We start from the raw sequence: 288,358 nt of genomic DNA, 5'->3' as shown, positions 1-288,358 counted from the left end.
CCCCACTTCATAAATTGTTAAGTGCTTGGGGAGATGTGATGTGGGTAGTACAATGTAGGGAGTTAGTTTAGTATTGTTTAAAAGTTCGTATTTTTTTTTTTAAAGTTAAGTTAGTATAAATTATTAAATAGTATTAGTGTTGTTTAAGTATGTTTAGTTAGTTTAGTTTTTTAAGTATTACTTTAGGTGTAGTTAGTTAAGTTTTATGTTTAATGTATATATTTTATTTAATGTTAGTTAATTAGTATTTTTTTTTAATTTTACCAATTAAAAATATTTTGTTTTTTTTTAAATTGTAGTTAGTATAATTTTATTAATAAAATTTAAAAGCTAGAAATCGTTAGTTGTAGTGAATGATTAGATTAGTTGATCATGTTATTATGTTTTATTTATTTTATTATTTAGTTGTACTTAATTTTAGTTATAATGCTATTATTAGGAATGTTTTTTTTAAAGAATAAGATTATAGTTTTAAACAAAAAATGTTTTTAGAATAACGTTTATTTAATTGTATGTTAGACATTATTTTAGTTAGTGAGTTCTCTATATTTAAAATCTCGAATAATTTGATTTATATTGTTTAATTGGACATTCGAATCAATTAGTTATGTTGCTAATTGATATTTGTTGCCTGATAGATTTATTATTGATTAAAGTTAATAGGATGGAAATTTATTGTAATTATGTTTTACTATTGTTCTAAGGATGTAAGATTTTAAGAGTAATTAAAAATAATAAAGTGTTAGGTCTTTTAATTAATTGAAATTAGTTTGTTTAATTTAATTAATTGATTTAACAATGAACATTTAAGTTTAACAATATATTCCTTTAAGATGTTTTTAAACTATGTTGTAGTCTTAAAGTTTTGATAGTTAATCTTGTATCCACCTTATAGTGTACCCATACTTTAACTTGTGAAAACAAACTTATTAAATTTAGTGAAATTACTTCTTTTTAAAATTTGTACGTGTTTTTTTGCCCCATATTTCTGGCATGATAGGTAATGATGCACCATGTCTTGTGAAAGGTATAGGATCAATACAATTGATTGATAAGATCAAGTGTGACAATGCCTATTGGGTTTAATGACTTAACTATAAATTGTTGAGTGTTTCACAGTTGAACAAATCAGGATACAAAGATGAATTTCATCACAAGAAAGCCAAGATATTTGATGTTTTTGGTGAATTAAATCCAAGTGGTGATCAAACAAGAGGTAACTTGTTCTATCTGAATTTATCTAACAAGGCATATTTGTTTGCACAATATGAAGATATATGGTTATGGCATAAGAGGTTATGTCATGTGAACTTTGATAACTTGGTCAGTATTAGTAAGATGAAAAAAGTAAAAGGTTTTCCAAAACTTAAGAAAGTTGTTAATGTTATGTGTAAACAATATCAATTGGGAAAAATGAAAATTCTAGTTTCAAGAGAAAGGCATACACATCAAATAATATTTTGGAATTGGTTCATACAAACCTTTTTGGACATATGGGTGCTCAAAGCTATTGTGGTGACAAATATTTATTTCTATTTATTGATGATTGCTCTAGAATGATGACTGTGATATTTCTTAAAGAAAAATGTGGTGATTTTCAATTATATAAGTGGTATTTGGCCAAACTTGAAAAGGAAATAGGTAAGATAGTGAAGTATTTGAGATTTGATAGAGATGGAGAATTCATCTCAAATGAATTCAATACATTTTGCAAAGATAAAGGAATCAAAAGGCAGATGTCAGCACCTAGGACCCCTCACCAAAAAGGAATAGTTGAAAGGAGAAATAGATCAATCATTGATTGTGCTAGAAATTTTATGATGGAGAATAATGTATCACAAAAATACTAGAGAGAAGCTATAAATATAGTAATTTATACTTGGAACAGAGTGCAAGTAAAGAAAGGTAGAAATGTTACACCCTTTGAATTGTGGTATGGGTATGCACCTAATGTGAACTATTTGCAAATTTTTTGGTAGTAAGCATTATACACTTATAGATAATATAAATAGAAAACTTGATGCTAAGAGTGATGAAGGCATATTCCTAGGATATTCCTCTAAGAGAAAAGTGTATAAGTGTTTGAACTCTAACACTAACAAAGTTGTGGAAAGTGTAAATGTGAAAGTTGATGAATATGTAGGAAAGAATGAAGTTGAATTCAAGAAATAACTTGAAGACTTACATCACATTCATTTATGTGGATGAAGATGTTCCTTTCACCTTACCTAAGCAAGAGAATAAAGTTGTCAAGTAGTAGAGAATAGTGAATTTCAAGTTGCAATAGCCAGTTGTTGAGCAACAGATGACAAGTTTCGAGCAAACAGCAAAATGAAGCTGAGAGACATGCAAAAGATGTTGAACATCAGGAAGACAATGTCAAGTAATCCAAACCTAAACCTGAGAGACAAAAGGACCTTAAAATAATTTTTCAAAATGAATCTATGCAAGAAGAAAGAAGAAAAGAGCATGTACTAGATAAATATGTAAGGATATATCATGCACTTAAGAAAATCATTAGAGACAAAGAATCTGGAGTTATGAGAAGTCAAAGACACATAAGTGATACATGTTTACTCAATGAATTTGAGCGTAAATCAGTAGAATATTCTTTGGAGAATAGGGTTTGGATTCATGCAATGAATGAAGAATTGAGAAGACAGAGAAGAAGAAAATATGAACTATGGTACCTAGACCAAAGGACAAGAATGTTATTGGAATAAAGTGGGTATTTAGAAACAAGTTGAATGAAAAGGATAAGTCATAATGATCAAGGCTAGACTGGTATGCAAAGGATATATACAAGAATGAATTGATTATGGAAAAAAATTTACCCCAGTTGCAAGATTGGAAGGAGCTAGAACACTACTTTCATATTCTCCTTATAAAGGATTTAAAGTATACCAAATGGATGTCAAATCTACATTTTTGAATGGAATACTTGAAGAAGAGGTTTACATTAAAAAAACCTAAAGAATGTGTAGATCCCAGCAAGAAGAAAATGGTATGTAAGTGTATCATCTTAAATTGGAAGCACTTTCATGTTAAGAGTGTTTAGTCCTCCGAGTAAGTGGTTTGGGGTCATGCCAAGTGCCTTGGGAAGGTTTTTGCATGGATCTAGCTATGTCCCCTATTTTTCTTCTCTCTCTTTATTTCTAGCCTATTTCTATCAACTTTCTCTATCAATCTGAAGACTTTGACTTTCTAGGTCAAGGAAAACCTCGATCCTAACCTAGGTCAAGGATGATGTCAACCCTAAACAAGGTCAAGGTCAACCTCATCCTTGACCCTAGGTCCAATTTTCAATTTTTGGGAGTTCTGGGGTATCAAGTTTTAAAAAGTTTCTTTTTTCCTCTTTCAAGTCGGATATTTTGGGTTTCAGAATGGTAGACTCTTAAATTACATTTAATGTAGGTCCATTTCTAGGGGTTAAGGCTAATTTGGATTTAATTCTCTCGTGTTAAACTTCTCTAGGAGTTTTTACCCTAGATCTCTATATAAGAAACCCTTCTTCCCTCATTTTGACATCCAAGATCTATCGCACATGAATGACTATCTACTTACCATGAGAGATTACCTACTTTTGATAAGGAGATATTATCAAGCATTTTATCATTCAAGAATTCAAGTTTTCCATTGAAGATCAAGGATTGAAGCATTCAAGCCTTTGAAGGGATTTGGTTCAAGCATTCAAGATTCATCATTCAAAACCCTAGATCTAGCTATCATGGTGGTGTGATCTTCCTTCAATATCCTTTGTTTACCTTCAAGATCTATTCATTCTTATATCAAGCTGGATTTCAAGAATACAATCATGGAGATTTTGATTTACATTTTCTAATGTTATGTTCAAGATTTTATATCAATATACTTGTTTACATTTCAAATACAATTGCATATCTATTGAATATCACAGCTTCTTTATTAGATTTATGTATACTACTTGCTATCATTCCTTATTTCAATTCCATTATTAAGGTCAATTCCAAACCAAGGTTTGACCAAGGTAAACCCCTTATCTAAATAACAAAACCATTTTTCTCTAAGATATAGGTGTGGAACAACAAATAAAAGTGTAGTTTTGGAAACCCTTTTCGTCAAACTTGTAGGTGTATGCCTAAAATATGAGCACAAGTTTCTATGAGTCATTATATTCAAGATTTCTCAAAAGTGAGGTCTCAAATAGCGACTCATAGCTCCCTATTCATGGAGTGTAGGGATTTATAATGGAGGCCCTCAGTCTGACCTAGTTTGTGCCCATACAAGTACACCACAAAACAAGAGATTCAATGATCTAATATGCATGCAAATGGAAATTTTAAAAAAACTAATCTAAATGATAACAATGCAAAACAATGCAAGAAATGAAATCTAATCTATGAAAAGAAATAACAATGTAGATCTAATCTATGAAAGCAAGATCTAATCTATCAATGCAAGATCTAAGCTAACATGAAAACCAAAGTATGGATCATGATGATGGAAGCCATGCATGCAAGAGAGAATGAGATAAGAAGATAGAAGTTCTCCACAAAAACTTTAATATTCAAAACTCCTCCTTCAAAAATCACTCTCCAAACCTGCAACATAACAATAGCATAATAATGGGTGTCTCCAAAATGAGGAGAGGACTCTCCCTTATAAAGAAGATTGGACAATCTACATTGAGAGGAAAAAGATTTAATCAAGGGTGCAAAAATAATGATCCATGTGAACTAAAGATCCACCAATGAGAAAAGTGGAGTGGTTGAGAAGAAAGTGGAGAAAGGATGAAGATAAGTCCCATATTAAGTGTAGATAAAAGATTTATTTAATTTTTAATTTGTTTTAACTCCTTTTTCATCAAAAAGAGATTTAAGTGGGATATTTTATTTAATTAAAAGGGAGCAAGTTCTTTTAATTAAATAGAAAATATTTAATCAAATTAAAAGAGGGGTTTTTCTCTTAATTAATTGCATGTAGATGAATTATTTAATTAAAATAGAGGTTTTCTTTTAATTAAATGGAGACTTATTTTATTTAATTAAAAGAGAGCAAGTTCTTTTAATTAAATGGGAATTATTTAATTAAATTAAAAGAGAGGTTTTTCTCTTAATTAATTAAATGTGGATGAACTATTTAATTAAAAGAGAGATTTTTTTTAACTAAACGGGGACTTACTTTATTTAATTAAAATAGAGCAAGTTCTTTTAATTAAATGAGAAATATTTAATTAAATTAAAAGAGAGGTTTTTCTCTTAATTAATTAAATGTGGATGAACTATTTAATTAAAAGAGAGGTTTTATTTTAATTAAACTTGGACTTATTTTATTTAATTAAAAGAGAGCAACTTCTTTTAATTAAATAAGACTTAGGATAAAATGATCAACCTTAGAAATAAAATAAATTGAATTTGATCAAGGAAATTGATTTGAATTGATTTAATAAAATATTACACACCATTGATTTAGGAAATTTGATAAATTGATAAATTGAATAATGGGGGCCCATAGTCTAGGTGACCATTTTAGGGTGCATACATTTGCCTCTCTTTGACTAATGTGTGATCGATTTGGGAACACATGTAGTCAAAGAAAGAAATTGAAGTGTGAGGTCGATTTGGGATCACAAAAAAACCCAGATGTGTGGTCGAATTGAGAACACAACAGGACAAAGAATACAAATAAATTTTGACTTGAAAAAGTCAAGGATAAAATTGATAAAACTGAATCAAAGATTGAATTTGATAATTACTACCCCCTCGTGATCAAAATTGAAATGAGATAGAGGAGAAACAACTAATTGCTAAATTTGATCAAATCAAACAAAAGATAAGGTTCTTGATGTAAGATGAAAGATATAAGAATCATAGAACCAAGGTAGATCATCAAGCATGAAATATTATACCCCAAAGGTGATTTAGAAGAAAAGAAGTGGGGAAAAATAAAATTGAAGATAGAAGTTTGGAAGATATGGAAAGAAATAGAAAGAAGAAAAGAAAATGCCCCAAAATCAATCAACTATTTAAGATAGAAATTTTTATTGAGATCATGAAAGAAGATAAGGAAATGAAGATCAAAACGTGACCATAGTTGATTAAAAGTCCACAATAAAGATGAAGGGAGAACCCTCTCAAACTCATAGTGCAGCCTAAAAATGCAAACTAACATGAAGTCTAATAATGCAAGCTACATGAAAATGCAAAGGTGTACTTGCAAAAGAGCAACTGTAACATAGGATTTTTGTGTTCATCATTCATTAAAGAATGTAAAAGAACTTATTTTCATCATTGGGCCATTATCAACGGACATCAAAAATCACACAATCATCACTAATCACAAGTGCAACTATGAAGATATGAATGTAATTTATATTGGATTGGAATGTGGAAAGATTCTAACATAAGCATCAAAGACATAAAGGTCAAGATGACTTCGATGTTAGCTTACCCAATTTAATGTAGCAAAACCATGCTCATATCAAGGCATAGATGCCAAGATGACCATAAGAATGATTGTGCAAAAACAATCAAGGATGATGTCTCAAATATCCTAAGTGTTTCAAGGGGACAACAAGAGACACTCTAGAGTTTCAAGACCACACCCACAAGCAAAAAACAAATAAAAACATGTCTTATGCCCCAAGTCCTCTAGTGATGCATCATGGAAAGACTTATCAGACAAGGACACTCAACAAAAATCAATAATAGTCAGCACACAAAGAAAAAAAATCATGACATAAGTCAAGCATTAAGTGTTGCGTTAAAAATTTAAGTGTGTTAACTGATACTGAGTTTGGAGGATAAGGATCAAATGCTTGCAGGAAGGGAAGATCACATGATGATACTGGGTAAGACCAAACCAATAAGTGTTGAAAAACACTCGATGTCAAAAGGTTGTATTGAAAAATACAATTGGGGTGGTGTTGAAAAACACCATTTGTGAGGTGTCCTAAAGACTAACACATCCAAGAGACCAAAGCTAACATAGTTATGCCCCCTAGACAAAGACCAAGTCCAAACCAAGGAAACAAGGACAAGTCATGATGGAGAAAGGCTAAGTGTCGAGGACATGTGCTAAGAAATAGGGGTGCAAAGGCCTCAAGTAGTGCCCGTTTCCAGGTTTTCACCACTTGGGTTCTTCTTCTTCTTCTTCTTCTTCTTTTTTTAGGACTTTATATTTTTTTTTTTTGTATTTTTTCTACCAAGGTGCCTGTTTCCAGGTTTTCACCAAGGCACTTTTTCTATTTTAGTTTATTTTTGAATTTTTTATTTTTTTTTTTAATTTTTTTTTTTTTAATTTTTGGAATATATAATTTTTTTGGAGATACATCAAAGTTCCTATTGCTAGGTTGTCACTAAGAAGATCATTTTTTTCAAGACATTTTTCAATTTTTAGACTTTTTTACAATATATCATTTTTTTGGATTTTTGAAATATATCAATTTTTATTTTTATTTTTTCAAGATCAATAAATATATACAAAGATGCCCCTAGATAGAATGGGCATTATGGATAGAACTTCTTCAAGTGCAAGACATTTATAGGATCAGGGAGCTGCTCTCCCTTTATTGTAGATAGTAAATAAGCACCAAAACCAAAAGTTGTTGTGATAATGTAAGGTCCAAGCCAATTAGGTTCAAACTTACCCTTTTGATCTCTATTCTGTTGATTCTTATGATTCACACATAGGACAAGATCTCCCACTTGGAACTCTCTAGGGTGAACCTTTTTGTTAAATGCTTTTGATAGACCCTCATATGGTTAAATGATGCTTGTTGTTTATCATCTAGAAGTGCTAAATCTTGAAGTCTAATGGCACGGTAGTCTTCATCTAAAACTAGACCTTTGAGAGAAACTCTAAATGAAGGTATCTCAACCTCTAAAGGTAACGCTGCTTCAGCACCATATGTAAGGGAAAAAGGAGTAGCCCCAGTAGGAGTGCGAATACTCATTCTATAGGCCCTCAAAGCTGGATTTATTTGTAAATGTCAATCTCTACCATTCTTATGAACTGTTCTATGCAAGATTTTAAGAATGGTTTTGTTTGATGCTTTTGCTTGACCATTTCCTTACGGGAAATAAATAAAGGACCAATGTTGTTTTATCTTGAACTTCTTACAGAGTTTCTTAAGGTCCTTATTTTTAAACTGACCTCCATTATCAGTGATAATCTCATAAGGCACTCCATATCTACAGATAATATGATTCAAAATAAATAGAGAAACTACCTTACTCAAGGCAACAGAAAGTGGGACAACTTCTACCCATTTAGTGAAATAATCAGTGGCAGTGATAATAAACTTATGTCTAGATGATGAGTTGGGATGAATTTTCCCAAAAAGATCAAAGGCCCAACACTGAAATGGCTAATGAGAAATAGAAGGAATGAGCTCCCTACTTGTAGTATGTATCAGGTTACCATGTTTTTGACATTTTTCACATGAATTTGCAAAAGCTACTGCATCAATCTGCATTATGGGCCAATAGTATCCTGCCCTAAGCAATCTTCGAGCCATGGAAAGACCATTAGAATGTCCCCCATAGATACCCTAATGGATGTCAACTAACGCTTGATTAGATTCATCCTTTTCTAAGCATCTAAGAAGTGTTCCATCTAGAGCCTTCCTATACAAATCACCAGATATAAGGGAATGATGAGAGGCATTTCGAATAAGTTTTCTAAGTTCAGATCAATTAAAGGTTTCAGGTATAATTCCATCATGAATGTATGAGTAAATGGCACCATAACGAGATGATTTATGACCAGCAAGGGTACAAATAACATGACTTTCTTGGGAATCATAGATAGGGAGATGTAGCTCTTCCACCAGGAATTCAAATCTTGATTCATGTTGCTCTAATTGAAGAAGTGTAGCCATAGCATCAACTGCCTTATTTTTGGTTTGAGGTATTTGTTGAAATGAGATGAATGTGAAGTAGAGTCTCAAGGAATCAACCATTTTCTTGTAAGGTACCAATTTATCATTTTTTGTTAGACAATCGTCATTGACTTGGTTGATTATCAGCTGTGAATCTCCATAGATGTGTAACTCTGTAATTCTCCATTTTGTGGCCATTTTAAGTCCATTTGTTAAAGCTTCATATTCGGCAATATTGTTTGTACATGGAAATTATAGCTTGTAAGATTTAGGAATTGTGTACCCATGAGGAGAAACAAACAACACACTAGCTCTTGAACCACTTTGCATAAAGGACCCATCAAAGAACATCTTCCATGTTCTTTCAGTCATATACATGAGGTGCTCATCTAGGAAATCAACTTGAATAGGTGCATCATCTTGTAGTGGGAAATCAGCCAATTGATCTGCTATGGCTTGTCCTTTGATTACTTTACGCTCAATGTACTCTATGTCAAACTCTGAAAGGATCATCATCCATTTAGCAAGTCTACCTATGAGGGCAGCCTTACATAGTAAGTACTTGAGTGGATCTATTTTTTCTATGAGGTGTATAGTGTGTGCAAGCATATAATGTTGCAACTTTTGGGAAGCAAACACAACTGCAAGGCAAGCTTTCTCAATACTGGTGTAATTAACCTCATATGAAACAAGAGTACAACTAATGTAATATATTGCTCTTTCTTTCCAATGTTCATCAAGTTGAGCTAATAATGCCCCCAAGGCAGATTCTATTGCTGAAATGTATAGGATAAGTGGTTTCCCTAGGATAGGAGGCATTAAAATAGGAGGATTTGCCAAGTATTTCTTGATCTGGTCCATGCTCTATTGACATTCATCATTCCATATGCATTTGACTTCTTTATGTAAGTTTTTGTTGAAAGGTTGAGCTCTATCTACCAACTATGAAATAAACCTCCTTATAGATTGAAGACATCCTTGAAGACTCTTCATTTGACTAATGTTTTTAGGAGGTGGCATATCCACAATTGCTTGAACCTTTTCAGGATCCACCTCTATCCCTTTTTCTAAAATAATGAATCCTAGTAATTTGCCAGAGGTGACTCCAAATGCACACTTTTTAGGATTTAACCTTAGTTGAAATTGTTCCATACGATCTAGAATGACTTCTAAATCATCTAAATGTGTATCTCTTTTCTTAGACTTGGCCAAGGTGTCATCCACATAATCTTCCATGTTTTTATGCATCATATCATGAAAAATAGTTGTCATAGCTTGTTGATAGGTAGCTCCTACATTTTTTAATCCAAAAGGCATAACATTCCAACAATAGGTACCCCATGCACAAGTAAATGTAGTCTTTTCTTGGTCTTCAAGAGCTATCTTAATTTGATTATATCCAAAAAAACCATCCATTAAGGAATAAATATCATAACCCGTAGTCATATCCACTATCATTTCTATATTAGGAAGTGGAAAATCATCCTTTAGGCATGCTTTATTAACATCTCTAAAATTTGTGCAAACTCAAATGGTTTTGTCATGTTTTGAAACTGGTACAATGTTTGATATCCATTTGGCATAGGCAATAGCTCTTATGAATTTTTCACCAAGAAGTTTCTCTAATTCTTCCTTGACTAAGAGAGCTATGTGAGGATGCATTTTTCTCAATTTTTGCTTAACTGGCTTAACACTTGGAGCTATGGATAAGTGATGCATAATAAGATTAGTGTCCAACCTTGGAATATCTGAATAAGTCCATGCAAAATTAATCTTCTTTTCTTGTAAGAATTTAGTATAGGCTTCCTTTTCTTGTGATGACAAAGACTGAGCCAAATGTACCATTTGCAAAGCTTCATCCATACCCAAATTGACTGCTTGTGTTAGTTCAATAAGTATTGAAGATATATCTTGAAAATAACTAGGAAGAGAATCAAGTACCTCATCCTTAGGTGCCTTAAAGAGGTTTTCACCCTTGGATACATCCTTTCTTTTTACTTTTTTTGGTTCTGACACTGCCACATAGTGGTTTTCGCCATCAGAACTCCTTTTCTTTTTCTTTTCTTTTCTCTTTATTTTGTGACTAAGGTACTTGATATCTGGCTCTGTCATACTAGCAACTGGTTCACTGGTGGAAGAGACTACAGGTTTAATGGTATTCAAATAATAGGCTATTTCATAGTCATTTTGAAATGTTAAGATTCTAGGTTCTTGGTTGCATTGGGACCAATCAATTAGGTCAGGATGAACAAGGGATAAATCAATGACAGGTTCAAGATTGTGAATATGGATGATATCTCTAGTGATTGAAGATTCAAGGTCTGTCAAGTAACTTCCTAAACTACCCAAATCAAGATTCATCCTCAAAAGTGAAGAATCGTCCACTAAGGCAACATGTGAGTTCAAATCCTCTAGTCCTACACGTGACTCATTAAATAACTCAAGTTGAGAACTATATGTATGAACAACATCAACATCCATATCAACTATGGAAGATTTTGTGAAAGAATCCCATTCATACTCATTGGAATCTGTTTCAAAATCTTGATTGGGATGCTTACACCATGAATGCTTGGGATGTCTGGATGTGGTAGCTTCAATACTATCAAGAGTCACACTTTCCTATTCTAAATTGGCAACTATCTCATGAGATACTAGATTATCTAAATCTCCCCAAAGGAGATTAGTAGAAGGGACCCAATCTTCACACATATCTTGTTGGTTTTCTGAATTAGGTATGTATTCTTGTTCTTCTTCACTATCTGACTTATCAAGGATAGAAGGAACATTCTTATTGTGATCCACATACCCTAGGCCGACTAACTTCTTAGACTTGCATCCAAAAAGTTGATGATCAAGGGGTTCAGCTCTAGCATCCAATCTATTACTAAGAGGACCATGTCCAGGATAACCCATTTTCTTAACAAAAGAATACCCTCTTCCATAAGCATTAGGTGAAGGAGTGAAATCTTCATTGTGCATATACTTCTATTCTCTATAAATCCAATCTTTAACAACCACATCTTCTTTCTCATCTTGAATAGGCACTAATGACTGTACAAATGTGTCAAATAATGTCATAGCTGAAGAGGAAGGTTTCATCTCTTGTGAAGGTTTACCATAAGACCTAGGTGAAATTGGTAATGCAGTGAGGGAGTTAAGTTGATATCCCCCCATGCCAAGGTCTATGGACTTAAGGGGAACAAGAGCACTTGCTAAAATTGAGTTGATAGACAAAGTTTTATCCCCAAGAATACATATCTATGTTCCATTCTAAGGAAACTTAACACACTGATGATAAGTAGATGGTATTGCTTGCATATCATGAATCCATGGTCTACCAAGCAAAATGTTGTATGCAAGGGGTCTAGTATCAACTATCTGGAATAAAACATCTTTTTCCACAGGGCCAATCCTAACAGGAAGGACAGCCAACCCCTTTGAACTTCTCTCTACCTCATCATAAGCTTTGATAGTAATCTTTCTTTTGATATCAATAACATGTTCAGAATAACCTAGTGTCTTTAAAAGACTCAAAAAACAAATATTAACAGCACCCCCATCTATCAACACACACCTAACACGGGTCCTATGTATCATAACCTCAATATGAAGGGCAAGATTGTGTGGATGGTTTTATTAGCTTCCTGTGAAAAGGAAAGATAATGAGGGCTTGCAATATGATTAACCATGTTTTGGAATTGATCAATGTCCAAATTATTGGGGATGTTCGCCATGTGCAAAGCATCCTCAAGGACCTACTTGTGTCTCAGAGACAACTCTAAAAGCTCAAAGATTCAAATCTGAGCAGGAGTTCTTTGCAATTGATCAACAAGATTATAATTTGACTTGGGATTAACCACTAGTTTCGAAGGAACACTTGCACTTGTTTTGGCTTACTTGGTTGGTTTGAACTAGATCCTTTGATAACAAGGGGACCTTGACTTTGTGTAACAACATTGAATTGGGTCCTCTAATGACAAGGGGGACTTGGGATGACTCTCTAGAGTGAGAACCCCTTAGTACCAAAATAGGTTTTTTGCCAAAGGTAGGAGAGTTTAAATTTAAATTATAACCATTGGGATCTTTATCTTCCATCATGTTGACACTTTCTTCTACAACCTCAAGCATATTGACAACATTTTCTACATTTGTATAAGTATAATTGATTGTAGCCCTACCATTCTTAGGTTGGGAAGCTTCCCCTTTCTCATGCTTGGGCAAAGGCTCTTTGAATGTTGTGTGATCAGCATTGGTATTTAGTCCATCTATTTTAAGCTTTCCATTCTCAATAACATCTTGAACAATATGCTTGAATCTCCCAAATTTTTCAATATTGTGTCCAATGCCATTATGAAGCTTGCAATAAGCCTTCTCATCCCACCACCATGGCTTAACTTCAGGTATGTAGAACTTTGCAGCATCATAAGGGTGCACAAGATCACGTGTAAGGAGCTTTGTGAATATCTCTTCATATGTCTCACCTAATTGTGTAAAGTTATGTTTCTCTCCTTTAGACCTTTCTTGATATCTTGGTTTGTTACTCTGTTGATTAGCACTAGCCAAATGGAGAATAGCTTGGTCTTTAAGGTTTGAGGAATCCAAAACTCCATCATTGACCACTTGTTTGTTCTTATTCCAATTTATGTTCTTTCCTTTATCCTTGTTGTTGTTGTTATTATGACCATTATTGTTGTTGTTTCTATTTTTTGTCAAAATACCTTCCTCTCTCAAAACATCCTCAATTCTGAATGCAGCTTCAATCATGGTATCAAAGGGTTCAAAAACCATCTTCTTAACTTCATACTTCATCTCAAGAACCATATTACTAATGAGGATTTCAATCTTTTCTTTCTCGGGAATAGTCCTAGAATAATGAGAGCATTGTCATCTCCATCTTTGCAAGAAAGTAACAAAGGGTTCTCCTTGATTTTTCTTTGTGTGACATAAGTCCAATAGTGAGACAGATCATGAAAGATTGTATGAAAAGTGTTGAACAAATCTTTGAGTTAACTCAGGGAATGTCTTAACAGGAGGAGTTATATTGGTAAACCATTCCATGGCTTGAGCCTTAAGACTCCTTGGAAATAATCTCATAAGATATGAGTCCTCATGATGAAACTCAAAACTCATAGTATAGAATTGATGCACATGATCATTTGGATCCCCATTTCCATCATATTTATCATATTGGGGGATCTCAACTTTTCTAGGAAAATCTTTCATGTCAACACTCTTATCAAAAGGATTTGGACAAATTGAATCAAATGAAAAAGAACTCTTGGGTGTCAATATTTGCTTCATTTGTTTCTTCAATTCATAAATTTCTTCTTTCATGGAAGGATCATGCTTTTGAATATTTTTATCCACATCAAAGTTGTAAGGGACCTTAGCACCCTTGTTGATTAAACATTGAAATCATGCATCTCTATTTTGGTCCATATATGCTTCCATACATTGTTGAAAATGTGGATCTTATGGTATAACCATGAAATCATCAGAATTATATTCAAATTTGGAGCTACCACCTCCATATTGTGAACCATGATGAGCTTGTTATGAAGGTTTTCTTGAAACTCTAGGAGATGTTGGTCTCCTATAATAATCATGTCTTCAAGTTTGCCTTCCTCTAGGAGCAGGAGATTGTGAAGATGTTCTTGAATATCTCCCACTTTGTGGAGTCTTGGGAGGGGTAGATGGGGGAGAGTTGTTTCCACCACCAATTTGCACATTGTTGAATTGATTGTCAAGTTGTGAAGTCTTGAAAAAGTCTTATTCTTCTTGACGAGATTTTCTTTCCATCTCAATAATAACTTGCCTTTCTTCCTTCTTAGCTTGTTCTTCTAGAAGGGCTTTTCTTTCACGATCAATTGCTTTGAGTCTTCCACTTGCATAACCTAAAGGTGTCATGAGTGGTGTACATGGTTTTGATTGTCTAAACCGGTTACCAATAAACGTTGCATTCACGCGAGCACTAGAAGGCTCACCAATTTGATCATCATGTTGGGCTTCCTCTTCTTGATATGCATAATGTTTACTTTTCTCTTCCCTTTGATGTGCGTCCAAATACCTATCCTCAATAAGGAGTGAAGTTGGTCTACTTCCATGAGTGGGATCACCACTCAAAAGGTCAACATTATACTCACTACTTTGATTCTTCTTGTATGGAGCTCTTGTAAAACTCATATCCATGGCTGAATGAGGTGATGTTAAGGTTGTACTCAACTCAATAAGATCACCACTAGGGTCACACAAAACTTTTGGAATACTCTCAGGTGACTGAATAGACACAGGTTCCTTTCCCTTATGTCTTCTATGAGTTTGAACTAAAGGTAATTGTTTAAAGACAACTTGAAGTTTCTTTCCTTGATGTACTTGATATCTTGTTGTAACCGGCATGAAAGAAAAGGTACTAATTGATAGGATAACCCTAAGAAATGTTGGTACCAAACTAGGATAGTAAAAGCAATAACTTGTCCAAAAGAGATGTGATAAGATAGAATTTTGCAATAAGCATAAACCAACACTACCATAGAGGTGCTCACAAATTTGGGTGAATACCCTAGCACATATGTACTAGGATAATGATTTACCCAAATTATAAATAATTAAAATTGATTTTTTTTATGAAAGTGAATGGACAAGAGATTACTAAAACTCTCCAAGTGTAATATCAAAGGATCCAAGTGTATATCTTTCTCAACAAGGACGGTTTCTAACTCACCAACTCCAAATAAGATCTCTTGTGAAATCAATGACTACTAATTCAAGAGGTCAAAGCATAATAACCTAAGGTGTAAAAAGGCTTCTAACAATGGGGTAAGTAGCCTAATCCAAATAGGACCAACCTAGGGAGACTATAAATAATGGGATAACAAAGTTATTTGATCGTAAAGTCTCAATTCAAGAACTCAGATTTTGTTCATTTTAAATATCCAACTAGATATGTCAATAGATTCTTTATCATGAACCAAGCACACAAGATAGAAAACAGAGATTTCAAGCAAACAGTCTTCAAACAATGAGCAAGGGGCAAAACAACCTTGCGCATGAACAAGTATAGTGACTTAGTATTTCTACTCCTTAAAGGTTCTACTTGTGTATGTTCTTGACAATGTTTTAGCAGGCACTTAGAACACCACAACACCTTATCAAGTTGTCTACAAGGATATACGTGGTTTTCTAAAAGGAGTCCTTGATAAACGCAAGGTATGTGAGGCCCAAATTTGTAGATGAGAAGAATCCAAAATCACACAGCCGGGGGGAGACAGTAACCCAAATCTCCTCCTTCAATTCTCAAAGGTATCAAGTTCTTTGAGGCTTAGCCAAGAGCGATATCAAACTCAATTCCCAAGAGAGGTGTCTTTGGATTCACCTCTCGATATTTATACTCCACCAAAACACAGGAGTTAAGGTCATCCTAAGGGTGATGAAATCCCCAAGCAGGCCTCCTAGAAATAAAAACTAAGTGATTCACTATCAAAAGTATTTAGAGCACTAAAGGTGGAACATTTAACTCTTCAAGTAAATGCGAAGTGAGTCCAAAAGTGGAACATTTAACCCTTTAAGATAATGTGAAGCGAGTCCAAAAGTGGAACATTTAACCCTTCAAGAGAATGTGAAGCGAGTCCAAAAGTGGAACATTTAACCCTTCACACAAACTCAAAGTGAGTCCAAAAGTGGAACATTTGACTCTTCACACCAACTCAAAGTGAGTCCAAAAGTGGAACATTTAACTCTTCACACCAACTCAAAGTGAGTCCAGACCTTAGAAAATGAGTTCCAAAAGCACAAAAGGGTTGCCTAGTGGAGCAATTAATGCTTATTTCCTATAGACCCCTCCCCCTTAATGTGGCGTTGATCTTGCAACCACAGGACAGAAAAGAAGGGTTGGCGGATTAGTGAGTCCAATAACCCAAGATAGTAATCTAGATCAATCACAAGTAATCTAAGACTGCTAATCAATACTACTCACAAATGAAAAAGGGTTGAACAATGGAATATTTAACTTTCCAAGCAAACATAGAGTGAGTCCACAAAGTGGTGCATTCAACTCCCTATGTAAACAAGGAATGAATACATGCCCTCAATCACTTAATGAGATATTTGATATTGGAACCAAGAATTACTTAAGGTTTAAACACAAGCATTCACTTACACAAAATTGTATGAAAGCAAATCTATGTTCATTCATTTTCCATTAAGAGCATCAATTGCAATGTGTTTTATGAAAGCATGTAAAACACTCAAGCCAAACACATGAGAGGTTTAATTTTAATCCCAAATCTAAATACTTTAGAGCTCAATCAAAATACTTGGTAATCCTTGCAATGTGTCTTTTCTTTGTTGTACCTTTTGTTTACGCTTAAACGCTCGCTCGCAACGAACAAAGCAACAAACAAAACAAGCAAACACAAGATATGCAATATATGTCAACTCATGCAAAACTAGAGTTAGGTCTAAAAATCTAATTTTTAAGAGTGATAATAATCAGCAAGTAACCCAAATGAAAGCTCACATCATGCATTGATTCATTGTAAAAATTAAATGCAAGCTATTCATTAAATGCCATTTTATCAATTAATTTTTGACTTAGTCATAAAGATCGGATCTATATGATATGAACTTGGATCCAAAACTCAAAATACAAAAAAGTGACCCCTATCAAAAATCAGAGAGCTTTCCAAAAATGTTAGAATTTTGAAAAGATCTTTTAATTTGTGCCATAGGGAGTCATTTTGTTAAAATAGACCAGTTTTTGCAAATTGAATTATTGACCCCTAATATGACCTCTAAAATCAAAAACACAAAGAACCAACTTTGTTTAAAATTCTGATAATTTTTTTTGAAAAATATGTTAATTTACTCCCAAAAATAATTTTTCATGAAAAATCAATGAAAAATCATAAAATATTAATAATATTTTAGAAAAATCAAAAAATTAGACCGAAGCTTCTCTGATGCATCAAAACCTTACAAAAAAAATTTTAGATCAAAACACCTAGCTGGTTGAAAGATATGATCAAATCTTTCAAATCTAGGGTTTCTTTGAGTCTCAAATTATTGACCCCTGATATGACCTCTAAATTGAAACACAAAGAACCAACTTTGTTTAAAATTTAGAGAGCTTTCTAAAACTATAAATTGTTTCAAAAAAAATGCTAATTTAATCCCAAAAATGATTTTTTATGAAAAATCAAGGAAAAATCATAAAAAATCAAAAATATTTTAGAAAAATCTAAAAATTGGACCGAATCTTCCTTAATATATTGGAACCCTGCAAAAAAAAAATTAGATTAAAATACTAAGCCATTTGAAAGAGATGATCAAATCTTTCAAATCTAAAGTTTTTTTTTTTTCTTGAGTCTGCATAAAATCCAACAAGCAAAGGTGGGTTGCCCCACGGTGGGCGCCAAAAATGTATGCCTAAAATGTGAGCACACTTCTATGAGTCATTATATTCAAGATTTCTCAAAAATGAGGTCTCGAATAGTGACTCATAGCTTCCTATTCATGGAGTGTAGGGGTTTGTAATGGAGGCCCTCAGTCTGACCTAGTTTGTGCCCATACCAGTACACCACGAAACAAGAGATTCAATGATCTAATATGCATGCAAATGAAATTTTTTTAAAAACTAATCTAAATGATAACAATGCAAAACAATGCAAGAAATGAAATCTAAACTATGAAAAGAAATAACAATGTAGATCTAATCTATGAAAGCAAGATCTAATCTATCAATACAAGATCTAAGCTAACATGAAAATCAAAGTATGGATCATGATGATGGAAGCCATGCATGCAAGAGAGAATGAGACAAGAAGATAGAAGTTCTCCACAAAAACTTTAATATTCAAAACTCCTCCTTCAAAAATCACTCTCCAAACCTGCAACATAACAATAGCATAATAATGGGTGTCTCTAAAATGAAGAGAGGACTCTCCCTTATAAAGAAGATTGGACGATCTAGATTGAGAGGAAAAATATTTAATCAAAGGTGGAGAAATAATGATCCATGTGAACTAAAGATCCACCAATGAAAAAAGTGGAGTGGTTGAGAAGAAAGTAGAGAAAGGATGAAGATAAGTCCCATATTAAGTGTAGATAAAAGATTTATTTAATTTTTAATTTGTTTTAACTCCTTTTTCATCAAAAAGAGATTTAAGTGAGATATTTTATTTAATTAAAAGGGAGCAAGTTCTTTTAATTAAATAGGAAATATTTAATCAAATTAAAAGAGGGGTTTTTCTCTTAATTAATTGCATGTAGATGAATTATTTAATTAAAAGAGAGGTTTTCTTTTAATTAGATGGAGACTTATTTTATTTAATTAAAAGAGAGCAAGTTCTTTTAATTAAATAAGAATTATTTAATTAAATTAAAAGAGAAGTTTTTCTCTTAATTAATTAAATGTGGATGAACTATTTAATTAAAAGAGAAGTTTTCTTTTAATTAAACGGGGACTTATTTTATTTAATTAAAAGAGAGCAAGTTCTTTTAATTAAATAGAAAATATTTAATTAAATTAAAAGAGAGGTTTTTCTCTTAATTAATTAAATGTGGATGAACTATTTAATTGAAAGAGAGGTTTTCTTTTAATTAAATGGGGACTTATTTTATTTAATTAAAAGAAAGAAAGTTCTTTTAATTAAATAAGACTTAGGATAAAATGATCAACCTTAGAAATAAAACAAATTGAATTTGATCAAGGAAATTGATTTGAATTGATTTAATAAAATATTACACACCATTGATTTAGGAAATTTGATAAATTGATAAATTGAATAATGGGGGCCCATAGTCTAGGCGACCATTTTAGGGTCGATACAACAGGATCCACAAACATAATTTTTGTCAAAGTTGTATAGGTCAAGGTCAAATTTTTGGGGCACAATTATGCCCCAAGGTAAGATTGTGACCCTCAATCTAGGTCAAGGTCAACCTCCCTTCAAAAGGATAAACTTTTTTGAGTTTTCTTCATCTCGACATTTTTAGTTTGAAATAGGTTACAGAATTCCCCGAAACTATATGTAGACATCAAAAATTAGTATTTTCCATATTTATCTTACTTCAAGGTTAGTATTTGTCTTTTTATCTATTTCAATATTTAAGCACATACTTCTCAAATAGAAAGACCATAGGTTCTCCTTTCTCCCTATTCTCCATTGATTGATCCATTTGTGCATTGATCACTTCATTGTGGTTAATCAATTTGGATCATTCCTTTTGGGAATTTGGGTTGAGAATAGGTCTTAATTTCTTCCTATTTAGTAAGTTTCACAAGGCTCTATATGGTTTGAAATAATCCCCTAGAGAATGGTATGAAATACTACATAATTATTTAGTGAAGATTGATTCAAAAGAACCAATGGCAGTAGCAATCTATACTTGAAGACTGGTAATAACAAATAGATGTTGCTATCTAAAATATTTGTTGATGATATCATATTTGGAGGAAAAGATGCATTATGAAATTATTTGTAGATGAAATGAAGAAAAAATTTGAAACATCTATGCTTGGTGAGATCAAATTTTTTGTTGGTTTACAAGTGTTAGAGTAAATAATTAATTAATTGTTAATTATTTATTCTATTTACTTAAGCTTACTTAGGTAAATGCATTTACTTAATAGTTGTAGAGGTTAGTTGTTGACAATATGGGAGTTTGTTCCCTTTAGCATACTTATCTTTCCAACCTTTTGTGAATGTGTGCTTAGTTGTCAACCTTATCTTCTACCACCTTCCAAGCTTGTTCTACAAGCTTTCTTGAGGCCTTTATAAGTAGTCTCTCTCTCATTGTAAATTCATAACATTCACATAGCAATTCTAATTTTCTATTGTGAAATATTTTCTTATGCGATTTTTGCTTCAAGCTCTTGCTCCTTGGGTTTCTCTTCGGCTATTTTCATTGCAGGCAATCTTGGCACATTTTTAGAGTTGGATTCTCAACTCCAACATGCTATCAGAGCCTCCCTGCTACTTCTTCTTCGAAAAATTTTTGAAGTCATAATTTGGAGTCACAAACCCTAGTTTGTTTGTGCATTTTTTTTAAATCAGGAGTAGAGCAATTTTTTGGAGCACTTTGGGCCCAAACAAACATTGCCATTGGATCTAGAAGGTCGTTTGCAGTTAGGATTCATATAAAACTTGTCAATTTTGGAGACAGAGCTCCAAGAGGCAAAAAAAATTTAGTTGCAAGCCCTCTGTACAGACTGTATAGATACAGAGTGAAAAAAAATTTCAAAATATATTCATGCAGAGCACGCCACCGCAGCTCCGCCCAGTGGCCACTGCAAGGCTACTTGCACTCTGCCTACACCCCGCTGTGACAAACTGGGCCACCCGAGCTCCTCTCGGCCCCCACCTCCACCTATGCCTTCCCTCTCACCAGAGGCGCCACCTTCTCTCACCGCATTTGTAGGATCTCTGCCACTCCAAAATTTGATCTCCACCCCAGAACCACTCACTTCATCAACAAAAAACTTAGTGATGTGTGGTAGTACACTCCAGCACATCTGCTAACATCATCCCTACAATAACTGCTTACATCACCTTCCCAATTGCTGACATCATCAAATTGGCAGTTGACATCATTTTACCAATCACCAATTTTTTTTTTATGACAACCTGGTGACAGCCGTACGGGCATCAAATTTAACATAGTGACTGTAATTTTCCAACAAGGTGCATTTTTTGAGCAACAGTCAATTTTTTGGCTATAACTTGAGCATACGGAGGTCTTTTTTCGATCCGAAAGAAGCACCAGAAATCTTACTCAAACAAAAAGACATTAGTGTTGATTTCATTAGATTCTAAGTTTGTTTGAGCTCACATTTTTTTTGTCAAATTAGAGGCTTGTGTTTCCTCCTTCTCTACATCAACAAATCCAGGTTCTTTTCTAGTTTTTTTGCTTTCCATAATTTTTTTTAATGTATTTGAGGGATATATTTGCATGTTTGTGAGGGGGGCTTTCTTTTCTATAATTTGTTTCAATTAAGACCCTTCTACTTCCATCTTTTTCTTTCTCTCAATGGCAGATCCATCTGTGACCCATCTCACACCACACAACTACCACACTTGAAAGGCACAAATGACTAGACTTCTCATATCAAGAGGTCTATGGTCTTGTCTAGATGAGAATCATCCTATTCTTATGTGACCTTTTGAGGTTCTCTGGCATAAGAACAAAATGGATAAAGCCATGGGATTGATTGCACTCAACATTTTAGACAGTCTACTATTTCATTTGGATAGTTTGACTACTCCACGAGCTTATTGGAAAAAAATATAGACTTTTTTTGGTCAAGTGAATGAGTTTTGGGCACTTCGGTTGGATGCAGAGTTGACTTCTTTGTCACCAAGAAACTTTTCCAACATTGAGGACTTTCTGATGAAGTTCAAATCCCTAAGTGTAGTTTTATAGGGATGTGGGAAGAACAAAACTGATGATGAGTGCATATTCTTGATACTCTCAAAGCTGAAGGGGTAGTATTAGATTTTTTCTTCTACTTTCTACTCTACCATGGATGCCCTTGGAGACAGACATAGGATGCCTACATTCGAGACATTTTGTGACAGGTCAACTAGGGAATAGGCAAAGATCCAATAGGTGGATGCCTCTGGCTCTTCCAGCCAAGCATTGGTTGCTCAAAATTATAAAGGGAAATCAAAGAAGAAAGGAAAATTGAAGAAATAAACATCAAAATATGATCCTAAGCCTCCAGCTAATCCTCTAGCAAACCCTCCCAAGAGTAAAGATTCTTCAAAATTTGGGTGAGTCTACCTCCAAGACCAAGAAGAAATCTAGTGAGAACTATAGTTTTTGTGGGAAAGATGGACATTCAATTTCTAGCTGTTGGAAAGGATTAGAGGATTTAGAGGAAGCCATGAAGGAACATCAAATTTTAGCTCCTCAATCTTCATCTCCACCTACAGGGAAAGGTCATGCTCTTTCTGCACGAGCTACAACTTTAGCGCCTTCATGGTTTCTTGATTCTAGGGCTTCTCGCCACATCACAAACACTCCTAAGTTGTTTGCCTCACTTGCTCCTTTTGTCACCACATAGATTGCAGTTGGGAACTCTTTACAACTTTCAATTTTGGGTTCTAGCACTATTGCTTTGGTTGGGGGCTCTCTACAAGATGTACTTTGTGTTCCTAATATTTCAATGAACCTTTTGTCTATCTATCAGATTTGCCACTCTAGCTCTGGGAAGATAGTTGAGTTCTCACCACATGATGTGGTTATTTGGGACTTCCATGATCCAAAGATGATTTTGGCCACTAAGAGTGTTGACTCTACATCTAGCCTTTATAGATTTGATGGATTTGAGTCTTCTAATGACATAGGTTCATGCTTAATTGCACATGTAGATTCAGTAAGCAGACTTTGGCATGAACATTTTGGGCATGTCATTTATAGGTATCTTTAGCAGATGAGCACATAGGCACTAGTTCTTAGGCTTCCCCAAATTTCCTGTCCAGATGGTGTTTGTCAAGGATGTGCACTTAGCAAGCAACATAGGGATTCTTTACCACATGGATGTGTCACTTGTGCTTTAGCACCTTTGGAGTTTATTCATAGTGACCTCATGTCATTTCCTAATCCTTCTTTTTTGGGTGCCAGATATGTGCTTACATTTATTGATGACTTCTCTAGATGCACATGGGTGTACTTTCTTAAGTACAAGTTTGATGCCTTTCACTCATTTTGAGTTTTTAAGGCATTTGTAGAGAAGCAATTTGGGCTTTCTATTCAACAGATACGCATGAACAATGGAGGGGAGTATGTGAACTAGGCTTTCAAAGATTTCTATTATGAGCATGGTCTTCAGCATCAGCTTCTAGTGCCCTACACTCCTCAGAAGAATGGTGTGGCCAAGACAAAGAATAGAACCCTTCAAGAGATGGAAAATTGCATGATTTAGTCTAGGTCCATGGATTCATGTTTTTGGGCAGAGGCAATCAATTGTGTTAACTACATTTAGAATCAGATGCCCCACAAGGCACTTCGACATATGACTCCTAAAGAGGCTTGGTCCCATGTCAATCTTGATGTATTGTCATTCAAATTTTTTGGGAGTAAAGCATACACATTTGTACCTAATGCTTAGAGGAAAGCAATGAAATGGAAGATTCAACCACTAATTTTTGTTGGATATTGAGAGGATGTAAAGTCTTACAAGTTAGTTGATCCTAATTCCAGAGAGGTCTTGTTTCGACAGGATGTCCAATTTGATGAGAGCCCTTCTACAGTTCATTCCTCTCCTACAACACCTCCTACAGCTCCCACTCCTCCCTCTTCATTTCTAGATGGTTTCATGGATGATGAGGATGATGATCATGGTGATCCTGATATACCTCCACCATAGAATCCTCCCCAGATTCCTAAATGGGCTCGAGCTAAAGTTGAGGCTATAGGATCTCTAGCTGGTGACCCATCCACTTCTCATCGCACCCATTCTCACACTATAGGTTCCAGTCTTCTCAGTCATGCTATTAGTGTTGATCCTTAGACATTTTCCAAAGTGACAAGACATTCCAAATGGGATAGTGAAATGGAGGAGGGATATTCTTCTTTGATGAAGAATCACACATGGGATCTTTGTCCTCTTCCCAAGGGGAGAAAGCTAGTGCGATGTAAGTGGATTTATCATACTAAGTATGCTACTAATGGTTCTATTGATAAGCATAAGGCTCATCTTGTTGTGAAGAGTTTTTCATAGGTTGAGGGTGTTGATTATTCCAAAACTTTTTCCCTTATCACCAAGATGAATTCTATCCACCTTGTCTTATTTCTCGTAGCTTCACAGGGATGGCCAGTTTATCAGATGGATGTGAAGAATACCTTTCTACATGGTGATATCACTGAGGAGATTTATATGGAGCAACCTCTAGGTTTTGTGTAGGATCCCACCTTGGTTTTCAGGCCTCAACATTCATTGTATGGTCTCAAGCAAGCCCCTAGGGCTTGGTATGAGAAGATGGACTTATTTATACTGTCTACAAGCTTCACTCACTGCCATTCCAATCCCATAGTGTATATTCAGCATCTTGGTGATGAGATTTTGATTCTTATTTTGTATATTGATGATCTTATCCTTACAGGTAGTTCATCATCCATGCTCCAGGATGTTAAGCATGCACTGATGGACCAATTTGAGATGACTGATCTTGGTTCGCTGCACTACTTTCTTGGTCTTTAGATTGATCAGTCTCCTACTGGAATTTTTGTGTATCAGCAGAAGTATGCTCTTGACCTACTTCATCACTTTCACATGCTTGATTTTAAGGCCTCTCCTACACCATTTTAGTTGGGTTTTACTTTGTCTACCTCCTGCTCCTCACCTTTAGTTTATACCACTTTGTATCGGCAATTGGTTGGCAGCTTGTTGTACCTGACACACACTCACCCTGATCTTTCCTTTGTAGTTGGCGTTGTCTCTTAGTTTTCTCAGGACCCTCATGAGAGTCATTAGCAAGCTACCAAGCATATTCTACATTATATTTAGTGCACACTCATGTATGGCATTCACTATACTACAGGGATTCCACACATTGTTGGCTACACAGACTCAGATTGAGCTAGTGATGTCAATGGTCGAAAGTCTACTTCTGCCTTTGTGTTCTATCTTGGTTTCGGACCTATCACATGGTCATGCAAGAAGTATCATTCTCAAGAACTTCAATCTATAGAGGCTAATTATAGGGCCATAGTTCTTGCTATTCAGGATGCTTTATGGCTTTGTCAATTGATGACTAAGTTTGGCTTTCCTCCCAATAGTCCCACTATTTTTTGCTGTGATAATCAGAGTGCCATCCACATTTCTTGCAACCTGGTGGAACATTAGCATACCAAGCACATTGAGTTGCATATGTGTTTCATCCATCAGTTGATCCAAGATGGTGTTATTTCATTGGAATACATTCCTACCACCGGTTAGGTTGTAGACATCTTCACTAAATCTTTTGCATTGCCAAACTATCTTCATCTGTGGTCTATGCTTGGGGTTATAGAAGTTGTCCTTGGGGGTGAAATTTCCCTTTTCTGATTTTACATGATATTTCAACCCTCAAATCAGATCTTTAAAATCAAACAACTAATATCCCAAAGATCCACCAAATTTTTCAAGAAACCCCAAATCGAGTATGCTGAAAATAGTGCCAAAAGCTTCACAACTTCACAAATTATTAATAAATCTAAAAATGTAAATTTTTACAGAAATTTCAGCAGCATAACAGCCTACAAATTGAAATTTCTAGATCAGTATAGCCTTTACACAACAGCTCAAAAATGTAGGACCAAAACTATGCTCATCGGGCTCCTGAAATAGCACAAAATATGCCTGAAAACACCACAAAAACACTAATAATCTATCTCATAAGTTTAATCATGTCCCAATACATATATTCAGCTCTATTTTAACATTTAAAAGTCTAATATACAGCAGCAACCCAAACTGATATGAAATACTCAACTGAAAACACCAAACTCATACAAAAAAACACACCCAAAAAAACCCACAAATCTGCACTGTTCAGCACAAGGAAAACTCTGTATGAGCATGCACATGGAATGGCTTCAAAATCTCATTCTTAGCCTTCTTGGAAACCTACAAACTCCCGTTCTTGGGTCTCCTTCTACACAGGTTTGGCAGCCTCTGAAGAACAACAAAGAAATGAGCAAAATCAAGTTCTGGAATGAGCCCAAAATGCCTCCAAACCCCTTAAAAGAGGGCATAACCCTAAGTCACATCCAAGAGGGGTTAATAAAATATAATTTAATAATAATTTTTATTTATTATTCCATTGGTTTCCAAAGATTAGCCCCTTTTTCCGAAACTTCACCTTTTTGGAGCCTGCCTGCCTTAGCAAAGTTTATTATTTTTTTAATTATTTGAAAAGGGGACATGACAAGTCCTCCCCTCCCAAATATTGCTTGTCCTCAAGAAATGAAGTTTTGAATTCTCAAGAATATGTGCTCCTTCCCAAGTTGCATCCTCTAGTGGTAATCCTTTCCATTTGACCAAATGCTCTATGACGCTCCTGTTTCTCAATATTTTCTCTCTTGTATCCAAAATCTCTTCTGGTATCAAAACTAATTTTCCTTCATCATCAAGAGGTGGTAATTCTATAGATACTATGGTTTGCTGGCCTAGAACCTTCTTTAGTCAAGATACATGGAAAATATTATGTATTTTGCTGTTTGGTGGGAGCTCTAGTTCATAAGCTACCTCTCCTACCTTCTTGATGATTTTATAAGGCCCATAGAACCTTGGCTTGAGTTTCTCTGCCCCACTCCTCTTCAAGGTGCTTTGCTTATATGGCTGCAACCTAAAAAATACTAAATCTCCCACCTCAAAAGATCTTTCAATCCTTTTCCTGTCAGCATATATCTTTTGTTGGTTTTGTGCATGTTGTAGGTTATCCTTGAGGGACCTTATTATGTCTTGGCTTTGCTTGACGAAATCACTTGCTGCGGGTACTCTGCTGTCGAAAAGTATTAGATCAACAAAGGAAAGGGCATCATAATCATAAAGAGCATGAAAAGGAGGCATACCAATAGACATGTGATGAGATGTATTGTAACAATACTCCCCTAGGTGTAACCATTTCACCCAAGCATGTTGTTGATTTGAAACATAGTTCCTCAAATATCCCTCTATCCATTTATTAACTATCTCTGTTTGTCCATCTATTTGAGGGTGGTAGCTAGTACTGGGAGTGAGTTCAGTTCCTGCCAAATGAAAGAGCTCCTTCCAAAAGGAGCTAAGGAATCTACTGTCCCGGTCACTAACAATGTTTCTAGGCAACCATGTAATCTAAAAATTTCCTTGAAGAACAATTCGGCCACTTGTGATGCCTTGAAATCAGATGTGATAGGAAAGAAATGTGCATACTTAGTTAGTCTATCTACCACCACATATATGCAATCCTTACCTTGAACCTTGGGCAACCCAGTGATGAAGTCCATGGAAATACTTTCCCATTTTTGTTCGAGAATAGGAAGTGGCTGCAACAACCCTGCAGGAAAATTTTGCTCACTCTTGCTTTGTTGGCATACCATACATTCCTTAATGTGTTTAAGGACATCCTCCTTCATACCCTTCCATGAAAACCACTCTCGAATTTTCCTATATGTCTTGAAGTATCCCTGATGACCAGCCAAAGGTGTGTCATGAAAGGCCCTCAATATCCTCTCCTTAGTTTTTGACCCTGGCACTAGGAAGATCCTATTCTTGTAATAAATCAATTCATCAACAACCTTGTACCTGTTATCATCCACTAAATTATCCAAAATCTTTGTGGCAAAGGAATCTTTAGCATACTCTAAAATTATGGAGACTTTCCAATCAGCAGAGATAGATGATAAGGAACACAAAGTGGGCTTTCTTGAGAGAGCATCAGCAACCACATTATTCTTTCCTTTCATATATTCAATATCAAAATCATAAGCTTGCAATTTGCTTACCCATTTTTGTTGATGATCATTCAAATCCCTTTGGTTCAAGAAGAACCTAAGGCTATTATGGTCTGTCTTTACAATGAATCTCCCACATACCAAATATTGTCTAAACTTATGAAGTGCATGCATGATTGCCAACATTTCCTTATCATAGATGGAGTAACTTTTCTCTGATTGATTTAATTTTCTACTCTCAAAATCTATTGGATGTCCCCTTTGAGTTAGGACAGCCCCTATACCTTCTCCAGAAGCATCACATTCAACAACAAAAGGTAAAGAGAAATCTGAATTGCAAGCACAGGGCATGAACTCATTACCTCCTTAAGCTTATCAAATGTTTTTTGTGTCTCTTCTATCCAAACAAAAGCTCCTTTCTTTGTCAAATCAGTCAAGGGGGCAGAAAGCTGAGAAAATCCCTTCCCAAATCTTCTATAGTAGCTACACAACCCGAAGAAACCTCTCAACTATGTAAGATTAGTGGGTGGAGACCAATCCAAAATTGCTTGGATTTTTTGTTAATCAACCTGTACTCCTTTAGAACTTATAATATGTCCCAAATATAGGATCTGTATCAAACCAAACTCACATTTAGATAGCTTAGCATAGAATTATTGCTGCTCCAAGATTCCCAAAAAAGTGTCTATGTGCATTAGATGCTCTTCCCATGTTTTACTGTATATCAATATATCATCAAAAAATGCCAAAACAAATTTTCGAAGATGCTAGCTGAATACCTTATTCATACAAGATTGGAATTTTGCAAGTGCATTAGTGAGTCCAAATGGCATAACAAGAAATTCAAAGTGCCCATAGTGACATCTAAAAGCAGTCTTTTCCACATTTTCACTCCTCATTCGGATTTGATGGTACCCTAATCTTAAGTCAATTTTTGAGAAGTATACAGCACCATGTAACTCATCAATGAGTTCATCTATGGTCTTCTTGTTTAGAGCCCTGCAATCTATACACATTCTCATTGTACCATCCTTTTTCTTGACAAGTACCACAGATGATGCAAATGGACTAGAGCTAGGCCTTATGAATCCCATGTCTAGGAGTTTTTTAATAGTTTTTTTCAATTTCTTCCTTATAACCTCTTGGATGGCGGTATGGGGTTGTTATAACTGGTTTGGCACCCTGTTCTAACTCTATAACATGCTCAAAACCTCTATCTAGTCGTAATCCTGGAGGCAAATCATTGAAAACTATACTATGCTTATCAAGAATATTTTGAATTTCAAAATGGAAATTACCTTGATTCTTTGGAGAGCTTGTTGGTTGGATTATGACTCCTGCTGCCCATGTTACTTGTCCTCTTTGAAAAGTCCTCTCCATCCTCTTTGCAGAAATTGCCTTAGGTGCTCCATTTGATAAACCTCTCAATATGACTTCTTTCCCATTGGAATGAAATTTAAACTCCATAGTTTGATGGTTCATGTAATAGCCTCCGATAGAGTGCAACCATTGAACAATCAATACAAGATCTGTCTCCCCAATACCAACCACATAGAAGTCATCACATAACTCATAATCTCCTAAGGTCATCTTGAGTTGTTTCACCACCCGTGTGCAAGGCATAGTGAATCCATCAGCTACTGTAACATTGAATCCCTCAAAATCTTCTGCTTTAAGCCCTCTTTTCATGACAAATCCCTCATCAATAAAATTGTGAGTTGCCCCACTATCAAGAAGAACTGTCAACCTTTGCCCTGCTAGTACCCCTCGAATTTGAAAGGGATGGTATCTTGGGACTCCCGATAATGCTGCTAAAGTGCCATCCTTGCTGATTTCTTTTTCTTTCTCTTCTTCTACCTCCTCCTTAGTATCATGAAATTCCTCATGCTCATTTGAATATAGTGCACTTGACCTTTCCCCAAACATCTGTGTCCTGGAGCCCATGGTTCTTTACAAGTAAAACAAAGCTTTTTCCTTCATAATTCACTCCTAGTCTCTTCATCTACCTTCTTTTTTGCCACATTTATCACATCTTTTGGTGGTAGTGTTGGGAAGGTCTTTTTCTAAAAATTTCTCTTATGTTGCCAAAGATTTGGGGGTTTTCAATTAGTGATTGATTTCATAGGCATGCAAGTTTCAAGTTGCAAGCTTCTTTGATAGCTTCCTGTAAGGTTGAGGGTGAGAAAGCCTTAACCAAACCCTTAACAAAATCTTCTAAACCATCAAGAAAAAGATAAACAATCCTCTTTTCACTCATATCAAGTACCATAACAGCCACTTTTTGAAACTCTTCTATATACTCATTAACTAATTTGGTTTTCTTCAACTTTGACAATTCTTTAAAGTACTCTTCATCATCCTTGATGTCAAATCTGTCTATCACTCTTTGACTAAAATCATCAAATGTAGTTACCTGATCATGACCTTGAGTAGTCATTCCATGATAGCACCAATCATAGGCTACATCTTCCAAGTGTAGACTTGCAAATTGAACAGCATCACTCTCCTTCATGGGGTTAAGTGTGAAAAAAGTCTATAATTTTTGTAGCCATGCTCTAGCGAAAATTTTGTTTGTTCCATCAAAAGTAGGTGCTATAAACTTGCTTATTTTATTTTTGAGCTCTCTTCCACTTATTTCATGCTCCCTCTTATTCTCTTTCTTGGGCATCAAAGTGTTCATCATATCCACATATTCTCTAAAAGCAACCGAACTACGAAAGTCATCATCTAAGCCATTATAAGTAGCTCTTAATGCAATCAAGTTACCTGTAACCTCTTCCATAGGATTAACGGCTGGATTCGGTACTGGTGGCTCATCTATAGGCAAGAAAATAGTTTTAGTTGATTTAGATGGTGTGGATTTCAGATTTCTTGGCTCCTCTGAAGTGCTCCCTTTCTCATTAATAGATGCAACTCCTTGTAGTTTTTCTGTCAATATTCGCAAAGCCTCTCTAGTTTCTGCCAAACTATCCGCTATTTGTTTCTAAGTATTTTTTATCTCTTGGAAAAATTTCTTTGCCATCTCATCTAGATCAGCCATACTTTTCCCTTCCTTGGATTTTGTACTTTTACTTTCAACTGGAGGTTTGATCAAAATTTCTTTATTCTTTTCTCGTTGCAAATATCTTTTTACTCTTTCACTTAGTTACATGCAACCATAAATTTTGACATGCAACTAATTAGAAGCAACATGCAACCATAGAAAATGACATGCAAGATCTAGGTAGTTGTCAAAACTAACATGCAAGATCTGGGTAGTTGTCAAAACTGACATGCAAGATCTGGGTAGTTGTTAAAACTAACATGCAAACTTCTACAAACCCTCAGGCTGGCAAGATCATGGCTCTGATACGACTGAAATGTCCCTTTTCTAATTTTACATGATATTTCAAGCCTCAAATCAGATCTTTAAAATCAAACAACTAATATCCCAAAGATCCACCAAATTTCTCAAGAAACCCCAAATCGGGTATGCTGAAAATAGTGCCAAAAGCTTCACAACTTCACAAATTATTAATAAATCTGAAAATGGAATTTTTTATAGAAATTTTAGCAGCATAATAGCCTACAAATTGACATTTCTAGATCCGTATAGCATTTACACAACAGCTCAAAAATGTAGGACCAAAACTATGCTCATCGGGCTCCTGAAATAGGACAAAATATGCCCGAAAACACCACAAAAACACTAATAATCTATCTCAAAAGTTTAATCATGTCCCAATATATATATTCAGCTCTATTTTAATATTTAAAAGTCTTATATACAGCAGCAACCCAAACTGATATGAAATACTCAACTGAAAACACCAAACTCATACAAAAAAACACACCCAAAAAAACCCACAAATCTGCACTGTTCAGCATAAGGAAAACTTTATATGAGCATGCACATGGAATGGCTTCAAACTCCCATTCTTAGCCTTCCTGGAAACCTACAAACTCCCATTCTTGGGTCTCCTTCTCCACAGGTTTGGCAGCCTCTGAAGAACAACAAAGAAATGAGCAAAATCAAGTTCTGGAATGAGCCCAAAATGCCTCCAAACCCCTTAAAAGAGGGCATAACCCTAAGTCACGTCCAAAAGGGGTTAATAAAATATAATTTAATAATAATTTATTATTTATTAGTCCATTGGTTTCCAAAGATTAGCCCCTTTTGCCGAAACTTCACCTTTTTGGAGCCTGCCTGCCTTAGCAAAGTTTATTATTTTTTTAATTATTTGAAAAGGGGACATGACAGGGGGGACTAGTTGAGGCCTTCCTTCCTTCACTTCATTTTTTTTTCAGCAATTTTTTTTTTACCTCTTTTTGGAAGAGGGTTTTTCCCATGAGGTTTTCCCTCTTTCTCCATTTTTAGAGGTTGATTTTTCTTGCATTGTACATGGGTACCTAACATGGCCTTGTTGCTAGGACCCATCCTGCATTTTCTCTTTGTTTTGTGAGCTTAAGGAATTCCCCTAAGTTTCACTTAAGGGGGGGTGTTAGAGTAAATAACTAATTAATTTTTAATTATTTATTCTATTTACTTAAGCTTACTTAGAAAAATACATTTAGTTAATAGTTGTAGAGGTTAGTTGTTGACAACACGGGAGTTTTTTCCCTTTAGCATACTTATCTTTCACACTTTTTGTGAATGTGTGCTTAGTTGTCAACCTTATCTTTTACCACCATCCAAGCTTGTTCTACAAGCTTCCTTGAGGTCATTATAAGTGGTCTCTCTCTCATTGTAAATTCATACCATTCACATAGCAATTCTAATTTCCTATTGTGAAATATTTTCTTTGGTGGTTTTTGCTTCAAGCTCTTTATCCTTGGGTTTCTCTTCAGCAAGCTATTTGCATTGCAGGTGATCTTGGCACATTTCTGGAGTTGGATTCTCAACTCCAACAACAAGTATATCAGATGAAGCTTGTTATCTATATTACTTAATCAAAATACATCAAGAAGATACTAAAAAATTTTGGAATGGAAGATTTTAGAACTGTGAGCACACCTATGGCTATAGGACATAAGCTATCTAAGAATTATGATTCAGCTAATGTGAATCAAACATTATATAGATCAATTATTGGGAAACTACAATATATCATTCATAGTAGACCTGATATAACATTAGCAATTGGGATAGTTGCAAGATTTTTGCACGTCCTAAGGAGAATCACATGATGGAAGTGAAAAGGATACTAAGATGTCTAAAAGGTACATAATAATTTGGCTTATATAACAAGAAGAATGAAAAATTTAAACTAAAAGTGTTTACTGATTCTGACTAGGCAGGCAATTTTGATGATAGAAAAAGTATAGGTGGTGGAGTTTTCTTTCTAGGAAAGAGACTAATCTCATGGACAAGAAAACAATAGAATTGTATTTTACAATCAACTATTGAAGCAAAATATGTGGCAATAGTAGTAAATTCTTCAAATATTATATGGATCAAGCAATTATTGAAAGGGATGAAGGAAGAAATCATTGATCCACTAGTCATATATTGTGACAACACAAGTGTTATAAGAATTATTAACATTTTAGTCAAGTTTTTTTATTAGTGACACACACACACTTGTTTAGATAGTAAGTATCTACCAAGGGTATTGTACAGTTAATAGTGTTAACAAGGAAATTCAGACTCTACTAAGTTCTACAGTTGCTACCAAGTATCAAGAATAGTATATAGTTTGTGTCAAGCAGTTTCTACTAGGTTGGTGATTATTAGTGTAAACCAAGCTTCTTAGTGTTTACTAAGTTTCTTAGTGCAAACCAAGTTCTATAGTGGTTACCAAGTTCATAGTATCAGTTATGTGAATTCAGTGTTGACTGAGCCACTCAGGGTTAACCAAGTGATTTAGTTTATACAGAGATCATAGTAATAGCATTGACCGAGTTATGCAGTGTGAATCAATTGATTTAGTTTATATGTCAAGTTTCATAGTATTCACTGAGTCACTAGTGTAGACTAACTTTACACTACTTGGAAGTGATTGGTATGGACTGAGTTTCTATATCTACTGAGTGCATGATGGTTCCAAGCATTGATAGTGGATGTTGAGTATCAAAACCTAAGTTTCTATAGTTGGGCTAACTTTGTGTATTTTGTGTAAACTTGTATTGTAGCCAACTTTGATGAATTGTAAATTAGATTTGTACATATGTAATGTATTGTATCACATCCAAATATGTATGAAAGTATGTAACAAGTAGTAAAAATTTGACTTTCAAAGCAAAGGGCTACAACAATATAAGGAATAGCAAATATTTATTTATCATAGCAAGGTGATCATTACACTCAAAGGAATCTCATTCAGCAAATCAAGCTACAGATTAGAGATCAACCATAATTTCATCTTAACAAGTGGATCAGTTAAATCCTTTCACAAGGTAGACTTAACAATCTTTTGTAAATCTCTTTACCAAGTGCATACTTCATTGTATGTTTGTATATCATTTTGCAAGGTGGACCTAGTAGTCCTTATTGCTCCTAATAGGGTAGATCATTAGAAGTGATCATTGTAAGCCTTCACAAGGCAATTTTTTATTGCAAAACTAAAGCTTGTGGGTATCATCCCCCCCCAAAGTTTTACTTTCTATTGGGAAGGTTTCTAGGTCACCATATTGTGTGTCAAAGTGTTATGAATGTTTTAATGCTTTCAATTTTTCATGCATGCATTTAGATCAAAATACACATGAAGGATTAATTGGTAAATCAAGATAAAGATTTGATGGTTACTGATTCACCCCTCCCCTCTTAGTAACTTAGCCTATCATATATTTTCAACAATTGGTATCAGAGCTTTTTAGTTCTTAGGAAAGAAGTTTAACAACTTGAGAAAAGATCAAAGGAAATGGAGGTATTCAGACTTGATAAGGCTATTAATAATGAAAAGCTAGATTTGGAATTGGCTATTGGGAAACTCAACAAAGCAAAGGAGCAACTCTCTCAATCTTTGAAAAGAAGAAAAGATTTTGCAATAAAAATGAATGATAAACTCTACATTGAAGAAAGAATTGAAGATATCCATTCAGAAAGTAATTCAAATGAAGCCAATGAAGCAATTAGAGAACTATTAGAAAAGAATGGTACACTTCAAGAAGAAATTAGAAAACTAAAAAGAGATCAAGAAATTTAGTCAGTAAGATTGTGTGAAGTCATGGAAGAGAAAAATAAGATTAAATAAGAGATAGAAGGAAAGAACAATAAAATTCATCATCTATCCCTTCAATAGACAGACTTCATTGATCATCTCAACAATGCAAATGAAAAAATCATGAATCTAAAATTAGAGAATGAAGATTACAGAATGATCTAAACACTGAAAAGTAAATCAATGAAAGGATGATGAAATCTCAACCAAACATGAATCAATTGAATGAGAAAAGTCAATACAAACAAAAAGGCAAAGCATGAATTGGATATATAGAAGAAGGTAAATCAACCAATCAAGGAGCTCAAAAGAATCAAAGACCTACTTGCAATCACTATGGTAAGATAGGTCATACATCAAACAAATGTTAGAGCAACAGTAAAGCTAAATTCAATGAAAAATGCTACAATTTTAATCAGCATGGTCACAGAGGTAATGAATGCAAAGAGAAACCTAAATTTTAAGGAAAATGTCAAAAATGTAAGAAGTATGAGCACAAATATTTTGAATGCAGAACTAAGATATTGAATCTAGCAAAATAGATTATAAATGCTATATTTGGTTGGGACTACAACACTTGGTGCAGATGTCACTACTGTGGAGAATTTGGACACATTGGAATGAATTGTGTAAATCATCACATGAGGACAAAAGACATGAATAGAAGATGTTTTATTTGTAGAGAACTTCATCATCTTACCAAGAACTATATGAATACTAGAAGAATTGAAGATGAAAAGAAAGCCAAGGTTGCCAAAATCAGAAAGTAAATGAGATAGCAATGGATTCTAAAATCTTCTGAGAATGCAAGTCCAAGAAATGAAGCACATGTCACTCAAGAATTGGGTGACTCAAGCATTTCTACTTGATCTCCCACAAGGAGAAATGGAACTAGGATTCTAAAGAAAACATCTTACATCAGTTCCATTTAGCTAGAATGAAAGATCCATATTAGCATTCAAGATGCAAAAGGATCACCAAGTATCCGAGAAAATCCTAGTAATTATCAAGCTAGGTCAAGTTACAAGACCTTTCCATGAAAGGTCAAAAGTTACTAAAATTGTTGTGTCGACACTGAGTCATGGATGACTCTACCAAGCAATCAATGCAAGTCGAGTGGACAATAGTTTCTCATTGAGAAAGAAATCATACAAGGCATTTATGGTGATTAAAAGGTGAAATTTTTTAAAAGGGCAAAATTGAATTCATTCGTCACCATGAATTTTCAAGAGCTATTTGCGTAGAGTGATTTTAGTACATCTTAGAAATCAATGCAAATTATTGTTGAAGTTTTCATATTTTTAGAAACCCTACCAAGTGATGGCATCCTCCAATAGCAAGACAAAGAAAGGGTCAAAAATGTTGGTTCAAGGCATTGAATGGAAGGCACCTAATTTCAATCTTAGTCCAGCTATTGCAAAAACACTTGATCCCACTGGAGCACAATCTTAGCTTCCACCAAAGTTACTTCTGATAAATGATATTTGTCCACATTTTTGGTGTTTTATCTAAGACATAGGTAACCTAGAAATGGATGAGTCGTTGGAGAAGTTGTGTGTGAATGGCATATTGAAATCGAAGCATCAAAACCTAAAAGTAAAGGGTTTGACTCACATGCCACAATATTTTTAGATTAAATGGATACGGTTTATCCTTAGCCATGTGCATAACAAGAAATTATGTTTTGAGCAACCTATTGTGATAACAAAGAAAATGATCCATTGAATCATAGGACTTCCAATGCTAACCAAGGCAAAAATGACTAAAACCCTAAGTCAGATAGAGTTGGAGAAGAAAACCCTTGCCAAATGGGATGGAAGGGGTATGAAGATTAGTTGTGTTACTGATATGGAGCTAAAAATTTTAATACATGTAATTGAACATAAGATATACAACTCTAGCTATCTCAATAGTATATCCTTTGAAGCAGTGGATCTCGCTTTCAAAGTGGTCAAGAACAACATGTCATTTGACCTTGCCAAGTTGATGTTGAATCAGTTCAATAAAAATATGGAAAGCATCAAAACTTCAAAGAATAACTCTTGTAAGTTTGGTTCACTTATAACCTATTTATTTTTCTTTGTGCAAAAGTTCTTCCCATCAAAAGGTATAGTTGTATGGAGAAAAGATGTATCTATTCTTTACCAATCAATGAGTATATAGCAGAAATACGAGAAAACTATGTTAGTATAATGGATAACTATTTTGATTCATTTAAGGATAAGATGAACAATAGATACAGGACACCTAAGAAACTTGTAGAACACTACAAGGATGATAATTTTTTTATGGTTGATTATGATAAAGTGCATATACAAGCAGTTAGACCAAGAATTGTATGGGTCAAACCTCCAGGTTATGAGGTTAATATTGAAGAAACCAAGGATATTATTGAAGCTTTTTTAAATGAACCTATTGATCCAAAGGCTACATATTTTGGGACATATGAAGAAGTTAAGGCTAGAATTGAATTAGAAATAAAACTCCCTCAAGAGGTCAACAAAGTGAAGAAGAGAATAGCAAAATTTAAACAAACTAGCTCTACTCTCCTATTAACTGAAATTAAAGGAGATGACATAGAGGAAGATGATGCAGAAAATGAAGAGAAATCAAAATAAGAAGAGCTAGTAAAGAAGAAAGTTAAGGTTATTATAACCAAACCTACAAAAAATATACTACAGTGTTTACAAGAAGGACATCCAGAAAGAAACTAAAGTTGGGTGAAGAAGTAGAGGATATTATTTTCAAAAAGCCTCCACCCACCTTTCAAGAAATATTGAAAGAAATTAATTCTGGAGCCAGCATATAAAACTTTAGATCATTGAAATATGAAACTAGAAATGCAGAAGAGAAGCAAAAAGTTGAAGACATGGTCGTGTCAAAGCTAGGAAAATGGAAATACTCTCCAAACCAACCTGCACAAAAAATTTCCAATGAAGTAATGGAGAAAATTAAGCTAAGATGGGAGCATGCAAAGAAAACTACTAAGGACATATATGAGTAGACCCTGAGGCAATTCATGCCAAGCTTAAATGATAAAGAAGTAAAAAAATCTACCAAGAAGAATGAAGAGAAACTCACTTTGAAGTTTAACACTTGTCTAATATTGATCAACGACATTGAACATGTGGTAAAGAATGCAACCAATGCATGGAAGAACATCTACAATCTTCATAAGAAAACTAATTTTTTTGTCAATGTCAGTGATAAGGAAGATGATGGAGAAAATGACAAGGAAGAGGAAATTAATGATGAATAAGTAACAAAATATGGAAATATAGATGATGAGGAACAAGAATAGGAAGCTACTAAGGAGAATCTCCCAGAGATTTAGAGCATTGAAGAGACTGGCCCTAAAAATATTGCAGCAGTGATGATAGCCTCACTTCCTCATTCTTTGAGTGAAACATTGAAGACATCAAGCTCAGAGAAAGCTACTACTGAGTTGGTTATGTCAAACATTGCAAGTCCAAACATTCAACCAATCTCTGTACCTATTCAGCTCAGTACTTCATTGATAGAAGTGACAAGCACTTCATCTACCAAGCAATCAACACTTCCTCCTCCATCAATTTTGGTTACTCAACATCAAGGTATTTCCTCAATAAGTGCTATATCTACATTTACTACCAGTCCTATTTCTACCATTGTTTCTATTCTGAGCATGAAAATAATAAGTCCTAAGACAATTGAGATGAAACCTCAACTAAGTACAATTTTTTTAAGCAAAGGAAAGGAAAAGGAAGAAGATATTGATCTTGATGAGGATGTAGTTATCCCAAATTGGGATATTTCTAATCTAAATCCTTATCAGATGCATATAGTAGGATAGCTACTATAGAATAAAGGTAAGAAATAGAGGCTTAGAGAGGAAAGGAATAGAGAATTTCAAGTGCTTGAAGATGCAAAAAACATTCTTGCAAAGGCACCCAACATAGAAGTTGACACTTCTCAACCAATTTTGGCTTAGTTAGCAGAAGTGGTCCAAAAATTCAATGAAGATTTGAATGGATAAGTGAAATTTTTGTAGAGAGCAAAAAAGAAATTTGAAAAATAAATTGTTGGAGCGAGTAGCACAAAAGATTGCAATACATCAAGTAGACTTGTCTACTATTCTAGGCTTATTGGAAACCTCTTACAAAAATGTAACTTCACTATTTGGTAAACTTTTTGATACATCCATTTTCACCAAGAAAATCAAAGATAAACTTTCTAATATTGATGAAGATCTAAAGGCAAGTGCACAACAGTTGTCACTTGACTCGAGCTACAGTTTTGCTCACTATACAAAGATTGGATTTCTAACTAAAATGCAAGTAGAATTGCTAAGAGAAGAAGCCAAGATAAGGGCTACACTTGTAGATATAAAAGGCATGATTCTCCCTAACATGGGTGCATTGTAGAAACATATTGCACATGCTAAAACTCTCATCCATGATAACAACTTCTCTATTGCTGATCACATGATAGAATTATCAGTAGAAGTTTAGATTGCATTGCACACAAGCAAGGTGTTGCAAGAAAATTGGGACAAGACAATGGCACTAATTTTAAAGGTATATTCTAATTTCTTGTCACATTTTCGTATTACCATGTAAATTACACATTTGGCATTTATGTCAAAAAAGGGGAGAAGATATATCTAACATGTTGTAAAGGGAGAGAAGATATAATATAAGATATGATATAAAAGATGAGAAGTTGTGATATAAAGGGGAAGAAGATAAAAGATGAGAAGATGTATATATATGTATGGGGGAGCATCATAATATCATATTATATACATGTACAGATATTTAGAGGAACATCTCTTACAAAAGTAATTTTGAAAAATCTCAAAAATAGAGTACTTTAGTGAGTTGAAGATATAGAATGGAGAATAAAGATTATTTTGAACTTTATGAGAATTCAGTTTTGATTGATAAGTGTTTTTGTCACTAATGCCAAAAGGGGAGATTATTGACATTTTAATCAAGTTTTTTTATTAGTGACACACACACTTATTTAGATAGTAAGTATCCACCAAGTGTATTGTATAGTTAACAATGTTAACCAAGTAATTAATACTCTACAAAGTTCTATAGTTGCTATTGAGTACCAAGAACAATATACAATTTGCACTGAGTAGTTTCTACCAGGTTGGTTATTATCAGTGTAAACCAAGCTTCTTAGTCTTTACTGAGTTTCTCAATAGAAACCAAGTTCTATATTGGTTACCAAGTTCACAGTTTCAATGATGTGAATCCAGTGTTGATCGAGCCACTCAGTATCAACCAAGTGATTTAGTTTATACCAAGCTTGTAGTAATAGCATTGCCTGAGTTATATAGTGTGAATCAAGTGATTCAATTTATATGATGAGTTTCATAGCATTCACCAAGTTCAGACTACTTGGAAGTGATCAATATGGACTAATATTCTATGTCTACCGAGTGCATGATGATGCCAAGCATTGATAGTGGATGTCGAGTATCAGAACCTCATCAAGTTTGTCTTTGAAACTTGAGTTCCTATAGTTGGGCCAATATTATGTATTTTATGTAAATTTGTATTGTAGAGAACTTTGATGAATTGTAAATTGGATTGGTATATATGTAATGTATTGTATCACATCCAAATATGTATGAAAATATGCAACAAGTAGTAAAAAGAAAAAGTGTGAAGCAAAAGGCTATAGTAGTATAAGGAGCAGAAAAGATCTTTCTATCATAGCAAGGTGATCATTACACTCAAAGAAATCTCACTCAGCAATTCTAGTTGCAGATCAGAGATCAACCATTGTTTCATCTTAATAGGTGGATTAGTTAAATCCTTTCACAAGGTAGACTTAACAATCTTTTGTAAATTTCTTTATCTAGTGCATACTTCATTGTATGTTTGTAAATCATTTTGCAAGGTGAACCTAGTAGTCCTTATTGCTCCTAATAAGGTAGATCATCAAAAGTGATCATTATAAGCCTTAACAAGCCAATTTTATACTACAATACTAAATCTTGTGGGTATCATCACCACCCTAGTTTTACTTTCTATTTGGAAGGTTTCTAGGTCACCATATTGTGTGTCAAAGTGTTATGAATGTTTTAATGCTTTTATTTTTTCATGCATGCAATTAGATTAGAATACACATGAAGGATTAACTGGTAAATAAAGATTAAAATTTATTGGTTACTGATTCACCCCTTCCCTCTCAGTAACTTGGCCTATAATATATTTTTAAGAAATCATGTGATGCTCACAAAGACATAGCATATTTCTATCAAGTATCATTAATTGAGAGAGCTTGTTCAAGACAAAGAAGTGATATTGGAGTATATGATTAGTAAGGAGAAAATAGCTGAAATTTCACTAAGATGTTATGTAAGGATGCTCATGAATATCGAAGAGGATAGTGATTCCACTAGACAAGGATACTTAAGCTCAGATGGAGCCCTACATGAAATTTGTTGATTGGAATAATTTAAAAATTTATGTAGACATACATATTTTAGGAGTTGTCTAAAGTAGTGAAGGAAGAAGAGAAGAATGTTTTATCAATCATAGACCAAAAGACAAAGGTGAACTTTGTACTAGCATAGATATATCTACATAATCATGATGGAAGAGACAAATGAAATGTCTGTCATTATTCTCAAAGAGTGAGAGAATAACTTACCATAAAATAATAAGAAAGAGGGAGAGATTGTTTCAAAAGAGACAATGAGTTGCCATATAATGGGAGAGAACATCAAGAGAAGTAATACATGAAAGAGAGAGAATATATCACTTACCATATAGAGATGGAGTAATACTATTTGGTAAGAAGATATTGCAAAGAGGAAGAATCTATGCAAGGTATTTTCATCCATACAGAAGAATCTGATTGATTTCATGCTCTAAGGAGCTTATGTGAGTTGCAAAGAGGTGAGAATTAGAATTAAATTGAAAGAAAGATATTTTTGGACATAGAGATGAGAATTAGAATGAAACTAAGGATATTAATGAAGATTTAGTACTAAACATAGAGCGATATTTCTCAAAGTAGTACATATTTTGGATTCTATGGTAACTAGAGGTGTTTCTATCAATGTCAAAGAAAGAGATTGTCAGAAACTATAATTGAGATAATTATTATGTTATGATTGATGTTAGACCTAATTGGTAACATAGTTTTCTATCTAATTTGAATGTCATATCTAGATGATTGATAAAGAGGAATTTAGAAGATGGAAATAACAAAAGAACCTAGAGGAAAGGTTGAGTTATGAAGGAAACTACAATGGGAACTTGATTAGTTAGATTTTGACAAGATAAAGTGATTTTTTAATCATACAAGTGAAGAAAATAGTTTTACTAAACCCTTGAAGAAGTGATCAAATATTGACCAAATGCATAGGCTTGACTAAGTAAAAGAGTAGAAGACCAAGAAATTTGTAGAGTATGTTGAGTGATATTATCGACTGAGTGTCACTATGTGTCAAGCATCAATATTGACTGAGTGTTAGTATATGTACCAAACAAGAATGGTAGTAGTGACTAAGTAATCCAGTGATGACTAAGTGTCAGAACACAGTGTTGGCTAATGGACAACATTTGATAAATTGTGAGGAAATTGTGAGCTCCAGTTAACATAGTTGATTTCTTGGAATATGTAAAATGTATGGAAGATAAGGAATGATGATTTGGAAAATTTAATTTGAGAGAAATCATGTTTTTGTGTTTCTAAGAAAGGATTCAAGAAGTTTTGAGAAGTTTCTAGAAGAGGAAAGAGGAGATGAAACTATGGAAGGATTTGATGAATCTAACCTAAACCTAAGAACTGGGATGGTGTTTAAGTAGAAAAAGATTAGATTAACAGAGTTGGTGAAGACCTAATCTAGGTTAGAGCAGTATTGATGCTATTGATTGGCACACTTGAGAAGGAGGTTGAGAAGATATGTGAAGTAGTTTCTTGAAGGAATACCAAGTAGATCAGAGACAAAGATGACAATGAAGGTGAGTCAGTAGATCAGCATGTGAACTGAATTGAGATCTATATTCACAAAATGAGTTGTATTAGTTAGATAAAAACCTAGTGTTACTTTCTAACTATTGCATCAGTATTAAAATTCTTTAATCAAGGTTGACCTAATAGTCATATATAAATCATTTAATCAAGGTAGTGTTCTAATGGAATGTTCTAAAGTCATCTAACAAGGCCACTCTTAGCATGGTGATTAAATCCTTTAACAAGGTCATATTTAATATTGTATTTTGTAATCTTTAACAAGGTTGGCTCCTAACAAAGCTCACTTTCAAAGAGTGAAAATTTGGTGATATATTATTGGTGGTTTTTCCCAAATTGGGTTTTCATGTTAAATTCTACTATCAACTTGTGTGGGTGTCATTTGTGATGTCTTGTGTGGGTGTCATTTGTGATGTTTTACTATTAATGTTTTACATTCTACAAGTTTGATAAGTATTATGATAGTGGACTACAAGTTTATGTTACTGATTGTCTACTATAGAGGTTGAGCTAATGGATGCTTAGGTATGAAGTAATTTATGTGTTTAATTTTTCAATTGGTACATCTGGACCTTGGATAACTGGTTCACCCCCCCTCTTAGTTGTTCTAAATATTCAAATAGTACTTTGTCATAATTTTTTCAAGTACCTCCTCCTTATGACCCATGAGACATTAATACATGTAGAACATGTTAGAAGATGGAATGACATCACATATAATCAAGGCATCTAGATCAATGATATCTATTTGATCCCAAACACCCAAAATTTCTTTTAAAGTATTGGTTTCTTGATTTAAAGAGCTAATCATGTGTTTTAGTATCCCCTCAACACCTCTTATGCATTCAAGAACTTTGACCACATCCTTGATGGATTGATCTCCTTCATAGATCAATTCTTTAAACTAATTATTTGTTGTTTTGGCTCTCTATTTCTCCAGATTTGTCTGATATGTGATGATTTTAGGTTGTAAAGACTATTGGTGGATGACCTCATTAAGATGAGAAACCTCCTACTTCAATTCATTCTTCTTCTCCCAAAGATCATGATTTCTCTTTGACAAATTGGAAAGTGCATCTTGGGCATCTTACAAACACCCCAACCATGATTTTTTACTAAAATCAATTTTGGTAAACTTGTAATATAAATGGTTAAGCTCCTTATTTGTGTCTCTACCAAAGGCTCTCCAATCTCAGAATACTTGGTCTTTTTAGAATCAACAACAATTCTTGAAATGACCTTGGCTTTTAAAGCTTACCGCTTAGTCTTTTTGATGGGGAAATTTTCTATAGGTACTATAACCTTCCTTCTCTTCATAGTGATTTTTCCCAACCATTCATGTGGACTAAAACCTTCATATGTTAAAAAAAGGACAACGGCTACAACAAATATTGGTCCTAATTGTATTTATGGTGTGTTCATACATGCTTTACTTTGCATGGTCAAAACCATGGGAATCCTTTGTGGTAACTCTAACATAAACATCTCAAACTCTCCAACCAAGGTATCAAGTTAAGAAACTTGACCTTCTATGACAGTTGGAAAATCCTCAAACATATTTTCCAAATCCTCACACTACTTCATTGTGAGGATAGGTGTTACTGAAGAGATAGTGAGTGTCAACATGTTCACTTCTAAGATGGATATAATAGGCATGAAAATAGTGGAGAATGAATCCATGTCTTTTGTCTATGGAATCCAACTAAAAGAAAAATAAAGTACAAAAATCCTTCCAAATGCTAAATCTAACATGAGAGATGATGCTGAAAAAAATTACAAAATCTTAAGCTATTGCAAACTAGATAAACACATGCGCAAATAGATTTAAACAAATAAACTCACAATACAAGATATATGTGGGAAAGCCCTTGTGAGAAAAAAAACCCACCCTCCAAAATCCAGACTCAATTGTATTATTGTTAGGATCAACCATGGACAAGAATAACAATTACATGCAAATATAACCAATATCAGAAAATAATAAATTGCCCACAAGAGACCACAAGACACAAAGATTTAACATGGTTCACCCAATCCATAAGCTATGTCCACCAACAACAAGTCCAATATTATTATTATCCAGTTATTACAATCTACAACCCCTTATAGCTCAATATCTCCACAAGAAGCTACATTCTCATCATACATTATAAAATCCCTAACCCTAAGCCATTTTATACAAGCTTTTTCTGCTTACAAAATTAGGGTTATAATAAGTTGTTTGATAGAAAAATAGCACTTGATGTCTTTTAAAATACTATTCATTTTTGTCTTTCAGGTCCTACCCCTGAAAACCCCCATGGGGGCATTGCCCCTCAACCCCACCTTGTACTACAATAGGGAGCATACCTAAGGCACTACCCCCAAATCCCCATAGAAATGATTTGGGGGAAAATTGTGTCAAATAAACCTCCAAGTCTAGTTAGGCACCACATTACAATAATCTCCCACTTGGAGATTGATTAGACTCTACAACAATAACCTCCCACTTAAAGATTGATCATAGCACCACTAAATCTATAGCTCCAACTGAAATATCAAACCACCTTGGACTTTTTTTTTCTTTTATTATGTTTAGTGTAGAAGACCAACTGAAGCTAAAGAGAATTTCATCTTCTCCCTTGTGACTACCTTGGTAGAAATATCTATTGGATTATCATTTATATGTATCTTCTTTGGCTTTAACTATCCATCATGCAAAACTAACTGAATGAAATGGTATCGTAATTGTATGTGTTTTGTCTTTGAATATAGAGAGAATTTTTGACAACATGAATGGTATTATGGCTATTTGTAAAAAAATAATTATCTCCATGTGGTTCTCCAAATTCCTCCATCAAGAACTGAAGCCATATTATCTCCTTGGTTACCTCTAAAGAAGCAACGTACTCTACCTATGTATTAGATAAAGAATTAACATTCTCCAACAGAGAAATCCAACTCGTTGTTGTCCCACAAATGACAAATACATAACCTATAGTACTCTACCTAGTATCAATATCTTTTGTCAAATTTGAGTCAACATAGCCCTATAAATTGGTACTAGAGCCACCAAAATGAAAACACTTACTTGATGTTCCTCTCAAATATATGAGAATCCATTTAACTGCATTCTAATGCTCAATTCCTAGATGACTCATATACCTACTAACAACTCTCATTACATGTGCAATATCTAGCCAAGTACATACCATGGTATACATTAAGCTCCCTGTAGCTGAAGCATAAGGTACCTTAGACATTTTAATCTCCTCTTTTGGTGTTTTTAGACACATCTCCTTAGTCAATTTCAAATGACTAGGGAAAGGTGTGCTAACAATTTTAGCATTCTCCATAGAAAAATATTGCAACACCTTCACAATATAATCAACCAGAGATAATGCCAATTTTATGTTCTTTCTATGTCTACAAATATTTATACTAAGGAATCATTTTTATACCCCCAAATCCTTCATATAAAATGAATGTGTTAACTGCTCTTTTAACCACTTAATGTGATCCATATTAGACCCAGCTAGCTACAAGAATATCATCAACATATAAATATAAAATAATTCATTTTTTATCATATAACCTTTTAAAATAAACACAATGGTCAGAATGACAGACTATAACCATGCTCATTCATAAAATTGTCAAATTTAAGATACCATTGCCAAGGTGCTTGCTTCAAGCTGTATAAAATTTTATCCAATTTGCACACTAAGTTCTCCTTACCTTTGACCTCAAATCCCTATAAATGTGTCATATATATTTCTTCATCCAAATCACCATGAATAAAGGTTGTTTTAACATCAAGTTGCTCCAAATGCAAATCTTCAGTACCCACAATACTTAAAACAATATAAATAGAAATTATTTTAACAATAGGAGAAAATATCTCATCAAAATCAATTCTCTTTTTCTATACAAATCCTTTTACCACTAACTTGGATTTAAATATTTTCTTACCTCCATCCTCTTATTTTGACCTATAAACTCATTTATTATGTAAAGCCTTTTTATCTATAGGCAACTTGCATAAGTCCCAATTCTAGTTTTTTAGCAAGGAGTCAATTTTTCTAGTTATCTCACACCCACTAAATCTTAATATCCACCTCCACAGCTTCATCATAATATTCAAGTTCACTAGCATCAATTAGTAAAATATAGTACAAAGAGGGAGAAAATCTTTTTTGAGGTCTACTTAGCCTTGTTGACCATCTAACATTCACTGGGATGTGTGGTATTTGTCTTTGAAATTGTTGTAGACCATGAGGGACTACTAGAACATCTTCCTTTTGAGTACCATCTAGCACTATATAAACATTTTCTTTCTTCTCATGTTGTTGCAACATATCTTTGTACAAAACTCTCTAATTGAATATGACATCCCTACTTCTTACAATTTTATGATTTTGAAAATCTCAAAGCCTATAACCAAATTCAACAATGTCATGATATCCACCAAATATACATTTCTTTGACTTACCTTCTAGCTTAGTTCTATTTTCAGAATCTATATGTGCAAATGCTTCACAACTAAAATTTTTGAGAAAAGATTAATTCACCTTCTTACCAATCCATGCTTCCTCTAGAATACCACAACCCAAAGGAGTAGAGACACCTCTATTGATCAAATATATAGTGATGTCGATAGCCTTAACTGACATGTTTAAGGGTAACCTAGCATGCAACCTCATGTTCCTTGCACACTCCATTATTGTCATTTTCATGTGTTCAGCACTCCATTTTCCTATGGAGTCTTTGAAACACTTTTTTGTCTATGAATACCATTAGAGGAACAATAATCTTCAAATTCATTGCTTCAATACTCACCACCATTATTATATATGGGATATTTTAATCTTTTACTAGTCTCATTTTCAACCAAGAATTTTCATTTCTTAAAAGTTTGAAATACATCAAATTTGTGTCTAAAGAAATAAACTCATACTTTTTTAGTTGCATCATAAATAAATGTAACATAATAATGAGAGCCACCAAGGTAAGATACCTAAGATGGTGCCCATACATCTGTATGCACAAGCTATAATTTCTCATTTTACTTTTATTTCTCACTCTTCACAAAACTCACCCTCTTTTGTTTTACATACACATAACTTTCACAGAAGTCCATATTGACACATTTCAAACCTGGTAAAAATTTCTTTGAATGAAGTAATTTTATACCTTTCTCACTCATGTTCCCAAGTATGTTGTGCCCTAGAACTATATCAAAATCTTTAGCAATTGTTTGTTCTCCCTATTCAACTGTAGCAACTATTCCTAAACATTCATTTCTCTAAAATAATTAAACTAGAAGGAATAGTATGACCTATACAAAGATATAAGGTGCCTACTTTCACACCTTTTTCTACCACAAGGGGACCTTTTGAAACCTTCCAATTTTTATCATTAAATGTAACTATGTAATCCTCATTACCTAGTTTCCATGTTGAAATTAAATTCCTACTCAACCTTGGAACATGTCTTACCTCTTGCAGTAGCCAATGATTCTCATTCTGCAACTTAATCTTAACTTTTTTCTTTTCAACAATCTAACAGGGTTCATTATCTCCCAAATAAACAAGCTCAAAATCCCCTTGGACATAATCAAGAAAATAACCTCTATGGGGAGTAGCATGAAATGAAGCCCCAGAATCTAAAACCCATTAATCATCAACACTTTCTAAGGAAAGAAGCAAAGCACCCTCTTCAAATTTATTACTTACCATATTTGCCTCCTTGTTTCCAACCTTTTTGTCTCCTTCATTGTTCTTTTGAGTCTATCAATATTTCTTCTTATGGCCTAGTTTCCCACAATACCAATAATCTCTTGGTCCTCTAGATTGAGACCTCTTCCCCTTTGATTTTCTTCTTGATTTCCCATGATTTCCAGAATTGTTTCCTCTCTTAGTAATTCTATCTCTACTTTGTGTGTTTAGAGTACTTCTTGATGTAGATCCACCTAAGCTTTTCCCATGAGTTTCCTCACTTAGAATAACACCAATCACATCATCAAATTTTAAGGTGTTAGATCCAGAAACATAATTACTCACAGTCATTGCCAATTCATTCCAACTTTTAGGAAAAGAACACAAAATCAAGAGAGCCCTAATTTCTTCATCAAATTTGACATTCATATAAGATAACTAACTAGTAACTATATTAAACTCATTTAAATTATCTACAATAGATCCACCTTCTATCGTCTTCATATTAAATAAACACTTCCTGAACTATACCTTATTCGATGCAAAGGGCTTTACATACAACCTTGTTAGGGTTTGTATCAACTCTTCAATTGTCTTTGGTTTTGTAATATTAAATGTTACTGATTGTGCTAAGCATAATTGAATACTTCCAAGTGTCTTTCTATCCATAATTTCCCACTCCTCATCTGTCAAAGTTTCCTGTTTCTTGGCTTTCCTTCCAATGCATACCATAAATCCTTGTGATAAAGATAGTCCTCCATTTGGATTTTCCATAACTAAAAGTTATTTCCATTAAACTTCTCAACCTTTAGCCTACCCTCATCTTCCATCGCTCCCACTCAATCATAAGACTCCCACTCAATTGCAAGACCTTCTTGCCCAGGATAGCTAAAAAAAATGACAACAACCTGGGCTAAAAAATGATGATGGTCTATCTTTGATACCACTTGTTAGGATCAACCACAATCAAAAATTTAAAAAATTATATACAAATATAACCAATATCATAAAATAATAAATCACAAGAGAACACAAGACATAATGATTTAACATGGTTCATCCAATCCCTTGGCAACGTCTACCAATAGCAAGTCCAATATTATTATTATCTAGTGATTACAATCTCTAATCCCTTATCACTCAATAATGCCACAAGAAGCTAAAATCACATCATACATTATGAAATCCCTAACCCTAAGTCATTCTATACAAGATTTTATTTCTTACAAAATTAGGGTTAGAATAATTTGTCCAATAGAAAAATAGCATCCAATGCCTTTTACAATAGTAGAGTCATTTTTGGCTTTGTTTTTCCCTCAAAAATCTCCGTGGGAGCATTTCCCCTCAACCCCACCCTATACAATGATAGGGAGCACACCTAGGGAACTATCCGCAAGCCCCCCATAGAAATAATCTAGGCAGAAATTGAGTTGAATAAACCTCTAAGTCTGATTAGGCTCCACATCACAACAATTATCAACAACAAAATAGTTACTATACAATCCTTGAGCTAATGTTCATCAAGAGAAATTACAATAGCAGAGAATCCTAGAGAATATCTAGAACACAAACACTCCTTAGAAGATATCCAAACAACCATACAAAATGCACTAAGGGGCTACATATTTATAGACCTCAACACAAGTGGATATAGCCCATCTTTTCCAAAACCATCTCTAATATCAAAGAGGTATGTGGTGTCAATTTGCTAAATTGATGATATGTTGCACATAGAAGCTTCTAGAATATCTCAACCATAATGATCACCATTTCATATGCAACACCTACCTCATGCCACTTCTCAATAGTTAACTCTCCATGACTCCTCCACCAAACTAGTAATTGTAAGTGTAAATAATTATTATTTACACTTTACTTAAGTTTACTTAGGATAAATATATTATTTTATTATTTATTAGGTTAGACACCTAAGAGTTTGTGTACTCATATGAGTTGTCATGTTGACAACACAAGAGTTAGCAACTCTATTTTAGCACATGTGTCTACAACACTAGAGTTACCATAATCAACTGAGTTGTCATGTTGACAACACAGTTATTTGTACTCTTAATTAAGCACATGGTGTCTACAACATAATTTTACATAACACACATTTGTAGGCTTATCCTCTCATCATTACACTAACTCCTATGCTTAATGGAGGATAATCCACTCTTAGTGGACATGTTCTTAGTTGTGAAGCTTATCATATTGCTAACTCCTAGACATTTTAGAAGCATTCCAGAGGCCTTTATATTCAAGCACTCCTCGTGCACTATTACATCAAATTGAATTTCATATTGTTATTCTAATCATACTCTATTGGTCTATTTTATGCTAGTTGTTAAGCTTTTTGGTCTTGGGTGATTTTTCTCTAAGAAAAATTCTTACATGGTATCAAAGCCTTAGAAGCATCATTTCATAGCCATTGGAGACCATTCTTACTTCACCTCTCAGAGGACACCTCGATTTAGATCCAGAGTATCCATAGTTATCAAGGGTGTCTAGAGCTAAAGCAAACCTCACCATTGCATCTAAAGCATCGATTTGGTGAAAATTAACTATAAATTTTTCTATGTTGGGTTATAGTCAAATTTGAGGCAAAAAAATTTTGCAAACTGGCACCAGAAGGCCCAATTTTCAATATTCGATATGGTCATTTTTTAGATCTGCAAATTTATTTTAGATCTGTATTCTCTGCAATTTTTGAATTTTTCAAATTTTTATTTTCGAAAAAAAATTAGCCTATCAAGCCTACAGAGAAATTTTTTTTGTAGGAACCGGGTGGTGAAATCTTGGCCCCCACAAAATATTAGGTGGAATATTCTTTGTTATACCGATCACACACATAGCGACGAACACATACAATTCAACGGCTTTCATTTATTTCAATCATTGTGGCTTATTTCTTTTATTTACCTTTATGTTAATTGCACAACACATGTGGGATTATAACATCCCCATCCACTGGTAGTATTAACCTCTGACAGACCCTCTTCACGCCAATGATAAAACTCCCATTGGCAATTATAAAACTACAGTGACCATCCTATTTTTCGATGCATGGCTCTAGTCATCAGCACCCATATTTTGGCTCATGAATAGTCACCTACAAGTAGTGTAGTCTTCGTCACGTAGTGTCACCAGACACTCTGATACATGTCATGTTGCAAACCACCACATTGATTCAAGTCAATGCCAAAGTAGCACTACCAACTTAGCTCTCACTCTCCTGACCAGTCAGTGTCACTGCTTCATCCAATCTCTACCCATGTGGATCACTATGGGCCCACCATGTCTAAAACATAGAATCCATGTTAGCACTAGCAAGACAATGATGTCATCCCACATAAGCTCTAGTCGTACCTTGCCACATCAATTGACATCATCCTTTGTACTGACATGTCACCCAAGGGCTATTTATTATTGATGTCATCCTACCACATCATTAAAATTGATGGCTATTTGACCATCATTCGTAGGCCAAATTGCACTACCACAATAGCCATTTGGACGTCAAATTTAACACATTATTTTACTACTCAAACCCCTCTCTAGAATCAATTTTGATTTGATAGTCCAACTTTGTGAGGCCATATCTCAATCATCCAGGCTCCAAATCAAGTGAAATATTTTTCTTTTTTGGCTAGAATTTCCTAAAAAAATTAGTGGTGCTATTATTCTCTGGTTTTCATGCATGGATTTGTCAAAAATTATAGTTTTTGGTGACTATATCTATCTAATCCTACATTTTGCAACTTCAATTGCTCCGTACGAGCTCATCTGGACTCCAAATCAAGTTCCTTTTTTTTGAAAGTGAATAATTCTCTATCTACTTTCTAGACTTTTAATCAAATTATAGGCTTGTGTGGACAAAAATACCACTTTTAGAATTAGTTCCTTTTTACATTGTAATACTTTGATAAAACTTTAGAATTTTTGTGTATCTGAGATACATTGTGAAGTTCTAGATCTAAACTCCAAAAGGAGGTTGTAAATAGAAAATCAAAAGACCACTAAGGCCAACATTGGCAAGTGGCTATTGTAATCACAAGTATAAAGTACCAAAAAAATTCATTTTCAGGGGGGGGGGGGGGGGTTTCTTGATTGAGTGAATAGGGGGGTGCCTCTTGGTGTTGTACTCTTCTTTTCCTATTGCTATCTTTCATTTCTTGCATCATGGGAAATCTTAAGATTCTAAAATTAACACCATATAACTATGTCACATGGTCTATTAATATATGGTGTCAATTGATGCATGATGAAGTTTCTCAATATGTAGATGGTTCCCTTCCTAAACCAATAGGTGATAAAGTGTCTCAAAGTGATATCAAAGATTGGGTAAAGGTAGTTAGGAAAGCCATAAGTGATATTAGGTTTGGGGTTGAAGACAAGATCCTCTATCAGATCATGAAGTATCATACAACCAAAAAAGCTTGGGATGCCCTCAAAAACCTATATGGTAAAATGACTAAGGAGGATGTTTACAAAATTGATGATGAGCTTGTCTCCCTAGATCCTAAGACCTTTGATTCAATATAGGATTTTATCATTAAGGTGAATGAATTAAGAAAAAAGCTTGATGATTGTGATAGTCCTATTAAAGATGACAGGTTGATCTATCTCATTCATAATAAGTTGTCATCTGAGTACTCCACATTTGTCCCTTCTTTCAACACCACAAAGACTGCCTTAGGATCTTCCTATAAGAAAATCACTTTTGATGATTACACTCAACTATTAGAGGATGAACAAACTAAGTTGCAAATAATGGGGATTCTCAAGTCTTTAAAGTCTAAGGTATTGGTGGCTAATAATGAGGGTTCTCAGAATTCAGCGGGTCAAATTTCAATCAAAGGAAAGGGAAAAAAGAAGAAGTGGAAGAATAACAAACAAGAGGATATAGAAAATTCAACACTAACATCAAATCAACAAAAAGGTCAGTCTTCTCCTAATACAAACAAAAAGGGGGACACTAATCAGGAGAAGAAAAAGTGTGCCTATTGTAAGAAGATGGGTCATGATGAACATTAGTGTTATCATAAGTAAATTTATGAGTTGAGGAACATCATGAAGAAACACAATGTTCCACTACCTAATGCTTATAAAGGGAAAGGATCTTCATCTTTAGATTCTAAGGGCAAAGGGCATGCTTTACTCACAAACATTGTTAGTCAAGGAGAATGGATCATTGAATTTAGGTGCCACACATCATAAGGGTGCATCAAAGCTAGATTTTTGTTCCATGACACATTTAGAGATACCACACATCTTTGTAGGTGATGATACTAAGGTGGAAGTTGAAGGTAAAGGTGAGGTTGAGATGAACAATGGAGCATTCAAGGATATTATATATGTTCCTAACCTTACCTCAAACCTTCTTTTAGTCTACCAAATGACTCATTATGGAGATGGAAATAAAGTTGAATTTCTTCTAGATTCAATGGTAATGAAAAGCATCAAGGATGACTCTATGATTGCAATAGGTGAAGCCAATCATGATTCAAGGCTCTACACTTTCTCCTCCTTTGTGCCAAAATCAAATGCATAAGCCTTGTTATTACATTCAAATGTAAAAAGAAAACTATGGCATGAGAGATTTGGACATCTCAACTATAGATATCTTTAGCAGCTTAGTAGTAATAAAATGGTTAATGGTCTACCTCAAGTCCAGTTTTCAGAAGGTCTTTGTTCAAGTTGCGCACTTTGAAAACATCCAAAAAAATTGTATGAAAAGGGGAAGTCTTGGAGAGCACAATGTGTTCTTGAATTAGTTCATAGTGATGTGGCAGGACCATTTCCAGTGCCATCATTTGGCAAGTCTCACTATGCACTCACCTTCATAGATGACTACTCTTGCTTTACTTGGTTTTTCTTCATGGCTCATAAGAGTGAAGTGTTTGAAAAATTTCTCAGCTTCAAGGCTCAAGTTGAAAAGTAGTCAAGAAAAGCAATCAAAGTTTTTTGAAAAAATAATGGGGGAGAGTATGTGAACTCAAGGCTAATAGACTTTGGCACTCGAGAGGGCATTGACCTTCAGCATTCATTACCATATATGCCACAGAAAAAAGGTGTTTCTAAAAGGAAAAATAGAACTCTCAAGGAGATGACCACTTGCATGCTACTAAAAAAGTCTCTTGATCAAATCTTTTGGGCTCAAGTAATGAATTGTGCTAACTATATACAAAATAGGAGTCCTCACAAAGCTTTGGATGGTGTAACTCATTTTCAAGCATGGACTAGCAAGAAACCTATGGTTAAGCACTTCAGAGTCTTTGGTTGTCCAGCATGGGCCAAAATACCTCCATAGAAATGCAAGGCATTGGAAGCTCAAAGCAAACCTTGCATATTTGTTGGATATGCAGACTCACATAAAGCCTACAAGTTAATGGATCCAGAGACACATGATATATTCTATGAGAGGAGTGTACATTTTAATGAAAGTTTCCCAAGCTTTACTTCTTCAACTCCTCCTTCTTCCTCCTTCATTGAAGAGAGTGATAGTGATAGCAGTGACTTGGAAGATGTTCATCCCTGACCCACATAGAGGCATTAGCTAGAAGATATTGAGGATACTACTACTACATCTTCTTCCAATATACCTAGATGAGATAAGAAAATATTGGATGTGATAGGACCATTGGCAAGGAATCCTTCCAATACTAGGAGGACAAGATCACAACCCGACTCACTCCCACATGCTTATATTTTTGTTTCTTCAGATCTACAATAATTTAAAGAAGCATCAGGTATTCTAGAATGGGATAGAGCAATGGAGGAAGATTATAACTCTCTTATGAGAAATGATACATGGGATTTAATCTCTCTTCCTAAGGGAAGAAAATTGGTTCAATGTAAGTGTATCTATCAGACCAAATTTGCAGTGGATGGAAGTGTTAATAAACATAAGGCTCGACTTGTTGCAAAAGGTTTTTCTCAAGTACCTAGCATTGATTACACTGAGACCTTTGCACCAATTGCAAAGATGAATTCCATTTGTTTGACACTAGCTATAGCAGTAGCTCAAAGATGGGTTGTGCATTAGATGGATATGAAAAGTGCATTTTTGAATGGGGATCTTCATGAAGAGATATATATGGAGCAACCACAAGGGTTCATAGAGGATGCTACCTTGGTTTGAAAATTGAAGAAATCTATCTATGGACTTAAACAAGCTCCAAGAGCTTGGTGTGCCAAGATGGATTCTTTTCTTCTCTCAGTAGGGTTCACTAGATGTCATTTCAATCCAAATGTCTACATTCTTCAAAGGGATTATTCACATTTTATTCTTGTGCTTTATGTTGACAACTTGATCATTACATGGAGCACAACATCCATTATTAAAAATGTCAAGGCTACTTTGCAGGATAAGTTTTCAATGATAGACTTAGGTCTACTACACTATTTCCTTGGTACAAAGACACATCAATCTTCATCAGGGATGACATTATCACAACCCAAGCATTCTCTTGATCTACTTGCTTGATTTCACATGAGTGACTACAAGGCTACAGCTACTCCCTTTCTTTTTGGTGTTAAGTTAGAAATAAATTGTTCCACTCCACTTGTTGAGACTTTGTATAGACAGTTGGTTGGAAGCCTCATCTACTTGACACATACATGCCCTGACATCTCATATGTAGTTAGCATGGTTTATCAATTTATGCAAGAGCCACATGAACTTCATTGGAAGACAACCAAATGAATCTTGTACTATATTTAGGGTACACATACACATGGGATACACTATGTAGCTGGTACAAGACTTTAGTTAGTGGGATATACAGACTCAGACTATGTAGGGGACCTTGATTCTTGCAAGTCTACTTCAGGATATATGTTTCATCTTGGTTCTGGCCCCATTTATTGGTAGAGTAAAAAGAAAAACACCATCTCTCTTTCATCAACTGAGGTTAAGTATCAAGGAGCTATGAATGTGGCAATAGAGGCTATTTGGCTATAGCAAATTCTGAAGGAGTTTGATTTTGATCTACCTAGACCCACAGTCATCCATTGTGATAACAAAAGTTCTATTGAGATCTCAAAACATCCAGTGCAAAATCAATGCACCAAACATATTGAGGTTCATATGCACTACATTCGAGAGTTGATTCATGAGTAGGTCATCGTATTGCAGTATTGTCATACTGAGCAATAGGTAGTTGACATCTTCACCAAGCCCTTCATGGAGTTTAAATACATTCAATTGTGACATCTCTTGAGGGCGAGGAATTTTTCACCAGAGGGATCACATGATCCTTCTCTTCTCTATTGTACATATCTCTCTTTTGGGGGGAGGGTTTTTCCTATGAGGTTTTCCCTCTTTCTCCATTTGCAAAGAGATTTCATTTCATTTCATTATATTTGTACTTGGGTACCTAACAGGACCTAGTAGTCAGGACCCACCATGCATTTCATCATAGTTTTTGTGAGCTTTAGTGCATTCCCCTAAGTTGCACCTAAGGAGGGGTGTTAGAAATAATTTTTATTTATGCTTTACTTAAGTTTACTTAATTTTTAATTTACACTTTACTTAAGTAAACTTAAGTTTACTTAGGATAAATGTATTATTTTATTATTTATTAGGTTAGACACCTAAGAGTCTACATTAGCAACTCTATTTTAGCACATGGTGTCTATAGCGCTAGAGTTTGCATAATCAACTAAGTTATCATGTTGACAACACAATTATTCACACTTTTAACTAAGCACATGGTGTCTACAACATAATTTTATGTGACATGCCTTTGTAGGCTTATCCTCTCATCATCACACTAACTCTTGTGCTTAATGGAGTATAATCCACTCTTGGTGGACATGTGCTTAGTTTTGAGGATTATCATATTGCTAACTCCTAGACATTATAGAGGCCTTTATATTCAGGCACTACTTGTGTACCATTATATCAAATTGAATTTCATATTGCTATTCTGATCATACTCTATTGGTCTATTTTTTGTTAGTTCTTGAGCTTCTTGGTCTTGGGTGATTTTTTCCTAAAGCAAATTCTTACAGTAACTATCATAATCATTACTATAGGTGCACTAAAAGTGTCCCAATTTTTAAAACTTTTAAGTCACCACCCATGATAAATTTCCACTATTGCATTCCTTGATTCTAAGAAAGTCTCTATGAAGGACTGAATTGTTACTAAGTCCAGACATGCAAATATGAAAGTAAATGGCAGTCAAAGTTCATTTTTTTTCTTTCCATGGAGAAGAACTTCTTGAATTTTTTGCAATGGAGTAGTCAACTTGGGATTTTCCACCAAAGGGAAAAGCATAGTGGAAAACTCATTTTCCGCTGCACCTTTCAAAGTCATTTTTAGATTTTCCATTAGAGAAGCAAATGTTTTAGTTTCCACCAAAGGGAAAAGTATAGTGGAAAAATTATTTTCCGCTATGCTTTTTGCAGTCATTTTCAAATTTTCCATTGGAGAAGCAAATGTTTCATTTTCCACCAAAGGGAAAAGCATAATGGAAAACTCATTTTCTGCTACGCCTTTCGCAGTCAAAGTTCAGTTTTCCACATGAGGAGAGAAAAGGCAAATCTCAATCCAAAATGAATATATATAGGGTCCAGTATCAAGATAACTTCAAAAAAGAAATTTATGAATCAATCTTCATCAAAATTGTGCCCACTACATGGAGGTGGAAAATTGAAGATTTGGTGCGCTTTTCAAACTCAAAAATGGAACTTCCACCAAGCATCAAATCCACATTAGAGAGATGGAAAAGAGCTCTTAATTGATTAAACAAAGAATGGTAATCTCATAATGATTTATTGCTTGAAGATTTCGACATCAACATGATATTAAATATGAAGTGGAAAATTCATTTTTTGGTATGCCTTTCACAGTCAGTTTGGAATTTTCCACAAAGGGAGAAGACAAAAGCCAAATTTCCATAAAGGATGAATAAGAGTGTTCCATAACTAGTGACCTAATAGCAAAGAAGAAGTATTGCTTGTTAATTATTTTCAAAGTGTAGCTGTTACAAGAATCTGTGAATTTCACCTACAATAGAGAAGTGGAAAATTGAGAACTTGGTACACTTTTCAACCTCCATTCAAGATTTTTTGCCACAGGAATTTCAGAGAATTCCTTCCAAAATTCAATAGAGAATCAACATGGTAAGCTTGGAAGAACATACTGGAAAATTGAATACATCTAGGTTACATAGCATGTGAAAGAAGAATGGTTGGAGACTTTATTTTGTCAATTCTGATTTTGTAATAGTCATATAGATTAGAATTCAATAGCTCATATCTTTTGACTCAGTGATTTTTTTTTTTATTGCTCCAGTCAGAATCAAGATAATTAGGTTTGAAAAAATATATCCAAAGATGATCTCAATCTAATAGTGGAATCAAAAGATATGCCCCTTGAAACATGACCCATTTTTACCTGGTAGCAATATTTATTTTGTTGTCCGCTCAACAAAGGAATGATTTTGATATTGATTTAACATATTTAAATGTCAATTGTTAAAATATAATTTAAATATGTTAGTATATATAATTATTAACATCAAAAGTTAACAAGCATATCAGTTTTCAAAAGGAAAAATATGAGAAGTCAAAGAGACAAGATTGGTTACAGAACTGAAAAGTCACTAGAAGAAACCAAAAGGTTACTGGAGAATGTATTTGTTGTAAAACCTCTTCATTTGCAAGGGTTCTTCTTTTCTACAAGAGTAGGTATTTCTGGAGTAGAGGGGAGACAATAGTTTATTTTATGCATTTCATTTCATGCATTGATTTCTGTAATAGATTTGGCCAGAGTTGCAAGCAAATAAAAATCAGAGCATTGTATTTGTTGTGTTCAAAACAAAGAAGAGTTTTTCTTCAAATCAAAGGATTTGGGTTTTATTTCTGAATATATTCAATCAGAGCATTTTTGTATTCAGTTTTGGGCATTATCTTGCATCTTATGTCAAATAATGAATGTGTTGTAGATCAGAGTATTTGCATATATTCCTATTGCAAAAATCTAAATATTAAATCTTCATTTCTTCATTGCATTCACATAATTTGCATCCATATTGCATTACCGATATCAAAAAGTCATAGAAATTATGGGTTCTTGGCATTGGATAGGTTTAGGAACTAAAATCTTCCTGAGTTAGTTCTGTCTAGGGCTGGCTTTGTTTTCCTCTTCCATTCTCAGGTCAAGAACGTACCCAATTAGTTTAGGAACAAACAAATTCATTGAATATCATTGATAAGGGATTTGTACCTTTCAATTCAGAGGAAATCTATCAACCTCATGATAAATTATCCAATTGTTGGTATCAAATTGTTTCTCACAGGTTCGAGCATTTAAGAGTTACATTAGAAATAACAATTTGTTTACCAACAATTACATAGATTCAACATACCAACTTGTGACACTAACTCCTTAACTTAGGACTTCTATAATGGGCTATAGGAAATAAATAACATGTCCAAATTCAAAGTTTGAGATGCCTTTTTCCTTATATTCTCTCACTTATTGAAGACCTTACAAGAGTCAAAAACTTTGTCACGTTCTCAAGGCCCCAAGGCCCATAGCACCAATACACCATCTAAACTTCTGGCTTCATTAATGCATCTGTAACATTCTCCAAAGTACCATTTTTTTTTAACTTCACCTTTCCATCTTCCATCAAATCATGAACAAAATGATAGTGTCCATCAATTTTCTTTGTTTTGGCATGGAAAGTGCCATTATTTGCAAAACATATAGCACTTTGGCTATCACAACATATAATAATCTCTCCTACATCAAACGAATATCAGAACACAATCTCTTAAAGAAAAAGGCCTCTTTAGAAGCATGTGTAGCTAACATATACTTTGCTTCTATAGTGAAAAAGTAGCTACAACCTGTCACTTATCCAACTAATTGGACCACCAAATATTGTGAAAATATATCCACTGGTGGATCTTTTAATGTCAATGTTGCTTGCCTAATCTAAATCCACATATCCATGAATGAAAGAAAAATGTTGACATATAGTAGGAATACCATGAAAACATAAGCAATACTTAGACATGCCCCTCAGATACTTGAGTACTCTCTTAATTGCATTCCACTGCACCCTTCCAGGACTAGCCATATATCACCTATGGACTCCCACTACTTGGGAAATGTATGGCCTTGAACAGACCATATAATACATCAACCTGCCAATAGCACTCACATAAGGTACTCTAAACATGTCCTCCATCTTAGTAAGATATTTTAGACATCCTCCATAGAAAGTTGTGTTTCTTGTAACATTGGAATAACTAATTGTCTACAAACTATCATGCTGAATTTCTCCAACATAGAGTTAACATACTTCCTCTGGCTCATCCAAATCTTTCTGGTATCTCTATCTCTGATAATCTCAATCCCAAGAATATATCTAGCTACACCTAGATCTTTCATTTCAAACTGTGTTGCTAAGTCTTCAAATCTGAAATCATCATTTTACCACTCCCAATAAGCAACATATCACCCACATACAGGACTGTGATAAGAATGTGACCATTTTAATATTTATAGTAAACACAATGGTGATATTTAGATCTCATAAATCCCAAGGAAAACACATAGGTGTCAAAATTTTGATACCACATTCTAGGTAACTGCTTCAAACCATACAAAGACTTCTTCAACTTGAAAACAAGATTTTCTTTACCTTTTTCAATGAAATACAAGATTATTTTACCTTTTTCAATCAAATTCTTTGGCTACAGCATGTAAATTTCCTCCTCCAAATCACCATGAAGGAACGTTGTCTTCACATTCATTTTCTCAACTACATAATCATAAGTTGCTACAAATGATAACAACAATCGAATGGATGTCATCTTCTCTACAAGAGAGAATATTTCACCATAATCAATTCCCTCCACCTATGAATACCCCTTCATGACCAATTGTGCCTTATACTTCTCAATACTTCCATCTGGATCCAATTTCTTCTTGAAAACACATTTACATAAAAAAAGTTTGTGTCCTTCAGGAAAAGGTACTAGGTCCCATATAGAATTCTTCTTCAATGTCACCATATCTTCATTCATGGCATTCATCCAAGAATCTACATCATCCATACCTATAGCCTCTCTAACATTCCTTGGCCCATTAGTGTTAGAAATCAAAGAAAAAATACAACTGGAATCCAACAAAGAATATACCAACCTTTCAGGTGAATACCCATATCAAGTCACTTCCTATCACGAATAGAGCTCCTCATAGTTTAAGGTTGAGGTTATTGCTCTTCTTCACAACTTTCAGAGTTACTTAAGATCTCCTCATTATCAGGTCCATTAGGAGCTTGTAGCTCTTCCTCCTTTGGGGAAGAAGGAATATGAACCACTTCCATTTTATGCTTCTCTTCCTTCTCTGGTTACAAATCAACTATGGAAGGTATCATCTCACGATAGATCATGTTTCTACTGTAGAGCACCTTCTCTTTAACTAGATCCCAAATCTTGTAACCTTTCACACCAACACCATAGCCAATGAAGATAGACTTGACTGCCTTATTTTCCAATTTGACCTTTTCTCACTTGGTACATGAACATATGTCTCACAACCAAAGACTATGAAATGTCTCTATGAGGGCTTCTTTCCAAACCATGCCTCCATGGGTGTCTTCTCCACAAGTGTTGAAGTAGGAGATTTGTTAATTAAATAGTGTGTAGTGGCTAAAGCTTCAGCCTAGAAATTTTGTTCAATCCTAGCACCAGTCAACATATTCCTAGCTCTCTTCATCAAAGTTCTATTCATTCTCTCTAAAACCCCATTTTTTTGTGGAGCATATATAGATTTGTCTTATGTCTCTCAATTCCATGATCCTAATAAGATCTGGTGACTTTTGCTAAACAAAACTCACCGCCATTTTCAATCCTCAAACTCTTAATTTTTCTACCAGACTAATTTTCAACCAAGGACTTCAATTCCTTAAACTGACTAAAAACTTCAGATTTACTTTCGAGAAAATACACAATGTCCTCCTATGATAATCATCTATGAATGAGATAAAGTACACAAATCTAGATATCAACTAGACCAAACACATTTGAATGAATATAATCCAAAGCTCCATAAGTCTTTGGAGAACTAGAATAAAAAGAAACATGGTCTTGTTTACCATAAACACATTGTTCACAAAAAAAGAACTCCATATTACAATCATCAAGGCCTTCAACAAGGCTCTTATTTTTTAGGTCTCTAAGATCCTTATTGCCAATGTAACCAAACTTTTGGTTCCATAACATTTTCTTCTCATCTGGAACCTTCATCTCCAAATAATTTGCACCCTTAGGTACCCAAAAAGAATTACCATCAGATGTAGAAATAATATTCTTCTCCTTTTCTTGATCTAATGGTGAGGATGAAGAATCCAAAGCCCTTTTCGTGGACTTCACAGAAGCACTAAATTGTACATGCATCTAGCCTATACAAGGTGTCAATCCTAACAACCTTAGCAAACACCATAGAGCCTCTTGTCATGTTGCATCCACCACTTAAGAAAACAACTTGCCCACCTACATCACCAAGCTTGCTGACTAAAAGTAGCTTTTTTTCCAAACCAAGGATATATAGTACACCGTAAATCCCCTTCACTCTACCATTAGGGAATGTAATCTTGACTCTAGTATGACCCACAATAGTTAGATGAGAATTATCATGCAAGTACACATTTCCACCATCTCTTCATACTTTGAAAACCAATATATGTGAGATGTCATGTGGAAAGAAGCACCTGAATGTATCAACCACACATCTTTTGATGCATGTGTTGCCAAGGCTATGACAAAAGAATCTACATCATCATGAGAGGATTTTTCAGAGTCGAAATTAGATAACTCCTCTTTACCTTTCCTTTTCTTCTCCTCCTTGCACTCTTTTTGGAGATGACCAAATTTGTTGCAATTCCAACATTTCACCTTGGACTTTTTACTAGGAGACTTGGATTTTCCCTTCTTGTCCTTCTTCTTGTTTTTATCCATTATTCTACCAAGAGAAACTAGGGCCTCCTTAGCCATCTCATAAGATTTTCTTCATGTCTCTTTGGATAATAGTGAATGAACCACATCCTCCAATTTGAAAGTGGTTTTTGTGCTTCCAATACCCATAACTAGGTGATCTCATGAGTCCAGCAAACAATATAATGAAAGCATTCACTTAGCTTGTTCATCAATCTTATCACCAATAGAATTCATCTAGCCAACTGTAATAATTTTAGTGATCCGCAATTAAGCCTCCTTCCTCCATCCTCAAAGAATACAAATTATTTCTCAAGAACAACTTATTTACGAAGGATTTACCCCAATAAATATCACCAAGATTCTTCCAAAGATCAGTTGTAGTATTCTCTTCATGGACATTTAAGAGTATTGAATCATCCAAAAAAAGTCTTATCAGGCCCTTGTCTTTTCAATCCATCTTATCCCAATCATTTTGCGATGTAGTTTGAGGTTTCATTAAAGAAACCACATCCCATAGATATCTATCTACGTGCATGTCCTCCATTTTTAGTTTCCACAACTCAAAATTATTTCCATTAAATTTATCCATCTCTACACTATGGGATGTGTTTTCCATGTCTAACTTGCAATAAGATGATGAAAAAATTCCTCTGCAAAACTCCCACTGAAGTTGGATCAACACAAAAAACTCATCTACCCAAAACCAATAACAAAGTTGGCTAGGATTTGATACCAATTGAAAGGAAGCTAAAGTGCAGAAACTCTTCCAAATGATAAATCTAACAAGATATATGACACTGAAAAATTATTACAAACCCTTACGCTATTGCAAACTAGATAAACACATGTGAAAATAGATTTCATCAAATAAACCCACAACACAAGATATACATGGGAAAACCCTTGCAGGAAAAACCAACCCTCCAAAAGTCAGACTCAATTTTATTATCAACAACAACAATAGTTACAATACAATCCTTGAGCCAATTCTCATCAAGATAAATTACAACAGTAGAGAATTCTAGAGAATATCTAGCACATAAATGCTCATTAGAAGATATCCAGATAAACATACAAATTGCACTAAGAGGCTACATATTTATAGAGCTCAACATAATTGGATACAACCCATGGTTTCCAAAACCATCTTCAAAACTAAAGAGGTATGTAGTGTCAACTTGTTATACCAATGACACATTGCAAAATATCTCAACCATAATGATCACCATTCCATATGCAACACCTACCTCATACCACCTATTAATAGTTAACTCTTCATGACTCTTCCACCAAACTAGTAACTCTCATAATCATTACATAGATTCAACATAGCAACTTATGACACTAGCTCTGTAACTTTAGGACTTCTAAACTGGGTCATAGGAAATAAATGTAATGAGTAAAATGTTTGGACTGAATACCAAGAAGGGTCTTTCCTAAATGGATGGATCCTAATTTTTTATTGGTCATATGAGATATGATCATTATCTCTCCTTCTTCCCCTTTATCTCCTTCTTCAAATGCTTCCTCTAATTCTTGAGCCTATGTGGGTGCTTAAGAAGATTTTAAAGGTGATTTTGATCATTTCCCACCTTTGAGCTTGAACTTGAGAGTTTTAGTTTGCCCTGAAGAAGATGAACCATCTTTGATCATAATCTCCACCTGAGATGTCTTTCCAATAGGTCCAAAATTATTGCAATCTACCCCAAGCTTAGGATGTACTCTCTCAAGGCTTTGAATTTTCAACCACTTGTTATAAATTACTAAGATAGATTAGAATATATCAAATATGGACATGCCTTATTTATTTTTCTACTGAATAAGAAATGGACAACGCTTATCAAAAGTAGCCTTGTGATATTCTACATCTAGGATGATGCCATCATCTTCAACTTGAAAACTTCGTGGAATTTCAACCATGCTAAGTTCAATGATTTGTTACAACATGAGTCTACAATTGTCCATCTTTGTGATATGAATCTTTGTGTGTAATCACTCCATACATCCTCCATGAAATGAATATTAGTGAATTCTCTTTTGATTCTTCAATGCATCTCTCAGTAATTGAAGACTAATATAGCTTTGAATCTCTTCAAGATGATAATTTGAATTTATCACTAAAACATTTGGGGTCAAATTGTGATGGAAATTTGCAATAGTAGTGTAATTTTTGGTGATTTTCATTTTTTTCTACAATTATCCCTGACATCATCACAATATTGATGTTGATGTCGTAATTGCAACACCCACATGAGTATAATCAAAAAATAGAAAACACAACATAAATCATTCCCCATTTGTTTTAATTGTGGAGAGTTGTGCACAAGAGAGGTGGAGAGCTCCGAACAAGGGTGGAGAGCTTTGAACGTTGTTGTGTCATTGTGATTGGTGCATTTCATTGATGTGACCTTGTGATCTCTATATTTTGTTGATGTGCCCTTTCTCTACTATTTCATTGTTGTGTCATGCTCTTGTGATCTTTGTGCCCTTTCTCTGTGATTTTCTTCAAGGGAAGAAGACATACGTATGTAAATGTTTTTTTCTTTTCCTTCTAAATATGTATTGTTAGAAAGGATAGGGTTGTCATTGTACCAAAAGATTGATCTTTTAATGCCCGATACAACCAATGGTCTTATAGAACCATAGGAGGCAGTTAAGACATGTCATAAATCCTACAAGGAACATTATCCCACTACCAACAATCCTCCTCCCAGTGTTACTTGTCATGGCCTGCAAGATTTGAAACTATGACCAAGCTTTGATACCAATTGTTAGAAAGGATAGGATTGTTGTTGCACCAAAAGATCAACCTTTCAATGCCTGATACAACCAAAAATCTTATAGAACCATAGGAGGCAGTTAAGCCATGTCATGGATCCTGAGAGGGACACTAGCCCACTACCAACATGTATCTCATTATATATACAAATAGATATTTTTTAAGGTTCTTATTACATATTAGTTCACAATAAAAAAATTGATCTTGCTACATACATATTCTAGAATCTAAATAATAAAACAATAAAACTTACTCAACCCATGTTAAGTGACTTACCTTAAGATCCTACACAAAAATAATGCAGAATGGGAAAAATGGGCAGAGTTTCCAAGAAATTTTACAAAAGCATATCATATCAGATATTCTTAGAAAGAAATAAGCCATAACCCAATTGTTGATTGGTTAGGTTGTTTAAAAATTCCTTTAGAACTATCATTAGATTAGGTACAATAAAATGAACAATCAGTTGTTCCCAGCTAGTAGAGTCAAATACAATTTTTCAAGGTGATAAAATTGCATATGCAGATGCATAACTTGCATGGAAGGCATGAAGTGCATTCCCAAACTTATAAAGAATGGTAGGATATAAAGGTTCCATAAGTTGGCCCAACAATGGAAGCCAAGGATGTAACCATGCATGTATTGGCACAGTCTCCCTATGAGGGTCCTAAGTATTTATTGTTGTTGTTAATTCGAGCATCGTTATATGATCTAGAATGTTATGAAGTACTAAAACCTATAGTAATTTCTCCAATGTCTCTAGAAAATGTAGCATAGGTTTAGGGTCCCTTGGCTTCCAAGAATTTTTAGTAGCTATTCTCACTACTAGAAGAATAACTTATGTGAGAGTTGAGTGTAAGGAATTGAAGAAGAAAGTTTTGCTTCTGTGTAAATTCCATAATCATGAGGTTCATTCCCTTGTAGAAGCCTCTTCCACAATGACATTACCTCTAAACCATGCAAAGGATGTTGAAGTGGTTCCCAACCTTGAAACACTCTTATAAACAATGGAAAAGCATTTATGTAGATGCAATACATGACAGATTGCACAACTAGTAGTCTTTACGTATAGAGAGAGAGATCTTTTTTAAGGTGCTAATTACATATTAGCACAACAACAAAATTGATCCAGCTGCATACATATTCTAGAATCCAAATAGTTAAACAATAAAAATCACTCAACCCATGTTAAGTGACTTACCTCAAAATCCTACACAAAAATAATGCAAACCAGGAGAAATGGGTAGAGTCCATAAGAAATTTTACAAAAAAATATTATTGTCACAAAAGTCTACACCCTAGCCTGAATTTTTTATCTAAAGGAAACCTTGTGAAACATGGAAACAACCTCCAAGTTGTGGAACTTGAACAATAACATTGAATCTCCAAAGAAGGTCGGCTTCCTTTGCTATGAGGGTGCACCTAACTACTCTTGGATGGAAAAAGGGGAGAAAGCATGCACAAAACATCTACTTAATCTATCTTAAGGAGGTGATGCACCAAAATAGAGTGTTCAACCCAATCTCTTCCTATAAATTTATAGTTAAAGTATTATGACATCAAAATATACAGATTCAGACATTTTTAATCTAGCAATCACATGCAAATCAGATAACCAAATGAGTGATGCAAGGAAGAAGGGTTTCACTATATATCATTCTAAGGAAAAAAGAGATACAGTCATGCAAATTATAGACAACCACAATACATTAGTGAAGGGAAAATCAATCTTACACAGTACATAAATGGTTGAAAGAGATAAGGCAGAAAGTCATGAAGTTCAAAGGTAAAGGGAATTTACAATAAGCATGCTAGAGCAATGCCAAAGAAACAGAGAACAATCGATTGTTACAAGGGTTTTTAAATGTTTCTTTATAGCTTTTAGCATGACTCTTGGGTTGCTTCATAACCTCATCAATTCCTTTAAGATTGTTAGAGGGCGATAGGATACAATCTAGACAATAGATTTGATATGGTACACCTTCAAAGCCATGAAAATCATCAGAGCCCTTACTAAAGGAAACCTTGAAGTGATAGAAATGGCACCATTAATGCTTCGACTAGGTAGATGGATAACCAGGTGGTGGAGGGAATTTCCTTGCATTGTTTCTAGCCCTACATTCATTTGGGAGTGGTTGAGATCAATCATAGAGATCGAATTGTGCAGAGACAACAAACTTCCTTCATTCCTAACTCGACAAATCATCAAAATCAGCAATCAAAATAGGTCATGCAACCAGAATGAGCCACGTGGAACAAAACCTTGTTCCTTTCTGCCATCTTGCAAAGGTCTTCATAAGTTTATTGCCTTATTACCTTAACCACGCCACCTTTTAACTTTTAATCGCAATTGCTCTATGAAACTACAGGCTTAACCATGATCTGACTATGATTGGTCACTTTCTAACTAGGCCCATTGGGACACGTGTTCATCCATCATTATGTCACACCATCATTATGTCACATGAAATAAAGTCTAAGAAACTCTGCATAGTGACATAACGACAACCATAAATCTTGTTTCATCTAATGGTCCCAGAAATATGTTGAACCATGTTAGTGCTTCATCCAATAGAAACCTTGCCATAAGCCATCTCATCTGACACCATTTCCACCTCGCCTATGGCCCACAAATAAGACAAGACACACGTGCCACATGTCACATAATCACTTTGTTGCATGAAGTAAAGTCTGCACATTTTTGCAAAGTGACAAAGAGATAGGAGTCGATCTTGGAAGATCAGATGATGGACAAACAAGACCCACTTTGTCACTATGATAAAAGGTTCCTCAATTTTTGACAACGACAATGCAACATTCATCAATTCTCTTTGATCTGACAATGAACATGATATGAGCTAGCAGAAATATTAAACATGCATTACTTAGGAAATAAGGTATAACCTAAGGTATTAAAATAGTTATTTTGGCATGCCCTAATATTTGAATATTTCAAATATATGAATGTTAAGTGTGTTTAAATTTAAATCTTTCAATTTGACAGGAAGGCAAAAATAGCTAACACATATCACGGTAGATATTTTTAGAAAGAAACTAACCATAACCTAGTAAAATGGTTCTAGTTGTTGATTAGCTAGGTTGATTACAAATTCCTATAGAACTATCATTAGATTAGGTGCTATAAAATGAACAATCAGTTGTTTCTAGCTACCAAAATCAAATACAGTTCTTCAAGGTGATAAAATTGCATATGTAGATGCATCACTTGCATGTTAGGAATGAAGCACATTCCCCAACTTATAATGAATGGTTAAATATAAATGCTTCATATGTTGGCCCAAAAATGGAAGCCAAGGATGTAACCATGCGTGTACTACCACAGTCTTCCTATGAGGATCCCAAGTATCTATTGTTGTTGTTAATTTGGGCATCACTATATGATCCAGAATGTTATGAAGTATTGAATCTAGTAGTAACTTCTCCCACATCTCTAGAAAATGTAGCATAGGTTCAAGCTCCCCTGGCTCCCAAGAATTTGTAGTAGCTATTCTCACTTCTAAAAGAATAACTTTAGTGGAGAGTTGAGTGTAAGGAGTTGAAGAAGCAAGTTCTACTTCTGTGTAAATGCCATAATCATGAGGCTCATTCCCTTGCAGAAGCCTTTGCCACAATGACATTACTTGTAAACCATGAAAAGGATGTTGAATTGGTTCCCAACCTTGAAACACTCTAAAAAGAAATGGTAAAGCAAATGTAGATGTAATACATGAAAAATTGCACAACTTGATAGGCTAGTTATAATGGAAGTAGCAAGACAATAACTAGCATATGAAAAGATCCAATAAAGAACAAGCACACATTTGGGACGTCTTTCCCTTCTCATATTAAAAATTCAAGTGATATTTACCCATTAGTCCTCGCATAGGGGCAGTTGAGAAATAATTTTACACTAGGCCTATACAAAACTCACCCCAACTTCAATCCATGTCATCAAATTTAGAGGGCATATAAAGTCAAGTATAAACATATATAGCTCACATTGAAGATCATTGGATCAACACATTTTTTTACTATAAGGTAAAGACCTATAAAGATTAGTGGATTTGATAGTAAATAGGTTATAAATTATTTCAGAGTTATTTGAGGAGGATGGAAGTTATTTCCAAGGTGATCATGACACAACAAGAAAGAATTCAATTCCTATTATAGATTGGTTGAACAAAGATGAAGTTTTGACACAATAATGATTCATGTTTAACACCATTCACTTGCACATGGATAAACCAATAGATGGCTAAGTTGAAGGAAAAAATAATTCCATTGAAATATGAACTAATGAAAGATGTAGAATAACCAAATGAGGAATTATGTGAATAACTCGCTGAATGTTCAAGAAAAAAGAAGAATGGAGGGAGTGACAAGGAGTTACAAACAAGAGGAATGAAGAGAAAGGGGATAGAGCACAAGGGGACACCTCAAAAGAAGAAAATATCAAAAGGCAAGATGGCTTCACAAGTTGTGACTAAATTAGAGAAAACAAGAAGTTCAAGTTCAGTGTAATCACCCTTATCCCCAATCCATTTCATCCCTAATCATAAAATTATCACATTTAGCATTTGAGTTTAACTTGAGCCTTATGAGGCATCTTTATTTTGATCGTAGAAAGGGGGTGGAAACATCTCTTTCATACCAAATAGAAATCCCCACCTATCTTTCTTTAATGTATATTTGCAATCTCACTAAAATTATTTGAACATTTGCATTCTCACTACAAGAATAAATTCTGTGAAGAGTTGAGTGTAAGGAGTTGAAGAAACAAGTTCTTCTTCTATGTAAATGCCTAATCATGAGGCTCATTCCCTTCTAGAAGTCTCTTCCATAGTGACATTACCTCTAAACCATGCAAAAGCTATTGAAGTGGCTCCCAACCTTGAAACACTCTTATAAGAAATGGCAAAGCAAATGTAGATGCAATGCATGACAAGTTACACAACTTGTAGTCCTCTCGATATTTGGACTTTAAATTTTCAAAGACACTTGTGAGTGATTCCAATGTCATAGTACCTTTCGCAACACTTTCTTGGATTCAATTCAATGTTTCCATAATATCCTTTGTTTTGTATAACTATTGTTTCTATCATGCAGTTACTTTCTGAAGTTGGTCCTTCTCCATCTAGTATATTGCCACAAACTCTCTCTCATGCCTTAAATTTTGATCAAACTTCTAACTATCTACCTCTACTATATCTAAAATCAACTTTACATTGTGTTCTAACTTTGGCATAGGTGTTTGATCATTGATAGCTTTCATTTTAGCATTCAAGTTTTCAACATTGGTAAATACCCTCACTTGCAGACCTCTCATGTCAAGCACTTTATGTACTATTTCAACACCATGTTCATGCTTCTAAGCTAACAGTTCTTCAGGTGCATTTTCTTGTAAAACATTAATTTTTTTGAACAATTGTAAACTCTTAGAAAATTCATTCTTGTTTTATATTACCATTAACAGGCTTCCCTTAAACAAAATCAAAATGAATAGGCATAAATACACCAAATTTTTCTTTTAAAACCATATGTGTAGATATAAACATTAAGTACGACCAACTCAATAAGGGTACAAGAATAAGTTATTCCCATGAAGAAGGATTATGTCAGATAATACAAGGGAATTTTATCAAAATAGGGAGACAATCGCTAGATTGTTGTCTAACTATCAAAGAGAAGGTGATGACAAATGTTATTGTCCTCGCAAGAGTTGTAACAACTTAAAGACAACAAGAATCAAAATCAAAACAGCCAAGAGACATTATAGGAAGAATGTCACATGGAAGGGGGGTTTGATTATCATCCATTAGTAAGTTGTTTTTTATATTATTTTCGAAATTAATATACATATGAACCATGGAATGAGGGTTTGATTATCATCATTTTTATATAGGTCAATCTCCTCAGGGTAGTACATGATATGGACCACCACATATCGGAGGAACACAGAGGTGTGAATATGGAGGAACATGGAGGTATGATTATTGAAGGAGAAGATCATGATCCCATGGAAGATGATGATCATGCACTAGAAAACACATTTGAAGATGATGGTACAATGCATTGATCCATGACACATTTGGTATTGTTGTTGTTGTTGCTACTAATGATGATGATGATTATGATGAGGATGACATTGAGGTCTTCCATGATATACCTCTAGTTGAGAAGGCAAAAATGACCCTTTATGAAGGATCCCAATAAACTCTTCTCTCTGTTGCATTGTTGTTCGTGAATTTGAAGGTTATGAACGGTTTATCCAACATAACAATGTCACATATGTTAAAAGTTTTTGATATATGTCATTATAGTCTATAAAAGGTGAAATATGTATCATTAAGATTGTTTATACTAATAACCTTTTTTTTTTTATAGATTGATAGGTGACTAATTGTTACCACCATCAAATTTTCTCCCTCGCTTGTACCAAGAATTATGTGCCGCTATGAAACATATTGGAATGAAGTATCAAGAAATAGATGTTTGTCTTGGAGATCATGTAATTTATCATAAAAAACATGAAAATACAATAGATTACATGCCATACGAGCAGATATCGAGATGATGAAGTGAGAAAAAAGGTGTCTTGCAAGGTTTTTCATTACATTCCCATTATTCTATGTCTTAAACAATTATTCAGGTGTACTAGCTTGGCACAATTTATGGATTAACATGCATGAAATAGAAGTCAAGATTACATTATTTGAATGTTTGTGGATGGTTCAACATTTATGGACATAGAGAAAAATGGCCACACTTTAAAGAATAACCTCAAAATCTTAGGCTTTTTCTAGTAACTGACAGTGTCAATCCATTTAGAGAGATGAGATCTATTTTCCTAGTGTAGCCTATTTTTGCTATCAACAATAACCTTCCTCCATGGACGTCAATAAAGAGGGAGCACATTATGTTGAAAATTATTGTTCCAACTATTTTATTATTTTATTGTTACCTACATGTAATTATAAGTCTTGGAGTGAAATGACCACAATATGGTGTTCATTCAACTAGGTAAGTAACAAGTGAAAGATATCAATGTATATATTGCACCTCTTATCGATGAGTTTCTAGTGTTATGGAATGGTTTCACTATGTATCATATCTCTAGACCAATTGCACAAAAAAATTCAATTTCATGCAACGTTTGTGTGGAAAATTCATGATGTCCTAGAGTTGACACATTTCTATGGTATGTTATGATGAAATCTAGTTGTACACAATGATACTAATTCCAAAAATGAACATATTTAATCCAATTGTATCGTTATCTTGTAGGTCTTCAAACAAAGGGAAAATTAGCATGTCCAATGTGTGGTCCAAATATTAAATCTAGTCATTCCAAAATTTTAAGAAAGAAAGTGTTTGATGAGAATAGACACTTCCTACACAGAAATCATAAGTACCAAAGTGTCGAAAAATATTTTTTCAATAGGAAAGAAGAGACAACATCAAAGCCATGAAGAATGACACCTCACCTATGGAAGTTAGAATATAATAGATTTTGAGGTAGTATTGCTCCACCTAATGGTTTATGTTTGGAAGGTATATATTTTGATTGTGTTTTGTTGGCTGATTATGTAATTTGATGATTGTGAAAGTCGTCAAGGCATCACTGACCACCTTCCAAAGGGACTAAAATGTTATCCCAGAGAATTTAGGAGGATGCCCTACTACAAGTAGCTACAAATTATGCATTTTTTTGATACTATGCATATTGGAAAGAATGTAACGAAGACACTATGGAAAATATTGGATGGGCATGACAAAGAAAAACTTGCTAAAATTTGTAGTGACATTCATGATTCCAATCGCGCAATAAAAAAATCATTGAATCAAATAACAATGGAGACCAAGTGTCCTTCCTTGGTTATTAACAGAGTAGCAAATTAATGCCATAAAAGAAGTCATACAAAAAAATTGATTTCCTACAAGATTTGTTGCAAATATAAGAAATCTCATATCAAAGAAAAAGTGAATTTGGACCAAGGATAACAACACATGATTGGCATACCTTCATCAAGGTAAGATGTAGTCTTTTGTATTTATAATATATTTGTGAAACTACATCCAATTTTCATTGTATTATGCTAGAAAATAATGAAATGATCAGTTGACAATTCTTGTAGTATGTGCTACCCTTATCTCTCCCAAACAACTTCGACAATAATATCAAACAAGCGATATATGATTTTGAAAAATACATGAAGTGAGCAGTGATATTTGCTCAATATATCAGACAAGTACTATATTGTAAAGTTTCGTATTTATATGTTTTTGTGTCTTGAATCCCTTATAGGTGGTTGTCATCTAAAGAAATCCATAAAGAATATATAAAATATTGGAAGAAAAGAATCCATCTACTAATGTGTGAAATGCAGAAGTGTTTACCTTCAACTTTTTTCAATTCATAAGAACATTACCTCATACACCAAGTTAAGGAGATTGAATTGTGTGAACCTGTACAACCAAGGTCAATGTGGATGGTTGAGAGACACTTGAAATTTTTGAAGGGTTTGGTTTGACAACCCAAGGGTTCTATGATTGAGGGATATATGGTATACCATATGATGTTGTACGTTACTCAATAACTTCCTAATCTTGTAGCAAAGACCCATATAGATTACATTTGGGATCTTGACTCCATTAAAAAAATTTAAGGGGAGTACTTGGTGGGGAATGGTAGATTTAGGAGTGAAAGGTAATTATCAGATGGTATTGTAGTTAATTAATTATTAATCTTGAAAATAAATTTGGTGTAATTCATCTATTTACTTTTGTATAGTTGCTAAAGAGTAGGATGCAATACATTTGTTTATTGAAAATGATCAAGATTGGATGAGTATATGGATTGAACGATGTCAACATTCTGGTCACAGATTGAAATGGGAATCTGTGTCTTCCTTGGTTAAACAAGCTCATTGTAATGGAGATCTCAATGTTACACAAAAGGAAATACATTTAGCATATGGTTTAAGAGATCTCGAGGTACTTATAAGTTTGTTAGTCAACCGTATGTTTTTAAACACATGATGCAATATTTTATACATGTTTGACATTATTGTGGGTGTACCACAAGGTTGTTTTATGCAATGGTTATAAATTTTGCATCAAATATTTTGATGAAATGAAGAGAACTTGTGATTTTGGGATAAGTGCAGTCTTCCAGGTGACCAATATTTCATCTAGAAGTGACTTGAATCCTCGAGAATCTCAAAATTGATACTATGGCATTTTGGTTAATATACTGGACTGTGACTTTAATTCCTTCAAATTGGTTCTCTTCATTGTCAAATGGTACAAACTACGACCTAATCAAAATGATCTTGATAGAACTGTTATTGAGCATGAGAATGGATCTTTGATGATTAATACAAGATTGTTTTAGCTAGTTGGGGAGGAGCCCTATGTTCTTCCAAGCCAATGTGAGCAAGTATTTCCATTATAGCTTCCACATAAATCAAGTTTGTCATTTATTGTTAGACTTGATCCAAGAGGAAGTCCAATAAAGTATAATGCGATACAAGAATAAGATATTGAGGAAGAGGAAGAAGTGGATCATGTTCGAGAGTTAGTCGATGATGCTCCTGATGTAAACAATGCTTCTACGGATCACAATGATGATGCTTCTATTGATCATGATGATTATGATGATGAGGAGGAGGAGGAGGAGGAGGGTGGTGATGGTTATGATGATGATGACGACGATGATGACCACAATAGTGGTGGTGACATTGTCGACGACAATGATGAGAGGATGAAGAATAATATTAATGGCAGGGGTTTTGATTAGCTAACATTTGAGGTGGGTTTGATTATCAATGAGAAGAATAAAATTTACAGTTATGTGATGAATGCCTATGCTACTAAATATTCAGTTATTGATAGATCAATGATTAATTTAATTAACTTCTCATGTACCTTTTACTGTTTATAATTCATATGTGATGCTAATATTCAATGTAATTTTGAGTATATGTATCATGAATTTTTTAGCTAACATAAGACAATTGATTTACTATTGTTGAAACTCAAAGCCCTTTCACGATCATCCCACACAGTCACATGGATCATTAGGTATAAATCAGTACACCCCATAGAGATTAATTTATTTTACCATTTATAAAATATCTCTCTCATTCCCACCTATCTTTCTTATTTCATGGAGTGCAGGTACCAGTGAATAGGTATTTGTTAGATTTGTCTTCCTCAAGCGAGGAAAATGTAGAAAAAGAAGAAAAAAAGTGAGACATTTAGTATGTCTAAACCAAGGAGATCGACTCGAGGTCAAAATATCAGAAAGAAATTCAATAAGCATATGAAATTTTTTCTTGCTCAAGGGAGGTCATGTTCTTATGATGTTGAGAGCAAAGGTGACTCTGATGTGCCCTTTAGGTACAAACATCTACAAAAACAATTGGTCCCCGATGAACTTCCTCCAATAAACACTTATTTTTGTGTTGGAGACAGGATATATCGCATAGCACCATCCTCATTACATGGTTTGGGCCTATTTTCCATGGATGGCATAAAGGTCTCTTACAACAAGGTTGTTGAATTGATAGAGTATGTCAGACCTTGCTATGATTATAATAGTTGGATGCAGATTATTAGATATTTAAAAAGTATATGTAGGTATGCACTCGCAGAAAATTATATACAGCAAAAATTTAATGAACAAAGTAAAACAGTAGCTATATACATTGACGAAAGGCCAAAGCATTAGGGAAAATTGTAGGTTTTATAAATAGTACATGACCTGTGTCAACTAAGAAGCGACCCAATTGTATATTTGAGGCATATGAGGGAAATCGTGTATTTGTATGTGTGATAAAATAGATATGCAAAGGTGAAGAGCTCATTATTCATTACAAATTGAATCACATAGACACAAACAAAGCCATTATCATGGGCGAGTTGGCATGTACTATGCACATTTAAAATCAACTCCAATCAATGAATCCAACACACCATTAAATTTTTATTTTTATTTTTCTAACTTAGAAAAATAACATGTGTTTTAACATGTCTCAATGATTTTTTTCTAATACAAGGCTACAGTATGGATCAACAGCCACAAGACACACATGGTGGTGATGGTTCTCACAAAACTTCTTCTTCCCAACATGTAAAACTCATTGTTGTTGTACAAATTAGATACAAGAAATATGTTAATACATATTTTTTATTATGTTTTATTCTTCACTACTATTTTGGATTGATTTTAAATATAGTGCTAATAATATTGCTCTCGCAAACAAGTGATGATCAGGAAAAGGGAAAGGAAAAAGTAGTCCACGAGGAGCTGCACGATGAGCATGATGAATTCATTATTGATTTCATGTCAGTTGTTGATCCTGTGGCTATAGTGCAAAAGGTGCTTTGTGTTTTAACAATAACGTTAAAGCATTTGACATCAACTCAACCTCAGACTCTTGAAATACAACAGATAGAGGATGAGTTGATGCACCTAGTTTGTACATATACAGTAAGTATTAATGTAGGTTTTAATTATAACAAAAGTTCAATAACATTTTTTCATAGTATACTCTTTTAATTATGTCATTAGATAAAATGCATGTGTTATTATTATAGAGGATGTTGAGGATGTACAAGGGCGATGCCCGAGAGGATGATACTTCAGGTGGTTCAAGTACATCAAATGTTTTATCCTACACTTGTGTTTTGCTCGAACAATCTCATTTTCCAGATCTGACCATTGATCCTATGTTCACTACGTCACCAAGGAACAGAACCGAAGAGGCAATGTTGATTGTGAATTCGAAAACATGTAGCACAACGACAGATGTGGTGGCATCGCCTATTGGTAAGTAGATTCCTCTTTTTCTCTCTCATTTTTCATGTGTTTATTTCACTTGAACTATTATTTCTTAGGGGCAATTTTGTAATATTGGATTCATTTTATGCAAGAGGCGATGAGGACATTCCTACATGTACCCATGTTAGATGTACAAGAACAATAAAAAAATTGTGATCAATTGCTCATTAGCAATGAAGATGGTCTTCGCCTAAGAGTAGTCCAACTTCCAGGTCCTTTAAAGATTTATCATTTCTTTTACTATATAATCTTATACTCATAATCAAATGCACTAACCTCTCATGCAGTCCCTTGCAATAACTACTAATCCCATTATTATTTTGTAGGGAATAATCTATTTTATGAAAAACTTAATGATGAATGTTTGTGTATATTTGGGCCAACCATATGCACCACGTATCATATTTTAATTTCATTTCTTGATCATGTTTCCTTTGATCAATTTCTTCAAGTAAATTAAAAGTTAGCTTCATTTCATTTATGAATAGCAATTTTTTCTTTTCTTAAAAGGTGGAATTTGCAAATGAAAGAGTTAAAAGGATAAAATGATTGATGCCATGACAACACTTTTTGGACCCAACGTCTTTCAAAGACTTAGACTCCTTGAGAAAATGGACCAAGATTTGAAGTATATTAGGTACAGCTATAGGACCCAAATGAAAAATAACCGTTGTTATGAGCGGCCCCCCTATATTACTATTATTGAGTGAGAGAATCTTAAAAAGGATGTCACTGAAAAATAAACAATAGATGATGGAGAAATGGTACCACCCAGGGAAAGAAGATATGTCATAATATTACGAATGATATTATGTAATAATTACTCTTAATACTTATGTGATCTAACATATTTCAAACTTCACATAGGTTGTCTAACACATCAAACACAACCGAAGCAAGAAAAGAGAAGCATGAGTAGCAGAAGCTCAACTTGGGTGGATATTCAAAACTTGTTGCACGAATTGTAAGTATAAGTGAAAAATTATATGCAAATATTTATAAATTGTAAACAATTTGGTCTTGATGAAATTGATTACAACAAAAAATCCATGATACCAAGAACCAATGTAGGTTATGGAGTTTTAAAAAACAATTTCTGAAGAGGATAAGAAATTAGCCTCTGGACAAGGCTATACAGCCATGGCTGAATGACTCTGAGCAATGAGTGTGCAAGGTTCTTCTACTAGATCTATCGATGTGGTAAATAAGTCCATTGATTTTTATTTGAAATTGAATACTTTAGCAATTATTGCATTTGATATTAAGTTCCAAAAATATAAGTCGTTACATTTTTTTTAAGTAAGGAAACAATGATTATATATTTGTTTAAAACTTTAAAGTGAATATATTTATATGTATTAAAATAAATTACTAACATTTATCAGCATTTCTCTTGTATTTATATGTATATATTGTTGATAAATGCACTAATTATTTACATTGGATTATAGCCTGCCAATCTTGATACATTAGCCAAGTACTGTGGAGGCGTCAAATCGAATGTGGATCGTAGTACTCAAGGTATACATTTTCTATTCGATTTTTTATTCTTGAATTATTAATACAAGTAAACATTTTAAATTGAACTTGGTGTAGAAATACAAATCTAACTAGAATGTGTTAGGATTAAGAAAATATCTTGTAATGTAGTTGCAAGGGATGCAGAGGTTGTTCCTTATGAGTGTGTTGAGGTCCAAGCCGATGGGCAAGATGATGTGGTTGGACAAGGTAAAGAGTGCTACAATGTTCTATAAAATCTTTAAGTCTCAATTTTTTTAAATTTAACCCTTTTATTTGTTATTGCAAAGGACCCACCTTTGCAAAGGACACTAAGTGCACATCCACGGGTGAGAAGAAATATCGATGACGACGTGGATATGCCTCTGCAACAATATAGGGAAGGACAAAAAAAAACAAAATATGATTCATGTGAACTTATATAACTTATTTGATAATGGCTGATGTTTATGTCTAGATGTTTTATTTATGTTCTATTGAATGTGAATGTGAATGTTCTAATGAATCTTATGTTTTAATGTTAATGTGAATGTTCTAATGAAACTTATGTGTTAATGAATGTTATCTTGTGATAATTCATAGATGTTACATTTTATTAATTGAATGAATGAATTTTAGATGTTAATAGGGAGTTTACATGTTGCGGGGTAGGGGGCAGGGGGGGGGGGGGGGGGGGGGGGGAGCAAAATAGGCTTCCACATTCACATGGTTGGCCCTGATTAGTAGAAAATATAAAACTATACTTGAAACCAAGTGAAGCTTAACATTAACCTGTAATTGCATGACAACTAACTATGTGAATCTCTTGGTTTCAAGCAATGCAGAAGGACACCATAGTTCAATATCCAATCTCAATTCATATGCATACAACATCAAGTGGAGCAGAAAAAACCCCAATAGGTTTATATTTTTTTAGAGGTCTTTGATTAAAGCATTTTAAGTTATAGACCATCACGAACATTGTAACTTTGACACTCTTATAGGAAAGGGTAATATCCTTAGCATGCAAGCAAATCAAGTCTTTCTATATGTTGGTTTGTTGAGGACATTCTCTACTCCATAGCAATTGCATGTGCATTCTCGATTCAGAGTGGCATTCACAAGTTTATCAAATCAATGGTATGATGTCATTCACATCTACAATTTTGCATTAGCAAGTTTAGTTAATTTTAAGGTGTTTTGTAGAGTTTAAATTGATAGATTCATGATAAGTTGGTAGTATTCTTTGAATTGTGTCAAATTATGATATTACCATTAGAATTCATGTGTACTTGTTTAAGTCAAACTCATTGATTTATGGAAAAAAAAATTGCAGTGTATGAAGTTTTTGAAAGAATGGATTTCTATGGGATAGCCTCAATTTTAGTGATCTATTTGACTAGGAAATTGCATGAGGGTAGAGTTGAATCTGCTAAGGCAGCTCATGAATGTTACATTTTCTTAATAGAACGAGTGAATTTTAGATGCTAAGGGGGAATTTAGATGTTTCATTTCTGAGTTTATGTTGTATACAGGATAGATGAGATGATGTGTGGAGAAAGAGGGTGGAGAGAGTTAGCCATATCAGGAAACAAGCAAGATAAAATTAGTGGCTTGCTGAATGGAATCATATGGTCCCCAAGAAATGCAACAAATAGATCTGATCTAAATGAAGATGATTGAGCATCTGAGCAAGTACTTCTCTCCTCTTCAAAATCTTGTAGCATTATTCTTTCATATATTATGGCCTATATGGTCAAATTGCATCCAAAAATGTTTTGTACCATGCATTTCAAATATTTTGGGTTCAATGGAATCAGTTGTTTGTTATGCATGAGGTAGTCTTTAAATGCATATCATGGTTACTTGAGGAAAATCAGTGTGCATGGTGCATATGCATCATTACCTTTATCAAAAATGATTTTGACTATTTGAAGAATAAAAACGTGTGGCATATCTTGAATTTAAGGTAAAGTGTCAAGCTTTATGAAATATTTACAATCTAATAAGTTAATAAATATAAATTATATTTAGGGTTTAGACATCTTTTGGGCACTTTTGAAGTGCCTAAACTTGCTTTGATAAATAAGAATTAGAAATAGATGTATAAATACTGAGGGTATCCAAATGCATACATAACACCTTGATATATGTACATCTGTTTGGGTTCTCTCTTTGTTGCATCATGATCCCTACACAACAACAAAATACAAAGACTTGAAATTGGTTGGTAAATTGTGAATAAATAAACAAAAAATACACCCAAAGGCTTTTTTTGTCTTTCTTTACTTCAGAGCTTTTAATTACTTGGAAAAATTGCCATGTATGGTTGAATGGCTCAAGGTCTATGGCTCAGAGGCAAAAATGATCTTAAACCATAATTATTAATAAATAATAGTAAAAATTTAATAATACATAATAGTAAGGTTTCAAAATCTATACTTGAACTTGGCACAACGGCCTCGGTGTGCAAATAGTTCATTCACCTTACAGTGATGGCTTACCCAACAATATGTACGTGTTTGGGAACTCTTTAGGCGATGTTGGCACCAACAACTTCATTCCTAACAGTAATATGACTGTAAAATTTCAACCATATAGTTTCTCTCTTTTTTTCACTATCCAACTAGTCGCTTCACCAATGGCCAGACATCTTTTGATTTCTTAGGTATCTGTTTATCTTCAACATTTCTAATTGAATTTAATGATAAATTGTTTTTGTTATGCCAGAATATGATTCATTCAAGGAAGTAGAATATTAGAGTGTATTTATGTCTTTGACTAACCTCATAATGCTATACCAAATAAGGTTCAAATTTACAAGGTCTTTCTATTTTCATTTTGGGTATATATAATTGTAAAACATAGTAATGAGATTAGGTTATTATACCCTAAATTTATATATATTTTAATTAGAAGATGTTTTGATTAAACAGCTTTGAATAGAAAATTCCATTTATGTCACAGTGAGTATATCATAAAATAAATAAGAACAGATGATAAATTTTGTTAAGAAGAGTTTTTTTTTAAATGTCATCATGAATTCTTTAGTTAATATTGACAAAGACATTAATTTTCATGAAATTCTAGATTTTATAATGGTGTCAAGATTTCTCTCTAAATTTGGTTAGTTAAGTCTTGTTATCAATATTTTGAATTGAACATTTTCTCTTCTCTAAGTATCGGTCAAATACTTCGATGGAAATATTGACAAAAAAATTATCAATGTTTTTCTTTGTATTGATGGTGTACAATTCTAAACAATGTTGTCAGTACTCTCCGTATTTCATGTTGTTTGGTGTTTTTTCGTTTCTTTGTTCTTTTGTAACTTGTCAATACTCCTCCTTCACGTTGATTTTTGTAACGTTTGATTGTAGCGAAATCTTTCTTGGGGCTCCCTCGCTTCCCTCGTCCCTTTCTAAAGCCAAACATAAACTTTTCAACTGGTATAAACTTCACATCAGCAAGTAGTGGACTACTAGATTCAATAGGAGTTGGACAGGTAGTTCTACTCTATATTTCCATTCCAAATTTGGATTTTCATTATACCTCTATTAAATAAAGTGAAATCACATAAACAAATTAAGTTTAGATTATGGTGTTCAATTCAAAGTATAAAAAACCACGTATATATTCATTTCTCCATATCATTTATAGAATATTCAAAAAGAAATATCTAATTAGACTGCTTTGTTCTTGCAGAAGGTCATCGGCATCAGTACCAAGTTCAGTTATTTAAGTATTTTATGGGGACAAGAAAAAACCATGAACATATTGGATCAAAAGAGCTCAAATCCTTCCTTGCCAGCTCCTTATATTGTATATCAGTTGGAGGAAATGATGTCTCCAACTACCTCTCTAATGCTACATTTCATAACACAAAATGTGAAAAAGCCATGAACATATTGGATCAAAAGAGCTCAAATCCTTCATTGCCAACTCCTTATATTGTATATCAACTGGAGGAAATGACATCTCAATTGTGATAAAATCTATGTTTTCCACTGTAATTTGCAAGACCTTTACCATGTTGGGGCAAGAAAGTTCCTTCTATACAATATTTCAGCTATGTGGGATGTACAAGCAATAAATTTTTTTTATTAATTCAGCTATGCCATCACAATTGTGACAACGTGTTCCGATGGATAGCCATCGCTCCCACAGCACAATTGTCGCAACACTGTCAGAACTACGGTGGATAGTTCTAACATTTAGACATCACTTCCACAGCACAATTGTCACACGAATGTCACAATTGCGATATAGGAATGGAAGATTAAGACATCATAATTGCGACACTCTAGTGTCGCAATTGCGTTAATGTCAACTTGACCTCTTGCCCCTTCCTCCAAGTTATGACAATTTTATCTGTCGCAATTGCAATGACGCCCCTTGTCATCGCAATTTGTGACAACTAAACTCCGACGAGAGCCAATTTGTGGTTTTGTCGCTTGGGCGATGGGTGGGCATTGTAATTGCGACAGCCTGTTGTCACAATTTGGGCCCAAATGTAGCAGTGTATGCTTCCATTTCCTTTTCTTTGTATACTGGAATGAGCATATACTAATCAATTACAAGGGGTTTAGCAGTGGTAATATTGAATCCTAGCTTGTGTTGACTATGTTGGTAAGGGATAGAGTTCCCCTTGAAAATAATCTTATTAGTAGGATATCTTGGTAAGGTATACAGTTCCCCTTGAAAATAACCAACTTTCAAATAGGTGAAAGTTGGAAATTGCAAGAAGATGCATCTAAACTAACTTACCCTCTCCTAGGCTTCATCTAATACTCTTATGATTACCATCTCTTTGTCAAATTGACACCTGAAATGTACACAAAATGTAATTGATCCCCCTTGGTGTAAATTCCTAAAAATGTTCCCATGATCGCAACAATGTAGACCAAGCATGAATTCATGTAGAAAGGTGATGATGTTCCCACATTAAGCAATTGTTCACATAATGTTGTGCTTATAAACTCTCCCCAGTAGATGGGTTCCTTGTTATCAAAGATCTAATGTATAAACTTATACATCCATTGTTCAAAATTCCAAGATTCCTTGAGGCCACAAACTCTCTCGAGGAGAGTTACCAAATCCTTAACTTCTAGTTCGAAGTCAATTCTATGTATTGTTTCGGTTCACTCAAAAAAAATAGTTCTCTTATTGTCCAACAAATATGTATCTGTGTGCCTTTGATCATCCAATTTGATTTGATTCCATAGTTTTAACATCTCTTTAGTCATATCTACACATTTTGAATTATGAGGAACTTTTTAAAAAATAGTAATGACATTTAGATCTAGGCTAATGATGACCTTGCCATCTGCATTGTTGATTGTTTTTCTCTTGGGGTTGAAACATCGAATACATCCTAAGACAAACTCGAGTTCTAGGGAAACCATGGGAAAAGCAAACACTAGATGAATATTGCTTCTTTTGACGCATTTCATCTCTCTATTAGCAGGAGCTTTGATTCTTTGTAAGAAATCAACCATGTTTAAATGTCCAATCTTTGTATATGATACTTGATCCAGAGGAGATGAGACAAGAAATGCAGTCATGTGAACCAACTCCTCATAATGGTATTTTATCTTTCCTTTGGATTTTGTTTCCATGTACATGTCATGTGCAACAACACGAAAATTCCAAAGAGTAAATACACCATCTGAAGGGAATGGCTCCATTAAGACATTACTCTTTGATTAGCAAAAGTATATCTATGGGGAACAAGGTGCTCGAAGTATTGATTAGATACTCGTGGAACACATTTAATGGTTTGAAATGATCTGAAAAACATATGTATTTAGACAAATTAGGACTTGGATGAATTACATGTGGGTAAGGATGTGCTTTCATTTGTATGGCCAAGAATGCAAGCTAGGTGCATAGGAATCTATGCAAATGATGACTTTGGTATTTAAAAGAGTGAACTTTTACCAAAATAGATTCTCTAGAGGTGATAACATGTAGTTATTACTTGAGGTAAACATGTAATTGGGTTCAAGGGATGTAATTGCATGTGTGGGAAAACGGATGAAAGATGTATTGGCATGAAAAGATGAAAAGATGAAAGGATGTAGATGCACCAGCATTCTTAGATAGGATTCTTCAACTTTCTCCAACCAAAACAAGCAATCAAACAAACAAGAAAAACAAAGTACAAACTAAAACATACCTCTCACTATTGACTTGAACATGACAAACTTAGCGACGTTCTTCAACATGCAATTTTATTTTTGGAATTTGGAGGATTTTCAAGCATTGGAAATGACAAGATTTCATCTTAATTAAAGACAATGCAAAAGATATGGCATGCCTTTGAACAAATGCACGAAGATGAGCCAAGTAGTGCAACATAATAGCAAAGCAAGCAAGAAATACAAGCAAAGTTGAAATCTTCTACTTACTTGGAGCTCAAAGAGCGAAAAATGAAGGAAAGAAAAGTTGAAATGAACAAATCTTCTCCAAAATTGGGTTCTCCAAGTGCAAATACATGCAACAACTCAATAGCTTTTGACTAATTCAATGTTGCAAATGTAAATCTCCATGCTCAAATACTTCGGCATTTTCACATGTAGAAGGCAAAACGCAAATTACACAACCATGTAATGCAAAATGTTTGTATATAAAATTTGTTGTTGGGACATTTTTGGAAAAAGAAGTGCCCTTCAAATGCTAAATCTGGGTTGTTTTTTATGGCCTTAGCAAAAACGTGAATCTTGAATGCCAAAATATGCATCAAAATACAAAAACGCCTTCTCCATTTACAAACGTATCGGCTGGAAGTGTAGATTTCTGGGCATTTTTGAAAAAAATGTGCTCTTTTAGTGCCAATACATGAGGCATTTTTGCCTTAGGAATGCAAAAACATATTTCACAAGACCATTTGCATGTGTTGGAATGCAAAATTGGAAGTAGAGTGAAGTTTTCATGTAAATGGACTCTTAGAAGTCCATTACATATTTAAAACATGCATTTTCAAGCCAAATTGAACTTTACATATGCATTTGCATGTAAAAATGTAAAAGGACATAGCATTGAGTTTACATATCATTGAGCTTGCACAAGTTAAGTAACTAATTAAGCACATGTATATAAATTTTCTTTGTTAGCCTTTACAGCCTTGCTCTTTTTTCAATTGCCATTAAATCTAAAATGACTTGCTCTTAGATGCTTCCAATCTCCACATGGGCAAAGTACAATTGTTTTAGCGGTTGCTTTTTAAAGATTTAACAAGCAGCCGTAATTAAGTTGCATACATACCTTTAAAAAATATAAAGACTTCTCAAGAATATTATCCATTGTCATTCATTGACCATTGTATAAAGACTTAATTTCAAGAAGATGACCAATTAACAAAATCTTCAAGTATGCATTATAAAGACTTCTCTTAAATGCATCCAATCTCCAACTGGTCAAAGAACACTTGTTTCAGTGGCTTCTTTCTAAGGATTTAACAAGCAGCAATGATTAAGTTGCATGCATACCTTCAAAGAATAATGCTCAAATATGATTGATACCTTGTTTTCTCATTTTACTTCTTAGGGATATATTTTTTAACAGATTGTTCCCCAGAATCCAATGTTACATAATTGACATATTGATATCTTGCAAGTGCTAGAATATTAAGACTCGAGTTCAAGAATATTATCCTTTGTCTTTCATTGGCCACTGTATAAAGGCTTGATTTCAAGAAGATGACCCATTCACATTCTCTTGAAGTATGCATTGATCTACTCTAACGATTGCCATGATTTTTGAATTTTGGAGGAGAATAACTTTTGGTTCAAATCTCGCAGTGCATCAGATCCATTGTTGTGCATCATCTCATCTGAAACAACAAAGGCCGAAAGGTCAATCCTCTCATGCATAGTAATACTATATTTGAACAAATTAAAAAACTGCAGACGAAGTCAAAAAAATTATTTATTTATGACCTTGAATGTATCTACAAAATCAAAATCCAAGAGCAATAAATTAGAGAGGAAGAGACCTAAAAACAATATAAATGGAAAGACAACCAAAAAGTAAATTTGGAGAATGCCAAGAAGGTGCTAATAGATTTTAAGTGTTAACTTTAATGCCAAAATACATGTTGCCAATTTTCTGCATCCATAGATCTAATGGCTTATAAATATTAAAAGACTAAGCAACTAAAGAAGATTTAATGTAGCTACAGGACATAACAAGAAGAAGAGACATAAAGTGGAACAAGGAAAGTCTTGTCAAAAAATTGACTTTGATCTGTACCCAACCAATGTTGATCAAATGAATATACAAAGCAATGAAGATTCTAACCATCCAGCACTAGAAAACGTTCTCTACTTTGCACAATCAGTATAAAGTGATTAAAGTAGACAACATCGTTTTACATTGGTAAGCGAATATTTTTAAAGAAACTTATAATGGTAACTCAATAGAAATTGCAACAGCAACAAAGCACACAAAAATTGGTTTGAAGTGCAACATTCAATCAAAAGAGTTTGTTAAGAAACATTGAGCCAACTAAAATATAAAATTGTCAAATAGGATAACAATACAAGAATTCACAAAATTCAAGAAACCCACATCCCTGATTTGCTAATTAAAAGATTAAATAAATTCAGAATTATAGACTTGGTTACTGTAAAGAATACATCTTAAACTACATCATCTCTGAAAGGATGTAAACCTAAAGCATACCATCTAACTTAAGTAGTGTTGTTGACAACTCTAATGTCGAAATTTATAACTCAAGGCATCATTTGCTAAATTATTATCATTTAATATTTGTTTCTATATGAAGCTCTTTATGTTACCACCATCAATTTGGAAATCTGTAAGGTTGATGATACTGAAGAAGCGAACACGTGTCTTCTATAACATTGCAACTCACTTAAACCCTATAGAGAACCTCGTAAAGTTATAGTATTTGTCCAAGTACTCACAGAACTTGTATAAGTTCACAAATGCAAGAATGTGTAGTAATTGGTAACATGTCATTCATGGAATTATGAATAAAACAAATAAATAACAAAAAACATGGAAACCATAAATTACAAGTCACGGATAACATGCATACACAACATTTTTTCAAACATCACATTGGCCAACGCATAAAGAAACAAGGCTTTAGGCTGGAAACAAAGGCAATTTCTTATTTGTTAAAGAAAAATACAAAAAAGAAACGAGTAATATTGTTTATGCTTTCCAACAACAATCATAGGGATGTGTATAATTCATATTTATAAGTAATATCATCATTATATTGAATTATTGCATTTGATGCCTACAATAGCTATGACAACTTGTATAGCATTGACCCTCTAAATTATCATGGAGAAACAAGGGTAAACATTTCTTTTGTGAAAGATAATGACCCTTTCAACCAATAATATAGCTTCCAATGCTCCAAAAATATTGCTTCCTAGCTCTCAACTACTATTGCGTGAAAAAAAAAATTGCTCGAGAAACTAAGGTCCAAACTTGAGTTTGAACAACGAATTAGAAAACCCGCCAAGGTTGGAGCTAAGCAAAACCCATATGACAAGCGCAAATTGGTAATCTTGTTTGGTGTTTTCAATGAGGTTCATCAAAATAACCACAATTGTCAAGAATGCTTGTAATTGCTTCAAGATAGTACATAAATCCAAGAATCATAATCAAATTCCTAATTTGCAACACTACATTGTTTACAAATGCAAAATGATGGAAGTTGAAATAAAGTTCTCAAAAGAGTTACAAATGCTAGGACACGACTACAAGTGTAAGGAGAATACGTGTCAAATTACTCGAGTATCCCTTGTATTGAGAGCATGGCACACTAACTTTTTCGTGTTTATCACATATCTCAATGTGGTTAGTAGAAAACCAGATTTTAAGGAGTTGTTAAAATTACTTAACAAGAATAGACACTTCATGATGAAAGCTCAAACTCCTCGAGTAATGAAGCCCTCAAATCTTAGTGTGAGGGAGAGCAATTTAACATCAAACATGAGAATTCCTTTCTATAGAGCCAAAGGTGTCTCAATTCTGGGAAAATGGTTTAAGTATACAAAAATGTTTGTAGGATTCCTTTACTGTGAGTCAACCACCAACAAAGGCCATTAAAGAACTCCTAGGGAGACAAAACAAATCCTCATTGCTAGAAACATGGGAAAGCAGCTTCCTAGATGACTATAATGATGAAGATTATCTCTATGTTAGAAATATCCAAGCTTCCACTTCTCACATCTATGCCTTGTATGTTGATCATCATGTATCAAGGCACAACCTCATCTCATCATCTTCACATCGACAAGTTTCAATCCGTAATGGAACATAATATAAGTGCAAGGTGTTGGGGATATTTCAACATTAAAGGCTCTATGTGTTTATAAGCTAAGGAAGAACATCTCATTAGTAAGTTAGTTGCTTAAGCATAACAAGAAGATTGAAATTCATCAACATATTGGTGAGATATTGTCTAATTTGAGACGAGCCCCAATGGTGAAGTTGATGATTGGGAGTCCAAAAAATGTTTCAGTTAATTGATGCCACTCATGAAGGTAAGACCTTGCTATTCTTTGTGTTGATGATGTAGCTTAAGTTGGATTGATTTGAACATGAGGTACATTAGTATGACTGATTATTATAATTGATAATCATTAGACAATTTTTGTGTGTGTGTATATATATATATATAACTATTGTCTAATTATTAATCTTGAATATTAAATTAATGAATAGACATGTCCCTTAGGGCATATCTCTTCTTGTCTTATACGTTGTATAAATGCAAGAGGTCGCTGCACTTGAAAAACACAAACCTTAACAAACAGTGCTATTACACTTGCAGCAATCCTCTGAAAACCAACATGGTGTCAGAGCTATTGACATCTTGGGGATCTTGCAGCAATCCTCTGAAAGCCAACATGGTATCTTAGGGATCTTTTCGACATCTGTATGGTAAGTAGCAGAATACTGCAATTGTTATTTTATGCTGAATGCGGTCTCACACTGTACTTCGAAGATAGTAAACATGTTAAACACTAACATGTGATTGAGTCACACTGAGAATGGAGAAAATGATCTTCAGCATGTTGGGAGGTCGCAGGAGGAAGACATTTCTCCAACAGTGACAGGGAACAATCAGACAAGTCGGCGAAAGCCTTCATTCTGATCTATGGGCATAGTGCAAATACAGGAAGAAGCCTACGAAGGATTCTTTGTACCCCAGGGAATACTACAGGTGCAACACCAATGAGGTGGAATCAATGCAAGTCCTTCAAATAGAACACCAATGCTTTTTGCAACAAGATTATTGTGCACACCAACCAAGCAGAAAGCCAAGACTAAGAGTAGTGTTCGACATGGATGGCACCCTGATCATTCTGGTTATCAGCTTTGCTGCCATGAAAAACAAAGTTCTTGGCGATGATCACCGCTACTTCAAATCTGAAAGCACCTTGCATACTTGTTGAAAGTATTGTCATTGATGTCAAAAGGTTTCATGAGAATGAGATAAGCTACGAGTGAGAACATTATCAATGTGACAGATAAAAATATTATTAAAGAAGAACAACCAAATGATAATAAGATGAGAATACGAAATGGCAATAGTGATGGTGCATGGGAAGCTTTATTTTTTGTTTAATAAGAGCATATGTGAGAGGTGTTTGAGCTAAAGCCAGAAGACAGTATCATTGACAGGAGCAATAGATGTTTATTTAAAACAATAATAGATCGAAAAAAGTGTGTCTATTGTCAAAGAATGATGGTGTACTACACATGTCTGCGGTACATAAAACTGTGATTAGTTTAAGAACAGCAAGGACAGTATACTACATGTATAAAAGACAGAAGAGGACAATACCTACCTTCGACAGAAAGGAGAAGAATAGCATACAAATACATATCAGTTTATATATACAACCAAGTACAGTCCAGCAATAGGCATATGAAGAATAATACACAGGTTCATAAAATAATAAAGCTAAATCGAATATTGTTTCTGCTAATACATATGCAGCCAAAACAATGATAAGAAGCAAAAAATGCATCATAATAAAATATCAAGAACGCATCTACAACCTTTACTATTCAGAATGGAGATAGCAAGCATCAAAAGCAGTCACCGACAATGATGTGGCAATAACAGATAAAGGCAGTGACATAGTTGCAAATTATTAGTTGTGAAGGCAGTAACTATTACATAAACGCACATACACAGGAGTCCATAGAAGAGGAACATTGAATTGGCAATATTAAAATCAGGAGCAGCTTGAAAGGAAATACACCCAGTCAGTATTCTATTTCCCAACCACGTGAATAACATCCCTGGGCTCGGAGTTCCCCTTAGCCGTTGCAGGTCTCGCTCAGCTGTCTTCTACTTTGTCCGAACATTGTGCAATACCCGTAATGCATCCATCTTTTTTGCTTCTGCGGTGGCGACCTTGCTTTCCAATTCAGCCTTTTCTTTGTTCTAGGCTTCCTAGATAGCAACTTTCTCCGCTGCCCACTGTTGTTGAAGACTCTTTCGTTCTAGCCCCCAAGCTTTAGCTAGGTTTTTTTCCTTTTGAAGTTTCAAAAAGATTCCCCGCAAGGCAACCTCCATTGTTGTCAACACCTCTATGAGAGGCGATTGTTCCTGTCCCATGGAGATGATAGAGCTGCCCCTCCATTTTGTAGCCATGTCCTCCTCTAAATAGCCACCCTATTCTAGTAGTCCTCAATCTGTTTAGCAATCAGTTTGCATAAAGGCAGCCAAGGCCTCTACTGTTGTGATGATAGTTTCTGAGCCCTGACTTGCTGCACAATCTTCTGAGTAGACTGCTTCATGGCATGAAGCTCCGTGATGAACAGTTTGGCCTTGAGTGCAAAAGAGGTTGTGTCTGGTGGTTCCCCGTGCTCACTCTGTATCTCTACCTGCTCCTCAACAGCTATCTCTATGGGTGAAGACACCCTGCCTTCTTCCTTGAGTAACCTGTCTGCTTCCTCTAGGACGATATCTGTCTTGGCCACATCCGTACCAGCTACTGTCGTCATGCTACCCTGGGTGTGAATTTTCCCGGTTTTCCCTTCTCCCCCTACTAGCTGTACCACAAGCACAACTGGATGGACTATTTCAAGGCCAAAAGGTGTTTGTAACCTCACTTTATGGGTACACTTTGTTTGGCACCTCAGATCTATGACTTTAGTATGGGAGGTTTGTTCCAGAAGTATAAGTGGCACTATCTTCGGAACTAATATTCTGGAAGCCCCCCATGTCGGAATTTGTTGCCTATCACCTGTTCCTTCCTTGACTCCTGCTTAATTTGGATTGAAATTATCTACTACCTTAATTCTATCGGGATCACTAGGCAATTTCTGGTAGAGTTCAAGAGGTTCTGCTACCCCTACTAGAAGTGGCCCCTCTGTAGGTGGTAAAAATGTCACCGCCTGTGGAGTCCCTTGCAGATGACTCAGGCAAATCTCCGTCTCCTCTGAGTTGGAGGATGAATCCATATCACTGCCTTCTTTTGAACTTCCATCATCCTCTTCCTCTTCTCCTTCTTCGATCACTACTGTTTGTTTCAGTTTCTTTTTATTGGGTTCACCTCCATTGTGAGATCCTACATCCATGGTATCCAGATGGAGCCAGTAGGTCACAACTGGTTTGTAGGGTTCTACTCTGCTAGCCGGTACTAGTGGCCCCCGATGTTCGCTACTCATCTAAGTGCGCACTGCCTCTAAAAACAAAGCCACTGTATGATGAGGCATATAAAAAGCTTTATGTTTCAAATCCATGAATTCTCGAAGTCTATGAGAAAGAAATTTAGCCTAGTTATATGTCTGCCCTTCGTACAATCCATCCACTACAGGTAACATCCACAATGCAATTTTGGAAGTGCGGCTGCCCATAGTGAGCTTGCTCTTGACCAAATCTGCCACATAATGCCATTCATCATTTGCTATGAAAATTTTCTTCAGACCCCTACTGTTCTTCAAGATTCCTTCCCATTCCAAACTTGTAAGATCTTTCTAGCACATTAATTTCAACCATTTCTTCTTTTCTTCTACTGTCATAGAAATTTTTTCAAATTATTGCCCTCTGTTAAAAATTTTGAAAACCCTACTTATTTCTTCTACTGCATAAGAAACTGTCACCTGTTACTGAAAATGTTGTACTATAGATTTATGACATGATTTCTCATACGCTGTGATTAAATTCCATAGTATAGGCTCAAACTATTTTAATCCAAAAATTGGCATAAAAATGATTTTATCTACCTCTGTTGTACATAATTCTTTCTTCATAGGATGGTTTGCCTCTACTTTTTCCCACCAAGTCCTGCACTCGCTTCCCATCACACTTTCAAATGTAATATTCTCAGCAGTGATGGTGATTTTCTGTGCCACTTCCCCATTAATTTTTGTCATCTTCTTTACCTCCTTTGCTTCCAATGCGAAAAATTTCTTCTTTTTGGAGTCAATAATGTTTCCCTTGCTCGGATTTCTAATGCTTAGTTTCACCATTGTGTGTTGTTGTGTTAGTTCCTAGATCTTTTTAACTGGTTGTATATGCCACCTGTACCAACTGTACCAACCGTTCTTACAATGTGACTATTTGCAACAAAGCCCTTCTTCGTTCTCAGAATTGATAGGTACCGTTGCTTGCACTATCTTCTATCATACGACCTGTTGCTGCAATACAGAATTCTTTAGTACAGAAGTTTGTAGTACAAGAGTCTGTCATATGGTCTCTTGCCTAGAATGATGTCACAGTACGGAAGTCTATCGTACGGTCTCTCGTCTAGAATGATGCCGCAATATGGAAGTTTGTCGTACGGTCTCTTGTCTGGAATGATGTCATACATAAGGATGCTGCTGGAAGTGATGTTGTACGGAGTGTTGTCATACAAGCTATCATATGGGAGTTTGCCTTACAAGATGTTGCCATATAGGATGATGGTGTTGTACGGAGTGTTTTCGTACGGGCTATAGTACGAGATTTTGCCTTACATGATGTTACCCTACAGAATGTTTCTGTACGGAAGTCTGTCGTACGAGGGGTTGCCCTTCATTTCTTCATATGGCTAACATTGTATGCCCTCTACTGCTTCTCTCCTGTGGTACAAACATTTGTACAGGTGTTCCTTTCTCTACTCATGCAGCTGGTGCTTTCTCCACTGTTATGTTAAGTATGTTCTGTAATTCTTCTTTATATAGACCTAATTTATAATCCATTTTCTTCAAATGGTTGTCATGCCAAAATTTTCGCCTTTGCTGGGCCACCTCAGTACTCCATTTAGCAAATGTCCTTCTTTCATCCAGTTTGAGTAAAGTACATAGTCTTTCCTTGAGGCTCTCCTCTTCCCCCAATCTGTTTTTGAATGCCACCGGTAAGTTGGGGACCACATGTTCCATTGGTACCACGGCCTCCTGTTCGTATATAACAGAAAATGGAGTATGTCTAGTAATGGCCTTATATGTAGTCCTGTATGCCCAGACCACTGCCTTCCCAATCCTAGCCTTCTACTCCACAAGTTTTATATAGGATTGCCACTATTACTTTGTTCATGGCCTCTGCTTGGCCATTTGCTCTTGGATAATAAGGACTAGAGAAGGAATGAAAAATTTTATACTCACTTGTCATCCTCTTGATGGTATGATTGACAAAATGTACTCCTTGGTCACTTGTTAGTTGGAGTGGAATCTCGAATCTCGTGACTATTTGTTCATACAAAAATTTGGTCGTGCTAAGAGTTGTGTTGTCTGGAAGAGCCCATACTTCAACCCATTTCATTAAGTATCTGTTGCCACCACTATGTATTTACACCAATGACTTCTTCTTACTGGTAAGGGTCCTACAAAATCTAGTCCCCACTGCTCAAATAATTCTTGTGGTTTGGACGAAAATAATGGCATGAAGTCTCTTTTGAGTGGTCTTACTGCTCTTTGACAAGTGTCACAACTCAATACCCATTCCATCGCATCTACGAACAATATCGGCCACCATAGTCCTCCCAAGAGTACCTTCCTTGCCATAGTATCTGGTCCCATGTGACCTTCAGCCAGTCCTTCATGGGCTTCGTTTAGAACCCCTAGAATTTCTTCCTCCACTACACATCTCCTTAGTATTCTAGTTGGTCCCATTTTTTACAATAACCCTTCAATTAGCTAGAATGTGCTACTTTTTAAGGCATTTTTTCTCCTTTGCATTGTAGGCATTTCCTTAGGAAAGGTTGTTGATAAGTAGTGTCCAATTTTTTCGTACCATTGAGGTAACACTGCAATCTGGAATAAGTGTGCATATGGAAAATTCTCACACACCCCATTACCTAAAGCTTCCCCTGACTTGATCCTTGACAGCTGATCAACAATCACATGAGATTTTCCCACCCTCACTATAATTTTAAATATAAATTCTTGTAATAGAATTAGCCATCTACTTACTCTCCCTTGAATCACCAGTTTGTTTACCAAGTACATAAGTGCTTGGTGGTCAACAAAAAATGTAAAGGGTGTAGCTAGTAAGTAATGTCTAAACTTCTACACTACATACACCATACCTAATGCTTCTCACTCTGTGGTACTGTAGTTATGCTCCGCTTTAGATAGAGTCTGCTTGCAAAATATACAGGATGATCCAGCCCTTCTCAATTTGTGCCAAAGTGGCACCTATTGCATAATTGGAGGCGTCCACATGGACACGGAATTCTTTTCCCCAATCGGGATATATGAGGATAGGGGCAAAAACTAGTCTTTTCTTCAGTTCTTGGAAGGCATCTTCTTGTTCTTCCTTCCACCTAAACCACTCACCTTTCCTGGTTAATCTTTCTAGTGACATTGATACTTCGGCAAATCTTTTTATAAATCTTCTATAGTATCCTACATGACCCAGAAATGACTTGATACCTGTTACATTGGACGGTGCTTCCATTTCCAAAATCACCTTGATCTTATTAGGATATGTCTTCAATTCTTCTTTGCACACAATATGCCCAAGTAATCTCCCGTGTGGAACCATGAACCTACATTTTTTTGGATTGAGAGCTAATCTTGCTCTTTAACATTTCTCCATGTATTCTCCAAGAAATTTGAGGGTGTTGATCCTGCACACTATAGACCGACCAGTCACCTAAGAATGCTTTGAAATTCCCCACAGACATTCCATCGAAGATATGTAGGATGATCCTCTGGAACGTGGTTGGTGCATTGCATTGTCTGAAGGTCATCCTATTATATGCATATGCCCCGTCTTAAACCACAAATGTAGTTTTTAGCTTATCTTCTTCCGCAATGCTACTCTGATTGTATCCTAAAAATTCGTCCATGAAGGAATACATCTCATGATCGGCTACCTCCTCTATAATGCTATCAGTAAACGAAATGGGAAATGAGTCTTTTATTGTTACTGTGTTCAAACATCTGAAATCTACACATCCTAATTTGAGCGCCATCTTTCTTGAGTGATATGACTATAGGAGATTCCCATTCACTCTTTCGTACTTTGAATATTATCCCTACTTTTAACATCTTTGTGATTTCTTCCCCGACCCTTTCTACATAGTTTTTATTCTTGCTATAAGGTCTTTTACGTACTGGTCTTGCTTCGAGTACCAATGGAATCTGATGGACAAATAGTTTCGAAGGTACTATCTTGAAGTCTTTGTACGTCCAAGCAAAAATGTCCTTATACTCGAGGAGGATTCTAAGGGCTGCTACTTCCAAAACTGGGTCCCAATCATCTCCTATCCATATTTCCTTGGGTTGATCTCCTTCTCCGAGGTTCAATGCCTGGAGCTTGGCCTCTTCATATTCCACCTTTTGTTCAAAAATGTGTGCAGGTGTCTTGTTGAGGGTTGTCATCCCTTCCTTATACTCTGTGTACTCTTTCGGGTATTGTTCCTCTGACTCAGATTCTTGTACTTCCAGCATATTACATTCTGCATGGAAAACTTCATAGTCTCCCATCTACCAGTGAAATAATCCATTAAGGGAACTTGTGTCGTCCTATGAGCATTCCCCTAATCTAAGTACTCCTTCCTCATCTAGTTTCATCCCTCCATAGTCTTCTCCTTCCGAGTCTGATGCCAAGTCCTGACTTACTGACTGGTTCTTGAGGTCTATGATGTACTTTCTTCCTTCCAACTCAATAGATAGAGTGTTTTGTTTCCAATTATGGGTGGCTTTTGTTGCAACCAGCCATCCCCTTCCTAATAGAGCATCGTATCCTTTCTTCTCTAGAGTGATAACCACAAAATCAATAAAAAATTGTTGGGTACCAACTATGACTTTTTGTCCCATCAACGTTCCTATACTCTTGATTCCATGTTGGTACGCTCCCACTAGTTGAAATGTTGGGGGCCAGAGTGTAGGTTTCCCTATTTCCTTCCATGTTTCCTCTGATAAGACATTTACACTGGAACCTCCATCCACAATAATATTTGAGAGTTTGCACCCTAGTATCTCCATCTCTACTACTATTGGTGTTCTCCACATCCCTATGGTGAACAATGCATTGTCTTCTGTGTGTGTTTCATCCTTTTCTTTCTTTGGGGCTATCCCTTTCGGATTTGCCCCCTGTGTTAGTGCTACGTGCAATTGGGGTAGTGTTTCTAATAAATCACCTATTTTCACTGGGATAGCAATTCCCAGTACTTGCTGCACAATATTCATTACACCCCTATTTGAAGTAGGCTTCTCTGACTTTATCTTTCCTTCCTCTCTCATGCTATCTTGAATGTGTTTCTTTGTTTCCTGAAATCTTTCGGCCTCTGTAGTAGCATCCGAATAGGTTGATTTTCTAGCTTGCATCCTGGTGACTGCAAGAATCTCACCTTCTGGATCATCAATGTCTATCATCTTTACTCCCTTTTGTCTTGCGCAATTTGCATCCTCATGGTTGCCTGGTCAACGCCATTTGCAGAGCATCCCTCCACTTTGACAATCTTGTGCAAAGTGTCCCCATTCATTACATCTCCTACATTGAATCATCGGCCTCCCCTTGGCATCATACTGGAGTGGCCACCGCAGTGTGTTGTTATTGCTATTATTGTTACTTCCTCTTTTGTTATTTCTGTATCCTCCTAGTGAAGCTTTTGTATTTGTGTTCTTCAGTGGAGTGGAGGGAGGTGTAGATTGCCCCCCTTGAGTCAGGAATACTTGGGCGCTCCTTGTTTCCAAATTATAGGGGCAATCTTTAATTGTGTGCCCTAGTACCTGACAAATCTCACAAAATTCTTTCTTCCAGCATGCTCCTTTAGTATGCCCTTCTTTTTCACACTCAGTACAGCAAAGTTCTCTCCCTTCTTTCTTTTCTTCCTTACTCCCCACCATTTCATCAAACGCCTCAGGTCTTTTCTCAAGGCTTGAATGGTTTTGGATTCTTCTTCGCTCTCCTTCGAGCTTTCACTTGAGCTTCCATGCCCTACTGCCTTGGAAGTTTTACTCTCACTTTCTATGTCCATGGCACAGGGACATGCATCTGCAAAGGTTGATGATGGGACTATCTTCATCTTTCTGTTGAGAGACAGTGTTAATCCTTCGATGAACCATCATTTCTTTAGGCCATTTGTCGGCTTGTTATCTAGTTTCCCTATCAGCTCTTTCATTCTTTTGCTATAGGCTTTGACAAATTCACTCTTCCCTTGTCTTGTGTTATAAATCTTCGTTACTATTTCATCATCATCTCTCAGTAGTCTGAATTCTTTCTCCAAGGCTATGTGGATGTTTTCCCATGTGTTTTTCTTTGCTGCCTCCAAATCCATATACCAATCAATGGCAATACCCCTTAATGTGGCCGGAAAGGCTTTCAACCATTCTGCCGCATCATTTTGTCCATTCGCTTGCCATATTGTTATACACATTTTACAGTGGCGAGTGGGGTCCTCCGAGCCATCCCCTGTGAACCTTGGTAATTTTTGTTTGTCTATTGCCATTATGTAAACACCTCGTGATGGAACACTCCCTCCCAACTGGAAGTTTGTTCTCGAGGAGGAACTACTAAAAGTATCCCCTTCTTCTTGACTTTGCTCCTGTTTGAAGTCTCTCCCTGCCGGTGTCTCTGGATTTTTGTATCCCAACTTTCTTATTGGTGTCTCTGAGGTGACCAAATTTGCTATACCTTCAATTGTATGCTCGATTAACGCTTCTTGGATTCTTGTCGAATCCCCTTGTCCTCCCTTCCAGTTACGACATCTCTCCTCTTGCTGCTAGAGACGTAGTATCCTCAAGGCAACTTCTTCCTCAATTTCTTCTCCCTGTGCCCAGCTGGGATATATATTTGGAATAAGAGGCATGAATCATTTTAATGTTTGTTTCCCTTTTTGGAATCTTCACATTCTTTGCGCTCCCTCGTCCTTCTCTCCATAAATTGTTGTAGTTCTTGTTATCTCCTCCTTTCCCTTTGTGTCTCAACTCTTTCCTCTTCCACTCATAACAAATTTCGTGCTAGCAGGCGAGGAATCTCTCCCAAGAGATTGTACACTGCTAGCAACACCGAAAGTTCATGTACTGTACCTTCAAGGACCATTCTCTCACAGGCTTCCCTTTGTATGTACTGATCGACAACAACTTCCCAAGCCGTTACTAGATCACGTGTCAACTGATCTTCCTTGGTTATTTCTTCCTCTTCCCCATCACTATTTGTTACTTGGATGAGTGGTACAAAGGGCCTTCCCATTACTCCATCTTGCTAACCTCCAAGTTCGAACTTAGGCAATGGCGCCAAAAATGTAGACTGGAATATCACACAATTTCACAGATACACAAAATAATCCAATTGATACATATGAAGTAAAACCTAGAACATAACATTCATACCACAATACCAATAGGCAAGGAAATGATTTCTTTATTAATACCCAAAACCAACATGAGTACAATACCAATGTTCCAAACATTTATAGAAGGGTCGGTTAGTTGGAAACCAACTGACGCATTTCCTCACCACCTAACTAACCAGCCTGACTAGCTTTAAGTATTAAACATAATAGTTACTTTATTTCGACTACAATCCTCACTAGCTAAGAGGGAGTGTTAATGTTGTAGCTTCAGTAAGGTTGATTTAACCATGAGGTACACTGGCATCACTGATTATTATGATTAATAATCATTAGACAATTAATATGTGCGTGTATATAATCTCATAATAACTATTGTCTAATTATTAATCTTAAATATTAAATTAATGAATAGACATGTCCCTTAAAGGCGCATGTCGCTTCTTGTCTTAAACCATGTAAGAATGCAAGAAGTTGGTGCACTTGAAAAACACATACCTTAACAAGCATTGCTATTACACTCACAGTGATCCTTAGAAAACCAAGACTTCAGCATAAAAAAATCTCATTTCAAATTGAACTATTTTCTTGTATTGTGCAAAACTAAATTGGTCCAAAGACTTCCACACATAAAAAAATAAAATTCTTTACTCCACTTGTCTTGCCAAGAAGCAACATGGGGCTCCTTTTCCTAATGTAGTAACACAGGCCTTTGGTCCCTTAGGTTTGATACAAATCAATATTTGCAAATTTGTAATGCTTGATTATGATCGTACCCAATATTTTGTTTATTTATGGATGATTGCTCCAAAATTTTGTTGGTTTACTACTTGAGTTGAAAAGATCATGCCTTCAAACTATTCAAACCATTTGAGCCCTTACATAATGATCCTTTGTCACTCTCTCAAGGCCATTTCACTCAAATAGAGGAGAAAAACACACATATTCCCTAGCAAATGATGGAGTAAGACATAAACTATAGCCATTGAAGAACATAGAAGAAAAGGTATGTAATAATGCCAGAATATGTTTAGTTAATGGAAGAATGTTCTTAGAAGCTATGAGGCATGAGTATATGTGCTTTGCTTTAATTCCAAAAGTTGGTAAAGAAGAAGTGGAAGATGTAACTACAATAGTTGCAGATTTATTGAGTGAGTTTCATGATATTGTATCCAATAATGTGCCTAATGGATTCCACCCATGAGACAGATCAGTCATTAGATGGACTTGATTCCAGGAGTGAGTTTGCCAAATAAGGCAGCACACAGAACGACACCAGCAGAAAGTGAATAGTTGAACACACAAGAATAGGAGTAGTTGCATAAAGGATTAATTCGAAAAATCAAAGTCCATGTTTTGTACCTAGCACCAAAGAAGAAGGGAGAATGGAGGATGTCAAGCCATCGACAAAATCACAATCAAGTACGAATTCCCCTCGCCAGGGATGCATGGTATTATGGAATGTTTTAGTGGATCTGTGTATTTCACAATGATAGATCTGAAGAGTAGATACCACTAGATTTGGATCAAAGGAGATGAATGGAATACTGCCTTGAAGAAAAAGTGATACAATACAAGGCAAGTGTACCTCCAAAGGAGATGGCCAAACCCCCTACAAATAGCAACACAATGGAATATAACAAGATACAAATGCAAATAGCACAATTATTAACAAGAGATGTTCATACACAGCACTAAATACTAATTGATAAGATAGCTCGCATAGAAAGTGTTAAGCAACATGTCGATCTGTAAGGCCTTCTCAGTCAGGGCCAAGTACATTCCATAAGATAGACCAAAGCTCACTATTCTCAAGCTTATTTCAAGTATCTCCTTTCTCACTACTACGTACTACCTACTAAGACTCCGAGACACTACATATATAGCCATCAGGAACACAAGTCAGCTTTGAGTACGCAATCTCCAATAATAGGAAACGTGCATTACAATATAGGACTAACCATCAAATAATTAATGACTAAATACGTACATGAGATAACATTATCTAGCCTCAAGTGTAGGTCCACATGTCAACCAATTGCCTAGATCCAAGAGTGCATAAGCTAACTTTTAAAGGAGATAAGGGTGTGAAAAAGGCAATCATGAGCTAAGTAGATGTATGTCGGTGAGGAAGTAGTGACTGTAAAGTACTATCATGGAGTAGGGTGGCCTCCTAAAAATAGGGTGCAAGACACCGCTAGTCATAGTAACTGAAGAAATCTGAAAGAGAAAAACAATCCCAGAACATATAGAAGAATCTCCCTCTTATCTCATAATAGATAAGGCAACGAAAAATAAAGTGAGTCTCTGTCTCTACCTCAGTTAAAGTACATAACTTACAAATCCGCCCTCCACTATCAATATGATGGTCAATCTGAGTCCGAAGAAGGTGAGAACAAGCTCTGAAGGACCCCAGGGAGATACGTAGGGCATGAGACCACCGCTGAGATAGGTAACTACGATGAACAATAATCCCATCACAGATCTCCAAAAAGTTCTTCGCATAGGTCATCCTCGAACATAAGCCACCAAGCGGGGTAGTCCAAGTAGTGATAATGTATTGTCTGTAAATATCTAGTCTAACATGCTCATTCAACTCTTGCCATGACGAGAGGAGATGAGCACGAGCATTCAACGAGTAAGGAGGGAGACGGTCAATATCAATCTCAGCAAAGAAGAAGCCTATGTATACCAGCACAAGCTCAAGAACAAGTATCAAAACTTGTAGTAGCAACAGTAGAGCAATACACCAAGTACAAGTATCTACCTCGTTTAGTAGCCAAATCTGCAAAACAAAATAGGCGATGAAGGAGGCAAACCAGATCAAATATGGCCACAACATTGAAGGGATGAGCACCAAACTCAACGAGAATGATACTGTGAGGAGTCAATCTGTGACATCTAATGATGCGCTGTAAGAGCAAAGTTTGATTTTTATTTGGGGATTACATTACATGTTGGTGCATGATTTGATGAATAAAAATCAAATCAATTTGTTCATGCATCTTAGTGAAAAACGTTTTTCACCAAAAATGTCCCAAACACATGCATCCTAAAAATGTTGGATTGTGGAGCATTCTTAGGGCATGTTTTGGCATCTAGCATACAAAACGCCTTGTTTGTTGCCCTTTCCCATTCGAATTTGCAAAGTTGGAAAAAATCTTAGCATTTTTGCAAAATTTTTCAACATTGGAGCAACTTTCTCTTTCATTTTTGGCACTTAGTCTTCATGTAAGTGGACTTCTTCTTTTTTGCTATTTAATTTGTGCTTATCTTGTTGATTTTATGCACATAATTGCTTGATGATTGCCACTTGTTGAAATCTATGCCATGAAAAGAACATTTTTCCTTTAAAAATGAAGATTTTGTTTACTTTCATGTTTTTAGTTTTTTCCCAAGTTCCAATTTCGAATTTGAGTGTTGAAATGTTTTGCATCTTGGCATGTTTGAGTCACTTTCCAAAGGTATGTTTTTCATTGTGTTTTTGTGTTTTGTGTTTGCTTGCCGGTTTTGTCCACTTTGGAGAAGTCATAAGTTCTTTCCCAAGAACTTCTTGTTGCTTCACTTCATGCAAAAGAATCATCACGTTCCACATTCTGTTTCCGTGTCACAACACCTCACCTCTCATTCGACGAATGTGATTACATGTTTTCTATCTCATTCACCGTCCGCACATGCATGTAATCTCATTTTTCTGTTTCCATTTTCATTCATCTCACTTTTCCCATCCATTTGCACAACACGATTACATGAAATACCTTACGTGTAATAGCATCCAAAAGGACCAATTTTGATTAAAAGTCAAATTTTGAAAAGTCAAAAAAATGTCATTCTCATCTTCCTTGTACTTGAACTTCACCTTTCCACAAAGTGACCATAAAGCTCATTATCCCTCTTCCATTTTCCATTTCCATCCCTCCATATGCATTTGCGCCTTCGTGAGCAAATACATGTTTCCGCATCTTTCCATGCTTTCCATCTCATCCTCCATTTGTACTTACATGTAAAGTGCATCCTCCATCCGCATTCACATCTCATCTCACCTCTCACCTCCCATTACATGTTGCACTTACATGTACTCATGTTTCATGCAATAATATCTTGAAAACCCTACATCACGTTTGAAAATCAGCAATCTTCATTTGCACGCATTCCCATGCATTCCACCTTCACACATTCTTATTGATTTCGTATCATTCCATCTTCCATTTTTCATCTTCATAACACTTCATTCCGCTTTTCGTTCATTTCATTTTCATCCATTGCATATGCATATGATTTCTTTGAGATCATTTCGTTAGATCTACCAAGTCTCCAATTTGTTTCCAAATCTTTGTTGATCACAAATCAACTTGTATGGTGATTCCATCTGATGATGTATTTATGTTTTGGGATTTTTGTGTTGCAGTGCAAGCACAAGAAATGTCCTCACAATCAAAATCCAAAGGCAAAATGAAATATCAATATGATAAAGAGTTGGCTCATGCAACTCCCTCATCAGTCATATCTATCTTAGATAATGTGATGGACACAAAGATTGGTCATGTGGATGTGGCTAATTTTTTGCAAAGAGTTGAAACTCTAACTGGCCATGAAATGAAGCCTAGCAAGATAAGTAACATTAACCTAGCGTCTACATATCCTATGGCAGCCATAGAACCTAATTTCGTTCTTAGATGTGCACGGTGGTTTACTCCAAAGACAAAGACTATCAAAGACACTGACAGCAAGGCTATCATTAGCCTTGATCCTAAGGTCATTGAACAAATCTTCAAGGTTCCACACAATGCAGAATGTGCAGATTTAACCAAGGAATCATCTTCGGCATGTCGGAATGGGCAAAAGGGTGATTATTAGAATTTTGTCAACCTTTACTGGTTAGACGATAAAAGGAACAACTTCTCCAGATGGCCAAAGACCGTTCATCAGTGTAACTTCAAACAAGAATATAAAGATCTAATCATCCTTCTCAACAGAATTTGTGGTCTCAAAGATTTTACGAATTTTGATCCATGGATGTATAAGTTCATCTTTCAAATAATGGAAAATAAAGAACACATCTTTTGGGGAGAGCTCATCAGAACTGCACTTTGTCAGCAAATAAGTAACGTGGGAACTTCAACGCCCTTCTACATGAATTCTTACCTTGTTTACATTGTTTCTACCATGGGATCTTTCTCTGGTCTCTCAACCAAGGGAGATCCTCTTCAAGTTCCTATTTGGGATTACTATAACCAAATCACTTTGAAAAATAGTAAATTTCGTTATAGAACAGTCCAAGATGCCCTCTTTGGGCATTTTCGATACTTGTTCAATAAACAATTATCTGTCAAAAGAGTATCTAATGCAGCATGGGAAAAGGTGAACCAATACGGTTGTATTTTCATTTAGTTTCCAACTTTCACATACTTGAGAGTTCAGTATTTCAAAGGTGAGTCGTATACCTTACCTAGGTATGCTACAGATCGAATTATTCTGATGGAGTTCGCTAGACAGGTCATAGATGTGCAAAGTGATCAGCACGCTATGCATAGGCTTGGTTTCGGCATTACCTCAGCCAAACCTTTGGCTATTGGCAACTATTCGATCATTTCTATACCTAAAGCAAAGAACATGGAAGCAGAATTGTAGTTGATCACCTTAAAAAAGTTCAAAGCCAGATTTGACTTTGATTACCAAGAGATGAATTCTTAAATGAAAAGAGCTTACACTCATGTTCATCGCATCTAAGATATCTAGATTGATATGAGGACAGAGCTTGATATCATGAAGATGGACTACTAAAGTTTAACCTTGCAACAGATAATCGATCTTAACATGTTGGAGATCCCTTCAGATTTCCAAGTTGAAGATGATGGCAACATCCTTGATCTAGAATTTCATCAAGCCGGCTTTGATAAGAAGTGTCATTTTCCTATAAAGTGGCAACAAAAGGAAGGTACATCTATCATGGATAGATTTCAATCCATTTTGGTGAACACTAATGAATTGTTGAAAAATAAACATCTTAAAAGAGTAAATCCTAAGATGGGCTTGGATAGTGGAAGTTTTGGTCCTCCTGGCAGGAAGTCACAACTAGAAATCTCAAAGAAAGATGGTGTCTCATCCTCTGATGCTAAGGGTTCCCTCAAATTCAAATTGAAGGGTGGAAAAGGAGCAAAATCATATAAAATCTCTAAACCAATTCAAGAATCAAAGGAGGAATCAGAAGAAGAACTGGAGACAGAATCAAATAAAGAAATTTCAGGCGACGGAAGGGAAGTCATGATCATATCTCCCCCAAAGCCTCCACAAGCTTGTGCACCTTCTATACATGAAGAGTCTTTCCTGTATGAAGTAGATGACAATGTGGATTCATTCTCCACGGTTCTCACTCCTTCTATTCCAGTCTTAGAAGTCAATACAATGGCTCTTCCTATTTCTTCTGCTACTCCTCGCATTCCTATAAATGATTAATATGAACATTTAGCAAATGTTTTTAAGGATTTTCTGACTCTTACCAATGGTCAAGTTTCCCAACTTGATACGTCTTTGACAAGTTTTGAGCTTTTCATGACGGAGTCTTCTCAACATGCTCCTATACCTTCAGTTGTACAAACAAAATCTTGTTCTGTTACAACGGAAATACAATCAAGATCAATGCCAATGGTCTCCACTGTATCTACTTCTACGAATGAAGGTTTCAACCTACCTATATGGTTGAGCAAAATAATAACGAAGAGGAGAAAAGTGGTTGTTCCTCCAAACAATCTCCCTGTTAAGAAGACCAAATCCAAATCTTTGAAAGATAAGATTCTTTCAAAGATTTTGGTTGATTCGAATAAAACCAAATTTCTTAAGTTGTTGAGCCTTTGGTGGACAAACCTGTTGAGGAACTTACTCATTCCGATTACAAGTTTACTAAGGTTGAAATCGGAAAGCAATCACGTTTGAGTTGTTTGCAAAATGCATTGGCTAACGTATCAAAGAGCAATCATGAGCTATGGGAAAAGAAAAATCAACTGAAACATGAGGTCTCTCGTCTGAATGAGGTCATTCAGCAACAATCTTCTCAGAGTGTTGTTATGTCTCAAACATCCAAGGAGAGAAAGTTGATTGAAGCCACCAACTCTTGGATACTAGAAATCATTTTTGAAAGAGTTTGAACCATCACGGAGGCATTTGCAGTTCTTAGGCGTGTCAAAAAGATGAATGAAATGGAGCAAAACTTAATTTCTTCTTTGACTCGAGAAGCGGATAACTTGAAGGAAATCCTCAATGATTGGGATGAAATGGTAAGATTTGATCTAGTTGGCTTGCTCTCATGTGAAGTTCTTTCGTAATGTGAAATGTTCTTCAGAAATCAAGGGCTCACTGGTTACAAAGAGGAAACATTGAGGAAGCTGATCACAAAGTTGCAAGCGGCCTTTGGAGATTGTCAAGCAGTTGAAGCAAGTGTTACTTGTGATTTGGAACAACTGGGATGCCATACTATTGATGAAATGGTAACAATTAGGATCAATGCTGATGTAGATTCCAAAGACTTTGGTTCACACACAGTGAACAAGTTTGTCTTGTATAAATCCTCAACGAAACACTTGTTAGATACTATGACAGCGAATTCCAAAAGTTGTACAATCAATGTATACAAATGCAGTGAGAGTAAAAGCCGTATTGAAGACCATGGAAATTGTTGATCTTCCCACAGTGCATGATATCATCGTCAAATTCAAGGCACTGAGAAACAATCTTTAAAATTGTTGTTTTTGTTTATATTTCATCTTAGCAGTTGAAAAAGGATGCATTACATGAAAAAGTGTAATTACATGTAATGCGAGTTACATGTATGTAAAAGAATGTAATGCGAGTTACATGTGCAATTGCATGTAACCCTATATTTTCTCCTATAGTTAGAATAGGTCAAAGTTGGTTGAGTTGCTCCCACTTTTTCCTCCACCTTTTTCTCAACTCCTGTGCCTATATAAAGGAGTGCCCCCTCATTGTAAATCATCATTATCTTTATGCAAGAGAGCTCTGGAGAAATTGTCCCAGGAGAACTTTGTTTGTGTAAGCACTATTTTGAGAGAAAGTGAACATAAAGGAGCATTTGAGACTTAACTTTGATTAAGTGAGATTGTCACTTACATGAGTTATAAGCTTTGTCTATAATTGATCAAGCTATCTTTGATTCATGTTATCTCGTATTCTTTGTAATTGTATCTTGTGAATTGAATAAAAAAGAGTTAAGAAACAATTGGAGCCAAAGCTTTGACCAAGAGCAATTGTGGAAGTGTATAACTAGAAGCTTTGTCTATAGCTTGTACTTTTTTCTTAATTCGCAAAATAGTTAAGTTATTTTTACTTTTAGGAGTCTTTGTGCCCTAATTGTAAAACTTTTCCATATAGAAGTATGACCGGACTTAAAGCCAAACCAGTATATTTTCAGTTGGTCTTTGAGTTAGTGAAAATTTATCAGTATCATTGTTTTCAGCTTTTGATAGAACTGTAGTTAGAGATTCACCCTGCCCATTACTCACTTCATGAGTAAGTGGATTCTTTTTTGAAAGGTAAGAGGAAAGAATATTAGTAATACCCATTTTATAAAATCTCTTGACTTCTTGCTTACCTTGAGTTGATCCAAGGAACGGTGAGATGGGGGAGCCTTCCCTTTAAGGTAGGAGAGACTCTATCTCACACACTATGGCTGGTCATCCTATTTTGTGATTGGATTTTTACCCAAAACTGTCAGTTGCAAAATATCCACCCAACAGGGTCCTAGCTAATCTAATTTGGATTAGAAGTGGAATCAAATTTGGAAATTCCCCTCTTTCCCTTTCATAAATATTTGAATCGCTTAGTGGCCCTAAAAATAGGGAGATCTATAGTCCTATTAAAGTGTCTCCCTTTTCCCCCTAAATACAAACAATACTCCAGTGAGTTGTAGATAGATTGCAAACTTCAAATTTAATGTGCAAGATCCAACCCCTTTTACTGGATGTGCAAAATCATCCCTAATAGTTACTTATTCGTCAGTTTCTTATACCATAGTATCGAAGTGTTATCTAAATCATGTGATGCATCTTGATGAACCATTATCAATCACCCCAGTGTTGATTTTGTTTGATACTTGGCTTGATAGTGCTAAGTAGATCACAAATTTCTCATAGTCATGTCCTATATTTGTCTTTCCAACTTTAGCAAAGGATGCTTGTTGTTTTGTTCTATCAAGGCACTTGATTGCATAGTGTCCATACTGATCACATCTTTCCTCTTCTTAGATGATCCCTTTCCATAAGAATTGCTTTCTTCTGAAGTTCTTCTTCTTACCTCTCGTATGATATTTGTGTTTAATACTTAAATATCCTCATCTCTAGGTCCCTGCTTGTTTCCTCTTTTCATCAGACTAGCTTCTTCTTCTAAGTAATCAGTTCTTAGCCTATCAAATTTAGGAAGTGTTGATCTAGCACTTATTCCTTGAACAAATGATTCCCATAAGTTTGGTAGCCCACCTAGAGCTATTAGAGTTAACTCCTCGCTACCTATTTGATATCCAATTGTTGACAGTTAATCTCTTAGTTCAGAGATTCTCATGAAATATGCATTAATGGATACTCCTTTGTTCATTTGTACATGATTAAGCAGCCTCTTTAGAGCAACAGTTCTACTCGTGTTATTTATTTCAAAAGTGCTTTCAAGGGGTTTTAACATAAGATATGCGGTCTCATACTTTGCCAATATGGGTACTGTATGGTCCCTAACTACATCTACTGCAAGTTTCATGGCTTTCTCATTGTTCTCAATCCGTTGAGTTTTCTCTAGATCATTTTTTGGTTCTATCTTTTTTTTTTCATAAATGAGTCTAATTTATTTTCTTTCACTATCAACATGATTCTGAATTTCCATGATGTAAAATTGTTTGCACCTTCAACACAATCCTCAAATATGATTACAGTTGATGTTATGAGGAATTTTTTTTTTTTTTAAATTCAAGAAAGAATTTGAGTAATCTGATATCTCAAATCTAATCAGATCTTGCTTAGTGAGGCTCTGATACCATGTAAATGTAGATTAAAATTATCTGAGAGTAGGATGTCATTTCAATTTTCAGAATATGATTTGCTAATCTCTAAATTCTATTTTGCAGGATGTAATCAGAATTTGGTCTTTGTGAAATATGTATGCAAGTAACAATTCAATATTGATAAATACTAAATATTAATTTGAATCCGACATATGCAGTCACCAAATTCCAAAGCGTAGAGCATTCATTGATTTCGATGCACTTCTTGGCTGATTGGGCATAGTATTCAGATGCAGTGAAAACTCATGTCCATGAGTGCACGTATGTCCACAAAGTGGAGGCATGTCCACTCATGGCATGACCTTTCATTTGCACCAATTTGTTATCCATAATGAAACCCAATTACTAATCTAGATTAGTATTAGTTTGTACTTAAACAAACCTCCACATTACTTTGTCAATCTGAAAGGCAAAATAATCAGACTTTAATCTGAAAATCGATCATTTGATCATTGCTCGATCAAGATTAGAGGAACAAGAAATGTCAATAATCAAAGGTAGAATCTGCAAGTGCAGATTGATAATATACTTGGATTCATTAGGTCTTACAATCTGATATAAATGATCATCAGCTTGAATAAGATCAACATTATTTGAAGATATATCAGTATACTGATATAGATCTATGCATGCGTAGATATATAGATCATGCTATTGCTTATCATGAATCTGACCAAAGCTATTATCTTCAATAGGAGGATACCACCTCCAATTATGTTAAAACATTTAAAACGGCAAACCAACACTATAGGGAATCACAAGCACAACAACATGCAAATGTCAAAGCCAATGTCTAGGAAGAGAGGCCAACATCAAAGATAGATCTTTGTTGTGAAATGTTGCACACAAAATATCCACAAACTCCCATTGACAAAACACAAGAAAAACTTCATACAACCCACATCAAGATTGAGTTGAATGTACAACCACAACTCAAGTACGAGTTTGGGAAGAGGAAAAAGGAAGACCTATCCTTTGTTTACTATAATCTTGACTTCAGTAATATTATCGTTCAACAACCCAAAACAAGGAAAAGCAAGAGGGGAAACCTACACATCAAATAAAAATCATAGAGAAACTAGAAGTTATAACTAGAAAACTAGTGGCCAGAATAAAAGTTGTAAAAAAAAGAACTTGTGGCTACACTAGAGAATGGAAGGACACTTACAACAAACACATTAATGACAAAAAACATAGAAGGTACAAGGGAAGAGCAACAACGAGAAGGTTCTAAAGGCAATGCCACCTACATATGACGGGAAGGAGGTTCTCCAATAGAGATCGAGGGCACATGAGTCAAAATGGAGGTAAGAGATGCATCATCATCCTTGGAGTAGTCACTCACTGGATTAGAAGCATTAATTGTTAAATGGTCATCAATAACATCCTTCTTCCACGTGGTAGAGTCATTGCGACGAGAGAAGACAATCCACGACCACGTGAACTACGAAGAAGCATCGACAACAATGTAAGGAGAGATTTATCATTAACTATCGAAACCACATCTCCATGAAGGGGCGTGGAAATGTTGACTTTCACTAAGATGCATGCAAGTGTGGAGTGTCCTATGAAGGAAGTAGATCATCAACCTTTAAAAAGCAACAAACAGAGTTACTAATGACCTTGTAATAAGAAGGCTTGTAAAATTAAGAGGGAGGTTTGTAAGTTTATGCCATAGTGGGTGCACATTTAGTGGCTCAATAAGAGATTTAAAGGAGGTTTACTAAAGGTTAACAAAGAGAAACTAATAGCTGCAAGCCTAGAACTTGTCCAATGTGGAGATTGATCTTGTTCATCACAAGAGACCTCCATCAATCCAACATCCATTTCTATAGATCAAGAAGAGAGAGCTAAAAATCAATAAACTAAACATTAATCACCTACACTATTAGAGGTACTCATTTTCCACCACATCTTGGCTACCAAATATAATTTGGCACATAGAAGAGGGTAAGCAACACTAGAACAAGCGACCTAAGAAAAGTTGGATCCACCAACAACAAATGTTGGACTAAGTGTAGCAACAACAATAAAATCAGAAGAAACAATGTATGCATCTAGGAAAGGAGAGATTTGAGTCCAATAACATAATAATAGATGCAATAATAGATAGCACACCCACAACAAACAAAACTAGTAACAATGGAGGCAACAAACTGACACAAACCAACATTATACATGAAAATAAAGTAACTCTAAAACAACAACAAAAGAACACATCAATGCACCAAAGACAAGGAGTAAACTCTTATGCAAAGATATTGTCTATCTTCCTAGTACAAAAAAATGCCTAATCGATATTATAGCACAATAAAGGATGCAAGGAGAAATGCAATTGTAAGCGATTGCCTTCCTACATGCGAAAGACTTCAACAAGTCTTGTAAGAAATAAATTTGGCTCCTATGTGCATAGTTACTCAAAATTTTAAACTAAAAAGAATTAAGAAACACTAATGAAGGGTACTCCCCTTACTGACTCAAACACACAAATTACAATACAAAGACAAAAAAATGCAATAACAAAAACAATTGTTTTTTATCATCTTCAATAAAATAACATAAGAATATTTGGAAAATAACATTCTACAACTACATGGGAATTTTCATTGCAAAAATCTACAGGCTACCATATGCACCATCAGAACTGTCATTGATAACCCTTATTTGTATGTTTTATACTGGGAAGCTTAACCACCTTAGAAGGTTTTGAAAATTGCAATCCCCTATTTTTTAGGTCGACCATCTTTATATTATTATTCTTCAGTATTTGAAGGGATTTTTTTTTTCTCCTAAAGGTAGGTAATTTGTATTACCCCGCCAAAACTAGAAAACTCAATATCTTAAAAAATAGACTTGATCTTGCCTTGAAACTTACCGACATATACTACTCTTCTCTTCTCTTCTTTATCAACTTTGGCCAACTTACATAATATCAAGTATACTTCTACAAATGCCCCACACAAACTACACATAATATCATCCATTCTTGGCGAAGGAAATCTATACTTGATAGTGATCTTAGTGATAGTCTGAGTATCTGTACACATCCTTTATTCTTTATGTTGGGAAGAGTAAATGGCATGCATAGCATATTGACATTGATGGCAACTAATCATACTTACTTTTGATAATGTGTGAAAGACAAATATTCTATCAGACAATTTTGATAATTATGTGTGTACCAAAAACAATTTACTAGAATGCTAGTGTGTTAAGGATCATTCAGTCAATTTTTGGTATGGTTAACGGATGTGGTTGCGAATGAGCTTATAGATATAGGATCGTGTCTAATCCGATGATCACAGGCTATGTATGAGATATTCATCATTGAATATCCGATTGGCAGTTTATCAGTATACCTCTTGTGTTTGTTAAAGTACCAAAGATCGCTTCTGCAAATGTATAATCATTGTCATTGTAATTGATGATTTCCAAATGCAAATTTGGATCTCATATAAATATGAGAGGAGGAGACATGTCTCTTCAAGGCACATGAAGAGACATGTCTCTGTAGTTAATCACCATTTAGTTTATAAAAAACTATATGTATAACTCATCTTTAACATATATATAATATTAATATATTAACCATATATGTAATATAATATTATATTATTATATATAATGCATAATATATATAATACATATTATATTACATATATCATATATATTATATATAAGATATATAATGCATAATATATATTATATATATTATATATATAAGATACTTATTTTAAGAACAATTTATCATCAATGAGGTAGCTTTAATAAAATCAATCCAACAGAGGCTACAATAAAGTCATGTCCCGTAGCTTATGTAAGTCATAGACATACATATACATATACATATATATTCTTATCAGTAATATGAAACATAAAACAATGTTCATATAAATCATGAATATAAATACTGAATGTAATGAGTACATCACTTCCATTGATGCTATACTTCAACACTCCCTTTTAGCAAGGGAGAAGTAACAAAAACATTTTATGAGACATCAGAATCAAAGATATCTATAAACAACATATTATTCGACTTTAACACTGAAATAGTGACTTGTCAAATAACTACAATCACAATGTTATGAACACTATCATAACATATATTATGATCTCTAATTGTCCGAAACAATATCTAGAGTAATCATAATGGATATGTTATCTATGATCTCTAATTGTCCAAAACAATATCTAGAGATGTTCATGATAACATGATAGATTTGTTACCTATGATCTCTAATTGTCTGAAACAATATCTAGAGATGTCCATGGTGACATAATGGATTCGTTATCTATGATCTCTAATTGTCCGAAACAATATCTAGAGATGTCCATGATAACAGGCCTATTATTTGCAAGATCGTCACCTTATAAACAATTACCTTTTGTTTGTTCGTTATCATGGTGTCGGGCGAAATCCGGCCCAAAGAACCATGATAACAAGTCTACCATTTACAAGATCATCATCTTATAATGATTACCTTCTGTTTATATATGTCAATGAAAGATCATTACATATCATATGTGAAATAGTAACTACCATGACCCCAATCATAGGGTGGTAAAAAGGGTTTTCACCTTATATTTCTCTCTCATAGAGTAGAGCAAATTATAAAGAATTTCTCTTAGAACTTCTCCTCATAGAGAAGATATAATCCACAAAGGATTGCATCTCAAAATTTTCCCCCTCTGAACATCAATCCTAGGAAGTCAGGTCCTCTTGTTACTTCCTCAAAAACTCTCTTTACCCAAGGATGCCTGTCAAACTCATCACTCCCTCATGATATACATAGAAGTAGGCCCATCAACATCATGCAGTTACCGACATGTATTTTTAGACTCCCTCTGAGTATCAATCTTCTAAGCTCCAGCATTGCCTTCGAAAAAGTGTCATACTGCCTCTTAATGTAGAAGAATCTTGTTAGAAGTTGTAATCTTTCCTTGGTGTGTTTATAAACCAAGGTTAGACCTCCTTTGTTTATTGTTATAATATATTAGGATATAAGCCAAGGTATCCTAATATATTTCTTTTTTGTCCTTTATCCACTACATCTTATTTTGTCATCTAGTGGAATATGTGAGGACAAATATTTATTGTAATTTGTAATTTAGATTATTCCTCCTTAAGAGGAATCTCACACTTGGCCTCACACACTTATGAATGGTGGCATTCATAGACATGGGAGTTACATTCTAACTCCTCTCTATCATCTCTATTTAAGAGATGACCCTCTTCTCTCATTTCTCAATGAGGTTTCTTCCTCTTCTCAATTATTGTATGAGCAATTGCTCTCTTGCTCTCTCTCTCTTTCTTCTTAGGCTTTTCATGCCTCATTCATAATGTCACAAGGGGTTTTCTTTGCTTTCCCCTTTCCAAATATCTTGTCTCATGGTGTTGGATCTTGAAGCGTTCTCTCTCCTATCTTAAGGTAATATCTTTTCATGCATTAACTCGCTTAGATTCTTTCTTGGTATTGCTTATTTTCATATTTCTTTTTCCATTTCTAACAAATCTCATAGTCTTAATCATCAAAGATGTTTTCTTCAAAAGCCTCACTTTATCCATCTTAATCATTAGGGTCTTTGGAACTACTATCATTAGATTTAGTATGTACAATATGAAGTACCAACCTTCTTTTCTTGTAAGAATATCCTCAAACATAAAGGAAAAGATTAAAGCAAATAACCCTTATAGTAAGTATAGAACTACAAATAAATGAAATAGATAAATGTAAAAGATAGAAGTTCTTATCTGCCCATGAGGGTCATGGAATATCTCCTTTTCTAAAGATGGTTCAAGTGGGAATGAAACATTGCCTATTATTCCCCCCACAATGTAAAATTCTCAATCTTATATCATTGAACACTTTTACATCACATCGAATTTGACGACTTCTTTCTAAGTTCCAACTTGTTCTTTTCATCCATTGAAGCTCCAAACATTCATTAAGCTTAATAGTAGAAGCTAACACAAGCTCGTCCACAATACGCCAATATCTTGATTGAGTATGATTGTGCCACTTAAATGACTCTACAACTCATACGTCAAGTTTCATTTATCAAAGAGAGACTCTAGATAGTTCAATTTAAAGTCACAACTTTCTTATGATGTACACAAGGGGTAGGCTCATTCACATAGTTGCATGAATTTCAATCCTCTTAACTGTTACAATTTATCGATCACTAAAGATTCCATCACAACATTTGTTTACTCCCTCTGAATCAATATGATCGATATCACTGACAGTTGATGAAACCATATCCTCTATCTGCTCCCTCTGACAAATGTGTCAGAATCCTTCTGAACATAAACCTTCTAAGCTTCTAAAATAAACTTCCCTTTAACAAAATGTTAGACTTTCTCTGAATCTGATATTAATCCTCCTTTTCCTACAAGAACATTCTCGGAGGAAAAGATCAAGGCACATAGTTCTTATAATGTATATAGAAAGTGAACATAGTTATATTTCTCATTAATAGTATCACAATTAACATTTTAATCCATATACTGATATAGATTTATATTCAATAATCTGCAATTGTGAGAAAATGATTTCACATGCTCTAATTATATATAAAACGTATTAATCTGTATATCATTTAAAATTAATATAAATCAAATGGATATCTAATTTAAATGAATGTTAAATGTATACATATATATTCAATATGTATATTTTAATCTTATACTTTCAAAATATCCAATTCACTTAAATCCATATTCACAATGAATTAAGTAAATACTTACCTTAATGCAGTCGTATCCCAAATCCTTCGTAACTTCCAATGTTATGTCCTTTCCACTAAATTTGTTATATTTATTATTTGTTTGGACCTCTTATGGGTGGTGGCATCGGTTTTGTGGTCTTTCCATGTAATATGTCTGGTCAAATTTCTATGCTGCAACCTTTCTCAGATCTTTTGTTTATCTTCATCTGCATAACTTGTCCTCAATCCTTGTCACGAGTCATACCTTAAGAAGTCTTGTCATCATTTGGCATCTATTGGCTATTAGATTATTATGTAAACCACAATCATTGAATCACTGAGGCTGTGACTATAGAAACAATATCATGTCATCGTGTAAAATAGATTGTTTAATATGATTGAGCAGATTGGACTTTGGCATTGGTAGTGCCACGTAAGAGTTACTGTATCAAACAATTACAGAGAATCTACACAATATGTTATTACATTATTATATCTTCTACTTCAAAATCACATTGGGTTCCTTTTCATGGTAGACATCCACTGCTATGAGATTCCTAAAGATGATCTCTGTTGTATCAAAAATCCACATCATAGGCAAAACAGAGTCTTCTTCTTCTTGTTAGAATGGAGGGAATTCACAGACATAACTCCCTTGTATGATCTGATCTTCATTCCGCTACTGTATAACTCATTTTATTTCTGTATTCCGTATAAATATTGGCTCGCTCAACATAAGTTCTAGACATAGTTGTATATCTCTCTTAATATCAATTTAATTCAACCAAGCGTCTCAGTTTAAAAATTGTCTTTATTTATCACAGTCAACAAGTATATGTTGTTGATTGGTTTTCTCTGCTGGTCTGCGAGAAAGAAGAGAACTCCACCATAATCTTATGTACAGTTGGAAAGGGTTGAAAACACCATGTATACAAACACAGTCATCTCTTATCTATCTTCACAGTGAAGATATCTTCATGAGCTTGTAGAAGGTTTGCATAGGATTGAAGAAGTGATGTACACAAACAGGCTCATCTCTTGTACACCGTATCAGGCCAGCATCATTGGAATTTTCTAATGGGAACACACCCTTTTTATTTTTATTTTTAAATCATTGATCTTATATGTTGCGCACAGATATGTTACCTCCATCATTTGAGAGTTTGATTTTCATTTCTGGTACATTTGCAGTTTGGCTATGATACCATGTTAAAGTAACTAAGATCGTTTCTACAAATGTATAATCATTGCCATTGTAATTGATGATTTCCAAATGTAGATTTGGATCTCATATAAATATGAGAGGAGACATGTCTCTTCAAGAGACATGAAGAGACATGTCTCTATAGTTAATCACCATTTAGTTTATAAATAACTATATGTATAACTCATCTTCAAAAATAATATAATATTAATATATTAACCATATATGTAATATAATACAATATTATTATATTATTATATAATAATATATAATACATAATATATAATACATATATTGCATATATATAATGCATAATATATAATATATACTATATTACATATATTATATATAAGATACTTATCTTAAGGACAATTTATCATCAATGAGGTAGCTTTAATAAAATCAATCCAATAGAGGCTGCAACAAAGTCATGTCCCATAGCTTATGTAAGTCATATATATATATATATATATATATTCTTATCAATAATATGAGACATAAAACAATGTTCATATAAATCATGAATACAAATACTCAATGTAATGAATATATCACTTTGATTAGTGCTATACGTCAACAATGTTAATGTTACATTTTGATGAAGCCAACATAAGAAAATATTCATTTTGGAATGCATGCTTTATTTTGGTGATATGGCTATGGGAGAGTTATGATTTGTACATGTTCCATTATGATATCCAAAAGAGTTATATTTTGTTCTATGACTTGATATTTAGGATCAACATTTTGGTATCGAAGAATATAGAGTGACATGATATGATGTGATGATTGGCAAACATTATGTGCCAAGTCAAATTCAATGTTTAGGCAAAATTTTGGGTACCGAAGCTTCATTTAAACTATTCAAGTATCTGTGATGCTACTAGTCAGTTCAGCATAGGACTGTAAGTCCAGTTTTTAATTATATAATTGGCTTTATGCCTTGATGTATTGATTTGTGCAATTGAGCAATGAGCTCTAGGTTGTAGGTCTAAATCCAAGTGCATTCCCTCTTGTGTACTTAATCCTTTAAACTAGGCAAACTTTAATACAACTTATTACTTAAGTATTGAAATATTTGTGCGTATCATCTCCACCAAGGTTTTTCTCTAAACTGGGTTTTCCTCGATAACGAATCAAGGTGTTATCATGTTCTTATGTTGGATCTCGCTTTGTTTAAATTGCTTTCATATTTTGTTATAAATTGTGGTTCAGTTTGAAAAGGAAAGTTCTAAAATATTATTGCACTAATTTACCCCACCCCCCCACCCCGGTGCTCCCCCATCCTAACAGTTGGTATTAGAGTGGGGTTCCTTGGAAAAAGCCTAACAACTTGATAAGAATCCTAATGAAAGCACCTAGCAAAATTTAGATTCAACTTTTGAAAATTGTTGATGATCTTGACAAATGAAAAGCTTGTTTGTGTTACTGAATTGAAGGACAAGTTGAAGGAGTTTGAGAAATCCATTGACAATCTAAAAGATCAGCTAAAGAAAAATCCAAAGACAAGAGGAAAGAACTTGTTGATCAGTTATCATACAAAGAAAATACTTCTAATGATGGCAAATCTAAGGCCGATAAGGAAGTTGTGTTGGAGAGAGATAACCTAAAGAATGAAATGCAAGCTATGGCAATCACAATGACTGAAGAAATTGAAATTAAGAAATCATTTAAGCAATCCCTAAAAGATAAAATCGAAGAATGTAAAAAGATAAACCAAAGAATCCAAGAATAATGAACAAGAACTACAAAGAGTAAATGAGATACTGATCTCACCAAAGCAAGAGAAATTCAAGAAAAGTTCAAATCTAGCACTACAAAGCTTAATGAACAAATTGCTAATCAAAAACCACATGATGAAAAGCATGGTTTGGGAAATTGTCATGTCCCCTTCGCCACGCTAGTTCTATGGCATCGAGTTAATCTATCTCCACATCCGGATAGATTAACGGCATCACCAGTCAAGATGCTTGCTAGTCACAAGGGAGATTTATCTTATGTGGTCACTTAATGTGTTGAAGGTGCTTTAATAAAGTCACTTTATGTTTTAAAAGTCATTTACTTTATTAAGTGACTTAAGTGACTAGAGGATGAATTTGGAGTTTTATCCCACATCTCTTATTCCAACACTTTTCCCTCACTTCGAGGTTATAAATAAGAGACTGTCTCAAGATTTACACACAAGAATTTATGAACTCAACGTATTGAAATTTCTAGTTGCTTTGATGTGACTGGCAAACTTTGAGAACGAAATCCCTAGAGTTGTTTGAGGAAGTTGGACATCACCCCAATTTTTCCTCTTTGGAGTTAATACACAGCCTAGGCAGAAATTGGCAAGAGAAAATGTGATTCCTGTTCCAACAGTTGAAGTAAGTAAAGTCAGATTATGCAGTAGAATGTGGATCAAATGCATTAATGGTATTCCATGTGTCTGAACAGAAACTTTGTCACCTAAATAGGTTAGTGTTTGGATTGAGAAGTTGCCAGTAAGAACAGTACATGTGAATCATCCCAATCGTTTGGCAGGCACTCTACAGTCAAGTAAGTCATCAACGTTTTGGGTCCCAGACTGAGAAGTTATTCATCTTCTCCACCCTCACTCGATGGCATTCTCTTTTCATTATCAACAGACGCCTCAACTCACACGTCAAGGAAAGTAATCACGGGTTGCTGACGCCATAGTATATTGGAGTTGCGGGTTGCAATAGAAGTCACGGGCCCAGGACTTCATTAGTGCAAGACATTTCAACTATCACATCCCGCAAGGAAATCACGGGTTGATGGAGTTGGTGGTGTCAATACAATCTATGCCACATTGCCCACACCAGTTCATGGGTCGGCTCACACAAGGCGGCTAATTCCAGTGGACACAGCATTATCCACACCGCAGTAGGAGTCGGATTCCCCCCCCCCCCCCCCAACGTTTGGGTTTCAGCAGCAGTGGGCAGTCCAGTGGCGTAACTGCTATCTTTGGCAGAATTATTGGTTGCTGCAAGTTCCAAGACATCTAGCGACATTCATCAAAATCGGGTCTGTCCATTTTACTCCCACTCTGTAATGTCATTATTCTGATGATAGTATATGATTGAAACCCAGTCTCCAACTGTAGCTTAAGTCCATCGATTTTACTGGTATGTATAAAATGTTTTGATGAGCTTCTGTTCAGCTTCGAAGTCCAATTAGATTGAATACAGTGGCATCTTGTTTGATATGTTCTTGGCATTAAACTTCATGAATAGTAAAGAGCTGGACAGTAATACGTAATTTTCAAGAACTGGTTATATTCCAACTGTTTGACAAAATTCTTGTCAGTTTTTAGTTCAATATTTTAACTCAAATCCAGCAGGGGTTAGTACAGATATGAACCTGATAAATGTTCTAAATCAGCAGAAGAAAGGGCAGATCAGACTAAGAAATCTGAAGAAACACCCTTTAAGCAAGCAAATGGTCAGAAATTTAATGGGAGAAAATATGCAATAAACTTGGGCATAGGGCTAGGGAATCTCAAAGCAATTCAAACTCTACACATATTTTTGGATATTGTTACACATGTTGGCTGTATGGACATAAATCTAAGGAAAGTGAATTCAAATCTAGATCTAAAATGAGACTCAATGCAAATACAAGAAACCCTATATGCTTCAAATGTAACAAGTTTGTGCATATTGAAAGGAATTGCAGATTGAAGCCAAATCTGAATAATCAAAGGTACATTAATCAGAATATTGTGTGTTACAATTGCAAAAATTATGTACACATTGCTAGAAATTGCAAAAATAGTGGTAATGGAATAAAACGAAATAGTTCAGTAAAGAACAATGGCAATACAGTAGTGTCAATGATAAAATGAGCAAAGCTTGTAAGAAAGGAAAATATTGATGCTTCTAGACAGATCACACCCCTTTCTAGTTCGGATCACTCTTTGTCAGACAATTAGGTTATTAAACCCAATGGGGAACTTTCATCAAAAAATTCCATTGGCACCCCAAATTGAGATTGTATGGATTGCAAAGGAAATAACAGCATTGAAAAAATACTTTAAAAAGCTATATGCAAAGTTTCCAATACTTTCATGAACATATCAATGATCGCAAGCAAATTTACATTTAATGGTTATATATCAGCTTTATTTCGCAAGACAAAGCATGACAACATTAAATGAACATACCTAATATATATTGGAGTTAAAAAGGGATCTTTTCACTTCCTCTAATCGATTAAGTGCAGATAGTTGTACTTGCTTAGACTAAAGTACATGAAAAGGCATTAAGCAAGAAGGAGGAGATCAAATTGATCGGTAGAGGAGTTGATATTATTGTGAAGATCTTACCAAGTGCTCAAATTAGTTCTATCAATGCTCCACCGGAGGTTCACAATTTTTAGAACTAATTTTCAACTAAAAGGACATTGTCGTACATGGTGCACATGCATTATTACCTTTATCAAAGTACTTACATAATTACCTTGATCTTTTTCAAAATAGTTCTATCAACTTCGTTTTAATTAGTTGATAAGAAGGAGATCAAATTCATTTTTAGTGGAGCTTTTCACTGCAAAAAATTGAGGGTTTGCAGCACAGAATTTCCCTAATTTGTGTGTTCATATTAATTGGCAATAAGGCGGCACTGGAGTTGTGATTTGGGCATCTGAAATACTGATGTTCTAAACGACATTTTACATTTCCACTGGCCTGCTGTTGTAGCCTTCCTACCACTGCTGACGGCACCCTTATTTCCATCCTGGGACGTGCAGATAGGCTCGTTAAGACACAAACGCAGGGCCTGCTTTTGGGACTGCATATTGGTTGCTGGTGTAGGGTGTTTTGTGGCAGACTTAAGCTGCATTCTTGCTCTCTTCTGTGGCTGCTGTACATTAAATCTGGGCAGTATGGGATGTAAATGGTGGTCTGCAATTTAATGGACAGACCTATGTTTGCTTATTGAAGGGCTGAGAATTCAGGGATAGCTGCAAAAGCCAAAGCTAATCTTGCCAATTGTAAAAAAAGATTCCAAAAACATTAATTGTAAAGTTTCTATTTCCTACACAATCAAATAATGAGTTCAACTTCTCATTAGATACCAGTTGTGTGATACAATACTTAACTTCAGTCATTTCATTAAAGTGATTAGTTATTTCAAAAACATAAAACCTGCAAACTACCATCAACCTATGAGTCGGAGATGGGTTGGGGTTATTACAAGTTGCATATCGCTGCCCACCCAGAATTAATTGCAGGTCACAAACTAAAACGGTGGGTCCGTATATAAAACCACAAGGTCTGAAATAATTTCGCAGGCCAGTAGAAATATATGCAGCTCTGATATTAGTAATTACAAATCACAATTACATGCAAACTCTACCACACAAACAACAGCAGCCACCAAGAATGGAAACAAGCAGTTTCTAATCAATTAATGAGTTTCATTGCTCACTCCATATAACTATCATGAATGGAAACAAGCAGTTTCTAATCAATTAATGAGTTTCATTGCTCACTCCATATAACTATCATGAATGGAAACAAGCAGTTTCTAATCAATTAATGAGTATTGGATTACTTAGAATGATTATTGGACAGGATCTAGATCCAACTACAAGCGTTACAAAAAGACGGAAATAATTCGATAGAAGAGATAAAGCACTTGGCTCTCTTAGATCTACCATCTCCAATGATTTACTATACCATATTGCATCCTGCACACGTCCTCATGATGCCTGGACAACATTGGAAGGAATCTTTGCTCAACTCACAAGGGAACAAGCAAAGTTAGCACACATGGGTCAATTGAAGCCTTTAAAGCATCAAGTGTTGGTTGCAAATGACTCCTTTCCAAAGGCTCCCAAAGGAAAGGGAAACAAACAACACAAGAATCCTAAGCAACATGAAAAAGGTGATGACTCTCCTTCACAACATAATATTGAATCCAAGTCCTCTTCAAAAGAGGAATCATCTAAAAAAAAGAGAGATAAATGTGCTTATTGCAAAAAGTTAGGACATGATGAGCATAAATGTTTCCATAAAAAGATTGATGAGCTTCTCACATTCTTCAAAAGAACAATATCCAGTTGCGCTCATCAGTGTCCTCTCCTTCTTCTCAATATCAGGCAATTGCTACATCTACATCATCATCCAGAGGCAAAGGACAAGCACTTATTGCTTCCACACATCTTGAGCAAGGTAAATGGCTTCTCAATTCAGGTGCATCACATCATATGGCATCTTCTATGGATATGTTTTCTTCTATTGAGCCTTGTACTTCTCCAACTATATTGATGGGTAATAATACATACATGAAGGTTTGTGGGAAAGGTTCTATTCCTATGAGAGAGGGTACATTTAATGATGTTCTTTGTGTACCATCCTTGACCACTAATCTCCTTTCCATTTACCAAATTACTCATGGTGCACAAGGTAAAATTATTGAGTTCACTCCTGATTATGTGTATATTAGGGACATGGAGACTAGAGATGTCATAGCTATGGGAGTTGTTGATCATACATCACGCTTGTACTCTTTTGCACATTTTGTTGATAATGATGATGATATTCATGATGTACCTAACCCTTTATCAAAGGTGAATAATTCATGTGAGGAGAACATTGGATACTTGAATCATTTTTTTCTTGAGAACATTGGACACTTGAATCCTCCACCTCTTGCTTCTTTAGACATGAGCTCTAGTATTCAGCAGGATGATCTTTATGCTTGAGATCTTGCAGTGTCGGATGAATTCCTGGATGCTCTTTTAGATGAGTCTCATAATTCATATTTGGTTAATACGTCTGAGGGGGTTTCTCTTCGATATACTTCTTCACCTTCTTTGGAGATTGGATTTCCCAACTCTTCATGTTCTCTTGATTTTTTACATCTCATAGGTCAGCTTGATGGTGTGACAGAATCTTTAAGCTTGGAGACACCTATTCAATCTTCAAAGATGCATACATGGAGAACTTCTTCCTCCTTCCTCACTTTTTACATGGAGTGGCTTCTTCATCATTTGATATCTCTTCCTAAGGGGAGACACATTTCTTGTACGCATTGGATTATATTTTTCTTGCAAGTAATCTTCATCTACATTGGAGCTTCTTCATTATGGGGGGGATATCATGTTTCCTTATTTCCTTCCTACGGGGGGATCATTCTTTGTATATATATGATGTATGCAATTTTTGGGGGGTCTTGAGTACTCCATCCATCATGCATCTTGTTTTTATCTCTCTTTTTGGAAGAGGAATTTACCCATGAGGTTTTCTCTCTTTCTCCACTTTATGAGAGATTACATTTCATGTATTGCATTGCATATTGTACATGGGTACCTAAAATGGCCTAGCAACCGGGACCCATCTTGCATTGTGAGTTTACATGCATTCCCCTAAGTTGCATTGGGGGGGGGGGTGTTGGTGTAATTTAATATTCACTAATTACACTTACTTAAGCTTACATAGGATAATGCATTGCATAGTAGTTTGTGATTGAGACACTTACGAGTTTGCACCTCAATTAAACACATGGTGTAGGAAAATTCCACTCTAGGTGGTCATAGTTGTTATCTCATTCCACCTTTAGTGCACATATGTCATGTCCCCATTTTGGAGGCAATTTGATTTAATTAATTAGGTTGTCCAAAATAATGAATAGTTTATGAGGATGACTAATTAATTATTTTAATTAAATAAATAAGTGGTATTAAGTTAATTATTTATAAAGTTATCAAATAAATAAATATTAAAAGGTAACTTTATATTTAATTAATTTAATAAAGTGACTTGAATTATAAAATATTTTATAAAGTCACTTAATAGATAAAATAAAATAATGTTCTAGAAGCTTCTGGAGAAAGTGGAGGAAAAAGAATAAATAGGCACTTCGGGCTTCATTCTAATCATCCAGATTTGTTGTTATTGATGTTGATGTTTGTTGATGTGCATTGTGGAGCCTAGGGTTTCTGCTATAGTCACAACTGGCCATTGAGAACGAAAACTCTCAATTGGTACGCAATTTTGAGAGTGTGAAATATCAAATGAATTATTGCAACTGGGAGGAAGATACTTCAGTCTTCTATTTGTGCTACATTGAGAAAAAATATTTGAGTACAAAAAGCAGGCCGAAAAAGTAGTTTGAAAAAGAAAGTTGAAAAAGCAGTTCGAAAAAGCAAGCCGAAAAAGCAGTTCGAAAAAAACAGGCCGAAAAAGCAGTCCGAAAAAAAGCAGGCCGAAAAAGCAGAACTGAAAAAGCAATCCGAAAAAGCAAATCCAAAAAAGCAAAAAAATTATTACAGCCATTTACAATCAGGAGCGGCAGCTAGAGAGGCACGACTTGGGCACTTGAGGAGGTTATTTTCTGTTCAGTGGTATCTATTCTCTAAGGCGACTTCATATGCCAGGTCTGATGTGTATTTTCATAGTTGCCTTTCACTACAGAGTGTTGTTGTAATTGTCATTTCGTATCAAACCTATCATTCATTAATAGATACATCATTCATTTTTACATTCCTCACAATGGTATCAGCAATCCATGGCTTTAGTTGTATTTAATCATGCATGTGATTAGCGTACTGCTGTAGGGGAGTATTGAAGTTAGATATTTAGTGTTGCATTAGCTTTCATTGGCAGTTGTAGGTGCATATTACTTTACCAGCAATCATCATATTTTGATATCTTTGTAAATGCCAAGAGTCTTGGCTAACTTAGTATGAATATTGTATTCGACACTCATTCTCAATTAAGGAGATACAATTGCTGGTCATTAATAGTTGTCTTTGAGCGTTAATATATCATTTTTTATCAGCTAGTTAGCTTGCATACCAACTGTTTGTTAAAATACCAGTTGGCTGTAGGTGATCATTTTCATGATTAGAACTCATATATGCATTCACTATTGCCAAAATTAGTTGCATATTTATGTTAGGTCATTGTTTAGACAATTTGGAGTCTTTTGTAAGCATTCTCTTTGAGGAAAATCCAAACAAGAATCACTGCAGCAATCCGAAAAGTTATAGCAGTCAAAGGACCCTTGCTTGCAAAGTGTTTGACGAAATGTCAAACAACTAAAGTATAAAGATTTTTGGTGTTGGAAGAAGTTATAACCTATTGGGGTTATTACAACATATCACATTACCATCCTCATCATTACACATACTTCATTGCATAATGGAGGATAATCCACCTTTGTTGGACATGTGATTCCACCTTGTGTGGGTGATAGCTTATCTTCTCCTTATCATTGTCTCTTATCGCCTTTCCTATATAAGGAGGCCTATTATGTATATTTCAAATCAATCGATTGAATGTCAATCAAGTCCATTATCAATAATACCATTCTTGCATCTTCATGCTTGTCTTGCCATTCTCTTGTGGAAGTTATCTTGGTCTTTCATTTGATCCTGGGGATGTTGTAGAGGCACCTAAAACTCTAACACGAATTTTTCCATACTCTCCTTCAAGGCATTTAATTCTCCACATTGCTCCATCGGCTCATAGAACTACTAGTCCTCTTGTGTTTGTCCATGGCTAGAAAATGCTAGAGTACTGGTCACTCCAAATGCAACAACAAAACTAGAATAATAATGGATTCCCTACCCCACGGGATGGCAAGAAACCACTCTGATACTACTGTAAAAACCCCACCAGGTTATATCTCACAACAAAACTAATTTTTCCTCACTAGTGAGTCGTGGACATTTTGTCAAACCTTTTGCAAGCATCTCGCTATCCAAATGTGCCAGGAAACAAATACAATGTGAACTTGGTATTTCAAAATGAACAGTTTATTAATAAGATTCACAATGAAATCAAGCAATATGTGAAATGCAATATAATTTTTATTAATTGATCTGCACTTATTTTTCCAAACTCAATTCCTTGACTTCCAAATTTACAATTGCCATAATCTTTAACAATTCTCAATTGCAAATGCTAGACAACAAAAAAACTAAAATAATAATAGATTCCATACCCCACAAGATGGCAGGAAACCAGTCTAATACGAGTGTAACAACTCCACAATGTTATATCTCACAACAAAATTGTTTTTTCCTCACTAGTAAGTTGTGGACATTTTGTCAAACCTTTTGCAAGCATATCTCTATCCAAATGTGTCAAGAAACAAATACAATGCGAACTTGGTATTTCAAAATAAACAGTTTATTAATAAGATTCACAATGAAATCAAGCAATATGTGCAATGAAATATAATTTCCATTAATCAATCTGCACTTATTTTTCCAAACTCAATTCCTTGACTCCCAAATTTACAATAGCCATAATCTTTAACAATTCCCAATTGCAACAGTAAGAAGAAAGATAATGATAAATGATGGAACCTGCTATGCAACCAATCCACGCCTGATGTGTAATAGCAGCTCTCAAGTATAAGTCCACCTCTTCACAGCAAATCTCTACCTTCTACAACGTCCCAGACAGACAATCTATAAACGTTAAACCATACTCAATTTCCAGACCCCTGGAAACAACACAAACCCTCCAGCTGCAGATCGCTGCCAACCCAAAATTAATTGCAGGCCACAAAAACTAAACGTTGTTTACCGCATAGGTTAATTAAGAATTGCACACAGATAATGAACACGAACTCGAACAACAGAACTCTTCTTGTTATTCGCATATGCCAAGATATTACATTAGGTTTTGATATGATGATGATTACAATGATCCCGAAGGGAGATATAAATACTGTCTGAGGAACCTTCTCGAAGGTATCCGTCGGCCACATACAACATGTCAACTACAATAATAGAACCTTCTGGATACATCCCGATACATGTTAGCCTGACGGCACACATCCCAATACACTGACAGAAACCTCCCGATACTCCGTCGGGAACCTCCCGATACCTCGTCGGGAACCTCCTGATACACCGTCGGGAACCTCCCAATACCTCGTCGGGAACATCCTGTTACATTATTTCCTGACATCATCCCCCCCAAAAAGAAAAGTCGTCTCCCAACCACTAGACAACAAAAATTGTCTCCTTATCTGACCTTGATAGCCACCCATGCTTCTTAGTCTGCTTCCAACTCTGGGTCCACTGAGCCAAGTGTCGCTAAAGTGCCTTCAACTGGATGATCGACTCCTCTCGAGCTCTCTACGCATCCACCAAGACAGCCTCTCGGCCAAAACCTACTCCTAGTGCCTTTGGTACACAGACAATCCATGCCTGCAGCAGCTTCAAGTCTTCTTAACTGGTCACACTTCATGACTGATATCCACAACGACTGGGGGTCCAGGGGGCTACTCATTCCAAACAACTTGAATCTGTGGACTTTTTTTTTTTTTTTAGGGAAAACCTCCTCTCACCCTACTTTTGACCTGCATACCGCCTTCTTGGAGGACTCTGTAATGTTGCGATTCACTTCCTCACTGACCACCGTACGCAAGTCCTTCCAATACCTTACGCCGTACTAGGACATGGCTTCTAGAGGACGTGTTCATGTCGTACGGTGTCCTTGCTGCAAGCAGTACGATGTCACCTTCAACAAGCCGTACGGTGGTATACCTTAACGTCATATGGTCTCAACTACAAATCCTACGCCATACGGTGGTGAAAGTACTCAAGCCAAAATGACGTACAATGCTTCATCTAAGATGTCGTACGGCGAATGTAATGTCGTACGGTGTTTAATTTGAATACTACCATGAGTAAGGAAGCCGTACGGCTCATTGCACAAACATATTTCAAAATGGCAAGGAAATTCGTACGGTGATAGGACTAGGGGCGTCATATGGCAACACCACCTCCAATACCGTACGGTGATGAACTTGAGAATATCGTATGGTGTGTATCGCCTGCTCCGAAGGTCATACGGTCACTTGACCGTACAGTGTCTTTTTCTTTTCTTTTTTTTTCTTTTTCTTTGTTTTTTTTTTTTTAACCTTTTTTTTTCTTTTCTTTTTTTTTTTGTCTACTGCTCCTTATCTGACATATGTACAATATTTACATATATACAGTACTTACAGTCTTTTTTTTTTCAATTGTTCGTCCACGGAGGTGCGTTATCATGGTAGACAATCAACTTCGACCTATTCACTGCATCGACGACTCCCTTTCTGTCTAGCATCCATTGTTTTACTGCTCCATTACCATCCACTTCCCGAATTTGATACGGCCCGACCCATTTAAGTTTGAACTTTCCTGGTTTGATCTCATTCCGATTGTTGTACTTCAACACCCACTGTCCGAGTTGAAACTTGCTACACCTGTTCTGTGTCATCTCCATATCGCCCAATTTGTTATCGAAGCTCGCTACCATGGACTCTGTCAGCTGCCCCTTTTGTCCGTCAATAACACGTCCACTCCATACTGCTACAACTTTTATTAAACCCATCCGCTTTGTTTTTTGTGCAGATCGTATGATGTGTCTTCCTTGCTGCTGGCACCTCTCTACTATATCTGTGGTTCGACGTAATACTGTCTTCCTGCGTGGTCATATAGTGGAATCTTTCCTCCTTTTGGGTTCGTACTATATGTTCTTTCCTTCAGCTTCAATCATACCCGTGTTTCCTTCTTTGGCTTCTCTGTGTTGTTTCGAACATTCATTTCCTCCTTCGGCTTCTCCATGTTCCTTCGGACATTCATTTCCTCCGTCGGCTCCTCTGTGTTCCTTCGGACTTTCATTTCCTCCTTCGGCTTCTCTATGTTCTTTCGGACATTCATTTCCTTCTTCTTTCTTACCTTCGTCGATCCTTAGCATATTACAACTTGGAAAGAGCTCGTAATCCTCTATCCGCCAGTGGTAAAGACCATTTACTGAATCCAGATCATCATCTCCTTCCAATCGTAGGACTCCCTCCTGATCGGGTTCCATACTCTGCCTCCTCTCATCCTCTTCTCCTTCGGAATCCGACGATAGAGCTTCTTCTCCAACCATCTGAGTGTGTAGATTGATGACATACTTCCGGCCTTTGCTTTCAAGTGATAAAGTATTTTTCTTCCAATCGTGTTTTGCCCTGGCTTGTATCAACCACCCCCAGCCCAAAATGGTATCATATCCTCTCCGCTTCAATGGGATCACGACGAAATCCAACAAGAATGATTGTGTTCCAATCGTCACTGGTTGTGTTATCAGGACTCCCAATGGCTTGATTCCATGTTGATCGGTTGTTAGCAGTTGGAAGGTAGGTGGCCATAATGTCGGTTGTCCCAAGCTTTTCCAGGTGTCTTCAGGCAACACATTGACACCGGATCCTCCGTCCACAATCGTTTCCGTCAATACGGTCCCGAGGATTCCCATTTCGACGACTGTCGGATGGCGACCGGATGAGAGGGCTAACAGCATCGAATCTTCTGCACTTGCGCCATTTTCCTTCTCCTTTTTGTCTGTTGTACTTGCTCCACTTTCCTGCTCCCTTCCATGTTCTCCTGGGAGTTTAGTAGCGAGAACGATGTTTGCGAGTGTCGATTGGAGCTGAGGCATAGTGAGCAACAGATCATTTATCCTGACGGGTATCTCAGCCTGTAATATTTTCCTTACAATGTTTTGTTCTGCACAATTCCGCATAGAGGTGCCAGGTGTATCCTTCAAGTGTGTCGTTTCTCCCTGCGTTGCTCTTTGGATCTCTGCACGGGCTTCCTCCAGTCTCTTCTTTTCCTCCGTCGGATCAAGGTAGAGCTTCGCCTGCTTCCGCGTGATAGCCAAAACTTCTTCCTCGTCTATCCCAACGGTAATCAAATTTACTTCGGACTTCGGGCACTTAGCATCATCATGATCGCCAGGTCCACACCATCGACATAGCAGCTTTGGTGTGTTCGCCGTTGTGCATTCTCGAGCGAAGTGACCCCACAGATTGCATGCGCGGCATTGAACTATCGGTCGGCCATTCGCATCATACTGGATTCGACTTCTTCCGCCATTATTGTTGCCACTATTGTTGTTGTTTTGACCTCGCCGATTATTTCTATATCCTCTCGACGTGGCACCCTCTGTACTGTTGTTCCCGCTTCCTCTGGACGCGGATGCTTCCTGTGTTAGGAACACTTGCTGCGGTGTTCTTGTTTTCAAATTGAAAGGACATTCTTTTACCGAGTGTCCCATAATCTGGTAAATCTCGCAAAATTGCTCTTTTGGGTAGGATCCCTTCGTATGGCCCTCCTTCTTGCACTCCGTGCACCATAGTTCATTGCCTTTAGTTTCTTTGTTCATATTCTTGAATTCCTTCATCATTCGAATCATGTCTTTCTGAAGGGCACGAACCTTCTTGCTGCTACCCTCATCATCACTGCTATCTTCTCCTAAAGAGGCGTCGTCATCTGAATCGGATGAACTATTCTTCTTCTTCTTCTTGGTCTTCTGTTCACTTTCCAAGTTCATTGCTCGGTTATATGCTTCAATGTATGTCGATGGTGGCACAATCTTCATCTTCTTTCGCAGCTTTGGGTGAAGGCCTTCAATGAACCATCGTTTCTGTAACCCGTCAGCTGGGTTATTCTCCATCTTATTGATCAAATCCTTCAATTTCCTTGCGAAGAGTCGGACTGTTTCATTCTTCCCCTGCTTAGTATTGAATATCTCCGCTACAATTTCATTATCATCGCACACAAGTTGAAATTCAACGATGAACTCCTTTTTAATGTTATCCCAACTGTTTAACTTTTGTGGATCGGTATCAATAAACCAATCAATTGCAACACTGCATAGGGTTGCCGGAAATTGCCTCATCCATTCATTTGTATCCGTTATGCCATTAGCTCTCCAAATCGTTTCACAGGTTTTACAATGTCTGATGGGATCAGTTGCTCCATCACCATCAAATTTAGGTAACTTCTCCTTTGGTCCCGCCATCCCGACGCTCACGCTTGGTATTCCAATGCTCACACTTGGTATCCCGACAGCTGTGTTTGGTGAAGAAGGGTCTCCGTTAAGTGAATATGTTCCTTCTGGAAGTGGATCCTGGACGAAGAGTTCACTCCACGCTCTTGCTCCTTCAGCACTCCGAGCCGTGCGAGTTGATTCTCTTCCGTCTGGATTGTCTTCCCTCAGCAAACACAAATTCAAAAACTCCTCCCTTGCCTCTTCCACCAATTCCACTCGCTATCGCGTCTCCTCCAACAATGCTTCCTCGCTTCTGCGTCCGTCGGCAGCAATCTTCTGGAATCTCTTTCTGCGTTCAGCTTGCTGCGCCAAAATCAAATCGCCGTGTGTTGTGCGTATTTCGTCCTTGTCCTTTAGTTTGTTCTTATTCTTGTTCAGCTGATTCGGCATTACTCTTCATTTCCAGGTCCATCGGGCAACGGCGCCAAATGTTTACCGCATAAGTTAATTAAGAATTGCACACAGATAATGAACACGAACTCGAACAGCAGAACTCCTCTTGTTATTCGCATATGCCAAGATATTACATTAGGTTATGATATGATGATGATTACAATGATCCCGAGGGAGATATAAATACTGTCCGAGGAACCTTCTCGAAGGTATCCGTCGACCACATACAACATGTCAACTACAGTAATAGAACCTTCTGGATACATCCCAATACATGTCGACCTGACAGCACACATCCCGATACACTAACAGAAACCTCTCGATACTCTGTCGGGAACCTCCCGATACCTCGACGGGAACCCCTTAATACACCGTCGGGAACCTCCTGATACACCGTCGGGAACCTCCCGATACCTCGTCAAGAACATCCTGTTACATTATTTCCTGACGACAAACGTGGGGCCTGTATATAAAATTGCAAGGTCTGAAATAAGTTCGCAGGCCGGTAGAAATATGTGAAGGTCTGATATTAGTGATCACAAATCACAATTATGTGCAAACTCTACCACAGAAACAACCACCAAGAATATGCACATGCACCTTTCAGCATCAAAACATCAGCATGAAGCGATTCCCAATCGCTGCTTCAGGTCCAACACAGTAATTGTCTTCCAATCAACAACTAGAACAGAAATGGAAGACTCCCAAATCAACTCATTAGACTCCAATTCCAAGCTACTATACCTCAGCAGTATGTTGGACAAACTCTGCTTCAGGAACCTCAAATCAAACCCTTATACCTCAGCAAGGGCATAGAAATCAACAACTTCAAGAAACTCTTCTTGAGCAACAAGAAACTCTTCACGAGCAATAAGAAACAAATAAACAATCGGATGCTTTTCCATCAAAATGAGCCCATATTTATAACCCCCATTGGCACAAATTTTCCCAAATGCAACTTCACTTAAGAGGCTTCCTCAACACAACATCATTTTATAACATGCAAAATAATATAATTTATTAATTTCTTTTAGCTCACAAAAATGACCTTTTCAACCATATCATAACATTATCACAAACAAGGCCACCATTTCTTATGCCCAAGATTTGAAACTTTCCAACCCAATTCCAACAAGATATGACACTAAGGTAGAAAACTAGCAACCTCGGCAGCAAAAATAGCAACCTCAGCAGCAAAAATGAAGAATAATAATAATTCACCTGTCTTGCAAAAACGACTAATGAATGAATTGGAGAGATCCTAATGAAGAAAGACAGTGAATGAACCTAACAAGGTGACTTTTTATAAATAGACACTCCCTCCAAGATTTTGGAGGCCAAACCAAAGGCTCGAAAATTAAAACTAAGAGCATCACTCAACTCTTCTAACTCAACTGAGCTCATCGGAACCAACAGTTGACTTACTATAAATAGTAAGTTCCTGAAAATTGAGCCAAGACTCACCATAGGCTACTAGAAAGCCTATAACCCCACAACTAAGACCCTCAAATCCCACTGTCAACTCATGAGGGTTGCAATGATGAACTAACCAAGCCAACTGCAAGAACCTACTAAAAATGGGGACATGACAATAACAACTTAGTTTTTGACAAATCACAACATTTAATTCATGAATAAATTCTTTTGAATCTCTTCGCGATAGACAATATTTCCTTCCAATAGCTGACATTTGAAAGTTTAATATCTTCTAGTAGATATTGATGGATTCTCTTCACAGTGTACAACATTTCCTTCCAATAGTTGCCATTTGAAAGCTCAATGTCTTATAGTAGACATTGGTGGCACCCAAAAAAAAGTAATAAACTCAATTCAACCTAACAACGTTCTTTCATCAATACCAAATTGAAATGGTGAAAAGAAAACCATGAATTAGCACTTCATTGTTGTAAACCAGAACTCAAAACAATAACTTAGCAAACTCATCATTGAATCACTACATTGACTTTATTACAAAAGGTAGACCTTACAGTTGAACAAGTTAATGTAAATATAAATTAAAAAAAGCTGTCAAATAACTCTGTAAATTTACTTGACTATCTATATTCTGAATATAGCCCATGGCCTTTCCTATTTCTAGTCTATATATGGAGACCAACCATACATTCAAAAAAACTAATTACCCAAACACTCGCAACCATTAATTAGGATCTACAATCTGATGTACAATCTATAGCAGTAAATACTTACTAGACTTTAGGCCAAGTTGCTCATTCCATTCGTCAATAATCTGTTCCAAGATGCATTGGAAGAAAACAGTTAAAAAATACAAAAAAATAAAAATTAGAAACAACTTCTATGATTACAGAAAGAATAAATTTGTTAATAAAGTGAACTGTTGAAAACACTGTACTGATATTTACTTTCTAGTCAGCAACTATTTACAAAAAATGATTTTCAAAACTTGAAATAAAAGCCATAATACATGTATGGCATTTTTATACTACTATTCTCCAAATTAAGAATGGGTCACAGAAAGGCCATAAAACACAGTTTAGCAATAATAGATATGGCAAAGATGTAAGATATGCTGTCAAAATATATGTAATTTATTTGACACATTTAATTTTCTGATTTTCCCACCCACTGATTCAATTGATACAATAAATTGCCATTGTTGTCAAAAGGACTGCTTCCTAGTTTCTGACTATTCTTACGATTTATTCATAATTCCTGTGGAATTCTGGAAGGGTGAGAAGTTTAAGTAGAATAGATAAGCAATTCAACTGCATCACACAAACCCTGTGTCCCTTAAATACAAGTCAACAAAAACGAATTTCTCAGGAACCAATCCCACAACAGAGAGGACAAAGTCAAACAAGGTTCACATACTGCTAGAGAAAAATAGTTTGACAGGATAAGCAAATTGAGAACCAGTTGGGAGCATAAATAAAGAACCTTCTATGCCTGCAAGCTAAACAAAATGAGATGGCAAATGACGATCTTTAAACTCAAGCTACTAATGTTCAATTATACATGGCTTACAAAGGAATTCGGTTGTGTAGTACAGCTTGCAAAATTTGAGTCTCTTGGATGAATGTTGTGAATATAAAATATATAATACCTGTATACATATACATATACATATACATATACATACATATATATATATATATATATATATATATATATATATATATATATATATATATATATATATATATATATATATATATATATGTATAATGGAATTTTAAAAGATTTTTTCCAGGAACAGCAGCCTTGAATCAGCATCTTAGTACTTATGAGCACACGAATATACCGAGGGGGAGGCCTGAATCAGTATATTAACATTTTTTGCAAATTTAAAACTTTCATCCAAACAATTGCTTTAATAACTTCAAATAATTATATAAAAAAATTATGCACTTGAGCACAATAACACGAGGATTTACATGGAAACCCAATGCAAGAAAAACCACGGCAAAATATATATAATGGAACTCCAGCTCTGCCTTTGTTGTTTTAACAACTGATGATGGAACTATGTAATTTCTTTTGTCTTGAAGTCAGCCAATCTTTTTCAATAGATATATAATTTTGGGCTCCTCACACTCCTTTACAAATTCTGATTAAATATTTATCAGATTTATAATATATGAATATATATTTTAATTTCTGCTCCTCTCATCCAAGCTGCTCTATCTGCTGACCTTTTTTTGGAAAAATAGAAGTCTCGTTTATATCTTCTAAACATCTTTTTCAAAATACATGTCTTTTTACAGAAAGGTAATATCCCTTAATTCATACCAGATGGCTTTCATTTCCTAAATAACTTCCATACTAATTACTTGTTAGGAATAATAATGAGCTTTTGATTTTAACAAAACATTATTCAATCTGTCCATTGAATATGATATTGATGTAGTTGTCTAGGGAAAACTTTGAGCGCCGCATATAGATTACAACTTATGTCTTTCTCTTCCAATGTCAGTGTTGTATTTGTTATTACCTGTTACTAATCATCGGGATGTAGTTATTTTAATGTTCTGGCTCCATATATAATCGCTGCATCAGGAAACCCTATTCTGGTTCACGATGTGCACAGTTTTAATTAATTCTTTTGACCTTGGTGTAGTTTAACATTTTATTGAACTTGTCTGAGTTTAATGGCAACAAATTTTGATTGATGTTACGTGATGACTTCCATTATATTGATTATGAAAATTATTTTTATATTATTGTAGCTCCCTTCAAAATCACATGGCTTGAACAATATTGCTTCTGTGGAATGCTTTTTTATTTTTATTTAGGGACACTATTGTTGACTTCCAATGTTCGATACATATAACTCTTGTTTCCATCGCTATCTTAATTTGTATTCAGACTGGAGTGTTTCTTGTAATTATTGCTGCTTAGTGTTGTCTGGTCTTTATCTTACATTCTTGCCTCTAGTAACTTTCTAATGCGTTTTTAGCTCTGCGTTATTACTTCATTACCTATTGCTTCTGTTTCTCTGTCAGGGAACTTTTTGATCCCTCGCATTGACTCAGATCTTCTGATTTGGATGTTGGATAAAGGCTTCTTTCACGACAACGCTTGGCCTCATCTCTAACGTTTTTCAATAGTTCCAATATTGCTGACATGAATCTAATTTTTAGTATTTCTTCCATTAAACTAATCTTCCATTCTTCCTTGTCTGAAGATGGTCACGTTTTTACCATGTATGCATACGCTAAACTTTTGATATGTCACCCATTCAGTCTTCCATATGAATTTCAAAGCAACATTCTTTGAAGGCCAAACTTCTTAGACAAGATCATATCTGTTGAGTTTCCAGATTTATTGTTTTCATATTAGTTGTTCAAATTATGTTGAGTTTCCAGATTCGTGAATTTGGACATATATAATGCTGAGAATGTTAGCCTCATAGTAAATTGAACCAAACTCTATAACTAAATATAATATATGATAATATAGATGACTGATGATGAATCTAATTATGAAGGCCTGATTGAATGTGTGTGTGCATGTGTGTGTGTATTATCAAATGCCAAAATGCCAATCATATAATAATACGTATCGGATGTAATTAGAATACCGATCAAATAATATTATGTATCGATTACAAATCAAATACCGAATACATCTTATATGTATTGGTTATGTTTTATCACCGATAGAAACGTTATGAAACGTTATTTACCATATCGGGCATATTACTGTTGAAACGGTATGTGTTGAGGCATGACCACGTAAGGTCATTACTCTACATTGCACAAGCCACGTAGGGTCATGCCCCTACATGGCCATGTCTCAATGCATATACATACATACATACATATATATATAAAACTGCAGAGATATATCAATAACACGGCAATATAGATCTCAGTTTGCAAATACAGAACTGCATATATGTTTGTATCAAGTTAAATCTGCCTTGGTATAGTTGAAGGATGGTCTGCATAAATCAAACAGTTATTCTCATCAGCAAAAAGGGATATATATACAAAAGAAATAAGTAAACACATATAAGAATTCAGAAACAGAGTTGAATATTGCTCAGGATCTCTACATCATTTTGAAAATACATTTTAGTTAGTCTCCACCAATAACGATCGAATAATTAACATGGTATCAGAGCCAAATTGGTAGAGAGATTGTTAAACTAACTTCTTAAAATAAACATCATGGCAAACAATGTTAGAGTCAAGTATAGGCTTGAAGTAGCAAAAAAATTCTTCTCATGGAAAATTTGAAATACAGCAATCCTCGAAGAATTGGAATTAGAATCATTCATTGAAACAGACATTTCAATACCTGAAGATGAAGCAGAAAAAGCCACTTGGAAAAGACGAAATAATAAAGCCAGGAAAATCATTGTTGATTCAATAAAAGATCATATTCTTCCTTCCATATCAAATCTAAAGAAAGCATTTGAAGTATTTTAAATAATTGGAGATACATTTGAGATCAACAACTCAAGTAGATTGCTTACATTAAAAAATCAACTTATGAATATAAAAATGAATAGAGGAGAGTCAATCTCATCCTACTATGGAAGATTTGCCGAAATAAAGAATCAACTATCCTCTATTGGAAACAAAGTAGAAGTTCATGAATTGTCCATAATAGCACTTAGAGGACTACCTATATCTTTGGAAGCATTCATCCAAGTCGTTAGCAAACCTTTAATACCAGCTTTTGATCAACTTAAAAATGATTGCACCTCAGAAGAATCAAGACTAATTTCTAGAGGGATCATTTCAAATGAAAAGGAACAAAATCAAGCTCTTTTCTCAGTCTCTAATAACAGAGGGAAGAAGAGAACATTTAAACATAAAGGGAAGAAAAATGATCAACGAAAAGGAAACAATAATCACAACAGAAAAGACTTCTCCAAAGTTCAATGTTACAAGTGTGAGAAATTTGGAAATACCTTCAGACTCTGTCCAAAAAGGGAGAAAATTCTAGCCTGCTTAGTCCAAACAAAAAGGGAAGAAAATCTATTATTTTACTTAGCACTATCAAGTGAGATGAAATCCAACAAAAATGTGTGGACAATAGACAGTGGTGCATCCCATTACATAATGAGATTCAGAGATAAATTTGAAACTTTTGGAAATTATCTCACTGAAGGAGTCACCACTGGAGATAACTCCACCTATCCAATAAAAAGAATTGGGACCTATTCTATAAAACTAAGAACTGGGATTACTCTAAAATTGAAAGATGTTCTTTTTGTACATGACATAAAAAGGAATCTAGTATCCATCTATGGACTTGCAGATGAAGGGTATCATGCCACTTTTAATAAAGACAAAGTTTTGTGCTGGCCTAAAAACTCAAACCTCAAGTAAGCTATCACCATAGGATCTAGAGATGGAACCCTATATAAACTGCGTAACATCCAAAAGAAAACCCTAAATCATGAAGTAACAAACCCTAATGAAATATGGCATACACAGCTCGGACATATTGGATTCGATACACTACCAAATATAGAAAAAATCACCACTGGAACACCTAACTTAATTTCAAACCACATAGGCATTTGTAAAGGATGTGCTCTAGAAGAGAATATAAACAGACCTTTTCCTCCAAGCGAACACAAATCTAAATCAATTTTGGAACTAGTCCACACTGATTATGCCAACACTTTCTCTAGGAGGATACTCATACTACATAATCTTTATTGATGATTTTTCTAGGAAAACCTAGATTTACTATCTAAAGGTCAAAGAATCAAATGAAGTTTTATTGAAAGCTAAAGAGTTCAAAGCAATTGTGGAAAATCAAACGTCAAAAAGAATAAAAACTCTAAGATCAAACAATGAGGGTGAATACACCTCTGAAAATTTCAAAGACTTTTCCACCTCTGTTGGGATTAAGGGGGAGTATATTGTACCTTATAATCCTCAACAGAATGGGATGGCAGAAAAAAAAAAGAACCATTGTTGAAGCAGCAAAAGCCATGCTACATGATCAAAATTTACACTTCTCATCATGGGCTGAGGCCACTAATACTGCTATATGTATTCAAAATACATGCCCACACTCAATCCTAAAAAACATAACCCCCGAAGAAGCCTTTTCAGGGATTAAACATGACCTAAGTCATCTTATAATATTTGGTTGCCCCATTTACATTCACATACCTAAAGAAAAGAGAACGAAGTTAGAACCATCCATGAAGAAAGGAATATTTGTTGGGTACAGTGGAAACACCAAAGGGTATAGAGTCTATATACCTAGGTAGAGATCAGTTGAAATCAGCAAATATGTCAAATTTGAAGAAAACACTACCTTAAAACTATCTACTAGCACAGAGGATGAGCCAATCACGGAATTAGACAAAAATCATAGGCAAAACATATCAGAAGAGAATGAACTATTATCGGACACAGAAAATAGAGAGATCTCTAATATCAAGAAAAGGCCATTATGGGCAAGGAAAATGATTGAAGGAAATAATGTTGAATCAAATGAAATCTCTAAAGAGAGCAAGAAAACTAGAAATAAATCTCGTTACTTTGCACTAGTAACTTAGCTTACAAAATCTAAACCATTAACTGTTGAAGAAGCCCTATCTTATCAAGCATGGAAAGATGATATGGTCAAAATATATAAATCCATATTATAAAATGATGTTTGAGATATTATACCTAGGCCAAAAGACAAATCAGTTGTTTCATCAAAGTGGTTATACAAAATCAAGTATGCTTCAAATGGTAGTATTGAAAAACATAAAGCAAGATTGTTTGCTCGAGGTTTCTCCCAAAAGGTAGGTATTGATTATGAGAAAACATTTGCTTCAATTGCTCAATACACTTCAATAAGGACAATTATTGCAATTGCAGCATCCAAAGGATGGAAGATACATAAAATAGATGTCAAGACCACATTTCTAAATGGTATCAATAATGAAGAAGTATATATCGAACAACCATAAGGTTTTGTAATAAAAGATAAGAACCTATATGTATGTAAACTAAAGAAAACTCTTTATGGCCTCAGACAAGCACCACGAGCTTGGTATGAAAGGATAGATAGCTACCTCTCCAAACTAGGACACTCCAAAAATGAAGTTGATCCTAACATATATTTCAAAATATCTAATGATGACATGTTAATACTTGTTTTATATGTTGATGACTTATTAATAACAGGTGAAGATCATTTAATTGAAAGATGCAAACAAGATCTTGTAGCTGAATTTGAAATGAAGGATCTAGGCCTACTACACTACTTTTGGGGTCTAGAAGTATGTCAAAAGAAAAACCATATTTCTCTAAATCAGGGGAAGTACACCCATGACATATTAACTGGATTTGGTATGATGGACTGCAAACCTCTAGAACTCCGATGGAAACAAATCTACACAAGCTAAAAGAAGAAGTTGTGAATTCAGAACTTATTGACCACACTCTCTACAGACAGATATTGGATCACTTATGTATTTAATAAACACTAGGCCTAATATCTGCTATGCCACCAATGTTTTAAATCATTTCATGTGTGAACCAAAGAAGATTCATTTGATGGTTGCTAAACATATCTTGAGATATCTCAATCGTACTATTGGTCTTGGTTTCAAGTACAAAAATGTTGAGAATAAACTTGAAGGATATATTGATTCTGATTGGGTTGGCCGTTCCGTAAACCGCAAGAGTACTACAGGGTGTTGCTTCAGTCTTGGATCAGCAATGATATCTTGGTTTGGTAGAAAATAGCCAACAGTTGCCTTGAGTTCCACCAAAGTTGAATATATGGCAGCCTCCATGGGAGCTCGTGAAGCAGTATGGTTGAGAAAGCTATTTTTGGACTTTTTAGAAAGCAACTAAGTACCACAATGATTTATTGTGATACCCAGAGCTGCATCAAACTTACTGCTAATCTTGTCTTCCACAATCGATCAAAGCACATCACGACTCCATACTATTACATTGTTGAAGTATAGCATTATTCGAAGTGATATACTCATTACATTGAGTATTTGTATTCATGATTTATATGAACATTGATTTATGTCTCATATATATATATATATGTCTATTTATTTATAAATGACTTGTAATGTGCCCTTTTTAACATTTATAGCATGATGTTGTTGTTAGCCTATTTTCCCACAATCTCGTAGGCTAACCAGAACATTAAAGGGACTTAGAGGCCATTTGGCCTAGATAGTTTCAGTTGCAGGTCTTTCTGAGGGGTTTTAAGGCAACTTTGGACATACTTACTATTTATAGTAAGTCATCTTGGACATGGGCGGACATCTAGTGGCAACGATATGTCGATGGTAATTGTTTAAAATCGACAAGAAGACTTGTTTAGCATTGATAAGATTTGTTATGCTTTGATAAAGCTATTTTATAAAGTTAAATTTAAATATTTAACTTTATTAATGCATAGACTATAGTTTGTGGGAAATATTTAAATTAAAAGAGTCTCCTTTATTTTATAACACATTGGAGACATAAGTTACATAAAGAGAGTTATGTTTTATCCCACATTGAGAAAATGAAGGATGGAGCTCTTGTGAGAACACTATAAAAGAAGTGGAAGAGCTTCTTTTAAGCATGCTTGGAAATATCAAAAAAATTGAAAAATTTTCTGTAGATTATGTCTCAATAGTTTGAAAGACGAAATCCCTTCAAGCTGAAAATCTTGACGCCATTGAAAGATATGGTCTTGAGATTCAACAGGGTAGCAGTCTGAAAAAGCACATACGAAAAAGCAGTCCAAAAAAGCGGAACCAAAAAAGCAGGCCGAAAAAGCAGTCCGAAAAAGCGGAACCGAAAAAGCAGGCCGAAAAAAGCAGTCCGAAAAAGCAGTTCGAAAAAGCAAATCGGAAAAGCAAAGCATAAGGGGCAGCATTGAAGAAAATTATTACAGCCATCTACAACCAGGTTCCTTTATTAGTATTGTTTTTTTAGGTGTTATAAGTTTCAGCTGTAAGTGTGCATTATACCAGCATTATCATTTTGTAATCCATGTAAATGCCAAAAGTCTTGGCCATATTTCATGAGCATTGTATTAGAAATTTCATTGCATATTAAGAAGATAATAGTTGCTGGTGTCATTTAAGCAATTCAATATCACTATTTATCAGCTAGTTAGTTTGCATACCAACTGTTTGTAAAAATGCCAGTTGGCTGTAGGTGTTCATTTCTCATGCTTGGATCTTATATATGCACTGAATATTGTCAAAATTAGTAGCACACTCATGTTAGGCCATTGTGTAGTCCATTTGGAGTCTTCTAGCACAAGATTCTCATTGATGCAAATTGAAAAAAGTCATTTAAAGCCAGCTGAAATACTATATCAATCATACGTCCCTTGCATGTGAATTCTTTGATGAAATTCCTTGAGCTTTCATCAGCATTTTTTGAGAGCAAATTTGAAGAGGGCCATTACAGTGGTATCAGAGCTTGCTTGCAAAGTGTTTGACGAAATGTCAAACAACTGAAGTATAAAAAATTTTGGTGTTTGAAGAAGTTATAACCAATTGGGGTTATTACATGACTTTACTTAACTAATCGGGCTCTTATAATATCAAAAGAGACTATTATGATATGAAGTTCCTAAATGTAATTGTTTTACCACCATTGTCAATCGAGAAGCAAACTAATTGTATTTGCTTATACACCGACGGTGATCAAGTAGGGACATGATCGTAAGTGGCATTTGGCCAAGTAGAGTCATGTCTCTATGAGACATGACTTTGTTGTAGCTTCTATCGAATTGATTTTATCATAAGATACCTCGTTGATAGTAAATTATCTTTAAGATAAATATCTTATATATATAATATATATTATATATGTAATATAATATATTATATATATATATATATATAATGCATTATATATATATATATATATATAAAATATATATATATATATGTAATATAATATGTATTATATATATTATGCATTATATATTATTATATAATAATATAATAATGTATTACATGTACGGTTAATATATTAATATAGCATATATGCTTAAAGGTGAGTTATAGTTATTTAATAACTAAATGATGATTAAATATAGGGACATGTCTTCTCCTCTCATATTTATAAGAGATCCAAGTCTACATTTGAAAATCATCAATAACAATGGCCATGATTTTGCATTTGCAAAAAATGATCCTAGAATTTAGCATGGTATCAAAGCTCCAGGCTGCAAAACGTAGAAAATGAAAAAAGGAAATATAGAATTAGCAGATTTACAATAGAGAAATAAAAGCAAGGGAAAGGGAGATTTATCTTAGAAAGATTAAGTAATAATAATATGATGAGGTGAGAGGCAGGAAACAGGACATCAAATAACAATAAAGGAAGAAATAAGTGTTCTGCTCTACTTTAAATTGGACTTAATCGACTGCATCAAGATGACTGCTGCGTATAAATCTACGATCCTCATATGAGAATACGGGAAAGAATAATCTTGTACACACAATTTATCTATCTTGAAGATCACTATTGTTCAAATGAATTGTTGAGGATAGTCTAGATTCAAACAAACTTGGAAGATGTGGTCTAATGATCAATATCATTTTCTGAAGTGTAATTTATTTAGTTGAGGAATGCCAAGGAAAGTAACAATGAATTTAGAATAAGTGAATGGCACCATATGGAAAACTATCGTGTGAATGTTTTTCTCTCGTATGTGCGATGAAAAGACACTAAGGACATAAGCATCATTTTACCAAACAAAGGAGTGCATTTCTTTCACCCAATATCGAGTAGGATGATATGCATAATGACGTGGAAGAATTAAGGTACAAATACATTGCATTTATTGTCCAGAGGTGATCGCTTGAGACTTAGCCGAATACTTTCCTTAGAATTTGTGGGGATACCAAGCCGTATTTTGAAGGAAATGACATGTCAATATTATATCTTGATTGAGATTTATCATTTTGTTTGGGAACAAAACAAAAAAAGGGACAATCTTCCTTTTGATGAGGACTTCCAAAATAGGGTTTCATAGAGGCCCTGAGCCAACACATGCTTAAGTTTGTTGTTTTCTTTGTCAGTGCACGATAGTTTTCTGTTAATTTGAAATTTTCGTTCACCTCAATGTCTGAGATCTAAATACAACAAATTGAGGTGGAAGATATCTACAAGATAATATCTGAATCATTCACAAGTGCATGATAGACCATCTGGAAAATACATTGATGTCCACTCATGTTTTTCACAATCCACACCACATCATTTTTCTAAAATATTTGTGAGAACTTTGAACTATTGGGTGCGGTAATATCAGTGTAGACGACTGAAGGAAGACATATGTGTGAAATATATTTAGACTATATATTATTTATGATGTACTAATAGTATAGGTAACAATAATTTACAGATTACTATTATCATTGTATATGAAGATATAAAGCACGATCAATGTATATATAGACCTCGACATATTTTGAAGAGGGCACGACTGCCAAAAGGATTGGATATAAGTACAATGGAACTCCTTTATGTTATGAATTTGTTTTATATCATTATGTTATATAATTATTCATTTATCACCTTATATGTAAATATAAGTGAAATAATATTTATTTGATATTATAAATCTTAAGAATATTTGAAGGGATATTTTACAATTAATATAAAATCTTATGGAAAGATTGACTCAAATGGTAGTGTCATAATGGGAGATCGTACTAACATGACTATTTTCTATAATCTTTATAATGTTGATACGTAAGATAATGATCTTCATTTGATCTTGACCAACATAACTGAGATTAAGGATTCCCTAAAATATTAGAATAATGTGAAACATTTAACAAATGTGTTCAAAATGTAAAAGATATAGAGGAAGTATAGATATTAGTATCAAGAGGACGAATCAAGAAAGATTGTCTCAAAGATGTTTATGTAGAGATAAGTATTTTCCTTGAGTATTATATTTATCTATTCATTGCAATCAACCTCTTATTTGTAATTCTATACGTGTTATAAGACCTATATGCCTTGATCTATTCCTCTAAGAATGTTATTACAGGAACAGAGAGCTTGACATTTCAGGCAACCTTGAAACAGAGGGAGCAGATAGAGGATATGGTTTCTTCAACCATCAATGATATCGATCATATTGATTAAGAGGGAGTAAACCAATGATGTGATGGAATCTTTAGTGATCGATAAATTGTAACAGTCAAGAGGACTGAAAGTCATGCAACTAAGTGAATGGGCTTACCCCTTGTGTACATTATAAGAAAGTTGTGACTTTAATTAAACTATCTACGAGTCTCTCTTTGATAAATGAAACTTGATGTATGAGTTGTAGAGTCATTCAAGTGGGACAATCATACTCAATCAAGTATTGGCATATTATGGACGAGTTTGTGTTCGCTTCTCCTATTAAGCTTAATGAATGTTTGGAGCTTCAATGGATGAAAAGAGCAAGTTGGAACTTAGGAAGGAGCTATCATATTTGATACAAAATTGTTCAACAATATAAAAATCAGTGGAAATTTTACATTCTAGGGGGAATAATAGTCAATGTTTCATTCCCACTTGAACCTTATTTGGAGGGGAAATATTTCATTCTCAAAAGATAATTTATGAATCTTCATGTACAGATAAGTAGTATTCTTATCTTTTACATTTGTCTACTCTTTGTAGTCTCTCTTATTTGTAATTCTATACATACTATAAGGGTTATTTGCCTTGATATTTTTCTTTACGTTTGAGGATATTCTTACAGGAAAAGACCCTGATGATCAAGATAGATAAACTAAGGCTCTTGAAGCAAAAATCTTTGATGATTGAGATTATGAGATTCTTCTACCTAGAGGGAGTATCACACTTCTCCTAAGGCAACGCAGGAGCTTAGATACTCAAAGGGAGTCTAGAAATGCATATGGGTGACTACATGATGTGATGGGCCTACTCCTAAATATATCATGAGGAAGTGATGAATTATCACCAAAAAATATGATAATTGATTTAGAGTGATTTCAGAAGGCATACTTGGGTGAAGAGAATTTCTAAGGAAGTAATTACAGGACCTAACTTTCGAAGATCGATGTTCGGAGGGAGAAATTTTGAGATGCAATCCTTTGTGAATGATATCTTCTCTATGAGAAGAAGTTCCAAGTGAAATTCCTTGAGATGCATTCCTCTATGTGAGAGAGAATTAAGGTCAAAGCCTTTGTACCACCATCTGACTGGATTCATGTTGACTACTATTTCACATATGATATGTAATGAAAGGTGACGATCTTTCATTGACATATATAAATAGAAGGTAATCATTATAAGACGATGATCTTATAAAATGGTAGACCTGTTATCATGGTTCTTTAGGCCAGATTTTGCCGGGCACCATGATAACAAACAAACAGAAGGTAATCTTTGTAAGGTGATGATCTTGCAAATGATAGTCTTGTTATTATGACAATTTTGTTCTGGATATGCAGGAAGTCATTGATAACGAAAGCATTATGATTGCTCTAGGTATTGTTTCAAACAATTAGAGATCATAATATATGTTATAATAGTATTCATAGCATTGTGATTGTAGTTATTTGACAAGTCACTATTTCAGAGTGTTAGAGTTAGATAATATGTTGTGTAGATATCCTTGATATTGATATCTCATAAAATGGTTTTGTCACTTCTCCCTTGCTAAGAGGGAGCGTTGAAGTATAGCGTTAGTCAAAGTGATATACTCATTACATTGAGTATTTGTATTCATGATTTATATGAACATTCTTTTATGTCTCATATTATTGATAAGAATATATATGTGTGTGTGTGTGTGTGTGTGTGTATTTATTTATATATAAATGACTTAACTTATTGGGCTCTTATAATATCAAAAGAGACTATCATGTTATAAAGTTCCTGAATGTAATTGTTTCATCACCACATGATTGTCGATTGAGAAGCAAACTAATTGTATTTTCTTATACAACAACGGTGATCAAGTAGGAGCATGACCCTATGTGGCCTTTGGCCAAGTAGAGTCATGTCTCTACAGGACATGACCTTGTTGTAGCTTCTGTCAGATTGATTTTATCATGAGATAGCTCGTTGATAGTAAATTATCTTTAAGATAAATAGCTTATATTTATAATATATATTATATATATAATGCATTATATATCTTATAATATATATATCATATATATATATAATATATATATCATATATGTAATATAATATATATTATGCATTATATATTATATATTATTATCTAATAATATATTACATATATGGTTAATATATTAATATTATATATATGCTTAAAGGTGAGTTATACATATAGCTATTAATAATTAAATGATGATTAACTATAGGGACATGTCTCTTGAAGAGACATGTGTCCTCCTATATTTATATGAGATCCAAGTCTACATTTGAAAATTATCAAAAACAATGGCCATGATTCTACATTTGCAAAAATGATCCTAGAATTTAACATACATAAGAGGCATGGTTGATAAAAATATCATCAAACTAATCTATATCAGCACTAATGAGCAAAATGTTGATATTTTCACCAAACCTCTTGCAAGGTTGAAAATAGAGTACTTCAAAGGTAAACTTGGCATGACAAATTTGTAAATACATTTGTTATTTAATATATTCATGAATAATTGAAAATTAGATTATTTGCAAATTTGTGTTATGAAAAGTGATGATATTTCATGTGTGAGGTCACTATTGTAAGATGATGACTTTATCAATAATTGATCTATCTTCTAACACCAAAATGTGTTGGAGCAAGTGTTATCATGGTTCTTTGGGCCAGATTTCGCCGAACACCATGAAAATCAATTTGTTATGGTTCTTTGGGCCAGATCTTGCCAGACACTATAACATAAATATATCATAGACCACACTTAAGGTGGTGTTTAATCTTTTATTATATCTGCTTCAATTCTCTCCTTGCTGAAGAGAAAGTGTCGAGAATGTTAGCCTCATAGTAAATTGAAGCAAACTCTATAAGTAAATATAATATATGATAATATACATGATTGACGATAAATCTAATTATGAAGTCCCGATTGAATATATATATATATAATCATAAACTTATATTTACATATATTATCAAATGCCAAAATGTTGATCATACAATAATATGTATAGGTTGTAATTAGAATACTGATCAAATAATATTGTGTATTGGTTACAAATCAAATACCGATTACATCTTATATGTATCATTTATGTTTTCACTGATAGAAACTTAATGAAACGTTGTTTACCATATCGGGCATATTACTGTTGAAATTATATGTATTAAGGCATGACCACGTAGGGTCATGACTCTACGCATGAGCCACATAGGGTCATGCCCCCACATGGCCATGTCTCAATATATATATATGCACACAAGAGAGTGAATGCACTCGCGAGGATGTACACACTCATGCAAGAGAATGTATTCTTGCGTGAGGGACAATGTATGCCTGCACGAAACAATACATTTCTTGCACAAGAAACTGCCCTTCCCATGCGAGAAATGCCAACAATGCAACAAAAAGGCAAGAAGAAAAATACATAAAAACATAAAACCTCCACACCGGGGAGTACTGGATCCACATATGTGTGTATGTATCTATATATTTATCTACATACATATACACACCACATATATATGCTTATTTTGGTAATATAGATCTCAGTTTGCAAATACAGAATTGCATATATACTTGTATCAAGTTAGATCTGCCTCAGTATAGTTGAAGGATGGTCTGCACACATCAAACAGAGTTATTATCATCAGCACAAAGGGATATATATATATATAAAAGAAATAAGTAAACTCATATAAGAATTCAGAAACAGAGGTGAATATTGCTCAAGATCTTTACATCATTTTGAAAATAAATTATAGTTAGTCTCCACCAATAATGATCGATAATGCACACTTACATGTTAATTATTCGATCATTATTGGTGGAGACTAACTAAATTGTATTTTCAAGATGATGTAAAGATCTTGAGCAATAACAATCGAATAATTAACATGAAAGTGTGTATTTACTGATGTTTATTATTCTTTCTTTGCCAACGATACTTGTTATCTGTTAACTGCATATACTATGTTGAACTCATCTCTTTGAGTAATATTGTGGCTTCATTCATGTTTACCATACTTCATTCATCAAGTATACAATGACATGGCTTCTATGGCTGGCAGTATTTCATATGTTCGTCTCACATCTGTGCTGTTATGATCTAAAACCTTTTATGTCTAATGGATTTCATTCTCTTTCTTTGATATTGATGATCTTGATTGCCTTTATTTTATTGACATCAATGACAATACTTCCTTCAAGTACTTTATTTGTTAATGATTAATACAATTTATATACATGCTTGTAAATAGACAATGCTCCTAGAAGTGCAGGTATATGGAAAAAGAGACAGCAATTCAAATAAGAGTATGATGACATTAAAGGGCACTGCTGTATTATATATAGATATAATCACCAGAAGATGCAGGTACATTGTCCTTATTCCTATATGTAACTTTCCTGGTAGCAAAAACACTACTCTATCTCAAGGCAGAACAAAATCAAAACACTTCAACTGGCTTAGAAACAATAAATGGGATTTGTTTTGAACTACTACACAATTCAATGAACCTAGAAACACAAATTGAACCTTACAGAATCTCAGTAAAAAGTGTAGACCAGAAATCAACTGATATTGACAATCTAGGTCATTCAGTATTATACATCCAGTCATTGATATTGGTGGCAAGTTGGCAAGTAGTGCAATTACTTTAGCACAAATTGGAAAACAAAGCCACCATAAGCACTCATTTACACACATCTATATTTTGTGCAGGATCATGAAATAAACAATGGACTGACATAATATAGAAAACTCAATTTTCCATTATTTGATTTATTTCTAGTGCTACCATCAAAATAGACAAGACTGGAAGTACATGGTAAGCCAAGTGAGAATATGAAAACTGTGTTGTTTACTTAATATTAACTTTCTTAGACTGTAATACAAGAAAAACAAGAAACAAAACGCACTATTGCCTTTGAATGACCCATCAAATCGTGGTAATCAAAAATATATCCTAAAAAACCACAGCAAAAAAGAGGGTACTTAAAATAACTCCCATTATAAAAAGGCAATGAAACTATAAAGAAAACAAAAGGCTTAACAAGGAAAACTGCAACTGCAACAAAGAAGCTAGTCATTATAAAATTGAAAAAGCATAAAGAATATAGAATTAGCTATAAAAAATCCCTAGTAATGGAGTAATTGAAATAGCGTGGGGCAGCTAGAGAGAGCCTGAATTCAGCTCGTGCAGGTGTGTTGTTTCAATCTCCTAGAAGCAAACTTGTTAAAGGGGGTTCTTTCTATTTAAGAATCAAATCAATCAATGAAGTAGAATCTTTGGCAGGTTTAGAATGGATTAAAATAGCAATATTGCATGTTTGAAATGTTTGGAAATGAAAGGAGACTCCCTTTCCATGATTGGCGATTTCAGTGAGAAGCAATTGCATGGTTAGAGATTGAATAAAATAGATTTTCATTTGAAGCTTCGCTTTTGTTAAGTCATTTTCACAATGTTGTGTTTAGTCATTGCTTCCAACAAATTTCTCAGCAGGACTGGAGATTGAATAGAATTTCAGACGAAGCTGCTTCTTAATGAATAGCAGATTAATTCATCTTTTCTGCCAAGCTCAATGACAATCCAATCCACTCATTAATATGAGTGGCTTCATTTGCCGAGCTCAATGTTGATCAATAAAACCAGATCTTGGATTCATCTTAATTATATTTGTACATAGGAAATATACTTGGATATACAAAGTGTGTACATGAGTGTATGAAACCACAAAATGTACAAGTAGCATTTAATTAATGCATGAAGTACGTATATGAAGACACAAAGCATACATAAAGATACACATAGTGGCATGAACCCTGCATGAAGTATACACATGAAAAAACTTTGTTAATTTGAAGTAAGCTAGGGTTAGGGAGATGTTTTTACAAAATTTACTTCTTCAATATGTTTATGGCTAAACTTTGCAACCAAGTGAACACCAATAGCATATCATTCAAAATTTGATGATACTTGTTGCATCCCAATTTTTCACCTAATTTAAAATATAGTTGTTGAGGTTCACATGAAGTCAATTGACAGTTAAATTTGTTATAATCCTACGAAATGGTAAGATAGTCATTATAATTATTTATCACGAATTCATGGAAATGAATAGGCGATTAGCCGTTATGATTATTTATGATTAAATAACTTGTTATGGTAATATGATTTAACTGCGGAGAATTTCCTTGTAGGAAGCACGTCGAAGGGGTGGAATCATTGTCAGAAAAGAATTAAGCATAGGAGCATCACCATCACTGGGCAAATGGGTTGAGGACCTAGCGTCTTGAACATTAGGATACTATCGATAAAATAGCATGAGCTATTAAATAAATAATTTAAAATAAAATAATTCAATTGAATTATAAAACATACCTCAAAGGATTTAAAATGATCTTTCACCTTATTAGTGTAATAGATATATATATACGTACATATAGATATAAAAATGAAATGGCACCAATATATTATAATAATTTAATAAAGTAATGTCACCCCATAAATAAATTTACATGTACATAGATAAATATAAAATTATAATAATATTCAAAATATAAGAACATTTGAAATATAATAATATTTGAATTATAACCTTCCAACTCTTTTTCCATCTTTATTCTTCTCTTGTTTATAATCGATTAAACACTTAGCGTATTAAATTGACAAGTAATCTTTTATGTTATGGAAGCCAAGAAGTCTCGACTTGTCTTTTATATGGTAGCCGTAAGAGAGTCGGATATAACATTCATACACCCGACTTCCTTTTTATTGTTCACGACTTCCTTGTTCATTTCCGGCTACCATCTAAAGAAGATACTTTGCATGAACATCCGAATTTTTGTATATTCCAATTGAAATCTCTCCAGTTTGTAGCAGCATTTTTCTTGATACAAGTATGTCATACATTGTTTATGCTTGCTGAAGCCGTGTATGGAAGACAGACATTTTTTTAATCACACCCAACTGCCTTGTTGGGAGAAGATACATTCAATATAAGTATTCACGTTCTGTGCATTCTCCGCACATTCTTTCTTCTGCAGTTGTAGCTGCCATTATACTCTAAGAGATTGATTAAAGAAGGGCAGATATCTAGTGTCCAACAAGCTCAGGCAACTTCAGATAATCTACCAGGTCATGTGAATGATCAGTCTTTCCATGCTACTAAATTTATTTCCTTCATAATCAGTAAAGCTTTCTAATTTCCATAACAATAGATTGCAAGCTATATTCCATCTTGAATAATCATAGGAAAACCTTGTTATGGTTCATAGTAAAGTGCCAAGACATGGAATCATTAAGTATTAAACCAATGGAAGCTAAAATACAGAGTGTTTTTGCAAGTTTTTAATCGCAGAAATGCGAAATGCTAGAAGCAATCCATTTGCCAATAAATTTTAAAGTTGGCTGATGAATATTTATGCAAGTCTCTTTCTTTAAAAGAACATTGTGAAATGCTGGAAGAATGCAATATTCTTGAATCAATAAGAGTCGGATGCTCTAAAAATCTAAACAGCTGGGATTCACTGGCAGTGTAGCCATGAAATGGTGAAGAGGTGTAAAGGGCAGAATGCTCATAAACTTCTAAAAACGCCTGGGATTCACTAGCAGTATAGCCATGAAATGGTGAAGAAGAGGAATAAATCTGCAAGAAAGCAAAAGAGGAATCAAACATTGTCGTCGGTAGAAACTGTGTAGCCAACGGGTTCATGTTGTCGGTAAAGATTTTGTAGCCGACAGGTAGATTAGTATTGTTATGTAGGCGACGGACCCCTTTGGGAAGGTTCAGCGGGAAGTATTTATACACCGTTTGGGATCATTGTAAATCATCTTATGCTCTGTATGTAATCTCTTGGCATATGCGAATAATAAAGAGAGTACTATTGTTGTTGTTCTTGTTTATTATCTATGTGCATTAATCAATTAATCTATGCGGTAAACATTTGGCGCTATTGCTTGATGGACCTGGAACAAAGGCTAAGGAATGACGACTAATGTCGAATCAATTAAACAAAAATAAGAATAAGCTAAAGGACAGATGAAATCCGCACAGCTCAAGGAAATTTAATTTTGGCGCAACAGGCCGAACGCAGACGAAGGTTTCAGAAGATTGTTGACGAACACTAAAGCGCTGAGGAATTGTTGGAGGACACTTGACAGCGGGTGGAATTGGTGGAAGAAGCAAAGGAAGAATTGAACCTGTATTCACCGAGGGAAGAAACTCTAGACGGAAGGGAATTAACTCGCACGGCTCGGAGTGCCGATGGAGCACGAGCGTGGAGTGAACTCTTCGTCCACGATACACATCTGAAATGAGAAGACACTTCTTCACCAAAGAACACAGCTGTTGGAGATAAGACAACTGTTGGAGAAAGCGCCAGTGTCGGACTGCAAGCTGCCGGTGTGGGAGTGCAAAGCAATGGTGTGGGAGTGCAAAGCGCCAGTGTGGGAGTGAACAGCATCAGTGTTGCAAGATTGAACAACGACCGTGCACAAAATCCAATAGTGATGGTGGGACCAAAGGAAAAGCTGTCGAAGTTTGATGGCGATGGTACGGCCGACCCAATCTGACACTATAAAACATGCGAAACAATTTGGAGGGCAAATGACATAATAGATACAAACGAATGGGTCCAACAATTTCTGGCAACCCTACGAGGTGTCGCAATTAATTGGTTTGCTGATACAGATCCCCAAAAGTTAACTAGTTGGGACAACATTAAGGAGTTTATCATAGAATTTCAACTCTTGCGCGACGATAATGAGATCGTGGCGAAGATATGCAATACAAAGCAAGGGAAAAATGAAATTGTCTGAGTATACACTAGGAAATTAAAAGACAAAAAATAAAATGGAAAATAAGCCGACAGATGGGCTACCAAAAAGATGGTTCGTTGAAGGTCTACGCCCAAAGTTGCAGAAGAAGATGAAGATTGTACTACTGTCATCATACACTGAAGCATACAATCGAGCAATGAACTTGGAAAGTGAGCAAAAAACAAAGAAGAAGAAGAAGAGTAGCTCCTCCGAGTAAGACGACAATGCGTCTTCAAAAGAAGAGAGAAACAATGATGAAAATAGCAGCAAGAAGGTCTGAGCTCTCCAAAAGGACATCATCCGGATGATGAAGGAATTTAAGAACATGCAAAAAGAAATAAAGGGAAGCGAGCTATGGTGCACGGAATGTAAGGCAAAAGGTCACACAAAGGGATCCTATCAAAAGAACCAGTTCTGCGAGATCTACCAGATCATGGGACATTCCACAAAAGAATGCCCCTTCAACATGAAAACCAGAGGACCTCAACAAGAGTTCCTGACACAGGAGGCTTCGGCGTCCGAAGGGAGCGAGAACAAAAGTACAGAGGGTGCCACATCAGCAGAGTACAAAAATAATAGACATGGGCAGAACAACAAAAATGCAAACGATAACAATAACAATAGAAGCCGAAGTCGAATTCAATACGATGCGAACCGACGGTCGATCGTTCAATGCCGTGCATGTAATCTATGGGACCACTTTGCCCAAGATTGTACAATGGCAAACACACAAAAATTATTATGCAGATGGTGCGGACCCAGCGATCATGAAGATGCCAAGTGCCCTAAGTCTGGAGTGAATCTGATCACCATCAAAACGGACGAGGAGGACATGCTGGCAATCACACGGAAACAAGCAAAACTATACCCCAACCCAGTGAAAGAAAAGAAGAGGCTGGAGGAAGTATGGAAGGAAATTGAGAAAGTGACACAAGCGGAGAGTGCACACTTGAGGGACACCACAGGTACCTCAACAAGAAACTACGCGGAATAGAACATTGTATGGCAGATACTACAAATGGAGGTACCTGTCAAAATCAATGATCTGTTGATCACAATGCCTCAACTTAGATCGGCACTTACAAATATCACGCCAATTGCCAAGTTACCAAGAGAACCAGGAAAAGGGAAGGAAATTGCCGCAGATGGAGAAGACCCAATGCTGCTAGCACTCACATCCGGATAGCATTCGATGGCCGTCAAGATGGGGATTCTCAAAAATGTGCTGATAGACACAATCGTTGACGGACGGTCCGATGTGAATGTCTTACTCGAGGATACCTGGAAGAGGTTGGGACAGCCGACATTGTGGCCACCTACATTCCAGTTGCTGACAACGGACCAACACAGCATTAAACCTCTCAGCGTCCTAATGGCACAACCAGTGACAATTGGCACACAGTCATTCCTGCTTGACTTCATCGTGATCCCGCTGAAGAGAAAAGGATACGACGCCATTCTGGGCTGCGGATGACTTATTCAAGCCAGAGTTAAACACGACTGGAAGAAAAACACTTTATCACTTGAAAGCAAAGGGTGGAAATTCATCATTGATTTACACACCCAGATGGTGGGGGAAGAAGCTCTATCATCAGATTCTGAAGAAGATGAAAGGAGACAGCGTATGGAAACAGATCAGGAGGGAGTCCTGCGGTTGGAAGGAGGATCAACAGACAACGATTTTGATTCTGTCAACGATCTGTACCACTGGCAGATGGAGGACTGAGCTGTTCCAGAGCTGCAACGTACTGACCATAGAGGAAGGGCACAGCGGAGATGAATTCCCAAGAGAATTCAGAGAAATGAAAGATGAGGATGCGCCGCTAGATGAAACACCCGCCCATGCATTCAGTGAGGGGGAGCCGATCAAATACAACGAAGCCACACTACAAACCATGAATTTGGGAGATGAGGCCAAACCAAGGAACATATTGGTGGGAGATAACTGGGAGCCAGTACTGAAAGCAACAACATTGAAGTTATTTTTGGAATACAAAGATGTATTTGCATGGACATACAAGGATCTGAGAGGAGTACCGCCGGAATTATGTGTGCACCACATCCCGCTAGTCGAAGGAGCAGTCCCCATACAGAAGCAACCCTACAGGATGAATAAGAACTATGCGGAATGGGTTACAAAAGAGATCAACCTTATGCTGGAAGCTGGTATTATTTTCAAGGTGCAGACAAGTGAATGAGTGTCACCCATAGTAATCTCACTGAAAAAGGACACCACCCAAATCCAGATATGTGTTGGTTTTAGATGCCTTAATGCAGTCAGAATCAAGGATCCCTTCCCCATTCCATTTACAGACAGTATATTGGAGGAGGTCACAGGGCATGAAATTTATTCCTTTATGGACAGGTTCTCCGAATACAATCAGATTTCCATAGCAGAGAAGGACAAACTTAAAACGACATTTGTCGTGGAAGATGGGGTGTACGCATACAACCGGATGCCATTCAGCCTATGCAACGCGCCGGCTACATTCCAGCGGATCATATTGCACATCTTTGACAAAATGTCCGTGGGAAACTTCAAGGCGTTCCTGGATGATTGGTTTGTATTCAGTGCTGAGGACAAACATATGTCAATGCAGGGCAAATGTATGGAGAGATGTCGATAGGCGCGACTAGCCCTGAACTCGAAGAAATGCAGATTCATGGTTCTGCAAGGAAGACTGCTCGACCACATAATCTGCAAGGAGGGATTGAAGACAGATCCGAACAAAGTCGGAGTCATATTGGAAATGCAACCATCCACTAGTGTAACGAAGGTAAAGTCTTTCCTGGGACACAAGTTATTACAAAAGGTTCATTAAAAATTTTGCCAAAGTATAATACCCACTCAATAGGTTAACGTGCAAAGAAGAAGGAACATGATGGGAGAAGCAACATGATGAGGCATTTGAAGCGCTGAAGGTATGATTGGCTACGGCACCCATCTTGGCATACCCAGATTAGGATATGGAATTCCATGTTCATGTCGATGCATCCAACTATGCGATCGGAGCAACCTTGGCACAGATAGGTAGCCACGGGTTGGATGACCCAATATACTTTGCCAGCGGACTATTTTCAAAAGCAGAACAGAACTACAACACAACGGAACAAGAAGCATTGGGCATGGTTTACGTAGTACAAAAGTTTCAACACTACTTGTTGGCGGCACTGTTTGTATTCTATGTGGACCATCAGGGTTTATTGTACTTGGTAAATAAACCGGTCATCCAAGGAAGAATCAATCGGTGGCTCCTTTTTCTACAGGAATTCACCTTCAAAATCGTTGTACGGGCTGGGAAGAAGCATGTTAGCACAGACCATCTGTCGCGGATTAAAATAGGTGAACCAGTGGATGGTGGCATGAATAATGATTTCCCTAATGCACAGCTATTCCAAATTGTAGTACTACCAAAATGGTGTACCAGTATTGGGGAGTATTTGTCCACAGGACAGCCACCAAGGGAGATGCCAAAGAATGAAAGGCGGGAATTGGTATTAAGGAGCCGTACATTTCAGTTGATTAATGGATTATTGTACAAAATGGCGCCAGATCACATCCCTAGATGGTGTGTCTTGGAGGAGGAAATACTAAAAGTATTGAAGGAAGCACATAAGGGACCAACAGGTGGACATATGGGACCCAACACCACGGCGAGGAAGATACTACTGGGAGGACTGTGGTGGTCGATGGTATACAATGACGTGCACGAATGGGTCATCGAGTGTGACACTTGCCAACGGGCCGAGAAGCCGCTGAAGAGAGACTTTATGCTGCTTAACTCCTCACACATGCAAGAACTCTTCAAACGATGGGGATTGGATTTCATCGAACCTCTGAAGGTGAGCAAGACTAGGTGGTGTCAATACTTTGTGGTAGCAACGAAGTACCTTACCAAGTGGGTGGAGGCATGCATACTACCGGATAACTCAGCCGTCAGCACAGCAAGATTTATTTATGAGCAGATCATTACCAGGTACGAGATTCCATTACAGTTAACAAGTGATAGGGGTGGGCACTTTGTTAACCATGTTATCAAACTGCTCACCACTAAATTCAAGATTTATCATTCATTATCGAGCCCGTACTACCCGAGAGCAAACAGACAGGCAAAGGCTACCAACAAGATCCTAGTATCAATTATCTACAAGTCTTGTGCGGTTGAAGGTGAAGACTGGGAGGAAAAACTACCCTCTACTCTTTGGGCATACCGCACAACGTACAAGGTGACAACGGTGAACACACTGTTCCAACTGATGTTAAGGCAGGAAGCAGTGGTACCAGCAAAGTTCATCATACCAAGCCTAAGGATTGCACTAGAAAATAAGTTGGGCGACATGGAAAGCCTCAGGGAACGGTTGCATAATCTAAATAAGCTCGAAGAGAAGCGGCTATTAGCACAATGGAACATAGAGGTGACACAAAACAAACATAAGGCATGTCATGATAAGCATCTGAAACTCAACAGGTTTCAGTCGAGGCAGTTGGTACTGAAGTATGACAAACGGAATGAAATCAAACCAGGAAAGTTTAAGGTCAGATGGGTCGGGCCATTCCAGATTCGGGAGGTAAGTGACAATGGAGCAATAAAATTGTGGACTTTGGACGAACAAGAAGTGCCTCAGGCAGTCAACGGGTCGAAGCTGAATATGTACCATGCTAGAAAGACTCTGTCGTCGTCGCAAAATGGCCAAGTCCAAACGACTCCCTCGTCACAAAATGGCAAAGTCTGGAGGGAAAATTGAGTTGTTGTATTGTTTATTTATTTTCTTTAAAAAAAAAATTGGAAGAAAAAATAAATGAATAAGCTGTGGATTGCTGCTACAAGAGCACTTACCCCACAGGCAATATGTTCCACGGGTGGTCCTGCGGATGCCTTTTATTTCCCCACAGATGTTTTTCTTCTCTCCACGGATGTTTTCCATGTCCCCATGGATGCTTCTCATCTTCCGCAGACTGCTTTTGTGCATTTCCCTTACCTTCCACGGATGCATTCTTCACTTTTCCACGGCTTCGTATTTGCTTCTCTTCCGTGGACGTGACTGAGTCTTTTTACTTTCTTCACGGCTAACTCTCTCCGTGAATTGTCTTTGTCCCCCCACATCCTTTATTTCTTCCTCCTGCGCGCATGGCTTGGCGATTGGTTACCACAGATTCTTTTTGCCTCTGCAGCGTGAGATTCTTATTGTTGTGGCATGGTTATATGACCACGGACTAAGTTTCAAAGCAACATCTGTTCATGACTTCATTTTTAATACATCTCTGTGGAAAAGAAGTATTGCGGAAGGGATATTCTCAAGGAGTTTCCCACGGAAAACAAAAGTAACGGAAGGAGGAACCCTATATTATAAAAGCACGAAAGAAGCCATTATTATATGGAATCGGTAGGGAAACAGAAGCAGTAGAAAAACCAGCTGAAGGCAAGTATGAAGAAGAATGCCAGGGTTTTAGCTTCTGGAATCCGAGTTGCGGGGCCATTCGCTTCCAACAGTAAGAAACAAAAAGTAAGGGCAAAACTCACACATCTTACTGTTCAGTTCGAGGGACTCAATGGCAACAAATGCCGGAAATGGTGGAAAGGGACTCTGGACACAGAGGTAATTAAACAGATTTTGATACAAGCACAAGTGCATTGGGCCATCCAACTTCCAATTTTTTCCATCCGATTATTTGAATTTGTTTTGCGACCTATGATAGAAGCATATAATCGGCATAACAGAACCAGCACATTTTTGTACAAAAAGCATCGGATGATGGTTTCTTTTAAACCTAAGGATTTCACTAGGGTTTTTGGCATCCCTAGCCCAGGAGGTCGAAAGGTGGAAATCAAGAACCACAAGTTGTCTCAGGAACAGAAAGAATATTGGATAAGACTAGTAGGCCACGATCTTTCACCTAAGGAGATGGAGTCAGTGGTAAAGGGGTCTAAGTGCAGAGGGCTTTGACAAGATTTTATTCAGAAGGGCCACTGGCGATGCATCATGGATGTCATTAAAAGCAAGTTGACAGGGCCAACTCAGGCTTTGGATATAGCATTGCCACAAATTGTATTTATGAATGGCATCATGAATGGCACAGTGTACAATTGGGCCACAGTTCTCGCCAACTGGATGGAGGAATTCATGATGCTCCAACACCGGACGTTCTTTATGCCGCACCATGCCATTGGCTTGTTTTTGGAGGCAACAGTTAATCAGATACCAATGGATGATTTTGAACCTCCACTGCGAGAAAAGTTGGCACAAGGGGAACCTCCAATATTCTATTGGAGACATTTGGACACGAGTGAAACAACAGCGGGGCAGAAGAAGGCATTCTGAGGATTGGAGGCTTACGAGGACACGGACAGCGGGCGGGAGGTCACTTCAGAGAGCAATGGGGCTGAGTATGAGGAGGAGAGTACTTCTGCGAAAGTTGGCAGTGAACTAATAGTTAGCGAGTCCACATTTTTCAACCGCCACAGTTGCCAACTTCGGCGCACTTATCCACCTCCACTTCACACATTCCTCTTTTTGATCAACGTCATGCACCGGTCGTGATGACCCCACCAACAATAGCAGATGTGGTCCCACGGATAGTAGTAGATGCCCCACCGATAGTGGCAAACAATGTCCCACGGCTGACAAATGTTGCACCGACGGCCACCACAAAGATTGCTTTTCCCATAGCCGCAACAGATGTTTCACCCAAGGGCATACCTTCCCAAGATCATATGTCAGACCCTATTACACCAGCAGAGCCAGAGTTGATAGAGTTGCCAGTGCCAGAGCTTGAATCCCAGGTTTGTTTGGATGTCATTGCTTCAGATGCTGTAGTCACTATTACATCTTCCTTGTTGACAGAGGTACAGTCAAAGCAGCCCGAGAGAATGGAGGTGATCGATAAAGCAAGCGAATTTTTGAGGCTGCAGTTCCAACTCATTCCTGAAGAGGTCGGACCGTCCATTCAGTCCCCGAGTCATGGAGGAGTCCCTCCAGGACCAACAGCCGTATCAAGGCCACAGAAGGTGGCAGTTCTACAACACTTCCATGGAGAAGTTGGCGCACGAGATAGTAGGATTATACAAAGAAGTCTACTATGCTCGTAGGCGTGTCGAGGCGGACAGGGCAGCAGACAAGGTCGCAGTAGAGAGGTCTCTGGCAACAGAGGAGGCTAGAGAAAAGGTAAATGCAGATTTGGCCAGCCAGCAAGCAGTGTGGGCAGCTGAGCATGCAGTATTGTTACAGGATAAGAAAGCGGCTAAACAAGAATTATAATTAGCAAAGATCCAGGCTATGGATGCAGCGCTTCTCCTGAAGGAAGCCGTAGAGGTTAACATCGGGATTCAGAAGGATTTGAGCATCCAGACAAAGCAAGTTTATAAATTGCGTCGACAGCAACATTCTTAGGATCGCAACCTCCTCTCTAGTGTATATTCTTTCTCTATAGTATTTTGTGGTCTCCTGTTTTTGTTAGTTTTGAAGTCACCAGGAGACGACTTTTTTGGGGGGGGGGATGATGTCATCGGTAGAAACTGTGTAGCCGACGAGTTCATGTTGTCAGTAAAGATTTTGTAGCGGACAGGTAGATTAGTATTGTTATGTAGCCAACGGAACCCTTCGGGAAGATTCGGCAGGAAGTACTTATACCCCATTTGGGATCATTGTAAATCATCTTATGCTCTGTATGTAATCTCTTGGCATATGCGAGTAATAAAGAGAGTACTATTGTTGTTGTTCTTGTTTATTATCTGTGTGCATTAGTCAATTAATCTATGCGGTAAACAGACATGAATAACTTAAACGAAATATATTTAATAGCTCATGCATGATCCTGTTTATTGTATTTCCCTACTATCAAGACAAGTGGTGTGATTAGATACCAAAATGCTCAATGGATGACCAGATGTTCCATATCTAATTCCGAGTAGGAAGGGCCTTTCTCGATAGAGATTGTGTGGGGATAAAGTTATGGTCCGGGGTTGGGTGGTTAAGCCCCTGACAATGTTTCCCCTCTCCACAAGATGTCGGACATACGTCAGACAAAGATAAGCTATGCATTCAATTGTTTGTCGGAAATAGGTATTTTTACTTTGATGAAGTATATGCAAAAAGAAGGTAAGATTAATTGAGTTATATTATTGTTGCAATTATTTTACACTCAGTTGCGAAATTATGGATTGTTATTTCAGTCTTTCATTTATATGAATATTGAATATGAGCATATCTTCTAATCTTAAGTTATTGCCACAGTTAAGAAATCAAAAGGAAAGGAATGATACACTGGTATCTGAAGCCCTAAGTGTTTCGGTGGTATCTGGAGCCCTAAATGATACAATGATATATGAAGCTTTAATTGATTTAGTGGTATTTGAAGCCCTAATTGATACAATGGTATCTAATGCCCTAAATGATCCCATGGTAATCGATGCCCTAATTGATACAGTGGTATGTGATGCCCTAACTGACATAGTAGTGTTCAATGGTAATCGTCATTTGATTCAAATATAGCAGTATTGGATGGTAGTTGTTATTTGATATTGTTATAGTGGTATTTGTAGACTAACCTGGGTGGTTGCATAAGCATCCCTACAATGATTTCTTGGTTCAAATTCCATGGTATGTGGATTTTAATTTCTATAGTAAATTCATTGATGGTGTTTTAAGCTCTTGGTTAAGAAATTTTGTTTAACTCATTTTAATCGTCAATCTCTTTCATATGAACGAATATGATTTAACTATCTTCCTATGAAAATGAAGCAATAACTGTATTTCTTTGAGTATGTTAGTTGTTAATTAAGGCCCGAGAAAACTGGTTGTTACAATACCATTATTGCTCTTAAACAAGTTTAATTAATAGAGATTGAGTTATAAGTTTGACAAAGATCATTTCATACTAATCCCAAGAACAGGGCTTTGGTCTCCTTGTCTTCGTTAACAAGTAATAAGTGCCCTATTAAAGGCATAAGTACAAAATAAGAGTTTGGGAATGCACTTGCCTAGAACTTACTGCTTATTTACAAAATAGATTTGACCCTCTATTGGGTTCACTGATCAAATTACAATACAAAATTGGTATCATTGTCCCTAATTGCACTAACTAGTAGCATCTACTATGCTTGAACAATTCCGATGGAGCTCTTACAAAATCTCTACATCAACTACAATCTCTGACTACACAATTCCCATCCACATATCATAATAGCTAACCATTAATCACATCTCTCCTTCACAATCAATACCCAATCTTGTATATGATCACTTGTCCCTAAAACATGAGTTTTGTCGACTTATAAGAATGAAACGTGTAGAATCTTGACCAAAACAATAAGGCGATGCTATCTAATCAAGTATAAATAGCTCTGATGTCGACTCAACCAAAGTTTATCATTTACAAAAACTAATTCTACAAAAAATTCAAAATACCGGTAATTCTTTACCAAACTGGCTTGCTCTTCATAAAATTGTCAACTCGTTACTCAACAAGTATCTCCATAATGCAATCACCTCAGACCTTGCGATGATCAGATTAGACATACTAATAGGTCTACTCCCATGCCCTACAATCACAAGCTCTAACTCCTTTGAAAATGCTCTGACCGAATTGATCTATCTGATTACTTGAACACTATTTCCGATAAGCTGAATTTATTTAAGTGTAAATCTTTTGGAACATCATGTGCACTCCAAAATGGTCATGAAAAAGCATAAATGACAACATACCATGCTTTGCTTAAGCCTGTTGCCGTCAATGTTCCCCTTTGGCTTTGTTGACACCATATAGTGAAAAATGGCTAATTGTCCATCCAAAATATGCTAAGCCCTCAAAAATGTTCTTTGCTTAGAATGATATGTCATTTTTCGCATACTCTCTCCCCCTTTGACATCAATGGAAAAAGGTGGGACTAAATCCAAAAATGTCTACCAAAATCCTACATACTCTGAATGCACATATTTACAAATCTGACCAAAAGTACTTGCGAATTTGAATACATCCAAATAACTCCTCCTTAATGAGCTGATATCTGTCATCCAAGTCTTTCTTATACTGTCCAAAACTTGAATCTCACCACATAATGCATAAGCTGCCTCCTTTGCATGTATAAGATCTGATGGTGGTGGAGACCTACTGAATGTAGTCGCTTCCTCTAAGCTCCTTTGAAGAACATTCAACTTAGGAACAATGAGATTCCTTAAGTCAGAAAATCTCCCATATACTCTCCTCTTTTAAGCCTCCAAAGTTCCAAACTTGTTATGCAATTTGACAACCTCATTCATGAAATCAGAAGCAAATTCCTTTAATAAATCAAAGACCTTTGCTTTACTTGATAATTCATCCTTACTATCATTAATCAGTCTATCAAGCTCTGGTACTTTGTCAAAAAAATTAATCCACGCTTTTAGATTGAACTACTTGATGTGATCTATTGGTACATCTAATGTGGTTTTATCTTTAGCAATTAGAGTACATAGATGCATATACCTTTTGGCTCTGAATTCTTTTTCACGTTGTCCGCTGCACACATCTTCAAATTCTGAAATTGATTATCAAAGTTATTCAAGAATACCTCTAATTGATCACATGGGGAACTATGTGCATTGATTTGTACATTTAGTAACACTTTCCCAACTGTCTCAACCACCCTACAAATTAGTTTGCATCCTTTCTCATTCTTGCTCAAGGACTTCTCATAGGCTTTAGCCTGTGTTAATACTGCAAATTTCAAGTAACCATCTACATCAATGCTTTCCAAATGAATAGGCTTCATGGGCTCTCTGTTGTGACTCTGAAGAATCTCTTGCCAACAATGTTTGTTCACAGGTGTACCCGATCCGGTAGGGATTTTATCTATTGTAGAATCATAGCCACATTATCCTCTATATCTCTGACAATAGAATTATTAAAGGACACATTCATATGATATTAAAATTGACTATAAAAGCATGGACTCGTATTATAAAAGGTCAATTTAATATTCAAAGTGGGCTAAAGATGACAAGGAGAGACAAGACGAAAAGCCAAGAGAGGAGTCAAAGAATCACAGCTTTAAGGATAAAAGGAGAAGAGACTCTTTCATTTGATATGCTTGGTTTATGATCCATATTTCAGTTCTCTCTTGCAAGAGTTATTTAGAAAGCTTCAGCTTTCAGCCAGTGTGAAGACATAGCCCCTCGTCACAACAAACAGTGGACGCAAACCCAATTTTCGTGGAAACGTCACTTCAAGTGTCTCGTATGTGCTTACAAGTTCTCTTGGTGTTCCAATTTGACTGTAAAACTATGTTTAAAATTGGATTTTGAATGTTTGTTATTGTATTGTTGTTGTATAATGGAATAACATGTTTTAAGGAGTTGTATGAGAGTTTACTGGTTTTCTATTGTTGGTTTGTCATTCTCGCATGCTTGAATCCTAAATATTATTTGGAGAAAAAACGGGTTAATATTTATTGTAAAATCTAATGGTTTCTATTGTTGTTTCGTAATACATCCTCCTATGTTTAAGTTTTGAAAATATTGTTGAGGAAGAAATCGAGTCAATATCCATTTGGGATATTTCAATGGTACCAGAGCTGGTTTTCCTGCCAGCCTTTGAAGTTATAACAAAGACAATTTTATGGTCAAATTTGCATATCTAAATTCAATTCAGGAGGAAAGTTTGTTTCAGACGACTCCATATTTAGAAGTAAGTTGGTCAAACACATTTTAAGCTTTGTGAGATTTGGTACTAGTTGGAAATCACATGCTCCATGTTCAATATTTTCTGGAAACCAAGGGAAGTGAGCTACAGCAGCTAGCAGCAGTTTGTGAATCGTAGAACCAGTCTCTTGTAGGAGATTGTATCCGAAACAAGGAAAAAACAGATTTCTAGATAATATTAGCAAAGATACATTGAAAAAGAAATCTATATTGCATGAATAGGTGATCTTGTGTGCAGCAGTAGTAGTCTGGAATTTGTAAATCATCAAGGATAGCAAGGAGGATTGAAGGAGTTGGAACGCAGAGTTGGGTGAGACGTCCAACTAATGCAACGTTACACTTAGACTATCAACTTGCAACCATCAGTAATCACGTTAACTGGTGTAGTCGAACACAGGTGTAGCTGGAGAACAATATGCAACGAGATCAATGCAGACTGTACATCTCACTATTTGGGTAGTGCCCAGCTCGGTTCCCGTGAGGAGTTAAGGGTGGTAATCAGCGGCCATATCACACTCTTGATTCTACTATAGCGTGGGTATAGCAATAACATTCGGACTGCAGTTTGGTAACCAATTTCAAAGTTGTGGGAAATTGTAGAGATGGGTGGAGAAATATAAGTCAATACTGAACTCCCGGCAACCTTCCACATGCTAATACCATTTAACTGCAGACAAGGGGACTGGCTTCAACAGTGCTTCCAGTTGATACCGGTTAGAAGACTCGCGTCCTAACACGAATAACAGTGGTATCAGTGGTAGAGAGCTTCATGCCCTCTAGCAACAAGACATTCACGGGAAGATAGCAGAGCTGATGAAAGGAATATAACGGAGGAACCATTTCTAGTGCAAAGAAGGGGAGTTACAATTCCCCAACTCGACAAAGCTACAAACAGGAGTTAACAGAATTTGTAACGGACGAGGGAAAGACAAATACGCTTCACATTTATTCATAATTATTGGGAAATACTGAGCAGATTCGAGGCGTTACTAAAAGTAGAAAATCGCAGAGAATTGGAAAAGAACTCCCTTAAGGCAACTTGCAACTTGCAAAGAGCAATACATGTGAATTCCTTTCGTCAAAGTTATCTTCTGACCTAGTGGAATTTATAGGTTTTGTAATATGAAGACAAGGAAGTTATCTTATTCTATCTAACAGTAATATAATTCAGAAAAGACGAGTGTTCATCTATCCAAACTCGGCGGGTCCCACCTTGATATGTATTGATTGAGGAATACATCAGCAATATATGGTAATGCACGGGTGGAGCATTCTGTTATATGGAGAAATCTTCACACACCGAGATTATTTCTACAAATCGTCGTTGACGAACTAACTTCTCAAGTGAAGACGTGTGGTAGATTAGATAAATCGGGCAAGGCAAGGCATCACTCTGTGCAAACAATCCACCGTGATCAGAGGTCCTAGCAATTGGGAAGAATGAAATAGTTTGTTCACCCATACCGGACGATTTAATTATTAACATATGTTTACCGTACAGGTAAAGTAAATGAACGCATACAGAAAGTAACAGCAGAACAGTAGTATAATATTCGCAATAGTAGTGAATGATTAACTACAATGATCCCGGACGGGATATAAATACTGCTGTCGAACCTTCCCGAAGGAGTCCGTCGGCCACAATTATTCTATCCGTTACAAACTATTTACCGCCGGACCGTCGGCTATAGAAACACCGCCGGACCGTCGGCTACAGAAACATCGCCGGACTGTCGGCTACGGAATACAAAATACCACCGGAACCATCCAGTCGGCTAACACCATCCCAAGAACACCGCCGGACCGTCAGCTACAAGAACACCGCCAGACCGTCGGCTACAGAAACATCGCCGGACCGTCGGCTACGGAATACAAAATACCGCCGGAACCATCCAGTCGGCTAACACCATCCCCCCCAAAAAGAAAAGTCGTCTCCTGACGACTGACAAAAATATCTAAGACAAATTAACAAACAAAATACATTAATAGAGTGACTACAACAAGAGAAATCTGCTTCTGCCACATCACTTCCACATTCATCCCGTTACATCTATAGCCTCTGCTAACACAATACTGTCTCCTCAAGCTGACCTTGATAGCCACCTGTGTTGTTTTCTCTGTTTTCAATTCCTCGGTGCCCTAAGCCAAGTGTCGTTGCACTGCCTCCAACTGGATGATCAGCTCCTCCCGAGCTCTCTACGCATCCACCAAGACAGCCTCACAACCAACACCTGCTCCTACTACCTCTGGTACACAGAAAGTCCATGCCTGCAGCAATTTCAACTCTTCTCAACTGGTCAGACTCCCACGACTGATATCCACCATGACTGGGGGTCCAGGGGTCAACGCCCCCGGCGGGGTCGAGGGGCAGCGCCCTCGCGGAACACACCATTTCTATCATTATCTACCGATTCTGCACTCTTTTTGGCAACCACGGATGCGTCCCCTTCCCTTTGGCCTCATCTATCACTCATTCTAAACAACTTGACTCTGTCGTCATTTTTTTTTTTTTGAAAAGAGGGGTAAACACTTTGACCTGGAGCTATGAACCAGTGAGGCCACAAACAGGGGACCTCATCCCCATTAGATTTGAACCTTGATGGCAAGGATAACAACTCAACAACTTAACCATCACAACATGCCACTATTGGCATGTACCATCGCCTTCAAATTTCGGTAATTTTTCTTTGGGTCCCGCCATAACTCTGGAGGTCTGCACTCCTACAGTGGTCGGCACTCCCACACCGGCAGTCTGTACTCCCACACCAGCAGTCTGCACTCCCACACCGGAGGTGTCGACAGCTGCAACCCTTGGTGAAGACGGAGGATCCTCCGAAATTGTTTCCCGTGGAAGTCTATCCTGGACGAAGAGGTCACTCCATGCTCGTGCTCCGTCGGCACCGCGAGCCATGCGAGTTGATGCTCTCCCATCTGAATTTTCTTCCCTCGGCGAACACAAATTCAAGAACTCCTCCTGTGCTTCTTCCACCAATTCCACCCGCTGCCGAGTCTCCTCCAACAATTCCTCCGCACTTCGGTTTCCGTCGGCAATCTTTTGGAATCTCCGTCGGCGTTCGGCTTGCTGTGCCAAAATTAAATTCTCTTGCGCAGTACGGATTCCATCTTTTCCCTTCACCTTATTCCGATCCTTGTTAAGCTGATTTGGCATTAATCTGCATTCCTCCCACCTTCCAGATTCATAAGGCAACGGCGCCAAATGTTTACCATACAGGTAAAGTAAATGAACGCATACAGAAAGTAACAGTAGAACAGTAGTATAATATTCGCAATAGTAGTGAATGATTAACTACAATGATCCCAGACGGGATATAAATACTGCTGCCGAACCTTCCCGAAGGAGTCCGTCGGCCACAATTATTCTATCTGTTACAAACTATTTACCGCCGGACCGTCGGCTATAGAAACACCGCCGGACCGTCGGCTACAAAAACATCGCCGGACCGTCGGCTACAAGAACACCGCCGGACCGTCGGCTACAGAAACGTCGCCGAACCGCCAGCTACGAAATACAAAATACCGCCAGAACCATCCAGTCGGCTAACAACATATGAATGTTCAATGAAAGTAATCCGCATCCATAAAATTGAGACGAAGATGTTAACTTATCCTTGGGAGAGTATCGTGTGCTAAAGAAGTTTTAGAATTTATCTTTGAAGGTTATTGTATGCAAGAGGGACATTTGCAACTAAAGAAAAGGATGTTCGATTGTAAACCATTAAAGATTCATCAATAGCTGTGACTTCCAGTTTGATCAATTTTGCAACTAGAGTTCGATTGTGAACAATTAAAGACTCAACAATGGCTGTGACGTTCAGTTTGATCAGTGCAGCACCCATATGAATGGTTCCAGCATCGAAACTAAAGTTGTCATTACCAACTACAAAAAAGATAAGCAACTCTATCATCGACTCAACCACAAGTCACCTTGCCAGGTGATGGTGTTACCAACGTTGGGAGTTGGGTTTGAAGAGGGATTGATTGTTCGGAAACACAGTGATTGCTCATGTCTTTGTTGGGCTCTTCGGCTATAGAACTAAATAACGAGAGCAAACAAGAACCATCCTTTCTGGGTACTTACAAAGTGTCAACATTCATTTTTCCTTGTTGCTCAAGCTATGGAAAACAGCCAGGACCTTAAATTGGCATGGTTAGATGGCAATCTATCTGTAATTTGCAGCGGTGTTCTATATTAAAGTATTCATCACTGGGCAAAGGCTTATTATTTAAGACGAGCTACAAAGTCATGGAACTTCTATATCATGTTAAGAACTTCAGAATGCAACATTGCCATTGTTTTGTGTAATGTTCCCACGTACCGAGGTCTGGTATCACCAACTGGATGGTTGTACAAGCACCTAGAATGAGGACCGTACAGGGTGGATATAGTGGCCATACAGAAGCTACTGTTATAGCTGTACGGTGTGGGGATAGTGATCGTACAAAAGCTACTCTTATGGTTGTACGATGGAGGATTGCAGGGGGACACGATCATAAAGATTGTTGAGTGTCGTACATAATCAAAGGTGAATGTACGGTGGTCAGGGATGGCGTACAGAGAAGAAAGAGGGGAGGGTGTATGGCGTGAGGCTAAGATGGCCGTACGACAAGCTGTATGTTGGACTGATGGACAACAAGAAGAATGTACGGAGGTGGTGGGAGGAAGGTGAAGGCCGTACGGCCATGGAAGGAATTTTGCGGACAAGGACAAGAAGTGGTATGGATGGATATCTAAACCCTATGATGAGAGTACATTCACAAACACAAATTTTTATGGAATCCAAATACCAAATAATAAATACTCGAATACAAATAATTCCTTCAAGAAATACATATGCCGAAAAGATGGTGCTTCGATTCGCCAGATCCAAGCAAAGTATTACAGGCGACGGAATACGATGAGGGTTGATTCCCACCGAAACCGAGATGACCAAATAGAGGAGATCTTTCACTTCCAAAATGGCGAACAACAAAGAATCCCAATAGGAATTCATAGTACAAAGAAAATAATCCAAATCACATACCTAAAAACTACCTACAAGTCGTGCTTAAATACCCGTCGGGAAACTTTCCAAGGGTGTACAAAAGTAGCCGACAGCAACAACTACAGAAACAAAAAAAAAATAACGGGTCCGAGATATATTAAATCAATCAGCCCATTAACAATAGTTTGATAATTTATTTATTTTATAATAGGAACATTATAGTCCTCCCGTCCCAAATTTTGCTTGTCCTCAAGCAAATGCAATGCCAGGTGTTGGAGAATGTGCTCGCTCTCCCGCGTCGCGTCGTCCAATGGCAAGTGTTTCCAACGCACCAAATATTCCTTCACCGTGCACTTGCGTAGAGTCTTCTCACGTACTTTGATGATCTCGGTTGGTTCCAGGATGAGCTTGCCTTCTTCATTGAGTAGTGGAAGGTCTGTGGCAACCATGACATTCTGCCCTATGGCCTTCTTTAGGCATGAAACATGAAAGACGTTATGAATACGGCTTCCCTCCAGAAGTTCCAACTCATATGCGACTTCACCAACGCGACGAACTACACGATAGGGGCCATAAAATCATGGCTTCAACTTTTCCTTTCCCTTTTCCTTCAATGAGGATTGCTGATATGGCTGGAGCTTAAGATAGACCAAGTCCCCTACTTTGAAACTCCTCTCCAGTCTGTGTCTGTTGGCGTACATCTTCTGTTGATTTTGCACCAGCTGTAAGTTTTCCTTCAAGCATCTCAGTATGTCCTATCCCTCCTGAAGCCAGTTTCTCACCCTCGGTGTGCGACTATCACCCAAAACTGTGTCAATGAAGGAAAGGGGTTCGTACCCGTACAGAGCTTTGAATGGTGTCATTGCAATGGACATGTGGTACATGGTATTGTAGCAATACTCCCCTAGATGTATCCATTTGACCCATGCCCGTTATTGTGCCGAAACGTAGTTCCAAAGGTAATCTTTGAGCCATTTGTTCACAATCTCTGTTTGTTCGTTTATCTAAGGGTGGTAACTAGTACTTGGTGACAATTTTGTCCCTGCCAATCGAAACAATATTGTCCAGAAGATACTAATGAATCGCCCATCTCGATCATTGACAATGTTTCGAGGTAAAGCGTGAAGACGAAAAACTTTTCCAAAAAACAGATCAGCAACTTGTGCAGCCTGAAAATCGGAGGGGATGGCGAAGAAGTGTGCATAGTTTGTCAATCTGTCAACCACCACGAAAATACAATCATTTTCGTTCACCTTGGGAAGCCCTGTTATAAAATCCATTGAGATACTTTCCCACTTATATTCTGGAATCGGCAGAAGTTGCAGTAACCCGACATGTAGAGTATGTTTGAATTTGTTCTGCTGGTAGACCACACACTCTCTTACATATTGCAACACATCCCTTTTGAATCCTTTCCATGAAAACCTCTCCCGGAGACTTCTGTAAATTTTGAGGAAACCCGAGTGTCCTGCCAAGGGTGAGTCATGTACTTCCTTCAAGATTTTCTACTTCAATTCGGATTCCGACACCAAAAACATCCAATTCTAATAGTAGATGATGTCATCCACCACTCTATACCTATCATCCTAGGTGTTTCCATCCATTAGCTCACAAGCAAATGTGTTGTTGGAGTATTCTACCAATAGATGTACCTTCCAGTCCACTGAAATGTAGTTTAGTGAACAGATGGCGAGTTTCCTGGACAAGGCATCTGCAACCACATTGTTCTTCCCTTTCACATATTCAATGTCAAAATCACAAGCCTGAACCTTTCGTACCCATTTTTGTTGCCTCTCATTCAACTCTCGTTACTCCAAAAAGTATCTCAAACTGTTGTGATCCATACAAACAACAAACTTGGCACCTACCAGATACTATCGAAATTTGGTTAGTGCATGTACAATGACCAACATCTCCTTGTCGTAGATGGAGTATAGGCATTTTGTCTATGTAAGCTTCCTACTCTCATAAGCTATGGGGTGTCTGTCTTGCATCAGTACTACACCAATGCCTCCTCCGAACGCGTCGCACTCCAAAATGAACGGTTGAGTGAAATCAAGTAATGCTACTACGCGACAAGTGCTGATTGCTTCTTTGAGCTTATCAAAAGTGAGTTGTGTCTTTTCATTCCACTGGAAACACCCCTTCCTAGTCAAATCCGTTAAGAGTGTATTGAGCTGAGAGAATCCTTTAACGAACCTCCAGTAATAACTACACAATTTGAAAAATCCTTGCAAATCCATGAGTGATTTTAGGGGAGGCCAATCAAGGATAACCTGAATCTTCTCCTGATGAACTTGAACTCCATATTTACTGACAATATGCCCCAGGTACAATATTTTTATCATACCGAATTCCCACTTGGATTTCTTGGTAAACAAAGACTGCTCCTCCATAATCCTTAGGACTTCATCCAAATGCTTCAGCTGCTCCTCCCATGTCCTGCTATAAATAAGAAGACCATCAAAAAATATCAATAAGTACTTATACAATTGTTTGTTGAAAATGTGATTAATGCATAAATGGAATGTAGTAGGTGCATATGTCAATCCGAACGGCATGACCAGAAACTCATAATGTCCATAGTGGCAACGGAAGGCCATCTTTCTATGTCTTCTTCCCTCATGCAAATTTGATGGTATCCGGAACAGAGATCTACTTTCGAAAAATAAACTATGCCATGCAATTCATCCAGCAACTCATCTATCCTTGGAATGGGATATCTACTCTTTATTGTTTTTTTGTTCAACGCACGGTAGGCCTCACACATGCGCATCGTCCCGTCTTTTTTTTTACCAATACCATAGATGACGCAAAAAGGTGTGTCTTCGTAGGTAGACCTCTTCGCTTCACCAAAGATGAGTTAGTGAAGTTTAGAGTGGCTCCGTTGTCAAGCATCACCATAACGCTTTGTCCTTGAAGGGTTCCCCATACACAAAAAACTATGCATCTCGAGCTACTGGCTAGGGCAATAGTTCCTCCACGTTGTGCCAAAGCTATAATTCTCTCCGTACGGTTAAAACTAACCATGTTGGTGTCACTGTGAGGTTGGTTTTCTTCGGTTGGTATTTTTTCCTGTTCATCCTCATCATTGAACAAGACCTCAATCTAATGGATCTTCACTTTCCCGAGGCATCTGTGGACAGGCTCCCAAGGTCCCTTGCAATTGAGACATAGTTTCTTCCTTCGGAGTTCCTATCCAATAGCTTCGTCCAACGAGGGCTTCCTGGGTAGAGGTTTGTCCCTCGGAAACACCGGCGCTTTGGAATGTGAGTAACTTCGCGAGGATGACGCCGATGACGATGCCATACTCCATGCTTTATTGATTGCCTCCGACAGGGTGGCAAGATTGAACCCTTTTACCCAACCTTTTAAAAGTTCTGTCAGTCCGTCCATGAAGAGCACTACTAGTCTTCTTTCAGAAATGTTCATGACCAAAACAATGAGTTTCTAAAATTCCACAATATACTAATCGACCGATCTAGTTTGTCTTAGCAGTGCCAAATCTTTAAAATTGAGTTCTGGATCTTTACCATCAAATCGCTCTATCAATCTCTACGTGAATTCTGCATAAGTATTGATTTGATCATGCCCTAGTGTGATGGTGTCGTGATGCCACTATTCATGCACAACTCTCTCCAAGTGGAACATCACAAATTTGATTGCTTCTTCTTGTAAGTATCGGCCTTCATTACCCCTGCTTGCACAGATATGGATCCAGATCCGTCAAATAGAGAGAGATTTACTTTACTCAACTTTCTTCTAAGATCATCGTTAAAGTATCCTCGGTTTCTTCCTACCGAATATCTCATTCTTAGAGCTGCGTAATCTTTGTAGGATATATCCTCAAAATTCGCATTCTTCCAGTTTTCTCTCAATTGTTCTTGCATTTTTTCAAAGGTTGGTTGTTTTCCTTCATGTGGTGCCTAAAAAGATGGCATGGAAGGTTGAGAGCGTGCTGGATGAGGATTTGTTTTACCCGACATCAAGTTCGCGTTGTAAACATTTTGTTCTCTGGATATTCTATTGTCTGCCAACTTCTTGAGTCTCTTCTATGAGTCGTTGAGTATCAGTGATCTGTGCCTAATTCCTAGCAAGTTCCCTTAGTAGTTCCACACGTTCAGCAATTGTCGGTTCCGGTTCGGCAACCATTCGACCAACAGAATGTGTCCTCTTCCGGCTATAAACTCTCGTTCACTATCCAGAGGCTGGCAGGATCGAAGCGCTTTCATAACATTTAATGTTCCCAAGTACTGAGGTCTGGTGACAATCAACTGGATGGTCGTACAAGCACCTAGAATTAGGACCGTACGGTGTGGGGATAGTGGTCGTACGAAGGCTACTGTTATAGTCGTACAGTGTGGGGATAGTGGTCATACAAAAGCTACTCCTATGGTCATACGGTGGAGGATTGCAAGGGGACACGATCAGAAGGTTGTACGGAGATTGCTGAGTATCGTACGTAATCAAAGGTGAATGTACAGAGGCCAGAGATGACCGTACGATGGTCAGGGCTGGCATATGGTGAAGAAAGAGAGGAGGGTGTACGGCGTGAGGTTGAGATGGCCATACGGCAGGCCGTATGTTGGATTGATGGACAACAAGAAGAATGTACGGAGGTGGTGAGAGGAAGGTGAAGGCCGTGTGGCCACAGAAGAAGTATTACGGAAAAAGGACAAGAAGTGGTACAGATGGATATCTGAGCCCTACAGTGAGAATACTCCTGTTCATTCACAAACACAAATTTTTATAGAATCTAGATACCAAATAATAAATACTCGAATACAAATAATTCCTTCAAGAAATGCATATGTCGAAAAGATAGTGCTCTGATTTGCCAAATCCGAATGAAGTATTACAGGCGATGGAATAGGGTGAGGATTGACTCCGATCGAAACCGAGATGACCAAATAGGGAAGATCTTTAACTTCCGAAATGGCGAACAACAAAGAATCCCAACAGGAATTCGCAGTACAGAGAAACTAATCCAAATTGCATACCTAAAGACTACCTGCAACCCGTGCTTAAATACCTGTCGGGAAACTTTCTGAGGGTGCACAAAGATAGCCGATGGCGACACAACTACGGAAACCAAAAAAAGGGTCTGAGATATATTAATCAATCGGCCCATTAACAATAGTTTGATAATTTATTTATTTGATAACGGGAACATTAGATTTTGTTCTTCAGGACTATGTTCGAGTGGATGTGGACATAATTGCAAATGAATAAAACAGGGATAGCTTTCAGAACAGGCCAGAAAGTTCTTGCAAAATGAATCATGAGTCTGGGAGCAAAAATGTTGATGATCAATCTCAAATAAGGGCAGAAATACTCGACATTTATACAGAGTATAAAAAATTTTCCACTCGAGTATAGAATGACTTACAGCAATTACATCGATTTTCATCTAGAGCAGCAGAATAAGATTGATATGGCAAAAAGGAAGTATTTGGAATTGGTTCAAGATTTCCTTGCAAAGGACCAATGCAAAAATGTGTATGAAGAATTTCCAATAGGCCAAAATCATCTAATAGAGGGTCGTGAAAAAGAAGAGCAGTCAACTACCATTAATTTACAGCCTTCCTGTGATCACGTGGAAGATGTTACGCAGGGTGCAAGTTTCTGCATTGGTGATTTCGAGGTTAGCTTTGACAAACAAGCTGATGAAGTTGGTTACACACGAGGTAATAACAGATTAGAATCTTTGTATGATGAACCATCCATGACATGAATTTAGAAGAACAATCTAAGATGACACTGCAAGATGATGAACTGCTTCAATATGACAATAATGAAATGCATACCTTGAAGAACCTACTGAAGGTTAGTAAAGACATGTTTGTGGCATCTTTGCTACATTATGACAGCTCTCACAAGATGGTTGATGATCTCTATAAGAAGGTTCAAAGGGAAGTGGAAGGAGATTGGACTGTTACTAATTTGCAAGTGGTTGAAACAGCTCTTGAAACTATGAAATCAAATTAGTTATGTTTGCTTTCCGACAGGGATTATATTTTTAAGGTTTCTGAAATATATGCCATCAGTCGAATAGAGAAAGGAATGAGATTAAGGAGCTCAACAAGGAGCTTAAGTATGCTCATGAGGAATTGGATGATACTTCGTTGTCTCTTCAGGAAGCAAAAAATAAAATCAGAATCACAAACCATTTTGGGGAACATTAGGGTAAAGAGAGGCAGGAGTTTTTCCAAGAAGTATTTGAGGAACTTGATAGCATTCAGCAGACTTATGACTTGGACAGTTGTCCCAAAAGCCCAAGTACCAAAGTTTCAAACCACATCCAGCTAATAGGCAACCCCATGTTTGAGGTGGATGCTAATTAGACTTTCGATAATCCCCCTTTTGAGATAAACGAGGGAACTCCTTTTGATCATCATGAAAACGATGATTCTGATTTCAGAATATGGAATCCTGGTATAGTTCCTAGCAGTGAATCTTGGTCACAGGAGGGGAGTGGTGAATTGACATCTATCGCTTGTCATTGGATCAATCCAAATATGGTTTTCGATTTCACCCCATTACAAGAGTTGGATGGGTTTCCTACATCAGCCATTGACTAGATCTTGGTGGACTATTAATGAGAGCTATGTTTCAATCATAGCGAATAGTTTTTCAAATTCATACTTACTCATAGCAAGCTATGTTCTTGGGGGTTCTCCAGATTTATGATGACAATATGGTTTTTGATGTGCCTGTGGTGTTAGTTTTAGTTTTTCAGCAGCTCGTTTCATTCATCATCTATTTAGGTCGGGTTATCACCATCAAGTAGATTATACGTAGACCCTTGATACATTTCTACCTCATCATATCAGATGATCATGACAACTGTTAAGTTTAGTGGATCTCTAATAGATAAAACTATTACAATAAATATGAGAACAAAAGATGCTCTTACTCGTACCACAGTAGTGTAGAGTCGTCCTTCAAATAATGGTGATCTTTGAATTGCTTATATGCTAAATCTCCTTCTCTGTATGTTGCTGATTAATATGGAATGTATATTGTATAGGTTAATGATCCTGCAGATTAGATGACAGAGGAGAAGTACTAAAAGTATTAATAACAATTGTGATGTAGATCGCTGTCTCAGATGCCGTGGATAGATGTCTTTCCCATCGATCTGCAATACACATATATAAGTCGTGCAACGGTTATGACCTGTAGAGTCATAACTCTACGTGGCCTTTCGCCACGTAGGGTCATGCCTTTACGGGGCATAACTAATGATATGTTTAACACTAAACAAACACTGCTTAACACAAGTAGTCAACAATGCCTTTATATTACTGCCATCGACAACATTACAAGGCAGTCTGTCAATACCTAATCTGTTGTCAATAGTATCAATCACATGTTCATGAAATCATTAATAACTCATATACATATATGTATATATGTGTGTGTGAGAGAGAGAAGGAACCACAATAATGATTATCAAATAAATATGATACAGATTTGCATATGACAAATTACTTGAACAGACGCTATACATCAACACTCCCTCTTAGCAAGGGAGAAGTAATATACCTTAGATTTCAAAATAGAATATCTAATTACTTTATCTGATATTAACACTCTAAAACAGTGACTAGTCAAATAATAAAAATACCAAACTATGAACACTATCATAACGTACATCATAATCTCTAATTGTTTGAAACAATATCTAGAGTAATCATAATGAATATGTTATTTATGATCTCGAATTGCCCAAAGCAATATCTAGAGATGTCCATAGTAATAACATAAAAAAATTATTACTCATGATCTCTAATTGCCCGAAGCAATATCTAAAGATGTCCATGATAACAAATGAGTTCGTTCTCTATGATCTCTAATTACTCGAAGCAATATCTAGAGATGTCCATGGTTACAAGCCTATCATTTGCAAGATCGTTATCTTGCAAATAATTACCTTCTAAATAAAAATGTCCATGAAAGATCATCACCTTTCATTACATATCTGATGCGACTAAACAACAATAGAAGCATAAACTCACATGAATTTTTTTTAAAATTTAATTCAATATTCAATATTACAAATTAATCATACCAAGTTTTTCTCTAAAGTATTTCAACTTCACTTTAACAAGAGGCTTGGTAAAGATATCAGTTGTTTGCTCATTTGTACAGATGTACTCCAGTTGAATGATTCTTCGATTCACCATATCTCGAATGTAGTGGTAAGGAATTTCAATATGTTTGGAACAGTCGTGGAAAATCGGACTGTTTGAAAGCTTGATGCAACTTTGATTATCACAATGAATTACAATGGGCTTCAAAGGTCTTTTGAACAAATCTGCTAACAACTTCCGTAGCCATACCGCTTCTCTAGCACCCAAGAGGATACAATGTATTCTGCTTCGGTAGAACTTAATGCAACTTTAGTTTGTTTTCTGCTGGACCAAAAAACTATACCAGATCCTAGACTGAAGCAATATCCAGAAGTACTCTTACGTTCAATAGGACTGCCTACCCAATCAGAATATGAATATCCATGAAGTTTGATGTTGACTCTGTCATATTTGATTCTCATTCCAATAGTACCTTTTAAATATCTCAAAATATATTTAACTGCATGTAAATGTATCTTCTTTGATGCACACATAAACTAACTCAAGATGTTAGTAACATAACATATGTCAGGACTAGTATTCACCAAATACATTAAAGATCCAATAATCTATCTATAGTAAGTAGAATCTTTCAATTCTGATTTTGATCATATCATCCTTCAACTTGTGTAGATTTACTTCCATAGGAGTAGCAGCTGGTTTACATTTCATCATTCCAAAATTTTTTTAAAATGTCGATTGTATATTTTCCTTGATTCAAAAGAATGTAGTTATCCTGTTGCCAGACTTCTAATCCAAGAAAGTAGTGAAGTAAACCTAAGTCTTTCATTTCAAACTCTGCTATGAGTTCCTATTTGCATTTCTTTATGAGATGTTCCTCACCTATTATCACCAAATCATCAATATATAACACAAGTATAATCATATCATCACCATCTATTTCGAAGTATAAGTTGGGATCAGCTTCATTTTTGGAGTATCCTAACTTCATTAGATAGTTGCCTATCCTTTCATACTACAATTTGGGAGCCTGTTTGAGACCATAAAATGCTTTCTTTAATTTACAAACATTAGTTTTGTTGTCATTAGTGTTGAATCCTTCTGGTTGCTCGATATAGACTTCTTCTTCAATTTTGCCATTAACGAACGTTGTTTTGACATCCATTTGATGAACCTTTCATCCCTTGGATACTGCAATAGCCAAGATGGTTCTGACTGAAGTATATTTAGCAACTGGAGCAAATGTTTCTTCATAATCAATGTCTTCTTTCTATGAGAAACCCCGTACTACAAACCTGGCTTTGTATTGTTCAATGCTGCCATCAGATGCATCTTTAATTTTAAACAGCCATTTGGAAGAAAAAACTGATTTGTTCTTACATCTTCGTACAACATCACATACATCATTTTTTAATATAGAGTTATATTCTTCAATCATTGCTTCTTTCCAAAACTGATTTGAAAGTGCTTCTTTAACACTAGAAGGTTTTGTTTTTATAAGTTCAATCAACAATGCAACATAACACGATTGATTTCTTCTTCTTTTGCTCTCTCGAATCACTTCATTAGGTTCAACCTGATTTCTTTCTATCACTTTCCTAGCCCAAAGTGGCATCTTTTTACTATTGACATTTTCAGAATCCTCATGATTAGACATAGTGGAAGAGGATGGTTCAATATTGTTCTCCCTCTCAATTTCTGCTTGTTGATTTTCATCTACTTTAGGAACAGATTCAGTAATGGATTCATCACTGTTTTTAGAAATATTAAAGGCAATATCTTCCTCAAATTTCACATCTCTGCTAATCTCAATTGTTCTTTGACCGAGAATTAAGACCCTGTATCCTTTTGTTGTTTGACTATATCCAATAAGTATCCCCTTCTTTCCGGAAGGTTCTAGTTTTGTTCTTTTCTAGTTAGGAATGTGGATATAAAATGGACATCCAAATATTCTTAGATGCCTTAGATCAGGTTTAATGCCTGTGAATACTTCTTCTGGAGTGGTGTTGTCTAATGCTGAGTGTGGACATCTGTTTTGAATGTAGACTGCAGTGTTAGATGCTTCAGCCTAAAAAGAAGTATGAAGGTTTTGATCGTGCATCATTGCTCTGGCAGATTCAACAACTAATCTATTTTTACCTTCAACAACTCCATTCTGTGGAGGATTATAAGGTACAAAAAACTCACTCTTAATCCCAACAGCAATGCAGAAATTCTTTAAAATATCAAATATGTATTCACCTCCATTATCTGACCTTAGAGTTTTTATTTTTTGTCCTGACTAATTTTCAACTAAGGATCTAAACTCTTTGAATTTTGATAAAACTTCGGCTGATTCTTTTTGTTTCAGAAAATAGATCCAAGTTCTTCTAGAGTAATCATCAATAAAAATTACATAAAAGTACCATTCGTTAAGAGAAGGTACAAACATAGGACCGCAAAGATCAGTGTGGATTAGTTCAAGAATGGACTTAGATATGTGAACACTTTTAGGAAATGATTGTTTAGTATTTTTGCCTAAAGCACATCCTTTGCAAATGCTTAAGTGATCAGTTTTGAGATTAGGTAAACCTTTTACAATTTTTCCTATGGATGACAATGCACGATAGTGAACGTGACCTAGCCTCCTATGCCAAATTCCAGTGGAATTTGAAATTTCACGACTAAGAGCTGGGTTTTGATTATTACAAAGTTTATAAAGACTTCCATCTCTAAATCCGATGGAAATGACTTTCTTGATATTAGAGTTCTTGGGCCAAGATAGAACTTTGTCCTCTTGAAATGTGATTCTGAATCCTTGATCACCAAGACCAGAAATAGAGACTAGGTTTCTCTTTATTCTTGGTACATATAAGACATATTTGAGTTGTAGGGTAATTCCTGAAGTTAGGTAAATTGAACAGGAACCAATTCCTTTGATACGATGAGTAGAGTTATCCCCAATGGTAACTTATTCTGAGGATAGTTCAAATAAAGTTTCAAAGTTGTCTTTGAAACCGATGATGTGCCTGGATGCTCCACTATCTATGATCCAAGTGTTGTGGTTTGAGTTTAATTCACTTGAAAGGGCTAAGTAAAAAGCATAGTTTTCACTATCTTCTTTCTCTACACCCTCTTCTTTGATTTCTACTGAGGCTACTTGAATTTTCCTCTTTTCAAGGCAAAAGTTATGAGACTGACATATTCTATCACATTTAAAACATCTAACTTTGGACCAATCACGTTGCTTATATGATTTGTTAGATTCCCTTTTGTTGTATTTGAATTTTTTCTTGTTAGATTTCACACGAAGTGCTTGAATTTCTCCCTCTTTTTTTGTATTTAGTCCTCTTCAGACTAATCTAGATTCTTCTTGTGTGCATTCATTCTTTAATAAATCAAATTTAGGGAGTTCGCGTTGAGAGCTTAAACCTCGAATAAATGTTTCTCATGATAGAGGAAGACCTCTTAGTGCTATCATGCTGAGTTCTTTGTCATCGACTCGATTTTCCATTGTTGCAAGTTGATCTTTTTGTTCAAAAATCCTTAGAAAGCATGAAGTTATAAATTCTCCATTTTTCATCTTTATATATAGTAGATCTTGCTTTAGGATTAATAATCTACTAGTATTGTTGATTTCAAATGTATCTCGAATAATGGAGAACATCTCAAATGCAGTCTTGAGACTAGATATGGATGGAAGAATATGATCTTTTACAGAATCTATTATGATTTCATTGCTTTATTATTATGTCTTTTCCATATTACTTTTTATGGTTTATTTTCAGGCATGGATATGTTCGATTCAATATATTTCTCTAATTCCATTTCCCATGATATTATCATTACTCTAATTTTCCATGATGAGAAATTAGATGCACCCTCAAGCCTATCTTCTAGTCTCACATGCTTCACCACTTTAATAATATAATTTAGCCTTCTAAAAAAATTTAATATTTTAGATTTTATTCTGAGTAATAGCTTTTCTTATCAAAATGGCTCTGATACTATGTTAAGTTTTGTGGATCTCTGACAGATAAAACTATTCTAATAAATATCAGAACAATAGATGCTCTTACTTGTACCACAGTAGTGCAAAGTCGTCCTTCAAATAATGGTTATCTTTGAATTGCTTATATGTTGAATCCCCTTCTCTGTATGTTGCTGATTAATATGGAATGTATACTGTATAGATTAATGATCCTGTAGATTAGATGACCGAGGAGAAGTACTAAAAGTATTAATAATGATTGTGATGAAGATCGTTAGGTCTAAGATGCCATGGATAGATGTCTTTCCCATCGATCTACAATACACATACATAAGTTGTGTGTCGGTTATGACCTGTAGAGTCATGACTCTATGTGGCCTTTGGCCACGTAGGGTCATGCCTCTACGGGGCATAACTAATGATATGTTTAACACTTAACAAACACTGCTTAACACAAGTAGTCGACAATGCCTTTATATTACTGCCATCGATATTACAAAGCAATCTGTCAATACCTAATCTGCCGTCAATAGTATCAATTGCATGTTCATGAAATCATTAATAACTCATATGCATATATGTATGTATATATATATGTGTGTGTGTGAGAGAGAGAGAGAACCACAGTAATGATAATCAAATAAGTTACAAATTTGCATATGATAGATTACTTCTACAGACACTATACATCAACAACAACAAGGTTTGGGATCAAGGTTTTGATCGTATGTATCTATGGCTTTTTGAGAATGTTGTTTTAATTCTACTCAGTTGGAGACTTTATGCAATGATAATCAGAGTTGTACAATTTACCTGTGCAGTGATATTCCATAGATTTATATGGGATCTAGGGATCTATTTGATGGATGGGATGGAGAGTGACACCTTGGGCTATAGATTGGGCTACAAAGCTACCTGCAAATTCATATGGGATCCTAGTACTAATTGCTTGAGGACAAGCAATTTCAAGGAGGGGAGATTTGTAATGTCCCCTTTTTGGGACATTAGAAATATTAAAGGACACATTCATATGATATTAAAATTGACTATGAAAGTGTGGACTCATATTATAAAAGGTCAATTTTATATTCAAAGTGGGCTGATGATGGCAAAGAAAGATAAGACGAAAAGCCAAGAGAGGAGTCGAAGAGTCACAACTGTGAGAATAAAAAGAGAAGAGACTCTTTAATTTGGTATGCTTGGTTTATGATTCATATTTCAGTCTCTCTTGCAAGAGTTATTCGGAAAGCTTCAGCTTTCAAACAGTGTGAGGATGTAGCCCCTCATGCCGGCAAAAAGTGGACACAAACCCATTGTCCGTGGAGACGTCACTTGAGGTGTCTCATATGTGCTTACAGGTTCTCGTAGTATTCCAATCTGACTATAAAAATGTGTTTAATATTGGATTTTGAATGTTGATTATTGTATTGTTGTTATATAATGCAATAACATGTTTTAAGGAATTGTATAAGAGTTTATTGGTTTTATATTGTTGGATTGTAGCACATTTTCACATGCTTGAATCTTCAATATTACTTTGAGAAAGAAACGGGTTAATATCTATTGTAGAATCTGTTGGTTTCTATTGTTGTTTCGTAATACATCTGCCTATGTTTAAGTTTTGAATATATTGTTGAGGAAGAAATCGGGTCAATATCCGTTTGGGATATTTCATAACATCATGCACAACTATATCTGATGCTAACTTTGTTATCACCAATTCATCAGAGATTACATTCTTGATTTCTTGCTCACTAAATTTTTTTTCTTGATCCTCAAATGGATCTTTCTCCTTTTCATGCTGCTGAAAATCTATGTACCTAATTAGAGACATTCCCATTCACCAATGTGCCTACTCATATGTTATATATATTCAAGGAACTCACTATTGTTGATATAGAAATCAATTAATATCATACAAGATCTGAATATTACTACAGTTCGGTGATTAGAAGGATTCCATCATTTATGAAGTCCTGTACATGCATATGTAAAAGTTCTTCCATATATTGCATTGAACAACATTGAAGATTAAATGTGCAACATATCAATATTGAATCAGTAAGATTCTGAAAGAAATAAAATCCATTCTATAAGTCTGATATAAACTTGTTAAACTTTACATGGTATTAGAGCCTCCTTAAGCAACAACCATATTAAGTTTGAGAATTTAGATTTATACCTTGAATTACAGTCACATTTTATTCCTCTAAAATGGCAAACATGATAAGATTTCATGACCGCCTTGCAAATATTGACAACATCGCATCTTGGAAACTTTGAATAATAATGTTGCTAAAAGAGAACAAGTTAGAATCTTTTGTGAAAGAAGAAAAGGAAGAACCAAAAGACGATCCAAAATAAACTCTATAATGTTTCTTCTAGAGTTGCCTTATGAAGTCTCGTATGGAGCCCTTTGCATGTTGTTTTCTTTTTCACTTTATTTTCCAACTTTCTAAAAACATCCTGTAGTATGCTTCAGGTAGTCTTGTCGTGTCCTTCAAGTAGTCTGGTTGTGTGTTCCAAGTAGTATCTCTCAGTGCTTAGGGTAGCCAGTGGTTCAGGTAGATCTCCCTCAGTGCTTTGGGTAGCCTTTCTTTATGCTTCAGGTAATCTTCCTCAGTGCTTTGGGTAGTCCTTTGCAATGCTTTGGCAGTCTTTCTCAATGCTTCAGGTAGTCAATGCTTCAAGTAGTTCTCCCTCAATGCTTCAGGTAGTCTCTCTTTATGCTTCAGGTAGTCTTCCTCTGCTTTGGGTAGTCCTTTTCAATGCTTTGATAGTCTTCCTCCATGCTTCAAATAGCCAATGCTTCAGGTAGTTTTCCCTCAGGGCTTCAGGTAGTTCTCCCTCAGTGCTTTGAGTAGTCTTTCTTCATGCTTCAGGTAGTCTTCCTCAATGCTTCAAGTAGTCCTTTTCAATGCTTCGATAGTCTTGCTCAATGCTTCGAGTAGCCAATCTCAACCTAACTAGATATGAGATTTGAAAGAACAAACACCCAAGATGTTCTTAATGCCCTTTGTTCACCCTCCAAGCCCTAGCGTACGACGAGAGAGAGTGACCGACGATACACCTCAAAAATTGGCCACACGGTGCTTGAAGGAGTCTATATGGTATACCTGAGCCGTACAACACAACTGGACCGTACGGTATAACTGGGACATAAGGTGGATCTGCCTAAACCATACAGAGGCAGGATTCACAGTTTTGTCAAACGATGGGGGAGAGTTGTCATTGTATGGTGAATGGTCATACAACTAAGATTCCAAGGATGGAAATTGTACGGAAGTGTAAATGATTAAATGTAGATACCACATGGAAGCCCAAACTCAAATGCCAGAATTACGCATAAACTAATAATAGAGCAGATCGTACAAGTACCAAAAATGAGTGCCAAATGCCAGAGGTGGCCAAAAGTAATTTACGATTCAAACAATGATCGCACTTCAGATTTGCTAGATCCAAAACAAAGTAATACAAAGTCAAAATAGGGTGAGGATTGAATCCCACCGAAGTCAAATTAGCCAAGTAGGGAAGATCTTTCACTTCCAAAATGGCGAACAATATTGAACATCAACAGGAATTCGCAGTACAAAGAAATAATCCAAAATCGCATGACAACTACTACCTACATGTCATGCTTAAATACCCTTCAAAGGAACTCTCGAGGGTTTACAAAGATAGCCGACGGAAACACTTGGGGAAACAATTAAAATAAAAATGGGTCTAAGATATATTAAATCAATCGAAACCACAAATACAAATATTATTAACTTGAGCCCCATATTTTAAAAAAATAGAGTAACTAATTAAAATTCCTTGTATTATATTATTTAAATTTTGGGACTAATTAATTAATTTAATTAAATAATTACATTGAAATTTGGGGACATAACAAATCCTCACTGCCAAAAGATTGTTTGCCCTCAAGCAATCCGTCATGAGACAAAACGCCAACTCCTCCAAGGCCGCAAATCAAATGCGCAAGCAAGACAACTGAAATGACAACAATCCTTAGCAACACCACATTGTCATCAAACTTTTGCTACATCACTCTAACGTTAATTTTGTCATGTCCTTAGTCACCAAGATCCCAAACAAAACACACAGGTGAAATGAGTGAATTGTTATCAAATCTCCCTTGCACACACTGTCGTTAAGCATTCGTTGCGCCACTCTGATATAAACATTGTCGTAGCCTTCAGCAGGTTCCCAATGACACGAATTGATGAAGTCTTTCATGTCATCATGTTCAAAAATCTCTTTGGGTATGGTCATGCACACAAACATCGATGTTGGCACGAACTTAGCAACTGACACAATCACAACGACCACTATTATATTCTTAACAAATGAAAACTTGACCAAGAGAGCTTTGGTCGTGAGAATGTCAATGAAGGGGGGCTCGATCGTGAGTACCTCGGCGACAGGAGCTTCGGCGAAGGGTGTCACAATGATGGGAGCCTTAGTGAAGAGTACCTCAGTAAAGGGAACCTTGACGAAGAGTAACTCAGCGAAGGAAACCATGACCATGAGTACCTCGGCGAAGCGAGCCTTGGAAGAGAAAACCTCAACGTAGAGTACCTTGGCAGCAATTAAAATTTTAGCTACAAATAGAACCTCAGTGGCACACAGAACCCCAATTGAAGCCTCGATGATGGATAGAGCCTCGACAGTGAGTAGCTATTGCGACAAACATAGCCACAATCACGGACACACAATGATGACAGAGACAGCCATGACAACGTTGACGGACACAACTACGGCAATGGATACAAACTCGACGTCAAAGATAGACACAAGGACGCTAACAAACACAACGATGGTGATAGACATGATGAAGGACTCGACAATAGACACGACAGTGACAACAACAAACACAATGAAGATGAGAGACATGGAAATGATAATAGTGACAAACATTGTGATGGACTCGACAATGGACACAGCGGCGGTGACAACAACGGAGACAATGATGATGACGGATATGGCAACGATGAGAACAACGGATACAATGACACAAACTCAACGACGGATACAGACTTGATGTTGATGACAAACACAATGACGATGACAGACACAACAATGATGACAAACCTGACAATGGACTTGGCAATAGACACAACAGCAATGACGATGACCATGGCAACGGTGACAACAACAAACACATTGACAGACATACAACCTTGGTGACGATGATGGATACAACCATAGTGACGAACATACAACCTCGGTGACGGACATTACCACAATGATGGACATAGTTTCGTTGACAGACACACAACCTTCGCAACAACCACGACCTCAGTGATGAACACATCCTTTGGAACTGCTAGAACTTCCTCAACAAATAGTGCCTCGACGACAAGCACAACTTCAATGATGGGCACAACTTGCTTCATCCATGTCCTCACAAGATCCATGTAAGCAACATCTTCATTTTTTTTGGCATTCTCCCCATGTTGGTGTATTAAAAAGACAGCCTTGTAATCATGCCTTCATTCTCCTCACGTAATGCATCACCCTTATTGTTGTCATCCATTTTCTCCCACTTGTGCAAATGAGATATTAGTTATTCTTCACAATCCTTGAAAACGTTATTGACCAATCTATATGCTACTACAGAGGGGATACATTCAAGATTACAAACAAGCCATAACATAGATGTGATGGGTTGGGATATTTCATCCATCTCTTCAATGCATAAAATCGTAAGACTCTCCAGAGCAACTGAAATCTTAGTATCGTGATCTTCCTTGATGGTCACCATGAAGCGATGAAACATATCATGGACCAAATTTTGCAATTCAAAATCTAAGAGGAGGTTACTTACTTTGACATTTGCACAATTCTCCAATATTGTAGACCTACCAAAAGGATCACTACTAAAGTCATCAAGACTCTAAAAGCTGTCAAATATCAAATGCAATATCTCTATCATGGTCTTATCATCAGTCGGTGCTTTAGGAGCCAAAATTCTCAAGACCTCACTAAGACAAGCTGCAACTGCCAATCTTTTATCCTTGCCATGGTGTCTCAAAAGCCTAGGTTGATTTAAGGCATTCTTAATTGGCGAAAGGATTCCTTGTATAAATCTTGAAGGTAATTGGTTCACCTTACACAAACATACTTCCAATATATCTAATGCAAGATCAACACCCTCGCTGAGCTCTTTGCCAATCTTTTGTAGTGCCTTCAGCCACCACTATCCATCGCTATTCGGCACCATAATGTGATCCAAGTACCAAAAACCCTCAATCATCCCAGCAAGCAAGCAAGATCACCAACTCCGATACCACTGTAATGTTTCATTCTAGATTTGCCTTATCAAGTCCCATACGGACCCCTTTGCATGTTCTTTTCTTTTTCACTTTATTTTCCATCTTTCCAACAACATCTCGTAGCATGCTTCAGGTAGTCTTGTCATGTGCTTCAAGTAGTCTGGTTGTGTGCTCCAAGTAGTATCCCTCAGTGCTTCAGGTAGCCAATGCTTCAAGTAGTTCTCCCTCAATACCTTGGGTACTCTTTGTTTATGCTTCAAGTAGTCTTCCTTAGTGCTTCGGATAGTCCTTTTCAATGCTTTGGTAGTCTTCCTCAATGCTTTAGGTAGTTCTCCCTAAATGCTTCGGGTAGTCATTCCTTATCCTTGAGGTAGTCTTCCTCAATGCTTCGAGTAGTCCTTTTCAATGCTTCTGGTAGTCTTTCTCATTACTTCAGGTAGTCAGTGCTTCAAGTAGTTCTCCCTCAATACTTTGGGTGGCCAATGCTTCAGGCAGTTCTCCCTCAATGCTTCGGGTAGCCAGTGCTTCAAGTAGTTATCCCTCAGTGCTTTGAGTAGTCTTTCTCCATGCTTCAGATAGTCTTCCTCAAAGCTTCAAGTAGTCCTTCTCAATGCTTTGGTATCTTGCTCAATGCTTCGGGTAGCTAGTCTCAGCCTAACTAGATATGAAATTTGAAAGAACAAACACCCAAGATGTGCTTAATTCCCTTTGTTTACCCTCCAAGCCCTAGTGTACGGCATGAGAGACTGACCGATGACACACCTCAAAAATGGGTCATATGGTGATTTTAGTGTGACCGCACGGTGCTTGAGGGAGTCTGTACGGTTTACCTGAGTCGTACAACACAACTAAACCGTACGGTATAACTAGGTCGTACGATGGGTCTTCTTGAACCGTACAGAGGCGGGATTTATAGTTTTGTCGAACAGTAGGGGAGAGTTGTCACTGTGCAATGAATGGTCATATGGCCAAGATTGCCAAGGATGAAAATTGTACAGAAGTGTAAATGATTAAATGTTGATACTAGATTGATGCCCAGACTCAAACATCAAAATTACGCATAAACTAATAATAGAATAGATCGTACATGTACCAAAAATGAGTGCCAAATGCCAAAGGTGGCTAGAAGTAATTTACGATTCAAACATTGATCACGCTTCAAATTTGCTAGATCTAAAACAAAGTAATACAGAGCTAGAATAGGGTGAGGGTTGAATCCCACTGAAACCAGAGTAGCCAAGTAAGGAAGATCTTTCACTTCCGAAATGGTGTACAAAACTAAACTCCAACAGAAATTCGGAATACAAAGAAATAATCTAAAATCGCATCACAACTACTACCTACATGTCGTGCTTAAATACCCTTCGTAGGAACTCCCAAGGGTTTAAAAAGATAGCCGACGACAACACCTACAGAAACAATTATAATAAAAATGGGTCCAAGATATACTAAATTAATCGGAACCACAAATACAAATATTATTAACTTGGAGCCCTATCTTAATTAATTAAAGGTTCTTGTATTATATTATTTAAATTTTGGGACCAATTAATTAAATAATTACATTGAAATTTGGGGACATGACAAACTCAATGGATTGAGAATAATGAGAAGGCCATGAAAATCATAGTGGATGCATTTCGAGATCATATAGTACCTATGGTAGTAAAACATGAAACAGCATACCACATGTTCAAAGCCCTCGAAAATGCATTTATAGTAATTAATATTGGGAGAAGACTTGCCCTTAAAAGACAAATGAATCATATAAGCATGAATAAAGGAGAACTAGTAAATGCATTTTTCATGAGAATCACTAAATTAAGAGATCAATTGTCATGAGTTGGATATGAAACTGACAATCAAGAGATATCCCTTATAGCATTAGGAGGACTACCAAATTCATGGGAACCATTTGTACAAGGTATAAGTGCAAGATCTAAACTTCCAAAATTAGATCGATTAAGATCTAATTGTCTTCAAGAAGGGTCAAGACAAATGACTAAAAGAAAATAAGAGCCTATAGATGAAGACATTTGTGTTCTTAACACCAACTTCAATAAGAAAGGTAAGAAGAAGAACTTTAAAAGAAAAAAAAAAAATTCATGGAAAGGGATCATCTAAACAGAAGAAAGACATGTCTAAAATCCAATGTTTGAGATGTGATCAATATGGAAATTACACATTAAATTGCCCTGATCGATCAAAAATTCAAGCCTCAATTGCCAAAACTAATAAGTCAAATGTAGATCAAGATCCTAAGAAGTATGCCTTCTACTCAGCATTGTCTAGTCAAGTATCAAACAAATACAACACTTGGATAATTGATAGTGGATTTCCAAGGCACGTCACAAGATATCGAGACAATCTAGAGAGCATGCAAGTAGAAACAAATAAAGAGTTACAATTGGGGATGATTCTGCACATTCCGTGAAAGGGATTGGGACCTGCACTATCAAACTGAAATCAGGAAACTCTATTCAACACTCTAGAGTACTATATGTACCAAGTATTAAAAGATACCTAATATCTATATCAGCCCTTAAAGATGATGGATATAGAGTTACATTCATGGAAGGTAACGTACTAGCATGGGCAAAGAATTTAACTATAAAGAAGGCTCAAACCATAGGTATGAGACAAGGACTATTATATGAACTTTGCACTAAATCAAATCAAGCTCTTATTCATGAGACCGCAGATTCAAATGAAATTTGACATCAAAGATTAGGCCATATCAACTTTCGTTCCCTGACCTCTATGGGGAAATCAATAAATAGACTGCCTAAATTAAGTCAATCTCATTATGAGTCTTGTAAAGGTTGTGCCCTAGGGAAAAACACCAAAAGTTTATTTCCTAATAGGTTGAGCAAAACTAAAGGTGTGATAGAATTAGTCCACTCTAATTTATGTGGACCCATCTCAATACCATTCTTAGGAGGATTTTTGTACTATTTAATCTTTGCTGATGACTTTTCTAGGACATGGATATAATTCCTTAAGTGCAAGGAATCAAAAAAGATCCTTAGAAAGTTAAGGACTTTAAAGCAATCATTGAAAACTCTTCAAGAAAGAAAATTAAAATTCTAAGAATAGATAATCGAAAAGAATACACTTATGAAATATTTAAAGAAATTTGTACAAATGTTGGGAATAAGAGGGAGTTCACAATTCCCTACAACCCTCAACAAAATGGGATCGTTGAGAGGAAAAATAGGACTACTGTAGAAGTTACTAGGGCCATGATCTATGGTCAAAATTTGAGCCTGTCATTTTAGGCTGAAGCATCTAATACAGCTGTATACATTGAAAACATATGTCCTCACTCACATTTGGACAACAAAACTCTTGAAGAAGCCTTTTCAAGTGTAAAATGAGACATTAACCATTTGAGAGTATTTCGTTTCCCTGTTTACATCCATGTACCTAAAGAGAAAAGGACAAAATTAGAAACTACTGGAAGAGAAGGAATCCTAATTGGTTGTTGTGGAACTGCAAACAGTTATAGAGTGGTCATTCCTGGACAAAAACAAATAAAACTTAGCAGAAATGTCATATTTGAAAAAGACGTTGCTTTCAAAAGAGCAAAAGTTTCAAGTGAAATAGAGGTTCGTGACACACCTGAAACCATAGAAGAGGTTCCCACTCCTAAGATTCATAGGGAGTACCCAAAAGAGACTACAAGTGAATATGAGACTCCTTTTGAGATTCAAGAAGAGAATCTTGACAATAATCCTACGAGACCACTTTGGGCAAGGAAGATAATAGAAGGAGATCAATTTGCAGCACCTAAAGGGACATTCAGAGAAAACAAAAGACCTTGCAAATTAACATATAATGCTTTAATGTGTGAGATTCTTGACTCCGAGCCTACTAATGTTTCTAAAGCTATTAAGAATCAAGTTTGGAAAGATGCTATGATAGTAGAATATCAAACTATTCTAAAGAATGATGTTTGGGATATAGTTCCTAGACCAAAAGGGAAATCGGTTGTTTCATCCAAGTGGCTCTTCAAAGTAAAACATGTTGCAAATAGTAGCATTGATAAACATAAAGCACGATTTGTAGCTAGAGGATTCTCTCAAAAGGAAGGAATCGATTGTGAAGAAACTTTTGCACCATTTGCTAGATATACCTCAGTTAGAACAATAATAGCTATTTTTGCTGCCAAAGGTCGAAAAATTCATCAAATGGACGTGCAAACTGCATTTCATCAGATGATACGGCTTCTTCACCCACCATTTGTGTGTAAATCAATAATGAATTGTCGTCGTCTACTTTCCACTGATAGTGTATTCTTCTTCCAATCATGCTTAACCCTTGCTTGTACAAGCCATCCCCGGCCCAAAATGGCGTCATATCCTCTCCTCTTCAGCGGGATGATGACAAACTCAAGTAGGAATGGTTGTATTCCAATAGTCACTGGTTGTGCCATCAAGATCCCGAGAGGTTTAATGCCATGTTGGTCTGCTGTTAGTAATTGGAAGGTAGGTGGCCACAACATCGGTTGTCCCAATTTCTTCCAAGTATATTCTAGTAACACATTCATGCCTGACCCTCTGTCCACAATTGTATCTGTCAAAACAGTTCCCAGAATTATCATCTCGACGACCGTTGGATGTCGTCCGAATGTAAGGGCTAGCAACATTGGGTCCTCTGCACTTGTTCCACTTTCTTTCTCCCTTCCTTGTTCTCCTAGTAATTTACCAGTTGGAGCGATGTTTGTGAGTGTCGATCGGAGTTGAGGCATTGTGAACAGCAAATCGTTTATTTTGACTGGTACTTCAGTTTGTAATATCTATCGTATGATGTTTTGTTCCACTCAATTCCTTGGTGAGGTACCAATAGTGTCCTTCAAGTGTGCTTTCTCCGCCTGCTTTGCTTTCTCAATTTCCACCCACGCTTCCTCCCATCTCTTTTTTTCTTCCGTCGTGTCGGGGTACAGTTTTGCTTGTTTCTGAGTGATTGCCAGAACCTCCTCTTCCTCCGTCCCAATGGTGATCAAATTCACTCCTGATTTCGAGCACTTGGCATCTTCCTGATCTTCTAGACCGCACCATCTGCATAACTTTGGTGCATTTGCCGATTTACAGTTTCAAACAAAGTGGCCCCACAAATTGCATGCTTAGCATTGAACCATCAGGCAGCCATTCACATCGTACTAAATTCGGCTGCAGCTCCCATTATTAGTGTTGGTATTGTTGTTGGTATCAGTGTTTTGCCCTCTTCTATTATTTTTGTACCCACCCGAAGTGGCACCATCGTTGCTGATGTTTCCGCTCGCTCCTGATGCGGAAGCCTCCTATGTCAGGAGCACCTGTTGAGGCCCTCTTGTTTTCATATTGAAGAGGCATTCTTTTAAGGAATGTCCCATAATTTGGCAAATCTCACAAAACTGGTTCTTCGAACAAGATCCCTTTGTGTGACCTTCTGTCTTGCATTCTGTGCACCATAGCTCGTTTCCCTTCGTCTCTTTCTGCATATTCTTAAATTCCTTTATCATTACAATCATATCCTTCTAGAGAGCTCAAACCTTCTTGCTGCCCTTTTCGTCATCACTGCTATCTTCTTCCGAAGATACGTCATCTGAGTCGAATAAGCTACTTTTCTTCTTTTTGTTTTCTGTTCACCCTCTAAGTCCATCGCCCGAATGTATGCTTCGGTGTATGATGATAACGGCACAATCTTCATTTTCTTCCTTAACTCCAAGCGTAGTCCTTCAATGAACCATCTCTTTTTCAGCCCATCTATTGTCTTACTTCCCATTTTATTTATTAATTCCTTTAGTTTCCTGGCATATACATGGACTGTTTCAATTTTCCCTTGCTTTGTGGTGTAGATTCCTGGTACGATCTCATTGTTGTCTCGCAGCAATTGAAATTTGGTGATAAACTCCGTTTTAACTTCCGCCCATGTAGTTAATTGTTGGGGATTCGCATCGACAAACCAATCAACTACTACACCCCTTAAGGTTGCTGGAAATTGTCGGACCCATTCATCTGTGTCGATTACGCCATTTGCCGTCCAAATTGTTTCACATGTCTTACAGTGTCTGATTGGATCGGTAGTTCCATCACCATCAAACTTTAGCAACTTCTCCTTTGGTCCTACCATTATTATTCAAGTTGGAGGTACTTGTTGTGTACCTGCGTTGTTTTGCACACCCGCACTATTCTGCACACCCATGTTGTCTCGTATAGTCGTCTTATTTCCAACAGTCACATTACTTGGTGAAAAAGGGTTTTCCTCAAGTCCTTCCAGAAGTGTATCGTGTACAAAGAGTTCACTCCACACTCATGCTCCCTCGACACTTCGAACCGTGCGAGTTAATTCCCTTCCGTTTGGATTCTCTTCCCTTGGCATATACAGGTTAAGAAATTCCTCTCTTGTTTCTTCCACCAAATTCAATCGTTGTCGAGTCTTCCAAAAATTCCTCAGTGCTTCGATGTCCCTCGGCAATCTGTTGAAACATTCGTTTGCGCTCGGCCTGTTGTGCCAAAATTAAAATTTCTTGTGCGGTGCGTATTCCATCTTTTCCCTTTATCTTATTTCTATCCTTGTTAAGCTGATTCGGCATTAGTCTTCATTCCTCTGCATTCGTTCCAGGTCCATTGGGTAACAGCGCCAAATGATTACCATATTGGGTAAATAGATTAATGCATACAGACAATAAACAAGAACATGTAATAGCAATACTCCTTTTATTATTCACATATGCCAAAAGGATTACATAATGCTTCTGATGATTACAACAATGATGATCCAAAGTTGTACATATACCATCCCAAAGAACCTTCCCGAAGGGACTCGTTGGCTACATAACAAGAACCTACAACATCAACCTGTCAGCTACACAATATTTACCGACGACGACAACCTGTCGGCTACACAATACTTACCGACGACAACTCTTCAGTAATCTTGACCAGCTGATCATTGATCGAAAAGAATTCATTGTGAATCCGACTCAACACACTTTTGATCCACTCCAACTCCTTGACTCCACAAAGTTGATATATTGAAGTATATTGATTTCTTTCAACCTTCCAAAGACATCCTTTAGATTCCCATTCTCAGACATAGATTTGTACTACTAATAAATATGTAAGGTACTAATCTCTTCTAGTTTACAATGGATATACGCACGAATATATTCAACATTAATAATGATGTGGGGTACATGAGAAAATGCATCTCCGAGTTATCTTCCATTGATTTGAAAGGGTTTAACTTGAATTGATACCTTGGCTTCTCTATAATACTAACAATCTGTGGTGCATCCATTGCTACACCAAAGATAAAAGTGATTTACTATAAAAAATACTTTACGAACATTGCTAGGGTTTGTTCAACAATTTGATAATGTCTCAATTCAATCACCAAATCGCCTCTAGATCACTCTCTCCAAGCTCTTCAAGTTGCAGTGTATGCAATAAGACTCATAATCCTTCTTTTATATCTTCAACTAGATCATTAAACGTCATTTGTGACCTAAACTCCAAAATGTTGATAAAAACCAGAAAACTGATAATCCTCCTATAATTATCCATATGACCATAACTCAAACTAAAAACCAAGATTTAGCAATGTAGGATCAATTTTCAAATTTCCACAAAATCGCATCAAGAGATGATGTCATCTCTAGAGGTCTTTAGATTTTCTACTATATCCTCCCCATTAGGTCTTTGACCTAATCAAGTTGCTAAAGAAAAATTCACACCAGGGACTGGTGTGATCTATTCAATGGAGTCAATATATTCTTTTCTGGCCCATGTCTTCTTCATTTCATCCTTAACATTATTCACATCGATTTTCTTTCCTTTATTATAACTGTTTGCATTGTTCTCCTTAACAATACCATTCATTCTAGTTCCATTATCTCTATATTTGCAATTTTTAGCAATATGCCCATTATTGTTGCATTGAAAACAAAAGACATTTTATTCAAATATCTTTGATTGTTCGGATTGGTTATCAACTTGCAATTCCTCGCACTGTGTCCAAAGTTATTATATTTGTGGCATGTAGAGTTTCCTCTATTAGCATTAAGTCTCATCCCCAGTCTAAAATCTGAATCTACATTCTCTAGATCTATTTCCATATTGTCAACATGTGAAACAATATCCAAAAAAAGTGTGTAGCATTTAAATTGCTCTGGCATTCCTTTGCCCTATAACTAAGTTTGTTGCATGTAAAACATCTGCCATTGAGTTTTTGTCCATTGACCTAATCCATGGTTGCTTCCTTAGGTTTCTTAGTCTGATCTGCTCTAGCTTTTGCTGCCTTGGAACATTCTCCTTGTTCACAACCTAATCCTTACTTATATCCAATCGGTCTTTGCCTTCCCAATAGTTCATCAAGCTTTTCAGTGCTCAAGTTGAATGTGTCGCTTAATTTCTTTGCTTCTGCTAGATCATTCCTTAAGTGTTTTCATCTTTTGAGCCTTCTCAAGTTTTTCTTGATTTTCTTGACTTTCATTCAATTCCTTAGTCAACCAAAGAACTGTAGTTTCCAGCTCATTCAGCAAGTCTTCTTTTTCTTTCATTATCGTCTCAAACTTTCTGCAAATGTACTAACATTGCCAATGTGATTGATGTCTTCCAAATGCATATTTGAAGACTCATAAATATGAAAGGGGACATTTCTCATGAAGAGACATGTCTCTATAGTTAATCATCATTAGTTAATAAATAACCTTATGCATAACTCATCTTTAAGCATATATGTAATATTAATATATTAAACAATATATGTAATATATTATCATATTATTATATAATAATATATAATGTATTGCATATATAATATATATTATATATATAAGATATTTATCATAAAGATGATTTACCATCCACAAAGTATCTCATGATAAAATCAAAACTGCAGAAGCTACAACCTTAACACTCCCTCTTAGCTAGGGAGGATTTATAGAACACATTATGCTCTCAAGAATAAGAAGAGATATCATCTCAGTATGATATTCAATTCAATATGAGACTAAATTTCTCACCTTTCATAACACAAAATTGAAGCATTTTCCATTACTTTAAAAAACACCACCTTAAGTGTGATCTATAGTAGCAACTATGGTGGTTGGCAAGATCCAGCCCAAAGAACCATAACAAGTTCGTTATCATGGTGTCCGGCAAAATCCGGCCCAAAGAACCATGATAACAGGTCTACCATTTATAAGATCACCACCTTACAATGTTTATCTTCTCTTTGTTCGTTATCATGATTTCCAACATTGGAAAAACAATTTAATGAAGTCTGTCATGATAACAGGTCTACCATTTATAAGATCGTCATCTTATAATGGTTACCTTATGTTTATATATGTCAATGAAAGATCGTCACCTTTCGTTACATATCATAACAACATCACGTAATAACTTACATGATATCCACCATGAACCACCCCATCTGCTACTAGAGGGTGGAACAAGGATTTTCACCTCAAACTTCTCTCTTATAGGGGAGAGCACATTACAAGGAATTTCACTTAGAACTTCTCCTCATAGAGAAGATATCATCCACAAGAGATTGCATCTCAAAGCTTCTCCTTTTGAACATCGATCCTAGGAAGTCAGGTCCTCTAGTTACTTAGAAACTCTCTTCACCCAAGGATGCCTGTCGAACTCACTCTCTCTGAATCTGATATCAATCTTGATTTTCTAGTGATAAGTCAATACTCTCTCATGATGCACTCAAGAGTAGGCCCATCAAAATCATGTAGTCACACACATGTATTTCTAGACTCCCTCTGACTATCAATCTTCTAAGCTATTGCGTTGCCTTCGAAGAAGTGTCGTACTCCCTCTTAATGTAGAAGGATACTCATAATCTCAATTATTAAAGATATTTACTTCAAGATCCTCACTTATCTTGATCATCAAATGACTAATGAATTCTCATCTACACAATATTTGATAGCATGTGTAAGGTACCAACCTTCTTTCCCACAAGAACATCCTTAGACGAGTACTTATCTGCCCATGCGGGTCATGGAACATCTCCTTACTAAAGATGGTTCAAGTGGGAACGAAACATTGGTTATTATTCCCCCCACAATGTAAAATTCTCACTCTTATATCTTTGAACACTTTTGCATCATATCAAATTTAACAACTTCTTTCTAAGTTCCAACTTGCTCTTTTCATACATAGAAGCTCCAAACATTCATTAAGCTTAATAGTAGAAGCAAACATGTCCTTCCATTTTCTTAAACTCATCCACAATTCTTAATCTCCCTCTTTTTCCTGCAAGAACATTCTCGGAAGAAAGATCAAGGCAAAAATAGCTCTTGTAAAACATAAAAACTACATATAGTAATTATTCTGAATATTATTATTGCAAGAACATTAGAAATTTGATTCTACTCAATATTCTTAAATAACATTAATATTTAATACAAATAAATTTTAATCTTAGTTAATATGCCTTTTCATCTCTGATATTATATATATTGGAAAACTAAGAGAGAGAGACCTAGATTATATTCAATATAAGATCTTTCCAACAGAATGTAGATAATTAGAAACTAATGTGATACTCTAATACTTTTAGAATGATCCCTATTATATAATAAATATCTAATTGATTTTATACATGCATATATTGCATCTTCTATATGCATACTATAATCTATATTTCCAACATTCATTTGCTTATTTTTTATAAGATAATGAACACACACACACACACATATATAGTTAATCAAAGGTAATGAATGTTTACAACATAATTATTGATTCCAATATTGAATTTTATTAATAAAAAAGAATTTATCACTTACCTTGGGTGTGCGGGGTCCAATGCTTTTAGTACAATCTCAGTCATGTCCCTCTTACTGTGGTCGTATCTTTATAGTTCTATGTGGGTGCCTTTTTTTTCAATTACTTCACAATTCTAATCGGTATCGTCCCTTATGGTTTGTCTTGTGTTCACGCCTTCTCATGTGTGTGATGACCTCTATACCTTTCCAAAGATGCGTTCATGGACTGTCCGCGTCAGATGTCTCAAGCAGTGTGTTAGAAAATGTTTTATTGTCCATACTCAGAGAGTTCTAATCCCAGAATGATATGTCCTCCATGTCACCGCTCGGTATTTTTTAAAACCTATCATTTTTCTTATCCTTCTTTGTCTTCGTTATAGAACCTCTTAGAAATGTTTTTCACATGAGTTTCATATAATTTTCATTGGTTGATTTGTTTGTTTGACATGGTCATATCCCTCAGTTTTTTTGTGCCTTTGGGGGTTATCTATTCTTTACTTGATCCATTTCTCAGCAATGGAAACTGTCATGTAGTATTCAGTTTGCTTCTAACCAATAGATGATGTGTATGATATGGATACACAGGTCTAGCTCTTCCATAGTGGTTTATGTTGGCGTATTTTCATCTTGCAAGTTGTGAGTAGACCATTCTATATTGATTGATTGAAGACGATATGCATAATGTCATTTATCCATTCTATTGCATATGACCCACAACAAGGTATCTTGATAGTATTCTTCAGTTGAGACTGATGTCGGCTTAGAATCCTCATTCTACAATCTTTATCTATGCTCTGGTTCTGTCTATAAAGAAAATGCTCTTCTACCTCTGATTTTCATCATTCCATCTCTGTATGAACAATATCATTCTTCCCTTTTGGCTTTCGTACATCTGCAGTCTAGCTCTAATACCATGTTAAGTAACATGGATCGTTTTCCGCAAATGTACTAACATTTCCAATGTGATTGATGTCTTCCAAATGCAGATTTGAAGACTCATAAATATAAGAGGAGACATGTCTCTATAGTTTATCATCAATAGTTAATAAATAACCATATTTATAACTCATCTTTAGGCATATATGTAATATTAATATATTAACCATATATGTAATATATTATTATATTATTATATAATAATATATAATGAATAATATATATATATTATATATTATATTACATATATAATATATATTATATATATAAGATATTTATCTTAAAAATGATTTATCATCAATAAGGTATCTCATGATAAAATCAATCCGACAAAAGCTACAACCTTAAAAGTTCTGAAGAAGATTTTCCAACCTCTATAATAATGCTTCCATCAGATTCCATTTGATGAACAATTTCCCTTCCTCTTAGATCTTGATTTTTTCAATTAATCTCTAAGTGTTTTGAGAAATCCATCACCTTCCTTAAGTCTTTTGTTCAACTCAATATTGTCTTCTTTCTGCTTGTCAATGTCTACAATTGCAATAAAGAGCTGTTTTTAATTGTTGCTAGATCCCATTAGGATTCTCCTCAAGGTGTCAAGACTTCTTCCAAAGCACTAGGCTCTGATACCAACTGCAAGGATTGAAGAATATTGGGAGAGGGAGGGAGAGGAGAGGGGAGTGTGAATCAATATTCTAGCTCTTTTATACACTTCAAACCGATTGCACAAGTACCATACAAAGCATATCAAAAGAAAACTAAAACATAACACAAGCAATGAGAGAACTTATAACACCATATATGTTTTTGAGGAAAACTCAATTAAGGAAGAAAACCACATTGGAGATAGTACCCACAATGATTTCACTATCGTATAAATAAGTGCCTTATTAAAGGCATAAGTACAAAATAAGAATTTGGGAATGCACTTGCAGTTTAGGCACTCCACTAGATCTCACTGCTCATATACAATATAGATCTGACCCTCAGTCAAGTTCATTGATCAAATTACAATACAAGATTGTACTTATTGGCCTTTGTTGGTGTAAATACGTACTTTACTATTTACACTTACTTAAGTTTACTTAGGTTTATGCATTATTTAATTATTTTACATTATTTTATTATTTTTATTTGTGACACTTAGAAGTTTGCACACCTTTTGAGTTGTCATGTAGACAACACAGGAGTATGCAACTCTATTTAAGCACATGGTGTCTACAACACTGTTTTGCGTGTCCCACCCTTGTAGGCTTATCCTCTCATCACTGCACTTACTTCCGTGCTTAATGGAGGATAATCCATATCTGGTGGACATGTGCTTGGTTGTATGACACATCATGGTGCTAACTTCTATGTATTCTAGAAGCTCTCCTGAGGCCTTTATATACAAGCACTCCTAGTGTACTCTCATGATGAACCAATTATTGAATACATTGTTATTCTGATCATACTCTCTCTCTCTTTGGTCTACTGTGTGCTTGTGTTTGAGTTCTTAGTTCCTGGGTGAATTTTTCCCTTAGGCAAATTCTTACATGGTATCAGAGCAACTTGGAGATTTTCTCATCACATAGTTGTTCGAGACCTCTCGCTTGCTTCATCACCTCAGCCTGAATCCACAGTGTTGCAGAAATTGGGAGCGTCCAGCACCAAATCTGACCTCGCCATTGCGTCCAGAACGCTGAACCAGTGAAAATCGACTATAAACTCGGCTACCTTGGCCCAAAGTCAACCGCGAGGCAAAAAAAAATTTGCAAATCGAAACCCGGAGGCTCAATTTGCGATATGGGTATGGTTATTTTTTGCGCATTTATTTGATTAATTTCGGATCTACAATTTTTTCATTTTTCTGCTATTTATTTCCGTCAGAATATTTGCAGAAATTCGCGAAAAAAAATTTTAACAGACCCGGGCAGTGACACCCCGAATCTGTCATTTGGAGGAATTTATTTGTTGCATGGCATATTAGATTAATTACTCTACGGGCCGTACATAGCACAAGGTCGTACTGCGAGCGCACCTATCAAATCCGGCGAGAATCCTCACTGGCCTGGCCCGGCCCTACCTCAACCCCGATGGCACTCCACATTTGTTTTGAACATTACGGCCCTTTCCATTTAAAGAGTCCGCAAACCCCAAACCCACGCAATGTGGGATTAATCTCCGTTTTCTGGCGCCCGTTGCAACGAAGTCTCTGGCCACTGCAATAGTTTCGGCCCTCATGATTCCGACCGCATCTTTATCATTTTCGGCCGCGTACAGACTTTCCAAAGGTGGTGAAAAAATCCGGGCGCGACTCCGTTTTTCAACAGGGTTTTAAATCCCGCCCGCAGAGTTACAGAATCTAGCACGATTCACAAATTTCGACGTCGTGCGGCAGTCATCGGCTACGTTTTTTCATTTCCGGCAACGTCTTTCTGACTCCCGCCGGCGATCCTTTCCCGCCCACCGAAGGACAGATGCACACGCGACATCCCACAATTGAACACGCGGCAGAATTTTATTCACTACGACCCATTAGCCAGCTAGCTGCCCAGTCAACACCCGAAATTGCCACGTGCCACATGGACTCAGGCTTCATTTGCCACATCAGTCGTACGGAATTTTGACAGGTGTTCCATCCGTACAGTACGGACAACACAGTTAGCTGACACGTCAGCCAAAAGCGGACTTTTTTGCTGACGTCAGCAAAACGCTAGGTTAAATTTGACAACTGTTTAACCGTCATTCCTAGCCGTTTTGTAACTGTTTTGACGATCGTTTGATTGTCAAATTTAGACTTGCAGTTTGACCACCAAACCCCTCTCCAGATTGCTTTTCAGTTTGGCAACCTGACTTTGCGAGCTCCTAACTTGGACATCCGGACTCCAATTGAGGTGCAATTTTTTTTGAAATCAGGTAGAATTTCTTGAATTTTCTAGTGGTGGTGTTGTTTTCTAGTTTTTGTGCACAAATTTTGTAAAAATTGCATTTTTTGGCGACTGTACCTGCATAATCCTGCGTTTTGCAACTTCAGAAGCTCCGTACGGGCACAGCTGATCACTTTTTCAGGTTCTATTTTTTTGAAAATGTGTATTTTTTCGTCTACTTTCCAAATCGGAAATCAAATTCTAGGGTTGTGTGGACAAATTTCTTACTTTCAGAATTAGGCCTTCTTTGGCATTGTAAAGCTTTGATTCTTTTCAGAATTGTTGTAAAACTAAGCTACAATGCTTAAGTGACAGATTTAAGCCTCATAAGGCAGTTGTAAAAGAAAAATCAGAAAGTCCACTTTGTTCATTTTGACAAGTGGCCCATTGTAAACGCACTACTTATAAAGTGCCAACAGCATCTTTTTGGGGGGGGGTCTTTTGATTGAGTGAAAGGGGGGGTGTATACTGTGTTTTTGTGTCTCTCTCTTGTGCTCTTTTCATTTCTGCATCATGGGTTTTAAATGTCCTCCTTTAACTTCACGCAACTATTCTACATGGAAAGATATTGCATGGAGTAGATTAATGAAAAAAGGATATAGTCTTTATGTTGATGGTACAATTACCAAACCTACTGATGCTAAAGAACTCATTGATTGGCAAAGACAAGACCAACAAGCTTTAGGTGTAATCAACAAGTTGTGTACATGGGGATCTTCTCTTTCACATTAAAAATTGTTCAGAATCTAAAGAAGATTGGGATAAACTTGAACAGGTGTATGGTAAGGTGGATGAAGAAAAGGGATTTCAAATTGAAGATGATCTACTTCTCTTGGATCCTAAGAATTATGACACAATTCAAGATTACATCATTAAAGTCAATGAGTATAGGGCACTTCTTAAAGATTGTCGAAATCCCATTAAGGATGGCAGGTTGATTCATCATATTCTGAAGAAACTACCTTCTGAGTACGCCAACTTTGTTTCAAGCTTTAATACTCACAGGTTCACCATAGGATCTGCTTACCAGAAGCCTTCCTTTGATGGATTTGCAGACATGTTGATTGTTGAACAATCTCACTTGGTGGATTTTGGCCTTCTCAAGTCATCTAAAACCAAAGCCTTGGTGGCTAGTGATGATCACAAATCAAGTCAAGGGGGAAAAGCAACAACAAGAAAAAGCAATGGAAGCAGAAAACACAATCTGAGACACAACATGACTCCTCTCAACAAGGCGGTTCTTCTTCAAACAAGAAGGGAAGTAATGAAAAGGACAAACTCTTTTGTGCATATTGCAAAAAGCCAAATCATGACAAGCATCATTGCAATACAAAAAGAATCGATGAGTTAGAAAATCTACTCAAGAAGAACAAGATTCAAGTGCCAGGTACTTCCCAGGATTCTACTCCTACCTCTTCAAAAGGTAAAGGTCAAGCACTTATGGCAAACACAAATTCTTCTTCAAAATGGATACTTGACTCAGGTGCCTCTTACAACATGGGTTCTTCAAGGGAAGACTTTTCTTCATTGAAGCAGTCAAAGGTACCACACATCTTCGTGGGAGATGATGCTAAAATGGAAGTTGAAGGTAAAGGACATGTTGAAATGGAAGATGGGGAATTCAAAGATGTTCTCTACGTTCCAAATCTAAGCTCCAATCTCCTATCAGTTTACCAAATCACTCACCTAGGAGATGGTCATAAGGTTGAGTTCCTTCCAGATTCAGTGATGGTGCGAAGTCTCAAAGATGATTCATTGGTAGCAATTGGGAAAGTCAATAATGACAAGAGGTTATACTCCTTCGCCCACTTTGTGCCTAAGAGTCCTTCCCAAGACTTGTTAACTCACTCTACTTTAAACATCAACTTATGGCATGAGCGGTTTGGTCACCTTGACTTCCGCTCTCTTCAGCAACTTTGCTCAAAACACATGGTCAAAGGTCTACCTAATATCAACTTTTCTAAGGGAGAGTGTTCATCTTGTTCAGTGGATATGAATCTCAAGGAGAAGTATGATAAAAGGAAGTCTTCTCGAGCTGCAGTTGTTCTTCAGTTAGTTCACATGGTATTAGCAAGACCCTTTGGGGTGACTTCAGTCAGCCAAGGCCGCTACATACTCATATTTGTTGATGACTTTTTGAGATTCACTTGGGTCTTCTTCCTTCATCATAAGAATGAAGTAGTTCATAAGCTTCAAGACTTCAAGGCTCATGTTGAACACAAGTCAAGGAAAGCCATCAAGGTACTTAGGGTGGACAATGAGAACACATATGTTGACAGAAGACTTAAGAACTTTTGCGAAATTGAGGGGATTGATCTTTAGAACTCACCAGCATTCAGTCTGCACAAGACAGATGTTGCAGCTATGAGGATTAGGACTCTCAAGACCATGGCAAGTTGCATGATTAAGGCCAAGTCTCTTGATCCTACACTTGAAGTTGAAGCCATTAGCAGTGCTACTCACATACTTAACAGATCTCCTCATCCAGCCTTAGATGGCAAGACTCCTTTTGAGGCATGGTGTGGCAGAAAACCGGTTGTGAGTCACCTTAGAGTCTCCAGTTGTCCAGCATGGGCAAACCTTTCTTCCAGAAGTTGCAAGGCACCGACACCTAGGTCTTGTACCTTTATCGGTTATGAAGACAATGTCAATGCTTACAAACTGATGGATCCAGAGACTCATGAGATTTTTGTGGAGAAGGATGTTCATTTTGAGGAAAGTTATCCCAGCTTATCCTCTACTCCTTTCCGCACATCATACACAGTGGAAACTGATAGTGACACCAACAATAGTGCTTCAACAGATTCAAACACGTGGGGTTCTAACGACAGTTGCAGTGAGAGGTCACATCAGTCCAGTCCACGTGCTTACATTGTCACAGTGAAAGGTCCATCACAGCATGGTACATCTCGTCTTCTAGCTCCAGCTTCAGTTGACTTGGGAGACAAACTTGAGGACTTACATCTTCTCATTGATGATGATACTTCTACAATTGTTGCGAGGGCTCACTCTGACCCTCAAGTCCATTTTCTACATGATCAATCTTATCAGGTTGGTGTGATTGTGGATCCTTATGAACAGCAATTAGTGGAGGTCTCTTTGTCAGTTGAGGAGACAGATGGTTCAGTGGAATAGGTTCAACAAACATCCTTGCCAGATCTGCATTCGTTCTTTTCAACACAGTTGGAAGGGGTGAACTTCAGCATCAATACAGGGATACTTGAGCAGGTTTCAAGGCCAGCACACATCTTCAGGTGTACCTTGGGCATTGTTTCTTCCTAAGGGGAGGAACACCATTCTACATTCATGGACCAACTTCTTCATCGGAGCGGCTTTCACTTCTTGGCATTCTTCTTTTGGAGGGGGAGCCTATTCTGTCTCTCTTCCTTCTCTCATTCTCTCTTGTATATACTGGATGTATGTCGTAATGGGGGGGTCGTGATTACTCCATCCATCGATGCATCCATACTTATCTCTCTTTTTGGGGGAGGGTTTTTCCCATGAGGTTTTCCCTCTTTGCCCGCTTTATGGGAGATTTGCATCTTCATTATGTTCATGGGTACCTAATATGGCCTAGAAGCCGGGACCCATTATGCATCTTCATCCTAGTTTGTAAGCTTAAGGGCATTTCCCTAAGTTGCACTTAAAGGGGGGTGTTGGTGTAAATACGTACTTTACTATTTACACTTACTTAAGTTTACTTAGGTTTATGCATTATTTTATTATTTTGCATTATTTTATTATTTTTATTTGTGAGACACTTAGGAGTTTGCACACCTTTTGAGTTGTCATGTAGACAACACAGGAATATGTAACTCTATTTAAGCACATGGTGTCTACAACACTGTTTTGCGTGTCCCACCCTTGTAGGCTTATCCTCTCATCATCGCACTTACTTCCGTGCTTAATGGAGGATAATCCATATCTGGTGGACATGTGCTTGGTTGTATGACACATCATGGTGCTAACTTCTATGCATTCTAGAAGCTCTCCTGAGGCCTTTATATACAAGCACTCCTAGTGTACTCTCATGATGAACCAATTATTGAATACATTGTTATTCTGATCATACTCTCTCTCTCTTTGGTCTACTGTGTGCTTGTGTTTGAGTTTTTAGTTCCTGAGTGAATTTTGCCCTTAGGCAAATTCTTACAGCCTTAACCAAACTTACCGATAGCATCCACTACGCTTGAACAATTAAGATGAAGCTCTGACAAAATCTCTACATTAGTACAATCTCTAACTACACAATTTCCATACAAACATCATAATAGTTTGTCATGTCCCCTCTTTAGCTCTATCTAGCAGTGACATAAGAGTTAGCCTATTATGGGGTCTCGTAGGCTAGCAGTGGTGATCAGGGACTCGGTCAAGGTTTTCAGTGTTCAGATTGGGTATTTTAGGTAGTAGTAGATCAATTGAGAACAATTCCTTGATTTTAGGAGACAATTCCTTGATTATAGGAGGAGATTTCTACCTTCTAGGAGGTTGTGACATTTTCCAGAGTTGAGATTCTATGATATCACCCCTGATCTCAATCACTGGAGATTTGGGTGTGTTTCCTATTTTTAAGGAGTATCCCTAGATTTGAGGGTGAGACTACCAGTTGGCCCAAGTTGTCCAGCATTAGTCACAAGCAAGTGACAAACTCAATTTCATGTTTTGGAAGTGCTTGGGTTGTTCCTTGGCTACTTGGGAAATATTTTAATATATTTAAATATTCTCCTAAGTTAGCATTTTAATAATTTAAATAAGGCTAAGTGTTTAGCCATTTTGGAGTAATAAAGAGTTTTCTGGCTCCATTTGGATCGATGTGCCTATGTGTGATAGCTCGTTGGAAAGAGCTTAGTCTCTACTATTTGATTATCACTTGCCAGGACTTATTTGATGCTTGGAGCTATTTGTCATAAATAAAGTAATGATTTCTCTCTATTTCGACGCCTTATTTGGCAAATAATGTTACATTATAAAGTTCAAATAAAATCCACTTTAGGGTTCTTTTACGATTCAATTTGCCTTGGAGAGGGGATATAAGGAGATGGTAACCTAAAAGTGAGTATCTTTTATCATTTTATCATCTTATGTTGGACGCCATTGCTCTGGAAGAGCATTCCTCACCTGGGATGCAAACCCTAGTGCTAAGAGCAGATTTGTTGGGACGTAGCCCTCAACAAGTTCAAATTCGAAGGTTTCTATGCATACAGTTTGATCAAGGCAATGGATCAGTTTCTAATATTGTTGTTACACTTTGCAGGTAGTGGATCGGTTTTTAGTATTGCAGTTACACTTTGCAGGCAGTGGATTTTTAGGGAAGGCGGCTACTTTGGTTCAACCTGGTGTTTATTACAGCAGCACACCTGGATCCCATTTTCAGCAGGCATCCATCTTGTTTGAAGCACATCTGTATTGGTACTATTCTAGAATAAATCAGACTCTGCTAGTATGGTTTTAGAATCATTTCTGGATTAGTATCTATTGTTGCATATTATTTCTATCACTTCTATTTATCAGTTGTTATTTATTCATTGTAATACCTATATTATGAAAAATACAAAAAGAAACAACATTCTTCTGCAACTTTTGTCTAGCTCTATAAGATCAAAGAAAAATCTACAGGAAAATATAATTTATATAATTAAATATTATAGCAGCAGCAGAGCAAATATCCATTTGGGATATTTCATAGTTAACCATGATTCGCATCTGTCCTTTACAATCAACACCCAAACTTATATATGATCACTTGACCCAAAACATAAGTCTTGTCGGGTTTTTAGAATGAAATGTGAAGAATCTTGACCAAAACAATAATGTGATGATATCTGATCAAGATTAAATGACTCTAATTGGCTCAACCAAAATGTGTCATTTTCCAAAAATAATTCTTCAAACAATTCACCATACTAGTAAAACATTAGTGAACTACCTTGTTCTTCACATAACTATCAACCTAATATTGAGAAGTGAGTATCTCCATAATGCAATCACCTTAGACCTTGTGATGATTAGATTAGAGATGATAATATGTCTACCCCATGCCCTCTAATTGCATGCTCTAAATCCTCTACATCTCCTCATACTGAACTGGTCTTTCTAACTGCCTGGACACTGTTTTCGGTAAACTGAAAATTCTCTAAGTGTAAATCTTCTTGTAGATCATTTGTGTTGCAAAATGGCCATGAAGAAGAATAGCAATTGCCATCAGTAACAAAATAGCATGCTTTGCTTAAAACACTTTCCAACACAACTCTCCCTAATAGTTCTCCGTTTATTGCAGAGCAATAGGGTGTCATCATAGTGGTTCTCCCTTAACTACTATTGCAATAGGGTGCCCTAACGATTCTTTCTTGATTGTAGAATTGGTGGAAAAGTTACTTGCAGTAGGGTGTTGTAGCAGCTCTCCCATAATCACAAAGCAGTGAGGTGCCCTCATAGCCATTTTCCCTTAATTGCTACCTCAAAAGGGTGCACGAGCGATTCTCTTGGTTGGAAAGGTACTTGCAATAGGGTTGCCCTATGTTAGAGACTGGTGCTGCGATAGAGATCTTTATCTCTAGAAATATGGGCATTGTTATCGTTATGGTCACCTTCAGCTGAAGTGGACATTTATGATAAAATTATAATATTAAATATAAAGACGTGTCACTCGACATGCATTAAGGCATAGAACTACTGAGAGTTGGATTTGTAAATAAAGAGTCATATTTTTGGGAAATTCAAGAGACCTTGGGTTGTAATGTGAAGAGTCTCTCTTGTGTTATATATATCGCTTCGAGCAAAAGGCATTTTACATTTTGAATATTATATTAGCAATAAAGTGATCTTATGTTGTGTGGCTGGGTTTTTCCCTTCATTCTTGAAGGGTTTTCCCAGGGCATCTTCTTGTCTTTCTTGTTTTTCCTTTATAGTTTTCCTTATTGCTGTTTATCATTGATTTCTGGGTTAAATTTATAACTAGCAGTTCTCCCTTAATCATAGAGCAGTACGGTGCCCTCGTAATCATTCTCCCTTAATTGCTTTTGCAGTAGGATGCCCTAGTGATTCTCCCTTGATTGCAGCCCGTTTTCCTCTTTTCTTTATTTATATCATTTATGTTTTAATAATAATCAAAATTACATCTAGAGGACACAAATAGGTTAATAATTTTTCTAAATTACCGATTAAGACAAGGTTGAGGATAGGAAAAGACAAGATTGTGACGTGTCTAAATCCTATTTTATGAGACAATTAACTTAACAGTTATTTAATGACCTAGAAAATGAGAATTAAATGCCAAAATATAAGACCTTATGACAACTAGCACCTTCTAGAAATGAATATGACCTACAAGTGAACTACTAGTGAACTTGTAGATAAAATTCCTTAGTACACACTAACAATCGTGTGAGAGATACAACTATTAGGGATATCTTGTTATAATTTTGATTATTCGTTCATATGGTAGTTGCAGGTTGTAAATATTACTATTAGTGGGCGAAACAACTTCTACTAACTTTTTCTCATCATGGAAGTAGTCATAGCTAGCGAAAATTCAATGAATTCTTCATTCATTTTTCATGCAATTGTTGTAAAGAGTCAATGCCTTTTTCTGCTTAGTTTCATTGACGCTAATTCCCACACTTGCATATTGTTGGAGTTTCGATTCATTAGTATTTCATTATCGGTATTAAAAAAAAAGTATTTACTCAATGACATTTATTATGCATCTGTTGCTTGCAAGTGTATATTTAATTTTATTTGTTGTGTTGTGCTAAGTATTGAATTGCATCAGCAAATTTGGTAGCTTTGTGTTGTTAGTTCAGAGTTGTAGATCATGAATTTATCTTCAGTCTTGCATTGAATTTACCATAGTTTCACGCTAAGTCACAAGAAATGCCAAATTTCATCCAAGAAGTTCGAATATCAGCAAATTTTATCCTTTTTGAACTTCATCTGAATTTTATGATATTCAATCTAATATTGTTGTTTATAATAATATTATTTTGTTTTAAAATAATATTGAGTTATTTAATCTAGTTATTTAGCAACGTCAAACTATTTTGATAATTTTGTGGATATATTACTTATATTTAAAAATAAAAAAATTTATATAAGTTAAATTTAATGTTGATTTTTATCCGAATTTTCACCGTCGCCAAATTTTATGATTGACGAACTTGAATTCGAATTCAAACCTTGTGACTTAGGTTTCATGTATCTGTGTCTTAGCCTATTCAATCCGTGTGTACTTGCTATCAGTCTTTGTTTTTAATTGGAGGATGCAAATCTGCAGTTCTAGGATTTCCTTTTTGATAAAAACAATCAATCTTTTTCCTGGTGTTGATAGAGGGTTTTACCCTAAGGAAAATAAAACAGACATTGAAATTCTACACGTTATGAATATGAACTGACCCAGAAAAATTACCAGCAAAACTTAAAGAACAAAAGAACAATGTATCAATAAACAGTGATATAACAGTGGCTTCCTAAGCTGTGAACACCTGTTTCTATACATAAATATTAAGAAACATATAACTGACCTTTCCCAAAGAAGTATATGCCAGGTCATCAGAATCATTAATGACTGGTACATTTGTGCGTACTTGCAAGCGTTGTATCAAAGCTCTGTTTCCAACTAGCATAGTTTGTGTTTTATCAATCAAATCCTGCAAACACCTGCAGCTAATTACTTAAAGAGACAGCGTAACTTCTTCTTAGACAAAATACCAAAACAAGTCATCGGTTGCCTAAAGAATATAGTAAATGCTCCCCTTTGCTATGGAAATGATCATTAAATTCTCCAGATATATACAGAAATAATACAGAGGAAATGGATGGAAGTAACAACAATGCACGTCTTAGATCATAGCACTGAAAAAGGTCTTATTAAGGGCTTTACCAGGCATCAAGACCCACGACATCTTAATTTAAAAGATAATAAAGCTTTCAAATGATAACTTACACTTCTCATCAGCATATTTAACATTAATCATGAAGTGCAGATATCCAAATGGCTCCTATCAAAGCATACCACTCAAAGTTTTACTAAAATAGTCCTTGTAAGGAGAAATGTTACTAGGCAGGATAAGTTTAAGGCCTAACTGACTAAACAAAAATTTGCAGCAAGCCTGTATATACCTACTCGAAAATCTATTCAACAAATATTTCCTCCATCTCCAGTTATACCTGTCTATATTTCAGATTTTTGCAACTTAAATGCAATCGAAGTGCCAACGGATCACAACATTAATTTATAATTTTACTGAAAAAATCTTTTAATTGTACAAGGCTATTATGATGCGCACGCAAAAGCAATGATCCATATCGCATAAAGAAATAATGCTCCTCAAGAAGAAAGATACGTCCTCGTGTTATACAGAAAAATGATTTTCATCTAGCACCAAAGTTAAATATAATTACATATTCACATTCCTCTCACAAATCTATACAATCAAAAAAATAGAGGCAACTTGTTTCAAGTTAATATGCAGAATTTATGGCCTCTAAAAGAAACAAGGTTAAAAATAAGATAGTGAAAATGTAAGAATTGACACTAGCAGTTTCAAAATCATTGGATGATAGTGCAATTACTTCTTGTAAACTTTCTACAAATTTTATAGGTTCAGATCTGAGATAATATCTTTTATTCATTGATGTTCTGATCTTCTTCTTTCTTTCTGCATGTAGAATGTAATTTTCAGAATATTAAATGTTACTCTGAAACTTGTTTATCTCTGCAATAATTCGTATAGGGCAGTATGTTCTAAGGACCAGACTTCAATGTTTTTGTGTCTCCTAAAACTACAATAACACCCACCCCTTATACCAACACCAAAGGGCATGTCCCTTAAAGGGACATGACCGTCTCTAGGTCAGCCCGTACATTACTTGTAGAAATCAGCACCTATGAAGGAGATAACAAGAATGTTAACTAACATAACAATTAGTTATAGTTAGTACATAACATGTTTACTGCCAAGGATCGCCGCCCATCTATTTGTCAAGAGTAGTGTATATAATGCCTAATGTATGGTATACGAGGAGAAGATTATGGTCCAGTCTGCACTTCTCAGACCAGTATGAATATCACTATTAATATTTAACTCTCCCGCTTAACTTGATAATCATACTAAGAGATAACATGTCTAGCATCATCAATTACGATGAATAAGCATAGATTGATACTCTATATCTATCTGAATCTTCTAAGCAAATGGTATCATGGAACACATGATACTAAGTCATATAACCATCTTGTGATATGACTTATCACTTATACAAGTGATATCAGTATTGCATGTAATGCAATACACACAGGATAAAATACGAAGAACGATTATATTCTTCATTTATCCAGGTTGTGACTCATAGGACCTGACAATCCTATATCACAACTTGATCTTGAGTTAAGATCTACCAAAACATAGGATAAAGTCTGAAGAATAAATTCTTCCTTTATCCAAGTTTGTGACTCATAGGAATGGAAATGCTTATGTCACAAGTGATCTTGAACTCACCTAGACCTCACATTAGTTCTATACTGTTCAACACATTATCTGAGAAATCGCCATCTCTCATAATGTCTTTTATACAAGTATTCATTACTTTAGAGATTCTCACCTCTTAAATAATGAATACAAATGGTGGAGCCCATAACAGTCACTAGCCTGATAATAAAATTATTTTATTAATAATTTAAAGAATACAAATGAATTACAATTCAACCATACCAAGTATTTTCCTAAAGTGGTCTATATTCACTCTAGAGAGAGGTTTGGTGAGAATATCTGTTGTCTGATCTGCAAGGCAAATGTATTCTAATTTTACCGTATTCCTATCTACCATATCTCTTACATAATAGTAAAGAATTTTGATATGCTTAGACCTATCATAAAAAACTGGATTCATCGAAAGCTTGATGGAACTCTAATTATCACAATGAATAATCTTAAGATTCATGGCTTGCCCAAATAACCCCACAACTAACTTTCTAAGCCAAACTGCTTCCCGACAGGTCATTGTTAGTACAATGTATTGGGCTTCTGTGGAACTTTGTGCTTCTATGGACTATTTTTTGTATATCCAAGATATCATTGTTGATGCTAAACTGAAACAACATCCTAAAGTACTTTTTCTGTCTTTAACACTTCCACCCCAATCTGAGTCAGTGAATCCATGTAAATCTAAATCAACTTTCTCATATTTGAGCCCAAGATTAAAAGTGCCTTGTAAGTATCTCTTAATGTGTTTGACTGCAACTAGGTGAGTCTCCTTTAGCTCACACATAAATTGACTTAAGGCATTAACAGCATAGCAAATATCAAGTCTTGTATTTATCAAGTACATTAGGGACCTAATCATCTATCTGTAGAGAGTAGAATCTATGGAAGGTGATTCTATTGTTGCTTCTTTAACTTTATGTATATTACTCTCCATTGGAGAAGACATAGACTTGCAATTCCACATTCCAAATCTTTTCAAAATATCTAATGTATACTTCCCTTGATTAAGTATAATGTTGTCAAAATTTTTCCATACTTCCAGTCCTAGAAAGTAATGAAGGAGTCCCAAGTCTTTCATCTCGAATTCTCTAATTAGATCTTTTTTGCATTGATCTATGAGATGATCATCTCCTATTATTAGTAAATCATCAACATACAGTATCAGAATTACCATATCATCTTTATCCCTTTTATAATATAGATTTGGATTGGCTTCATTTTTGGAGAATTCTAAGCCGGTGAGATACTTATCAATTCTTTCATACCAAGCCCTTGGACCCTGTTTAAGCCCATAGAGAGCTTTCTTGATCCTGCAGACAAAAACACTAGGATCGTGAATTTCAAATCCTTCAGGTTGCTCCAAATATACTTCTTATGTAATCTTTCCATTTAGGAATGTTGTTTTTACATCCATTTGATGTACTTTCCATTCCTTCGATGTTGCGATAGCTAGGACTACTCTTACAGAGGTGTATCTGGCAACAGGAGCAAAGGTTTCTTCATAATCAATTCCTTCATTTTGAGAGAATCCCTTGGCTACAAATCTAGCTTTATGTTTTTCAATGCTACAGTCAGCAGCATACTTTATTTTAAATATCCACTTGGAAGAACCAACAAATTTTCCTTCAGGTCTTGGAACAATTTCCCAAACTTCATTCTTCATAATAGATTGGCATTCTTCTATCATAACTTCTTTCCAAGTTGTGTGTTTAATAGCATCTGAAATATTGGGTGGTTCTGATTTAGACAAATCATTCATGTTTGTTGTATGACTAGAAAATCCTTTGGATCTTTTGCTTTCTCTGACTGTTTCAGAAGGTGCAGCAAAGTCTTGGGTTGCCTCTACTATTTTAATGGCCCAAAGTGATCTTTTCTTTGAATTTTTAGTTCCTTCAAGATTAAGGTTTTGAACTTTTTCTTCAATTTCTTTAATGTTCTCCCTCTGAGACTCAGTTTCAGTATTTCTTTCAAAACTAGGTAAAGGAGAGGGTTCTTCAAAATTTAGGGCTTTTTTGAATGCTAGATCTTCTTCAAATATTACATCCCTACTAAGTTCAATATTTTTTTGTCCAGATATGAAAATCCTATATGCTTTAGATGTTTCACTATACCCTACAAAAATACCTTTCCTCCCAGAGAGTTCTAACTTAGTTCTCTTTTCTTTTGGAACATGGATATATACATGGCACCCAAAAACCCTAAGATGACTTATATTGGATTTAAACTTAGTAAAGACTTCTTCAGGAGTTTTATCTCTAAAGTAGGAGTGAGGGCTTCTATTTTGAATATAGACAGCAGTACAAGAGGCTTCTGCCCAAAGATAATATTCTAAAGTTTGAACAAATATCATAGCTCTAGCAGCATCTATAATTGTTCTATTTTTCCTTTCTGCTACCCCGTTTTGTTGTAGGTTATAAGGAACGATATACTCCCTCTTAATTCCCATTTCTTTACAAAACCTTTTAAACAAATCTGAGGTGTATTCCCCTCCATTATCAGTTCTAAAAGTTTTAATTTTATGTCTTAATAAGTTTTCAGTTAAGGTATTAAATTCTTTAAATCTCTTTAGGATTTCTTCTGATTCTTTGCATTTTAAAAAGTAAATCCAAGTTTTTCTAGAGAAGTCATCTATATAAAGTATATAGTACCAAAATGGACTTTTGGTATTCTTACCCAAATTGTATCCTTTGCATATGCTTGAGTGATCTTTATTCAGTTTAGAGAAACCAATAACCATCTTCTCCATAGTTGATAAAGTTTTAAAATTTAGATATCCTAATCTTCTATTCCATATTTCATTTATATCCACAGCTTTATGAATTAAGGCTTGAATAGATCGACTGAGTTCAGAGTTTAATTTATACAAATACCCTTTTCTTTGACCAATCAATTTCACTTTCTTAATTGAGGAGTTCTTAGCTCAGGTTATGACGTTACCGTCCATGAATGCAACATTATGTCCATCATCTTCAAGTGTTGTAACCAAGGTTAGATTCCTTTTTATTCTCAGTACAAAGAGTACTCCCTTGAGAATAAGAGAACTACTCGACTTTAGTTTCAAGGTGCAATTTCTAATTCCTTTGACAGAACATGTTGATTTATCACCAATGGTGACTTCGCCATTGACCTTTTCTGATATAAAGTCTAGTGCTTCTTTGTATCTTGTAAAATGTCAAGATGATCCACTATCAATCACCTATACTTTACTTGAGACTTCATTTGATAATGTTGAATACAATACACGATTCTCAAGATCATAGTTATCTTCTTCCTTAGTAATGTTTATACAGTTCGCTTGCTGTTTAGAATTCTCAAAGCAATTAGATATGTAGTGTCCAAACTTTTTGCATCTGACGCATTTTATTTTGGATAGATCTTTCTTAATTCTTTTGATTACCCCTTTTCTTCTTGAAATGCTTCTTCTTGCCTTTATAGGAATTTGTATTGAGAACATGAAGTTCTTCATCTTCTGTTTTTTGAATTCTTCCTAAAGGCAATCTCCTTTAAGTCTAATGAAATCAAGATGTTTGTCTCTAGCACTTACTCCTTGTGCGAATGTTTCCCATGAATCTGGTAATCCATCTATATAGCCATTAGTGTTAGTTCTTTGTCACTGATGATGGTTCCTATACTTGCAAGTTCATCTCTTAGACTAGCAAACCTTGGGAAGTAAGAATTCATCGATTCTCCTTTCTTTACTTGTATGTGATTTAGTTGCCTTTTCAATGAGAGAACTCTAGTTGCATTGTTGACCTCATATGCATTTAGTAAGGCATTCATCACATCAAATGTGGTCTGATGTTTCATTAGCATATGTACAATATCATTTTTCACTCCATCTAATATGATCTAAATGGCTTTTCTATTTCCTTTACTCTAGATAGTTTTATGAGGTTCAACATTAGGTTGTTTGGATGCTGAATCAACAAATTGTTTTACATCATTTTCTTCAAGAATCATCATGATTCTGAATTTCCAAGTATCGAAGTGTTTTTTTCCATCAAAGCTGTCCTCGGGTCTGATTGTGTATGCCATTGAAGATAGGAGAATGATGCTAAATATATATCAAGTCTGATTAATTAATTTGCAGAGCCTAGGGTCAACTACCAGAACTCTGATACCATGTAAAGTTTCTGCAAATTTTATAGGGTCAAATCTGAGATAATATCTTTTATTCGTTGATGTTCTAATCTTCTTCTTTCTTTCTACATGTAGAATGTAATTTTCAGAATATTAAATGTTACTCTGAAACTTGTTTATCTCTGCAGTAATTCGTATAGGGCAGTATGTTCTAAGGACCAGACTTCAATGTTTTTGTGTGTCCTTAAACTACAATAACACCCACCCCTTATACCAACACCAAAGGGCATGTCCCTTAAAGGGATATGACCATCTCTAGGTCGGCCCATACATTACTTGTAGAAATTGGCACCTATGAAGGAGATAACAAGAATGTTAACTAACATAACAATTAGTTATAGTTAGTACATAACATGTTTACTGCCAAGGATCGCAGCCCATCTATTTGTCGAGAGTAGTATATATAATGCCTAATGTATGGTATAAGAGGAGAAGATTAAGGTGTGGTCTGCACTTCTCAGACCGGTATGAATATCACTGTTAATATTTAACACTTCTTCTCAAAGAAGCTTATAAATCAACCATCATCCCTGTCTCTTCAACTAGAAGGCTTGGTGCATGTCAGAAGAGTCATCAAGCATTCTACAAGAACACTTTGGTAATTCAAATATTTAAATTCTTTGTGCTTCTTTTTTGAAAAATATACTATGCCAGAGAGCAACTTCTCATAAGAAATGTTGAGATAGTAATACCTTAATAGAATATTGTAAGTTTTTTGTGCTTCTATTTTGAGAAATTCACTCTCTTGAAAGCAACTGCTTATAGAAACCACGTCTTTCATCCCTTGAGAGTTTTCCAACACGTATTCTTGTGCTATTTTGCATTTCACACTTCAGTTTATCCATTTCTACATGTAAACTTTTTCTAAATTCTCCAATAATCACTGTCATTTGGATTCCCAAATTGAATACAATATTTATCATTTTGAAAGATTAGTCACATTTTCAAAGATCTGATGAACCTTCTTTGGATGTAGATGCTTAATCCTTTTTAATACAAGTTTCACAATCTATAATGACCATCCCTCAATTGAAGCCAATTTTTTCCCCAACACCCATAAGTTTCTTATCTTCTATCATGCAAGCATTTTGTTTGTTTCTATGTGTTTCATTGTGTTTTCTTTTCATAATGTCAAACATGCATACAGAAATGTATTCCAAACTGGTGGAAAATATTATTAAAGGAAATAATTTAGCATTTTGTCCAAAATATACATGTACAGAGGAATTTAGTAGGCAATGACAATCTAACCTCAATCTCCACCATTATATTATTAAACAGCTAGTGAAACAGCTCGTCCCCATGTGCCCCAGGGTCCATGTTACATTGTAAACAACTGATATGTTTTCTGTTGAAAAGTTCTCATTACACAGCTATATGACAATGCCAAAGCAAATGACCCACAGTGATATTATACTGCTGCTGAGAAAATATATGTTGTAGCCAGAAATAAGAGTTTTTGTAGATGAGACACTGATAAACCTACCTGTAAAGAGCTTCAGTGCTTTCCAAACAGCAAATATTAACTGTTGTAGCTTCACAAGTGAACTCTATAGATGGAAAACTCCGAAATCTGTATGTAGAGTTGTTAGCCGCAGTTTTAAATTTGCAAAAGTTAAAACATTTACAAAGTCCTTGTCCTAGAATGTTTGAGTCAAAAAACTCCAGATAGCCTCCAATGTCTGAAAAGAGTGCTTATATTTCAAAATTGTGATTTCTCTTAAATTTCAGGTCTATTTGATGAATAGCACTAAGGTCAATGGCAAAACCCATCTTGAATGCAGTGATATTCAAGTCTTCCATAAAATCGATAAAACTTAAAGGTTTGAAGAAGTGCAACCCGTTTATGTTGACCACACAAAGAGAAATTGTTATAAGCTCCCAAAATGCATAAGTGTTCATCATCTGCTACTAGTCAATTTGTATCTCTTCTTCTATGAATGATAAAGGAGAGAAGTACTGTTTGTGCAAAACATATGAATAATGATAGCAAAGTTGTCAACTCTTCTTCTAATATAGATGACAAAGTAAGTTTGTAACTATTAATAACATTTATCCAAATGTTGATCATGATATGTAAATCGGCCACATTTTATGTTTTTCAAAGTGAATTAAACCATGAAAAAGGCTGCTAATAACCTTGCTATGCCAATGATAACTGAAACGGTGACTTGATCTAGTTTCAATGTATCGAGATATCATGTCCCCTTTTTAGCTCTATGTAGCAGTGACATGAGAGTTAGCCTATCATGGAGTCTCGTAGGCTAGCAATGGTGATTAGGGACTCAATTAGGGTTTTCAGCATCCGGATTTGGTATTACAAGCAGTAGTAGATCAGTTGAGAGCAGTTCCTTGATTTCAGGAGGCATTTCCTTGATTGTAGGAGGAGATTCTCACCTTTTAGGAGGTGGTGACGTTTCCAGAGTTGAGGTTCTATGAGATCACCCCCTGGTCTCAATTTCAAGAGATTTGTGTGTGTTCCCTATATTTTAGGAGTATCCCTAGATTTGAGGGTGTGATTGCCAGTTGGCACAAGTTGTCCGACATCAATCACAGGCAAGTGACAAACTCAATTTCATGTTTTAGAGGTGTTTGGGTTGTTCCTAGGCTACTTGGGAAATATTTTAATGTATTTAAATATTCTCCTAAGTTAGCATTTTAATAATTTAAATAAAGCTAAGTGTTTAGCCATTTTGGAGTAATAAGGAGTTTTTTTGGCTCCATTTGGATCGATTTGCCTATGTGTGATAGCTCTTTGGAAAGAGCTCAGTCTCTAGTATTTGATTATCATTTGTCGGGACTTATTTGATGCTTGGAGCTATTTTTCATTAATAAAGTAACGATTTCCTTCTATTTGGACGCCTTTATTAGGAAAATAATGTTATATTATAAAGTTCAAATGCAATCCACTTTAGGGTTCTTTTAGGGTTCAAATTGCCTTGGAGAGGGGATATAAGGAGAAGGCAACCTAAAGAGGACTATCTTTTATCATTTTATCATCCTATTTTGGACACCATTGCTCTGGAAGAGCATTCCTCACCTAGGAGCAGATTTGTTGGGGCGTAGCCCTCAACAAAATCACATTCGAAGGTTCCTATGCATACAATTTGATCAAGGCAATGGATCGGTTTTTGGTATTGCAATTACCCTTTGCAAGCAGTGTATTTTTAGAGAAGGCAGCCACTTTGGTTCAGCCTGGCATTTATTACAGCAGCTCACCTAGATCCCATTTTCAACTAGCATCCATCTTGTTTGGAGCACATCTGTATTGGTACTATTCTGGAATAAATCAAACTCATTTGGTATGGTTTTAGAATCATTTCCGAATTAGTATGTATTGCTACATATTATTTCTATCACTTCTATTTATCAGTTGTTATTTATTCATTGTAATACCTATATTCTGAAAAATACAAAAAGAAACAACATTCTTCTGCAGCTTCTGTCTAGCTCTATAAGATCAAAGAAAAATCTACAAGAAAATATAATTAAATATTATAGAAACAGCAGAGGAAATATCCATTTGGGATATTTCAGTGGTATCAGAGCCTGATCTTGCCAACCTGTGGATTTGATTACAAATCTCTGCATCCAAAAGCTAAGATAAATAGATTTTATATCCGTAGGAGAGCTCAACTTGAGCAAGGCTCTGGAATTGCACAGGGAGTTCCTGCCAGCCTGTTGGGTTAATTGCAGGTCAATACCATGGCTAGAATGAGAAATGGGTGCTCTAAGGTTTCATCTCCGTCAACAAGTAAGTAAGAGGCCTAAGGCTTTCAATTATGAAATAATAAGCAGCTACCATCAGTATCGTTCTCTTCTTAAGCAGATACAAGACATGCTTGCATTCACACAATTTATGGGTATACCAGATGCCAATGATGATTTGGTATCCAAAAGTTCATATCAGCAACAAGGAAGGAAAGAAGAATCAAAGGATACAAAAGAAAGTATTGGAAGAGAAGATAAGTTAACAAAGGAAACACGGACCAACAATAACCAGCAAGAGGAATTACCAAATGAAGATCTTGATGGGGTATCAAAAAAGGATATTGAAGAAAGCCCTGCTCTTCAATGGCAGTCCACATCCTTTGCTTATGGATTCACATGTCCATAAGCTTATTTTGGAGAGCCAACTGAAGGTTGGTGAAGAAAATGTCATTGCAGCCCTGTCACATTTTGACAGGTTGAAAGATTCCTGATGGATCTCTTCCGCTAATCTACTATAATTTTATTATTTTATATTTTTTTCTCTATTTATTAAATTTTTCTTGCAGAGCTAGACAGAAGTTGCAGAAGGGTTTGATTGTTTTATATTTTTGATGATTCTTCAATAAGTAATAACAGAAGTACAATAACATGAACCAGTTCTGAGAATGTATTCCAAATACATTTAAAGCAAAGTCGCTTCAAGTAGATTTTTTTGAATATACACTTAATATATAACCAGATGAAGATTTACAATAATATCTAGATGATTACAACCAAGAATAAAGCCAACCTGAAGGCGTGAAGGTGAAATATGAGCCCAGAAGGAAGCTACGGCCAAAATCCAGCTCTCAAATGTTGTACGTGGAAAAGTAGATGGCTGCCAGGCACGGTCGTACAGCTGCAAAGTGCCCACATGTGAGTAAAATACCCAAACCCCAACTAAAACTCTAACTCAGTATTGCGTTCCCCAAAAGAAACAATGCACAATCTCCAAGATGTTTCTGACTACAAGAATCTAGACCACTGTTTTGGGGGCTATGTCCCAAACAGGCAAAGCAAGTGGTTTTGGCATCCCAAATGCTGAAAGCTCAATCAAAGCCCAAAACACAAATCCAAGATGTAATATGTCAATAATAATCCTTCGAACTTTGTCTTTACCTCCTTATAACCCACCAAACTTAGCTCGAACCGTAAAAATGTCCCCATGTGGCATTGGGTTATAAAATAATATATTTCTCATTTTTAAAGTGGTCAAGTATCCAGAAAATGACCTTTTTCCCAATAGAAAGAAATCCGTTCACCGAAATGCTCCAAGTCAAAAGAGAAATATTTAGAAAAGTTCAAGACCTTTCCAACGAGCTATTTCACCAAGGGATATTCACCCAGATGAGGCCAAAAAACCCCTTATTACTCCAAAATAGCTATAATTTAGCCTTATTTAAATTATTAAAATGCTAATTTAGGAGAATATTTAAATATATTAAAATATTTTCCAAACAGCGAACTAATAGCCAAAACACCTCTACAAGGTGAAACTGAACTCGTCACCTCTTGTGACTGATGCCGAATAATCTGAAATAACTGACAGTCTAATCCCTCAAAAATTAGGAATACTCCTAAAAAATAGGAATGTATCCGAATCTCCCGAAACTCAAACCATAGAATGATCTCGTAGAGACTTAACACTATAACCCATCTCCACCTCCTAAAATGTAGGAAACTCCTCCTACAATTAAGGAACTGCTCTCAACTACCCTCCTACTGTCTGAAACTCCAGATTCGAGCATGGTATACCCTGACTGAGTCTCTATACACTATTGCCAGCCTTCGTGACTGCCTGAGAGGCTAACTCTATCATCTCTGATGTCGACTCTAGAAAGGGGACATGACACAATTCCCACAAGTTAGTAGAGAGCTACATTTGGAAAGTCCAACTTGAGGGAAGACATAAATGTAAAGAAGATGCTTCATCAATCTCTGATATGCATGTGCTTAAGACATCCATGGAGGCAATGAAGATTAATTACTTAAACCTCCTTTCAAATAGAGATCATCTTCTTGACCTTGGTGTTATTTACTCTATTGCTTTGAGGGGGAAAGACGGGGAGATTGATCAACTTATTTCAGAACTTTTAAAGGTTAGAGAAAATATGGGAAATTCTTAAGTAGCTCTCCTCATGGTAGAAAATTAAATTGAAGAACTTGTAATCTTCCTGTTATAAAATAAAGAATAAATCAAACTTTTGTAATGAGCCGATTGATTTAATGTATCTCGGACCCATTTTTATTTTTGTTTCCGTAGTTTGTGTCGCCGTCGGCTATCTTTGTACATTCTCTCAAAGTTTCCCGATGGGTATTTAAGCACGGCTTGTAGGTAGTCTGTAGGTATGTTTTTGGATTATTTTCTCTGTACTGCAAATTCCTGTTGGGGATTCTCCGCTATTCGCCATTTTGGAAGTGAATGATCTTCCCTACTTGGCTCTCATGGTTTCGGTGGGATTCAACCCTCACCCTATTTCGTTGTTGCATGTAATTCTTCGCTCGGATCTGGCAAATCGGAGCAACATCTTTTGGCATATTCTGGAGGGATTATTTGAATTCAAGTTTCAATTACCGTGTCTGATCTACTTGTGTTTTGTAAGTACGTGTTCGCATTCATCCTGTGGCATCCAGACATTTCTGTGCGACTCCCTCTTTAACCGTATGACATTTACTCTCAAACACTTCGTACCTTCCTTGTCTTCCCCCTCTACTCACGTATGGCTTGTTGTACGACCTACCTAGCCATCACCCAATACGCCATCATTTTGTTTGCACGCAACCTCTGGAATTTGGCAGAGACATTGCACGGTCTTAGGCCCTCCACCGTACGGCCCTCCTATCAAACATCCCACCGTACAAACCATTGCATGACCACACCACTCGTCATCATTCTCCCTCACCGTACACCAATCTAACGATCGTACGGCTCTTTCTGTGACACCGTACGGCTCACTCCCATCACCTTGCCATACTGTGCATGTGTCCTTCCATTTGCCTATACAAGTGCTTTTGCCATCCCTATGCCATCACAACATCTCCTTACCAGTCTCCAAATCACATACCAAGTCCCTCTAGTTACCAAATTGTCTGGGGAAAGATTTTCTGGTCCGTGTACAGAAGTAGAATATTACAGTTGTGAGTAGGGAGTTCTGTTTAATCCATGTTTTACCTACAAAATTAGAAAATCAGTGGAAGGAACATTGTGTGGAGCTGAGTCTACTACATTCTACATCAGCTCAATCAGAAAACCTACCTCTTGCAACAGCCTGTTCAAATAGACAATATATTCATGAGGTGAATGAAGAAGAGGAACCACTTGATGATACGTTATCCAATGACACCAGTAGTTCCATTAATACTGAGGATATACAAGATGATTCCAAAGAAGGTATAGAGGAGGATTCCAAAATTCTGAGTTTGGATAGTAGCAATTTTACTTCCCATTCTCATGTGTTTGTTGCCTATAGTCTTGAAGAATTTGATAACATACATTCAGTCATTGCTGATAACCCCTTTTTCCGAGATGAGTGCTGATTTGATTTTAGATAATCCACTCTTCGAATTGGATGATGAGGAGGCTCTTGATCTTGATGACACGAATGGCATAAGGTGCTCAATCTTGGAGTATGATTGTGAAGTTGAGCATACACTTGGTGGGCTGACCACTCAAGAGTTGTATCTTATGCGTCTGGATTGACACATATACTTCTGTTAAGAGGTGGCCTCGTGGTTTTCTTGACAGGGCAAAAATAACCTTGCTAATTGGTGACTTTGTACTCTTCAATCCATTGAGGATTAGTAACTATTCTAGTGGGGATCTTATGACTTATCCGAGTTTTTCACTGTCTACATTAGGTTTTCAACAATATGGGAGTGTTGGAAGGTGCCCCTATAGGTTAGCGATGGAGTGGGGAGTGTTTGTTGTTGATTGGAATTGGTTTGATAGTATGTTTGATATCACTTCTGTTGCTGGTCAGAGTTATGACAATGAGATAGGGTGGCCATTGTTGATATTTTTGAGCATGCAAGATATAACTCACCCATAGTTATGGTGTCTTGCATAAACAAAGGGTTACTTGATAGTGATGGTGATAGTATGAAGTTATTCTACATCACACACAGTATGACATGTGTTTTGTTATGGGACCCAGGTATTGATTCGCAAGATACATCACTTTACATAGACTTTTATATTTTGCTTCACAGTTTGGAGTGTTTGGGCATTTTTGTCAGAATGGAACAACTAGTTGTATGTTTGAGAGATATAGAGGGTCACGAGCATGTTATTTTGTCAGTTTACCTAGATTGCATCAGGTTCAAGGATTGTTAGTAAGGACCTCACGAAGAGGCATTGGCAATATGGGTTTGCACATCTATTCAGACAGGTGCACTATGAATATGTTGCATTTTTTTTTAAATTGGTTTGGAATCCAAGAATCGACATGGATAATATATTCCTCCAGTGGATTCATGGTGAGATGCTACACTTTGAAGATCTTGATGTTTATATCAGAGTAGCACAACAAAGGACATGGGTGCATTGGTTGCACTTGGGCAAGTACTATTATAATACTACGTATCATATGTCGATTGCTATGACTCCATTTAGAGCCCTCTATGGTTATGATGCCCTATCTTTTGTTGATCTGGTGATTAGTGACAAGGTTTCTTTGGCACAGGATTGGATACAGGAGAACTAGGACATCATGAGATTTCTTAGAGAGAATCTTCAGCAAGCACAGAATCAGCAGAAGGTCTATGCTGATCGACACAAGATTGAGAGGATATTTGAGGTGGGGGATATGGTATACCTACGACTGTAGCCTTACCGACAGAGCACCTTTAAAAGGGGTGGAGCTGAGAAGCTTAAACCTTGTTTTTATGGACCATACAAGATTATCAGGCATGTTGGAGAGGTTGCGTATAAGATTGAGTTACCACCTAGCAGTAGGATTCATAATGTGTTCCACGTGTCGTGTCTAAAAAAGGCACTAGGACAACATATTATACCATCTCCAAATCTTGGAAGAGAGGGAACACTAGCTGAGAAGCAGGGTGATTCGAGAGTATCTAATTTGCTGGAGAGGTCTACATGTAGAAGACGCCACTTGGAGAGCGAGACTATTTTACAACATCCAACTTTGCAGTTGCTTGTGGGCAAGCATCTTCGAGAGGAGAGGATTTGTCATGTCCCCTTTTTAGCTCTATCTAGTAGTGACATGAGAGTTAGCCTATTATGGAGTCTCGTACGATGGCAGTGGTGATCAAGGACTCACTCGAGGTTTTCAGCATCTAGATTTGGTATTACAAGCAGTAGTAAATCAATTGAGAGCAGTTCCTTGATTTTAGGAGGCAGTTCCTTGATTGTAGGAGAAGATTCCTACCTTTTAGGAGATAGTGACGTTTCCAGAGTTGAGGTTCTATGAGATCACCCCCTAGTCTCAATTTCAGGAGATTTGAGTGTGTTCCCTATATTTTAGGAGTATCCCTAGATTTGAGGGTGTGATTGCCAGTTGGTCCAAGTTGTCTGGCATCAGTCACAGGCAAGTGACAAACTCAATTTCATGTTTTAGAGGTGTTTGGGTTGTTTCTTGGCTACTTGGGAAATATTTTAATATATTTAAATATTCTCCTAAGTTAGCATTTTAATAATTTAAATAAGGCTAAGTGTTTAGCCATTTTGGAGTAATAAGGAGTTTTCTGGCTCCATTTGGATCGATTTGCCTATGTGTGATAGCTCGTTGGAAAGAGATCAGTCTCTAGTATTTCATTATCATTTGTCGGGACTTATTTGATGCTTGGAGCTATTTTTCATTAATAAAGTAATGATTTCCTTCTATTTGGACACCTTTATTAAAAAAATAATGTTATATTATAAAGTTCAAATGCAATCCACTTTAGAATTCTGTTAGGGTTCGAATTGCCTTGGAGAGGGGATATAAGGAGAAAGAAACCTAAAGAGGAGTATCTTTTATCATTTTATCATCCTATTTTGAACACCATTACTCTGGACGAGCATTCCTCACCTGGGACGCAAACCCTAGTGTTGAGAGCAGATTTGTTGGGACGTAGCCCTCAACAAGATCACATTTGAAGGTTCCTATGCATACAGTTTGATCAAGGCAGTGGATCGGTTTCTAGTATTGCAGTTACACCTTGCAGGCAATGGATTTTTAGGGAAGGCAGCCACTTTGGTTCAGCCTGGCATTTATTACAGCAGCTCACCTAGATCCCATTTTCAACTGGCATCCATCTTGTTTGAAGCACATCTATATTGGTACTATTTTGGAATAAATCAAACTCTGATGGTATGGTTTTGGAATCATTTCCGGATTAGTATGTATTGCTGCATATTATTTCTATTACTTCTATTTATCAGTTATTTATTCATTGTAATACCTATATTCTGAAAAATACAAAAAGAAACAACATTCTTCTGCAACTTCTGTCTAGCTCTATAAGATCAAAGAAAAATCTTCAGGAAAATATAATTTATATAGTTATATATTATAGCAGCAATAGAGGAAATATCCATTTGGGATATTTCACTAGAAGAATAATAATAGGCAAAAGAGATTCAATTCAAAATATACAAAGCGAGGTTTTCTCCAAAACTCACAGTTTACTAAAAGGAAGATGTTATGTCACATTTTATATATCCGTCAATAATGTCAACAAGTTTTGCAATTTATTCAAAAACCCGACAATGAATGAGGCTTGTCATAATCAAGGCATATGCAAATTGTCAGTAATTTTCTAAAGGTCAACAATTATCCAAAATGTACTATTGGGAAAGTTAGCTATAATAACTACATGCACATAACTACTTATTACTTTGATAAAGATGGAACAACATATAGTATCAATTGAAATGTAGACCAAGCACGATGAAGGTTTCACAAAGTGCATCAAAAAGCCATGTTTGCAAGTTATATACAAAATGGATTTGTAGAAAAGGCTCCAGAAACTATCAAAGAAATGCAACTCACAGGTGTAAAACAGTTTTGCGCAATCCATACCATCATCCTCCTCATGTGCACAAAATATAAATCTTGGAAAGATTATGGATACGCGTCAAAGCAAATTGGTAGAAAAAAATTTGATCAGACATCTAGTTGGAAATGCTCTTGTCGAAATGTATGCAAAATCAGAAGTCATAGACAAGCGTACGAGATGCTTCAAGAATTCCTCAAACATAATTTCTTTTTGTGGAATTCAAAATGGAATTGTTGAGTTAAAGGCCGAATTGGATTTTTCGATCAAATGTAATTGGCAGGGAAAAGGCCGATCTACGAACTTTTTCATTATCCTTCTCAAGGCTACAGGGTGCCCCAGGGTGGCATGGAATGTTATAGTCACAAGATCGTCCCTGCCCAAGCCACAATTAAAGCTTTAGAATAGGTACAAAACCACATTCTACAACCCTTGCTAGTGTTCTCATTGTCTTTGCAAACATGATGGATAACATGCATGCCAAATAGAAACTTGAGAATGGGTTGTAGTTATCTATTTAGGCAACAACGATGTGTTATAGTTAACATCTCTGAACTGTTGGGCCAAACTCTTGAAAGAGTACGGCCTCATGGAATGAGGTAGTTATCATATTCCCAGAGAAAAAAACAAGATGTGCAAAAGTCTTCGAAAAATTTCAAGCAAGTTTGAACTACAACTGAGAAGACATGAGTTTTATACTTGTATCAAATGGTGACATTCAAATAGTATATCGACATCTTTAAGGAATAATGAATGTGGTTTTCCTTTGCATTCATTAAAAATGTGGAATCAAAGACAACGTAGCTGTGAGTGTTGATAGAATGTCTCAAAGACATACGCTAACTCAAGCCATAGAAGCATTTGAAGTCAGCCATCTTTGTCAGATATGGTAGATGTGACTGCTACAAGTAGACATGCATGGAAAACATGAAATGGATGATTACAAGCTAAAGTCTTATTTTCTTTCTTCCATCCTCCTTGCCTGGGGAGGTGAGAACCTTGGAATAGGTCATTAGAATCTGTCAAAAATTAAAATGCTCCCGCTAGACACACATGCAAAAAAAGTGTAATCATAAACACTGCAACTAAATTATTTGATAGAATGCCACAAAGGGATATTATCTTGAGAGGAGTGAAAGGAAATAATTTAATGGAATCCCTGGAATGTATTTGTTGAAAGGGCACTTAGAAATATAAAATAAAATGTAAATGGCAGTTATAAAGCCAAGTTCGACAATGTTTCTTCACATCTGTCAGGCACATGCAATAATTAAGAAGACATTCAAGAGGAATCTTAGACAATGTAGTAAAAAGAGATACCTCTTCATGGGATGCGTGGTAGTGCATGGAACTTCAGTAGACATGCATGCATAGTGTGCAATCACAGATATGGAGCAAACGACTTGATGAAACAATTCAAAGGAAAATATGCTCTTATTGGTTATAATGATTGCTCAATGTGGACAAAATAGCATTATTTTAATAACCTTTGAATTCTTCAACACACAAGTTATATCTATAAATTCCTTTATTGATATGCATTTTAAGCACGGGAGAAGAATTTAATGATAAAAGTATTGCATGCTACAATACACAACATATAGAGGTTTTGCATAGTGAAGCGGGATTTTATTTTGGAGTGGTTTTGTTCATATAGTTCCTTTCCCTTAGAATTGTTGTAATGAAAGAAGAAAGTATACACTGAAAGCAACAAAGGAAAACTTTAGTTGGAAGAGTGAACTATATATGTGACCTTCCACTTGTTTCAATCCTGTCAAAAGTGATCCAAAAACAATGGTACCATTTGATTAAAACAGTCCACTGCATCAATTCATGTGAGGATGATCATTAGAATGGAAAGTCGTGAGAACTTTAATGAAAACCAACAAACATGTGTTGACATAAAATAATTAATTTAAACCAATTACTCATATGACTTATCCACAGATATCTCTCACATAAATAAATCAAATTAATCTATTAATGTCTTCTCTGGGCTGTATTTATACAACTCCACTAAAGCTAACTAATATTATAGCCTACGATAATATTAACCAATATTCTCCACCATCTGTGTCTGGATGCTGAATATAGTGATGCATTATTTAATATCCTAAATAAAGATTGAGGAGTTTTGAAGATTAGCCATGCTTATGTAATATCAGAAAATTATTATAATGCAAACACAGTTTAGAGTCTTTGTGATTGACTTATAACTAACCTTCGGTTAACCTGAACCAGCGCATACTACTTGTTGTGAAGCAGCATATCAAACCGTCGCTCATTCTCCTTTCCAATTCAATTGAGCATGTCTATAAATGAAGTTGTCTTTAATCAAAAGGCAACATTTCCCACTTGATGAACAAAATGTACTTATAAATAATAAAGTGAGTTTAATAAAATGTAATTTAATATAATTGTCACTTTATTTAATAAACAATTTAAACCTTCAACTGTTAAAACAAAATAGCAATCTAACATGGAATCCCATGAATAATAGCTCGTTGGAAAGAGCTCAACAAGACGTTACAAATCCAATTACTGAAAATTGTGAAAGCATTGAACCCCTACTAACTTACTAAAAATAGAAAGGTCCTTCATAACTCCATCAAATGTTTGGCCTGAAACTGTATTTGACTAGGCCAAATAATCTCAAGCTCCCTCTAAAGTTTTCGTTAGCCCTCAAGACCATGATGAAACGGGCTAAAAACAAGTCATCTCGTGACTAGCTAGAAAGGGGACATTACCGTCTGCCCCCCTTGAAATTGCTTTCCCTCAAGAAATCTCGGCTCTGGATGTTGTAAGATGTCCTCACTCTCCCAAGTAACATCCTCAATCGGCAAATTCTTCCACTGCATCAGGTATTCTCTGGTAGTCCTCCTCTAAAGCGTACACTCTTTGGTATCCAAGATAGCCTCAGAAACTAAAACCAACTTCTCCTCATCATCAAGAGGAGGTAACTATGTCAAAGGTACCACATTTTGTCCTAGTGCCTTTTTGAGGTGTGACACAGGGAATACATTATGAAAGGTTCTATCCGCTAGCAACTCCAACTCATAAGCCATTTCCCCTACTCTTCAGGTCACTCTAAAAGGCCCATGGTATCGTGGCTTCAGCTTTTTTGCACCACTCCTCTTAAGAGCGGACTATCTATATGGCTACAACCACATCGCCCACTTCAAATGATTGTTGTCTTTGTTGATCTACATTTTGTGTTTGTTGGTTCTGGGCCTTTTGCATATTTTCCTTCATAGATCTCATGATATCTTGATTCTCTTGCAAAAGATCCCTGGCCCTAGGCACCTTGCTATCACTAAACAACAAATATAGAAAACTGGGAGCGTCATACACATAGAGGGCCATTAATGTTGTCATCCGAATGGACATGTGATACGTAGTGTTAAAGCAGTATTCACCGAGCTGCAACCACTTCACCCATGCATTTTTTTGCCCGAGTAAATAATTAGGGAGATACCCCTCACCCATTTATTAACTATTTCAGTCTAATCGTTGGTTTGAGAGAGGTAGCTAGTGCTCAGGCTAAGCTCTGTCCCACACAATTTTGAAGAGCTCCTGCCTGAAGAGACTCATGAACCTGCTATCCTAATCACTAACAATAATCCGCGGCAAAACATGCAACATGAATATCTCCTTGAAAAACAACTTTGCTACCTGTACCACTGTATGTACAACTTTATTTTAGGCAGATGAGAAAGGAACGAACTTAATCTCCTCTCTCTCCAATCAAAACAATAGTGTCACTTCAAGATTATAATACAAGTAAGCTATATGAAAGCCCAAAATTTTAACATTCAATTATGAGAAATTTTATCCAACGGATTAAGAGTTGTTGCCCTCAAGATTGATGTAATATCTTGAAAGTTAAAAAAGGGGTGCAGTCTCCTAGGCTTCTATTTAGTAATTTACGAATCTAATAAAGAAAAATATTCAATGCTAAACAAGAAGTTGAATTATTTCTTTTAATATGTGTGGGAGATCTGATAGTCAAACTTCAGATTTAATAGGTGTATCAGTGGCAACGCCCAACTCTCCAAAATAGCAATTAAAGAACGAAATCTACAAAATACCTGCTTTGCTGCTAGCAGTTTCTCACATTGCTCTTTCAACAGTGGGAGCTCCTCCTGGATCTTCTTAATGCGGTACATTAATCTTAGGGGATTATTCTGCATTGTAAAAAGTTCAAGTTATAACAACACAGAAAATACACTCTGTGCTGAATCCAATATATACAATCCATGAGGCCATAATAATAAAAAGAATAAAACAACTCTAAGGAAAATAACAGACTTGTGCACATTCTATTACTTTTTAAAGCAGATTCAGAATATTTATTCTAATAGAAACACAAAAATGATTTTAACAATTACCATACATAGAAAATGTGCTGCTGGAATAGAGAAACATGAGTATTCAAAGAAAATCTGAATCGATGTACAAGAAATGTAGAAAATCCTCATACACAAAGCAGGGATTTAAGAGAAATATATTTTTTCGATTTCTTCATTTGAGTGACCTGTTCAGATCAGCAAATGATGAATACATTGGGGAGAGAGAAAAACTCTTCAAAAACCTTTTCATAGCCAAAAACTATTATTGGATTTACCAGCGTCATCTAGAAGAGATGTCTTTTATTTGGTAATGTCTGTTATAATACTTCTATATCCTCCATTTTACAGTACTTTTTTTTTTGCAGATGTCGTAGCTTGTGACTATATAGTTTGTAACTTCAATTTGACATATTTGGCACAAAAAATGCCCCTCACCACAATTTTCACCAGTCAATCATCTTTACCCCCACCAAAAACCATTTGAAACCTTACACACTTGGTAGAATGTCAGTGGTGCAGCCCAGTACTTAAACTCTACATCACGACACAGCCAGATGTCAACATTGGAGTTTCTTACTCCAGGGCTCACTCTTCCAGTTCAGTCCACATGCCAAGAATCCAGAGTTGAGCAACTATGGGCATGTAATTGTAGACATCTTCTAGATCAAGTATCATGATAAAGAACCCATGGAGATGTATCAACTAGTAAGATCATTTATTCAAAGAGTATTGAAGGGCATATTCTACAATGAGATTGCATTAGTAGCTGTCATTGTAATGATCTAAAGAGAAAGTGCCTTAACTGTCTTTCTGCAACTATGTAATAATCTCTGCTTGATTTGTGTTAAAATATTGAGCTTAAAAAAGCTGTCAAGAATTTCATCAAACAGTTTGTCATACAACCAGCACTTGAGACTCACGTATTATTGTTCCAATTCTTTGCTATCATGGAGTTAGAGTTAAGAACATGCCAATACTTTCAATCTAAACTGGACCTTGAAGCTAAATACAGACTTATCACAACGTTATTTTACCACTGTAATTTTCCTCCTTGGATATTAAGAAAATACATGTGATTTCTTCCCCAGGTATTTTACCAAACAGTTGGCATGCACTAAACTGCTGTAGCTTAAATAACCCACTGTAATTGTTTACCTTTAATAATCTCTGATACCTCTGTAATAAACTCTGCTGGAATTGGAATTAAAGTTTTTTTTGGGACCAATAGGAATGTCGTCAAACACTTGGCACATAGTCCTGATTATGACATTATGATGTTGCTGATGAATAACTTAAATCCAGGGGGAATAACATATATTACTGCAAACCTGTAAGTGCTCTGATGATCTCACAGAATGATACTACTGTATTGTTCTTTTGTCAGATTTGAAAAGGAACAGTGAATTTAAAACTTACAGGAATTATGTCAAACAGTTGTAAATAAACCAGTTTATCAAGCACTCTCTCACAGTACTATTATCCTGTTATTTAACCACATTCAGCTGTGAACTAATAATGATAATAATTGAAAACTTATCACCAAACGAACACCAAACAAGAACAGTACATCAATATTTAATAACAGTAGACTCCAGCATTAAATGTTCTTATGCATAATATGATTTGTCACTGCATATAATAGGAAGATCACATACTGAAGGTGAAGTTACAGAATAAGTTTGTGGGGTACAGACCCCATTTCAAAATGAGGCGCCTTGTGGAAAGCCGACTGAGATGTATTTGAAACCAATATCCACCATCATTCATTTAATGCAATGAATCAGTTATCAGCTGCCACTGTTATCAGTTCCAGCTGCCTCAAAACTTCTCACAGACTCCGTCACCTGTAGTTGCTGCTGAAGACTAGGGATGTGCAGGGTCTCTTCTCCACCAGTAATAACACCCGAACTGCTAACTGGACAAAGGCGGCTTGCAGATACTACACTATAAATGTGTGTCGGTTCTGATATACCGCAATCCAAGCTGAGTTCAGACGTGACTCCCACTGATGACTCTATCCGACTGATAATCTTTTCTGCTGTTCTTTTCCAGAACTATACTTCACGATATAGCAATACAGACATATGTATTTGAACTGGAAGTCGAAGTCAAGGCGGCTATTTCAGATGTTAAGTTTTACCTTGGATAATGTGAATAACTTATCTGCCTGATGCCCAACCTGGATCACTGCTGGTGTACTGTGTATTAAGCCAACCCGCCTTCTATTTATCTCCCACTTCTTTCATGCGCTTAAGATCTCAAATTCAAACTAAATACTGTAGTTTGATGTGTGATAGCTAGGTTTGCGTCTAGCTTCACCAACCTTCTAAAAGGAATTTCGTCCTTAGAAAGAATCCAGTCACAAATTAAGCGACCATGAGGATTTGAAGAATTAGTTTATATTCATTCGTTGTCTCCATCCCAATGCAAATGGTTTCCTTTATAATTTCGAAATGAGGAGAGGTACGAACAGCTTAGCAATAGTCTTTTAGTCACTTAAGTCATTTTGTCATGAAGTGACTTTATAACTTTATAATAACATTAAAATATTTAAATAAATCACTTGAACTTTAATATCTCTTGAAATACTTGTCTGCTTGCCATGCAGTCAGAAATAGGAATCTCTCCTCATAATTCCCCATGTGACCAAATAGACTTTCTAAAAATAGAAAGGGTCCATCTCCATTACTCTTGACTTACTATACATAGTAAGTATGGCAAATGGAGTCCGAATGACATCGAACAAAGGCCAAATCCATAAATCGCTGAATATTGGAAATGAACCAGTCCTCAGAAGACCCTCTAACCATCCCCATTAGCCTACAAGGATCCAATATTAGGCTAATCTCTGAAATACTGATCCTGGAAACCAATGGGGACATTACAAACTAATTTACTATGCTTGTTTTCAAAGTTTTATGTCATGATATATTCTCAAAATTACTAGATTATATTAAAAAATGGCATCTTTAAGTACCTACATCTCCTATTTCTGAAAATTAGTTGTACATATCTGTACCAGTCTGTGATGCCTCCAAGCACCCCTGTCTGCTAGCAAATATAATTTTCATTCATGGAACCAATATTTGTCTTTAGGTTTTTGGCATAGCCTAAAATGCCAAACAATAGCTCAGAGTTCCAAAGAGGGTTTCAGCAATTTGGGTTAAATGAATTTTCCTAACCTCCTTTCAAAACCCTCACTAGATTTTTGCCCCAGCCAAATTCTTTTTATAGAAAAATATAATATCTGACATAATAAAACAATTAATTATATGCAAATTACCTGATATTAAATTTAAACACCTTGATTTGTGTTATGTTTTAAGATCATTGCAAATGTAATAGCACTGTTAAATGTGTTTTCCAAAGGCAGCGATCTCTTGCATTTATATTGAGACTAAGCTAGGGAGAGACATGTTCCTTCATGGGACATGTCTATTCATTATTATGTGATTAAGATAATGACAATTATAATTACAATTATGTATATATGTGTGTGTGTGTGTGTGTGTGTGTGTGTGTGTGTGTGTATATATATATATATATATATATATAATATCTCTTAAGTCATTATTATATATGTATGTATGTGTGTATATACATATATATTGCGTATGAGTTAAGTATATATAAATGATCTCATATATACTAAGTTTATACACATATCTTCACTAGTTTTGACTCACAATCATAGTATTTCTCCAACTAAAGCTACAAAACATCAACATTCCCTCTTAGCAAGGGAGGATAAACACACGGTTAGATATTACCTCAATGTAATATCAAGTTGGCATGATTAAGGATATCTTTGATCAAAAGATACCCCACCATTTGGATATTGTCTCATAGCTAAGTTGCACGGGTACCTCCCCCCCCCCTCCGGACCACGTACCGGTTTGAACCAGTTCGTGGTTCTGGTCCGGTTCGACTTGGGTTCGACCTGGGTTCGTTTTTGGAGGCCTAGTTCGAACCCAAGAGAACCACATATAAAATTTCGGACCAGGGTTCGAACCCAGGAGAACCACATATAAATTTTCCACATTACAGCATGTTTTAATTTAATTTATGTTGATACATCTTGGGTCTAGGTTGGTAGGCATTACAATGCCACAGTTTTTTAGTGTTGAGTAATCCCTAGCTGTAAAACACTTTCTATTTGAATCAAAATGCTACTAAATTTGAGACACCCACAAGAGAAGATGCTCAACATGTGGCGACCACCATGACCAATTTCGAGGAATTTCAGGGCCTATTTGAGTAGCAATATGAATTTTTCAAACACTAAACAATAAACAACGTTTTATTGGGAAATGTTGCCCTGCAGAAGAAAGTTACGGTCACATGAATATGGTCAGGTGGGGCAGCTACTTACCACATTGTCTATCACTGTTTGGCTGATTATTTCTCCTCTAGGTATATTAAAAATTGTATTAAAGAATATTGAATCTGGGACGTCAGATTGTGTTATCCAGAGGCCTCCATGAATGGTCTTTTTCCAATTTACTGTTGTTGATCAGTGCTTGGGAGATTGTGCCCAAAGAGATTGAAGAATATTCAGCTGGTCACAGGGATTTACCTTCTGCAAGCTAGATCTAATTAGTTTTTAACCACGTTCAATCGATTATGTTAATCATAATAAGAGTTCGGTAAATAAATTTATGAAAAGAAGAAATTTTTATTAAAACTTACTATTGATCTGCATAAACTAATCAGATACAGTTATGAATTTTTTAAATGAAAGGGAAGAGATCTAGTCGCTAGGGGTTCCAATGATCGTTGTGGTTTGCTACTATATTGTTTATGCTGTTTTAAAGTTTTTTGTTGTTCAAATGTGTTTATGCTACTATGCTACATTCTAATTCTAACTCATGCTTCGTAAAGATGTATATATATATATATATATATATATATATATATATATATATATATATATATTTTTTTTTTTTTTAAATAATTTTTTTTACATGTTTTTGTACTTACTACTAACGAACCCAAACCCCTTTTCAAAATTTTGTCGAACCAGCGAACCGGTTCTCGAACCCGAACCCGAAACCGAACCGCGAACCGGCAACTTAGTCTCATAGTATCAGGAGTAATGGCCTTAGAATATCAAGGCGCATGATATTCACCAAGTACTCTGAGTAATGGCCTGTTGAATATCAAGTTGTATGGTATTCATCAAATACCTATGTTACCCAGGGATGCGTTTCCAGCAAAAATTGACCCCGTCCCCACGTCCACCCGTCCTGGAAACTTGGAAACTTCCGGAAACCTTTCCCTTGGCTGTCCCATAAAATTAATGTTTCAGTTTTGATAATTTGTTTGATTTTCACTCTCATGTGAACTCTAAAGTTAAATTATTTAACACAAACATTATATGTTAAGGTTCTATAATTTATATAAGCATGTGTTATCCATGTTTTTATACGAGTATTTAAAATTTCCCTATATATTTTAAATTTTCCTTACTTTTTATATAGCTGTTCCCATTGCCGTCCCCTGCTCCAAGAAAAAAAAATCCGTCCCGTAAACCAGGGGTAACATAGTCAAATACTCAAAATGTCCACAAGGTATGTGCACATCTATCGTCAATAATACTTACCATAGGAACATTATATCCATGGTCTATTTAAGGAAATTAATCCACAGTGCAAGATATAATCTATCATGATCAGCTTAGACATCATAAGATATCCATCACAATAGAAGATAAAGTTATTGTAAGATCGTCACCTTTCAATAAATTCTACAAATACAAGTGATAATCATTTGGAAATCGCCACTTCCTCATGATGTACAGGGGGCAAGCCTATTCTAATTATGCAATCGCACATGACATCACGTGAAATCACCATGGATACTCTCGTGTGGTGTTGTCATGACATCCACCATGAACCATATCAGAGAAGAAGGGTTTTCACCTCAAACTTCTCTTTCGTAGAAAAGAATGTATTACGAGGGATCGCACTTTGAACTTCTCCTTTACAAAGAAACACTAACCTTTTGACCTCCTTGTCCAATTTTACTTTCAATGAAATGTCAAACTCCCTCTGAATCTGATATCAACTTTTCTGACATCCTCGTACAAGGTTGCCTATGATGGCTTTTCAGACTCCCTTTGAATATCAATCTTCTCAGCTCCTCATCCAATGTTGCCTCTAATTAAGTGTCAAACTCCCTCTAAATCTGATATCAATCTTCCTTTTCCTACAAGAACATCCCCAGAGAAAAAAGAAAAGATCAAGGCAAATAGCTCTTATAGTACGTAAAGAAATACAGATAAGAGAGAGACTATAGTGAGTAGATAAATGTAATACTTAAGGATAATAAATACTTATCTATACATCAACATCCTTGATTGTCCTCGTCATCACTGATGTGTTCATCTTTATGACTTTATCTAAATTATTGATGCCACTATTAGATGTATTTTTGATTGGTTGAAAAGACTCCTTATTAATGTACCCATTCACTTTATTAATCTTCTTATCCAAAGTCTTTCCTTTCCTTAATATTAGAGACAATTAAATGTATATAAACCAAAAATCTTTATATGTTTGTGGTTGTAAATCCTTTACCACTTATAGCTGACATTAGTTTATATCAATATAAAAATGACTATTATTTTGGCAGCCTCCAATTTAGTGTCAATTGTGATGGGATTGTTGTCTACATGGCACATCCTTCACAAGTAGTAGCTGTCTTTTTAATCAGTTTGCCCATCACATAAGCTTGTACGGAAAACATGGGTCAAGCCAATCGAGTTATGTGTTTTGTCACCCATTCCTTGGGGGGTTGCGGGGGGGTGGTTAAATGATATATATTTAGCAGACAATGCATGACATGTCATCCTTTTCTCTTTTTCCTTATTTCTCCATGTTATCTACTGACGTGGTCATTATAATCACCTATTTCGTTGTTGTTATAGACAAACCCTCAATATTTGCCACAATGCCAATGTGTGTTTCCACTTGGCATTTTTGGATATTAATGGGCCGACGCCTTCGTCTTTGCTACTTTACAAAATATATTCTTTTATCTCTGCATTCCCCATGTGCATTGGTTTGGTCAATGATGATCAATAAACCCGCTTCGATTAAAACTTCCTTTTTTTCCCTTATTCGCTATTTATATGCTAATCTTTCCTATCTTTTGTGTTGCTAATCAGTACCGTCATTATTGGCTTGCAATAGATAAAGTATCTACAATATTTTTGGCATTGACTTCCTATGCTAAGTCATTTCACAATCTAGGGTTTTTATTCCCCCTTCTTAATCATAGCTAATCGATGAAATGAGCATATACGCCTAGCCTTTTGTCTTTTGAAGATCTATTTCTTCAAATTCTATACATATATCCCTTAATATGCTCAATATCCCTCTACTTTGGATATTTGTTCGTTTGTTGTCTTATCTAGCGCGCTCCTTCCTTATGCCAATAACAATTCACATGAGTGGCTCGGATTAATTATTCAAAGCCCATTTTAAAATATGTTCCCAAAATCAGTTTGAAAGTATAAGTGGATTGTTATGAATCTCATGTCACTGCTGAAATATGTGACCTAGGTTAAAATAAACTTTCTTTGCACGATATTTATCACTGCACAAATTTTTAGGATTACAATAAAATAATTTGATCTGATCTTCCTTGAATTAGTTTTGAAAATCTACCTTCAAGTTGTTAGGCTTTATAGAAGGAACTACGCTCTGATACCATGTTAAGTTTTAAGATCGTTGCAAATGTAATAGCACTGTCTATGTTTTATGTGTTTCCAAAGGCAGCAATCTCTTGCGTTTATAATGAGAATGAGCCAAGGAGAGACATGTCTATTAATTATTATGTGATTAATATAATGACAATTATAATTATGTTTATATATAATATCTATTAAGTCATTATTATAATAATTTCTCTAGTATTTACATAATTAAAATTATTAATTTATATATATATATATATATATATATATATATATTATCAGAGATCCCAGAATCATTGATATGCAGGTAATTTTGGCAAGCTAGCAATCTGAGCAAGGGAAGGCGAGTTTTCATGACTCACTAACTCGTCTAAGCGAGAAATCGCCATGAATCGCCGAACTCGGCAATTTACTAGAAATTGCCAGAAATCACTCGCAAAAATCAATCATGCGATAGTCATATTTGGCCACTAAAAAACAAAAAAAAATAAAAGCTTTTTTGATTATTTTTCTTAACATTCCATTTCGTTATAACCCTAAAAGGGTTTTTATTTGTTTAGCATGACAAAAAGAGATGTAAAATGAGAGAGAGAGAGAGAGAGAGAGAGAGAGAGAGAGAGAAGAGAAACCAAATGTTTGCCACCAATAAGAAAGAAGAGCATTAAGAAGATCACAAATCAGCTTGGGGAGGTTGTAAGCTTGCAATTAGAGCATTAAGGAGTCAATAGAAACACTCCTTAACTCATTTGCAATAGAAGTGTTGATTTTTTTTTGTATGTTAATGTATTCTTCATTTTTTTTAAATTTTTTAGTTCTAATTTGAAAATCTCGAATGTTTTTTATTGAATTGCAAAGTGAGAACTTACAAACCCTACAATGTTTTTAGAACAAATTTGCAAACATGTATTTACAATTTTCTCAAATGAAAAATGTAAGGTTTGCTAATTTTTTTAATTAGTTTACTGTTTAACATTATAACTTCGTACAATTTTGAATTTTTTTATTGCAGCAACCTTAACTTTCATTTTTCAAATTTTGACAATGCCTAAAAAGGATGAGGCATGGAAATATACCAAGCAATTTCCCGGAAGAAAAAAAATCAAACAAAATATATTTTTTGAAAGAGATAAATTCTAGTGGCATTTATAGATTGAAACACAGACACCATATTGCTACCATACCTGGACACAATGTTACCATGTGCATTCAACAAACTACTAAGGCAAAACGTTTTTGTTATGTGCAATAAGAAAAGGCAACTTGAAGAATTAAGTATTATTGGCTCCCATGCTCCCGCATCCGCAGCTTGTGTTGGAGAGGGTTCTTATAGGCCTCCCTTTTGTCCTAGTGCTAGTGTTAGTGTTAGTGCTAGTGCTAGTAGGAGTGCTTCTGCTACTAATACTGGCCCTATTACATTTTCACCTAGAGTGTAGAAGTCGAGATTGGATAGTTATTTTGTGTTGCACACTACTCCTAGCGCACAACCCTCGCTTGAGAGAATGGGTTGGAACACGAAGATTCATGATGCAGCCAGAAAATAAATATGCAATTTTTAGTACTTTTGCAACATTCCATTTATTGCAGCTAGGTAATTAATTTCTTTTCATTTGTTTTCTTTAAGTTTCAAGTTAAATTTTAATTAATTCTACTTGTGTAATCATAGATTCATATTACATAATAATTTATCATCTAATCATAATCCATTTGTGATAGGAATCCATATTGGCAAGGCATAATAGATTTCGTAACTATTTGTGGTGCGGGGTATAAAGCCCCTACTGATCCTTAGTTTAATGGCCACCTCTTAGATGAAATGGTAGAGGATATGAAGCTTGAGTAGACGACCACCAAAAGGCATGGACCGAAAAGGGTTGCACCATCATGACTGATGGTTGGATATATATGAGGAATAGAACACTCCTCAATTTTCTTGTTTCATATGGAGACGATTGATCTTTCTACTTTCCTACATGCATTGTGAATCATGATTGAATATTTTAATTTTTTATTTGTTGATTGAAATTTGATGATGATCCATGATAATTAATTATTTTTCTCTATTTAAATTTTGTAAGATCATGTTCCTCAAATCTGTTGATGCTTCCTCTCATGTTAAAAATGCCATACACTTAAGTGAGGTTATTGAGGAAGTCATAGCAAACATGGGGAAAGAGAATATGGTGCAAGTGGTGATAGATAATGCAAAAAGTTATGTTGTTGCAGGTAAACATTTAAGTTTTAACTTTTCAAGTTTTGAAAATTTGATGGAAAGACATCTATAGATCTATTTGAACTTTTCTAATTCTAAGTTGGTTAACATATGTAAATTTCTAATTAATTTTAAACTGTTGCAGGTAAATTTTTGATGGAGAGGCACCCAACAATATTTTGGTTTTCTTGTGCAGCTCATTGCCTTGACCATGTTGGAGGATTTTGGTAAGCTTGAGTGGGTCAGATCATGCGTAGAAAGAGCCAAAAAATTATGTAAGTTTATCTACAATCATGTATTGGTCCTCACATAATGAGAAGATACATGGGGCAAAGGGAGTTAGCTCATCCTAGTATCACGAGGTTTGCCTTGAATTTCATCACACTACTGTCCTTGTTGACATCAAGGAAAGAACTGAGGCAGATGTTTGTTGCAAAGGAGTGAACTTCCTCTTCCTTTGCTACTACCACTGCAGGGATAGATGTGGTGAATTGCATCTTTGATGAGATTAGTTTTTAAACACCTATAGAAATATTGAAGGTAAATTTATTACAATTCAACATTTAGTATTTTATTATTTAATTGTTTACTAATTTACTTTGACTTTGAGTTTTATATTTAAGTTGTGACTCAAATGTTTTTTTTAATATAATTGCATATCACTAAGCCCCTTATATCTCTCCTACGAGTTGTTGGTGGGGAGAAGGCCTCAGTGAACTACATATATGAGGGTATGGATAGGGCTAAGGAGGCTGGTAGAGCCCAGTATGCAGGAGTGAAGAGAAGTATGCCCCCCATTTGGGAGATCATTGAGAGGAGATTGTGAATCAGCTCGATAGACCCATCCATGCAGCAGCTTATTATCTGAATCCAGCATTTCATTTCCATCTTAACTTCAAGGCGAATGAGGAGGTTCTAACCGGCCTATATTCAGTGATTTAGAAGTTGAGTAGTGATGGTAGTGCCTTAGCTATAACCATTGAGTTAGACAAATATAGTAACAAAGAAGAGGTAATTTTCTCTAGCAGGATGTGCATATATGCTAGGACGTCATTACAGCCAGGTAAAAATAATATATACTTAAGTTTATGGCTTATAAATTATGCATTTTAATTGTTGATTTTCTAATTTAGCCTTAAAGTTGTACTTGTAGTTGTAAATGAGACTAATTATTTTTCTTTTCCATTATTTCAAATAGGTGGTGGCAATGTCTAGGCCCTCAACCTTAAATCTTCAAAAAATTGCCATTCCTAATTTGTGTCAGCCAGGCAACGCTTCACACAATGAACGCAATTAGTCCATGTTCAAGCATATCCACTCAATGAGGCAAAATAGGTTGTTTGTGCAGAGGTTGAATGATATTGTCTTTGTTTATTACAACCTTTGTCTAAATAGATTTTGGACCCTAACACCTCTCCGATCACTCTAGAGGAAATCAATCCAAAATCAGAGTGGCTCACTGAGGCTACCAATCCAATCTTCACTAAGGAGGACCTTGACTAGGTTTACCAAGTAGATATAGAGGCTAAGGCTATGGCTATAGTAGAGGAGGATAGAGCACATTTCGACCAATGGACACACACACTCACAGCTTTAGACACACGCCATGTTGATGTTGTTCGTGAGTCCACCTCACAAGCGGGGGATATGGCTACTTGGGCCTCTAGGACCTACCTTAGATGCTTGGTTAGCAAGCAAACAGGATACTCAGAGACCGAGACTGAGGCTGCAACCGAGTTTAAGGATGATGATGAAGATGAGGATGAGGATGAGGCTTGAGATAGAGCTTAAGCAAATGGAATTATTTTTTGTTTATACTGTTACTGTTTCATCAACATGGATCTTCCTAATACACATTTATGATTTGATGTCATTGGTTTTATGGATCTTACATACATTTATTATTTGACAACATTTATTATTCTATATATCTATGTGACATGTCATATGATCCTATGTTTTCTATTTACTTCAGCTACAATTTACATTTTACGTATGTGGACTTATCATTCATGTTTCTGTGTATGTTATCTTCGATATGATGATGTTGTAGTACTTTTAACTTATATTCAATAAAGGGTGCATGAATTAAGTTTCAAATCATTAAAATCTCTAAAATTCAATGATTTTTTCATTTTGTTGAGTCATAGCCAAGTCCGAGTCAAGTCGGCCTTGCCAAGTCTGAGCCGAGTCCGAGTATGGGAACTATGATATATATATATATATATATATATATGAGTTAAGTATATAATATATATGCATCTCATATATACTAAATATATATACATATCTTCACTAGTTTTGACTCATAGTATTTATTTGGCTAAAGCTACAAAACTTCAACAATTTGAATTATTTACTCTTTGAAAGCTTCTGTTGAAATGGGGACAATACACGTATCACCTATTGTGGGGATAATCAGGTTGGCAAATATAGATTCTTCTAGCCTTGGAGAGATATAGGAGACTTTTGATAGCAAGTTTGATCAAATGAAGCAAGCAAATAATTACAAGGATCCTAGATTGCAATTCTATGAAAAGTGCATCAAGCCTATTGTCACGAAAAAATGGAACACAATGAATATCCCTCCTCATATGGCTGCCTCAGCTCTTAATCCCCAGTGGTACGCACCTAGAGTTCTGTGAATTCTTCCTTTTAAAGAGGATAAGGAAATGGACAGGTTTATATAAACACTTCATTAGATTTATAGCAATGAAGAGGCAACCATTCTTTAACAGCAGCAGCTTCAGTTTTTTTAACTCCAAGGTCCCACACTCAAAAAACCCGAGGTTTGAAGAAACAAAATGCTTGATGGTTTATTCAATGAACATTAAAAATTGAAATGGAAAACAATTGACGAAAATATAACTAAAGAACATTGAAAACTGCATAACCATAACTACAAACAAATTGAGTGATGGTTATCAAACAATGCAATTAAATGCTATGCTAACATTCTGCCCCTTATTATATTGTTCTTGCAAATGTACAGCTAAAACAACTCAATTTTCACCTTGCCAAGAGCCCTTATGAGCATATCAGCACCACACTATAAGTGCTAGGGGGTCCTATCCTAACTTAGCTTGGATCTGATAAATCATGTTGAGCTAGGACTCAAACCTAAAACCTTCCATTTGCTCTATCAACTGAGTTATTCGCCCCTCTTTGGCCATCCTATTGTCGACAAGATTGTTTGAGCTTCTTATGATCACAAGATCATACACATGCAAAACAAGAATGACAATCTCAATGCCTACCATCTTAATATACAAGTTTGAATCTGAAGGGCTATAAGTAAAACCAAGTTGCAATAGGTGACCATCTATTTGAATGAACCATATCCTAGGGGCTTGCTTAAGCCCGTTAACTTATTCAATGAAATGACATGCCGTTTAAGGATAATGTTCATCAATCACACCTTCTAGTTGGGTCAGGTATACTTCTTTTATATAGCCATTTAGGAAGTCACACTTGATAGATTTGTTGAAGCTTCATCCTTTTTTGTGTTGCTAATTAATAAACAACTCTGCCTTCTTCACAGGGCTTCACTCAGCATGCAGTACCAAATATCAGCTTGAACCAACCCATCACTCCAGATCTGTGAAGCCCAGGACGGCTTCCTATCAGCAGTGGTCTTCCTCCTCCAGGATCACTCCAGAGCAGCCTAAGGCTCCGACTGATATTATTGCTTATCCTTCAGTTCAGAGATTCTTCATGGTTCTTCAGAACCCTTAGCGGGGTTCTGTTGGGTTCTTTCCTTTGGACCCCTCTCTTTGTTCAAAGTTGTATTTTCATTTGCTAGTTATTCCGTTCTGTGATTGTTCAATGCATCATCAATGAGCATTGCTTTAGTTTATTTGATTGTTTATATTTCACCCATAGTATATCATAGCTAATGACACTCTCATTTTTTATCACACTGCATTTAGGAAGATATTGCTGACATCCAGCTGACAAACTTCAAGAGGGAATAAAGGTCTCTGAATATTAGAGGGAAGGTATTTTGAGCACACACAATATCATACCATTGCACCTTAGGGCGCTGATCAAGTTCTTAGCTGTACATCTTATAGCGTCTTGCCCACTGTTCCATATCATTGTGTATATCATTATTTCTAAAGGTCTATTTAAAAGGAACCACTCCAGAAAAGGGAAAGCAGACTGATATGCATTGTAATAAGTATATTGTCATGTGATCATTTAGTACAACAATGGCCAGATTGCTTGAAGTAGTAAGTTAAAAACTCACCTTATCAGCATATATTTGCTCTGATTCGATTTCCAGCTTATGCTGCACAACCTGCATCATAGAGCCCTCACATATGTTAGGTTGCAAACGAAGTGAAGCTTAGCCTAAAAATCGCCTACTCTTTATTGTACAATAAGTGTGAACGTCATAGTTTATTTTACAGAACTTATTTCAGGAAAAAAATAACTACAATTCCTGGGAACAGTCTTCTACTTTATCAATACTATTTGATATAATTCCATAACAGGAGATTCAATTTCTAAATGTGAAAATACCAAGTATTCCTAATTAAGGTCAGCTCCTAATTCTGGTAAGAAATAAACAAATATATGAACAAGGTCTGCAACACTAAATGTAACTGCTTTCCAACCCAAACCAGGAAACAAAAGATTGAAAATGAAGCACACTACACCACATAACTGAATCCTACATAGTACAGAATCACTCCAAATATAAAGGAATGCATCTACACCATTCCAACCGCAGTACAAATGCATCAGTCTAGATCATTTCTGAAAAAATGGGACAGATAAAAGACCGAATGATGGAAATGTATATGCACCATCCATACCAGGTGTAAAATGCACAATGACAGCCAATTCTATTATAAATTGCTTCCATTACAGCATGTGAAACAAAAATAATATAAACAACCAGGCTAGACATGACTGTGAAACCTTATAATGATATTTATTATGAATTAATAATCTATCACATATTTTGCACCTCATAATGCTTTCTAATTTGTAAATTCATATTCCCAGAGGATTATAGTGTAACAGTATAAAAGGTGCATTCCTGAAAACAATGGCCCAAGTTCAAATCACCACCTTGCAATAAGGCAGGCCGTACCTTGGAGAACACACTAATACAATAATACATACAAAACTGGGGGCCTGCTTTCCAGAACCAGTATGGCCTAGTGATGTTCCACATTATTCTCAACCAAAAAAACAATACTTACAATTATCTTAATAAAAAATTGTAAATCTAGCCTATTGGGAGCAGACATGAAAGCGAAATGAAAAAAATGAGTATTTCCATTATCTTGTTAAAAAGTGCAAATCTGGCACATTGGAAGCAAGTGAGAGCAATCTGATAGAGATTAGTAAATTATTGACTTGTATAATAGTTCTGATCTGAGTTGCAGGGTTTACTTGGAAATCAGAACCCAGCCCATAACCAGAGAGATTCAAAACCTCAAACCCAATACCATACAGTTCGCCTCAAGTGAAAGGCTAAAAACGCAAACCCTAAATAACCTTGAAAATTTAATTTGTATAAGGTTATTTTAAATTCTTGTATATTAGTTCCAATCTGAGCTGCAGGGTTTCCTCAGAATCAGACCCAGCCCATAACCAGACAAGTTCAAAAGTTTAAATCCAATATAAATAAATAGTCTAGGTATGGACTCTGTTTGCCTAGGGTTCTGCCTGGACTTGTGACATCACCTCAAAATAAAAAGTTAAAGAACACAAACCATAATTAGCCATAATTTTTTATAAATTTAATCTTTAGGTATTTTTTGTATTATATGTAAAAATAGTATGTCCAAATGCAGCAAAACTCAACCTAGGAAAAAATTCAGTAAAGCGCCAAACCTAATGTAACTTAGGCTTTTAGGCTTAGGGCAACCCTGCAAGCCAGCTAGAACCTTAGCACAACCAGAAAAAATTCAGGGTCAATATTAGAAAACTAGATGCCCCAAACACAAGATTGTGCCAAAAAATCAAAAAATCAGAGCCTGACGCTAATTCAACTATTTGAAACATATTTTGTAAGGATTTCTTGTTATAAAATTTATAAAAGAATAATATCTACATATACTAATGGTCAATATTGAATTCTATTAAATTAGATTATGTCACTTTAGTTAGAATGTTTCTATGTTTTGCTTTCAGTTTCTTTCAGAAACTCTTGCTAGGTAATTGCCTATATGTGTTTCTCATTTCTTAGGAGTAAAAAAGAAATTCGCACTGTGCAATATGTTTCACATAGTATCAAAGTGGGAAAATGAAATTTTAAAAAAAAATCTTTCAAATGAAATCTTCGAAGCTTTTTGAAAAACGATTTTTTTAGTGAAGGTTAGTTTGTGGCCTTCAAAACCTTTTGTTTTGTCATTCTAAGCTGCATAGCATTTTATTTTTTATTTGAGTTGCCAGCAATTTTTCCTTTGGTTATCATTGCTCACGACAAGACTTTCGGCTCGTATTTTATGACCTCCAATGCCAACTTTTTTTATCCTTTTCTACTTGTGACAACTTTGTATTTTGCATTGGAAGGCTTTCTCTATCTTCTTTTGGATCTTACATTTGTCTTCCTACATGTTCACACTCAATGAAAATACAAATTCCTATTAACGTGACTCTATATCTCAAAATTTTGTGTGACCTATGATATTGAGCTTCTCATTGTTGTGCCTAGGGTTGTTGATTTTCCCAGATCATTGCTGCAAATGTACTAAGCATTGTCTGTAATAAGGTATATGTTTTCCATATGCAACATCCTCTTCTTATATTGAAAATAGGTCATGCATAGACATGTCCCTTCATGGGACATGTCTATTCAATAATCAAATAATTATTTTATATAAACTTAACTATTGTTATATATAAATATATATATATATGAATATAAATATATTTCTCTCATATAATAAGTTTATATCTCACATAAAATTATATCTCATATATAATTACATGTACAGTCATATAATTATCCGACCAAAGCTACCAAACATTAACACTCCCTCTTAGCAAGGGAGGATAAACACAAGACAAATATTACACCATTGGTAATATTAGGAATTTAAGGAAAACTCAAAAGTTTTCTACCATTAATATCGCATACAATATCAAGAGTATTGATCTCCAGAATATTAACATATGATATTTATCAATTACTCAAACAAGGGTATGATATCACATTTGATATCAAGAGTCTTGATCTCCCAGAATATCGACATCCAATATTCATCAAGTCCTCAAAAAAAAGTTTAGATATCACATTTGATATCAAGAGTATTGGCCTCCTAGAATATCAATGATATTCACCACTTACTCAAAACTTTTAGATATCACATTTGATATCAAGAGTATTGGCCTCCCAAAATATCAATAATATTCACCAAGTACTCTAAGAGTAATGGCCTCCCAAAATGTTAAGATGCAAGACATTCACCATTTATTCAATTTATTTCATCTCATAATACAAGTTTATTGTAAGATCGTCACTTTACAACAACTTCTCCAAATACAAGTGATGATCATTTGGAAGTCGTCACTTCCTCATGATGTACACAAGGGATAGGCCTATACATAATCACAATCCTCTATACTGTGACAACTTATTGAACTTTAGAGAAACCATATCAACACGATTTACTCCCTCTTAATCAATAAGATCGGGTTCACTAAAGGTTAAACAAATAGCATCCTCGATCTTCTCCCTCTGAATCTTAATCTCCCTCTTTTTCTTGCAAGAACATTCTCGAAGGAAAAGATCAAGGTAGCTCTTATAGTATATATAAAAATACAAATAAGAGAGAGACTTCATTAGTTAAATAAAATAATCAAGAATAATAATTCTCCATAATAAGATCATTTCAATGTAATATAGATAAAGATCTAATTTAAACATAAACTTGGAACATATATATATATATATAATCTTTTGAGTATATATAGATCTTTATTCTATGCTTTCACATATTATTACTTTATACATATATATATTCATCATATATTTTCTCAATTATAATCTCATATAATATAACTATGACATAATTATGAATAACACGTATTAATAGAGAAATAACAATAATAATGTAAAGCAAACACATCACCTTACATACTCCAGGGAAACAATGCTTTCTTAATAGTCCTCACCAGAAAAAATGTCTCATAAGACTTGACATGGAAATCATTTCTCTCTATAGCTTGTTTGTGATATCCTAGCCCTAAAAAAACATGTTCCCAACATGATGTTGTGCGTTGATCAACCAATAAAGAAAAAACATCCCATCTTTCTCCCCGAGGCTCATTTCTTGCTCTAGCTCTCTTTCCAAAGACATCCCCATCTCGTCTCGAGGCTCAAGAGCCTTTGATAGCATCCATGCAGGCAAGCAACAGATTGAGGCTCAATTGATGATGGAAGCAAATCTTGAAAATGGATTCAAATATATTTTGAATAAATGTTGTAAAGGATGTTGTCGTGATTGTGGTCTCTCTATCTATTAAAGCCAATCTCTAGATTTCGTTTCAACGCCATTCACGTGGGACATGTCAAAGCAGCCAGGCGCTCTTCAATTTAGGACCAAATACAGATGAAGGAAATGATGCAGAGCAGGAAAGTTTAAAAAAACCAAAAATCCATTTGAAGTCTAGCTCAACAACAGAGCAAAGAGTGGAGGGGCTGCTGACAATTGGGTGTAGCACGACAGAGCCCAGCGGAAGTTTTACGAAAAGAGAAAGAGATGCACGTAAGGCAGCAACAACGACCATGACAAAAAATACCCGAGGAGGATAAGTATATCAAACATAAGCTTGAAATTGTTGAGTTCAAAACCCTGTATGAGAAGCAAGAGGAGCTTTTTTTCTACGATGCATTTTGTTTCCCCTCATATATCTCCAACTGTTACACGTCTTCTTGCATGCAGAATACAACGTTGCAGCACCCAAATGGTCTTTTGGAGATATCAGCACAAAAATATATATATACATATATATATATATACATATATATATATACATATATATATATATATATATATATATTTTTTTTTTTTTTTAAATTCTTTTTTTAAATTAATACACTTGCAGTAGGCTCTAATATCATGTTGATTTTCCCAGATCGTTGATGCAAATGTACTAAGCATTGCCTGTAATAAGGTATATGTTTTCCATATGCAACATCCTCTTCTTATATTGAACATAGTTCATGAATAGACATGTCCCTTCATGGGACATGTCTATTCAATAATCAAATAATTATTTTATATAAACTTAGCTATTGTTATATATAAATATTTATATATATATGAATATAAATATATTTCTCTCATATAATAAGTTTATATCTCACATAAAATTATATCTCATATATAATTGTGTACAATCATATAGTTATCCAACCGAAGCTACCAAACATTAACAAGGGTGTTCAAAAGAATCAATAATCTACGATTATTCCTCATTTGTAGTTTTTTCTTAACACCTTTGCATCCCTATAACTAAGGTTTTGTGGTGTTGTGATTTTATGTTTTGCTCCCTAAGGTTTTTGCAATCTGTGCAAGCACAAAAAAAATTGTGATTTTCCAACTAACTGTAGATTGATGATTGGCATCTTCTCAAACCCAACCTAAAGTTTGTAGAAAAAATTGGGTCCTTCGCAAATATCTTAAAAGTTTTCCAGACTTTCATTGTGTTATTTGTCATGTTATAAGCGCCTAGGGATCTATGCATTGAAACTTGTGCCTTGAATTTTGCGCAATTTTGTCAATTGTGCTTTAACTAGCAAAGTCCCTTGCTTTTAGTGCCTTGGTAAACATACCAAATGGTATCATTAACAAATATCATGCATGAAAGAAATCAAAAATTAAATGGGAAAAACTATAATACCTGGAAGTAGTGCATGTTGACTATCTTTGAGTATCGATCTCTTAAAGCAGTTCTTGGCATGTCTACACATCCTACCAGTACTAAAAAAGATCACAACAAATGGATGAGTGCAACTGGGAAGCCATCACGCTCAAAAAACTCTCAATCATAAATGATCATCTTCCTCAGGTGCCATCTCGTAAAACAAGAAAATTTGGGATCACTTGAAGGACCTTCATGAAACCTCTGGTAGAAGTCGAGAGTTCTTTCTTGAATACATGTTATTTTCCATCATGATGGATGAGAAAATGTCCTTACAAGAGCTTTTGACAAAGATTAAGAACATTCATGATTAGTTGAAGGTGATTGGTTGAAAAATGGAGGAAGTAATGCTAGTCATAACTCTGAAGAGTCTAAGTCTTATGACTGATTTATCAAGACACCCAACATGATCTCAACTAATGTTGATCTGAAATTATATGCACTTTGCACCAAACTTGTACAGCAAGATAGTTGAAACAATAGTTTGGTAGGGGTGCCAACTCGTCCTCCATACAGCAAGAGTTCTTTGCAAAATCTAAGAGAAAGCACAATCTTCTCAAACCAAAGGCTTTAATTCTTCTTGGGAGAGCATGAATTAAAATAACATTCAATTTAATTATTGCCATAAGTATGGTCACATGAATATCAATCGTTGGCTTTGGTTAGATTCTAAGCAAAAGAAGCAGAAAAGGCCTTGATGTAAGTTTTATTCCCTTACAACAAACAAGATAGAACACTTAAAGTCTCAGGATGAACACTAGATATTAATAGAACACTTAATGTCTCAAAGTGAACACTAGATATTAATTCTCTCTTGAAGAAGACACCACTTATACTAAGACTGCAATGAAAGATCATAAGGTGACTCAAGGTTTCTTCTTAAAGTGGAATAATGATATGTTGGTATCATGGGGAGACTTACATTGTTTATTGTCCCAAACTAGTACTGAGAGAGGGGGTGAATCAATACTAGCTTTCAAATTGGTTAACTTAGTTACTTTCCTAATTACTTTAACTACTAGTTGCTTAAGCAGTAAAACAATAATGAAGCTAACAGATAGAACCATATAAGCTCGCACAGAAAGGTATACATCAATGACACATGAATTTTTGTATGTGGAAACCCTCAATGAGAGGATGAAAACCATCGTGGGAGTAATATACCCATTAGCCCTTTACTACAAATAAAAGGTTGCCTAGTTAGAGGCTAAAACTATTCTTTCTGAGAACACATCCAATTACTAATGCTAATAATCTATGAGGATCACAAAAGCCTGTCAAGACTACCTTGTAAGAGGATTTACAACACTCCTAGGAGGCACTTTCTTAGAGGATTTATAAGTGCTTTGCTAATGAAGCATGCCTGGTTAAGAGCTTACAAATAGTTGCAATGGTAAGAAAGAAAACTAAAGTGATTGATCTAAGAAGTGACACAACTTGCCTTGTAGATCTACTGTGTAAACCTTGAAGATCTCTTGATCTCTATCTTGCTTGTTCTTCATTGTCTCCAGTCACATATCTTTTGTCCAACTCTCTACTCTACAACTCTGGTGTCTTTCTCACTTAAACAGCATTATCTGCCCCACCACGTCCAACTTCAAAACGAAGTGCTCAAGCTATTCGCACTTCCCAATATCTGAGCGCCAAAGCCCCATTCAAAAATCCCACTCAAACTGATAGATTCAAAATTTGAATCTTATATACGGGGCTAATCACCAAATACCCGACTATCTATGCGTAGGGGTGTAGACTGGTAGGCCTGTCAGTCTCCCTCTAAGTCTATATGTAGCTTATGTCCCTTACACCTTCAAAAGCCTATCACATCATGTTGGCTATGCATACCTCTGCTACATCACATCAATGGTGACTCACCATCCTTATTCATTGCCTACGACTGTTCACCTCACCTTTATGTCTATGTGACCTGTTGTTAACTCTTTTTCTTGATCCAACCGGTGTATGAGTCTACCAGTGGTTGATCTAAAATCATATCCTCGCCCTCCTTTGTTTACCGATTCCTAATCAATGACAACACTATGGGCTGCTAAGTATTAAGCGTCACCAATATCTAGTCTTCATCCCAAAGTGATTCATAAGTCCAACACTGTTCACTAGGACTTGTGAACTTAACTTCTAATTATATAAATTTACAATGTGCAATTAAAATATATCTCAACTTCCAAGTTACTAAATGCGCTTAAACATAAACTTGTGGATCTAATCTACTCCTACTTTGACCTAAAAGTATAAGAAAGAAAGAATACATTTGAACTCTACTAGATGCAATCTTGCTAGCAACTCAACTCACCTAATGTAATCTTCTAAGATGTGTCCAAATGATGTTCAAATCAACACCCTCTCCTTAATCTCATCTATGGATGCAAATCAAAGATCAAATATGGATTGAAGTTAAGTACATATAAATGCCATTTGACCACACATAGAAAACCTACAATCAACGAGCAGCTAGGGATTTGGTCTAGGGTAAAGCATGTATGCATTTACAATTACTCTTATCCACCAAATTGCTCAAAGGAAAACCTAATCTGAACAACTTGAAATCAAATTTACTCCAAGTGAGGAATGTAGATCACCGTGCAATGCTCCAAAAAAGATCACAATCTTTCACAATGCAAGACACAACAATGAATAATAGTGTGAATCTAGCAGTATCTTAGCAAAAATTCTCCAATAAAATGCCTTGCAAATGAGAGGGGTAGGGTTTATATAGGAGCCCCAATTACAATGAATAACCAAGATCGATTTGAAATCAATGGCACAAATTAATCTATTAAAAACCTAATTACAGTAACCAAAAGCAACCAATAAAAATGAAGCATCACAAAATAAGCCAGTGAGAAAATTCAATGGCTTGGGAACTAAAAAGAAACAAGGGAATCGCTTAATCATCAATCAAGATGTGCACTCTGTTTTCCTTAGTTGATGAAGACCTAGCAACAAGTATAGGTGTCACAAACATGTGCCTTTTGGTCCTGGATTCTCTACTAACAGCTCTATGATTCACAGCCTTTGATGCCTCTACCTCATTGCCCCCATCTTTTTGCCTTGCATCCTCAATGCATAATCTTAAGTGTTGATACTTAAGTCATCTCCTCTCAAAGAAGATTCCTCATTTTCCATCCTCATGAGTAAAAGTAATACCTTGTTTCATTAACCTATTAACTTGCTTATCAATCCATGCTCTTGATCTATCCATCACTACTCTCACCAAAATCTCCAAATTTGTAAGTTTTTCCTTTTGTGACCAATTGGGTGGCTCGATTAACTTATCCTTTCATATTCATAATGAGGATGAACAAGATTTTCATCATCCTTAGCCTGGTCAAGAATAGAGAAGACACCACATTTCCTCATGAAATTAACTTACATTCTAGACCTTCTCTTTCTCCTTACAACATGTTCATCCATTAGATTTGACCAATAGTCCTCAATGTCGATCCTATGTCTGTATATCCTACCCTTGTATGTATGAATCTTCTGGAATGGATCAAGTTTCGTTCTTGTCTTGTATGTCCCAAGTTGATAGACCTATAACTCTGCACTTGTTGTTTATACTGCCTACAATTAAGAACATGACTCAAGTGTTTCCCCCAAAAGTGATACAGGAAGGCATTTCATGTTTGTGCTTTTTTGCAAATCAAAACTTTTATCCACGCAATAACTTCAAGCATTGAAATAGAAAATTATGCACATGAACACAATGACACAATGATTACGTGGAAACCCAATGCGAGAGAAAGCCACCGCAAAATAATTGTTTTTTTATGTAGACTTTTTCTTTTACAATGATTTGTAATCACCAACCTACTAGAAGCTGCAACCTCTATGTTTTATGAGCACCAACTCCCACCCTTCACAGGCACCAACCAACAGGAAGCACCAACTCTCCTTGCTTGTCTTCGTGAGCACCAACCCACTGCATACAAACCGTTATTCCACCTTGGTGATGATGCTTGCTCAAGTGATGATGGACAATTAAATCACTCTTTTATACTTCACATTTTACCTCTGCTTCAAGTCTGCCTATTCTTTCTATAATTTACATTTGTATATTCTTCTATATCTGCATTTACATCGCACAAATTGTCTTTTGTACATTTGAACATAAGCCTTTAATATGATTATCCTTTTATATCTGAATTTATCCAAACACATATATCTGATTAAAATCAGAAAGGTATTCAGCACATACCAATTATTTATTTATAATCAGTGTCTTTCTTTCAGAATGTCTTTGTTGTGTTTATACATGTTGGTATTATTGTTGTCGGCTAAGAGCCCACTGATTAATATCCTCCAATTCACTCCTGCAATGAATCCCTAGATGTTATTTTGTTGCTTTCTCTCATATTCCTCCGTGTATCTAGTTGATTGATTGGGAATGCCTTCATATATCTTGCAATGATGAGTGGTTGCAACCTTTAGCTTTTAAGATAACTGTCTTTTCAAGAATGCATCCCTTCATAACCAATCTATTTATTCTACAGATATTTCTTTATTAATAACTCTAGATTATATCAGAACGTTCCATGTTGATATATTTGCTCAATCCATAGTGTACAACATCAACAATTTAATTAGTATATATTTATATGTCCAATATTTGTCTAATAATAATTTACATAGTTTATTAATAACATTATTGTTAATATTATTGAGTTATATATATATATATATATATCAATTTTGCATGGGCACACGGGTATGAGTACAGTGGTACAAGTATTTTCAAAACATGGGAGAGGGGTACATGTAAGCCTAATTGTTTTATATAGTTTTAATATTTTATAGAAAATCAAAAAATCAAAAAATCAGTCATGAGTCATGACATTGAGCATTCAAAACAAGAAATTTAAAAATACAAGCCACAGCCATAAGTGATAAATTATATTATATATATATATATATATATATGCTGAATGTTTAAACCTTAGATGCTTAACAAAGAAAAAAAACTTTAACTATGAACAGGTAGATCAGAAATCATATTAACAACATATTGGAAATGATAAACTTCTAGTTCTAACTTGAACAATAAAAATCAAAAAAAGTTTATAGTTTATTGTCAATTAGTATCATACCAAAGTTTCAAATTGATTATATATGGAATTAAGCTTGATAAACAGCAAACGGATATACAAATGAATAACTAAAACAAAAATCAGACATCTTAATCTATTGTCTAGTCTTCTATGCCTTGATCATCCATATCAAGGTCCTCAGCTATGATGCTGTCCAAATAGTCATCGCTCTCAAGCTCAGGTTCCTCTGCTGGTAGAATAACAGTGGGTAAGTCATTAAGGTCATCTACTTCAGCCTCTCCGTCCACAACAGCAGCAAGCTCTCCATCAAGTGGGATTTGATTACATTTTGATGAAGGGCCCTCATTGCATCCAAGATCTAGATGAAAGAGGAGACGAAGTGAACTATGAATGTACACCAATTTCTTTGCTTTCTTTGACCCTAACTGGTTCCTCAATAGAGAATGAATGAACCCATAAGTACTCCAATTTCTCTCACAAAATAAAGAGCTAGCTACTTGTGAGAGCAATCTCATTGCAAATCATTGCAATTCAGGAGCTTCACCTCCATGGTTCCACCACCATTCTATAGGGTCTATCTTTAATTTCATACCATATAAAGCTTCCTCGGAACCAAAATCACCTTGCCCATGTGAAAGTGTATTTCATTAACTCCTCAAAATTAAAGCATCCTCACCTCGGCTGTAAATCATTTTTACTGCAGCCCAAAATCATTTCATTACCTCTCTAGCCTTATGTGGAGCCCTCTTCCTAGTCTCAGTTTATCATGCCATTTAGGATCAAGAGCATCTGCAGCACAATGAAGAGGTGTGTTAAGCTTATTCCATCTTCCATGTAACTTCTTCTCTATTAAAAGCATTTATTGTATCAGTTATTGACTTGACTTTTTCACAAATGGAATCTATTGCTTCATAGATTTCTCCCAAGCATGCCTTATCCGAATCTGCAAATATAATCAGGTCAGATATGAGCTTAAATTTTAATAAACTCCATAACAAATTTCACATCAGCCCAAAAATGTTCATCAAGAACCATACCTTTTACCTCAACTGCAGTATCTAATGTAGATTGTCTCCAAGTTGTCCATGCATCACTAATAATTGTGGAACACAAAGCTCCTTTGACTTCACAAAGGTGGTCAAGAAGAATGAAGTAAAAAGAAACATGTGTATCATCATAATTAAGTAACTCCACCTTGGCAAATTTACAATAGATGGCTTGTGTGTGGTGGTGATTCCATATAAATATTTGTATTTTCCTCCCCTTCTCTATGAGATCTATAATCCATTAAAGCTTGACAATGTCTTTGAGTGCATTATTCACTGAATGCACGCAACAGGATGTCCAAAATATATGATTGTACTTCTTTTGCACCAACAGACCTATTGCTTTACAAATAGGGGCAGCATCAGCAACAACTTGGACCAAATGTGTAGCCCCCACCTCCTCAATGCCCTCATATAGTTGGATATGTAGAAATTTCTGATTCTTTTATTGCCTTGAACAGTCTATTGGCTTCAAATAATAAGGCCCTTTGTTGCATGTTACCATGATAATAAGTAGTGGATACTTTCTAACATCTATCCACCCATCCATCACAACATTGCAGCCCTCTATATCCCTCACTCTTTTCATTGGTGTAGTATGTTCATTTAATCGAGTTTTTTTCTTTATCAACTAAAATAGTGCGAAGCTTTTCATATCCAAGTGATTTATACCCTGCTGGTGCATTATGGATAGCTTGGACCATCTCAATGTAGAAAAGGGAGCAAGCAACATAAAATGCTATTCCATTTGCATAAAAAAATTGTGCAATTGTTGCATCAACTGCATGTCGACCTTGCACATCAAACAACCTTCCTATTGGGTTTGAGTTGCCAATGTGTGGTCTCTTGCGAGCATGTTACATCTGTAGATGAGACATCCAAATCTAAATCTCTATGTTGACTCTATATAGGCCCTATTGTTGAGGCATGAGAGCTCTTATTAAAAACTTTCCCCTCAGCCCTTTCTTGCTCCCTTATAGAATCATATTGTTCCAGCTCATTTTTACAAGGCTCAACACATACCCCAACTATGTTGAAGGAAGCGAACCTACATTCTTATGTAAGAACCTTTACATCCCAAAGAAGAAAGCTTGCATTTGACCTTAGTTGATCCACCTAAACCCTTCGGTCATGCAACATGATCAACATACTTCCACAAAGGATACAACCCTTGTTTTCCTCCGCCTGACATTCTACATGGATAAATAAAAAAATATTGGATAGTTAGTATCAAAATCTAAACTCAAGAGAGAGGATAGTGTAACGTTGTTATAAACAAAATCTGATTTTACAAAAATAAAATGGTTGTTGGCATATCACACAAAATCAATTAAAATTAAAAATGAATATTGAAGTTTGGCAGTATAACCAAGCAACATGCTATTTGGATTTTATTTTTTATTTTTAATTGTTAATGTAATATTATTTTATATTTAAAAATTTACTAAAAATTAGAACTTAAACAAGAGCCTACAACGCATCAGTAAATTGTGAGCCTCTCATCAGGGAGGTCTTGGGTTCAAATCTACTCGAGATTAACAAATAATAATAATTAATCTTAACAATAATAATGAATGGATAATAAATAATTTAGGCTTCAACCGATTACCTATCAAAAAAAATTAAATGACTGTTAAAACATAGTTCAAATTCTTGTCGAAAAGTGGCAAATATCTCTACTTCTCATGAGGAGTTTCTCAAAACAAAAAAGAACATACTTTTCTCACCAAGATTTCCTAGCAAGAAGTTTTGAACTTCTTGACGAGAAGTTGGCCACTTCTCTATCATTTCTCGCGGTAACTAGTAGACTTCTCACAAGTAGCACCAATAAAACTGCGACACTAGTAAGTCGCTTATTTTAATTTGCATTTTGCATTTTTTAGCGTTTGGAGGAGAGAAGGAGGATTTTGGAGTAGAGAAATAGTGCCTGGCAGCCTTGTTGATCGATTGCAACTGGATTCAAACCCAATTCGAAGCTCTTTTCAAATAAATTTCGATTCACAAGTACATCATAGAGGACTACTAGGGCTAAGCACCCTCCTATTCCCATAGTTTTTAGTAGAGCTACTGGAAGGGGAAAGGAAGATGTAGACTAGTTTTATATTGCTTATCTTTTTATAAAGACAATTTGCTATTTTTTGTTTGCTTCAAAATTTCAAGTCTCTAACTACAGCATTCCACATGAGGATGCGATTTTGTTACATGTTGCAATTATATATATCTAGATCAACTTGTTTGGTTTGTTTCCTCATTTACTGACTCATTAGATGCATCTCCTTATTGAATTTTGCAAAAAAAATACATTTCTAATTAAATTTAAGTCATTTTTTATATTCCCAATATTTTCCCAAGAAATTGCCGATTTATCTCTGATATTTACTAAGAAAACTATGTTGCCTCACTGATGAGTGGCAGAGAACAAGATTTTGAACTATGATTTAAACTATAAACATCTAGTATAAATTATAATATAATAAATTTATTTATCACTCTATGTAATGTGTAAAGTTTACATGATTATATAAAGTTAAATTGTAACATTTAAATATAATTATGTAAATTTTTTATATTATGATTCATGATTATCTAATTTTTTATTAATATAATAATATTTAATAAATTATAATAAATATTATTTATTGAGTTATTTGTTTACTATTTTAAATTTTTTAAGTTTAATATATTCTATATATAATCAACATTTATATGTCAATTATATAGAATATAATATATTCTATAATAATCAAAACACAATCATATATTAATACACAAAGTCTATTAAAAAACTTAAAAAGTTTGGAACAATAAACAAAATAATCTAATAAATAATATTAATTAATTAATTATAAACTATACAGATTAACCATCTACAAATTATAAAGGTTAAATAAAACAAATCATTAAATCACACACAATAAACTTACCTTACCTCTATGCATGTATGTCTTTGCAAAATAAAGTCTTTGCTGTGGTGTGCGGACGACATCTCTCTGCCTGCATTTACCAGCAAGAAAACCTACATTTACTTGCAAACCAAAACCTACGTTTACCAGCAAACAAACACTTGCAATGGCAAGCAAAAACCGTAAAGAATGAATAAGACAAGGGAAACCCATGATTTTGGTCAACAGAATCCCACATTTAGGGTTTTCTTTCCAACACGACAATTTTTTTGGCATTTTCTTTTTTTTATGCTAACATGGTGTTTCAAAATGTTTGAAATGTACCCTAGTCCATACTGGTACTATACCAAGGGTTTGGGTATGCATACCTATGCAACCCTGATATATATATATATATATATATATATATATATATATATATAGAGAGAGAGAGAGAGAGAGAGAGAATATTTACTAATGACAATTTTTTTATTTTAATTTTTTGACTGGTAGAAAGCAAAGTGCCCTATATATTATATTCAAAATAATTTTACAAAAGGATTTACCGCATTCAAAGTGCAGGCACTAGGGGAAAAAGAACAGGGAAGAAAACCCCCGATGTTGCCCGGGACATTTTATGTCATGTTTACATGTCAATACATTTGCCTTTGTGTCTTAACAAAGGTCTTTGAGAGGGCATACCCTCCCTTACATTTGAGTCAATTTAAGAGCATCTTTACATCTTTTCTTCCCTTTCAAAAATGCAGAAGGCATACAAGCTCCGCTTGATATTTGAGGTCTTAGGAAGGCATATCTTCCTTTTACAAAATTGATGTTTATATATTTGATAGGACCCTTCATATGGGTTTACAGGAAATCTTTATGCGCACTTGATTATATTCTTCGAAGTATAAATGATTCTTAATCAAAGCCTCTTTCTAGTCCAATACGTCATTTAATAGAATGTCTTCTTTTGATATTAAGTTTATGGATTTCATCATCTTAAGGGATCCTTGCAGCTTCAAATACACTTCAAGCTCACAATTAAAGGTTAGTCTCCAAAATCCTATTGACAAGATTTAGTATAAGTTAGCATAAGATCATTGTCCCTAGTTATAAGAATATCTTTAATTGTGTTTGGATAACATAGTTCCATTAGTATAGTATTTTCTTTAAATGATAATGTTTACTCAATACCATTTTTATAACATTTCTTAAATTGGTTTTTCTATTAGTAAATTTTTATAGAGTTAGTAAGTTGGAATTCCTTATTTAATCTTATGATTTGTATTTTAGATTTTTTGGTTGTTATCGAACTGTTGTGAGCATCTTAACCTTCTATTCTGGGTCTAAGCCTGAATACAATTTGATATTTCGTATTTAAACTCTATGATTACATTTTAATTACATACGAATGCTCTTTTATCAATTGATTACCTTTACTTGTGGATTCCTTATTGTATATATTTCTATCTTGATTTAAGCACATTGTATACATCCTTCCTTAGTGAATTACAATCGATTAGTAAATTACTTTTATGTTGATGTCACAAAACCTCCAAAGCTAAATATGGTCGAATATTTAAGAAGATGGGATCATTAGTTATCCTTAAGCCCAGATCTATATAAAAGAGATAATTAATACCCTAACAATGGTCCATATAAAGACAATAGCTTTTATTCAGGGGAGATTATGGTTCATTTTCCTCAGGAGCTTCCATCAAGACAAAACTAGGTAGTTCTAGCAAGTTTACATCTAAAACCAAGTTGTTTTCCCAAGCTTCCAATTTGTCTTCTGCTAGGTTTTGTTCCATCCAATTATTGATATTGGTAGAGTGAACAAGAAGGTAACACACCAAAAAAATTAGATTCCTTTTCATAACTGGGAACCAAGCAATAAGTCTATTAGGATCTAAAGAGGATACTAAAGGATATAAGGGGACGAGCTGCCTATTATGAAGGGGAATATCATAATGGCAGGGCCTACAAATATGCAAGTCATTGTGAAAAATTGCCAAAACCTTCTCAAGGTTCCCCAGATACTCTGCTTTAACGTGCCTTTTGCACAAGGTGTCAATACTTGATTTGTCTGGATCAATCAAGCAGTGCATAGCTACAAACATAGAAGAGATATAACTGTGAACTATGTACCAATTAAAGTTGATGACAAATTCTTTACCCAAGATTCTATATGCAACTCTCACAATCAAAAAAACATGTATTGAGCAAAACAGTATTGAGATGATGGCCAGATATGGGTTCATCGAAGGCCACTTGAAAGGGTGGGCCCCTTAACTTGATAATAGTGTTCATTGTAAGAGCCCTACAACTTGCTAAGGTTAAGGGGTTATAAATACTAAAAAAGGAGACTAAATGAAAACACACTAGCTCGAGAGATGAAATGAGCCTATCCTTTGAGAATTCGGCGAAAGTTGAATCGATGAGGAAGCCAATCAATACATATCCTTACTCTAAATGCCTAGGTTCCATTGCATCAATAAAGTAAACCTCAAGGGAAAGCAAAGAAGTTGTTAGTTTAAATTGGGATAATGCAGAGATAGAATTTGAAGTACGATCTATTTGGCACCTTTATGTTGAAACTGCCAAAGATCAAGAGACACGTAGGTAATTGCTCGACACTATTGTAGACAAGGTTTAAGTCCTATTTAACCCGATTCATGGAATGTTGATTAGAACCCATATGATGATTATTTTATCCTTTAACACGAAGGACATGAATTAATTTGTAGAGTGATTACTAGAGGGCTTGAGTTGTATTCTATACCCATGCTCAAGAGATTTTGAGACAATTGACTCATTTAGCCAATTGTCAGATTGATAACCAATCATGATCATAGTTTATTAAGAATGCTAGAGCACTACCTTTTCACAAATTTTCTAGTATTATAATTCTTAAGCCCTAATGATCAAACATTTGAAATTTATGTTTGCTACTTATTTCTTAATGAATTAACTTGTATTTTGGATAGATTATGAGCAATGTCGTCGGTAGAAATTGTGTATCAGCCGACGGGTCCTTTCGGAAAGGTTATTGTTATGTTGCCGACGGGTCCCTTCAAGAAGGTTCTTGTTATGTAGCGACATGTTGTATGTGGCCAACGGACTCCTTCGAGAATGTTCTTCGGAAAGTATTTATACACCCTTCGGGATTATTGTAAATCATCATAGAAGCATAATGTACTGTTTGGCATATGCGAATAATAATAAGAAGTTTTGCTATTCATATCTATTAGATTTCTGTTGTTCGTGTTCGTATTCATTGTCTGTGTGCAATTCTTAATTAATCTATATGGTAAACATTTGGCGCCGTTGCCCAATGGACTTGGTACGCAAGCAGGCAAATATGAATTAAATGCCGAATCAATTGAACAAAGATAAGAATAAGCTGAAGGAAAAGGATGACATATGCATTACGCAGGAAAATTTAATTTTGGCTCAGCAGACAGAGCGTCGAAAGAGATTTCAGAAGATTGCCGACGAAAAAAAAAGCGTGGAAAGATTGTTGAAAAAGACTCGACAACGGCTTGATTTGGTGTAAGAAGCGAGGGAGGAGTTTTTGAACCTACATACGCCACGAGAAGAGAATCCTGACGAAAGGAGATCGACTTGCACGGCTCGGAGTGCAGAGGGAGCACGAGCGTGGAGTGACCTCTTCGTCCGAGATATACTTCCGGAACGGACAGCGTCGGTTGACGACCTCTTCTTCACCAAACAACGCGAAAGTCGAAAACAGCGTGGGTGTTGCAAACAGCGCGAGTGTTGCAAACAGAGCGGGTATTGCAAATAGCGCGGGTGTGCAAAACAGCGCAGGTGTCTAGAACAACGCGGGTGTTGGAAACAGCATGAGTGTGCAGAATAGCGCGGGTGTTCAAAACAGCGCGGGAGCTCAGAACAGCGTAGGTGCTCAAAACAGCACGAGAGTGCAAAACAACGCAAGTACACAACAAAACCCCCAACATACAGTGATAATGGCTGGTCCGAAAAAAAAGTTGCCTAAATTTGATGGTGATGAAGCAGCCGATCCCATTCGACATTGTAAAACATGTGAAGTGATCTGGAGAGTGAATGGCATAACAGATGCGAACAAATGGGTCCGACAGTTTCCAACCACCCTACGGGGTGTTGCGATTGATTGGTTTACTGACACAGATCTGCAGAAATTAAACACTTGGGATAACATTAAGAAAGAGTTTTGTGCAGAATTTCAAATATTGTGCGATGATAATGAGATCGTCAATGAGATATTCAATACCAAGCAGAAGAAGAATGAAACAGTGCGGATCTTCGCCAGGAGGTTGAAGGACTTAATCAGTAAAATGGAGAATAAGCCAGCAAATGGGCTCCAAAAAAGATGGTTCATTGAAGGCCTTCACCCGAAGCTGCGGAAAAAAATGAAGATCGTGCCACCATCGACATATACTGAAGCATACAATCGAGCATTGAACCTCGAAAGTGAACAGAAGACAAAGAAGAAGAAGAAGACCAGCTCATCCGATTCAAATGACGATGAGCCTTCAGGAGAAGATAGCAGCGACGATGAAAGCAGCAGCAAGAAAGTTCGTTCTCTTCAGAAGGACATGCTTCGGATGATGAAAGAGTTCAAAAACATGAACAAGGAGACTAAGAGCAATGACCTATGGTGTACAGAGTGCAAGAAAGAAGGCCATACGAAGGGATCCTGCCCGAAAGAGCAATTTTGTGAGATCTACTAGATTCTAGGACACTCGGTAAAGGAATGTCCTTTTCAACCTGAAATCAAGAACACCACAACAAGTGTTCCTCACGCAGGAGGCATCCCCGTCAGGAGGGAACGGGAACACTAGTACGGAAGGTGCCACATCGGGCGGATATAGAAACAACTGGCACGATCAAAACAACAACAATAGCAGCAACAACAATAATGGCAGAAGGAGTCGAATTCAGTATGATGCGAATGGTCGGCCGATAGTTCAATTCCGCGCATGCAATCTGTGGGATCACTTCACCCGAGAGTGTACAACGGCGAACACACCAAAGCTGCTATGCCGATGGTGTGGACCTGGCAATTATGATGATGCTAAGTGCCCGAAGTCCGGAGTAAATTTGATTACCGTCAGGACAGACGAGGAAGAAGTTCTGGCTATCACTCGGAAGCAGGCAAAGCTATACCCGATCCGATGGAGGAAAAGAAGAGACTAGAGGAAGCACGGGCAAAGATCCAGAGAGCAATGCAAGTAGAAACGACACACCTGAAGGACATGCCCGGTACTTCTGTACGGAACTGCGCAGAACAGAACATTGTACGACAAATATTGCAAGCTGAGATACCCGTTAGGATAAATGATCTGTTGCTCACTATGCCTCAGCTCTGATCGGCACTCACAAACATCGTTCCCGCTGCTAAACTACCAGGAGAACATGGAAGGGAGCTGGAAAGTGGAGCAAGTACAGCGGACAAAAAGGGGAAGGAAAGTGGCGCAAGTGCAGAAGATCCGATGCTATTAGTCCTCTCATCCGGACACCATCCGACAGTCGTCAAAATGGGAATTCTCGGGACTGTATTGATGGAAACGATTGTCGACGGAGGGTCCAGTGTCAATGTGTTGCCTGAAGACACCTGAAAAAAGTTGGGACAGCCGACATTATGGCCACCTACATTCCAGCTGCTAACGGCCGATCAACATGAAATCAAGCCATTGGGAGTACTCACAGTGCAACCAGTGACGATTGGAACACAATCGTTCCTGTTGGACTTTGTCGTGATCCCACTGAAGCAGAGAGGATACGATGCTATTTTGGGTCGGGGGTGGTTGATACAAGCCAAGGCAAAACACGATTGGAAGAAAAATACTTTATCACTTGAAAACAAAGGCCGGAAGTATGTCATCGATCTACACACTCAAATGGTTGGAGAAGAAGCTCTATCATCAAATTCCGAAGGAGAAGACGATGAGAGGAGGCAGAGTATGGAACCCGATTAGGAGGCAGTCCTACGATTGGAAGGAGATGACGATCTGGATTCAGTAAATGGTCTTTACCACTGGCAGATGGAGGATTACAAGCTCTTTCCGAGTTGTAATATGCTAAAGATCGACGAAGGTAAGAAAGAAGGAAATGAATGTCCGAAGGAACACAGAGAAGCCGAAGAAGAAAATGAAGGTCTGCAGGAACACAGAGAAGCCGAAGAAAGAAATGAATGTCCGAAGGAACACAGAGAAGCCGAAGAAGGAAATGAATGTCCGAAGGAACACAGACAAGCCGAAGAAGGAAAGGCGGGTATGACTGAAGCTGAAGGAAAGAACATACAGTACGAACTCAAAAGAATGAAAGATTCTACTGTACGACTGCGTAGGAAGAAATTCTTACGTCGAACCACAGATATAGCAGAAAGGTACCGGCAACAAGGAAGACACACGATACAATCTACACAGGCAACAAGGAGGAAGGGTTCAATAAAAGTTGTAGCAGTATAGAGTGAATGTGTTATTGACAGACAGAAAGGGCAGCTAACGGAGTCCATGGTAGCGAGCTTCAGGAACAAACTGGGCGATATGGAGATGACATAGAACAGGCGTAGCAGGTTTCAACTCGGACAGTGGGTGTTGAAGTACGACGACCGAAATGAGGTCAAACCAGGCAAGTTCAAAGTTAAGTGGGTCGGGCCATATCAGACCCGGAAAGTAGGGGACAACGGAGCAATAAAATTATGGACTTTGGAAGGACAGGAAGTGCCTCAGGCGGTGAATGGCTTAAAGTTGCAGGTATACCACGACTCGAAAACTTCTGCATCACAGAATGGCCTTCGGGCAACCCCTTCATCGTTGCAAACCAACGATGACAACAGTCAAAGGGAAAACTGACTTTGCTATTCATTAAAAAAAAAAAATTTAAAAAAAAACAAAAAAAATGGAAAAAGGCACTGTACGGATTCTTAACCTGCTCACCGTACTGTTTTTGTAGGCTATGTACGATTTTTGCATATTATAAAGTCTGGAAGCGTACGGCTTTTTAACATTTTTTAAGTTTGAATTTGGCACAATACCATTGGTTGTCGTACGGAAATTGGGAGTCTCAGTATGGAAATTTCTAGAGGTTTCAATCATTGTATGGACTTTGAATTGGTATGAGTGTCGATTTCTATGCAGTGTACGGTCTTCTTTACAAGGGGCTGCTGTACGGATTTTCTGGAGGAAGATACCGTATGGCTTGTTATAAGCTTGTGTTTCGTACAGATTTTCAAGCAAATATATTAAGGTAGCTAGCGTATGGGTTTCCATCAAATATAGTGTACAGATTTTTTAAATTTTTTGAGCAGGTAATGCTGTACGGATTTTATAAGTAGAGGAAGGGTCAAGTTACCATACTAAACTCTGAAGGGCACTGTATGGTTTGTTAAATCATTCTCCATACAGAAGACTTCCATCATTCACAGCGTACAGATTTTAGAGCCATTTTCCTATACGGATTTTTTAAGGAAAGCAGCATACGGAAATTGCAATTGGGAATGTGAGGTGATTGTATGGATTTTCCAAGCATATCTTGTGTACGGATTTAGATTGCAAGATCACAAATTCTGAAGATTGGGGTGCGGTTTTTGAATGGCTTAATGCGGATTGTGTGAAACATTTACCCTTACCGCCATACGCATTTAATAGTTCCTGTACGGATTGTAAGAACAATTACCAAGGGTTTGCAACTTATCTTACACATTTTTTCTCCGGCATACGGATTTGGGAAGGCCTGTAACTTGCAATTTGCATAAGGAATTGGCATACAAGGTTAAGGTTGTAATGTAACAGAGGGTGGCAGGAAGTTTTCTTTAAAAAAAAAAAAAAAAAAAAAAACGTCGACAAATCAGGAATGCTCAGAATGAGTAATGGATGATGCCACAGGGAAGGGGAAGCATCGGCGATTGCCAAAAAGAGTGTAGAATCGGTAGAAAATGACAGAAATAGTGTGTTCCCTACAGTTTTGTGTGGGTTTTGAAGTGGACAAGGAGCTCACCTGGGGCGTTGCCCCCTAGATCCCCAGTCGTTGCAGATATCAGTCATGGGAATCTGACCAGTTGAGAAGACTTGGAGCAACTGCAGGCATGGAGTGTCTTTGTACCAGAGGCACTGAGAGTAGGTGTTGGCCGTGAGGCTGTCTTGGTGGATGTATAGAGAGCTCGGGAGGAGCTGATCATCCAATTGGAGGCAGTGCAACGACACTTAGCTCAGTGGACCCAGTGTTGGAAGCAGAGAAAGCAGCACGCATGGCTATCAAGGTCAGCTTGAGGAGACAGTATTGTGTTAGCAGAGGCTACAGATGTAATGGGATGAATGTGGAAGTGATATGATAGAAGCAGATTTTTTGTTGTAGTCACTCTGTTAATGTATTTTGTTTGTAATTGTCGTCCGGAGACGACTTTTTCTTTTGGGGGGGATGATGTCGTCAATAGAAATTGTGTATCAGCCGACAAGTCCCTTCAGAAAGGTTATTGTTATGTAGCCGACGGGTCAAGGTTCTTGTTATGTAGCGACATGTTGTATGTGGCTGACGGACTCCTTCGAGAAGGTTCTTCGGAAAGTATTTATACACCCTTAGAGATTATTGTAAATCATCATAGAAGCATAATGTACTGTTTGGCATATGCGAATAATAATAAGAAGTTTTGCTATTCATATCTATTAGATTTCTGTTGTTCGTGTTCATGTTCATTGTCTGTGTGCAATTCTTAATTAACCTATGCGGTAAACAAGCAAGGGGTCCTGAGTTTTGAGATTGATTTACTTAACTTCTTTCCTACTACAGTTAATATACTTTATGATTTTTCCTTTAATGCTTCTAAATAGGTCATACATTCTTCCACTATTTCATTAGTTTTGTTTTATTTGTGTCTAGTTATACAAAGGATGTATACTAATTTAACTCTTGCATGTTCTTATTTTATTTATTTGATGTTGCAGCAATGCGATGGCTTACATGAAGTGGTTAATGTCTTACCTATAATCCAAATGATTAATATAACTTGCTAGAATTTGAAGAGCAATCTAATCTCTTTGATTGTTTCTTTCCTTGATTATGTCCTTAATCATTCTTATTTTTACAGTGCAAAATTTCTAGATGTTGTCCGTGCTCAACCTTATACTTCTAGTAATCAGCTATCCAATGTTATCCACATTATTGCAAAAAGAGAACATCCATGGTCACCCACATTTATACAAAAATTCTAATATTATCATTAATAGATTTATATTTGAGAATCTCATATGATTGAATATACCTATTCAACAAACTAATAATGTGCATTTAGAAAACGGAACTAACTCCTTATACCTTACCAAAATTCAAGTGTTGATGTGATATATACTTAATCACATTGTTGGTGATAACCGTTAACGTCAGAAAAACATCACCGATCAAAATTGGGTTTCTGATCATTTACAAAATATTTACATGTCTAGAATTTTGCTTATATGTATTAATTTAGAGATATATCCTTATGAAACCACTGATTGAACAAAGCACTATTATTGCTGGACATACAAAATATACATTTGGGCCTACTAAAACAAGCAAATATACCGTAGGATACACTAAATAAACTGGTGACTAAGCATAACACTTGACAAAGACAGAAAAAACCTGGCTGGATAAACAAAACATAGTTGGGGACAATATTAGGACTAAGTAGGATTCTCTAACCGCATGAAGACTAGGATAACCTCTTTCGCATATTTGTCGTCATGTGGGAGGACTTGCCCTGGTGCGAATACGAAAGCCCCTTTCTTCCTGCTTGCTTTGATCAAATTAGGGAAATCAAATTCCAATTTGTTAATGTCACTATAATCCACATCCGGTGCTGGTTGATGACCGAAAATCCTGAGGTAATTGAAGAATCAATCTTGATTGATATCCCGCACAATACCTCGCCAACACAATAGGAATTGTAGGCTAGCATTCATTTTCAGCCACACCTTATCAAAGAGGATCTTGATCTCTAATATGCACAATGGGCCTACAGTTAATTCTGGCATTCAACAAGTTTTTCAATGGTTCATCCATGTATTCTTTGGGATAAGGTATTTCTACCTACGAGTGATGCTAAAGACTGCATGATACATTTAGTCCAACCAAGTATCATCAAAGATATTGGTGCACAAACGGATGATATCCCAATGAGTGGCCTGCACTTTGGCCAAACAAGCTATAAATGATCCTATAATAGAGCTATTGGTCCACTAGGTGCATTCATAATTTAAATGTTTCTCTCCCAGGGCCCTAATCACAGCTAACCTAGTTTTATCATCTACTTCATGCAGCATTTGATTCCATCTTTCAGGCTTAATAGGGCCCCTAAATGCCATTGTTCTATCCTCATAGGCATGAAACAGAACAACAGTCGACTCCATGAATTTATTATGAGGAAATACTAAACCAGGGGCAGGTGTGAAAACAAAGGACTTAAAGCTAATTTATTTATTATACCGAAGCTACTGGAAAGAGCTTGAATCTTTGGGAAGTTTCTGGAAAATAGGTTGTTACCATGAACTAATGTTGATTATTTTACTAATAACATTAATCCCTTATTTATTTAAATTTTAATTCTATTATGACAATATTAAATTTCACTAGTAGAGGAGGGTCTTCCATCCTTCACTCTTAACACCTTATATTTGTTTTTCATTTATCAAAAGAGAACATGATTTGCAGCATGCAAACTGATTTAGAGTGGCTTTTGCTCGTTAGTGGATGGCTTTAAATTAACTTTTTACTTAATTAATTTGCCCAATTTTCGGTGTTGAAAATCAACGAACCTCAAGTTCAGAAAATCAGCAAATAAATTGATTTGAAGTAGAGATACTATAGCCCAAAAAATATAATCACCTTGAATCAGTTCCCAATGCTGTAAGTCATTTTATTCTCTTGTGAAACGTGAGATCAAACCATATAATGTAGAAAAAAGTACAAGGTTAATTTTGCAGATTTTGAGCTATTAAGATACATTTATTTTGACTGTTCCTGTGGTGAATCACTTTCTTGATAGAAATAACTAGACCATCCAATTTAAGATACATCAATGTTCAAAATTTCAATAATAATATGCTCTTATATTTAACTCATTTCTAGTGAGATATTTTAATATACAAGACTCCATACATGATACGAATTTGTGATGCCTAATACTACGGCTATAATTTATTTACTTTTCGATAAGACGCATAATAGATACCTCTCGAAAGCTCAAATACAATCCTAAGATTAACGTTTGAAGGGTTTATAGACTATGGAGGTATCACGCATGGCAGTTGATTCAGGGTAGGAAAAAAGCATAATTAAAATAAAAAACGGTAAAATTTTAAATTACTGAAAAAAATTCTCCATCACATTCTGCTGGAAGCTAATTGACCATGACAACCTTGAAGTATAACGCATTAAGAGGGAGAGAGAAGATATTTTGACAAAAGTGAGCGAAGCGACCCTACTACTGAATAACTTAACGCTGGCGATTTGAACGGAAAAGAGGAGGGGGACAGAAAGATAGAGAAGTTAGAAGAAAGTTACCGTTAAATCGTTATTAGCTTTCACAAATAGCTGCTCCAGGCTGTCAACTGCTGCTATTCCATTCACCATTTTTGGTCAATACGTCTCTTGCTCTTCGCTGCTTTAATTTTGATGCGATGAATACGTCATTTGTTCCGATCGCGCCAGCTTTAAATTCGAATGATGTATCTAATGTTCCCGCGGCTTCTTTCAAATTTAGGGTAAAGTTCCAAAGCTCCTATGTATCTTCGTAAAATGACCCTTTTTCCATTACAATATTTTTAAGTGCGATGGTGTTGCTTTAAAAACGGAATAGGGATACTTATTTCGGGTCTGTTATTTCGGGAATACTTTTCTTTTATTTCGGGAATACTTTTCTTTTTGGTTCATCCAAAATTTGATAGCAAATATATATAATCTTTGTTTGGTTATGCAAAAGCGGAATTGGAATAAGATTATTTTTTATTATTATTTAATTTTTTTTCATTATACATTTGAATGAGTTGAATTACTTTTATAGATTTTATTTTATTTTTTCAATTTTTAGAGTTAAGTTAAATCATAAAATTTTATTTTTTAAATTAGACACAATCAATTGAAATAGTAATGAAACTAATATAATTTATTCATCATTTTAATAGAATTAGTCATCACAATATGATCAAAACAAGTTCCAAACAACATAATAGTCAAATCATTATTAAATATGTCCACCATTTCTATTCAAAATCATAAAATAAATTATAATGTACAATAGTTGCTTTGACTTTTAACCGCATTAACGCATATGGTCCCGAAAGACTAGTAAGATTGAAACAATTATAGTTCTCTACACGCCTCGAAAAAACATGTTTTCACTCTCTCAAACCCTGCACAACTTGTAATCAGTACTTTCAAGTACTACGGATTTAGCTATGGTAGATGTGGGGGGAACATCATCAACCCACTGAAAGAAATTACAACCACTATCCCCTTGAAATATGAAATCTAAATTAGCAATGTCCACAACAATTAGTTGATATAAAAAATGTAAACATACAACAAAAAATAGTATTAACCTTTCTTCCATTTGGACAACAATAGAATTTACGTTCTGGATTATTTGTTGTGTGGGAGGCCCTTAGTACTACATGGCTAGTGCCACACTCACACATTGGCAAATTTAAATCCATCAAACCTATATAAAATATGAACAAATACAAATAAGATGAAACATTCAATTAGCAAGATATATTATTTTATATACATTCATTATAGAAGAATCTAATTTATTAAATGATAATGACCTCAACTAAATATTTTATACGATCATTTGAACTTTTTCTAGTGTGTTATAGTTTAGTAGTAATTACTCTAAGCTTTGATGTTGTTCTAATTCTTACAAGAGTTCTAATGATTTCAAGCATTTTATTTTACAATTTTGGTCACTGTTTTAAGCTACAGGGTAGTGTTGTTATGGTTCTACAAGGTAGTGTTGTTCATTGTTAATAGACCTATAATGCCCTAAATTGCAAAATGAAACAACTGAAGTGTGAGTTGGTAAGGTTGCCTACATTTTCCTTGTAAATTTCTTGTTGAAACATAAACTATTGAGCTAGAGAGGACTATATTTAAACTTTAAAAAGGAGAAAAAATAAGGGAGAATTTAGCTAATAAGTGTGCTAAATTTTCATGTAGAGGACAGATTGCAACCTTGGAGCCATGACCCCACTCTAGGCTTAAATCCTTACTATAGATACATCAAGGCTTCAGCAAACATTATAAGAAAGGTGCCCCTCTTAATGGAATCCATACTATTTTCCAGTCAGAATCAAAGGAATTGATCAACAATAAAGCCAATAAGTATTAGAAGCAATAGACAATAGTGGCCATTATACGAGCACCAAAAATACAAAAAGTCCATCCAGTGAGAGGAGAGATTATATATAAGCTTGAAGAGTCTAGTTTAATAAAATACACCTAATAAAGCCGTTGCATAATCTGAAAGATTAAATAAAAATATCATATTGCTCTACTATTAAGATGCCTTTACGATTCAAGCATAAATGTGAGTTCGTTTGTAGTGATGTTCTGATTGTATAGGGTATTGTTGTAAGCTACAGGTTAGTGTTGTTGCTATGTTTTTGGACAATGGATGATGCCATACATATGTTCAACATCTACATAAATGAAGCCATTTGATTTTGCAGTTTGTCACAATAGTTTGACATAACTATTACAATATCAAAATGACACGAAACATAAATAGATTTAAAAAATAAATTACAATATCCTATTTGGATCAATAATTCAATACAAAAGTATGACAACGTCTTTCAACTTGAAAGGGAAAAAATGACATTTAAATGTTTGTTTTGAATAAAACCATTGCAATCCTCCAAATTTATATCTAATATAATCTTCCCATGCTAAGTCGTCCATCTTTAAGAACCAAATAGCTCTTGTTGGTTCTTGCATAAAATTATCAGATGCAATAGTAATAGTCTCTCGACTAATTCTAGGGATGGCTTTCAAGGCAGCAAACAAATCTGCAACATCTTTCTTAGTATCCTTTTTATCAAATTTGATGGTGTGCGACTTATTGACTCCCTCTCATATCTCATGGATGCTTTTAGATATTACATCCAAAGAAACAGATATGCTTGCCTTCCTCCTCTTGGGCCTCCTTGTCGTTGTTGTTGAAGGATTGTTTCTAGTGGATGCAGTGGACTGATTTGACTATTAGCAACACTATTCACAAGTGTATTGAAATCATCATCATCATCCAAATCAACAGCCTCATCAAAAAGGTTACCATCTTCAACATCTTGTGGTGTTCCAGCTACACTTCCTTCCGCCATGTTATTCCCCACGATGACTGCTAGATCATTAAAATAGTTGAATGGCTGCCTTCTATACACTTTTTCAATCGTGAGTTCTTTTCTCCATACGTTGCCAAAATTAAATAATTAGATATTTATCTATCATTAGTATTGAAAAGAACTTTGAAGAGGACATTATCTTCAAAAGTTCATCCCATGCGCTATCCTCAGCATCCACACATTGAGTTATTTCATTCTAAGAAAATCCACTTGTATTTTGTAACTCCATTATTCTATTCCCTGTCTTCAACGTTTTCAACTTGTTTTTTAAATTTTCCTTTCCAAGGTTCAATTTCAACTCTTGATTGAATCTCCTCTCGATAGCAGTCCATGCTTCTCTACAAAAACCTCCTTCACCTTTCCTTCTTATATTGACTTGCTCAAGGAGCAAATCTAGGAGTTTTCTCTCCATTTCTCTAGTCCATACCATTGAAGTAGGAGTAGCAACAAGTGTACCAACGGGGGTAGCAATCGGGGGGCATATTAACCTCTTCATATATGCTTGTCAAAAGATTTGTGAAAGACATATTGTTGCAATAAGTAGCTATTATATTGCTAGAAAACTTCCAATAAATAAAAGTGCAAAGTAAATATTGTTGCCAAGAACTAAAAATATTGTACCATACTAAATATATGAAGCATTAACACTATTTGAATCATTTTGTCACCATGGCTAAAATAAATGTGTTCCCTATGGGAATCCATCGCAGCATTATAAACAGAAACAAATATGGTATTGATCAGATAAAAAAGTGCAGAACATCAAAAGTAATGAATTGAACTAATGGAAATGGTGATCAAGATGTCAACAATCAAAGAGTTGGAACTCTTCAAATTCAACTTCTACATTGATGTCAGAAAAGAGAGGGACAGAGAAGGACATGGTCGACATGGAGATTAGGAATTGGATACAAAGATTTTACGAGAAAAAGTCCACTCCCTCCCACCATGTCTAAAAAACAAAGGAAGACTAATGGTAATACTCGAGATGAGCAAGGCAAAAAAAAAAACCTCAACAATACAGAGCACATCAAAATATATGGATCTAGTTGTAAGCCTTCCCGCAATCAACAATTTCCAATTAACTGTCCCAAATGGGAAACCTATTGATCAAGAAGTTTAGGAGTGCCCTCAATTGACATTATCAGAAGGTGGGCTCTTTCTCTAAGGTTAAGACTGCAACAAAAGACTAAGCATAATGATATTGTTTGGAAACAATCATGTAGTGTGATCCACAAATGTTGATGATAAAAAAAGCACACAATCAAATTCATAAAATAATTTATTTACAAATAGATTGTAGAAATCTAATAATGTTAATCAAACCCAGTTTTCTTTAACAGTAGAAATAAACTTATACATGTGATTCCATTATAGCATATCAACCTTAATATTTGACATATCATGAATCAAACTGAATTTTCTTTTGTTGAACATTTTCAAATTGAGTATGTTTTAGGCTTAGTTCATACATACAAACACCATAACAATACCGTTAAATTTTCATCTGTTGTTTCCCATAGTTTCTTGCAACTCTACAAAGTTGGACTTTCCACACTATTATTGTTCAAGGTGAACGGTGAGTACTTTGTGGTATTCCTCATTCATTTCTTCAAACAAATATGTTCTTCTCATTCTCTAGGTTTTACATTTGTAGGTTGCACATAGTGAAAACATAGAACTGAATTCTAATTGCAAAAGGTCTTGAAGTCACAGTTCAACCAGAGGCTATAGATAAGCTACAAGATGAGGATGATTTTGATAATCCAAGAGAAGTTGATTTTGTAGACCACACTGGATATGAAGGTTCTAATGATACGAAGACTCAGATAAACAAATTTTGATGTAAGAAACCAAAAAAGCAATCTTTGAGGTGCTAGATGGCCTGCCACCCAAGTTCTTCCAAACATTTTGGGATTTTATAATGACAGGGTCTTTCAATCGCACTTTTGTCTATAATAGATTATAGATTGATTGCTTTATGCAACATGTTTTACAAAAATCATCACAATAATAATGGTTTCTAGACTAAAAATAATGCTTCAAAAAAGTATCTCTAACAAACAAGGTGGCTTCTCCTCTGCTAGATACATTGTGAAAGGCATCATAATTGCCCATGAAGCCGTCTACTCAGCCAGGAAAACCTGATCACCCAACATGATCACTAAGCTAGATATTCTGAAGGCATATGATTTGGTTGATAGAAATTTTCTTCTTAATACCTTAACCAGATTTGGCTTCAGTGAGGAATTGTTTAATCGGGTAAGGTCTTGTATTGAATCCCTCACTTTTCAATTATTGTTAATAATGTTACTGATGAGAAACCATTTCAGACACAAACCAGAAAAGCCAATAGAAAGCACTGAATTTTAAACATAAAGACTTCATAAAGAAATAACATAAAATCCTTACATCAAACTCAAATTAATAATAGAGATAACATAACAAGCAACAACGTACAAGTAACTCCAATAAAGCCACTGTCACGGTTTTACATAATGCTGAATCATTATTTTTGCAGGCAACAACAAAGGTGAAGATAATAACACTATAATTCAAATGCCAGTATATCAATGATATTTCATAGAAAATTGATTATTACTACATAATACTACACACCTGACCCTTCCTTTCTATTCTCCACATCTCAACTCTATCTTCTACATGATAATGTATTGTTCTTGTACAAACACATGATTGACAATTTTTTGTCTATGTGATCAACCCTATTGCAATCATCAACATGTAATACTTATAGAATCTCATTGGCATTCAATAACTAGTAAAGCACATGGAAAGATTAATTGCATATAGTCAAATCCAATGCAACATTTTCTACAACAAGTAGATTGAAAGCATTAATATCTACAACAACTTATATGCAAATCAAATATACTATTATCCAATAATACTATATACATAGAAAGAAAGAAACCATTATTCGTGTTTTTCTACTTTTTAACTATAGTCCCAATAGTTAAAAATGGTCCAACCAATAGATTTACATGGACACTAAGTATAAGATTCTAAACAATCTAAAAAAAGGATGGAAAATAATTGAATCAGTTCAATCAAAATCTCTTGTGAATTGTGACACTATATCAAATCTAATTGACTGAAACAAGCATATTTCATTTTGGATAAGCTCCATGTCAATTCATCAGGGGCTTATATAAGAGGGTACATGTATATTCTTTAGAAAGCAATGTTAGTCATAAATATATAGGATGCTTTGAAATCAATGAAGATTTGAATTAGTCACAGAAACTAAGAAATCATAGATTTCAATCACACATGAAATAACTGTGTGATTACTTAGAAGGAATGAGGATGATACCTATAGAATCAAAAGTTTTCTAGTAAGAAATAGTTTACAAGAATATCTAGAGGACAACTTACTTTCTAGCTGATGGTATTTGAATAGAAGAATAATTGAAGAAAATTCTTGTTTGAACATTTTTATGGTTAAGCAGAGTTATGGTTAAAATGCCTTTAGAGTGCAGTGTTAGGTCAACAAGATATGGATTAATTTAACACAATAGCTGACAAGATTGCAATAAAAAATAAGGACAAAAAGAAGATGGGGGTAGAAATTAGAGGAGTTGAAAAGGTTAAAGGATCCAAACATCCAAGAGGATTTTAGGAATGGTAAATGAGTAGAAGAGCATGAACAAAAAAATATCAAGTAGGCTCATAAATATCAAGTAGGCCCTCAATAAATTGCTTTCAAACAAACCTGTAAGAGGAAGCAATCATTTACTCTTGCCTGATATTGAGACTACCAATGATGCTCTGTTGAGCCTCTTTAAGACCCACATCAGGCCTTACTATAAGTATATGGAGAATGTCAATGTGGGAATTTTTTTTTTAAGCTTGCTAAAGTTGATCATATTACAAATGTACTTCAGATTGTGAATGAAGTACAAGCCAAAAAGGAGGGCCTTAAGAAAGTAGAATTTTGACCATGAGATGGCAAGATAGGTGTAGCAACTATTCATGCATTTTTACTTTTTAATGATGATCTATAAAGTGGCATGGACAAATATGATAGTCTATTAAGAATAATTTTAAGGCCATAAATAGTGAGATAAGAACAAAGACAAACATAAACTTGCAAACTAATTAAAATACAACAGGATTGATCTCCTAAAACATGATAGGTCTATAATAGTGATCAAAATAAGAAAAATTAATGAAAAACACAATGGATGGAGATAATCTAATATGCATAATACAAAATTTGAAACTACAACCAACAATTTACTTAATCCAAAAATAGTCGAATCATATATCAGAATGAACGAACATTATATATAAAGTGTCAATGCAATATCCTAGCTATTAAAAAATGAAGTAGAAAGTGTCAATGAGAGTAAAACAAACAACTAATGTTGAGATCTATAGTCCTCCCACATCCTTTCTGGTATTTCATCTTGAAAATTTCTCCAATCATCTCTGTCTCATTAAGTCATCCCAAAAGTCTTAAGAATTGGGACATTTATCCCATCACAATCAACGTCCTCTTTAATTTCCACATCAGGTGGAACACCATCCTCTATCATAATGAAATTATGTAGTACGCAACATGCTAACATGATCTTTGTTTGAGTTGTGATACTATAAGATGTCGCATACCTCAAGATAAGAAAGTGTTGCTTCAAAATACTAAATGTGCACTCAATCACATTCCTAAGAGAGGAGTGTCGGTGGTTAAATAGCTATGGGCACTGTCGATTAGGTTTTCTCTGGAAAACTCTTTTAGGTGGTATTGCGTACACCGATAAGAGGTGAGAAATCCAGGAACATTTAGATAGCCGACATCAACAAAATATAATTTTCCTATGCAAAAGAACAATAAGTATTATGATTGAAATAACATAAACACTATGGTTTGCAATAATGACTATATAATCATTAGAAATATGATTTAATATACCAGGGGGGACTATTGGTGGATTTGCTCTAGATAGAGCTAAAGCAAGAAAATGACTATCTGTAGCCAAACCTTTCCAACCGGCAAGAACATATTGAAACTTGTAGTCAAAGGAACAAACACCCATTACATTTTGTGACAGGTTGCCTTTTCTATCATGATATTTTTCTTGGTTGTTCACATCAATGCTAACTGGTATATGAGTCCCATCAATTGCTCCAACACAATCCTAGAACACTAAAAATATTATAGCCAAATAAGTAACAATATATTCAAGCAACAAAGTACATGTCAATAGGAGATTTACCTTGAAGTACGGATCAAAATAGTCCTTCCCAAGAATTTCTAGAGGGGTAGTTGGAGAAGGAGGCAAAAACTAATTGCCATGGAGCAATATGGTTGCCTTCAAGACCTTGTGGAAGTAGCGTCTCGCAGTCTCTCCTGAGTGACCAAAGTTATGGCCAATATTATGATTCCTTAGATTGTGGTCAAGGGTATGTAGGAATATTAGTAGTTGTTATTCTAATTTCATGTTTATCGTATCTTTAATGATCCCTCTCTCCCTTAGAATATTAGTGAGTTTGAATAAATATCATCTAATCATGCATACTTGGTCATGGCAATTCGTGTCATTGGAATATATAATACATTTATAGAAAGGACAATCAACTCTTCTTCGCTTGTGTTGTTGTCTTCTAGCATCTTTGTAAGATGCTACTATGAATACTGCTTAGACTGCAAGCAAAACAACAAGTGCACGAAGAGCGTGATCTTGCTAATAATGCTTTCGTAAAAATTTGTATCATTAGTAGAATCCATCAAACACCCTATAAACATGTATATAGATTTAATTTAGATTTCCATATCATTGAAGATGAGGAGAATGAATGAGAAGGCAAGAAATTTTTTGAAGAAAAAAGGCATTTGACAAGAATAGAAGATGGACTCCATAACCTTGGTTGCAAACTCCTTGCACTAAAGTGAAAGCAACTTCATAACCTTGGCTATGAAAACCCATTGAAGCCTAAAAAATATCAAGAGATACTTGGGACTGTTATGATATTATGATCTAGTATGTGAATGAAAAATATGAAAAATATTTTCAAGCAATATAATATGTATATGTATTTATTAGCATACACAATGTATTATGACATTTTCCATAGGAAGAGGCTACCATTGTTTGAACAAAGCTTTAGGGGACTAGTTAAAAGAAAATGTATAGTAGAGAACATCCTTGACACCACTACCAAGAGAAACAACCACTAGTCTCTACTTCATCTGAGGCAATCAAAATATTTTATGAGGACTCAAATTCATTCTCAATCTTAGAATATTTTGCAATGAATATTAGGGCAATTAGTCTCAATGAAAGTATCTGACCCCTTCTAATTTGTGATATAAGAGTGATAACCTAATCATAGGAAAAAAACATTGAAGTGGCACAATCATAAGCATTCAGATCAACCTTCAACTTCAAATATAAACATATTAACCAATGACCTAGATATCTCTCTAAATAGTATGGTGTGAGATATAATGTATTACATCCTAGTTGAGTCATTGAAAAAAAAAAAATTTGATACTGTTATATAAGTTTGTATACACATTGTTGTTCTTGTTATAAGTCTACATATACATAATAGAGTAGACGAAATGATAAAAGAATTCATCCAATCTACCATTATGTTATCTAGGGAAGATGTGTGCATATAAAATTGAAGTTTTCAAAACTGAGAATCTTAAATGAAAACCAGAGTGCATTTAAAATGCATTTTTGTTTTTGAAATAGAGAATCCTTCCACTTTAAGCATGCCAAATGTCCAATGGTTAAAAACACACATCAAATTGAAGTTTTTGAAATGCAAAGGCATAATACTCGGCATAAAAGAAAGTGATAGAACTATCAAGACAATAAAAACTGCTAAAAATAGAGACAATGAACCACTGAAACCTGAATATTCAATGAAAAGCAAAAACCCAAAGCCATGAAGAATTGTTACTTAAATAAACAAAAATGTAATTATAAACTTACAAGATTGGAAGAAATGTTGGTTGTGAAGAATATTGACTTCAAAACCCTCGCAAGCTCCACAAGCAGGCCATCTATATGTGAAACATCCCTAGTATCAGCACAAACTAAAAAATCTAAGTTTTTTTAATAAAGGAAGGAAAACTCCAATGATGAAAAGTCCAAGAAAAATCTTACAAATTTTATAGAGGAATTTTTAAAACATGAAATAATAGTTATCATTAAAGACGAGTTCCAAAGAGGAGAAATCTCTGAAACACAACACAATTGTAACAACACCACTAGTAGTCGAACACAAGAAGCCACAAACAACATAAAACTTGCCCAAAAATAACTTTGAACAGTTGCATCATAATGTAAAGAATAACTCCTTCATCATGGAGTTTTTAACATAGATACATACTTACAAACAATGATATGTGGGAATAGAAAATGTTTTTTTCTATTATTTCTTATTAATTTTCTATAAAATGGCTTTAACTAATTTAAGAAAAGAGCATCTATTGCATTATTCTGTAGTCCTCAATCCAAATTAGATGAAATATACAGGATTATAGCATGGTAACAGGTCCAAATCTTTCACTCTTGGCGTAGAAGTGAAAAATTGAGAAAGAGGTAAGGAAATTAACTATTAGCAACTATTTGCAGAAATGGCTAAAGACTAAAACATTGATAGGATGACTAGTATCCAAGATTTATTAATCCAAGGCAACTAGTACACTCTTTTAAAGTCTAGCTTACATGATAACAAAAAGTTGACATTCATTGCTCAAAATTATCCTCATCCATTTACCAAGCTCTTACAATGAGTGTCTTCTAAACTCATCCCAACACAGTTAGTATGAGTTTGGGTATAAAATGATAGTTGCAGGATATGATCGGAGAATAGATAACAAATACTAGGTATAAGAGCTCTTGGCTCGAGTTAAACTTAAACCTCCCTCTCCTCTATTAAAATATTTAGACGTTGAATTGAGTTCCTTTAAACCCCCTCAATCAAGAGTCGATTGAGAATGGTATTAGGTCTATTCAGTAAAAGGTTGTTTGGTAAACAAAGGATTTTTTCAGGTAGGAAAGAAGCTTGAGAAGGTAAGCTTTGGACTTGATCAGATAGGCTGCAAATTAATTCATGCAATAAAACAATCAACAAGCAAAGAACACAATGTGATGAAGGAACATGATCTCACTAAATACCTTTGCACATGTTGCCTTACTATTTAAAATCAATAAAATAATCAAGTAACTTCCTTGAAGAAGTTAAACACAAACCATAAGAGATAATAAATAAGTTTTAGGTATCAGAGGTTGGTAATTTGGATACATAAAGTATCTAGAGCTTTGCCTAGGGATAGAAAATAAAAAAAATTGCAATTTTGTTGGAATATTTGATAGGGAATTTACAAGCGCAGAACCAACTTGAACTCATTTCAGTCTCTAAAGACCACTACAATAGATCTCCTATGCATTAGTTTCCTTTGTTTACTTATGGAAATGTTTTTCACTAAACTATGAACTCTAACTAGAGTTCAAGCAAAGCTCAAATAACTCTTTCTTACTTCTTTGGTCATCTACACATGATCTAGGCTGGAACATTCAAGTTTATAGGAAGGGAGAAATGAATAGAAAGAGGATTTGAAAGTATTTTTGGACGTTTTAGAACTGCCACATTTGTTGTGACTGCCTTAGTAAATGTGACTTTCTTATTTCAACAGTTCAAAAACTTGCACTTGCCTGAATTTGGCATTTACATAAATTCATCGAACAACTTGTGAAGCATTGAATCTTTAAAGGTCCTTACCTAATTTTTACCCAAAAATTTCTCCTTTTTTCCACACCCAAGTCTTGTGATAATATGTCAAATAGTTAGCAAGTTGCAGAGTGTGTAATGTTTATTTGTGGATTGTGTCTAAGTTTCTTGCAAGAACTACTAAAAACTTCTTACTATTACAACTAGTTTTAGCATTCTTTCCCAATGAAGAATAATGCTAAACAACTCGCAAAAATGTGAATATCACAATTTTCTGTTTATAGATTTGACCACCTTCTAATAAAAGGAAACTCATGAAATATTCAAGAACATATTCAATACATATGCTCAAAATAGAATAAGTATGTGTTGCAAAGGCATAAATAAGTACAAAGTTGTGGCAATGCTATCCCCAAAGTTAAAGTTTAGACAAACAAGTTTTCCTTATAGGGTAGCACTGTTCTATTGAACAGATTACAAGGCATATAAAATGGAGATCTGACTTGTATGATGTCATCACGACACAACCATTATGTGGTGAATTTTAGATATAGGAAGGAAAAGAAGTGAGTATACAAAGTCTACATTGATAATTAAAGTGCACACTTCTATGCAAATGCTA

The 288,358-nt window shown here is 35.7% G+C and overlaps 1 protein-coding gene across 1 annotated transcript; it reads right to left on the bottom strand.

Annotated features, from left to right (window-relative positions):
- Positions 1-87,461: 87,461 nt before the first annotated feature.
- On the bottom strand, positions 87,462-276,457 carry LOC149559251 (spindle/kinetochore-associated protein). Its single transcript, XM_089833178.1, has 6 exons — positions 276,185-276,457; positions 250,008-250,058; positions 235,590-235,685; positions 214,654-214,779; positions 136,309-136,348; positions 87,462-88,010 (listed from the first exon to the last, which is right to left on the bottom strand). Exons 1-6 carry the CDS (start codon positions 276,251-276,253, stop codon positions 87,913-87,915), a joined length of 480 nt encoding a protein of 159 aa, XP_089689304.1. The 5' UTR covers positions 276,254-276,457; the 3' UTR covers positions 87,462-87,912.
- Between the last annotated feature and the right edge of the window lie 11,901 nt (positions 276,458-288,358).

Source organism: Cupressus sempervirens, chromosome 5, assembly GCF_028749045.1.
Source record: "Cupressus sempervirens isolate cs-2001-9-10 chromosome 5, ASM2874904v1, whole genome shotgun sequence".
Taxonomy (NCBI): domain Eukaryota; kingdom Viridiplantae; phylum Streptophyta; class Pinopsida; order Cupressales; family Cupressaceae; genus Cupressus; species Cupressus sempervirens.
The sequence above is the reverse complement of the archived record's forward strand: the minus strand, read 5'-3'. Positions and strand labels throughout refer to the sequence as shown.

What these genes read in the sequence shown, in the direction of transcription:
- LOC149559251 (XM_089833178.1), bottom strand. Translation starts at nt 276,253, where the DNA reads ATGGTGAATGGAATAGCAGCAGTTGACAGCCTGGAGCAGCTATTTGTG. An exon ending in AAGCTAATAACGATTTAACG is followed by an intron (nt 250,059 to 276,184) that starts GTAACTTTCTTC and finishes TCTATGATGCAG; the next exon opens with GTTGTGCAGCATAAGCTGGA. An exon ending in AGCAAATATATGCTGATAAG is followed by an intron (nt 235,686 to 250,007) that starts GTGAGTTTTTAA and finishes TTTACAATGCAG; the next exon opens with AATAATCCCCTAAGATTAAT.